At 35.5% G+C, this 243,793-nt stretch overlaps 4 protein-coding genes, 1 long non-coding RNA gene and 2 other non-coding genes across 25 annotated transcripts; 5 read left to right on the top strand and 2 right to left on the bottom strand.

The window, feature by feature from the left end:
• Window positions 1–783: 783 nt before the first annotated feature.
• On the top strand, window positions 784–24,680 carry LOC138691796 (zinc finger protein 501-like). 2 transcript variants are annotated; one of them, XM_069814208.1, is made up of 7 exons: window positions 784–931; window positions 1,765–1,913; window positions 5,132–5,229; window positions 14,424–14,561; window positions 14,655–14,756; window positions 16,348–16,472; window positions 23,229–24,678. In XM_069814208.1, exons 3-7 carry the CDS (start codon window positions 5,137–5,139, stop codon window positions 24,001–24,003), a joined length of 1,233 nt encoding a protein of 410 aa, XP_069670309.1. In that variant the 5' UTR covers window positions 784–931; window positions 1,765–1,913; window positions 5,132–5,136; the 3' UTR covers window positions 24,004–24,678. The 2 variants fall into 2 exon arrangements, with proteins under 2 accessions (XP_069670309.1, XP_069670310.1); XM_069814209.1 differs by lacking the exon at window positions 1,765–1,913 and having other exon boundaries at window positions 23,229–24,680.
• A 9,992-nt stretch (window positions 24,681–34,672) lies between these two features.
• On the top strand, window positions 34,673–75,142 carry LOC138691800 (zinc finger protein ZFP2-like). Of its 4 annotated transcripts, none has more exons than XM_069814229.1 (6): window positions 34,673–34,832; window positions 39,907–40,001; window positions 43,783–43,920; window positions 56,362–56,824; window positions 56,952–57,058; window positions 60,806–67,303. In XM_069814229.1, the coding sequence occupies exons 1-6, from the start codon at window positions 34,808–34,810 to the stop codon at window positions 61,412–61,414; spliced, it is 1,437 nt and encodes a 478-aa protein (XP_069670330.1). In that variant the 5' UTR covers window positions 34,673–34,807; the 3' UTR covers window positions 61,415–67,303. The 4 variants fall into 4 exon arrangements, with proteins under 4 accessions (XP_069670330.1, XP_069670329.1, XP_069670327.1 ...); XM_069814228.1 differs by having other exon boundaries at window positions 34,673–34,838; XM_069814226.1 differs by having other exon boundaries at window positions 34,777–36,082.
• LOC138691802 (uncharacterized) lies at window positions 69,380–83,673 on the bottom strand. The gene is made up of 3 exons (XR_011329966.1): window positions 83,386–83,673; window positions 82,984–83,126; window positions 69,380–71,073 (listed from the first exon to the last, which is right to left on the bottom strand). It is a non-coding gene; the product is annotated as an uncharacterized lncRNA (long non-coding RNA).
• Window positions 83,674–94,751: 11,078 nt separating this feature from the next.
• LOC138691799 (uncharacterized) lies at window positions 94,752–136,327 on the top strand. 2 transcript variants are annotated; one of them, XM_069814225.1, is made up of 3 exons: window positions 94,752–94,839; window positions 116,001–116,072; window positions 129,179–136,327. In XM_069814225.1, exons 2-3 carry the CDS (start codon window positions 116,052–116,054, stop codon window positions 132,362–132,364), a joined length of 3,207 nt encoding a protein of 1,068 aa, XP_069670326.1. In that variant the 5' UTR covers window positions 94,752–94,839; window positions 116,001–116,051; the 3' UTR covers window positions 132,365–136,327. The 2 variants fall into 2 exon arrangements, with proteins under 2 accessions (XP_069670326.1, XP_069670325.1); XM_069814224.1 differs by lacking the exon at window positions 94,752–94,839 and adding an exon at window positions 112,656–112,855.
• An 11,243-nt stretch (window positions 136,328–147,570) lies between these two features.
• On the top strand, window positions 147,571–187,672 carry LOC138691797 (uncharacterized). Of its 14 annotated transcripts, XR_011329965.1 has the most exons (9): window positions 147,610–147,751; window positions 148,056–148,248; window positions 161,549–161,629; window positions 162,067–162,147; window positions 162,565–162,645; window positions 163,063–163,143; window positions 163,561–163,641; window positions 172,532–180,670; window positions 182,828–187,672. XR_011329965.1 is itself a non-coding variant. In XM_069814211.1 (8 exons), the coding sequence occupies exons 7-8, from the start codon at window positions 163,591–163,593 to the stop codon at window positions 177,011–177,013; spliced, it is 4,533 nt and encodes a 1,510-aa protein (XP_069670312.1). In that variant the 5' UTR covers window positions 147,571–147,603; window positions 148,056–148,248; window positions 161,549–161,629; window positions 162,067–162,147; window positions 162,565–162,645; window positions 163,063–163,143; window positions 163,561–163,590; the 3' UTR covers window positions 177,014–187,672. The 14 variants fall into 14 exon arrangements, 13 of the variants coding, with proteins under 13 accessions (XP_069670312.1, XP_069670311.1, XP_069670316.1 ...); XM_069814211.1 differs by lacking the exon at window positions 147,610–147,751 and adding an exon at window positions 147,571–147,603 and having other exon boundaries at window positions 172,532–187,672; XM_069814210.1 differs by having other exon boundaries at window positions 172,532–187,672.
• Window positions 187,673–211,399: 23,727 nt separating this feature from the next.
• On the top strand, window positions 211,400–211,561 carry LOC138692310 (U1 spliceosomal RNA). Its single transcript, XR_011330062.1, has one exon. It is a non-coding gene; the product is annotated as a U1 spliceosomal RNA (small nuclear RNA).
• A 5,216-nt stretch (window positions 211,562–216,777) lies between these two features.
• On the bottom strand, window positions 216,778–216,849 carry TRNAC-GCA (transfer RNA cysteine (anticodon GCA)). The gene has a single exon. It is a non-coding gene; the product is annotated as a tRNA-Cys (tRNA).
• Between the last annotated feature and the right edge of the window lie 26,944 nt (window positions 216,850–243,793).

The following is a 243,793-nucleotide window of genomic DNA, read 5'->3' as shown; positions in this document are numbered from 1 at the left end:
TTCACTGCTCTGGAGTAACGGTTAGTACATCTAACCATGAAACTAACAGGCTAGGTTCAAATCCTGGTTGGTGCAAGCTACCTAATTGGGGTTTTTCTCTGGGGTTTTCCCGTCAACCAATTGACGCAGAATTGCTGGGTAACTTTCGACGTTGGACCTCGGACTCATTTTACTATTATTAATGCACATATCATCATATCCTGGCTTAAGTTTATGATTCGGAATGCTGTACTTGTACAGGAGTGTGGGCATTTGGCTACCCAATCATTCACTCATAGAATAGGAGTGGTAAGCATAGTAAGTCTCAGGCTACAGTCTTTAGGTGCCTCCTCCGTACAAGAGAGAGAAAAAAAAAAAGGCAGGTTGTTACTAAATCCAACTTCGCCGGTTCGAGTCTCTTCGCTTTCCAAGAGGTAAGTTATAAAATAACAGATATTGTATGGATGTAATGCACAAATTATGGCATGGTGCTAGTAGTAGTAGTAATAATTTATTTCCCAAAAAGATTTTCACAAATCATGGCTTCGTAGTACCTAGTAGTAGCAGTAAATACAGGAAAAGGAGATAGATTGTAGTGAGAGTATAAGATGGAAAAAAAGATAGAGGTAGTAACTAATTTATTAACTTCTTGAGAAATAGTTGAATGCAAAAATGGTATATGTGCAGTTAAGAAAATATCAAATTCTTCCCCCTTCAAACCCCAACCCAGAGCTTTTAAAATTCTGCGCACGGCCCTACTTGACTAGTTCGAGTCATAGGATATTGAAGTGTCACAGCTCACGGCATACTTGATCTCGTCAAACGTGTACATTACGTCTAATTCGTAGAAGTAATGTGTTGGATAAGTACTTTAAGGAATTATAATCCGTGAGAAATAGTTATATTACACTGAGAGCGAAATATCTTCTTCACATTTGCCTTTGAAACACAGGTATATAGCTAGTATATATTTTGCTAGCTAAGTGTAATTTATATTCACAGGCCTTTTTCTTTCTCGTGAATTTTACTCTGCTGGACTTTATTTCTGTTTTTCATTCAATTTGTGGTATTTATGAAGGATAATTGTTAATTTTCCGTGTTATAGCATTAAGATTTGTTACAGTATGTAACCTTCATTTGGATTGTACTTTAATGAGGTTAGGTCAGATATATTGAGTAAATCTTCATTATAATTGGCCTTTTGTATTATACATCATAGGTAGTTGCACGCTCATTGTACAATATGGAACTGCCCCTTCTGCTTTTCAGAATATGTATGACAGTCACACATACTGGGCATCTTTTTAGCAATTCACAAAAAGAAATCAATGTCTCATTTTAGTGGTAATCTAGATTTCATTCCACATAGCCATAATATATTTATATAGGCTATGTTTATAATAAATAATATACATAAAATAGGTAATGAAAATTTGTCAAATTTTGTCGTAAGTTTTCAGTAAAGATAAAAAATATATTTTATTTTTAGTTGAGATCATGAACTTTTTTTACTGTAAAGATAAAAAATATATTTTATTATTAGTCGAGATCATGAACTTTTTAATTTGTTAGGTATATGTGTATTGTTTAAATATTCTTATCAGAAAACAAATTAAAACTTCTGAATTTAAATCATAAATCACAAAGTTTATATAAAGTACAGTGTTTTATTTACAAATCTTGTCTCTTCACACAGTGTTTTACTTCTCTGCTACTAAATGGAACAGAAAACTCCAACTTTCTTATTATAATGACGGATTTCATTAACACCATATGCAATTTCAGAACACCATTTAGGTGGAGCCACAATTTGTCCGAGGGGAACAAATGCCATGTGTCAATTAAACCTTCATTGACTGATGCAAAAGCCACACATAATAACGTATTCGTGCTGCTGGATCGCCTGGTTGTGAACGTTGGATTCTTGTAAACTTGTAAGTTTTGAATTTTAATAAGTCTGTTGCTTTATTTGCATAAAAATCTGAAGAAAAAAAAAAACACACTTGTACTAATTTCGAGAGTGATTTTGTTGGCGTATGTTCTATTTGCGCCAATTTCGTGTGGTTTTTTTTTTATCGGTTACAAGTACAAGTTTGCTCACATTTTTTCTTTCTTTATGCACTGAACTTCAAATTTTTGCACGATATCATGAAATTATTGCTGTTCTGGAAGGAGAAAATTTATCAGGAAATGACTAAAATAAATTTCGCATGCACACGACGAGCTAATTTGTATTTAAAATGATGTTTGCATAGAAAAAATCCGTTGTAATCTTAATTCCATACTACAATACTCCGTATTTGAACAAACATGCCACAAAATCCTTCCGCCCCCCCCCCCCCAACTATTGGTTGGTTCTATGTTTACGCTGGAAAACGAAGCATGTGTCGGCACGTCTGGGGTAATGACAGATGACGTGACGTAACAGCCATTTATTTCAAGTTAGCAACTTAACATAAACTATCGAATGCTTGCGGAATTTTTTCAAGAATGTACTTAAATTATGAAGCATCTGAATCATATAATAGACTGTTTCTGTAGAGTTTCCTCTTATCATGTTTGATCCTTGAATTGCCTGCAAATGACTCAGTCACTACAGCCTACACTCTATTATTGTAGGTACTTACATTACAGGACATTTTAAGAACACGCATTTTAACATAGCATCAGTACAATATTCTAATATAGTACAAGGAGCAAACAGTAACAGAAACTGATTGACCGACCAACGTTTCCACGTCTTTGTTTGGGTTAGAGTTTTGAGTGGTGACACAGCTGTTACACAAGCTCCTTATGTTGTCACACCTCATTTTGAACAGTTCATTACCGACCCCGCCTACAAATCATATTCTTCCTTGACACCCGTTATTACTTTTCAGACTGCTTCAAATATCGTATTTCCTTTTGTGTTTAAAAAAACAGCAAGTTTTCCATATGAAAAATGGAATGAATTGTCTGACTATCTTTGCGAATTAATCTATACTTTCCTAAGACAGATTGATGTAATTATTGTCGGACAACATTTAACTATGGGACTAGTAAGAGTAGAAATCGAGACGTAAAGCACAACATGAGTATAAATAAGGCCCTCGAGCATCCTTTTGTAATTTTTTATTTGGTTATTTAACGACGCTGTATCAACTACTAAACTACTAGGTTACTTAGCGTCGAAGGGATTTGTGTTAGCGAGTTGGTATTTGGTGAAATGAGACCGAGGATTCGCCATAGATTATGTGATATTAGCCTTACAGTTGAGGAAAACCTCAGAAAAAAACTCAGCCAAGTAATCAGCCTAAGTGAGAATTGAACCCACTCTCGAGCGCAACTTATCGGCAGGCAAGTGCCTCACCTGACTGAGCTACGTCGATGGCTTCTTTTGTAATTAACAAGAAAATTTTCTTAGATAAACTTTTTGTACAATTTTGGCAACATATATTTGGATTCATATTTGAATTCCTCTTTTTCATTACCATTAAATATCTCCCTAGCCATAAATAAGATCATGTTACATAATACGATAAACATACTGATTACTGAATGTTTAATTGCATTTATACATTGTAGATTTCAATACATTCGTATTTTATCACTAATTTTCAGCCCATTGAAAATGTGAAAGTAGACCTAGATTTTGTTACAAAAGCTTTTTCTAAATGACATTTAAACTTAGCAACATGAACTTCAGTACACTGTTACTACTTGCTTCATTCTGATAGAAATGATAGAATCTTAGGGAAACAGAAAAGGTTAGGTATTGTGGACATATCATTCAGACTAAAGTTTATGTAATATGCAATGATTATAAAAATTAAAGTTTTTAAAACATAATTAAATAGATAAATCTATAATCATCAGCAACATCTTAAAACTAACACTTTAGATTCAAACTGAGTCAGGAAACATGCGGATTATTGTTTACAAATAGCTGACAATGAAACTGGTGTTATAATAATTATATCTAACTTGAATATACCCACTTTGATCAAAAAACAAATTAAATAGTTTTGAGCATCTTATAAGGTTATTGTATTATATCTACTTATATTCCATGGTATTTGTACATTGCTTCACAGCTGGAATATAAAACATGTCAAAAAATCTTAATAGTACTACAAAGTCTTAATTATAGTCACACTCTAGATGAAATATATACAGAAGAGTTTTACAATAGACTAGTACAATACAAGAGGTTAGTATCGATACTTAATACAAGACAGAAATATTCGTGAAGCATTGTTGAATGTCATAAATTCACCTACAGAATAGAAGGCGTGAGAAATTAGGTACTTCTTTAATTTAATCGTAAATAATCTTATGTTTTCAGTTTGATTTTTTTTTATATCCATAGAGAAATTATTAAAAATTTTTACTGCCATATAACGCACTTCTTTCTGATAGCATGATGGAGTATGAAAGACATTTTTATGAGTATGTATACAATGAAAAAAATGTTTAAAATGTTATGTTTTATTTAACGACGCTCGCAACTGCAGAGGTTATATCAGCGTCGCCGGATGTGCCGGAATTTTGTCCCGCAGGAGTTCTTTTACATGCCAGTAAATCTACTGACATGAGCCTGTCGCATTTAAGCACACTTAAATGCCATCGACCTGGCCCGGGATCGAACCCGCAACCTTGGGCATAGAAGGCCAGCGCTATACCAACTCGCCAACCAGGTCGACTGTATACAATGAACTGTTGCATTAGTTACAAAGTTTTCACGATTACATAGAGGAAGTTTATTAATGAAAACATATACTGAGAAGCCATTTTGTAGTTTTTTTTAAATGGTCGTACACGATTCCCTAGATTTAGCACCTAAGTTACTATTATTCTAATTACTCTTTTTTTTATAATATGAATATACTGTTACCATTTCAAGAATTTCCCCAGAATATTACTCCAAAACTCATTTCCGAGTGAAAGTATGCAAAGTATATCGTTCCTAAAGTATTGTTATTTACTATCTCTTGCATAGATAAGATACTGTGGAAAGTACCTACCAATTAATACTAAATTTCTTCCATGCTTTTGTATAGCTGATCTTAGTGATTGTGAGTTGTTCCCAAGTTTCAGAAACCACTGATAATAAACTTTCGTTAAGAGTTTACATTCGGTAAAACAATGTCAATTTCTTACTCTCGTTTTTCAGTAACCATGGATTTAATCAAGAAGGAACCTATAATCGACTCATTCGATACGCCAACATGTGATGACACTGATCTGCAAGAGAAAAAGCATCCATCAGAGGTAAATTAAAAGTCATCATTGTCTTTTCTTTGTATGTGATATGTATAACAACGTACAACAAGCCAAAAGCAAACATTATTAGTGTAAAATCCACACTGTAAGCTATTCAATACCTGCAGTAAGGAAGTAGCTCGAGTTTGGCAGCTTTTTGGCAAACTGAAATGAGTCTTGATGACCTCTTACTGGTAATTTTGAATATGGAAGGGCCGTAACGTCACGGACGTATTTGTAACCAAAAGCAGCTATCTAGGATTAAATGTAGTCAGTTGTATTTTCGTAATACATCTTATGAAACCCACAGGATATAAGGAGATGTAATGTCCATCGTAGAATTTTCTATGCACAGAAGTGTCCACACTGTATTTTCCTCCACTATATTGTTCAATCCAAAGGGTCCATCGCTGGAAACGTTCACAAGGCAACTAGTCCATACCAAAATGTCCACATGGTCAAAATGTCCACGTTGTAATGCAATTTCAGTACGATACTGTGACCAAGGAAACTGCTGCAACAGTCTACATAATAGTGAGGCGGAAAAGTTATTAACACAACATAATTACAGTAACTGGAATTCTGACAAATTTTCAGTCATGGCTGAAGTTGTAACATCACAAAAAGGAAAGCAAATTCTAGTAGTAGATGGTCATATGTATAATTCTCACTCAAAGAGTAAAAATGAAGAGCGTTTTTAGTGAAGAAATTGTGAAAAACTAACATGTAACGCTCGCTGCATGACAAATAACAACATTGAAAACATTAAAGTCAAAAGGAATAACGGAGGAAATCACAAACATTTGCTTGACCTTGAACATGAATAAAAATACACCTACTAAGCGAGCACACAATGCAGCAATTCGAATAATGATTAGAAATAACGTAATCAGAATGGTGAATAGACAGCAGAATCGGATGTGACCTCGAAATGTTTTCAGTTTGAAGGAATTGGAAATAGTTGCACTGTATGAAAACACAATAACAGGGGAGCCTTTTCTACTTGAATAGGAATGTTGTAATTTTCTTAACTTAATGAAATCGTGTAAATTCTGTAACTCCTCACCTAGTCAATGATGTAATTTTCTTATTATTATCTAATTGCGTAAATTCCGTGACTTCTCACTTATTTGCATACATTTAGTAACCATTTTCATTATTAAATTTGTGTCGCAACTGCTATTAAAATAATTTAATTTTCCAATAATTTAATGCTAATATCTAGTTGATTCAACAGATAGATATTGATAGAGATTATTGCGTGGACGTTTTGGCATAAGAAAACTGGACATATTTTTAGTGTGAACATTTTTGTTTTTGTACCTATATTTATAGTCGCGACGCTGTTATTCCCGGCGTGACTCCTCCTCTTTGCTTACATCTTAGGAAGTGAAGGTAGGTAGTATCGTTCGCCATTTTTGTTCTTTCGTTGCTGAGCTACCATACGAGGAATCTATTTGCCATACCGTTAAACATTATCATGTCGTAGCTCCTATGATAATAAATCAAACGCACTGTAATTCAGCAAATAATTGAGCGGCAAATAACGTCTTCATGTGCTTTCTGCGAACGCCAACGAAAGAGCCAAAATGGCGGGCGATTATATTAAGTATTTATCGAGCCTTAAGAAATGAATAATGTCTTCCTCAGCGAATCACAAGATGCACATGTTTAAATGTAAAAGACCTTCAACGCGATTGGCTGCCGGAAATTAGAGTTACGGGACTATAGTGTGGACATTTTTGTCATTGAACTAAATATCGACTGGACATTCTATGGTGAACGTTATGACCTGCAAGCTACAAATTTTAGAGGGCAACTCCCAAATATTCATTGCACCAAGAAAACTTTGACACATTATACATCACAGTGTAATAAAAAGAACCATACATCATACAAAAGAAAACATAACATCTTGTTGTTTTTATAAAATTTCTTAACAACATGGCGACTGTATCAAATTAATCCAATATGGCCACTGTATAGGGTATAAAAACGTTTGCAACATCAGAAATAAAGTCACGGCCATCAATTTAACACAACACAAGAGTTAAAAAGCTACACAAGAAATTAAGAAAAAATACTCAATCACAATGAAATTTAAAATCACAGACTTAGTAACGAATTGTATAAATATCTAAATCAGCTTCAGAACGCGCAATGTACCCTTAACCATGCAGCTATGCATGAATCAATGCAGTATTCAGGTGAGTAGAAAACATCCAGCAACCGAACCAAGTATTTTTCTTTTGACAAACTACACAAAAAATCTGTAATTATAATTACATTTCTCATATCACTTGCAAATCATTATTGTACACTTAACTCCACAAACTGCAAAAGCCTTGTCACTGTGATGAACTAATTCCATAGTATTATGATCTACCGAAGTACATATGATATTTCCGTGCAGAAATTCTGCGTCATGTGATGAAAGATGAGTGGAACAGAGAAAAACTCTCTCCGTCCCACTCATCTTTCATCATATAATTCAGTAGTGCCTTGAAAAGACTAAACACTCCTCACTCCTCAAATTTTGAGCTAAACTGAACCAAGCAATTAATTGGTTGATCACAACCTGAACCAACGAATTATTTTATTTTATTTTTATTTTATTTTTATTTTATTTTAAATCCACCACCAACAGAAGCAGGCTTCCAATTACAGGTGGCTTACATAGATATATACACAAAATACATGATAAGAGAAAAAAACAAAACAAACAACACAAACGAAAGAAAGAAAATACATAATGGTAATAGATGCTAGAATATAATATTACAGTTAATATAGTGCCAGATGTCAATATAATGATGAAGCATTATTTAAAAACTACAGTAAAAACATTATAATACACTTCTTCATAATTTAAATATGTAAGGAAATACAATTCTTTTTAATATTGTATGAAATTTTTCAACTGTTAAACTGAAATCCAATTGAGAATCACAGTTTAAAGACAGAGAGTTGTAAGTATTACACATAACAAACAATGGAGAGTTCTTGAAGAAGACAGTTATAGGAATAGGAATAACAAAAGGTTGCCTATGACGTAATTCTGTTCTTTTTACATTTAACTGAAGGAATTTAAGATAATCACAATTATTCAATATACCGTTAACAGTCTTATAGAGTAAAATTTGGCTATTTATTAATCGTCGAGATTTTAAAGTTTTATAATTAAATTAAAAAAGTAACTGATTACATGAAATTTGCTTGTCATAAGACGACACGTAACTGTTAAAAACATTAAAATGTCGAAACGACAATATACTGCACAACTCCATCTATCAATCACAGTACCGTCATCTTATAATGTAATACAATAACTCATGTCACCAATAACGTCAAAATTTCCATCTTATCTTTAAAATTTTCTTCTTCCTAAATCAGAAATACATTTTGCGGTAATTTAGCAGAAAGTGTCTGTGACATCACTGCTCACTCAATAGACCTACAGCTTCTTTCAAGTACCTGTGACACAGTAGTGTATATTTGTATTATTAATCAATTAGTACAGCATGATTTTTAATATTTACTGCATTATTTTGTGTAAATAATGTAAGTAGTCACTTATTATTGTATAAAAGTTCCACATTGTACTTTTGCTGGATCGTTTGATCCTCCTCTCTTGGCGATGTGCCATTTTGTTTTCAAGTTTGGTTCCGCAGTCTCTTTGCTACGATATTTAAAGTTGTGTCCATTAACCAGAAATACGCTGAAGTTAGACTATGTCTAATGTTCAATGTAGTATTCTGAAATCACATACGAATATTATTTTTAATGGAGCGTTTGGATAGACAATTCACTTTTTTTTTAACATTAATATACTGTAAACTCTTTTTTTTTTCATGTCTTCAAGGCAATGAGTATTTCTATCTTAACCTAGACTAGATGGCAGTTCGGAAGGCAGTCGGCTGCTATATGCACTGTAGCATTTCTGGCATGTGACGTCACAAGATTGTACAGTAGAACCAATCAGAATCAGTCTGTAACAAGTACTTCCCAAGTTCGTTTTTTCACGTGTGAGTGTTTCAGTACATTGAATAAGTAAAACTAACATTTACTGTGTGTGTGTGTAAGATAAGTAAATGGAAGGAGAGACTGTAAAAAAACAAGTACTGCACAGGCAGGTGCAGAAAGTATTGTTTAAGATGTATAATTATTTTAAAAACGTTGACGAGCAGAACGCTGCCGGCCATCTTGATGCTGGCTATGACATTGCCAATGTGCAAGAAACGACTGCAGAAGTATGTGGTGTGGGATTGAGAAACGTGCAAAGAATATTGTTAGTGAAGGAAACAGGGTTTGTTTGGTGTCATACTTACAGTAATCAATGGCTAAGTTCATTATTGTCTTCTGATAATTTAAATTCTCTCCTGCGCTATTTGTATTGCACGTGCTCGTGAAGTACGATGTGGCAATGTTGTATGCTGCCTTGCCCCCTCTATCTGTCTCTCTCGACGCAAATGCTAGCAGACTACCGCCTTCCGAATTGCCTTCGACTCTAGTGACATAGTATACCATTTATCGAATTGTTGGCACCTGTCTGAAATAGCTCATTACTTCACATGTGAAATAATTTTCTCTACCCTCTACAAAATATTAGTGCTACATATATGACAGGTAATATAATTAGATCGGTGGTAATACTGAATTAGTACATATAATATATATTATACAACATAATAGTAAACATGATACACATTAACTGTATATACTCTATAAATACAATATATGCAATTAATTCATTTAACAAAATCAGCTCGGTTACGGTGAACAAAAACATATATTCTGAGATTATGAAATTCATATCTTTTTACCATAACTGTCGTCCACACCTGTGGAGTAACTGTCAGTGCGTCTGTCAAATCCCGGTTGGGGCAAGTTACCTGGTTGTGGTTTTTTCCGGGGTTTTCCCTCAGGCAAATGCTGGGTAACTTTCGGTGCTGGACCCCTGACTCATTTCACCGGCATTATTACCTTCATATCATTCAGATGCTAAATAACCTAGATGTTGATACAGCGTCGTAAAGTAACCCAATAAAATAAAAATAAAAACCATAACTGTCAATAAAATTTGTATAAGCTAAGAAAATGTTCTTCCTACGTCACAAGACGTTACAGGGACACAATTATGATAACAAAATTCGATATACAAATTAACAATATTTACATTTTACACAATATATACAAAATAGAGATCAAAATGAAATACAATATAACATAGATTGATAAATTAAAATAATATTAACACAAAAGTCTGAATGAAAATGCAACTTACTCAGTATTAGAATCAGAGCACAATGTAGTCGTAACTTGGTGTTTTACATAAACAACATTGACGATGGAGCACTTGTATTGTACTATGAATCATAGTTTATGAGTACTGCTTACAGTTCTACCACAGTCTAGTATATACAGTCACAAAGCTTGAGTTGTTGAGGGTACTAGAAACAATAGACTGTGCCGGTACTATTTCGCATTGTCTGTGATGAGGCGATTGTAGCGATCCTAGTGGTTAGCAACTATCTATGGATGCATATTCCCTACATATTGAGCTTCGTCACTGTATATCAGAGTGCTGCATTGGAGTTAAATTGCTCGCTTGAACTCAGTCGAATGTCCCACGCTCGAGTGAGATAAGATCGGTCGTGATACGCTCGTAATAAATAGAAGCATAGTACAAGGTCATCTCACTGACATGTGTTATCTTGTATGGAAGGCGACAGATAAGATACACATATGTTTTGCTCACACGGTAAAAATAAGGCTTTATTTTCTGCGTTTATGAGAAACGTTTAATGGAACGTACCAAAACAGTAACATGAAGTTATAAGTAAAATGGTATGAAAAACTTCGATATACAGTTATTATTCCTAATTAATAATTATTCAATATTTGATTTACCACATATATAATATGATAGGTCCATATATAGTGTTCCGCCTATATATTGCGACAGTGTAGAAACGTTTTACAAAATATTATTATATAGCAGTAAATTAATAACAATATTAATACAGTGATAACGTCACATAAAATATAATAAAACGAATAATCATGCTGCACAACTGTTACAGACGCAAAGATTGATACGCTAATTATTAGAGATTATTGTTATTATTATTGTTATTATTATTATTATTACTATTATTATTATTATTATTATTATTATTATTATTACTACTAGAAAACTTGATACATTTGTTGCATTATCGTGATTATGTTCTCCGTTTATAATAATTACACTTACATCCAATAACATCTATCAGATATGGCAAAAACAAAATCACTCCTGTGTGGGAGGAAAAGAACATTTACCTACGACATTTATATTACATTTTAAAGCAAGTTTTGTAGTTGTACTAAGTAGAGGTTAGTTAAACACTGCAAAATTTTAAATGATAAACATCTATGATGTTACTACACAGTTCATCACTGTAACATGAACGAATGTCTAACGCTCGGCTTATACCGTTCGACGATTTATTGCTCGCGACAATTTTACCCATCATGCATGTGCGCTACCTATCGGATTATGCTATGAACTACTTGGCACTCAAGCGAAAATGTCCGATGCAGACCTCTGCTGTATATACTACACTGTGGTTCTACCTTGGTTTGCATCCGTGACATAATAGATGTACCAGAAGAAACTACTTGATCCGCTGTACGTTTGGGGACAGAAATTCACTGCCTCATCATTACTAGTTTCAAACATTACTACCCCACTTACTGCATAATTTGGATACATAAGTAACATGCTTTAGTTACATCTTTAATATAGGTGTTTTGAGTTACCTATATATATATAACATTTACCTCTTTACTTTTCAACAAGATCAGGAACCTCAGATGATAAAGGCATTACAAAGACGTTCATTGTGTAATGCATGTCCAGCAAGTTGGATTCAGTCTGTTCGTAAGACAGTTTGTAATGCTTCAAATCATATTCTAACACAGTGATTTCAAAGCAAGCGCATTTTTCTGACCTTGATGTCGTGTGCGGGCAGCAAGTTCTAAGTATGGAAAGAGGAAGGGTTGTTTATATGAATAAGCAGCCTTTTGGATTAAGAAAACAGTGGTGCACGAACTTCAAACGGAACGTGAAATTTTATGTCGTTATTTTTATATGGCTTCTTTCTGTTTAATATTATCTATATTGTTTGTAACACAAAAGTACTAACACTGATTTCTTAATATTGCACTTGTGTTTTAAATCTTAATAACATAATAGAGAGTTAAGAAGGAATATTCACTTAAATTCCATAGTAGTATAATATCCCACTGTGTTGTTTTTTATTATTAATCTATTTTTTGTGTACATTTTATTCAGTTGTCGGTTTCTGGTTTAATTATGTAAATCCTATGTAATTCTAATCTAATACTATACTGGGTGTTCAGTTCAAAATGTGTCATGGCTTGCTGTATGCCGTCATGTGGCTAGCCGATGAGCCTAGAGAATTCAATCTTCCTACACTTCCGCAAAGGTGTATAACCTAAGAGGCAGAAAAGTTGCCTAGCAGGTACGGCGTTCATTCTGAAGAGTAGTACCGATACGTACGGTAACGCCGGTAGTGGCAGGAATGTGAACTGTTTGGAAATACGTACTGTCGGGAAAAGGGGGAGAGGGTTAAGACGATTACTTATTTGTTGACATTAACTTCGACGGTCAACATGGACACGGAGCATTTGATTTGTGTTGTGGAATGTTACCGTACGCAACCGATGATAACAAATACCCTGCGTATGACTTGCCGGCGCAAAACACAGTTCGAAAGAGGTTATGGTAGCACACAGACCGTACAGACCGCCATCTGTTGCTACGACGTTCAAGTTATACCGTACACGTTCTCAAGTTCAGATTGAAAAACGCCTTAAATAATAGGCAACTTCTCTAACATATAAGCTGAGACTCGCTTCAAATCGTTGACCCAACAACAGTGACGTCATGACACACTTTGAAATGAACACCCAGTATGTATACTAATGTGTTTATTTTTATTTTTACTGTGTACATTTTTTATGTGATTCGTATTTGATTCCAACAACATTTATATGTATTTCACACTATGTTTATTTTTATTTTATGAGGTAAATTTTTATGTAACTACTTCTTTTGATCTCATTATGTACCTAAATTGTATCAGTATGTAATTACTTAATTCTGATCCAGTTTTATTTTAAACTATGTAAGCAAGTTTTAATCCTGGTTGAGTGTAAGAGAAGGCCTTACGGCCTTAACTCTGCCAGGGTAAATAAAGCCATTATTATTATTATTATTATTATTATTATTATTATTATACTGTATTAAGTGGATGAAACACATCATTCATAAAGAAAGTGATATTCCAAAGAAAGAGATTGAGTATGACATGATAAGTTGGAATTTATATTGATAGTATCTTTAGCCTTACAAAAGTAATCAGTAAACTAATCAAAACAATATTACAGTACAAAACAAAGTTATCTAGGTACTGTATCTGTTTTAATTGTAACTAATATTACATAACGAAACTCTTATCGCATTATGCTTTTAAGGTGATATTTGTGAGCAACTTCCTATCATCAGAATATTAAATTATTTTCTCGAAATCTGCTGAAGCTATAGAGATGACATTTTTACAACACATGGGCACGTATCTTTTGCTTATGATGTAACAGTAGTTGCTTTGTTAATTCATTTCCTTACAAACAATTTCCATGCGAATAGTTTCAAAATTTTCAATACACTATCTTCATTAATACGTATATAAGGTATATTATATTTACGAAAACATTCTGTAAGGCTACTAAATAAATAGGCCTATACCTGAAAATTTCACTTTCCTATACGAAAAGTTGAGAAAATATTTCTTTTGAATAAAAAAATTCAAACTTGTGAAAAATGAGCATTAAAATTGAAACTTACATTCTTATAATGCACTTATACTTCTCAGACAGATCTAAAAATTGACATGGATACAGTTTTAATAAGTTCTCTTCCCTTTATCTATTTAATCAGTGCTGGCCATCCCTGAACACAGCTCGACCAAGCGGCATATACCACCTCTTTCATCTGTCTCTTTCCTTTCCGCTGTAAAGCGCTCAGGCTCTCCTGGGCTCTAAAGCGCGCGCTTGCTCCTGTGGGCATCAATTGACATGCCTGTTCTAACACACTGTAATCATTTTAGTACCTATGATACCTCTATGTTCTGTAGGAAGGGAATACTTTGGCTCTGCGTGTGAATGAAATAAAGGAAGAATGCTTGGACGACAGCTGTGATCAAAATTCTGAAATAGAAGTTGATGAAATACCAAAGCCTATCAATGTTTCTCTGGTGAAAAAAGAAAATGAGGTAAGTGGAAGCTTCAAATCTTAAGACAGGGGATAGTTTTAAGCTGCTAAATGTAAATTTATTAGTTACTTGTCGTATGTCTATGTTCTGCAGGAAGAGACAGAAACGAAGGACGACAGTTATGACCTCACATCAGAGATTAAAGATGGTGAAACTTCTGTGCCATTTTATATGTGGGAGAAATGTGAAGTTAAGGTTAGTAAAGTTTACAAACTGTACTCTTCTTCTATTGATATTTGTCTTGTAACCCATTCTATCTCTATAAAACTGTATGCACGGACTCATTCCATTTCAGATCAACACAGTTTGGTATTAAAAATCTGCCTCGATGTTTCAGATTTTGATGAAACTTTCTAAACCTTACATAGGTATGATTGGAAATCATAAGAGAAATGTTGTCTTACGCTTAAAAGTTATTAATTTTTTATTATAAAAATTGCTGCTTCCTGAAATAGTTAATTATCATTTTCTCTGGAACTGGATGAGATACAGCCCAGGACAATGTCTCATTTTAAAATTGTTTTCGTGGACTTTACAGGGGATATAATATAAAAATTATCTTATAAATCAAATAAAAATGTAATATTCAAATTTCTCAATTTTTTTTTTTTAATTTTGAAAAAAAAAAATCACAAAACTACTTCATGCTATACTTTTACACCTCGCAAAGTTTAATTTTGGGATCATACTGGGGTCAAGTGATACAAGAAGTAGGATGTTTAACATGTAAGGAGAAATAGCTAGCATATCCAATCTTGCTTTTGACTTAAGACAAATCTAGCAGACTTATTACTGGCATTTTTAAACAATATGGTTGTTTCTTGAGCTGCTGCCAGGAAGTCAAAAGGAGGACAGCAATGGCCAAGGAAGCTTTTAATAGAAAAAGGAGCATCTTCTGCGGACCTCTGGAAAAAGAACTAAGAGGCTAGTGAAGTGCTTTGTATGAAGTGTGGTATTGTATGGGACAGAAACGTGGACATTATGACGAAGTGAAGAGAAGCGAATAGAAGCATTTGAAATGGGGATTTGGAGAACAATGGAACATGTGAAGTAGACAGACAGAATAAGAAATGAAGCTGTGTTGGAAAGAGTGGGTGAAGAAAGAATGATGCTGAAACTGATCAGGAAGAGGAAAAGGAATTGAGAAGAAACTGCCTACTGAAGGATGCACTGGAAGGAATGGTGAACAGAAGAAGGTATCAGATGATAGACGACATTAAGATATATAGATCATATGAGGAGACAAAGAGGAAGGGTAGAAAATAGGAAAGATTGGAGAAATCTGGATTTGCAGTGAAAGACCTGACATTTTAGCGTTTCTTATAGATACATATATAGGGACAGAATATGTAATTACATAAAATATGGGCTCTGTTCATCACCTGTGATAATTGTCGACAAAAGTGTTGGATAGTCAGAGCTGACCTGCAGAAGCTCGCTCTTTGGACCAGTTTCAGTGAGCCAAAATTAGAACTTTCCTCTTGATCTGCAGATATTCTTGCCCTCTGATTCTTATTAGAAAGGACTTACTGGTCAGTTAGTGTCATGTTGCATGATTGTGCGGGAAATTCTCTTACAGCATCCGTACAGTTCACATCTTTTTACCTTGTGACTTTCACGTTTTTGGTGCATTGAAGCAGATTAGGAAGGGTCCACTGTTTTTGCTGTTAGATATACTACAACAACACTTCTTCTGATGCTACAATCACTAATACCACCACCACCACTAAGTTTATTTATAAATTTGTTATTAAAAAATGTTCTTGTTTTTATCTTACGGTTCTAGAAAGAAGATGAAGAGGACTGTACATTGTTTGAAGATACTGAGGATCCTTTGAATGTTGAAATGGATTGTTTCAGTATAAAAGAAGAGATATCAATTGATGAACATGAATTTGGAATGCAAAATATGTAAGTACTGGTAACTTTTTCCTTGAGCAATTTAATGTAACTTTTAGATGCTTAAGATTCTACTTACTAGAAAGTAAAACGGTTCTAATTATTAAAGTAGAATTCTTTAATAATCACTTCATTCAATCAAGAACAGACATAACTTATACTCCATTTCACTAGATGGATGAAAATAATTAACTTTCGTTTAGGGGGAGTCTGTATTTCCATATCTTACAATGTTAAATTCCTCAATTTTGGGTGCACTTTTCTCAGAAGTTATGAAACATACAAATGTAGAAAAAATAGGGCATATGTAACATACCTTTATACAGGGTGATTCACGAGGATTTACCATCCTTTATGGAGCTTATTTCCGAAGACATTCTGAACAAACAATGTCTTATAAACATTTGTCTTAGAATCTCATTATTTTCAGAGTTATGGTACACCAATTTGAAATTGTTTGTAAAGTACCATTATTCTTGAGTTTTAAGGTTAATAAAATATTACAGATAAAGAATGAACTATTCAGGAGTATCATTTTTTTTAATTAGCTAATATTCTGAAGGTAGAAATGTGTTGTGAATTCCATAGATGCTTCGTACAGATTTTTTTTTTTTCGATTCTTAACTACAAAATTATATTTTCTTATGCATTTATCGCAACATTTGTTACTAATCACGCCACTCTTGTAAATTCTTCAAGACTGTACATTAGGATGCATAATTGAGCTGTAAAGAATCAAGTTCCTAAAGTCGTATAATTTGTAACAATTTTTTATTAAGTGTGTAAGAATGGTGTCTATTATAAAATTACTAGAATTCTTGTCAGATATAAAACACTTTCCTTAGCTTCCAGAGAAGTGCTTTCTGCCTTTTGTAATTTTTTTTTTTTAAGTTTATTTATACACGCTTTAATATCTGTTGTCATGTCGCGTGTATAGAATCTGTGGGTATACCGGTAAGCGTTTTTTTACTATTGTTTAGTTCCTCTTTCTATTTTGAGTTGTAGATTGCTTTGTGTGCATGTTACTGATTACAGATCTGTTAGTAATGTTTGTGAGATATTGGTGATTGATTCGGTGATGAACCATGGCATGTAAATCTTCAATCTGGCACTTGCTCCCATGACTAAGTGAAAGCATGAAAAAGCCTATTCGCATTGGTCGGCCACGCGGTTTGAACGCAGGACCTTCAGAAAACGAGTCTCACATGAGTCTGAGTCAACTCGCTTGGTATAAAAATGTTGTTGTTGTTGTTGTTGTTGTTGTTGTCTAGCGCCTTGCATCTGGCAATGAAGCCATTAGCAGTCGTGCTTTCCAATACTTTTGAACTGTATTAAAATTAAAACTTAGAAAATAGTGATCCTAGTATCCCCTTCGACCCCTGCGGTGGTTGAGTGGTCAGACCTCTGACCTGCCACGCATGCAGCCCGGGTTCGAGTCTTGGTCAGGTAAAATCCGTAGTGACACCTGTGGCGTATAAGGTCGCAGTTCTGGTTATTCTCGGGTTTCTCCCATTCTTTCCCATACTAGGCGTTTACATATTTCCGTCACCATTTCTCCATTTCGTCATCATTCCATAGCATTCCTCGATCTCCGGCTGGTAACGCACAAAGGGGCTGGCCTAGGGACGAGGGGGTTGCCTGCTCGACAACTGGGTACGCAGCGAACCTTAGTGTAGTCAGCCAGTGTGAGTTTGGGAATGCGCCTAGCTTGAGGGTTAGCGCAATAGACCTTAACAGGTTGGTGTGCTGGGCCATAGTGCCTCCTTCCCGTGAATTCAATTCAATAGCATCCTCTTCTGACAAAATTGCCTTTTCATAATGCTTGGAGATTCAAATTATAGTAAGTATTGCATATGAATCAAATTCAAATTTCAAATTTATTCACAATTTACATTTGAAAAGATACATATGAATAGATACTCGAAATGAGCATATGCTCGTGCTCGGGTACAGTCCAGTAGTCTACATAAATTTTACAGGGATCAGTAATAATGTTGATGATAGAAATAATAGTAACAATAATAATAATAATAATAATAATAATAATAATAATAATAGAATAGCCGTGACGGAGATGATACAAAGATAGTAATACAATTAATTCATTAATAATAATAATAATAATAATAATAATAATAATAATAATAATACGACAAAAATAAAATAAATACTAAGACGGATAAAATAAAATATAAAACCACTTAGCGAGAGTTAACACAACTTAAATAAGCATATAATAACCAGAAAAAAATGACGAACTCGAAAATCAACAGAGAAGTTCATTGTATCGCAGACAACAGCAACCGCCGTATTGATATTGTGTTATGCATTATTGGTAATAGGGGGGAGCCGAAGGTCTACGTAACTGCCGTTCTCTTCGAATCTTCTCGTACAATCATGGGAAGTTAATGCTGAAAAACAAAATGTCTACGAGTCAAACTGTTCATTATTGCCAGGATAAATACATATAATACTGAAATATATTCATCAAGTCTCAGTTATAAATCTCCCCTTTTTTGCAAGAGATATCATATCAAAATGTTTTATGAATGGCGGGGAAAATATAAATTTCAAGAACTCTCTAGTGACAGAGATAGTGACAAGTACAATCAAGTGTACCTGTGGCGATGCTAAGAAATCATTTTTTGGAGATATACACTGTTATTAATTAAGAAAATGATCTATTTATATTTATTACAATGTTTTATCTTATAGGTTACATGCATCAGATAAATAATATAAATATTAGTAATATATAATGCTAGTAACACTTAAAATAATAATAAAATTTATCAAATATCATACAAACATTTTCACCTTATTTTTAAACTTAAAATTTTGTGCAAATTGCTTAGGTCTGGATTATTTTTTAATACTGAATTGTCTAGTCTTGGTCCATAATTCCTACTGTGTCTTAATCCAGCTGTAGTGTGGCATTTAGGTTCTGCCAAAAGAGTTGGGACATTTCTTCTGGTGTATTTCTTCTTATGTATATGTTTTTAATCATTTTATACTCGTTTAAACGAGTGACTTGTCTACAGAATTCCATCTGCATTTCCACCTTCAGGTACATGGTGGGGCAGAATGAACTCATGATTTTCACTTACGAAGTACCCATCCGATAGTTGGGGTCGATTTAAGCTAGGCATGGCATAACATTGGTCAAGATGTGCCATTAAGGTTAGAGTGTCAATTGTTGAGGTTTACATGGCAACGATTTCTGTTTTGTTACTGAAATCAAATCTGAATTATTTCAGTAAATGTACTAAATAAACATGCCCCGTTGGTCAGCAGAACATCGGGCATTCACTATTGAAACAGTTTTTAAAACACGGAGACTCGGTGATGACAACACAACAATTATTCAGGCGGCATTTCAACTTTGCTAGACATGGAAGAGTTCCGGATCGTAACACAATCATTAACTGGATTGAGAAATTATGAACAGTAGCTTCTGTAAGAGATGACAAATCTGCAGGCAGAGCTCAAACTGTGCCTACATTGGAGAATATCCCGCACCAAACTGTCACCTTCTGGCTATAAAGTGGTTTCATATGCAGTTCATGAGGATTCTGAGAGCTCCAATATCGCAAGTTTTGTTTATTTACATTACCAGACAGTAATTGAAGGGTTCAGAGCCTTAATGGGCCAAGTGCCATTTATTAAAAACAGAGAAAGCAAGGGTTAAAGTTAAGTGAATACCATAGCTTAATGAAGATTGACATATCATTTTGCTTTAACGTGTATACTTTATAATACTTGCTATATGTTTCCATTGAATTATGGTAATAACTTCATTTTAACTCCTGTTTTTTACGGTTTTAGTAAATAACGCTTCGCCCACTATGGTTCTAAACCCTTCAATTCGAAATGAGCTTAGTCTGACATTATTAAGTGACGAATAATCCCTGTATCTTCGTACATTGAATTAATAAATTCATTACAAAATTCCATTCTTGAGTTGAAGTCACAGTCCGACAACTCTTGCACTATTTGAATTTTGTATGTATCGTACTTAAAGTCTGTGCAATATCCGAATGAAGATAATTCATATTTGTTGATTCAGTAATAAAACAGAAATCGTTCCCACGTGAACTTAAACAATTAATATTCTATAGAGGGTCTCACGTTAAGAAAAAAGCATTCAGCATGTGGGGGCTTTTCCATCAACTATTTTCTTGAGAATTTTCATTGAAAACTAGAGCGATTTCATATGCTAAAATATTGTTACACCTCTAAAATTATCATACATTTAATTTCCGAATAACGGGGTAACAGCTAAATAGGTAGGATAGCCTTCCGCTTTCATCCCAAATCATCCCGTGGAGTTCAACAGACAAGTAGAGGCGGTAAAGTTGAGGCCAAGATTTCACACTGTTAAAACGCGCACAACATTGTCTGCGATGTTCAGAAAAAAAAAAATATATATATATATACATATATATGCAGCATATAATATGCTATAATTAGACCTCGCATTTTAGGCTAAATGCCTATTTTTTCTGCAGGAATAAAGTAACTGAAATAGCTTCACGATTTACATAAAATGTTAAGATTTCTAATGGGCTTTATGCTGCGTAATGCCTATTCCCCCCAATTATGAATAATATATTAATAAGTAATTAATTAGTTTAACTGCAATATGAAGACATATCAGCAGCCACACAGAGCAATGAGACGAATGAATGCATTAATAATAAGTTGATTATTCATAACTTAAGACATAATAAAATGAAGTTTCTAACCATAATATTTTTTACTGTCATTGTCACTGTATAGCGTGATACTTAATATTCACTAATTGCATCGTTATATTATTGTAGTTTGAGTGGGTAAAAAATATTAGGTGCCTAAAATCGTATTTCTAGCTTCCTGAAATTGTATTTTTACGTGCCTACACTGTATTTTAATGCCTATTTTGTATTATTTTATAGCCTACTTCAGGTGTTTTTCTTTTCAGGCATCATTATGGCATTATTAGGTTTTTTATCCTTTAGGCGGATTCCACGTGCCTTTCTTGTGCGATAAACTTGCGAAAACACTGTACGTGTTAGGAAGAGAGTGGGGCAGAGATACTATACCTCACTCTTTCTTGTAACGCAGGTATCTTGTGGGAGCAGTGTATTAGGCAACAGGGGCGGTTATTCAGGTGAAGTAGGTGAAGTGCGACTTGACCTATTTACGCGTAAAACACAATTTTATCTCTTATTGATAATTAATTCTAGTTATTACCGGTACCATATTTCTAAAATTAAAAAAAAAAGTTTTCTTTTCAGTCATTATGAACAGTGTTTAGTTGTATAATTAGTACATATAACCGTCTACTGAATAGAATAATGTCAACTGTTACGAGCGCCGAGCGGTATCTATTGGAACTTACAATACTGCAGAGGTGAAATTATATGGGCTTCCATTCTCATACAGCACTTGGTTTCCATGGTAACGTGACGTCACGCACTAAAGAAAGATTGTGTGAGTGAAGTGCGTTTCTGAGTCTTTCAGTTACGGAGAACTATCAGACTCGTTGTAGGTGGAGTAACCAGTTTGCAGATCTAACTGTAGAGAAGGGTTGCAGCTGGTCTCCAAGGCCGGGGGCTATTGTTTAAGGGCTACGAAATTTTAGAGTATGTACTACGTGACTCGAGAATACTATCCTCATTCCTTGTGTCCAAGCATCCACCCCTGCATTGGTAAATTAGATAGCTCTATGTTATCTTATCAGACACCCAAAGTTTAAAAGTTGTTTTCCGCAGCGTGTATTATTTCTTACCATGAGCTTGCCAGTTTTGTTCCATCTCCTGTATTTGAAAGTTTAACGCGCGCGTAAATGTACACATGTAGTTTAATACTGTGTACGTATATATTAACTTATTATTTAATGTATTTAGAGTATATTAGTGATAAGTGTATTTAGTGTATTAATCCTACATCACAGTGCATATTATATGTTTAATCACTATAGTGCTATTATACTAATACTTAGGTACCAGTACATAGAAAATATTGATAAATGAGTCCGAAATATGTATCCCGAAAATGACACGTTATATTATTTATTAGAAATGTCGTTTTCTAGATTTAAATATGAGGATAAGAAAGATGTTTTAAATTCTGGACGACCTACAGTTCCATTTGTTCTTTGTTTTAAAAAGTGCTAAGAAAATAGAGAAGTTTTATAAAATTCGAAGAAAGAAGATTTTCTGTTTGAAGAGATTAAATATTTCACTCGGAATGCTACATCACAGGAGAGATTTTCCTCATTAGCCCCATAGCTTTGCATAGAGATCTAATACTGTCCACCCTCGGTTAAAGTCAGACATTTTATGAAGACATCATCGACAGGTTTACCGCTTTAAAAGATAGGAGGATTGACTTGGTATGCAAGCAATTTAGTGAGTCCCGAAATAAATTAATTTTTCTGTTTTGATGTGTTCTAGAACTATTAATATTGCACGCAGTTTACGAATAATAGGCCTACTCATATATTGGTAAAACTGTTTATGCATTTGTGTATATGAACAGCACTTGACCTATTTTTTTTTTTTACGGAGAGCCGCTACTGTTAGGCAAGGCCCATAAGACCAGTGCTTTTTTCTTAACGTGGAATCCTCTATAACCTTAACCAAAGTTACGCCATACCTAGCATCAATCCACCTCAACAATCGGATGGGTATTACGTAACACAAAATGATGAGTTCATTCTGCCCCACCTTGTACTCCGTAAAACTGTTTCTTGCTAATCAAACAAAATTTTATTTCTTGCCCTAGCTCTGACGACAGCATCAATCATCAAGAAGCGACACCACATAACTCCAGAACCATCCGTGAGAGAATTTCAGAAAAACATGTAAAGGTTCGAAAGCATTTTCCCCATAAATGTGATGAATGTGGTAAAGGGTTCATTACTCCTAGTAAGTTGAAGAGACATTCACTAGTACACACAGGAGAGAAGCCGCATATGTGTGAATTATGCAAGGGGAGGTTTAAAAGTATGGATCATTTAAAAAGGCACTTAATTATTCACAGTGAGCAGAAAGCATATGATTGCAGCGTGTGTAATAAGCGGTTTCCTCGGATGGATCGGTTAAAAGCACATTCAATGATACATTTAAGTAACAAGCCATTCGCTTGTAACAAATGTGATAAAAGTTTCAACAATAAACACACTCTCAGAAGACACACGTTAATACACTCGGAAGAAAAACCGCTAATGTGCAGCAAGTGCAGTAGAAGATTCAGTCATCGCACTGCGCTAGAGAGACATGAATTCAACCACACTGGAGAAAAACCGTATGTTTGTAAAGTATGTGGACTTGCTTTTGTTCGGGTTGACGGTTTGAAAATACATGCTGCTTCACACAGCGAACAAAAGCCGTATGTATGCAAGATATGCTCTAAAGGATTCACGTCTTCTAATGTGTTAAAGAAACATACCCTAATTCATGGTGCAAAGTCTTACAGGTGTGCAGAATGCGATAAGGGATTTTTCCAGAAAATTAATTTGATTCGTCACCTACAGTCTCATACAAATCAAAATAAATAGCCGAAAGAGTTGGATAATTAAGTATGAGCTTTTATTGCTATTTTCTTTTCTTGCTTTTATCTTATTACATTTTGTGGAACTACAAGTTCACTGAATCTGTGTATAATTCCTATCGAGAAAGTGAATACTATTGTTTGTGTAGGGACTTGGTATGTGTGTTATGTTTGTTCTGAGCTCTCTCAAGTTGTGTTCTGCCATGCTCACCACATAATCAAGGAGTCGTACTTCATGAACATATTTGTATAGATTCAAATAATTTTATGAAATGATACCATATGTTAATTCTTTACAAATGTAAGTCTACAGTATACTTTGTGTATAGGAAAATATACATTTCATCCATATCATTTTATTTATTTTTTGCTTGGGTATTCAACGACTGGGTTATTTAACGTTAATCATATTTGGCGAGATGAAGCCAAGGATTCGCTATTGTATTGTGCCGATCATGGTTTTTATGTCCGAATGAAGCCAACTTTATCTTTCATAAATGCATATTTCAAGAGTTTTCCCTTTTAAATGCATATATATTCCCATTTTGCATATTTAATGTCTTTCCTTGTTTTGCCTGATTTTTTATCTAATGTCGAAATTTTTTTCAGACTATTACACTTTTACTACGTCATACTACTTTTGACCAATAAAACGGTACGAAAGGTCGTCGTTCAAGTAATCATGGCTGCTTATCGCACAATTTTTATCGCTTCCCTAGCATTTGTTTAATTTTATCGCTTCCCTAACATTTGTTTCTTTTTTTTGCCAAACTGCAAATGCTTTACGGGACTATAAAACATGCTTTGCGATCGTAATTTGTTTCCTGTCTAGATAGTCGACTGAAAATGGTGGCTCCATTCAAACATTTTGGTGAAGTAACAATTGAAATAGAATTTTAGTATGTCAATTAATATCTATTTTATTCAATTAGAATACTTTATTTCGTCTAATCTTAATATACTTTCTTCTGTTTTTGTCACTTCCTTACTATTTGTTTCTTTGTTTGCCAACATTTCAAACTGGAGATTCTTTAAGGTACTATAAAACGTGCTTTGCGATCGTCATTTGTTTACAGCATAGACAGTCTACTGAAAATAGCGACTCTGTTGAAACGTTTTGGTGAAGCTAACATTGGTGAAATAGAATTTCACTACGTCATTCAATATTTTATTGTATTAGAATACTTTGTCTTCTAATCTTTATATACTTTCTTCTAATCGTGGTATAGTCAATTAAATCGTACTCGAGTTTTGGTTTTCTCTAGATAAGTCAAAACCTCTAATGAGATTGCTGTTGATAAAAATAAGAATAATTTCCAAGAAATATAGAAATTGTCAGAAATAAAATCAACAATTATTTAATTACTATTGAGAACGTGAAATTGCTGCAATGACAATGGATACTTATCCCTAATATATAAGTTGGGTCGTTTCCACTTAAAACGAGGTTAGCTGCTGTTCGGTGTACATACTAACCATGTAAGTGCAATATTTCAGGAGATAGGGCGGAAATATGTGCTGCCTAGATGTCATTGAGATTTTTACCACTTTTACTCTGATTTCATACAACCAAGGATGAGCGTATTTAAACACCTGCGACAATAAAGTCGTAGTCATGGAACTGCTGCGAAGACAATGCTGCTAGTGCACGCTTATTTCATAGAAACAAAATTCAATTTTTTTTTTTTTTAACTTCCGACAATGAAGTCTCGTAGATTATAAATTTTCATTTGAACAAGTTTTACTGCATAATCAAGCGAAGAATCAGTACATGATAGATCTGCTTACATGTTTAACCGCTGACATTCTGAAAGAAAAAGTAGCAGAAAAGATTTATTGAAGAAATGGGTTTCTGAAGACAAATGTTTTTCTACCGATGGAAAAATCGTCTTCTGTGCTTCGCTTCATAACTCTTATTACTTTCAGTAATTTTTATTTATTTCGTATCATTAAACCTCTAAAACGTATTTTTAATGCACATAATTAGAGTTTTTGGTGCGTATTTCAACAGTTTTTACTGCATAGTTTCATGCATATTTTCAGGTTTTTTTAGTGCATTAAGTTCCGTGGCCTACTTATTATATTTCGTAATGAAATTAGAACTTGCCTTCCGAGGAATCGATCATGCTTCGTCATACTTTGAAGTAATGAAGAGGATGAATCTTCAACTGTCTTGATTACGTACCACTGCTTCTGACGAAATACAGTTTTCCATGTTACTGATAGAATTTAAGATGTGATATAATAATGTTATCAACATACTATGCAAATGACGTATATTTTTTAGCAACAGACCAGAAATCACTGTTTTGATTAAGGGATGTTGGAAAGTAATATTGCAGAGCCAAAAATTACATGATAAATAGTGGCTATCTAAAGCTATGGTTTGTTTACGGCTATCATCACCAGACACACATCGCCGGCGATTATAAACGCTGGCGATGATCGTCAGAAAGTGGTTTCTTCATCAGCGTACATTGCTGTCAAATCTCATTTGTTTTGCTGCTATAACTCGATTCAATATTTCTATTATATCGACCTATATATCGATTATTGAACATGTATGCGTCGATATGCGTCCTGAATTTGTTTCAGAAGCAACCTCCAGCGATCTGCGTCGCGTCCAACGATCTACGTTGGCGATTATCGCTGTAAAGAAATCGTGCGCATTCATTTTAACTGCTAGCAACTCCAGGCGACAATCGCCAGTGATGTGCGCCTGGCGATGATCGTCGTAAACAAACCGCAGCTTTAAGTTGTAGAAGAAAGATTTTATTTGTGTTTAAGTATGACCTATAAAGATAAAAGAATTTTATATTTTCAAAATATTCTTTTATATTTTTCAATACAAACATTATCTGATACTTTATATGATTAATCAGTAGGCAGCAAATATTCGTATATTTTCAGTCTCATATTGTTGAATGCAATATAGACGGCATCTTGGAATGTAATCATTCCAAGAAAGAAGATAAGTTTTCCATTGTGCTCCCAGTGAAACAACTTACCAAGCAATACTGGTAACAAACAATATTTATTTTTAGTTGAAATATTTTTTTGAAAACAAAATGCGAAATGTATCCTGCCAAATGACATTTAACTAACAGATTTTTAAAAAATGTTATCATATATTACGTAGTGAATTAATGCTATACTTCTTACTTTCAGTTGGTACATAAATGCAAAAAGAAATCTCCTCCATAATTGATAACATTGGACATGCAGCCACCTATGGAAAATAACAAGCTTGCTATTATGTTATCAGAGACTTATAAGTGCTCTAGTATTCCATTTGAAAAGTTACACCACTTACAAATTGGATCTAAAATAAAAATGAAACAAAATCAGGATTGTACAACTATTATTCTCGTTTGGTGGGATTATATTTAGGAAGTAGGCCTAACCAATACTAGTATATATGCATTGCTATCAAGATAAGTGACACCAACATATAAACTGAATGTCCAGAACACATCTCTAGAGCCAACTTGACTTATAAACCTCGAGGCAATAGATCACAAGGATGTCCTGTGAAGAGACGATTCGAAAACTTGCAGATTGTAACAGTTCTTATAGGACTATGTCCTGCTAGGATGATGATATTTTGAAAATTTTGCGAATGAGTGAAGCAGTAAATTATACAGTTAACCAATGAGTCTTTGTAAGATTTATGTTACTTTCAGTTGTTTAGAGAAACATCCGAAATTCTTTCATGTAGGCTGTGTATGACATGAAACTTTATGAAGAGTTAACAGCAGGTACCTGATTTATTTAGAGTAGGCCTACCAGAATATAATCTAAAAACATATGGAATGAAATTTACTGGAAGGGGGCACTATGGCCCAGCACTGCTATCTATTATAATCTATTGCGCTAACCCTCAAGCTAGGCATATTCCCAAAGCCACACTGGCTGACTACATTAATAAAGTTTGCTGCGTACCCACGTTTCTAGCAGGTAAGACACACTCGTCCCTAGGCCAGCCCCTCCGTGCATCATCAAGCAATCAGAGAATGCTATGGGTCAATCCATGGTAACTCACATTACAGATTGACGTAGAACTTATATTATAATGAGAAAGAAATTACATACATTTATTGCAAATCGAATTTTCTCTCTGTCAGTCACATTTGCCTTTAGCACTGATCATATGTAGCAATAAACAAAATTATATTGCTGAAAAGTAGTGTATAAACAAAAAATAACTTTTTGGTAACTCACATTACATTTTGGAGATATAACCTATACATCATTTTGAATACAACTGAAGTTTTGTTGTATTAATTGTAAATCTCCAATGATCTACTTACTCATGGAGAGCTGACATTTCAAATTAACAAATTCATTAATTAAAATCATTGTTTCAGATTAAACAGTTATTCCAAAAAATAAAATTCAGGCAACTCACATTACATACTAAAAAATTAAGTTTTATAATGTCAATTCTTAGTAAAATATTTTCAACATTTTAAATATATTTTACACTAAATAGTTAAGTCTAACTTAGGACAATATTTAACTATGAATATCTCATCTAATATATCAGCTACTAACAATAAAGAAAAACAAAAACTTTCTAATTTTTCATACATACAACTTGTATTATGTTCTGTCTCTATCTTGATTCAGCTGTTGTGCTGTAGCCTCCTGTTTTACCATCACAAACTTTTAAACAGTGCAATTTAGCAATGCCTAGAAATGATTTAGCATTCTTTAAAATAAATGAATAATTTAACCTTCTGTTTCTCTGAAGCAGTTCGTCTTCTGTCATCAAAATTCCTCTGACTTAAGATGTGCTTTCCATTGCTTTCACAAAGTCATTGGCCCAGTTAATAGTACATTTTCTCTTTAGAACATTTGAAGAGTAGCAGGGCAAAGTAATCTAAGCGCCAGAGGATTTTTTTTTTAGGGAAAATGAAAACAAAGTCTGTAAGGAAAAAATTCAAACAATTTTTAATTTCTACCACGTTTACAGTCTTGGAAACTACCAGTATCAAGAAACAAAAGGCAGAAAGTAGAGAAGACATATCAAATACAAATTTTATAAATTCTTTTGTCTCGAAATGATCTAAGTCCATGTGATCTGTCATGGAAGGATCTAAGTCCAAGATGTTGGTGTCAAGAATATGATCCAAATGTTGGATGTTCACTACTGTTAGGCACTTAGAATGTCCAGAAAAAACTTCTTGGTTTCCTCACTCAAAAATTCAGGCATAGCACCGAGATCAGCTTTTTTAGCAGCAGACAAGGCTACAGTCTCCTGTAAAGCTGAAAGTGTTGTTGTCTTCAGATGGTTGATGGTGATACCTCGTTTAAACACATTCTGTCGTGCCTAAGGTGCTAGGTCATTAACAGATGTCTTGTAAAAAAAAACCACACCAGGATACTCTTTAGTGACTGGTAGACATGAAGCCTTACTAACTCAAAGTTTGGAAGTATCAATATACTTTGACGAGGCACTATCAAAGTAAAAAATTGTACACTACCCCATATCAAGCACCTTATATGGTCGTGAAGGTCTCGCAGTTCTGATAGCATTCTTTACATCCTCTGCATTTACTAGTTTACAGTGCTTTGCGCGTTTCTCAATCAGTGCAAAGTCGCGATCTGAAGCAGAAAAACTGTGCCTCGAGATGTGAAATCTTTGTTCAATTGTATCAAAAGTATCATTAACCACAAGAAACACGTATAAGAATAGCAGCATCCTGTTTTTCAACTGAACAGCGCAATTGTCGCTCCACATACATAACTTACGTTTGTAGGTGTTGAATAGTCCACTTTTAAGAGCTTGCAAGAGGCAGGAAGCCATCTGATTTCCCCCTCTACCTGACTGGCCTTCATGCCATACACACATAATTCCAACTGAAATGTGTGTCATATGTATGCTAAAGTTATAACATGACAATTGCCGACTATAATACATACTACTATGTGTGAGTTTTGGAAGTGAAAAAAACTTTCTCAAGATCTATTGTAATATTGCATGTATCACTTCCTGGAAAAGTGTTATTTATAGCACTGTTTTTTCATAACCTTAAGCACCTCTTCCAATTTTCGGTGGTGTAGCTCAAGTTCAGTTTTGGCTTCTTTTGCAAGACTGCTGTCTTTAATTTTAGACTTTATTTTGAGGGAGTCGCAAGTTCTACATATGTCCATTCTTATTGTGTAAAAGGAGAGTTTAGGAAAATCCTTCATAAAAACAGATCTGTAAAATTTGTACGTGAGGTTGATATTAGCAGAAAAGTATATTCTATTATTCATGTGCTAAAAAGGATAAATGTTCATCTTCCCTCTTGCTTAAAAAAGTCCCTTGTGCAGACCCTTGTATTTTCCCATTTTGACTATGCTGACATTTTACTGACTGACCTTTCCAGCGACAACAAAATGAAACTTCAACGTGCTCATAATTTGTGTGTACGTTTTGTAAGCAATGTTCGTAAATATGATCATATTACCCCATCCCTGGAAGCAATAGGTTGGCTTAAACTAGATAAGAAAAGAAATTTACATTCACTTCTCTTTCTCTTCGAAATCTTGAACTCTTCTATTCCTTCGTATCTGTCGTCTCGCTTCACTTACCTTTCTTCCCACCACAATCTGAACACACGCTCTCGCCATGAAACAATACTAACAATACCATCCCATCGCACCTCCTCATACTCATCCTCTTTCACAATAGCCCTGCCAAGACTCTGGAATTCGTTACCTGCTAGCATCAGGGACTGTCGAAATAAAATTCAATTCAAACGCAAACTTACTAGGCACTTGGTCAGTAATTGAGACTCGTTCAGACATGGTTTCTTGTAAATAGTTCTTTTAATCTACCACAAAATATCTCAATATCCGGTAATTTCATCACTATAGAATTTTGTTATTGTAGGTTTAATTTGTAATTTAGTAAATACAAAAATATTCTTTGTTCTTAACTTCTATGATAAAATGTCTAGCTTTCATTAATCAGGTATTCTTGTCGTACTTTAATTTTTATTGTAATTGTAATTGTAATTGTAAATTTAATATTAATTGTAATCTTATTGTTCATGTTATAGTTGTAATCCCCTGGTAGAGGGGCAGAGAAGGCCTGACGGCCTTATCTCTACCAGGTTAAATAAATAAATCTAAATCTAAATATTAGGATGCTTACTCTTGAATGCATGAAAATATCTGTTCATGTTCAAGTCCTGACTCAAATACTCCTTTTCTGACCTAGCTCGGGTATAATGGCTTTGCTCCCTTGGAAAGCTATTGATATGTTCTTTCACCACATTTCTGTCATGAAGAGTATATTTAAATTTTCTGACCTCATCACGCTTGTCTTTGTATGTTGAAAGCCAGTTTTCTTCCTCCTTACAAGTGTGGTAATATTTTGTGGACTAATGTCAAATATTAATTTTGCATGAATGTATTTTTACATACCTTCATCAGACGTCCCTGTCCGTCCGGTACAGTAAAACATATGGTGCACTGCCTACAACTCTCTGCATTCTCATTACATGTGTCATGTCGGCGTCTGTGTACAGGTAACACTTCCATCAGTCCCATCAAATATGACCCTTGCTCATTTTTCCCTAGTTTGTAGAAGGCTTCAAACGGTTGCATTTTGAATTCTGTCACATCCCTGCATTCGTTCTTACATTTACAGGTCACCTGAATCTAGCTTCACTTTCTGTTATTCTTCTACGTTTCCTTACACTATCACTATCATTTCCGAAGGCTTTCTCGTCCATTTTAATTCCTAAATGATGAAAAGCATGTACTGCATTGTCTAATATGGCCTCTAAACCATGAATTCAACTGTAAGGCGCGTGGCGCGAGGCTGTGGACTTAGGAGCAGCGCCATCTACTAGAGCGCTTGTAACCTATAAGGAAAGTGCATATTGACATAAATCTCTTTGCTGTGCATTGACGCTGTCACATAGATCATGTAAGTAGAAAAATCTCATTTTTACACTTTCTGGCACTTAAATCACTTTGCCCCGCCACTCTTCATTTAACCAAACCTGACGCTTCACAGAACCGCCAATGCCATCAACAGGACCTTTTCCGTGTGAGGTTGCAAAATAGTTCCACATTATCTTCCTTTTATGTTTCCTTTCCAAAACTTGTAAAGCCATTGCAATATACTTATTTTTAAACTGAGAGCTTGGACCATCAGACCAGATTTGGATTATTTTAGAAGATGGAAGTTCTTCAAGAAGTCTGTCAATATATGCTAGTACTGTATCTTTTGAATGGTTGCGATTATCTGACACAAGGACATAAGGATGCAAAATTCCAGAATGCCACAAAGCTGCAGTGAAGAGGCTCATTTGGTTTTGTTGCCAGTGAGCACTCTGAATTTCATCCTGCGAAATACAGGTATAATTTTCAGAGAAATCAACATGAAGTAGTGATATATCATAATTTGATTCCACTTCCAGTCTTTGTTGTTGATGTCCCAGACTGTTCTCTTTTTATGTGACAGTGTTGCAGGAATTGGGGTCCAGTAGCAACTAAATAATCTATCAAATCTTGTAAGGTTCCTTCTTCTTCAACCTTCAATGATCTTCCTTCACAGTCTTTCCACACAAACCACTTAACATCAGTTTCACCAATAGAATCTGAACATGTTTCACTGATTTTTGTGGCCATTAATTCCTGGCAAGAGGGACAGTTACCATTCCAGCATTCTTGTTTTGGATTTTCACAAACAAAACTTCCTGGTAAATTCTTATTATATACAGGAAAATGTGGTACAATCTTATGAAGTGCATTAATTGCAGTGATGAAATTTTCATGATATTTGCACAAGCAAACGTTATGAGGGAGTTTATTACTCAGGAGCACATGCTTCGGTCGTAATTCAGCAAATTTACTTTTTCCAATTATCTTTCCATTTTCAGTGGAGAAAATTCCATGTGCCTCTTTTATTGAAAACATTAAATGCCTAATCTGCATTTTATTTTTCCCGAAAGCTTCCCTCACAGTTATCACATCTTTCCTCCCAGGAGCTTGGCGGCTAATGTCATCCCTTAGGTAAAATTCTGTAACAGCTTTTACTGTTTCAGGAGTAAGACTTGTTGACTTCCTTGAAGTCTTTGAATGTGGCAGTGGTTCAATATAAGTTTCATACAGGTTCTTTATGACTGCAGATTTTTTCCTTGGTGAATTGGGAAGGACACGTTTTACACGAGCTGTAGCTTTTCCTAGCGTTCTTTTGTTTTTGTATGGGGGTGAATTAGCAGATGGTCCTGGGAGAGGTGTATTCTTGGTACTAGACTCCTTCTTAAGTCTTCTATGTTTTGGAACTCTTTCTCTATTCAACCGTTTTCTTTCTTCAGTAAGTTTCTTGTTTTACTTTACTCAACTTTCGTTCTTGTTTTTTCTTCATTTCTCTGCATTTCCTAATTGTCTCTCTGTGCTTTTCCTTATATTCTTTATATTTTCCCTCGTCTTTTAATTTCTGTCTTCTCCTTCTCATCTTTTCAGCTGCAGTTAATGGCATTTTATCTGAAAAATTAAAGTGTACATGTAACAATATAATTAATATAAAATTCAGTTTGATATAACACAGAAAATAACATACATGCTCATTTTAGCTTTTCATGTCTAGTATAACATGTTACTATATTTAAATCGTGTAAATAAAATACATTTTACTTTTTTATGGAATTTCTCTTAAATTGGTAACTCACATTACAAAGTAAATCATCTCTGCTACGAGCACAAATTACAATTTAGAACAGAAACACGCGTGTGGCTATAGTGGTCTTAGTCTCAATAAAGAAACAAATAATTATCACTTTTCTGACTTTGTTGCATACGACGTAAATAAAATGAAAATCTGTTCGGTAACTCACATTACATCATTTTGCTGAGGTTAAGAAATGCCATATCTTATAAATACCATATTCCTTAAACAGGCTCTAGTATATTCAAGAATAAGTTATATTCAACAAACCGGTCCACAAAGTTAAACATATTATAAACATTTATCACGATATACTTACTTTAAAGTGACTGAAGTTTGAGCTCATAAACATTCCTCGAAACAGGACAGCAAAAGAATAACTGCTGTAAACAAAAGACTGACAGGAAGGAAATAAACAGTGTAGCCAACATAATTTCAATCGTTATACTACATGATAATGAAAACAAAAATTTCTATAGATACACTTCAGTTTCAGATGGCCATGTCTCCTTTTTCATGGAATGACTGCACTGCGTTTTCCGCAGAGGCTCATTCACAATGAAAATTAAACATAACGTAAGCGTAAACTTAAGAATGGAAACGTCACGGTAAAATCAAGACGTCATACCATCATTCACGATGTGGACATAAACGTAACCGCAAACATACTTGGTAACCATGGCAACATAACAACGACGCCATTTCCTCATATTCTGTCTATACTTCAGCGCTCCACGATTGTGTTCTGTTTGCAAATCATGTAAGCATAAGCATGAAAGTTTGGAGTTTGCAAAGTTTCATGTTAACGTCTTACGGTTATGTTAATGTCAGTGTTTATGTGAATCATTGTGAATGATCCCATTTGGTGGCCGCAAACTTTTGTGTTTATGTTACGGTTATGTTTACTTTTCATTGTGAATGGAAGCGTGCTCTGTGCTGACCATCCCTGAATCACAGCCTTCGCTTTGGCATGTTGTCACGGCATCATTGATCGTACTACGTGCACCGGATCTAAAGGGGTTAATGAATAATTATGGCATTTGTTTTCATATTAGTTTATTAGTATGAATATCGTTTTCACTTTAATACATGTTGCTGTCAGAAGGCTGTATATGCGAATTTGAATTTTAGTCTATAATATATGTCTGTGATTGGAGTCGGTATAGGTACCTGTGAGTTTTATTGTAATTGTTACATGTCTCTGTCATTACGACTATAGTGGTTTAGTTTCTCAACATTAGGTACAATTTGGTATGTGCTATTCCATATGAAGTCGATCAGTAAAAAACCTCGCATTTCTTTATACTATACTAATTTTTTCAGCGGAGAGTGCATTTGCAAAAATATACTATCGAAAGTCAAATGGTTTTCGTATTGTTGAGCGACAAATTTAGCGTATTTTAGAAAAACAAGCCTCTTTCAGCGCTCAGAACTGTGGAACCCTTTACTGCAGAACATTGAACGAGAGTTCATTTTGAAGCTCACATTTGGTAGGTTATGATAAGAAGTAATCCTTATTTTTATTGTATACAGAGAGACGGATAATCTGATTTTACTTACTTTTAGGCCTTTGTACCCATTTGTAAAAAAAAAAAATAAATAAAAAAATATTGAGAAAAAACCTTGCATTATTAAGAGGGATTCGGCATTTTTTGCTTAGTGGCATGGCAATAAGTTTCGAGGGTATTAAATAAATTATTTTCACACGCCTGGACTTGAAGGGCGCAGTACCGCTCGGACTGGCCGAGAGATGAAGATAAGCGAGCGTTGAGAGGATGAGTCATGCCACCTTCTGAGACAACGTTAGTCTCCAGTATGCGAGCAAAGTAGCCAAGTTGCGTGTGCATTTTATAAGTGCAAGTGTTGTGACTCAGTATTTTCAAGTTTATATTTATTAATATAAGGTGTTCGTTAAGGCATGTTTTTGAAACCATTGCGGTAAGATAAAGTATTTCAAAACAATATCGATAAATTTATTGAGTTAAATGCGTGTCTTTCGTGAGCGCTTCCCTAATATAAACATTTTCTACATTGTAACAAAATTTATTTCACAGGTTTCTTAAAATGGAGCATAAATCTTACTCAGGTAACCGCTGCTTCAATCCCCTTCAACTTACGCGTCACAAAAGGATCAATGTTAAAGGGCTTCGGAAAGTACCCCGTTTGATTGCAGAAAAATTTGGCGTACCTGAAAAGTACCACAACATAATTCGATTATGTACATATTGCAGAGTGAAAGTAAATAAATCACATTCTTTAGATAACGCGGTTCAATCAAGAGAAGTCCTAGAAGAAAATGTTCAGCCAAATTGTAGTGTTCAAGTTGAGAGTAGTGGTGGTAACAGCAACAGTAATAATGAAGAATCGGGTAAGAGTGAAACGGAATGTGTTGACAAGGCAACCCTCACAAAATTTGGTGAGTAGATGTTTGGATACAGTCTTCATTCTTTCGTCATTTTAGTCCTGTGTTTATGAAAACTTGTGATAAAGCTAGCCCAGCTATTCGCTACTAGACGACACATCACATGTTTATGTATCCTGGCCTTGCTTGCCTCGGCTAGCTCCCGCCTCGCAGTCAGCTGGTTACTTCACGCGCATACTATTTATTTTCTTTATTTGATATTTTCAGTATTCTCTTATCAACGTTGCACCAGTAAAAAACATGTGTTTATTTGTACTTTCAATGCGGAATCTAACCATATATTTTAAAAATATTTTTTCGTGGGCAAAGGCGTCTTAATGAAGAAAAATCTAAATTTCTCCATTTCCATAAAAAAAGAGTAAGAAAAACTGTTTACATGTCAATATAAAATTTAACTTCTCAGCATCAAAATAAAACATGATTTTGATCATTGGGTGAAAGGGTTTCGGAGCCACAACAGTTGAAAGTTGCTAATTTTATGAAAATACGATAAATTTAAATATTTTTAATTTAAACACTATTAAGTTCTGATGCCTCAAAATTTTAACAAAGTATTGTATCACAGTTGTCTACGGACAGAAAAAGTTCCATTGTATTTAAAAATAGCGAGGTCAATTTTCTTTATATTTCGGTCGATTTGAGATGGAATAGCCCATATGTATAACATAACATTACTACAAGTGTGATCTTTTTCAGCGCATTTCGAACTGGCGGATGAAGGTCGTGTACAAACCACACACGAGTCACTGAACTGAAGCACTGGTAATCCCGACTGGCCCATCTGACTTTAGGTGCGGAGAATGGTCCAGGAATGGGGTAAACATGCGTGGAAAATGCAGTCCATTGCTTGACCATCTTCCGCCAGTTCGAAATGCGCTGACAAATAGTTCTTACAGTGTGAGCTAAGTTATATTAAAAGTTCAGTATGTTCGCGCCATTGTAAACAAATTTTTCACAATTTTATCATTGCCACAACACATTTAACTTTTTATTGCAATATATATGGGATGTTCACAGGGGCGAATACTAGTCACGAAAGTTAGGCTTGTTCTTTTATTCATAGAGGAAGATGGGAGGATATAATAATTCATAATTAATAAAAATAATCAGACCCACATAAATAATTTATTTTATAATTATGAAATCATTATGAGTCATGGATCATATTCGTTTATCAGATGTAGAAGTTCGATATAATATAACAAATATGGCCAACAAAACAGTTTATTTAGTTTTTTTCGACCCTGCCAACCAATGCATATTGTTGTACTGAGCTGCACTGAACAAGCGCACATATTATCTATAATGTCTGTTTTCTCTTGAATAGTCCTTCGGGAAAATGGATTTAATAATAAGGTTTCAATAACACACAATTCCGAAATCATTGCAATACTTCAAATCAATGTTTAAGAATTAATAATACATGCACCAGCTAACACATGCATTCCGCTTATACAATTACATTGCACTCGCAAATCACAGCACATTCCCTCTGTCAATACTGCTCTGTGTAACGTTAAATAGTCGTTGGTGTAGCTCTCGGACCAGAGTTTCAAACAACACATAACAAAAGCATGTGCGCCTAGGACAGACCAAGGAGGACGGCACTTGCGCGCGCATCGTATTCTCGCTATTTCTACGTCTTTCCTGTAGCTCCGAGAAACGAGCAAGCGTTGCGATACTTGCGGTGTGCAACCTGCGGATGGTATTACGCCTATACAATATTACGAAAATCAAAATAAATTTTAATGTACGTAACGCCATTTTGAGAAATACACATTCTACGAAAGTATTGGGCTTGCGCAGCAAGCATAGCATGCCCTGAGAAATCGCCCCTGGATATTCACAATATTAACCTATTAATTGTTGCTAAAACTTAGTTCAGAAGCAAAATGTAAAAATAATGAGCAGTGGTTCGAAAGAATCGGAAATTTGTTAGCATGCTACCCGCTTCATCCACTAGGTGGCTCCCGACTCGGCGTAGTGATCACACCAAATTTTCACTACACCTTACTGTAAATCCTGACCATTTTGAAGGTATTACTCGATCAGGGCGAGTGGAGCCGCGGGCGTAATATGAACTATCGCGATGCGGTATTACGAATGCAGGAGCAGTAGCGCCACGGCTCCGGGCTGCAGGACTCCACTGGCCTCAGTCGAGTAATATTTCAGTGGCGCATACATATAGAACCTTCACCCGAGTTATTACCATTCACAGTAATTTACATCCATTCATCTGTTAGTCTTTTATCTAAGCTCCTGAAGATTAGGCTTAAGAATAATACTAACGCCCAAATGTACAGCAATAACAGAAGATACCTACCTAATATTTTTTAAACTGCGGCATCAGAAGACTATGTGCGTCAATCTTCATACTCTCATAAAATACAGAAGACATACCCTATTACTTAAATATGAGCCTTCGGGTTTTCGGTAGCACGTGACACTGAATGGTTTCTTTTTACGAAAAAGTGGAAAATCATCGGATTTCAGAGTGAAGGTAAGTTTGAATATAAAGAATTCATATTGGATGTCAGTAGACTTGAAAATATATAAGAAAATAGCCAAAAAAAAAGTATTGAAAGAATTGATCGGTGTAGTTAACCTAAAAGTGATTTTTTAGTAGGTTATTTTACGACGCTTTATCAACATCTAAGGTTATTTAGCGTCTGAATGTGATGGTGATAATGCTGGTGAAATGAGTCCGGGGTCCAGCATCGAAAGTTACCCAGCATTTGCTCCTATTGGGTTGAGGGAAAACCCCGGAAAAAATCTCAACCAGATAACTTGCCCCAATCGGGAATCGAACCCGGGCACCTGGTTTCGCGGCCAGACGCGCTGACCGTTACTCCACAGGTGTGGACAGTGACTTTTAATACGTGAAATAAAGAGGTAGAACACTTCAAAATGAACGCAAAACGAACATTTCACTTCAGTTAATATTTGCAAGGCATACCAAAAACTTAAACTAACCTAACCTGACACAGATTCGTATATGCTAGGCATACGAAAAGCCTAAACAAACCTAACCTAACCTGTCACAGATTTGTATATGCAATGCATATGGAAGCCTAAACTAACCTGTCACAGATTCCCGCATCGTAGAACTTAGAAAAATGTGAGTTTGGAAGTTTTAAAACCGCTTGCTATAGAAAAGCCTTCTGCACTTATACAATGTTCGCATGTGCATTACATATTTAGATCATATTTAACTAGACCATGTAAGGCACTATTTTATCTATAATAATTGCGTTAACTATTATTTATAGTATACAGTACTAAGCAGGTGTCTATACTTTCGGCATGCAATACTTTCTATACAGGGCTTTCATTTCAGAACTTTCCAGTCTAAATAATTATTTAAATTGAAGTCTCAATTTAAACAAAAACACGTCAATTTAGATATTGGGAGGGAGAAGTCTGAAACCTGGCTTATGAAATTTTTAATTGCATCCTTATATTTTATACGTAAGTAAGAAAGAGGACCTGATTCATTTGTTTTCACATCTTTTGTTTTCTATCGTCGCTTGGCAACCTGTATTTTTGTTATTATCAGTTGATTGTAGGACGAAAACACACCTTATTTGTGTAGTTTCCTAAATGGAATCTATAAGGATGATTTATGTTCTCTCCTGAAGGGTATACACCATTTTAAAATAATTTAATACACAAACACAACTATTTGACCTGCCGACCACTGATCTTTGGCATAGCTAATAATTAGTTTCGTGTATATTTAGAAATTGAAAATAAGATAAGTCACAATAGTGAGACGATCATAATGTCACGTTCTCAAAATGAATGTCATATTCTTTCAGTTGTAATGGATGTGATAAAGACAGAACCGGAAGTAGACCCATTGGCTGCTCCAAGTGATCACACGGATATGGAAGAGAAGGAGCCTTTATTAGAGGTAAATTAAACCCACAGTCTAGTATATACAGTCACGAAGCTTAAGTTGTGAGGGTGCTAGGAACAATAGACTGTGCTGGTACTATTTCGCATTGTCTGTAATGAAGCGATAGTAGCGATCCTAGTGGTTAGCAACTATGGATGCATATTTACTACGTATTGAGCTTTGTGACTGTTTATACTAGACGGTGTTAAACCACAGTCTACTATATATAGTCACGAAGCTTAATACTTACTAAATATGCAAATATAGACAGTTGAAATATGCATCCATAGATAGTTGCTCACCACCAGGATCGCTACTATCGCCTCATCACAGACTCTTTCCCTAGCAGACGATAAAATGTATTGTACTTCCGATATCGTGTTCTTTTGAAAGATTTAATACCTTCCTTCCACTATTGAAATATGAAATACATAAGGTTTATATATTATTTTCATAAATATATATTATATTCTATAAACTCACCTTCCTGGATCTTTCGGAAGAAGGATAACTCTAACCTATTTTTCTTACAATTTATAGTACTACAAACGTCTCCTTGTCCCATATTATTATTCAAATTATTGTATTTTAGCCATTTACATTTTAGAGAAATATATGTTACTCTTTATTCCAATTCATTTATATGGTTGAAACACCGCCTTTCGTGATCGGGTTAAGTGAGTCACATGGTCTGCCTTACGGCCTGTATTAGATCATGATGGCAGTGACACAGTCTATTGTGCCTAGTACTCACAGCGCTCCAAGCGGCTAGCAACTATCGCGAGATATGCAACTTGTTGGCGAAAAATCATCCCAAGCTTCGTGACTGTATATAGTAGACTGTGGTTAAACCTTTCCCTGGCTACAACGTTGCAATCTCTTTGCATTGTTCAGTGGCTTGAAATTAGTGGTTTTTAAATTAAATTTACACGAAAACCGACCACGATATTGAAATACCTCAGGGGGATTAATGACTCTTTATTAGGTCTCTATCAATATGGACAAAAATCACGATTCTACTGACTATAGTTATTACCGATTAAGAGCGGGTTAAACATTTGGGGGAAAAAAATTTCTGAGAAAGCTAGGTATGAACTTCCCATCAATATGGTATTACACTTTTTTGTTACATACAACATGAACTATTCGCATTATATTTTCACTTCCACTGTATCAGTGTGTGTGTGTGTGTTTTTTTAGGAACGAAATGAAAGTATAGGTTTATTCAGTGGCAAATATCAGAGAATCTCTTCCACATCTCCAAATACAGTTTTATCAAGATTATATATATTTATTGTGCCACATCTGACACCAGTATTTTATCGTGCCACTTGCCACGACAAGGGTGGATGGCTTATGTTTGAGAAAACCGCGAGTTATATCCTACTATGAAGACAACACAAAAGAATTAGACACTGCGTTCTACTTCCTAACTCTCTGACATGATTTATATAGTGTACTTGCTTATAGATAGGAGGGATTCCTATTTAGAATGTGATCTCAGTCTTTTGATATAATCACAAGTGTAGAAATTCACTATTACTAAGTTTATTAACAAAATACCAAATTAGAACAGATAAATATAGAATATTGAAACTGAACGATTATTTATGAAGTATAAAATTGCTGTTAATTTTAAAGTATCAAAATGAACTAGTTAAATGTAAAGTACAAGAATTGAACTGTCGATTTTACTTACAGTTGATTGTAGGGCGAACCCTGGTGCTATTCAGAGATGATGCCATTTTCTGCCCTCTTTCTGGACGTCGGGAAGTTACGAACGCTACTGCAGGACCGCTGTCTTGACCAGTGACTAATGATATATATATATATATATATATATATATATATATATATATATATATATATTCCACAACTTCAAATACAGTATTGTCAAGATTCTCTGATATTTGCCACTGAATAGACCTATACTTTCATTTCGTTCCTAAAATACACTGTGTCCACACTAAAAGTATACAGAAATAACAGCTTATATCGTAACTTGGATAAGGTTTATTAAATAAATTTCTTCTGCATTGTATAGAGTAACTGAAAAAGCTTTTCTTTCCACTAGTACATTCAACGTGAGCACCATTTATAGGTCGACATGTACCAAAACGATACTCAACCTCTCGATAGGTGTTCACCAACATATCAGATGTTATAAGCTCAACTGCTTGAATGATACGCTGTCTCAAATCAATCAAATTACGAAATTTCTGCTGTACACAACATTTTTAATAAATCCCCACGGACAGAAATCCAAAGGAGTTAAACCCGGGGAACTAGGTGGCCAGGAAGTTGGCCCAACCCTATCAATTCAATTTCTTGGGAAGGTTACATCACAAAACGTTTTAACATTTCGATGGAAGTGTGGTGGAGCACCATCCTCCTCAAATGTTAAACCTGGCGGAAATTGCGGAATAGCTAAGTTCTCCAACATATCAAGGTACATGATTTATGTGGGCTTCTAGCAAATGATTCACGCATCTGATCCACATTCATTTCGGTCATATGCTTTTTAGAGTGTTTCCCTGTCTTTGAAATCAAGCTTCCATTATCTCGTAGAGTTCTATCCCACTCGTTAATGGATTTTCGTGTAGGAGGATCCACATTTCATTCCCTCCATATGCGCCGCTGAACACGCGTAACTGAATTCAATTCTGCAAAACAGAGCACGCACAGACGTTTTTGCTGTACCGTCCACATCTCTATTGCCAAGGAACTAGACTGATAAATGCAAATTTTCAATCATGCAGCAATAAACTTGAAACGAAACATTTCACACAACAATGGCCATGGAAAAGGTATGAAACGAAATCATGGAGAGTTTTTCTATTGATTGAGCTTTATCTTAAGGAACTACAATATACAGTTGTGAAATTATAAGCTAGGCTATTATTTCTGTATACTCTTAGGCCGTGTCTCAAAGCTACATTTTCAGCTGAAGTGAACTAGATTGTTGACTAAATAGCCGGATGTGACATCAGAAGTTATGATCCAAAGCTACATAGTGCATAGCAATCAAATCCGTAGTAGCTAGTCAACGAAAATGCTTGCTCGATTGTTGACTTGTTCACTAAACAAACATGGATACCTCATCAGCAATTGGGGTTATGAAATCTGAAAATGCTTTGGAAGTGAAATAATGTAAATATAATTTAGAATAACACGTTAACTTTGAACACTGACATTGTTAGTACCTTCTGTACAATGTTCTAAACATTATTGTAATATATTAAGCCCTCATCTTTGCCACATAATTCGTAATGAAACTGCATTAGGACACTGCCTTCTTAATTCAGTGCTGCACCGTGATGTCATGGTTTTTAGAAAAATAGACTATGAAGACGGCCATGTTTCAAGCATACATTTCCGAAGCTCCCTAATGTGTAGTTTACAAGTCACCTAGTTGCTTGTCACTAGTGTGTAGTACAGACTTGAGCTTAGAGACACGGCCTAAGCGTGAACACAGTGTATAATATTATCTACATCTTGATGTTGCCTGTGCCTTTCAGTAGAAAGGGTTAATAAACGTATCACTTTAGCATACTGTAGGTATATCAAAGGTAATCATGAAATGCACCATAACATATGGTGAAAGATTGAATTTTGCTTAATTGTGATACAGAGTATTCATGTGTACGACAAATATCTCTATGAACTTCTGTAAAACTCCTTCAATTGTTCTTCCAGTTGATGTGTTTCATAAGAGTGCATTGAGTCTGTACTGAGTACAAATTCCGAAACTACTAAAATAATTATTAATCATTATTGTTGTTCCTTTGTTCCCCAGCAAGTGAATGTAACGGACATGCACCTGGTTACAATAAAGACGGAGTGCGTGGATGACAGCTGTGACCTAACATCAGAGATACGACTTGAGGAACCTTCTGAGGCAGTTAGTTTTCCCACGACGAAATGTGAAGCTAAGGTGAGTGGGGCTAATGGAATTTACTTGCTCTTTTTCTAATTTGTAACTTAATTACAGATATTATCTTAATACACAGGATGTTCACTCATGTAGAAAACTGGGAATATCTGGAAATATTAAGGAATTTATTAAATTACCTATAATTGAGGACCGTTTTTGCAAAGCTTGCTAAGTGTAAAATTTGCAAAATTGAGATTTTGATGGATTCGTTAACATAAGGTAGGCCTCTACATGATGTCCAAGGCATCTTAGTAAAATTAGGTTATTTCACTTCATTGTAGTGTGTCAGAGTGTGATCGTTTTTTTTCAAAACTTGCTTTCTGCTATAAGTAAGAGTTACAGCAAAACTTGCATACTATAGTGTTTTGTCTCTCCTGTAAAATTTAGTTTTTTCAGTTAGCATGTTTTGCAAAAACGGTCCTCAATTAAAGCTCTGTTACATTGATTCTGAAAATGAATTCCTCGTCACTGATAACATTATAGAACTAAATGTATCTCCAAGTCTAACAAGTCTTCTGTAAATGAGGTTATTGCTGTAAAAGCAATGTGTGATAATGACTAAGACGATAATGACAGACTTTTTCTGCAGTAACGTTAAAAAATTCACTGTCCAAAAAATTAAAATTGAAAAAATTCTTTGAAGTGCTTTGTAATCTCACGTCATCGTTCTTCAAGATTACTAAACTAAAACCATGGCGAATTTATTGTGTCCTAATCAATGATTTTTAATATCAATGTAGTAAAGTATCGGTAACTAAAAATATCTAAAGGGCATGCTGTATTTTCTTTGAATACTATCCTCTTGGTTTTCAGTTTAGACAGGTAATGTTTCATGGGTTAAAAGCAAAACTGTATACAATTTTATTTTAATATATGTATCTCACAAAGGACAATCATGTAGGAGACATTGTATTTTCAGAGATTAAAACTCAATAAAATTAGTGAACGGTGGAAATTTATCAATATCCCCTACTGCTTCTTTTCAACTGCATTTACCTCAAATTTACAACCACATTTTCATCTCGATATCAGTGCCAGTACAGTACGTATATTTTTGTAGAACCACCAGCGTAGCTCATTCGGCAGACTCGCTAGCCTGCTGATCTGGAGTTGTGCTTGTGCTTGAGTTAGATCCCTCTTAGGGCTGAGTACAGAGAAACCTCTCATTTACGGACATTGAAGGGACGTAACAATCTGTCCACATCTAGGAGGTGTCCTTTATTGGGAGGGAGGCTCCCTGATCGAACAGTAAATTTATAATACTGTATGCATTATGTATCCCTTCACGCTTTAAATGAAATGTATTACTGTAATTTAATTCTAAATACAGTTTACTGTACTACAATAAATTCTTTCCAACTTTGAACTACAGTAGATAAGACCGAAAAAGGAAAATACAATACTGTGCCATGTAGTTTTATTCTAGGTCTACAGTTACGCAGTACTGTAATTTATAGTTTTCAACTTAACCTTTACGTTCAGGTGCCATGTCTCTCGAAACTGATTGAAGTGAGTAGAATAATCCTATTAACCCTATCATGTATCGAATACAATTTCACGATCGCGGAAATCTTGATCCCATCAGACAGGTTAAATTTTATGATTTTGTTTATCCACCCGCTTCTAGCTAACAAGGGGTAACCGGCTGGGCTAGTGGTAGCCTACGGGACCCTTATTGTCTTCTTTCATGTTAAGGAATTTCTGTACAGTTCTCAAAACTAAATTTTCCATTTTTGTAAAACATTAGGTCTTGAAATCCAAGTTCTGTCCGCAGTCAGGAGGTAAAGCAAGCTTTAGGACTGTGAAACAGCTGTCCGTGTCCGTGTCTGAGAGTGTCCGCAAACGAGAGTTCAATTTATAATTATTTCTGTATTATTTCAGTTGGGACATAAAAATCTGTCTGTATATGAGGAGTGTCCGTATCTTGGGGGTGTCCGTAAGGAGAGGTTTCACTGTACTTGGTTGGGTCTTTCGCAGGTTTTCCCCAACTATAAGGCAATTTCCAGGTAATCTGTGGCGAATCCTCGGCCTCACTTCATCTCGCTAAAGAATTATAATCTTGTAAAATCTTGAATTGTTCCAGATCTTAAAACTTCACTGCTATTGTCAGATCTATAGGTAGAATATAATAAATGGAATGAAAAGGTGAACATCATTCCCATTTTTGTCGTCTTTCCCTGTGCCGAGTATGGACACCAGTCCTGGTATCCATGGTGAAACAAAAAATGACGACGAATGCTATAGTTATTAATAGTTAGGCCAATGCAACTCGTGTAAGCATGCCCATTGAAATCACGTATTCATTCATTCATAGTGTTCTGCCCAAGGGACTGCAGACCTATCATTCTCCGGTCTTTCCTATTTTCTGCCTTCTTCTTAGTTTCCGTATATGATCCATAATATATTTTAATGTCGTCTATCATCTGATATCTTCTTCTGCCCTGAACTCTTCTCCCGTTCACCATCCCTTCAGTAGACAGTTTTTTCTTATCCAGTGACTAGGGTTGCCAACTCTTCTTGAAGAAAATACGGGAGACTAAGGAATCGACAAAATTTCATATATAAAATTAACAAATTATCCAGTTCCAGTACTAAAAAACAACTTCATCCTACACTTTGGGAGCTAGACTTAAATTTAGAATTCTGAGACAGATTTTGTCTCGTGTAATAGTCGAAGTCGACTGCAGTTTGCAGCTCTGATTTGATTAAATGTGTCGTGCTCATGTTTCGAACATGCAATTATTGTTCATGAGATGAAACACCTTCTTTGTATGAGCATTACTAAATATTTGATATGTGTAGAATAAAACTCACAAGTTTTTCCAAATTTATAACATCAAAATTATTTCATTTGTAGCAAGCATTACGTTCTACAAAGACTGTACATTTTAGTATTTAGTGCATCTCAAAATTCATCACATAAATCATCATTCATTGCGAAGTCATATGTTTCGAATGAAAATTTTTACATTATGCAAAAATAAGGGAGAAAAATTCTCGAAGAGAAGAAAAATACGGGAACCAGGAGTCTATTAAAAATTAAGACTAAATACGGGAAAACCTGGGAAATACGGGTGAGATGATAATCCTACCAGTTCCAATCAATTTCTTTTTCTCTTCCTGATCAGTATCAGCATCATTCTTTCTTCACCCACTCTTTCCAACACAGCTTCATTTCTTATTCTGTCTGTCCATTTCACATGCTCCACTCTTCTCCATATTCACATTTCAAATGCTTCTATTCGCTTCTCTTCACTTCGTCGTAATGTGCATATTTCTGCCCCACAATGTCATACTCCACACAATGCACTTCACTAGTCTCTTCCTTAGTTCTTTTTCCAGAGATCCACAGAAGTTGCTATCTTTTCTATTAAAAGCTTTATTTTCCATTGCTATCCTCCTTTTCACTTCCATACAGCAGCTCATGTTACTGCTTATAGTACACCCCAAGTATTTGAAGCTATCCACTTGCTCTACTGCCTCATTTAGAATTCGCAAGTTTACCTTTATTTTTCTTCCTATGACCGTGGTCTTTGTCTTGCTTGCATTTATCTTCGTCCCATACTGCTCACTGCTGTCATTTAGCTGCAGTAGCATCTCTTTTATTTTTATTTTATTGGGTTATTTTACGACGCTTTATCAACATCTCAGGTTATTTAGCGTCTGAATGAAATGAAGGTGATAATGCCGGTGAAATGAGTCCGGGATCCAGCACCGAAAGTTGCCCAGCTTTTGCTCGTATTGGGTTGAGGGAAAACCCCGGAAAAAACCTCAACCAGGTGACTTGCCCCGACTGGGACTCGAACCCGGGCCACCTGGTTTCGCAGCCAGACGCGCTGACCGTTACTCCACAGGTGTGGACAGTAGCATCTCTTGGGATCATCTTCTCTTCTAATTATGCCATATCATCAAACAAATATTATGTACTTTATTCTTATTCCTCCTACTATTACTCCTCCCACGTTCTGAAAATAATTCTCCATTAAACTCTCCAAGTAGATGTTGAACAGAGCAGGTGATAAGCTATGGGTATGAGGGTGCCGATTTGCTTATAAAATTGGTAGTGTCGTGTGGCCTCTCTCAGTGATATCTAGGCATCGAGAGCAGCTACAGGCTTGTGTGGTCATTATTAATGTAATATAAATATGAGTATAGATGTTGATAAAGCGTCGTAAAATAACCTACTAAAATGCAAAAAAATAAATGTGATAATAGACACTTACTATAGTTTAATTTCCAAAACCATGTGATGTATTCTATGTCCCATTATGCTGGTGTTTCTATGGCTTCCACCATAAATTGTCCATATGTTGAAATGTCCATGTGACAAAATATCCATGACACTAAAATGTCCATGATGTCAAAATGTCCATGAATGTAAAATGTTCATGAGATAAATGTCCTAACGACAAAATATCCAGAACCAAAATTTTATTTCTCAAAATGTATTATGTACGTTATTGCCCCTCTGCTATAGTGAGGATCACGTAAGTGTAGTTCCAAAAAGTCTAACTTGGCCGTCTCTTCAGTGTTGCCAACTAATACAAGTTATCACCAAAGAGGGAAAAATCAACAATGCTACATACTGAAATAATAATAATAATAATAATAATAATAATAATAATAATAATAATAATAATAATAATAATAATAATGCAGTAAATAACAATGACTACATGTCTTACTTATTTACGACATCTCATCTTTATGTTGCGAGGTCTTTTCTACATGATTCAATAATTTATGAAATAGTGTATTTTCCTTCTGGAATTCTCGCATATTATGTTGGCAATTAGGATTAGTATGATCTAATATTAAAATTTATTTTGTCTGGAAAATGAAATTCATTGCTTTACGATTCACGAGACCTAACCTAAAAGTGTACTTTGATCACGTGAACTGATTAGTACGAATTCCGAAAACAGAACACCACTTTAAAATGTATAGCTTACTTAAAATACTTACAAGCACTTTCTTTCTTGGAGAAGTCGCTACCATGCTATTTCCTCTCTTGTATATTTTAATAAAAATCTAAACCCGTAAGAATTTCATTAAAATGTCAATATATTTACGTGCATATTTCATACGAAGTAGGTCTATAAGTTATTCTTATTTAATTACATTTACCTGAATATAGAGTTGAATTGCAATCAAAACAGAACAGAACTGAATTGTGTATTGATATTAATATTAATACTGGTGTTACTAAGTAATTGTCCCGCGCCGTGGCGTCGCGGTCTAAGGCATCCCGCCTAGGACTCGCGGTATGGAATGCGCGCTAGTTCGAGTCCTCATGGGGGAAGAAATTTTCTCATGAAATTTCGGCCAGTGTATGGGACCGGTGCCCACCCAGCATTGTGATGCACTTGGGGAGCTACGACAGGTAGCAAATACCAGCTATAACGGCTGGGGGGATCATCGTGCTAACCACACGATACCTCCATTGTGGTTGGATGATCGTCCACCTCTGCTTCGGCATGTGGGCGTGAGGCCAGCAGCTGGCTGGTCGCTCTAGGCCCTTCATGGACTGTAGAGCCACGGATTATTATTATTATTATTATTATTATTATTATTATTATTATTATTATTATTACTAAGTAATTATTAATTCACAAGCCTAGGTACTTGCATTTTCATCAGTTTACTTTACTGCAAACCGAAGTTATTGATGCCGATATATCAGTTAGAATATAACTACCAGTTGTATTTGTCAGTACCTGAAATTCGAAACGAAGTTGGTAAAAGAAAATTCAACCTGAGAGCTAGAAAATCACTAGTAATGGTTAGGTTTCACCCTTAGGGTATTAAGTAAGCTGACTGGGACTATACCTGAAGAGGAGCCCCACTTTTCAGAGAGTAGCCAATTCCCCTCTGATATATGAGAATATCATCATTTTCCTTGTAGGTTTGGTAATTACTGATCATCCGGAGGATATGTCACAGATTAGTCAAATTTGTTTTATTCACTGGCTCTTTTATTTCCGTATGACATCCTCCTGCTTGTAATATTTGTATCCACACTTGATTTTCTTTCTTTTTGAGGCATGTTAAAAATCGCCAAATAGATGTATGATGTATAGGGACCGGATTTTTATGTAATTACATAATATTATATTCCTTTCAACCTAACCATATATAAATAACAAATCTTTGCGAATCTTGTAATTACCATTAATATATTAAAATTTGACACTACATATTTTTACATATTTACCCCTCATTACATATTATGGCTTGGTATTACATAAATCTACATATTTAGGGGTTTTATTCATTTCTACTTTACTAAAAGGAAAAAAAAAAGAAAAAGAAAACTTCTGCTGTGGAAGTTTACAATTTGAAATACACAGATTTCAAAAAACCTTTTTACTTACCTAAGAAGGGATATAATTGTGCAAGATTTAATACCCATATTATGGAAGAACGAGCTGTTAATCTTCCTGGGTTATCAGTAGGGACCGGATTTTCATGTAATTACATATTATATTCCTTTCAACCTAACCATATATAAATAACAAATCTTTGTGAATCTTGTAATTACCATTAATATATTAAAATTTGACACTACATATTTTTACATATTTACCCCTCATTACATATTATGGCTTGGTATTACATAAATCTACATATTTTGGGGTTTTATTCATTTCTACTTTACTAAAAGGAAAAAAAAAAAAAAAAAAAAAAAAAAAAAAAACCTCTGCTGGGGAAGTTTACAATTTGAAATACACAGATTTCAAAAAACCTTTTTACTTACCTAAGAAAGGATGTAATTGTTCTGCACACGTCTTAACAAGCCGTTCCCATGCAATTTTCAACCTTATCCATCCTCTTTCTAATTCTTCCACGGAAAACCCGTGTCAAGTCTGACATGATCCGCAATAAAGTAGCCGAATTTTGAAAAGAAGCTGGAGTAAAGGAACATACTGGAAATATCTTGAAAGATTAAAATAAATAGCTTTTCAGGTTATTGCTTGACCTCTTTACTTTAAATTTAATAGACCTATACGGAAATGGGATTTTCCGAGGAATTAGAACATATGGTTCTTGGCTGGACTAATCCTACCCTTCTGAATGAGACAGGAATGTCACTTTTCAAACAAAAGTTTGTAAATGCCTATAGTTTGAGGTTTTAGTTGGTACTTGTTTCTTACAAGGAGCAGCTAAAATGCATGTGTCCCACATCTCTTATTTTCTCCTAATCCAGTAAAGCGAAACAGTGCTTGCAGTACTGTTGTGTTATTCATTTCACTCAGTTCTCTAGTATTAGTACTTACAGTATAAAGTGCAAGTGAGTTTATCTGCTGCTTTTAACTAACTAAAATGGCCCTGTATCTTCAACCCTAAGGACAAAAATGAAATCATGGATTGCGATGGACGAAGCTTTCACTACAGATGGAAAAATAGTAAAGTGTCAAGCATGCGGTAAAAAATTGGGTGCTCTGTGAAATCACAATTGGAGAGTCTTACCTATCCTATACCTGCCATATATTTATATTAAGTATTTTCATGATTTTACATATTTTGGTACATATTCAGCTTATTTTTCTTACATAAATATGTATATATTTCACATCTTGATATTATATAAAAATCCGGTCCCTAATGATGTACCACCATCAGATACTGAAAATGGTTGTGCGCTGCATACCTTCCAGTGTTAGACTTCTGCTTCTGTGCTGAGGCAACCTTAGTGCTACGTCCTCCATATGAGCACCAATAGCAGCTGTCAAGACAACTGACGCAGTTTCATTGGGCACTGCTGCAGCTCTACCTTTAACTCGATTCACGATGCATTTAACCTGAATCCCTGCTTTGTGAGAACCATGCAAATGCTTACTTGTACCATCCCGCAGCACTCTGATGTTATCTAGGTCTTTGTTGGTAGTCAATGAGACATTACAAATTCGCCATTCTTTACTTACTTACTTACTTACTGGCTTTTAAGGAACCCGGAGGTTCATTGCCACCCTCACATAAGCCCGCCATTGGTCCCTATCCTGAGCGAGATTAATCCAGTCTCTACCATCATATCCCACCTCCCTCAAATCCATTTTAGTATTATCTTCCCACCTACGTCTCGGCCTCCCCAAAGGTCTTTTTCCCTCCGGCCTCCCAGCTAACACTCTATATGCATTTCTGGATTCGCCCATACGTGCTACATGTCCTGCCCATCTCAAACGTCTGGATTTTATGTTCCTAATTATGTCAGGTGAAGAATACAATGCGTGCAGCTCTCCGTTGTGTAACTTTCTCCATTCTCCTGTAACTTCATCCCTCTCAGCTCCAAATATTTTCCTAAGAATCTTATTCTCAAACACCCTTAATCTCTGTTCCTCTCTCAAAGTGAGAGTCCAAGTTTCACAACCATACAGAACAACCGGTACAATCAATAAATGTTGGTTCCGTTCTTATTGTAGTCATGATGCTGGTATAGAAATCCTTTAAAAGCAAGAATAGGTTTACCCTTTTTTATGAAGTTATCACTTTAGAACCCCTTTCAATTTCACTTATAACACAGAACAACAAATTTTTACTTTTTGTCTTGCTCCAAAATAAAAATAGGTGAATATTACTAATATGTGTGCCCTGGATCTGAATTTAAAATGGAAATTGCTCCATCACGTACCATTTCCCGGGGAAAATTAATTGATTTTTTTATAAAAAACTTCCTTTTTAATTTTTCACTGCTATTGGTAAAATTACAACAGATTAGGGTTTCAAAATGGCTCATAATACTTGAAAAATGTGTACTGGACACAAAAATGATGTTATATAGTTTAAAACACAACATCAATAAAAATATTTCATATGTATAATGAGAAAAATCTCTGAATTTGAACTTACACTTAAAGGAATTTTCCAGATGACTTCTGTTTATAACTAGACCCGGGACTGTTTTTTACAAGGAACCAACAATAGTCTGCAAGCATGCTGGATAATGATTTTTCTTTATATCCCTTTCCCATTTCAGATATTTCTTGATGAAATCTTTCTCCTTGCTCATCACTCATCGCTCCAAGGTTAGGAGGAAAGAAATCCAAATGAGAATGTAAAAAGTGTATTTTGAGAGACATATTACATCCCGTTTTACTGATATGCACGACATGATTTCCACAACAAGTTCTATGTAGTTGTCTGCCCTAGAATTTCCAAGGAAATTTGAGCAAACATCTTTGAAAGCATGCAATGACATTTTTTCTCGAACGGAAAGTGTTTCGTCAAACAAAGAGTCAGCCATAAGTTTGTAAATTTGTGGACCAATGAAAATGCCCTCTCTTAATTTTTCTTCACTCAAAATTATAAACTTTTCTTTTAAGTAGAGAAAACCATACCCTTATTTGTTCATTGCATAGATTCACTTTGAACTGTTATGAAATTTACTGAATAGAAGGTACCAATATCTGTTTGTTTATTAGAAGTACAAAAGAACATGCCAACAACCATAAGAAATCGGAAATAAGTCATAAACTCATAAAGTGCTTTAGCTTTTGTTTTGGTTTACAACCCCCCAGCCCGCGCCATTTGTTTCCTGGGGGAAAAGTGAAATCAAAGTATATCTTAAAAATCTTACGTGATAGTTAGGAAAGAGATGCATTTTCGGATTCAGCACACACCAAACTATAAGGGACACATTGTTTTAAGTCGAAGGAAAATTCTTGTTGTTCAGTCACATTATAATTACCACACTTACCATGAACAATTAATACGAAATTTATTGAACTGTTAACCTCATAAACATATTTATGCTAAAGACTTTTAATAACAATCTGTTCACATTCTGAAGGACATGTTAGCAACCATGACATTGCAGAACCACGGACAGTATGAATCAGGACATTTTGGTATTGTCATTTTTGATATGGACATTTTAATTATGGATGATATGTGTGGTAACCGTTTCTCTGATATTTTGCAGAATTGTTTAGCAGTTGAGACTTTCTTCCTATGCATGTTGAACAGAAGAATAGTCATTGTAAAGAGGAATCCAAGTATCACATAGATGAAACTAGTCTGTTAGAAATAATTTGATTCCAAATTTGAGTTATGTTATCCTTATTCATATCATCTAAGTCAGTGTGGACTGTCTGCTTTTGATTGAAGGACCAGGCGACACTTCTAAAATTAATTCGCGGGTCAGAATGACATGATAATTTTAAATTACTATAATCAGCCAAGGACATTCGTGGCACTCAGGGGCAAGAGGAGAATGACAAGTATCCCCCACTCCTCTGTTACGGAGCGCTGAACACAATTTGTTTAATAAATGTACAATACATATATATATAACATATATATATATATATATATATATATATATATATATATATATATATATATATATATATAACACAATTGTATGAACACTATCACATGTATGATTAAACAATTTGTTTACTTTTCCAGAACATCTGTAATACAGTCAGTAGTGTACTGTACGACTGTATGGGTTCGAAATGGACGTTTATGGTAAAAGAAGGCTTCGAATGTTTCGAAAGGAATGGGAAAATGCTTATTTCATGATATTTAAAGATGATAAAATGCATTGTGTGTATTGTAAAAAACAGTTACAAAATATAAAAGCATACAACGCATGAAGACACTACAAAACTCGTGCAGAATTATTGGTTTTGAAAGAATATGTATTTTATAGACAGGCTTATTTTATATTTCAGATAACGACAGGAAAAGCAAATATATGGATCTGGTGAAAGATTTTAATATGGAATTGGAAGAAAAATCAAATTTCAATCCTGCATTAGAAGCAAGCTATGACATGGGATATGAGATAGCACATTTGTTTAAAAAATGGTTAATTAAGGCATCAGATACTGTATGTCATGAAAAAACTTAAATGTTTGAACGCATTTCCCCGTCAAGATGCAATGTCACTAGGAGGATAGGGGATCTTGTTTCGAAATCCATTTAACATTAATGTTAAGCTTGCTGACCCAGACTTACAAATGGAACTGATAGACCTGAAATGTGATTTTCAATTGCACGATCTGTGTTCATCTCTCAGAGGAAAAGAACTTAACAATAGCCTAAATTACATCCATTTGGAGCTAAGTTTGTAGCTATTTTCGGTTCTACATATATATGCGAGAAGCTATTTTCTCATATGAATATGACAAATTCTGAATTCTGTTCTCGACTTACAGACAGAAATTTAAATTCCTGTTTATATATAAACTTTTCTAATACTGAACCCAGGATTATCAAAATTGTTGCCTATTCAATGATGGAAAATTCTGAATAAAATTCATAATACGAATACAGTGAAACTTCCCAATAGCGGACACCGCCGGGGAAAAATGAAATGTCCGTTATTGAGAAGTGTCCGCTATTTAGAAAATCGTTAGTGTGTATACAGTACATTAACATTTCTCATACATATTCAACACTATATTTTACAGTACAGTACAGTAGACAGTGAGATTGTTTACAGTATTCATCCAGAGAGAAATCGTACCAGTAAATGTTTTGTAAATGAAATAAACATCAGTCACTGTACCACTTCACCTTACACAAAGAAACCTAGAATTGTTGACTTTAAAATAACATCCTTGTCTTTCAAACTTTCACTAACCTAAGTTTTTCCCATATTAAACTTTGTGGCCAGCTCACTAACACTTAATTTCTCCTTCTCTCTATGCTTTACAATATCCACTTTCTCTTCTAGTGACAAACGTTTATGTTTTTGTGACATTTGAATGTGACTGTACTTCCGAACACTCAACTTGGCAAACTAAGAAAGTATGGACTGCTCACGTACAGTATCACAACTAACAACTGTGCTGCTTACCTTCAGTTAAGTACAAGAACTTTCAAATGCACCATAATGATTGTTGCAAAGAATTCCGCTTAATGTATAACCGTCTTTTTCTTTTTTTTCTTTCACGCTGTCCGTTATTTGGAAGTTTTAATTGTCATTGCGAGGTACATTTCAGTGTCCGCGTCCGTTATTGAGAATGTCCGCTATTTGGAAGAATTTTATCATAAGGGCCAATGTTATTTTGCAGGGGAATTTTAAAATGTCCACTATTGAGAGGACTCCGCTATTGGGAAGTGTCCGTTAAGAGAAGTTTCACTGTATATGTATGTATGTTCATCTTTCTGGTGTTCTAACGCGTAATACTGTACAATACATAATTTGCCTAATAAATACTGTATGTATTAGATTAGCTCTTTTGTGCACGGCTGCATGGTTAACATATTTCGCCATTGCGAGATCAAATCCATGACGCATCTCGGTAAGGGACACACCATGGCTCGTGAGAAAGGTGGGGGATCTTCATTCGCCCTCTATGCTTCCCCTCTTATGCCCATGGCTGACTATAATGATTAGAGAATTGAAACAAATATCATACATTAAATAATTTAATTTCTATTTTACAATTAAAAAAAAATACAAAGTTAACAATGAGATATGCTTAATAGCCGGGTCCAGACCGGCCGAGGCAAGAACGGAGGCATCCTCGAGCGGCTGCGCCCCGTGCTGTGTGGACTAGCCTCGCTCGCTCGTTGCCGCGCCCGCGGCTGCCTCAGCTTCATCCATCAGCGGTCGGTTCTTTGCCGTGCTCAAAGGCGCCTCGGTCGCGCAATCTGGACGGTCGTGCTTGCACATTGCGCCTCAAGGCTCATAAACGTCGTGCTTTCTTGGAAAACAACATGGAGAAAGAACAGTGTCGTAAGTTGATTGAACTTTATGGCAGCTATAAACGACTGTGGGACTCGAAACATCCTGAGTACACAAGCAAACGCCTGAGGGAGGATGCATGGAAACATATAAGCGAAGAAATGAGTTTACCTGTGCTAGGATTGAAGAAGAAAATGGACTCTCTACTTGGCGCATACAGGCGTGAAAGGTCGCGGGAGAAGCACAGTCGGATTACGTGTTCAGGTAATGTAGTTATTTATATTTATTTGTTTATTTATTCACATTCATTCATTCATGTTATAATAATATGACACGTGCATACTACATAACTATACAAATGAAATCTATGTTATGATTTAAATTGTTGAAGGTCGTGATGACGTGTATATCTCAAAATGGTATGCCTATGGATGTTTCCAATTTATGGCAGATAAACACAACCCTGCAGACACGCAAGATATGCTACAAGATGTACAAGTAAGTTCTTGTTTATGGTCAATGTAGAGTATCCACCAGCCACTGAACGATTATTTCACACTTTTATCACTGCCAATATGGCGCTGTAAACAAATTTTCGACAATCCAATGTAAACGATTTTAAAGTTTCGGAGAAAATACACAAATTCAATCTTCCAACATGATTTTTTAGTTTTTAAATTCGGTAATTTGCTAGGAGATGTCGTTAGATATAGGCCACTCTTACACTAAACCAGGAGTAATTTAAGCTTATTAATCAGATATTACTCTACTTACTATTTTTTATATGCCCACCTGTATGTAATTTCTATTTTATACATATTTCATAGTTATTTTTCATGCAAAGATCATTAAGAATATTACTTAATGTCTCGTAACTTTCTTCAAATAGTGTTTATGTGCCATGTTAATTTTCATTTGTTTTCATAAGTTAACAATGGTGCACAATGTGGGCAACATATAAGAAATTATTTTCCTACACAATCCACGCTATATTCACGTTGTTTTGAAACGATTAATCGAAGATGCTTTGCTTATTGTTTATTACACGCACATTTGTATTCTATACGTTCTTCTTTCTGTCCCAAGATCATTAAGAATGGTGAATATTATTCATACTTGTTTTCTGTATTTCTTAATGTTATGTGGCATATTAGTTTTTATTTGTCGTTATTTACGTAAAAATGATGCGTCAAAAAATAAAATAATAATAATAATAATAATAATAATAATAATAATAATAATAATAATAATTCCGTACTCAATCCACGTCCTATATTCACATTTGTTTCCAGTGATTTATTAAAGAATGTACTGGTATTTAAAAGACTAATTTAGAAACATGTTACATAAATCATCCTTGTACCAAAAGAGAATACTCCCTGGACAAAATTATCGTATTTTGAAGTGGTCGTCAATACTCGCTGAAATGGGTAATAATAATAATAATAATAATAATAATAATAATAATAATAATAATAATAATAATAATAATAATAATAATAATAATAATAATAATATAATTACGTTCTATGTAGCAAGATCGACAGTTCAATTGTCTGGATATTTTATGACATTGTCATGACTGAGATATCTGTTGTTAATTGCTTTTATTTATGTCAGTAGGCCTTGACTGACGAGTATATAAGGACTGGCGTTCTTAAGGCCCACTCTCACTTAGCAGAGTCGAAACGAAAAGTCTGCTGCCGCTCACATCTGGTGAAATCGAACCGAACAGTACTTTTGTATTTCGTGTTTTGTCATACGAAAAAGGATAATTGTGTACAATATTTATTAATTTTCCTTCGTCCATATTAAATTGTGATTTTTGTATATGTACTATTTCATCAATAACTTTCAACAGTAAACAAATTAAGCCGTCAAGAATGGATATGGTTCATTTTTTTTTTTTCCGCGAAGGCTTACGAGAACGATCATACTCGAAACAAGAAATTCTGTTCCTACAGTGGAATAAATATTCTAGCTCATGAATTCTATTCTGTTTGATTCGATTCGACTTGCCCCTTACTGCTATCTTACATTTAAATACATTGTGAAGAGAAATTCTGTTCGATTCGATTCCGCTAAGTGGGAGCAGGCCTTCAGGGGTGGAGGTCTGGGTTCCGTACAGCCCACAAGCAACAAGTTATACTAAAGATGTTTAGCATTAGTGTAAAACTGGCCTATGTCTCCTATAGTGGTCGGAACATAAGTAACCTTTACTTTGTTTATTACTACTGGTAGTTATTTTGCCATGAAATCGTTGTATTTGTGATAAAGTGCCTTGCAAGATGTTATTTCCTTCACATGATTTCCTCCTCTGCGAGGAACAGCGCCCATTGGTAGAAATGAAGTAGTATCTTCTTCATTCTACCAACGACCTAGAATAATGTCACCATTTTCTTCTCTTTGTCAAATGATCCTGGCAGTATGAAGTTATCAGACCTGGTCTTTAAATAATTGTATAAATGAATTGTTGCCAAAATTACTATGGTAGCCTTTTCTGGTTTTCTCAGAACTCTGTACACAGAAATTAGAATGCCAAAAGCATTTTCTACAATCCTTCGTGTTCTTGATAGTCGATAATTGAAAATTCTCTCCATTGAGCCTCTTTTTGGAGTAACTTCATAAGGTTTCATGGTATAATCATTACGGGCAAATGCTTTGTCACGTACTACAGTGCTCTCATCTTATGAGGAAATTAGATTACAGCAGAACCGTGGCATTCACTTTCGTGCATGTTGTGCTTGCACTGGCAGGGAACATGTTCCATTACTACCGACACATCAGGACATTTAGCAACTATAGAATAAAATAAGTCCACGAATTTAAATTATTATTAATTTTCTGGGACTTACTTCTAACCGCACTCGAATATCCCTAAGTTTATCTTCAGTTAAAATGTTTTTTCTGCGTCCTCTTTATATCACAAACTGAATCTGTTGTACACTGGGCTGCCAAAGATATGCTGATACGAAATTATATCGTTTTCCGAGGACTTTGGCAAACATGGCGACGTGGAAAGCAATTTTCCTGAGATTAACTTTTAAAAACATGTAAATACGACTTTGTTGCATTGATTTTAAAATTTTATGCTCGACCATACCGAAATGTAGCCCTTTAATGCACCTCATTAAAGTACACCTATTCATTAAAGTTCAGGTTTTCGATTATTATCGGATATGCAATCGAAAGACAATGAGGGAAACGTCACGGAGGCTGATAATCCAATACTGTCGCAGAAGGTTATGTTCTGTTACTATAATAATTTGCGTTAATTGTAAATAATATTCAAATAAATTCAATTTGTCATCTCGTTTTTCAATTCTAAATCAATTTCCAGGTTATATTAAAATTAGTTCATGTTATTCTCTATATTACATCAAGATCAATGACATTATTGTTCCTCGGAAAAAAATCAGTACTTTCGCGTCTGCGCACATCTCACAATTGACGAGCTATGCACAAGGTCACTTCCGATCTTCAGTCAGATACAAATAAAATTAATACTTCTGAATAATTTCAAGTTAGAAATGTGGTCGCGGATAAAAAGTCGTATGAAACTTGCCTATAATGGTAATTAAGACGCTCGTATGAAAATTATGAAACTCGCTTGCTCTCGTTTCATAAACAAACATACTCGCGTCTTCATTACTATCATTATAGGCTCGTTGCATAATGTACTATTATCTTAGCTGATTTTGCCATTTGTCAATCGCTGCGTCCATATAGATATTAAAAAGTGTCGGCGGCATAGGGCAGCCCTGTCTTACTCCTAAATTAACTAAATTCACTTTTATTGGTTTTTTGTGTAATCATTATCAATGCTGATGGATGTTCTTTCATACATGTTTCCAATCATTGAAATAAGATGTCTGGGGTATTCTTGTATTAACATTACATACCATAGTTTTCTACGATTTAAGTTATCAAGTCCACACCTGTGGAGTAACGGTCAGCGCGTCTGGCCGCGAAACCAGGTGGCCCGGGTTCGAATCCTGGTCGGGGCAAGTTACCTAGTTGAGGTTTTCTCCGGAGTTTTCCCTCAACCCAATATGAGCAAATGCTGGGTAACTTTCGGTGCTGAACCCCGGACTCATTTCACCGGCATTATCACCTTCATTTCATTGAGATGCTAAATAACCTAGATGGTAATAGAGCGTCGTAAAATAACCCAATAAAATTAAATCGTAGAAAACTGATGATGGCATCTGAAAACAAAATGAATATATTACTTTCCATCTGCAGGATCAAGTGATGCCTGGTGATTCCGGAGGTCATCAGGAAGAACATGAACAGGCATTTGGAGCAAGCAGTGAAGGACATAGGGACAACGAAGAGCCATTTGGAACAGGCAGTGAAGGACAGAGGCACAATATACACTCATTTGGAGCAGACATTGAACAGCCATTAAAACAAGGTCGGAAGAAACGCAAAAGAATGACCGTTAATGTAAATGAGCAGGGAGATGATAATGTACACGAGGCATTTAAACTTTTGAAGGACTGTATACAATCCTATTCAGATCCATACTACACTTATGGGCAATATATTGCTCATGAATTGCGAAAATACGACCCAATTACTCTTGCTCATGTCAAAAATGCCATCAGCAACGTAATTTTTGAAGCCGATACTGGAAAGTTTCAGCAACACAACACCGGATATTTCACACAGTATGCTCCAGGCAGAATCTATACATCACCTTCTGGACATTCATCCCCTACAGATGCAATTAGTCCTTGTGCATCACAAACAAACATAAATTCACCACTACCTCCCCCTTTAGCTTTGCTGCTCCAACCATCTACATCTTCTCTGCCGTCATTTGAAAATAACACAGGCCTGCAAAATTAAAGGTACGGTTCGTTTACGGCGATCATCGCCGGGCGCACATCGCCAGCGATTGTCGCCAGAGTTGCTAGCAGTTGAAATGAATGGACACGGTTTCTTTACAGCGAAGATCGCCAGCGCAGTTCGTTGGACGCGACACAGATCGCTGGAGGTTGCTTCCGAAGCAAATTCAGGACGCACATCGCCGCATTCGTGTTCAATAATCGATATTTAGACAAGGTCGTGTTGTAATATCGAATATCTAATCTGTACACGTTAACCACGTCTGTAGGTTTTGGCCGCAAAACAAATCAAGACGTTTTGTAATTTTTCGCGGTCTGAAGACGAAATTATTATTGAATATGTGTCACAACATAATGCTCTTTTTAATATGAGCATGTGAATTAATAAACAAATTAAACAATAAACCCTTACATTACATATTACATTTTTATCACGCCCGAGCCCCAGAGAATTTCGTTCAGTGTTGGGTAAGGGGGGAAATTCTCTCTTCTGTAAGTTTTCTGTGACTAAGCCTACCTAAGTACTTACGCGGTATTCTGAAATATAGCGTTTTTTTTTCTTTTTTTTTTTTTTGTAGAGATGTAGTTGATCGTATATACAAGGCATAATAAAACCCCAAACGAACCAAACCTAACCTATCACATGTTCGTACATGTAAAGTGTATAAGCGGATTACGAAGGGAACTACCTCAGCGCTAGTTAGCCAATTTTTTTTAAATTATTGTTTGGAATACACCATGTAATGTAATACAGTATAATAATAATAATAATAATAATAATAATAATAATAATAATAATAATCAGTTCATAACCTGAGTTACTGCCAATCTGTCAGCTGGAGTTACTAGGGTCTTGACAAAATTTGTAGGTAATTTGACATTGTCATTTTCAATTAAACTCAAAACATAATCAAACTGGTCAGGTGAGAGTCTGAAATATTCCTTAAATTTTGTAGCGTTTTTATAAAGATGTCTCATTATCAATGTGTTAAAACAGAATTCTGTAAACCTATTCCTGAATATTTCATTAGTCTGTAGCTTGTTCCTTTTATAACACGCATGCGAGATTTTGATATCGTCATCTCCCTCTTCTAGAATAAATAGCAACTTCATTATCTTGGATTTATTCATTATAATTTTTAGGTTATGTCCGTGGCCTACATTAATTTACTTGACCATATGTAGTAGATGAAGGAATAAACAAATGAGAATCTACAGCGATGTGCGTCAATAAAGAAACCACTTCTCGGCGATCATCGCCAGCGTTTATATTCGCCGGCGATGTGCGTCCGACGATGATCGCCGTAAACAAAGGGTCATAAAAACTTTTTCAAAAAATTTTTGTTACATTTGAGGCATTCAGAGCATAAGTGGTGTAAGTCAAAAATGGGTAATGAGGATTAAAGTAAACACTCTGTAAAATACAGCGCAAAATAGCAATTAATATTAATTTATTTAAACTATTAAGGTAAGCGTTCACTACATCGTATCGTATGCATCAGATGAATCGCATGGATCGGAAAAAGACTATCTTTGCTATAATTGTTATGTAACCACGTTCACTACATCGTATCGGACGCATCGCCTCTTGGCAAATCCGTCCACGTTTCTCGGATGGGCAATTTTTCCGATGCTTGCGATCATAGCCTTCTTTAATAAATCAATTTTAATTGGTCAACTGTTACTATTATGTTGTGCCATGTTCAGTGTCGCGCCAAAATGGCAGACGGAAAACTTATTTCGCGTGTAGAAAATTGCGAAGAATTGTATAATTTGAGGCGTTCCCGTTACAGTAATCAAGTCGTTTCTTGCAAATATATTATGTAACCAATATTTCTTTCGTTTCTTCCTCATCAATTAAGACGCATGAAGCAATTACAAATTCCTATTCGCTAACAGACGTAATTAATAGACCTAACCTCAACTCCTCTGCTTTCAGTAATATCAATATCGTACGACGTCATGTTTTAAACAGCTGATAGGGGAATCCGATGAGGTGAAGCCGTTACAGTGAACACACTGCACTTAAAATATCCGTTGCGTGCGATTCGTACGAGGAGTGCGATACGATGTAGTGAATGCTTACCTTTAGTAGTCAGTGGATAGCAGGAAGTACATATTAATTGCTGCTTTGCGCTGTATTTTACAGAATTTTTACTTTAAACTTCATTACCCAATTTTGACTTACACCACTTCTGCTCTGAACGGCTCATTTATAATTTCTTGGGGTGCTGAATTCAAAACTGAACTCAGATTTTCTCTATCACGTACCATTTTCCGCAACATGCATTGATACTTTTAGCAACGTGAATGTAGCGTTATTGAATTTAATATAGAAAGTGATGAAGTGAAACATGTCCTGTGGAAAATATTAAAGATATATTTTACAAAGACTATTAGATTTGTCATAATTATCAACTCACATTTAGTCATTTTTTTTTTTTTTTTTTTTTTAAAGAGAAGACTCCACTGAAAATCATGAAAATTTTTCCAAATATTTTTAGGTATTTCACTTATTCAGAATTTATATTTTCATACCCCAAATGGATTCAGCTCAATTCTGATTACAAATACACATATGTTTACACTTTTTTAAATTAAGGCTGGAAGGGGGCGTGGAATTTAAAGAGTTGTCAAAATTATACAAATCTAGTCTTTCAGGTAAGGCTCCCTGTAAAGCAGATTTGAATAATTTCAAGGGAAAAATTGTTCCGGGGCCGGGTATCGATCCCAGGACATCTGGTTGAACGTACCAGCGCTCTTTCCAACTGAACTACCCGGGAACTCCACCCGACACCGTCTCAACTTTTCCCTCAAATTATTCAAAGCTGTCAAAATTGTTTTTCATCGAAGAATTCTTTTTTAAAATTTCTGATTACAAATCTAGTAACTGTTTGCTAGCTCCCTGAACTTACTAGAAGAATGTAGCGGAGGAGAATATTAATTTACATAAATATTCATTTTATTTTCAAATCTATTTTTGTGTGTTCATTTTTGTTGATTCAACACCAACTTTCTTATGCCAAATATATTAATCAATCTGGATGAAATTTTTACTGCAAGTATTTATGAGGCAGCTGCATGTTTCAATGCATTTATTTTGTGAGATCGAACCCGCAACCTCGAGCATAGAAGGCCAGTGCTATACCAAGTATACTACCGAGGCCTACTCTGGAGTATAAGAGCTCAGCTTTTTCCTTTGGTAATCCTAAATCTCTTATTAAATCATTTGAATTGAAACTGGTAAACTCTTCAGGACTTTAACTTTCTACATCACACAGCCTTGTAGATTATGTTTCTGATGCTCATCACAGTGGCGTAGCATGAAATTTTGAGTGGGGGAAGCTAACTCAAGTTGTCTTTCATGCAATATGAGAAAACGTATTACAAAAATATAGTCTTAAAATAAATAGTAGTCAATGTCAAGTCAGCAGTCGAAGATTGGTTGGAATCTCGTAAGTAACACCAATAAGGCATGACCTCAAATGGTACATAGTAAAATATGATTTCACGGTTTACACATATCTCTAACAAATAGACACGTATACGTATAACAGTAGCTCACTCCCTGTCATACTTAGAGGAATCACAATATTAACGGTCAATAGATACAGTATTAGTATCATTACGTATGTATGCATCTGTCTTTTGGTTGTATCCTTCATTGACAGCAAGGAAGTCGGTCATTTGTTTTTTAGATCACACTTTTGTTCGTAAATCAGTCTTGATAATAGAATTGTCCTAAAAATTCAAGTAAATTGGTGTCAGGAACTGTTATTTCACTCATTATTTATTATATCAGCCACAATGCACACTAACACTTCAACTGAACACAACTGACGAAAAGGGATAACTCGGAAACTACTTATTTTCAATGTTAAAGCTAGCTTCTTGCTAGCCTTGCGACCAGGATAGTTTAGTTAGAAAGGGATGGATAATCTGCGGGGTGGGTTACACAGAAGAATGAGTGTAAGAAACCAGTCTGCTTGGAAGCTGGTGTGTGCAGGCTTCTAGTTTACTGCTGCATCACAAATCATCCTGAGCTGCCGCATCACAATATTTAACGCGTAATCATAAATTCTATTAAAATTAATAAATAATTTTGTCCACAGACTGCAGGTTTATTATGAAATTATTATTAATTGGGGAAGCTGAGTTTTTTAGCTTACATTGACGCTACGCCACTGGCTCATCAACAGGTTAGTACAAAATTTTACTTTAGAGCACTGAGTTATGGATCCAGCAAAATCACCAGTATATTAATACTGTGAAACATAAAATGATGCGTGATGTGCCATTTTTGATGTCATTTCTGGCTTCACCACCCAAAATACATAAAAGAGAGCTAAAATTTTTTTAAAAGTTTTTTTTCATCGCAGGCCTGTGTAATTTAAACATAAATTCATCATAAATTCCCTTTATCTTTGCTGTCCCGACCATCCACAATCTTCTCTCCCATCATCTTAAAATAATTTTCAATAATTGAATCGATTATTTTTAAAGGGGCACCTGTCCACTGAATAAAATTTTTCAGGAGGGATATAAGCTATATACACATGCTATATTTGGCTTTGATTGAGGTGCTGGCTGATATGTCTAGGCAGTACATCTCACTTGAGGAAGAACAATTGTTTGTATGCATCTGAAGTCGGATTAGTGTAATATATAGCCAGTTGGCTATGTATGCAATGGAGGGGGAAAGGAACTGGCCATCTTACCCCATTATCACCTGGCTTAGTGGTGCCTTGTTGGTATCACTTGTGAGGTTCAGACCTGTCTTCGTATAATTGAGTAAACAACAACAACATGCTATATTATTTAGTTTCAAGTGTATTTTATTACTGACATGTTTGATTTTGTTAGGCCTATATAAATGAGATAAATGCCTTAAACACAAAAGAATTATTTTAAATTACGAACTCGGGAACTAAAGTTACTGGACCTGGACATGTGTCCTTTTAAAACAAATAAAAATTGAAGTTGGTACACATTAGCTAAAGATGTGCTGGTGTCATACTCATACTGCATCTTGCTGACAATTTGTTGTTGGTCATGCCAGTGAAGATGTGTACATCAATTTGGGAATGTCTTGTTGTTTATTTAATAGGATTCTTAGGCATCTGTATTTTGTGTATAAACCTTTCAGCTATTTTCATAATTATAACTTCATCAACATAAGTGCATGCTGCTATGGTACCTGGAATTCATTTGCAATGCACAAACTGTGAGAATTGGTTGATTTCGAATGATTGTTTTTATTTCTTTGGGATTATCTTTCCCAAGCTAACACATTTTTCTTAAAATATTATAGCCAAAAGTGTATGCACTCAAGTGCAGTATTTCTTCCTCTTTAGTCCACACCTGTGGAGTAACGGTCAGCGCGTCTGGCTGCGAAACCAGGTGGCTCGGGTTCGATTTCCGGTCGGGGCAAGTTACCTGGTTGAGGTTTTTTCCGGGGTTTTCCCTCAACCCAATATGAGCAAATGCTGGGTAACTTTCGGTGCTGGACCTCGGACTCATTTCACTGGCATTATCACCTTCATCTCATTCAGACGCTAAATAACCTAAGCTGTTGATAAAGCGTCGTAAAATAACCTACTAAAAAAATCTTCCTCTTTATAACTATTAACAATAAATTTTTTCTTGATTGTGTGCTCAGTCAGGAATATTCATCTGGGGGTGTAGACTCTGCCATTATATATGCAGTCATTTTGTTATGATTCCGAATGGAAAAGAACTGATTCACTTTCTCAAATCAGCTAGTAACTATCAAAGCAACAGAAAACGTGTGACAGTGTATTTTGACTTCATAAATAAGGAAATGGTAGTATCTCATTTTTCGAAAATTGTGGACAAGTGCTCTTTTAAAAATAATCAGTTCAATTTTAATGTTGAATCGAGTAATTAAATAAAGTAATTAGATTTAAAACAGTTATTTGTTTATTTATTTTACTCACCTTTACATATGAAGAATCCAAGGAAAGAATATGCTAAGTTAATTTTTGTTAATTTCTGTTGTTTGGTCTCAACTGATAGCTCGTAATGAAAAAAAGCCTTCATTGTAGCATGGTAAATGAAAGTAAATGATATGTAAATTCATAACGTTTCATGAGTGTATCAAAGTAAGAAATGCTGTGCTGAAAAATTTAAGAAAAGTGACTTAGCATGTTCTTTCCGTGGAGCCTTCATATTCCTTGAAATCTTCGATAACTGCATCACAAACTTAAGGACAGTGGTAGATATCGATTGTTTTGACACGCGAAATAGATATTGCAAGCTATTGTAAGAGTATCCAGTTGCTAAATATCTCAATGTGATCAGCACCCTCTCTTTAACTGTTATGCATCCTGAAAATTTGTATCACTTTTTCGTATTTTACAATTGAGAAGTGAACATAAATATTCAGATTCGTTTAGAGTCAACCATATAAAGTTTTTAACAGGATAACAGAGAGGGCTTGGAATTGAACAGGTTACATCAGCTGCCTTTTATGCTGCAGGCGTGAATAGGTTAGGAGAAATTTACAAAATATTAGGGAAAACACGGTAATTTTACTTGAAGTAAAGAAATAGATTTGAAAGTAAATCCGGAAAGAAAAAGTATACGATTATGTATCATTACTAGAAAATTGTACGAAATTGAACTATAACAATAGGAAATTTATCATTTGAAAAGTGTAAAAATTCAAATCTCTTGGAGCAACAGTAACAAAATTTATAAATGATACTCGGGGGGGGGGATTAAATGCAGAGTAAATATGGGAAATGCCTGCTATTATTCGGTTAAGAAGCTTTTGTTATCCAGTCTGCTGTCATAAAAGCTGAAAGTTAGAATTTATAAAACAGATAATTACCAGTTGTTTTGTATGGTTGTGAAACTTGGACTCTCACTTTCAGAGAGAAACAGAGGCTAAGGATGAATAATTTCAAGGAAAAATTGTTCTGCGGGTGGGTATCGATTCCGGGACTCTTCGCTTAGCATGCGAACGCTCTACCGGGATCGATACCTGGCCCCGGAACAATTGTTCCTTGAAAATATTCAAACCTGCTTTACAGGGAGCTACTACCTCAAAGCCAGATTTGCAGAAGCTAACGATGTTTGAGAATAAGGTACTTAGAATATTTAGGGCTAAGAGGGACGCAGTGGTGATATTCAAGAAATTTAATAAGTTCTCTCATGAGTATCTATGTTCGGACAAACCGGCCAAATATCACCACTGGAGGGATGAAGTTACAGGTTAATGGAGAAAGTTACATAACACAGAACTGCACGCATTTTATTCTTCACCTAACATAATTAGGAACATTAAATCCAGACGTTTGAGATGGCAGGGCTTGTAGCACGTATGGGCGAATCCAGAAATGCATATAGAGTGTTAGTTGGGAGACCGGGGGGAAAGAAAAACTTTTGAGAAGGCCGAGACGTGGATGAGAAGAGAATATTAAAATGGATTTGAGAGAGGTAGGATATTATGATAAGAGAGACTGGATAAATCTGCTCGGGATAGGGACCAATGGTGGGCTTATGTGAGGGCAGCAATGAACCTCCAGATTCTCTGAAAGCCATTTGTAAGTAAGTAAGTTGTCTGTAGCCATTTCCCGTAATAATTTGTTTTCATAGTCCATCTGGTTTTTAAATATCGTCTTTGGCCAGATATGTTTCATTTTCTTTTTCTTTGTTATACTATGATGTATAACCAAAAAAGCTGCTGCAGCAGCTGCAACTCGTATCTGTGCTGCCATTTTAGCTTCAGAGGATATCAGAGTGCCTGGGATGATCAAGACCCCATTTCCCTTGCGTAGCTGCCTCATGATGATTGGCTGGTCATTACCCACCTAATGAGAAAATGAAACTTTGTGTTGGTTTATCCTACAGATTCAGTACTGGTACCTATTTCCATTTGTGTAGTGGCAAGCTGCAGTAAAAATTGCAATAAGTCGTATGTATGTATGTATTTATTTATTTATTAGCCGTCAGAATACAAGGATTCATGGCATCGTCAGATAACAATTACATGTTAATACAATAGTATAATAGTAATGTAAACAAATACAATAATAATGACAACAATTATAATTACAACATAATAATAATCACTTTCTAACAGTGTATATTTTATTATAATGACAATCTTGGCAGTTTGTCTTATGACCAGCGTGCTTCTACCAGGTACATGAAGAGGAAGGTAAGGAGCAGTAAACAGGGAAAACAACAGCAATCAATAACAGTATATAAAATAGAGATTGTTACATTTCCTGTTCAAGATTTAAATTTAGGTACTCGTTTATGCTCAGTGGCATGTGCTTTAACAGTATATTTTTTACCGATTTCTTGAAAATTTTTTGGGTACACTTCCTGATATGTAAGGGGAGCTTGTTGTATAATTTACAACCACCATGAGATATACTGTTAAGACATCTGGTAAGCATGTGGTATTTTAAATGCATATTACTGGAAGTTCTAGTGTTGTAGTCATGGTATTCAGAGTTTGGTGTAAACTGTTTTGCATTCTGATGGATGTAACAGACTGTTTCTAGTACGTAGATACAGGGGACCGGTAGTATATTGAGCTCTTTAAAAATGCCTCTGCTCTCAGTCCGTATTAGAACTTGTTTCATGATTTTTATTATTCTCTTCTGCAATTTTAGTATCTGTAAGGATTTTGATGATGAGCCCCAAATGATTATGCCATATGCAATAACTGAGTGTACATAACCATAGTATATTGACAATTGAAGCTTCAGACAACTTGTTCCTCTGCTTAGTTTTTAAGAGTTCCATGGTAGAAAATGCACATTGACATAAGTATGTGCTATCAAACATGGATTGTATTTTCAAAGGAAAATTTCATAATCTTGGATAGGCCTACTGTTCCCGGTTAATGATATAAGAAAACTGTCACTGTAGTTACATAGCTCCATCTACAGATCTGGATCCTAATCAGTCGGAAACCTTCTATAGAGTTATTAAACAAAAGGAATCTGAGTTTTATTTAATCAAAATCACAAAACCTTGAAGTAAACTCAATCGTAATCTCTACCACATATTCAGTAAATGGAGGAAAATCACACTAAGCTTCATCATAGAGCATCATTTGAAATGTCGTTTTATCATTTTTATAAATATCTTCTTTGAACATGATTAGAGTTTCCCTTAATTAAACAATATAACTCATAAGTTCTGTTTGTTACCTTGAAGTTTCAGATTAAGAATGTTCAAATGTAAAGTGAGTTACAAAAGCTAATATGCACAACCACTCAGTACTATGTACTACCCCTTCACTCTCAGCCACCCCAAATCTTTTCCAACTTTCGTACGAAATTAAAAGTTCCAGCCTTTACATGCAAAAATTTAGGGAACTCTTTCTAGACCTTAAAAACAGGTTTAGTGTTTTTCCAGCTCTGAGCCAACATATTTCAGAATAGAGTACACATAGCATCGAAGTCTTCTAAGAATTGTACCAGAATCAGATACCTGTGTGTTAGGGGACCATTTCTGAACGCAACTGGGCGGCACCACTAAGAGTGCTGTTCAAGGCAAAACTTGGCCACTTTATAATCTCTCTTCTAACTCGTTGGTGATGGATCTTTCAAGCTGAAAATGGCGGCAGGTACGATTAGCTTTATTGAAGACTAGCCGTACCCGTGCACTCCGCTGCACCTGTTAGAAATAAATATAAAGTAATTACATAATTAAAATAGGTCATTTGATCCAGAGAACATTCGTGTTTGATAGAAGAATAAATCGTTTAATATGCTACTTAATTTAAATTATATTTAAAAAATCAAAATGCGATCATTTTGATCCAGAGACCACTCATTTGGTGCAATGACAATTCCTTTGACATGTTTCTTTTAGTGTTATTACATGCAACCATAGTTTAATGAAGATTGACATATCTTTTACTTTTAATGTGTATACTTTATATTACTTGCTATATGTTTACATTGAATTATGGACTAATAACTTAATTTTAATCCTTGTTTTCTACGTCATCAGTAAATGGCGCTTGGCCCACTATGGTTCTGAACCCTTCAAATAACTTAAATAGTGATACGTGATATGTAATTATATTTCTTTCTTTCGAAAATGTAAGAATTCACGATCTCCTATGTACCATTGCCATGGAATGAATAAATGTGTTTTTTCTTTCTACTCAAAAATTTTATAGTATTTTGCACATAGGAGTTACTGCAGGAACAACAACGCTATAATTGAGGCGGGGGTGAAAATGTATTGTATTGTTATTTTAAAAGTCTTGTATATCCTTAAATATCAGTGCTATCAAAATTTTGCATAGAATAAAAGTGTACAGAATAGCCTATCAAGTTTTCTGTGCATAAGAAGCTATTTTAATCTTACCAGTCCTCGATTCACTCAGAAGTTACTGTAATAACATTATAGCATTATGTCCATCTAGAGAAACTACACTTTCCAATGGTGAAATAATAATAAATTATACAAATCGGTTAATTTAGCTTCCGATATTACTTCATACAAACACAGATACATTCTCTGTAGGCTATGCTTCATAACCTTCGATTGTTGTTGTCCAAGGCACCTTATAGACTGTCATTTGTTTTTTATTTCATTACACCGCCTTAGATGGCAGTTATTTTAATTTTAAAACTCATTTATCTCATTAAATATCAGTCCTATCAAAATGTTTCAAAGAATAAAACTTATCGGAAATCATTTTTAAAGAAACTTTTGTCATGTAACATTTTTCACAAAAATTAATAGTAAGCGAGATATTTCTATTTATTTAATTCAGGCCCCTTATAACCCCCCCTTTTAAATAACGTATTTTGAATGCCATATAGCCTAAAATCTAAGTTACAACGAACTTAATTTATATTCCAATTTTGATCGCAATCCGTTCAGCCATTATCACGTGAAAAGGTAACAAACATCCAGACAGACATACAAACAAACATTTCAAAAGAGCGATTTTCGGTTTCAGGATGGTTAATTATACATGTTAACAACAATTATTTTTGGAAAATCGAAAATTATCAGAAAAATTTTGGCTACAGATTTATTAATAATACCGTACAGATTATGGTAAATACGAGTGCGTATGGAATTTCAACAACAATTTTGAGAATCCAATTGGCCTAAGTACCGGATCGATATTTAATACCTATTTATTAATCGATATGTAGGCTATACGTAGTGAAAATGACGTTGAAATCGGCGCAAAATGTAGACACAAAATCTGTATGCATGTTAATTGAACGTGCGTTTACTGCTTGATTCCTTCAATATTCTCCTTACATTACTTGCGTAAGCGCATGGAAAATTGAACCGTGTAAATGCACCTATGGACTAGTTACAGAGTTGATGGCGCATCATCTCTTTTCTTATTTACTCTTTCAGGAAGAATTATGTGACTCGGAGGATAAAGTGAAAGAAGAGTTGAAGCAAGAAGTCACTGTAGAGGAGGATGAAGTATTTGCTGAAAGGTGAGTGCAGTATGCGAGCCTTCACTTCGTCTTTGGTTCACTGCTTCCTTTGAATAATGATGTAGGACAGTGGTACTAAAACATGTACTGTAGGTGTTATGTGTGTATATTTCTTCATTTGGAACTAATTCTTAAATGTTAAAAATAGTTTTTCAGCAATACAGCAGATGAAAATTTATTGAAAAGGTGTAATTATTTTCCGAACAGTCAATTTATATTTAGAGAATTTTGCGCCTCCAGTAATGGCTAGTAATTTACGCTATATTTTCAAAGACTGTGAAGTAAATACGTATACAGTGTAATTTAATTTCAATCAATCAATTTATTTTCTCTCGTATAGTTAAAAATGGACTTCAAACAGGAAAACAAATGAAGCCTACTTTGTTCAGTGTTTATTTCTTTAAAATAAATTCGTAACTGTCGGAATTTGAAACTTTACTTTATGTGAAAAACATTTTTGTCCTTTAATGTTACGAATATTGAATTCGCGTCTTAATTACTACCATTATAGGCTCGTTGCATAATGTACTATTATGTGTCTATATGTATCTGCATTTCTTTTGTAGTCTACATTTGTATAACCTGGAACATATTTGGATAAATTCACTTGATTTACTTGCAACTTTTATATTTCTCTCAAGATCTATATTTCATTGCTGTTGACAAAGAACCGATGTAACCTTAAAAATTTTATCATTCTTTTTTACTTCCTTTGCTGAAGCTTTTCTGATTGAGCTACGTAATTGAATTTTTCACTGTTTATTTTTGATAAAGGAATTTGAATTTATCATATAAAATTTTCAGATGTTTCGCAATACTGTTACAAGAAGGTTAAAATCTGCTGTTAATTTCTGGAGTTTAGATTTTCTTCTTGGACACAGTTATGGTGTTGTTCATACTAATCAATTATTTTCGTAACAGCCTTCCAGTTATCCAAGACAGTGGAGTGTCAACACACGAGGACAGTATAACAGAAGAAGAAAGAACATCAGTTCACAATAAGAAAAGCACAAATTTAATCAAGTGTAAATTTTGTATTAGGTTTCTATCGAGTTACGACTCTCTCACACAACATTTGCGAATTCATACTGGTGATAAACCAATCAAATGTGCCGTCTGTGGAAAATCATTCTCATATGTAAAGACGCTGAAAGTCCACTTACGTTCTCACTCAGGTGAGTGGCCATTTAAGTGCGATACCTGCAAGAAATGTTTCCCATCCAAGAGAAGTCTCGAAAGTCATATACGCCTGCATACGGGCGTAAAGCCATTCAAGTGCGATGTGTGTGGAGTTCGTTTGTCAGATTCCGGAAGTTTAAAGAGGCATACACGCATACACACAGGTGAGAAGCCGTATACATGTGATGTCTGTGGAAAGTGTTTCACACGAGCGGGATGCCTCAAAATTCATACGCGACTTCACGTAGACGACAAAACATTTGAATGCGATGTGTGTGGGAAATGTTTCAGGGATTCGGGAACATTGAAGAATCATTCTCTAACACACACAGGCGAGAAACCATTCAAATGTGAAGTTTGTGGTAAATTTTTCTCGAGATTGGGAAATTTAAAGAGTCATGGACGTCTGCACACACACGAGAAACCATACAATTGCGATATATGTGGTAAATGTTTTTCTGAATCGGGAGTTCTCAAAAGGCATTCACGAATTCACACAGGCGAGAGGCCCTATAAATGTCAAGAGTGTGGGAAGGGTTTCTCTCATTCTGGAGGTTTGAAAAGACATATACGTGTCCACACAGGTGAGAAACCATTCAAATGTGATGTCTGCGGGAAGTCTTTCTCTGAATCTGGGCATCTGAAAGGTCATTTACGATTACATACGGGCGAAAAGCCATTCAAATGCACTAATTGTGGGAAATGTTTCTCCGAAACAAGACAGTTGAGAAAGCATGCACAACAATATAGAGGCAAAACTTGCACCAAGTGAGACGTCTTCGACAAATTTAATGTTTATTGCGATGGTAACGCCTAAGAGATAACCAATAATGCATATAGACGATAAACTATTATAATGACATGAATTTATAATACATATCTTGTTATATCTATGTTTTGTGAGGATGACTATTAGATATATTTTCTGAGGTAATCCATACAGAAGAATTAGACTAAAGGAAGGATGTGGTTTTACTTTCCGGTACCCAATATTCTCCACAGAATTACCTACTGTACAGGTAGGGCGATGTCACGTTAACCCCCCCCCCTCTGCCCGAATTTGTTTATTTCACAACTAACGACTCATATATATATATATATATATATATATATATACACACATACTGTGCTCCAACCACGAGAAAGTCTCTGCCGGATGAGACAGAGGGGAGTAATGCTGTGAATGAATGTTGATGTCATAAGCTGTCATAAGGTCACACACGTGGGTACTCTTATCTCTATTGGCTAGCTCTCGCAGCACAAACCATAACATTAATACAGACATATTGATACTGCCTTAGTTACAAAATTAGATCACAGTTAATCTCCTGGTCTTTTAATCTCTTCATACAGGAAATAAAATATGCAGGAGAGCGCATGGTTTTTAAACTGACGTTGTAACGGTAATATTATTTATCGTTAGAAGAGAAGTCCGAAAAATAAAGCGATGGTCATGGGAAAAATATATAAGCGATATAGAACATGACATACATGGAAACCAAGATAGAGCTTATAAAATCTTATGGCACTTGAACAAACAAGAAAGAGATCATCTAAAATTCAATCCGATATCCTATGAACAATGGCTAACATATTTTAAGAATTTATGGACAGAGACATCTGAGGAGGAAGAAGAAGACAACAATAGCATCCAACGAGAGGAAGGTATAGATCCAATTACAATTGAGTAATTTAAAAAAGCGGTAGACAATAGTACAAATAAAAAATCGGCAGGATCAGATAACATAAATAACGAACTCATCAAATATGCTCAGAGTCTGTGAAATATCGTATTTTAGATTTAATTAATGTATGTTGGAAATACGGTCATATACCTGAAGAGTGGAGATTAGCCAAAATATACCCAATATATAAGAAAGGTGAAAGGAACAACTGCAATAACTATAGGGGAATAAGTATTCTAAATACGTGTTATAAACTATATGCAACAATATTAAAGAACCGATTGAAGATAATAATGGAGAATATTATCTCGGAAGCTCAAAATGGGTTTCGTGAAGGAAGAGCTTGTGTAGATGGCATATTTAGTATAAACCAAATAATAGAAAAACATAGTGAATATAACATACCAACATATATGGCATTCACAGACTACGAAAAAGCCTTTGATAAGGTTAATAGAAATAAATTATGTCGTATTTTAGAACAAAAAGGTATACCGAAACATTTAATAACAATAATAAGAAGTTTATATGTAGACAACAAAATAATGATAAAAACAAGAACAAAGAACGAGGATAAAATAGCAACAATTAACAAAGGAGTGAGACAAGGTTGTCCTCTCTCACCACTGCTTTTTAATATATATATTGACAATGTCACAGAAGAATGGCAGATACATTTAGAGACACATTTTAAAATTAAAAATAGGTTTTTAGACAATTTTATTTGCAGATGACCAAGTTCTAATCTGTAGCTCAGAGGATAATTTACAAAAAGCCATATACCAATTAAATAATGTAAGTAAAAAGTATGCATTAAACATCTCCACAGCCAAAACAAAAGTACTAGCATTTCAGGGGTCCAATACAATCAGGGCTAAAATCATTTTAGAAAGAAAAATGATAGAACAAGTAAACAATTTTAATTATTTAGGCTGCAGTGTATCATACGTTAAAAATGATGTAATAAAAAAGATTAATAAATTTAACTATATATGTGGAACAATAAAAAGAAACCTCAAACAAACTAGGAAAGAAACTAAATTAAAATTTTATAAAGTAATGGCAGTGCCCATGTTCCTATATGGCTCCGAATGTTGGACAGTGAGAAAAAGTAAAGAGAGAAAAATAGAGGCCGCTGAAATGCGATTCCTAAGGAGTATAGCCGGCTACACTTTGTTAGACAAAAGGAGAAATGATGACGTAAGAAAGGAATTAGGCATCTTTAAACTAACAGAGAAGATACACCAATATAGAACTAAGTGGAGGGAACATGTGGAAAGAATGGAAGAATACCGCATTCCAAAACTGCTATTAGATTACAGACCAACAGGCAAAAGAAACATTGGCAGACCAAAGAATAAATGGACTCAACAAATGTTTAATGCATGAGACCGGAACAAGCCTTTAGAGGCTTAAACCTTGACGAAGATGATGATGATTATTTATCTACTTCGTTCCGATAGATGACGCAATAGTAAGCACATTCCTTTCACGGTTGATCTGGTTGGAGAACAGTACCTTATTTATCCAGAAGATCTGTTTGTGCACTGTCGTTATCACGACATAACTGAATATCACGCCATGTTCGACGGGAGCTTTTGCGAAGAAAATCTTATGTTATATTCCTGATTGCTTCTGCAACAGCAACTTGTAGTAATTTGGTACCGCTGCTTACTGACTTAAATCTATTAAAACTATTACAGGGGTAATGTGACTTACGGCCCTACATTTAAACTATGCACACCTTGTTCATATAGTTGAAGTCAGCGATTTTGGCAGGTGACCTTGATGGCATTGCTAGTAGGCGAGCCAAATGTTGTTCTGTTTAGACGGCATGAATGAGTTGCAATAACGCTGTCAGTCATTTATACACACCAGCACCTCGTATCACCATTATTATAAAACACACCACAGTACAGTCCGATTCATAGGAGTGCCATAATTACTTTTGTCCGAAATAATTTTACAATTTGCCTTCAACATATTCTAAATGAAAAGGGGGGAGAAACATTGCATAACCAGAACCAAGAAATTATTCCTTCATGAAGCGACAGGCAAAAAAAGGGTAGGAATTGTCTCGAATTATCTTCATTAATAACAAACATCCATGAAGTACAAGAACGAGTATCACAAGCGACAGAAATCGACACGTTCGATAACTAACCGAAAGGGGAGGTATGCTGCAATAAGAAATGAGATGAATAGTCTAATTCAATTTTACAAAGGAGCCTTTGTTTTAAATTTAAGGGCTGTATATCTGCTGATTGAAAAAATAAATCAGTATATTTTGATCATTACTACCTTCCATTTTACATCCCCTAATGTTCGTATTTCGTAAAACTCAGTCTTACCTTTTTACTAATGATTTAACAGAAACTTACACACAGAGTTTAAGGTGATTAGTCAGTCACTCTGTTGATTATAGAATAGTTTTTTATATATACGGCATGTTATATATAGATTATCTTTATACTTTATAGTAACGAAGCATGCAGCAGCAATTGGAATTATCTCGAAAACTGTGTGCTGTGAACTGGTCCCTTTTCATACGCATGCACTCACATAGTCTACTGCAGTTCTATAAAATTGGTTATATGTGCATTGTTTTTGGAGGTGACTGTCCATCCGAGTCCACTAGGATAATCAGGAATGTATGTTTACTCATATGTCTCACCCATTCCAGTTGCAGTTTGCTTGCGACAAAGATGACAACCGACTTTGCAACTATGAGTAACTTGCTCTGGAGTTCTGATTAACAAAATCCAATCTGCCGAAATCGGTGGCGTCCACTATAACAATGGATCTCTCGCCGCCATATTCCACGGCATACGTGAGAAGAATTTCATGACATGAACATTTATTTAGTAGATGAATCTCCTTGTTTTTCCTCTCTTCCATTGTTTCTCTCTTCCCTCCAATTCTCTGTCATATCTTCTGGTTTTCTGTGTGTCTCAGCTATATTTTTTATATCACAACCTACATTTAATCCAAACTTTTGATTATTAATTACTTACTAGAGCTAGTCTCGATGCCGTGTCCTCTGGAGTTAATTCCAGATACATTAGTCATTCAGCGAACAATGCAAGTACAGATGCCTCAAAGTAGCAAGCTGTCTCGTTCGCGCAGGCGCATAGAGCACATCTCCCCTACCACTGTCCGCCTACTGCGTGCACTGTGGATTAGAACGGTACAGTTCAGTTCTAATAACAGTTGAGAAGGCTGTATTCTGTATAAGAACATGTCTATGTGTGGCTGTCGTTTGTGATAAAGGATTTCTTCTATTATGATGAGTAGTACATTATCGAGCAAAGTTCTTTACAGTGAAATTCTCGAGGTGATTTATAATGTGATGGAATTCATAAAAAAAAAAAAAAGAAAGCAAAGCCGGGATATTCCTCATGGATATTAAGGAGATGCGGGAAAGAGTGGCAGCTGCAGTAGAAATTTCTAAGATAACGTTAACATGGATTGTTGCAAACAACACTACATTCAAAATGGATGACGTCATAGCACTGACAAGGAAAAAAATTAATGAAATCACGGAAGTGTGTTGGAAGAAGAAGTGTGACAAATCCGTGAAATATGAAGAGTATGTGAAGCCAGTTCCTCTAATAGAAGAAGCCATGGACAGTTGCATTATTCGTTTAGCTGGCGAGTCCACAGAAGAAGAAGAAGTGAGCAGCGATTCAGATGAAGATTTATCGGGAGTAAAAGAGATAGAAGTCCGTTCGGTTGGAGTATATCCATCTGTGGACAGTTGATTGCACTTCTGCATCGGTCGCAAAACAATGGCTGGCCAGGAATTTCATTATGCAACCAGATGAAATGTCTGGACTGTATGGTGGGTGCTGTAGCATTTCCCAACCAAATGTGTTAATTTTCTCACGAACAGAAGCCGCGACATGGGGGCGAGCATTGTCATGAAGAAGTCTGACATCGTCAGCATTAATGTTATGGCGTTTGTCACGAAGGACACGACGCAACTTTACCAATGTTTGAAAGTAGGCTACAGCATTCACAGTAGTCCCGTGTTTAGCACAATCCACCAATAAAACACCACGCATATCCCAGAACACCGTCACAAGCACTTTCTTAACAGATTCCGTCACTTTGAATGTTTTCTTTACTGGGGAAGCAGTATGTTTCCACTCCATAGAGTTCTGCTTTGTTTCGGGCGTGCAGTGGTAGCCCAGGACTCATCACCAGTGACAATTTCTTTCAGAATGTTATGCCCTTCTGCAGTGTAACGCCTTAAGTTGTCCAAGCATGTCATCATTCGCTGGCCCTTGTGGTCGTCTGTCAGTTTCTTAGGTACCCAGCGGGCACTAACTTTATGAAATTTCAATGTGTCATGCACGATATCGTGCACCGCACTGTATGGAGTGCTGAGATAAGGTTCGCAGTTGGATCCGCCTGTCGTTCATATATGTCTTAATTAATAATGTCGTTCATATATGTCTTAATTAATAATAATATTTTGAAAAAATTTAAAGTGACTTTTTTATATTCTTTAGCACAGACTATCTCATCTTGAGCATCATATCATTATGATGTCCTTCGTAGTTTGCCTTTCCACCCAGTACACCACTTCTATAAAATCACCGATTTGAGATTTTAATGAAGTGATTTGAGATGTGTAGTTGCAAAATCAGATACATCACTTTTTTTTCTTTTGAAAATGAGTTAATGTTATATTTCATATCTTTATATGATTCTACACTATAGCACTTTTATGCTCAAAAGCCAGATACATCACATGGATTTGTATAATGAAAGCTTAGTATTGGTTACAAATCCTTGGTTCCTTGCAAACGTTTTTCCTTCATACTAAAAAATTGTTTGTGATGTATCTGATTTTGCATCTAAACACCTCATTCTATGATCTGTGACTTAACTAAATAATATATTAAAGATTAGGTAAGAAAAGACAGATTTGTGTGCATGAGTAAGCCTACAGGGAATCCACTGACAATTAAACTAATCTTTCTTTGTAAATTAAAGCAAGTAAACTTTCATAGGAAAAGTTTTCTACATAAATATGAGAAGATGTCAAAAATTTATAAGGGAACTGAGATTATATATACTCATGAATTGAAGTTTGAAGTTCCAGTGGTTGGTAGTACCAGTGAATAGGGATTATAAAGAGTGGACACTTCGCATCAGTACCTTTGATGTAGCCGGACTGATTTCAATGACCTTCAAGCCAGCTAGAGCGTGAGATTCTGCTTTCTCCCTAGAGTTGGTGCTGACATCACATCAGCTAGCAGTCGACACAGCGGAAATATAACACATATAATTAATACATCTAGGTACATTATGTACTCAAAATAAATATCTAGACTCTAGAGTTCCTTTATAATGAGAGTTGAGACGTTGACCCCAACAACAATTAAAATATGTAATGATTTGATAGCACTGAAAATGGAAAAACAAAGCTCTTATGAGAAGTAAAACCATATACCTGTATTATATTAGGCCTATATACAAATATTAAACCAATTTGATACATAATTTTATAATGTATTATATTATTTTATAATATAATTTATTATATCTGAAATATAAAAAAATATTATTACAACTAGTTCGTCACTGAGAAATAAGGAAAAGCTGTTAACTTGAATTTATTTGAAGCAAAGCGTTATTGGATTATGCAATAAGGTAGGCGATGTTTGAATCCTGTGTCTCAACTGTATTCTCAGTTCTTATCTTAGCCTATGCTCGATTACACTAACCTCTAGCGCTTGAAAGTAGAACTGAACGCTGGCACACAGAGAAACAAAACACTGGAAAATTCGCTCAGTGTCCATTCTTTATAATCACTATTCGCTGGTAGTACTTCATGAGGACTAATGACTGCAAAAATAGTGTATGAAATGTTTGTATTGATCATTTCTGTTCTATTTGTTATTATTAGTTCTGCTAATAAAGATTACTATTTTGAAATTAGGGATTTTTATTGTAGAAAGAGGATGAGTGGGGGTAATTAGGGTATGAAGACAGCCTGTTTTAAGTTTGTAGACTCATAGCCTGATACCATAACAAAATATTCGATTTAGTTTTTTTTTATATATGTTAGCACTGTGGCCTGAAATGATTCTATTGCGTTTCCAAGTATGTTGTACCTTTCTTATCATAGTACTAACCCTAAGTTCAATTATACTGTACTGAATTTATCCCATAGACGGGGAAATTTTTCTATAATGTGTATAATTGAAGTAAAACTGCTTTTTTAAGTCCTTATAAAATCAACTTTTTCAGATCATAGGTTGGTATATGTATCAGAACAGAATGTACAGGTTAGGCATTTAAAAATTTTAATCAGACCTAACGTGAAAAAAAAAATTGTCAGCCGACACTTCAGTTCTTCATAAGGCTTATTTTATAAATTTAAAATACTCATATCCTATTAAAATCTGGGACGGATAACAATATATTCGGACAGCTACATATTTGTCTTTCACCAATCCCTAATTTGTGTACGTGGCATGATCTGGAACGAAACACTAGATTAGTTGCCAATTAACTTGTAATTATAGGCCAACCCAAATTACCCCACGATTGTAAACTGTAATTTAATAACAAACTATTAGTGTTATATTACTGAAATTACTAAAAATTTGATCTAAACATGTGTAATGTACACGTACATGTATTTAGTTATTATATAATAGTTTTTCCCAACGATATTTCTCTGTATGTGATGTCACTTGACAGAAAATGAAATAAAAATTAGTTCTTTTTTACGAAGCAGTATCAGTGTGATCATCTCAAACTTTTAACACTCCATGATAGGCAATAATTGTGAAATAGATAATATATATGAAATTGGCATGTGTTTGAAGATTAGATAAAGTTTCATTCAATAAATTTTAATGTATACCCAAATTACTCCAAATCTATTAATCGTAATTTGCTAACAAACTATTAATTTATATAGGCCTACTACTGAATTTATTAAAAACGTATTCTAAACGTGTGTAATGTACACAGTAATTTGATCACTCTAGCACACCTATACTTTTTTTTTTAAGATGGGACATGACAGGAGAGATGCGATCGGAAAAACTGAATGGCACATAGCGTGGTAGGCTTGTTGCTATGGTATCAACGGTTGAGTTGCCAAACTTACAGTTCGCGAGTGCTTAATAGCTCTCTTGGCGACATTTATTGTGCACAGAATGTTAGCATTGGTACGTTTCGTCTTTGATTCTCTGTCGATTTTTGTATTGTTTTCTTACCTTCGTGTCAATTCTCAAGGAATGTTTTAACGTCAGCCATCTTAACGTCAATTGCTACCTTCCATCATTTGGCAGCATGGTAGTCCATATTGGCAACATGGCACTGTAGATCCAAGCTCGGCCGCTTCACTGTCATGTCCCATCTTAAAAATAAAAAAAAAATAATAAAAAAAAATTATAGTTTTCCAACAGTACTGCTTCGAATGTGATGGGTCATAGTACAGACTCGTAAACAAAACACATTTTTTTACCAGGCTGTGTCAGTGTGATAAACACAAATTTCTAACACTCCGTCATAGACAATTTTTGAAATAGGCAATATAATACCAAATTAGCATGTGTTTGAATATAGTATAATATAATATTATTAGGTAACGTTTTATTCAATAAATTGTGTCATACCCAATTTACCCCAACCCATACTAACACGGCTCGCCATCCGTAATTTAGTCTGGATGGCGCAGCTGTAGAGTGCTGGCCTTCCGTGCCCGAGGTTTCGGGTTCGATCCCGACCCAGGATAATATTCAAGTGTGTTTAAATGCTACAGGCTCATGTCAGTAGATTTACTGGCATGTAAAAGAACTGTGGGTACAAAATTCCAGCACACCGGCGACGCTGATAATATATCCTCGGTAGGTGTGAGCGTCGTTTTATTATTGATTCCTTAATCACAATCAATAGAAAATATCCCTGCCATCGGATAATACGTCATATTGTGACCAGTGTCGCCAACACATAAATTGTATCACCTGGAAATCCGTCAAAAATCCGACAAAATTAAAATAAATAAATAAGATCCATTTTATATATATTGACGGAATTTCCGTCCAGTTCAACGAGTTAGAAAGAGAAAGATCTTTCTATCTCGTTGGTCCAGTTAGCGACACCACAGTGTAATACTTATGTCTTAGACTGTGGCGACACTGCTTGTGACGATTTCAAATCACGGCATCCTTGATCTCTATACATATGCAACATGCATTGAAATATCGTACCACTAATGTAGAGCTGTTTGGGATTTTGTGAACGATCTATCATTGGACCCTAATATTTATTAAACAGGTATGTTAAGTACATTTTCTTATCCCAAATAATAGGTAATAACATATTGTTACGTTGTCCTCCATGTGGGTATTATTTACAGTATCTGAGCCCGTTTTTTCACAAATGGATGAAAATCCCAACCATCAAGACTAGTTTGAAATAGTAAGGTTAGATTTAACGATATGCAGGAGTAATTATTTTACTGCTTACGATTCATAGCAATGTACATCGGGCCGCAGGCAAATGCAGTGAAATGTTTTTACATTGTTATTTTCAATTAGCATGGAATTAGTAGGAAAGCATTGAATTAGCTATATTATGTAACTTTTCGTTCTACAAAGGAATTTTATGTTACATTTATTTGGATAAAATGTCTGCACATTTTAAGGACAAAACTAGAATTCCGGATAAGGTACACTATCCACCGGCCACTGAACGAATATTGCACACTTTTATCACTGCCAATGTGGTGCTATAAATCTATTTTCAATACTTTTATCACAACCGCAACACATTTCAATTAACAGTAACATATTTAATATATCACAAAACATACACTGAAGAACTAAATGCAGTTATTATGAAAGTCTCTATATTTTCTTTGTGGAATTACGGTCCACTTCACTAGATGGCTCCCGTTACGAGTAGCAGGGTTGGCAATAGATGCAAACGAAATGATACTAAACGTGAGGAATGTTACTACAGGTGTGTAGTATTATGTGACAAGTTAGGTTAGATTATGTGTTTTATGTGATAGATTAGGTTTGGTGTGTAGTATTATGTGAGGTTAGGTTAGGTTAGGTGTGTAGTATTTTTACTATGTTGTCTACACAGAAACCAACTGTCACATTAACGAAATATGACAGTAGTCTTCATTCACTTACGATTTTCGTGTATAAATAAGGTACATATTTAAAGCGGGTTGGGTGAGCATATAGCTCTGGTTGAGAAGAAACTGCCTTCTGAAGGATGCGCTGAAAGGAATGATGAACGGGAGAAGAGTTAGGGGCAGAAGAAGATATCAGATGATAGGCGACATTAATGGATCATATGCGGAGACTAAGAGAATGGCAGAAAATAGAAAAGGGTGGAGAATGCTGGGTTTGCAGCGAAAGACCTGTCATTGAAGAGAACACTGTGAATAATAATAATAATAATAATAATAATTTCATCGTATATTATTAGACTTGTGAACATGTGCACGCATTATCTAAATTTTCAATAAAACTTCTGATTAAGACACTAGGCCCTGAGGTTACCATTAATAACTGAAAACAGGGATAAGGGGTGATTACTGTAAACATAATCTCATTCCTTCGCGACCTTCCTCCTAATAGTAAAGATTTTGCTGAAGTATGTTTGACACAGATCACTTTGTAATTGAAAGCTTATAAATTGTTTGTCATTAGTTTAAATTTTGCAGACGAATGTCAATTTCTGACTCATTTTTTTCAGTCGTGATGAATTCGATCAAGATGGAAGACGAGGTCGACTTCTTGGTTAAACAAACCAGTGACGACACTAATATGGATGAGGAGAAACCATTGTCCAAGGTATATTGGAAGCATTTACTATGTTCATCAGCACGAGCGCATTTTTCTCCATTAATAATCAATGGTAACCATAACGGATAATTCTGTAGGTCCTAAAAATTAACTTTTACGTAGAACTTTCGCCCAACAGTGCATATATAGGCCTACTGTGGAAACCCGGCCACCAAGTCACTCAAATGAATGCGCTCCTTGTGTGATGACAGTTGACTTAATATATGTGACAATATATCGTCGTTGTTCCTGCAATAATTCCTATGTGACATATGTATCGATTTTCAATTTTTGCTTTATTAAAGAACTTAAATAGTGATACAGCAAATAATAAAATCGGTGAGTAGAGTATCCAATGCCCACTGAACGAATATTTCACTTTTATCACTGCCAATGTTGCGCTATAATCGTATATGCAAGGTAGGCTATAACAAAAACCTAAACTAACCAAACCTAACCTGTCAAAGAAGCAACAAGTTATATTAACTATGTGTAAAATTGGCCTATGTCTCTATAGTGGGCGGGACATAAGTAACATTGACCCCAATATTTTTCAACGATATTATCATGGCCAGCCACTCAAGTACAGATTTTGAGGTGTTCCGAATCCATTTCTTGGTTTGAGTTGATTATGATGCAGAGAGTTCCATTTTTTCCCTTGAGATTGTGTTATCAAATTTTGGTTGTTGAAGTCTAAGTATGTAGATTTAATAAGTTAAATCTTTTCACAGAGTAATACGTAGATTTAGTAACAGGTCTGTAAGTAGCAGTGCTAAAGCATCTGCATTCTCGTTTCCCAGGATTCCACAATGGGATGGTATCCATTGGAATACAATTCTCTTATTGAGTGATATTAATTTAGAGAGCAGTTTAGTTATTTCTGCTGTTTGACATGAAGGTGTGTGTTTAGAGACTATTGATAGACTAGCTGCTTTGGAGCCTGACAATATAACTGCATTCTTAAATTTATTGATGTAGCATAGAAGATTCCTGAGACTTTCGCTTATTGCAATGATTTCTCCATCAAAACTTGTTGTTCCATATCCAAGAGATCTGTAAAGTGAGAAGAGACAGCACGTAACACCTGCACCGGCACCTTGTTCTCTGGAGATCAAGGATCCGTCGGTGTATAAATGAAGCCAGTTTTGTCGAGGGTACCTAATATTAATTGTCTCTAAAGACAATTGTTTCATTATTTCAGTGTGTACTTCTGATTTCAGTATTTCTTCTGTTAAATTTAGATTATATTCTATATTTAATAGAGTTAAAGGGTTTGGTTTAATTTGTAAGTTTTCTTTTAAATTCGGGATATTGATTTTCTGTTTTAATTCTTGAACAATGGATATCAAACTTTTTTGAGTTTTCAATCTACACAGAGGACTGTATGAATGCCAATTGTTTCGTGGTAATCTGATAAATTTGTCATATTGAACCAGTGCTTTTTCTCCTATTGTCATTTTGATACTGTTAATAATAGTGAGGAATCTCATAGAATCTATTGGAGTTGTTTTGATTCCACCAGTAATGAGTCTGAGATCTTGGTTTTGAACTTAATATGTTCAAAACCAAGCTTGCTGTCTCCCAGCTTCAAATATCTCAGAAAATCTCTGATGCTACTTACAAGGAAAGCTCACCAAGTGATAATGGAATTTCGAAACGAGTTTTCCCCATACATTCCATTTGAAATAAGAAGTCTCTCTATAAATTTCTACATCCAGAGAAGGCCTAGCATTCGAGATATGATTTTTCAAAATAATCGCTTGAAACACATATGTAAATCTCAAGCTATCTCCATTGCCATCGTGAAGAAGAAAATGTTTAAAACCTCAAATGTTTATGCATTGCCTTCAAAATCAGGAACCTTATGAAGACTCACCTCTTCAAGTAGTTTCAAAAAGTATATTTTCCATCTATCTGCGAACATAGCATTATTTTTGTAGACTCATGGACCACTTACCGAAATAGACAGGCTATATAAAGAATAACTCCAGAAGGTAAAACAGTGAAAGTGTTAACAAATGAAAGCACACAATTCTGATTGTTTAGCCTCTTGACGTTTATGACTTTAAGGCCCGGTTGCAGAAACGCAAATCAAATCAGTCCCTGATCGCCAATCAGTTGATGTCTGATTTATTTGATTGTTCATTGCGTTGCACAAACGTGAATCTCCAATCAACTTGTCTCAATTTACTAATTGCTGATTTAAGAAAGAAATACATTTGACAACAGCGCTATTTAGCAACCACAGCCAATTTGATGCTCTTTAAGTCGCGAAACGAATATATCAGGTGGGCGGTGACTAGGAAAACAAGTGAATGTTTTGCTGTTTTGTTCCTTTTTGTAGAAAGGAAACAGGCGGTTTCTATTTGTATATAGACTACAATATAGTGAAAGAAAATGAAGAAAAAAAGAAAAAAAAAACGTGAGGGGGCTTCTGTTGTGGGATTTGCTAGGGAAATCGACAAGAAATTGGAATATGCATAGCCTCCATAACCCAAAATAATTCCATTTCCCATCTCTCTGTTTACAAATGGAGCTCGTAACCTACTCATTAAAAATAATGTGTTGTCATGTGTAGAACCCTTCCAACGGGCTACAACATTCCAGAATTTCAATGATGGTGTAGACTACATATTGCCTGTATATTCACAGAAAAGAAACCTTTTCTATTTCGATAAAGATCGGCATCATTTCAACCAGGTGATTGGATGGGGATGTGAGCAGTCTATACAACCAATATTAGGCTACCCTTGGAAATTCTGACATGGCTGAAAATTCTCTCTGGATTTCAAATCGTTCCCTGTTTAAAGTTTGGGGATTTATGAAACCCTGCCATAACAAAGCAATTTCATACGTAACATTCCTAACTACTCGGCAAATAGTTGATTTGTGGACCCTAACAAGATAACCCAAGACCGCCTGAAAAATTCCAACAGCATAAAATCTCAGCATTATTAGAACTTGGTTCATAGGAGAAAGTGAAATGTTTCGATTTATCTGTCTGCATATATTTGTTTCAATTTTTGAAAGTAACAAAACACAGGAATCCTTACTTAACCTAAATCTTTGCTCAAATTCTCTGTCATTATACATAAAAACAATTAATGTCTGTCACGGAAACGCCTTCTTCTTAATAATATTTTTTTCATTTAAAATTTCTTCATCAGAAGAATCCATTATGTCGAAAACAATATTGTTACGCTGTGACTATTTACTATATAATACTGCATTATAAACAGAACAACATAAATAGCCTACTTGATCGATGATCAGTGACTTAACCAGCAAAAATCTGTTGATCAAATCTGATGGAAGACTGATTTCCGATCAAACACTGATTGTTCTTTCTGCAACAGAAATAGAACTGATGGCCAATCAAACCCTCCTTGATTGCCAATCATATTTTGATCGGTGTTTCTGCAACCGGGCCTAAGGGTCGAATTCATAGTCGTGACTTATAAAATGAGGAAACACTTAAGCAATGAGTGTTTCCTTAGCACTTATTTCAGATCGTATTGCAGAGACGCCACTCTTTCATACTGAGCATTCCCTTGACATCAAAAGAAATATGGCAACATAGCTAGACGTGAGCGCTTTCGTACATTCTATTGTGTTCCAGCACCTTCAAAACGGTAAATCGGCATTATTATCGTACACAAATACAGAAGTAAATATTATAGAGCTAAAAATTATACAAGATGTCGAGAAAGCATTTTACAGAAGAACAAAGAAGTGAGCTAAGAGAAATAGTTATGAAATGTAGAATATCGTTGAAAGTAAAAAATCTGATAATTGTTCTCTCCAAAAGAAAAACTTGACATGGGACAAAATTACAGTTGAATTTAATGCAAACTCCGAAAATATTCCTGTAAGTAAATCATTTAAATTTATTTTTCAGTTATTTTTATGATTAAGAAAGTGGAAGTGGCATAATTACGAAAATTTTAACAGGTTATTCCTTGGGTAGAATATAAACGAAAATGCAAATAGGCCCTAACACTTCGTTGGAGCCTGAATACTTTTCGAAAAAAAATACCACTTAAACCTGACTGAAATGATGCTGTAGCATAAGCCTCATTGTTGTATTGTAAATTTCATTGAGAGACACCAGAATATTCACAACAGTGTTCTTGTCGAAACGGTATCTCCTCTTAAATTGTAGGTCATCGTACATCTCTAAAGGGCTTTCCATATCTCGAATATAGGCCTAGCTTTTGTTTTGACGAAATATATTTTCATTTTTATTTTCGTTATAGAACTCAATAAATTCGTCAAAACCATAATAATCATCCATTGTATACTGAATCAGCTGATTACAGTTCATATGAGGAAACACTTGAGTAAGCTGACAAGCTACCTTATTTGAATAAGTGTTCACTTCAGTGGGATTTATGAATTGGAAATTATTATAAGCTACTGCTTAAGGGTTTCCTTACAATAAGTGTTGACTATGAATTCGGCCCTAAGCCTTGGAAAAATTCATTCGTAAGTTCTCTGATAGTGTTTTGTTACTTGGCACGAATATCATATTGCATCATAGAGATAATATTATAAAATTGCAGTCTTCAAGACATAATCACTTTACGTCTTCTAGATATGTAAATATGTTTTTAAATATGGCTGGAATAAAGCCTGGTACCTTGACAACGAACCTGATAAATTCGTCACTCCTGTAGAATTCTGTTTTCGTGTTGATGTACAGAACTACTCTAAGAAACTTATTTTTCTGAAATGTTCGTAGTACAAAGTTCCACTGTATATTGAGTATTTTTACAACGATTTCCACTACTGTGATCAGTACAGTGAGTAATTTCAGATAAGCTTACATTTCCTTATCATTTCATCATAGACTGTTCTATAGTCAATTTCATGAATATTAAGTATCTGGTATGTAATTTTCATAACTTCAATTCTTTAAGGAGATTTTTACAGTACGGTATGTAGTTAGTTGCGATTTATTGCTTGATATGTCTAGACACATAGCATTATTTGCACTAGCTGTTATAGCTCTGGAGTGGAGAATTTGAAAAAAAAAATCGTATCTCGAAAACTAGGTTTTTTCCGGATGTAGAAATTTATAGATAGGTTTCTTATTTCAGATGCAACATGTGGGGGGAAAATGGTCGTGAAAAGCCATTATCACTTGGTGAGCTTTCTTTATTAGGCTAGATCATTCTGGCTGTGATGGCCTCAATTGAGGACCGTTTTTGCAAAACTTGCTAACTGCAAAATTTGCAAAATTGAGATTTTGGTGTATTCGTTAACATAGAGCAGGCCTCTACATGATGTTAAAGTTATCTTAGTAAAATTAAATTATTTCTCTTAATTATAGTGTGTCAAAGTGTGATGATTGCACCTATAACCTATTTGTCTTCATTTAGTTTTTTGTCTCTCCTGTAAAATTTAGTTTTTTCAGTTAGCAAGTTTTGCAAAAACAGTCCTCAATTGTTGTTTTAAATTTAGTAATTTTATTTAATTTTTGTTATATCGTTTTTAGTATAAAATTGTTATTTGTAGGAACTGTCCCCTTGCGCAAACAGTATGCCCTATATTTATTCTGTGTATTCATTTTGTGTTGTGATATGTAGCAATAAATATAACACAATGAATACAATACAATATCTGGAAACAGCTATTCTCAATCATCGTGCAGCTGTTGAGATCTGGTCCCTTTTGAAAATTGCATTTTCCCCCCATAATTTATATACTGTGATGCATGTAGTTACCTAGATGTGACCTACGGTACCAATGTGCCATCTGTTTTATTTGAATTTATGTTTAAAAGAATAAATGTGGAGTACTCATTATATCTCTGTGTTTTCCAGATATCAACTTTAATGAATCTGCTCTCAACTCACATAAAGACTGAGGGCGAAGACTACAAACACGAACTTGTATCAGAGATTAAATTAGAGGAGGAAACTCCCCTACCGATTACTTTTCCCATGGTAAAGCATGAAGTTGAGGTGAGTTTTGCTTCTGCTTTCTTCTGGATCTTCTTCAGGTTTCTTACTTTCTGGTCGCACAAACACTATTTCTAAACTGCCCTTCGCAATGGTTTTTGTCATAGGAATCAGCATTTAACACTCTTAAACTGCATCTACACGATTTAGTTTTCCATGTGTGTATGCATGCAATTTGCAGAGAATATTGAAAGAATCAAGTAGAAAACGCACATTCAATTAAGACGCATGCAAATTTTGTGTCTACATGGTGCGCAGTGTTGGACATCTTCGTTAAGTATGTATATTAATTAAATATCGATCCAATACTTAGACTTACTTTATTCTCAGAATTGTAGTTCAACACTCAATACGCACCCGCATTTCCGATAACCTTCAATAAAGCTAATCGTACTTGACGCTATTTTCAGCTTAAAAAGTCTACTGACCATCATCAAAATATATAAACAATTTATTTTCAGTTTATTTACGGCCACCTAGAACAGTCAGCTGTTCACTGTATGCTGCTGTTGAGTGAAATAACTCACAAGATACCCACCGGCATTGGGTAACTTTCAGCTGCTGCATGCATGGATAAAGGCAGGCACTACTGAATACATTTCATTCACTCTTGCATGCATTGCATTGAAACGAAAGTTGAACCGTATAGATGCACCTTTAGTGTCATTATAATTATGTATATCTTTATTCCAAATGTTCTAGATTTGAATTGTGACGTGATGATTTTATGTTGAAGCAATTGACCTTCAGTAATTGGGAAAACCTGAAACACTAATTCACCTAAGCTCCTCCCAGTAGTCGACCTCAGTACCGTAGTTGGTATAGCGTTGGTCATCTGTGCTCGTGGTTGTGGGTTTGATCCCGGTCCAGGTGGATGGCATTTAATGCTTAGTAGCTGGAAAATTTACGCCACTGTTGTACGCAAATGCCTAACTTTTAACCAGGGTTTCATATACCTGCATAATCGGGTAAATTCGTGTTGGGTTTGTTAGCCGAGTGGTTTAAGGTGCACAAGATATGTCCTACCAGCATATTGTGCCTAAATTTGCAGGTTCGCGTCCCGGCCACTGCAGTCAATTCAGCCTGTGCTAAAGGATGGGTAGGGCCCATGTAAAGCAATCGTTGTAATACGATGAAAGAGTAATGGAACGGAGAAAAATTCTCTCCAGCACCGGGATTTGAACCCGGGTTTTCAGCTCTACGTGCTGATGCTTTATCCACTAAGCCACCCATCTTGGTGTCGGACAGAATCGTCTCAGTTTAAGTTCCAACTCTTGGGTTCCCTCTGGTGGTCGCCCTCTGCACTACGTCATAGATGTCTATGAATGTAGGACTGAAGTCCACACATGTGCTGAGGTGCACTCGTTATGAGTGACTAGTTGGCCGGGATCCGACGGAATAAGCGCCGTCTTAAATCACGAAGTGATTTACGCATATCATATATATTATTTTAATGTACCGAAATACATATGATATTTCCATGCAGATATTCTGCGTCATCATACGATGAAAGAATAATGAAACAGAGAAATATTCTCTCCAGCACCGGGATTTGAACCCGGGTTTTCAGCTCTACATGCTGATGCTTTATCCACTAAGCCACACCGGATACCCATCTCGGTGTCGGACAGAATCGTTTCAGCACATGTGTGGACTTCAGTCCTACGTTCGTAGACATCTATGACATATTGCAGAGGGCGACCACTAGAGGGAACCCAAGAGTTGGAACTCAAACTGAGACGATTCTGTCCGACACCGAGATGGGTATCTGGTGTGGCTTAGTGGATAAAGCATCAGCACGTACAGCTGAAAACCCAGGTTCAAATCAAGTGCAATGCATTTAATGTTACATAAATTTAAAGAATATCAATGTATCTTATATATATACCGATAACATACAATTTATAACATTTATTATATCACGTTATGACCATAATACTTGCTGCCCACTATAATGGACGTACAGCTCCTAAAGTCTACGTGTGCTTAAAATGCGACAGGCTCTTGTCACGAGATTTATTGGCATATAAAAGAACTCCTGCGGGACAAAATTCTGGCACACAAGCGATGCTGATATAAGTCTGCAGTTGCGAGCTTCGTTAAATAAACCATAATTCTTTTTCCTCCCAGTATCCTCTCCACCCAATACTCTACCAGGAAAAGTAAAAAATATGGGGATTTTGGTGGGAATACCTAACAGATAAAAATTAAATTTTAAAACACGCGACCTGGGAATGTAAAATGAACGTCGTTCCCTCTCTCTCTTTTTTTTTCTTCGCGCCTCACCTCTCGTTTCCCCTCTTCCCTCCCTCCCACCATACCTGTTTTTTTTTTCTTATTTCTTCACCTAATCTGACGGGCACGCTCGAACCATCAATGATACCTACTGAACTCACGCTTTCTGTTTTGAGACCCACCTTAAACCAATGAACTAAAGAGACTGATCCAGAATGAGGGACATGAATCTACTTATGTTGCATGTTGTACAATGACGAATGTAATGTATCACATATGACATGTCCTTGTGTGTATTTTGTTTCCCAAATTATGCAGGATTCTTTCAAGCAGACTATTCTCTCCTAAATGAGATCGAAATACTTGTATTGTACTTAAATCAAAATTCGGCATGATTATCATGTCTGGGAACAAGGAAATGTAAAACCTACCTCTCATGTTTTGCCTCGAAGAATTTCGGTTTTTCTATCAAGAGGGACAGTCAGCAACAATTAGCTTTAGCAAGAAGGACGATTTCAAAACTTTCTTTATAATTTAATGTCTTGGTCTAAAATAATTTCCTTAGTCATATTGGTGGGAGTGAAAACTAGCTTCTGGCTTGTAGTCTGTTTGTAGGAGATGAATTTCTGAAATAAATGAAGAAGTGCTACAGACGATTTGCGCTTATAAACAATAAAAGCAGTACAAGAAGTAAGTTTAGATTATATTTTATAGTTCAGATACCCCCAATTTCTCACTAAATTAGTGACTCAGTAATTTAAATTTTAGTTCTAAGATAATTCACTCAACAGTATTTAGTTTAATTTTTTCTATGAGGAACGAAGGAATCCTGTGTAATATTTAATGGAAAAGTGGCATTTGCTATTAAAAGTTTTACTACGACGCATTAGGTTGTGAATGCATGTTTATGGCATCAAAATTTTGTCACTTTTTGTTCATAATAAAAGTCGTTATTAATCTTTATGTTATTTGTTCTTTATTTTCAGAAAGAATCTCGTGACTTGGATACAACAGATGACAAACTGAAGCTGGAAGTGACAGCAGAGGAGAATGAGGTTTTGACTGAAAGGTGAGTGTGGTGTGCTAGTGTTCAGTTCATATTTTGTTTCATCAAAATGATTACATATTATGGTGAGGGCAGGTATTTATGGAGATTAATTTTATCATTTAAGTTTGTTTTTAAAACATTATTTAGTATGTATGACATGCAATACAGATATATTATAAAAATATTCACTGAATTAATTAATATTTATTTTCATATGATTCCTTGTTTTTTTTTTTTTTTTTTTTTTTTTTTTTGTCTCAAATTTGGTGCATAATGAATGTAGAGATGATTCTTAAAACTAAAATCTGTACACAGTATTTAGTGTCATATATTACTCATGGTCGAAAATACAAATAATTGTTGGTAGCAAGAGGGATAATTTGTCTTTTACAGAATGATTTGCATTTCATAACCTCAGAATGCAATGCGTATTGGGTTTGATAAATATTTGTATACAGTATATTGTGTAAAGTATAAATATTGTTAATTTGTATATTGATTTTCGTTATTATAATTGTATCCCTGTAACGCCATGTAACATAGGAAAAATATTTTCTTAGCTTAAACAAATTTTTTACTGACAATTATGGTAAAAGATATGAATTTCATTATCTCAGAATGTATTTTTTTCACCTTAACGGAACTGATTTTGCTACATGAATTAATTGCATATATTGTATATAGAGTATATACAGTTATGTGTATCAAGTTTACTATTATGTTGTATAATATATAATCTATATACTAGTTCAATATTATCTAATTATATTTTCTGTCATATGTAGCACTAATATTTTATAGAAAGTTATTTTCGAAGTTGTGCGTTTATATGGTTAAAAAGTAGCTGAACAGGCCATTTCAATTTAGTAGCAATCCCACTTACAGATGTCATGATCCATTGTTATTATATACTGAACTATATCTTTCGTAGCGTCCTGTTGTAAGCATTTAGAATCACAATTTGAACTTTGAACGGTCAGGATGTAGTAATCGATAACTTCTCAGACTTGTTTGGGAACGAAAATGCGCTGCCTGGTGATGAGCCCTATGTGATCTCATTTATTTGTCAGAGTTATTGTTTCAAACTACTATGATTAATTATGCGAATTTAAAACTCGTGCAAAATACAATATAATAACTGAAAGACTGAAATCAGATACTGACCTTTGGGTGTGAGTGTTATCTTTTAGGGTCGTATTCATAAACGAGACTTTGGATGGAGACTTCCCAAAGTCGCCTTTCGTAGCAATACTTCTGAGACTTTGACTTTGACTTTGGTAAGTCGATTTGATGATCGTGTTCTAATGTTGGCAATCACAATCATGATCTTCTAAACGAATTAAATTAATAGATACTTGAAATAGAGTAGGCATTGCCACAATCAAAGCCATCTTTTGAGTCACAAATCAATGAAACAATTGAACATCGATACATACAGTATTAAGTGATTGTTAGCCATTCTTGCAGCTTTATATAAGAATAATTGTATTATTTCATTGTAAAATAATTTTATTCTGAAGATATAGAAGAAAAGAAGACATCACCAATAACAGACTATGAAAGAGACATATTATCCTGCTGACAGTTGGTAGAGTTACTCCCTGCATGTCTGCAGAAACTACTAGAAAATAATCTGAAATCAATATGCAGTAAACATTATTATGACAGACCTCAGGGTTATAAATTAACAGTAGATGCATCTGTATAATCTATCCTCTATAGAATTAAATAGTCAAATTAATATTAAGCCATCAATCCTGACCTGTAGCATAAAATCGTGATGAAATTAGAGGTTATATTGTTGATGGAACAGATAATTCTTTTTGATTATCGCTATACTGGAGAATTAGCACGGTCACTTTGAACCGTGCCGTTACATTTAGCACCAAATTTAAGTAAATACACAATGTCACCAACATAAGAACGTGACGTTGGTGTGTGGCGTAGTTGGCGGGAGAAATTTTTTCTCTCTCTGTCTACCTCCTTCGTTCTGAACATTATTGAGAGATAGCACCACTGTTAGCGACAATGTGTATTTGCGTAAATATTGCGAGTAAATTATGACGAGTGCCTTAGATGAGAGGCTCGGGACAGAAACAGTTTTGCTGTAGCGCATGCGCGGACCTCTCATGCAGTGGGAGCGTGATCCTTACTTGAATTTATTTTTGCGTGTACTTGCAGATTAAATGATTGAGATCCCTTCTTGCTCCGGTTACAGGCCTTGCATTTACGAAGGTTATGTTATGTTATGTTAGCTTAGCTTAGATTAGGTTAGCTTAAATTAGCTTTCGTTAGGTTAGATTAGTTTTGGTTAGGTTAGCTTAGCTTTGGTTAGGTTAGGTTAGCTTTGGTTAGGTTAGCTTAGCTTAGGTTAGGTTAAATTAGCTTTGGTTAGGTTAGATTAGTTTTGGTTAGGTTAGCTTAGCTTTGGTTAGGTTAGGTTAGCTTTGGTTAGGTTAGGTTAGGTTAGCTTTGGTTAGGTTAGGTTAGGTTAGCTTGATTTGGTTCGTCCATGTAGTAGTTAAAATTATATAATATGACAGTTTTTGATTCGTAATATTGTTAAAAAATAATAGGCCTATAATGAAAGCGGTGAATAATTTCATGGTCCTTAAATTTTTTTTTCGTAAAAGGCTAGGTATTTTTCTATAGGCCAGAAATAAAACAGCAACGCCGTCATAATTACGTACTTTACGCTTTGGCGAACATTAACCGGAAATTTACTTTCCGTCATTTTAATTGTATTCCGTGAAACACATCTTTTTTCCTGTTAATTTCCTTGTGATAACCTAGTTTATTATCTTATTACATCTTCATTTTCATTTAATGCATTCAAAAAACCGCCGTTGTACTACATGAAACCTTGAACTTGACTAATGGAGTGAATTATTTAAGAATATAGTCGCGAATTTGACTACCACCATTTCGATTATATTTTGTTTGATACGGCTCGGTACGGCCCGGTGACTAGTGGCCAGCGAGTAGAGTCGACTATCGATATTGGTCTGCCGTGCGTATTATCCAGTTGTTCCTTGATTATTATTCCTCAGTGAATGTTAAAACATGACGAAGATATCTAGTACGTATTGTTTATCAAATCTGGACCTTGATTTCAATGTATTATCTATTAGTAATAAGCTAAGACACAAGAGCAGCTTTAATAATATCCTGGTTGTCCTCAAGATGTTCGGCAAATTGAACAATTTCCCAAATATCAGCCATTTTCCTTATGTCCACGAACGAAAGTCAAAGTCAAAGTCTAGATTTTCGGTGACTTCGAAGTAAAGTCACGATTGAAGTTTACTTTCGTCGAAGTGTCGACTGTGAATAGGAAAATGGCGACTTTGTACTTTCCAAAGCCTCGTCTATGAATACAACCTTATACATTTTATGACTTTCTTAGGGCCGTATTCATAAACGAGATTTTGGATGAAGACTTCCCATTGTCGACTTTCGTAGTAAAGTTTAACTTTGTTGAAAGTCCTATTCATAGACAATACTTCTGAGACTTTGACTTCGGTAAGTCAAGATTTGAAGATCTTGTTGTAATGTTGGCAATCACAATCACTGCTTTCTAAACGAATTAAATTAACAGATAGTTGAAATAGAGTAGGCATTGTCACAATCAAAGCCATCTTTCGAGACACAAATCAATGAAACAATTGAACATCGGTACATGTTAAGCGATTATTAGCCATTCTTGCAGCTTTACATAAGAATAATAATTATTCGTAGGCTTAGTGTGAAACTAACGTAAGTAAAAAATTGATTTTTTTTATCTTTACACCAATAGATAATAATTCGTTCTTCTACTTTGTCACAAAAAATCGTAATTCAGTTCCGAACAGTCTTGTACTCGTATATAATACAATAAAATTCGTAACTACAAAAGTTGATGGTGTAGTTCATCTGAAATAGTATTGCCTGCTAAGAATTATGATGTGAATAAAACATCAATTGTAATTATGTTAGGTTCACATTAAGCCCTCGAATTATTTCATCATAAAATAATTTTCTTCTGAAAATATGGAAGATAAGATGCCACTAATGGCAGATTACTTAAAAATTAATTGAAATCAATATTCAGAAAACATTATTATGACGACTGCAGGATTAAAAATTAACTGCATATCCAACTGTATAACATATTCTCTATAGAATTAAACAGTCAAATCAATATTATGAAATCACTTACCTGTGGCATAAAATCGCGATGAAATAAATTAAATTATTGGTGGAACAGATAATCCTCTTTTATTATTATTCATCAATGAATGTTGAAACATGACAAGGATATCTAATACGGTCTGTTTATCAGATCTGTACCTTGATTTGAATTTATGATCTATATCTAATAATACGCTGAGGAACATGAAGAGCTTTAATAATCCCCTAGATGTCCTCAATATTCTCGGAAAATTCAACAATTTTCAAAATATTAGCCATTTTTCTTATGTCCACGAACGAAAGTCACGTCAATGTCTAGATTATCGGCGACTTCGAAGTAAAGCCACGATTGAAGTTTACTTTCGTCAAAGTGTCGACTGTGAATAGGAAAATGGCGACTTTGTCAACTTTGGTCGAAAGTCTCGTCTATGAATACGACCTTATACATTTTATGACTTTCTTAGATCTGTTTTCTCAATTGTTGCATTGATGGTATTTTTTCATCAAGTTTTCCAGACATCCATGACACTACTGCGTCATCAGGGCGCGACGGTATTGTACATACAGTGCATCAGGCGCCCAAAAATTGTGTGACCTCGCAAAAACTCGTGCGAACTGATATTGTTGGTGCTCCATTGTTGTGCATTGTCTCAGAAAATAGTTCGTCGAATTCAAAGCTCAAGGCTGAAAAGCCCTTCAAATGCCATAAATGTAAGAAGAGTTTCTTTCAAGAGAGGGATATTGAATGTCATGCACGTGTAAATGCATGTCGGAAGTCATTCAAATGCGATATATGTGGAAAATGTTTTTCGTGTTCGAGTCATCTTACCGACCATACACGTCATCATACTGGCGAGAAACCATTTAAATGCGATGTCTGCGATAGGCATTTCTCTCTTAAGACAAATCTGAAAAGACATGCACAACAGCATTCCGGGGAAAAACTATACAGCTGCCATATCTGTGGAAAGTGTTTCACATTGTCGGGTGCTTTAAAAGATCATGAACGACTCCATACTGGCAGTAAACCATTTAAGTGCAATGTCTGCGAAAGATATTTTTTACGAAAAACTGATCTGAAGATTCATGTGTTAATACATACTGGAGAGAAACCGTACAAATGCGATTCCTGTGGGAAGTGTTTTTCTCAGTCAAGTACTTTAAAGAGTCATGAACTGCTGCATAACGGCCAGAAGCCTTTTCAGTGTGTAGTCTGTTATAGATATTTTTCCCGTAAGAATAATTTAAGACGACATGTACGGACGCATACAGGCGACAAATCTTACAAATGCGATGTTTGTGGGCAGTTTTTCTCTCAGTCGAGTCATCTCATAAGACATAATCGGCAGCATACTGGCGAGAAACCATTCAAATGTAATGTTTGTGATAAGCAATTTTCGCATGATATAAGTTTGAAGAGACATATACTAAAACATACTGGCGAGAAACCATTCGAATGCAAAATTTGTAAAAAATGTTTCTCACAGAATTCTAACCTAAAACGTCATGAACTCTTGCATACTGGAAATAAGGAGTTTCAGTGCGATGTCTGTGAAAGGTATTTTTCTCTTAAGTCCAATTTGAGAAAGCATTTACTTATGCATACAGCGAATACCCTTGAAAATTGCGTTCTCTAGATTGATGTTCGTATAAGCTTTTGGTATTGTATTGTATTTATTAACATTCCATGGTATTCATACATTGCTTTAAAGCTAGGATATGGAACAAGTCGAAAAAACTGAATACTATTATAAAGTCTTAATTTATAGTCCCAGTCTAGATCAAATATATACAGACGAGATTTACAATATAGTCTACTAGTACAACACAAAGTTTTAGTATCAATTTCATGAAGTGTTATTGAATGTCATGAATTCACCTACAGAATAGAATGCGTGAGAAATTAGGTACTTCTTTAATTTGGCCCTAAATAATCTTATGTTTTGAGTTTCATTTTTTATATCGATAGGGAGGCTATTAAAAATTACTTTGCTTACGTCTTAGAAAGTAAAGGCTCTATAAAGTCTACTATACTAAAAGCCAGGTTATGAACCGACGAAACAGGAAGTAGTTGGATGGGGGAAAGTGCGGGTTAGAGGGGTAGGCTGCGGTGCAGTGATGACACGTTGAGTGTGGGGGGTGGAGGGGAGAACGAGGATCTCGCGTGAAAATGTCGTCTGCTAACGAAAATCTGGCAACGGAATCACGGAGACAGTGTAGCCACTTCATTTGCAGTACCACGTGCATTACGAGTCGCATTTCGTACCAGCGTCATTAGCTCGTGCTTTCTTAAAAACAGTAATTTTAATTACTAATATTGTAGATAGTGTTATCGAGAACTATATACAGTAGTTATTTTAAACATTTCGGTGACAAACGCTGAACACGCTTTGAATCTTGCCCCACTATGTGGCAACAGAGCTCAGAAAGAGACCAACAGAACGTTGCTTCCGGTTTAGTCGGTTCATAACCTGGCTTTTAGTATAGTACAACACAAAGTTTTAGTATCAATTTCATGAAGTGTTATTGAATGTCAGGTGAGATGAAGTTTGACTGCAAACTTGATTTATTGGAACTGTATAACAGATTCGTAGATAGAAAGTGGAATATCTTTGTTTGTGAAAAGAGGCGATTAGATGTACTGGTAAGAAATCTGGTGCAGCTTCAGTCACTGCAGCTGCAAAGGAGGAAGAATATGAGAAAGACCATATGGCATGTGCCGTGCATTCCTTGCTGAAGACTGAAGACTTTAACAAACTACATTTCTCCAGAGAAGCTTCACTACGAAATACTCCTGCAGAGGTACGTTGTATCTACTCTCTTTTTGTGTTTCTCTGAAAACCTTTTAACGCTAATATACTGGCGATAAACGACTTCAGTGCCATGTCTGGTGAAAATATATCTCGAGGTCATTGCTCCTAATAAGACAATCTTACATTCGGATTCCCTGAAATTCATCTACTTGTATTCGCAGGCGAGAAGTCATTCAATTATATCTGCGAAAATGTTTTTTGGGGTCTAATATTTTAAATCTTGAATACAGCAATCTGGTGGGAAGGAATTCACATGCCATGTTGGTGTGAATGCCACCCTATACTCATAAACCTATTGCAATGTCATTATTCTGACAACAAAGCATTGTAGTGGACGTCAGTGTAATATGCTTCTTGAAATTGGAATACTGAGTTAGACACACGTGTGAAGAAGAACGCTGATGCCATTGAACCACAATGTGTTTTAACTGTGATCCTCCATTTTGTATAATTTTATACTAGTGTACAGACGGCCTGGAAGCCATTCAGATATATGCGGCAACAAAATGTGATATCATGATTTATTTTTTGTAGTTTTCCAGGAGCGAGAGTTTATAATCCGAGTGACTGTATTACGTCATAACATTGTGGGTGCGTATCATATTTTGCCACAATACAAATAGCATCAGGATGCACAGCATCGCAAAACTCATGCCAAAAATTGACAGCACGTTATGCTTTGAAACCACAGAAATATAAGTTCTGGCAGGAAACTTTGAAAAGAAAGACATGTAGTAGTTATGAGAGATCATTTTGCCCTCCTTAAGTTTATGGATAGAAAAGTCAGACATCTGTTTAAACGACGACGTTCCATAAAGCAGACAATTAATTTAGAAACTACTAATGTTACTTATAAGTTGAGTGCTCTATTGTGATAGAAGGAAGGTAAAAGTATCCTCTTTACATTTCTGGAATGCACATGGATCCATGGAGGTAATGTTTTATGTGTTCATGGTCTGTGCATTAGACTGCTATCACAGTCTAGTATATACAGTCACGAATCTTGAGGTGTGAGGGTGCTAGAAACAATAGACTGTTCCGGTACTATTCCGCATTGTCTGCAATGGGGAGATATTAGCGATCCTAGTGGTTAGCAATTATGTATGGATGTATATTTACTACGTATTGAGCTTCGTGACTGTATATACTAGACTGTGCTGCTATGTTATCTTTCAAACTACTCCATGTTCTGCTAGGATTAATGGACATAATGCATAATTAATTAAGGATACATTGAAAATTAATAGAGATATTCAATGTCGAATTTTGTTTAGTAAGTTTGAATGAGTCGACAAATGGAGAGAATATTGATGAAAGGAAAAGAATATTTATTTATTTATTTATCTATCTATCTATCTATCTATCTATCTATCTATCTATCTATCTATCTATCTATCTATCTATCTATCTATCTATCTATCTATCTATCTATCTATCTATCTATCTATCTATCTATCTATCTATCGATCCATCCATCCATCCATCTACCTACCTACCTATCTATCTATCCATCCATCGATCCATCTTTCTATCTATCTATCTATCTATCTATCTATCTATCTATCTATCTATCTATCTATCTATCTATCTATCTATCTATCTATCTATCTATCTATCTATCTATCTATCTATCTATCTATCTATCTATCGATCCATCCATCCATCCATCCATCTACCTACCTACCTATCTATCTATCCATCCATCGATCCATCTTTCTATCTATCTATCTATCTATCTATCTATCTATCTATCTATCTATCTATCTATCTATCTATCTATCTATCTATCTATCTATCTATCTATCTATCTATCTATCTATCTATCTATCCATCCATCCATCCATCTACCTACCTACCTATCTATCTATCCATCCATCGATCCATCTTTCTATCTATCTATCTATCTATCTATCTATCTATCTATCTATCTATCTATCTATCTATCTATCTATCTATCTATCTATCTATCTATCTATCTATCTATCTATCTATCTATCTATCTATCTATCTATCTATCTATCGATCCATCCATCCATCTACCTACCTACCTATCTATCCATCCATCGATCCATCTTTCTATCTATCTATCTATCTATCTATCTATCTATCTATCTATCTATCTATCTATCTATCTATCTATCTATCTATCTATCTATCTATCGATCCATCCATCCATCCATCTACCTACCTACCTATCTATCTATCCATCCATCGATCCATCTTTCTATCTATCTATCTATCTATCTATCTATCTATCTATCTATCTATCTATCTATCTATCTATCGATCCATCCATCCATCCATCTACCTACCTACCTATCTATCTATCCATCCATCGATCCATCTTTCTATCTATCTATCTATCTATCTATCTATCTATCTATCTATCTATCTATCTATCTATCTATCTATCTATCTATCTATCTATCTATCTATCTATCTATCGATCCATCCATCCATCCATCTACCTACCTACCTATCTATCTATCCATCCATCGATCCATCTTTCTATCTATCTATCTATCTATCTATCTATCTATCTATCTATCTATCTATCTATCTATCTATCTATCTATCTATCTATCGATCCATCCATCCATCCATCTACCTACCTACCTATCTATCTATCCATCCATCGATCCATCTTTCTATCTATCTATCTATCTATCTATCTATCTATCTATCTATCTATCTATCTATCTATCTATCTATCTATCTATCTATCTATCTATCTATCTATCGATCCATCCATCCATCCATCTACCTACCTATCTATCTATCCATCCATCGATCCATCTTTCTATCTATCTATCTATCTATCTATCTATCTATCTATCTATCTATCTATCTATCTATCTATCTATCTATCTATCTATCTATCTATCGATCCATCCATCCATCCATCTACCTACCTACCTATCTATCTATCCATCCATCGATCCATCTTTCTATCTATCTATCTATCTATCTATCTATCTATCTATCTATCTATCTATCTATCTATCTATCTATCTATCTATCTATCTATCTATCTATCTATCTATCTATCTATCCATCCATCCATCCATCTACCTACCTACCTATCTATCTATCCATCCATCGATCCATCTTTCTATCTATCTATCTATCTATCTATCTATCTATCTATCTATCTATCTATCTATCTATCTATCTATCTATCTATCTATCTATCTATCTATCTATCGATTCATCCATCCATCCATCTACCTACCTACCTATCTATTTATCCATCCATCGATCTATCTATCTATCTATCTATCTATCTATCTATCTATCTATCTATCTATCTATCTATCTATCTATCTATCTATCTATCTATCTATCTATCTATCTATCGATCCATCCATCCATCTACCTACCTACCTACCTATCTATCTATCCATCCATCGATCCATCTATCTATCTATCTATCTATCTATCTATCTATCTATCTATCTATCTATCTATCTATCTATCTATCTATCTATCTATCTATCTGTCTGTCTGTCAATCTGTCTGTCTGTCCGTCCGTCCGTCTGTCTGTCTTTCTCTCTGTCGTGTGTGTTTGTCTCTCTATATATCTATCTGCAAAGATGCGGGAATTTATAGGACGAGCCTTAATAAAATTAATTATTTTCACGGCATCGATCAGCGCACATTTCAATCCATCGGGCATGCGTTTAGAAACAAGAGCCTGTCTATGAATGCAACAATGTGTCCAAGAAGCGTTCGGTGCTACCAATTTCACTTTGGCAACAAACCCAACATAACGCTCTGTCATAGATTTCGCACCATCTGAACAAATGCCTACACAGCGGGTCCAGTCTATTGAATTTTCGCGAAAGTATTCTTCGGTTAACTTAAATATATCTCCTGTAATTCTCTCTTTTAAGGGTTTGCATAATAGTAGCGCCTCTTCTACAGACTCCCCATTAATATAACGGACGAAAAGTAACAAAATGGCTAAATTGGCAACATCAGTCAATTCGTCAAATTGAATTGCAAAAGAAGGACTGTCACGAACTCTTTTCCAGAATTTCATTTTCGATATAATTTGCTATGTCTTTAATCCGGCGGTTGTTCGTATTGTCAGACAATGGTACCATATTGACTGTTTTTGTTAAAGATTCTCCAAGCATGCACTGTACTACATAATTTATACATGGCCGCATTAAATCTTCAGCTATTGAATGAGGATTTGCAGTTTTAGCAATTCTGTAGCTAACGCTAACAGGCCTATCTGTTTATGTGTAGGCCTAATTCAGTATTCATATTGAAATTTAAGTCGACCTGATTGGCGAGTTGGTATAGCGCTGGCCTTCTATGCCCAAAGTTGCGGGCTCGATCCCGGGCCAAGTTGATGGCATTTAAGTATGTAGAAGAACTCCTGCGGGACAAAATTCCAGCACATCCGGCGACACTGATATAACCTCTGCAGTTGTGAGCGTCGTTAAATAAAAAAACATTTGAAATTGAAGATTACTTTCTTTTACTTCGTTAAATCAAGCCTATCTAATTTAATTTAATCCTCAAGCTTATACCTACCTAGAGATCCAGGATTCTATGTTCTATCACTCTGGCCTGTGGCAATATAAACCTACGAGTGAAACTAGTTATACAGAAGTGAATATGAAAACCGTAACCCAATAATATCGTTAATATATTGAAGATAAAATTGTATATTAGAAAAACGTATAAAGTGTAATATATGTATATATATATATATATATATATATATATATATATATATATATATATATAACGAAACTTTTTGTCCACACCTGTGGAGTAACGGTCAGCGCGTCTGACCGTGAAACCAGGTGGCCCGGGTTCGAATCCCAGTCGGAGTTTTCCCTCAACCCAATACGAGCAAATGCTGGATAACTTTCGGTGCTGGACCCCGGACTCATTTCACCGGCATTATCACCTTCATATCATTCAGACGCTAAATAACCTAGATGTTGATAAAGCGTCGTAAAATAACACAATAAAATAAAAATAAACGAAAGGTTTTTAAAATAGAAATTGAGTTTTGGAATTTAAAATTTCCTCGTTCCTAACATGCCTGTATTTATTTTAAAAGTGAAATGTAGTTATTGTGCTTAATTTTATAAAGTTTTCTAATGCTCTTAAGGAAGAAGGTTGTTAATACTCTTCGTATAATTCATGGAAAAAGATGCAGGGGTGTTTATGTTTACAATATTATCCAAGTATCTCATATGCTTATGCAATATTTCGTCTTATACCATGTATAATATTACAATAAAAAGTGAAAATCGTACCTATGGTTATTCTCAGCTTTCTTCTTCTTTCCATGTTCTATTATAATGGCACTGGTAACACATACTACTAATATATTTCAAATATCGTACGATGAAGTAATACACGGTTCTGAAAATTGTACAAATAATTAACACGTTTGTTTTGCGTTGTTTTCCAGGAGAGGTAAATTCAAGTATATCACCTATTTTAAGTGTCCCTTTGTCCTGTCCGAGAATATGAGATAACGTGTGCACTCCTAAACGACATGCATTTGCAGTCTGATTCTTTGTTTGTGAAAAACGTACACGCACTGCATCATAAGCTAGTCCTTTAGAAAAATTATGTACAGAAAATAACATACTCCTCGCTTGTGAGTATAGGACTATCCTTTTGCGTTTAACAGATGAAACACCAGAGCCAATTGCAATCCCTTCAAGAGACATTGTTACGGTAAGTTACACATCACACAAGAGAAAACAGTCCACATCTGAATTTGAAAATAAACGGATTCTATCTTCGTTTACAGAGAGAGACTTCAGAGCAAAATGTGTTCTATGATGTAGGTTGGATATCTCTGTTTAGTCTTAAACTGATAACACGCGAACCAGTTGAGATACAGTTGCCGTTCTTGTACAGTTGATTTCAGTATGTGTAGCTCTATCGAATGGCACAGCTTAAAATTCATACCTAGCAATAACTATTGTGCGCACAAGAAAGAAACTAATACGCGATGCTTCAGCGGGACTTCGCGACGATTTAACTAGGCAACACCACTTCACTGTCACTGGCTAGTCGACATAGACCAGCCTGAACTAACTCCGCCTTATATGCCTTCTTATTCTGAAAGCGCTTTAGTTCTTAGAATGTAAGTTACTTATAACCAGGGAACGGATTTATATGGACTAAAAATATATGAAATATGTAAATATATATGTAGTTATTTTTACCAAAATATGGAATTAAATATGGATTTTTACCAAAATATGGAATTAAATATGGACTTAAAATTATAAAAAAATGACTATGTACGTTAAATATTGGTACATTTTAATCAAACTAAACAAAAAATATAATGGACGTACCTTATCTTCCAATGTAGTTTCAACAAAACACAATTTTTATTGTCTGTTACCATAACAATAGGTTACAAACATTTCTTTCAAGTGCTGAAAAGTGAATCTTCTTCTATTGTCTCTGAGGATAGATTTATACTGACTAAAAGAGCGTTCGACGTCACAAGAAGTAACTGGTACATAATTCAATTTCACAATGTCTGCTGGGGATAAGTCCAAGTTAATCTTCACTGTTGATTCACCACTCATCACAGCAACAACCTTTTGTAGTTCTTCATATCCAGGGTTTTTTGAAAGTACAGTGTCCACCTTAGCTCTTACTGCATCTGCAACTTTACCTCTACCACGATTCAGTTGTTCCACAGTACTATTTATAATTTCAAAACTTTCAGATAGTGAAAGGTGCCTATTTTGGAGACTTTTGAGCGTTTTTATGATGCATGAAAATGTATGCTGAATGTGAGCTAAGTCATTCTTCACACTTATGTCACAGGTAACTGTTTTCGCAGTATCAATTGAGACTGCATCTTCAGAGTCCAATGCAAGGAGAACATTGTTAATAGAGTCTATATGTTCGGCATAATATTCAACTGCTTCTAGCCATGTACCCCATCTAGTTAAAATTGGCTTTGGTGGCAATGGAATTTCAGGGTACATTTCTTTCAACACGTTAACTCTACTGGGAGCTTTGAGAAATACTTTTTTCACTGATGAAATCAACAAATCTACTTTAGGGAAATTGTCTCTGACCACTTCTGCCACACGATGAAATGCATGCGCCACACAAGTAAAATGAGTCAATTTAGGATATACAACAGATAATGCTTGTCCAGCTTTGACCATATAAGGGGCAGCATCGCTAATAAAGAATAACACATTATCGTACATAATACCCTTTGGCCACAGGATACCCATAGCTTCGTTGAACAGTTTAACTATAGTTTTGTTATTGCACTTTTCTAGAACATCACAATGTAAAAGAATTCGTTCAGAATATTGTTCACTTAACAAACCGATAACTACATTACCAACAAGTCTACCTTCTTTGTCGGGAGTCTCATCAATGGAAACCCAAATTGAACTATCTTTAATTTCATCTCTTATCTTCTGTATTGTCTCATCGTAGATGGATGGAGCATACGTCTTCCTAAGTGTTGACTCATCCGGGATTGTATGTTGAGTATATTTTTCAAGGAATTCCCTGAAGACCTTATTCTTTAGTTTGTAGAGAGGAATATCAGCAGAGATGAGAGAACGGCACAGGTCGATGTTAAACTCAGATCTTACATTCGATGTTGTTGGTTGTGTTAAAAACAATTGTCTCTGCTTGGAATTTAGTTGTTTGTTGGCCTGATGTTTACTAGTTGTAATGTGTTGTTGCACCAGGAACTTTTGTGTAGATGATACTGCACACTGACACAAATTACAAAATAATATTTTATTGTCAGTTGATAAACCATCTTCTTTAAATTCTGAAATGTAACTTGTTAGTTTTGATTTTAAATTGACTGAATGACGTACTTTTGGCATATTTACCGTCTTTATAGTATGATTTACAAAACTGAACCTATGTGTACTCTGACTGGCATTTAACTGTTGAGCTGCACAACTGAAGTCTGTTAAAAATTTTAAATTAAATTAATACAGTTTTGTAACTTACTTTCCCATTGTTGATAGGACTGCTAATTTTCAAATAACTCTGATGTTAAAGGGATTACTGAACATGTGTTTAAATCTCTATTGTTGAAATGTATTTTTAAAAGTTAATGGAATTTTGTTTTGTTTTATTGTTAAACCTAATATAATATGGACTGTTTTATATGAAATATGGAAAATATATGGAAATTAACGAAAATATGTACTAAACTCTAAAATATGGAAAAATATGGAAAATAAAAGTAGGATTTTTCAACCCTACACATTGTGAAACATAAAGATAATGCAAAATATAAATTATATTAGCTTTATAAGTAAATATGTATTTACATATAAATCCTTTCCCTGCTTATAACCATGCGTCGAAAGATGTTCAGTACCGATAATAGTTCGCAGGGCCGCCGAGAAGGGAGACAAAGGGGGCGAGTGCATATGGGCCCGTGAGCAGTAAGGGCCCGTCAGATTAAGTGAGTCTGATTACATTTCATTATCATGAATATTTATTCGTAGATACATACAGGTACTATAAAATTTTTTAAGAACATTTGTTACATAAATTTTACATATATTATTAACTCAACAGTAGTAGAATTAATACAAATTACCACTTCACATGTAAATATTTGACTTTTATATAATAGAACATCGGTTTCCCGCATCAACATTCACCAACACGACAATTGGACAATTGAGGGCCCCGGCATTTGCCTGAACTATGTTCCCATCGCTTGTACTGAACACGTTCAATTATTTATTGGCTTGTCCTTTTTAACCATCCCCGCTGGCCCACTTCAATATGCTAATGGACTCTTCCAAACTGAAGTCGCAGGATCACGATTCCATTTCAGTACATTGTATGTTTCGTGTCAAAACTTTCGTCTTTTCGTTGTTGTTTATCTAGTGAATTCTGTTTATTAGTATTACCGGTTATAGTCCAATTGCACAATGGAATGGACAAGTACAGGCATAAGTCGGGAGCCGAGAAATACAAGGAGAGACAGAAAAAATTGGAAGATATTAATATGGGTGCTAGACTGCGTGAAAAATATTATGAAGACATTAACAAAGAGATCAGTAGTGAGTCGAAGAATTTAAAATTAATTCATGCCTCTAATTTAGGGCCAACCCCACTGAAACCTATGAATCTCCTAAAAAACAGTCTGAGGGAATTAAAACTGAACAGTTTATTTCCAAATATTTATATAGTCTTTACAATATTCTCTACAATTCCTGTGACAGTTGCTGATGCTGAAAGAACCTTCAACAAATTGAAGGAAATAAAAAATGTATTCAGATCAACAATGTGTCAAGAACGACTGAGTAGGCCTAACCTTGGCCTCCTTAGTCTGGAGAGCGATCTTGATAGGTCTTTAAATTTTGATGATATAATTAATGATTTTGCACCAGTGAAGTCAAGGAGAGTTGTTTGTTGATGTTGGACTGCAAGTTAGAAATAACAGATGTTTAGGAATAATGTTTTATGAAAATAGTATATTGCGCTAATGTGAAGTTTTGCTAAAAGTTTTCAATGTAATAGAAGTGTATATTTTTAAGTTCGTATCTGTTTATGGGGTTATCTCTTATTTATTTTGCAAATAATTATTATGGTTAGAATAACTGGTAACTTGTAATTGTTACTTTTTTCAACGGGGATCCGAGTACAGTATTGCATAGGGGCCCACAAATTCTGTCGGTGGCCCTGTTAGTTCGTAACTAGTCTCAATTCCTTGCTGGAACAAACCTATTTCATTGATAAAATACTTTCATTATATATACATATAAGGAAGTTTGCAATCTCTGAACTCGTATTATTTTGACATAACCGCGTAGTCAATTAAATCTAGAGCTGAAGATGACAAATTATGACTTGCATGGCAAGCGTAGCCTACGTATAGATTTTCAAAGCATATTTTATCCCTTTAAAAGATTTTTTTTTTCATATTAGTTAACGACGTACTATAGTTTAAATCTAATTGTGCAATATGTTAAGAATATGGTGTAATACTCTGGGGCATGTCCTCTGAAGCTATAAAAATATTTAAACTTCAAAAGAAGATAACTATAATAAAACAAGTCCTTACATGCACTCCAAGCAAAGAAATTTTTCAAGAATTAAATATTTTACCACTCCCCTGCATCTACATCCTAGAAACTGTTTGCTTTATGCATAAGAATCTCAACTATTTTAAAAGGAACTCTGAAATTCATAACCATAACACAAGAACTGCCAACAACTTGCATATAAACTGTCATACTATTACGAAAAGTTTCAACAGTACTTCTCATACAGGTATCTTATTATATAACAAGATACCTGGGGATATTAAACGTTTAAATTATGAAGGTTTCAAAACCAGGGTAAATGAAGGTTTCAAAACCAGGGTAAAAACTATTCTGCTCCAGTCCATGCCGTTCAAAATCACTGATTTCTTACATTAAAGCTATAAAGCAAAATACATATCTTCATTACTGTTGCACATAATTTTTTCTCCAAATAATATTAATAATAATGTAAGACTATCCTGTTTTACCTAATCTATGTTAATCTATTTATTCAATGCCTTGTAAACGGAAAATGTATTATACAATTATCTTGTTATTTATTGTGTCTTTTTGTAGTTTTACTATTCTTTGGAAAACTTAAGTGTGTTAAAATTAAATTCATACTAGAAATCTTATTTTGGGTGTGTGTTTATTTTGCGTTTGTATTTTGTGTTTGTACCTAATGACGAACCTATAATCTGTAATAGATTGTACAGGGAATGAATAAATACAATAAGCAGGCAGGCGACAATTTTGTCATTTGGGCACCAGTCAGACATTCCATAAAAACACAGACCACAGCCACTAAGATCTCCGAGTAGACGTTACGATATCGTTAGAATAAAATGACGGATAAGGAGGAAGTACGTGATAAAAGAGATTTACATTTATTCAAGTAATTTCTAATATAATTATCTTATTCATGAAGATTAGCATTTTCGAACCTTTAAGAGTGCCGTAAATACATGACACCGTGCTACATTGGTTCACTTACGCGTAACAAATCACTCTGATACATGAATGGTAAGAGTTGCACAATATGGCGTTGGCGACATGTTATGCAAAGACGGAGCTGTACAATAACTCCGTATTAAATCATTGCATTTTTATCATGTTTTTGGGAAGATTTCAGTATACTGATTCCTCACTGACAATTATATCTTGAAATAGACCTACTAAAAAAGAGCAGATTTGTCTGCGTTTGTCAAATCCGCATCGTCATGCTTACGAAAATGCCATCAATGCCAATAATTTATTTTGTGTGCACAAGGTTGGAATTTTGAAGTAAAAGGGAAAGGAAGGAATCCGTGTTCTGAAATGTATCCCATGTTTTCAAATCAACTGATATCTTATGTGAAGTCTTCATATTCCAAACTGGGTGAAGGTTATGTCCCGGCCACTATATGAACATGCTGAAATACCTTGGAAATGCCTTGGATTTGTAGTATAGATTACTACAAACTGATGTGATCATTGGAAGAGCTATAAGCCCACCCTACGCGCCCTAAATACGTACCTTGCATATGTACGAAAATCATCTTGCGTCAATGAAGAATATGGCCATATTTCATTAATGTGACAGTGGGTTTCAGTATTTCCAACACCTCTCACATAATACTACACACCTAATCAAACCTAACCTGTCTCATAATAATACACACCTACTCTAACCTAACGTAACCTGTCACATAATTCACACCTAACCTAACCTGTCACATAATACTACATCCCTGTAGTAACATACCTCAAATTTAGTATCATTTCTTTTGCAAATGTTACCCGCCTTGGTGGTATACGTGTCGAGAACTCTACTGGAAGAAGTGGAAGTTGATAGCGAACGTCTTTTATCTCCATTCTTCATAATTACATTTAGTTAAGCGTGTGTTTTGTCAATGAATCAATGGATTAATGCAGTGATAATTCCATATATAGCCTACAGAGTGTCCCATTTATGTTGTGCACTTATTATAACTTTTTTTGTTTGGATAGGTATTGGAATTTTTGTTTTTGAGCGTTACATTAGAACAAGGGGCTAACATGAGTGTGGAGATTTGGTGCATGTAACCACATTATGGTACAAGATACACGTGACGTCATCAATTTTTCAAATAGCACTACATACTTTAATCATGTTACATTGATTAGAAACATTATGACGAGTTCAGAAATGTATCACAATGTCACCTTCCTAATCAATAACAACAAAACAAAACAAAAACGTACTTCCAATGTGATAATGTTATGCTTTGAGAGTCACAGAAGATGTTTCAAATTGTGACCATTCACATTAATGCACATTCGATGGCGTTTCCCGAAAGATCGTATGACTGTCCGGCATGTTGCTGGTTGAATGGACACACAAGCCTGTCGAATGCGTTGCTGCATGTCGTCTGGTGTTGTCAGAATGTTCTGGTACAGTTCCCCACAGGAAGAAGTCGAGTGGCGAAGGGTCCGGAGAACGTGGAGGCCGCTGTACTAGGATTGTGGCGTCGACAGTTGTTGTGGTTTGTTTACATGTTAAGAGAGCAAACACACACCACACGACGCTCAGTCGTCTTTCGTTTTGTGTAAGTTAATGCACAAGCTGATTGGTGCAACACAAAAACGACACATTCTGATGGCATTCATTTTGCATTTTCTTGTTATTGATTGGGAAGGTGACATGCTGATATATTTTTTAACTCGTCTTAATGTATGTAATCAATGTAACATTTGAAAAATTTATGACGTCACGTGTATCGTGTACCATAATGTAGTTACATGCACCAAATCTCCACACTCATGTTAGCCCTTCGTTGTAACATAACTCTCAGAAACAAAAATTCCAATACCTATCCAAACAAAATAGTTATAATAGGTGCACAAGATAAATGAGACACTCTGTATAGTACAGTAAAAATTGAAATCTGTTGTGGTTGTAATAAAAGTGTTGAAAATTGATTTATAGCGTCACATTGGCAATGTTTCCACGTATTCAGCATGTTTCCACGTATTCACAATTCTTTTTTATGTTCTAGTGATATTTAACTTATTTTATATTTTTGTTTTCATATTTTCCGATAATGGTATATCTATAATGTGATAAGTTGAGCTATATATAATCATAATTTTCCTTCCTGCGTGTACTTAAAAATATTGTATTCATTGTATCTTTGTACTGCATTATTTTATTACTACTATTAGTATTATTATTATCATTATTATTATTATTACTATTCTTATTTTTATCATCATTATTATTATTATTATTATTATCATCAATAATTGTCTTATTTTTTATACTTTGCATGTCTCATTTATTTTGGCCTGCTGTTCACATTTTATTATGCTTTTTCCTTCCTTTCTGTATGTTATATATTATGTCTAATTTCTCCTTACTCGTTGTTTACATTTTATTATTATTTTATTCAGTTTTGTGTGTAAAATTGTCCCGCGCCGTGGCGTCGCGGTCTAAGGCATCCTGCCTGGGACTCGCGTTACGGAATGTGCGCTGGTTCGAGTCCTCATGGGGGAAGAAATTTTCTCATGAAATTTCGGCCAGTGTATGGGACTGGTGCCCACCCAGCATCGTGATGCACTTGGGGAGCTACGATAGGTAGCGAAATCCGGTTGCGAATGCCAGCTATAATGGCTGGGGGGATCATCGTGCTAACCACACGATACCTCCATTCTGGTTGGATGATCGTCCATCTCTGCTTCGGCATGTGGGCGTGAGGCCAGCAGCCGGCTGGTCGATCTAGGCCCTTCACGGGCTGTAGCGCCACGGATTATTATTATTGTGTGTAAAATTGTTGTGTACTTTGTAAATTTGTAGTGTTTTTTGTAACGCAGTTTTATTCCTGGTTGAGTGTTAGAGAAGGCTATACGGCCTTAACTCTGTCAGGTTAATAAATTATTATTATTATTATTATTATTATTATTATTATTATTATAAAAGTGTGCAATATTCGTCCAGTGGCCGGTGGATACTCTACCTTGACTCCAAACTACCATCCCTCTGTAAATTATATCACTTTTTCATTTTATTCGTCAAAAAAAACTTCAGTGTCTCGTGCTATAAAAACTCGAATATTGCATATTCAGGCTTTTGAAGTCAACTCTGTCTCATAATGGTGTTGTTTTATGAACTCCTAACATGAAATAATTGACAGTAAATCAATGTTTACAGGATTACTGAATCAACTTAGCTACATCAATAGCAGCCCCACCAGAGACAGAAATGGCCACGAGAGATGAAGGTGTAAGTAGGCCTATCTCTACCACATCTAGCTATCTAGACGAGCATGTGCGGTAGATGAACTAGGAAATGTAACCCTCGCATGACCTGCATAATGACTGCAGCTCGGGCGTAGAAATTGGTTATCACTATTTTACACTAAACCATGTTTTGAAATTAAGACTAGTATTGTCTCATAAAAAATCAACAAAAAAATTTGCGGATTATCCATAAATAAGACAATTTATAAAGAAAAAGAGTTGCACTATTTCTCATTGCGTTGGAATGGCGTCGTACATTCTTGGCATTAAAGCCTCACACCAGAGCCATCTTCAGTTAAAAGCCGGAGCATGGGTAGATTTGGCAACGCTGAGTGGAGGTGGGCGGAGACGAAATAAAGACATGACGTTTGACGTTTTAGTGCTTTGATTTCGTTGTCACATGTACATTTTCGACATTAATTGATACAAAACTAAGTGCATATGATCAAGATTAAGTGTATTGATGTACGTAATTTATTACGGAATCCGAAATGGTATTTTATTTGAGTTTCAGAATACCGCGTAAGTACTTGCATACAGCCACTTATAACTTAAAAAAAAAAAAAAAATTAAAAGCATGCGTGTTTTTTATTGATGGTACAAGGGAAAATAAATAAATACTTAAAGAAATGTTACTTGTATCAAAAATAAATCAAATAAGAACGTACTTTCGCAAAACCCTATTCCAATCAATTAACCATTATGTAGGTAGTAAATTGACAATGTTTGGCCGCTTTATGTTGTTTCACCTCTGAAGTGAAAGGTCTAGGATATCATATACATTTTAATTTCATGCGATTATCTGTCGTTCTTTTCTATAAGTATTTGAGATGTCTGGGAAGCCACTTTTAGTTTGAACCTCGCCAGTCACCATAACAATACTGTTATCCTAAATTATTTGTTATAAATTTTCTAAAATATAATTTTAAATAGTCTAAGGCCAAGTATAAATATCTATGAAAAAATTAAGAAACATACCTTCAACATGATATGTAACAAAACACATCATTATCTATGAAGTATATGCCAATTAGCGTAAACTCAGTGAACTTTAAATCCTGTAAATACGAAGTGAAAAGAAACATGTTTATAACTAATTATTAGAAAAGAAATAATATTAATAAAAAAACTTGAAAACCAACAAAGTGAATGTTTGCATCTACAAATATAGACAGTTCTGATGTATAGCAGGCATTCCGAATCTTCAACAAAACTGCAACATTTATGGGATCACAAAACAGCTGTTTACAATGAACTTGAAAATCAACGGCGTAACTTTATTGATATAGCAGGCAAGATCCAACAATTTGGCTAGAATTCTGATACACCACAAACCATAAGTAAGACTATAAAAATGTAGTTTATACAATATTTAATATTGAGAAGAATTGTCAATCATTTTGTCATTAATAATAACCGTAAAAATTGCCAAAGACTGCAGCCATATTTTCATTTATTGTTTTGTTTTTATCGCCAACACGCACTTAGTTTATAATACATCAACAATTAACGTTTGGTACGACAGCGAACATAATTCCATCGACACACACTTACAGTATATTGTAACATTAATTTACTCTGAAAATCGACATTAGCAGAAACACGTGTTCTGGATATTAGGTCTCCAGGTGACAGTTAATTACAGTGTTGCCAACATATGGCTCCGGCTTGTAACTGAAGAAGGCTCTGCTCACGTGCATTAATACGTAACAGATGACAAGCGCGGAAGTTTCAACATCAATTTTCAGACAATCGTGGATATTAGAGGTATATTGGATATTATCCAAACCTTTTCAAGCGGCAATGAGAATATGTTAAGAACTTTACAAGATATGAGATTGATAGGAAAAAGTGACAGCTATTTGGGATGGGAGAACTGCAAAGGAGACATACAGGAACATGAGCCAACATATTTCAGAACGATAACATAAGTAATAGCCTGCAGTTCTATTATTTCTAATGCATACACCAAAATTGCCTATTATATATAATGCAAAGTTCGTAAGCTACTTAAATAATTTATTTATTTAAAATAAAAAATACACCCTGGACCACTGTTAAACGTTAAGGATCGATTTCTAAAACGAGGTCTAGACCACGGCCATGGCTTTAAACCACGTTTGGATTTATAAAACGAGGTCTTTTTCATTTTTCTGAGCCATGGCTCGAAACTATGGTCTGAAGCAGAGACCACGGCTGGGGCAGGTTTGAAACCATGGCTTAATGTATACAAGATGGAGGAAGTAGATCAGCTGGATGACTATGAAAGGAAAATTTGCGATTACAAATATTAAATCTCGGATTAGAGTGATGAGAGGCAGGAATAATCCTTTGTAACTATATAACGACGATAATTTCAGGCGAATATTTTCGATTTTCGAACGAATCAACGCAAAATTTAGCAAGAATGCAATGAAATGCAAGAGGCGCCAGGTTGACAAGTTTTTTACATCTTCTTGTTGCTTTGAGGGAAGTAAGATATAGACCTAATATTTTACACTAATTACACCTTTATGTCCACAAGACGATGTAACTTAATTCTTAGTCACTACAGTAGTTCTGGACATTTTATTTAATACTCGAATATGATGTGGGCCTACAAGAATATGTATGAAGCAAGTGTGATTTTGTCTTGTTATTTTAAGTTTTATGCTACTGGGGTTTTCCACGTAGTAGGCCTATTATATGTGAAAATAGAACCATATAATATTTTTGTTTCAAGTGCAACTTTAATCCAGTTAATATTTAGGTTATTGATTCGTTTGACCCAGGTTTTCAGATAGTTAATACTGGCAGTAACTATGAACAAATGATAAACTACAACATAAACGTTCGAATTGTGCTAATTATTTAGGAAATATAATTCTGATACCTAAAAATCAGTTCCCTATAATTAATGCTAGTATTTTAAACGCACATATATTCTGTAAATTAGCAAATATAACAATACCTTAGCTGAGAACAAAAGAATGTGACTTACTGGAATTCAATAAAAATATTAATCCCGATGTTCATTTTTTCTAATATCGACTGTTTACAAGAATAAAAATTGATTCTTAGCTGCGTTGCCATATATAAAACACACGAACCTCGGTTTCTTCTCAAGCCTGGTCTCGACTTCGTTTTAGAAATCGCATAAGGATTCAGACCTCAATCGCGGTTTAAAAGCCGAGTTTTGGAACCACGATTTCGTCCGTGTTTTAGAAATCGACCCTAAGGGTCATCTGGACATAAGTCTACAACTCTTCCCAAAATCATGTCGAAGTAAGTCCTTTTCTTTAAAATGTCCATTCTTTTCTCTTTGACGCATCGCTGTAGCCACTGCCACAATCCTTGAAACTTGGCTGTCTTTTTACGGGTTATCGTTCGTGGTCTGATACTTTCAATAAATTCTAGGAGCAAATTCATAGGGCAGCCATTTCCGAAAAAAAAAAACTGTTAAAGGCAAATGGTCTTTGTATTTTAAGTCGCTGGTCCCTAGTATTCTTCTGTTGTACAAAGGCCACTTATCCCTTTCGCCTATTATATCTTGTATTTCTATATAAATTTTGTGCCTTAACATTTTCCTGCACCTCACTTTGAACAATTACAATCACTGAGATATATCGATTCACTTAATCGAAACCTTAGTGCAGTTTATTCATGATGCGGAAGGAAGAAAATAGCTCCGTCAATTTTGTGACAAATAAACATATAATTTAAATAAAACACGTTTCTTATTTTCGCTTTCAATTAAACTAGGCTACTTTTTTTTCAGCTTCTCAATGGAAGATCGTAGAATTATACACAAGACCTATGACCCATTCCAGTGCATTGAGAAATAGTGCAACTCTTTTTCTTTATAAATTGTCTTATTTGTGGATAACCCTCAAATTTTTTTGTTGATTTATTATCAGACAGTACTTGTCTTAATTTCAAAACAAGGTTTAGTGTAAAATAGTGATGTTAGGTTCATTTCTGACACCAATTTTTGTTGTACCCAATCTGACACCAGTATTTATTATACCATATCTGACACCAAAATTTATTGTTGAGCTCTATCATATCTGACACCAGTATTTTGTCGTGCCACTTGCCACGACAAGGGCGGATGGCTTATCTTTGAGATAATCGCGAGCTATTTTCTCTATCAAGATAACACAAACGAATCAGACACTGCGTTATACTTCCTAACTCTCTGATATGATTTATAAACTGTACTTGCTTATGGATATGAGGGATTCCTACTTAGAATGTGATCTCAGGCTTTCGAAATAATCACAAGTGTAGAAATTCACTATTACTAACTTTATTAACAAGATATCAAATTACTACAGACAGAATATTAAATACTGAGATTGAACGATTTAGAAAGTATGAAAATTTCTGTTAATTCTAAAGTACCAAGATGAACTACGAGGGGGATCCAGGAAATAACGACCGTTTTGTTGTAATAATTAAAAAAATATATATTTATTTGAAAAAAACAAAGTCTGTTACATAACTGAAGCTTCCTTTACTTCTCTACATAATCACCACCTACATTTAAACATTTGTCGTATCTGTTCACTAGCTTTAGAATTCCCGTGTTATACTCCTCTGCCGCCAGTTCATTAAGCCAGGTGCTCACTGTCTTCTTCAACTCTTCATCACTTCCAAAACGCGTACCACCCAGAAAGTCTTTCAGCTTAGTGAAAAGGTGAAAATCGCTAGGAGCAAGGTCTGGACTATAGGGCAGATGATCAAAGATTTCCCAACCGAATTGATCCAGCAATTCTCGAGTTGAAGCAGCAGTGTGCGGGCGGGCATTGTCGTGAAGAAGCACAACTCCTCTCGAAAGCATTCCTCGTCTCTTGTTTTGGATGGCTCGCCGTAGTTTTCGTAAAGTCTCACAATAACGATTTGCATTGATCATAGAGCCTTTTGGCATGAAATCCAGCAAAAGAACACCTTTGCGATCCCAAAAGACAGTAGCCATGACTTTTTGTGTAGAGAGAGTCTGTTTGAATTTTCTCGGTTTCTTGGGTGACGAGGGATGATGCCACTGACGTGATTGGCGCTTGGTCTCTGGGGTGTTGTGAGACACCCAGGTCTCATCACCAGTCACAATTTGATCAAGAAAGGCGTCTCCATCTGTGTGATAGCGCATCAAGAATGTCAATGCTGAGGCCATTCTCTGAGTTTTGTGTTGGTCACTCAGTTGCCGTGGAACCCATTGTGCACAAATTTTATGGTAGCCAAGATGTTGAGACACAATTTCACCAAGCAAAGAACGAGAAATGTCAGGAAAGGCAATATGCAATTCGTCGAGTGATGTGCGCCTGTCTTGCAAGATTCTGTCGTTCACTTTAGTCTTCAGGTCTTCTGTGATGAGTGATGGGCGTCTGGGTGAGTTTCATCATGGACATTTTGTTCGCCCATTGTTGAACATTTCGCACCATTTTCTCACATTTCTTTCATTCTTTACAGTATCACCATACACTTCTTTCAATTGCCGGTAAATTTCTGCAGGTTTCAAATGTCGGGCATTCAAAAATCGAATCACACTCCTCACCTCACAGTCGGCGGGATTATCAATCACGTCGTTCATTTTGAAGTAACACAAAATGCACAATGGCGACTTGTTGCAACCAGTACTCACAACATTATGAGAACACATGTTAAGGAAGCCAGTTGACCTTCAAACAAGGAAGGGGAGTCAGCTGCGCGGCGGGTATGCGCGAACTGTCGTTATTTCCTGGATCCCCCTCGTAGTTAAATGAAAAGTCTAAAGATTGAACTGATGATTTTACTTACAGTAGATAGTAGGGCGAACCCTGGTGCTGTTCACAGATGATGCCATTCCCTGAATTTCTTCCTGGACGTCGGGAAGTTACGACAGCTACTGCGTGACCGCTGTCTTGACCAATAACTAATGACCGCGTTTTGGACGTTTCATGTCCATTTATAAGTTCTGGAACCGCGTCCTTTGTGACGTAACAGAGTGACTCTATTTTACCCGCGAATCTTCTAAAAAGACGGTATTGCATTCACTAAACACCACGCTTAACCATTATTTCAAATTGGCGTTTCCGGTCGTCACTTAGAACAATACAGATTTAAGGAACTCTCACGATTGAATCTCTGTTTTTGCTTTACCCAATAGAAATCGAGACCGGAATGATTCGCCAATTAAAATGTCTCGCGAGAGACGCTGTATAATACATGTATCTTTCGTTATATGTCAGCTGTTGCTAAGATTGACTTCGTGCGAGTAAAATGCAAGCGTATGCATTTCTGTCTTGTTCAAGGACTGGACTTTCAGCTTCTGCTGACGTTGGTAAACTGTACAGTAATCTGTCGAAACAGGAAGCGATCTCTGTCGTATCTCAAAGGCATGTCTTCAAGTGAATATTTTAATAAGTACGATTTCATTACTTTCAAATAAAGTGAAAATATATTGCTTATGGTCACAACAAAGTTATGATTGCTTATCATAATCCTTGGGCACAACAGTGATAACCAATTTCTACACTGGACCCATGACTGCTATAACCATTTTACAGGTGTTGCATATTTATGTAAGTTAAGCTAATTATGCATTTATTTTGTATGCTTTCGTCTTGATGTACAACTTTACATTAACATTTTCGCTTGAATTTCGAGCGTGTTTTGTTCTATAATTTAAAGTGCGTAATTGAACACATTTAAAATTAAAATGCGAAATTTTAAAATGTTGTAAAATTATAAAGTACATTTGAACTTAAAAACATATAAACAGAAACGTGGTGCTATATAACTGTAGTCTTCATATTTTTCAACCATTATCGTAGTATAAACAGTATTTAGGTTATATGTTTTTAAATATTGCATCTTGTATTAGTTTATTTTACGTCTAGCCATCACGAAGTGTAGCAGACGTGTCGTGGAATGTGGACAGCCCTTAGGATCCGCTGGTTGGGTCTCTTCTGTATCAGCAGTATCTAGTTCATACATGTGCTGTGCTGGACACTGTGTCTTTACAAAAGCTTTTTTGTGTTGATATCTTTCCTTGCTGTTAATTCCCCAGCTCACAGACGTCGCTAATACCACAGTCTATTATATACAGTCACGAAGCTCAATACTTAATAAATATGCATCCATTGATAGTTGCTAGCCACCAGGATCGCTACTATCACCTCATCACAGACCCTTTCTTTCCCTAGCAGGCGATAAAATGTGTTGTACTTTCGATATAGTGTTCTTTTGAAAATATTAACACCTTCCTTCCACTATTTAAATATGAAATACTTAAGGATTATATACTATTTTCATAAAGTATATATTACATTTTATAAACTCACCTTCTTCCGGAAGAAGGATAACTCTGACCTCTTTTTCTTACAATTTACAGTGCTACAAACGTCTCTTTGTCCCATATTATTATTCAAATTATTGTATTTTAGCCATTTACAGTTATTACAACTGATAATGAACATTTCACAGTTTACACAACTTTTTACAACAATACGAAATATGGCACAGTCAATGTCTTTTCGATCTAGACCAGGCCATAATGTATGTTCGGGTTTTCTATTTCACTGTCTGGAGCTCAGTGAAATATTATATTATAACTTTATTGCGTATCATTGCTAAGCTTTATTCAGTGTAATGTGTCCATAAGTTCCGTTTACTTCTTGTTGCATAATATGTTGCAGAAATAATTACAAAACTGTGTTATTTTAATGTGAAGAGAATTTTACATGTTAACATAATCTGTTCGAATAAAGCTATGAAGCTATTTTGAGGTTTAATAAAAAAGAATTTATACTGTGATTTTAATTTAGCACATCTAGCTTACCTTCCTTAATTGTAGACTGAAATTTTACCATACCACTCCATTCCATATGAAATTGGTGTACGTATGATTGTGTTACTTCGTCTCTTAAGTAGTAGATAAATACAATAATTCAGTACTCAATTGTAGTATTAAAATATAGACAAATTGAATGTCCGGGGTTTCATACATGACATTATGTTTAATTATAATGTATGATTGCGAATATAGGAATATAAGTTAAATATAGTAAACATAACCTATAATTTCCATATGACATAACATACGTATGTAATGGAAGGGCATTGGAGACCACTAAATTTAGACAGAAAGGTGCAACTGGTACACTAAACATAACCTATAATTTCAACATATTTAATATCCGTGCGGTGCAACTGAAAATTATTGAATCGTGATAAATGAATGTACAAGAATTTCTAAATATTTAATCGAAATAAAGACAGGTATTACACACACGAACAACGTAATTTTCACACCAAAAATAATATTACTCGCAAGTGAATTTTGTCTGAAGTGTCTCATGATCATTGTTTTAAATTTTATTAATGCAATTACACTACATTTTAGAGAAATATGTGTTGCTCTTTATGCATTCAAACTAATTTATGTGGTTGAAACGCGAGTCACATAGTCCACCTTACGGCCTGTATTAGATCAAGATGGCAGTGGCACAGTCTGTTGTTCCTAGTGCTCACAGCACTCCAAGCGGCTAGCAACTATAGCGAGAAATGCAAAAAATCATCCCAAACTTCGTGACTGTATATAGTAGACTGTGCTAGTACCAAGAAATGTATACCAGCGAATCATTTCTCTCATTTTTATTGCTCTTATCACAATCTTGATTTTGGAGGAGAATGTAGCTTCACTTAGATGTGATGACTAGCATTCTTCTTTCGCCCATAAACTTTACCTATTACTATTTACATCCATTGTTAACCTCTTCCCTTACTATTTATTTTACCAGTTTTGTGAAAAAAAGTGTCATATTTTTTTATTTTCGTAAAGAGGTCATTTAATATTGCAGAATCACTGTACATCACTAATTTTTTTACATACTTAAAAAATCACTATGAAGTAGACAATGGGACTCAAACGAGTTAACTCGGATTAATAAATTTTGACACATGTTAGCAACCCGAGTTAACTCGGGATAATAAGGGAAGTGGTTAATTACGGACACGATTTTTTCGCCCATGAATGTTTGACCCCAGAAAATTTTGTCCGATAAATTTGCATAAGCATGTTATGTAGCTAATTTATTTGTGTAGTTCCATGGTAATGTAACATTTTTACACAGAATATTAGTTTGTAATAAAAACTTGTAATTGATGCGATTTCGGGAAGATGGGTCTATAGTCCTATAAGCCCTTTTTCGGGAAATTGTGTGAACGTAACTGCTATATTAGGTAAAATATTCCACCAAAATTTTATTTCATTATCTCAACGCTAGAGGTCGGCAGAGCATTTTCTTTGTGAGCGTAAAGTTGTTGAGATTCATTGCTAATACAGCAAGTGTACAGTACGTTCAGGCTGTGGTTGTTAGTGTAATAACCGTTCTATTCCTACCATACTAATGGACAAAAAAATACTATCTTACGACAATTCTAATAACAAGAGAGAGAGAGAAAAAAAAGAAAATGGCAGATTGGTCAGATCTACATTTCAAGCAAAGGAATTGACATAAAAGAAAAAATATTTTCAGCAATATCATCATGTTGTCAAGAACAGTGCCATCTCAAAGTACCTATCAGTAAGCAAGAAGAACTTTTTGGATCAAGGTAAGGAATACAGGATTAATTTTTAAGCCAATGTATGTCGAAGTTCAAGGAAAATATTTGGGAATATTTTGTCCATACAGATGGCACTAAATTGAAAGTTTGTCGTGGTTTGATATTAAAGCTATATCAGGTATCAGTTAAAAGACTCAGAGTTATTCAAGATAAAACACTGGCCAATGATTCACTTGTGGAGGGAAGAGGCAAACATTCACAAAATAGGGGCTAATATTTGGCAAATGTTAGAAGAATGCCTAAGCACAATTCCCAGCCAAGAAAGCCATTACTGCTCAGACAAATATCTTCTTTGAGGTATTTCGAAGATCCGAATCTAAGTGTCAGAATACTGTACGATCTTTTTTCGAAGAAATTCTTAGAGGTTACAGGTATGTGTATGTAGGTATTGCGAGTAATTTTACAGCTGTCGCCGTCTCCCGCTTCTCAACTTCCAGGTACTCCGGTTTTGCCAATCGCCCATTTGTAGACCCCTGCAGACCATATCCTCCTGAACCTCCTTGCTCCATTTTTTCATTGGCCTTCCTCTTCTCTTTTTTTCCGGGGGAGTCCAGTTGAAGACCTTATTAGGCCAGCGGTCGGCTGACATTCTCTGGAGATGCCCATACCATACCAGGCATTTAGTTTCCACTGATTGTACGATATCTCCTGATACTTGCATTATATTACGGACATCCTGATTCCTAATGTGGTCCATCCTCGAAATTTGACAACTACGGCGCCAGTAATCCATTTCTAAAGCCAACAATTTCTTCTTCATCCTGTCTCTCATTTCCCAAGTTTCAGAGCCATAGGTACATATACTTTCTATTATAGTTTTATATATACTTGTCTTGGTTTTCCTTGTTACCTTGTCACTCCACAGGAGTGTATTTAATTGTCTTTTGGCCTGACTGTTGAGGGTAACACCCAAATATTTGAATGACTCAGAGTTTTCTATTTGTGTATCCCCAGTATCTAAATTTACCTTGCTGCGACTACCCACAACCATGTATTTTGTTTTCTTGAAATTAATTGATAGGCCCCCTTCCTTATAAGCCTCACTCAATTTACGAAAATATAGCTGGAATCTTCTTCATCTGCCGCTATCAGCACAGGTAAAAAGCTCCAAATGAGTTACGTTACGTAATTTCAAATATTTCCATCAACACTGTAACTACAGCTTCAAACACCCTAAAACTGATGTTTGTGATTTTTGCACTGCTTGTGAAATGAAACTTAATGCTGTCAAAAATGATCTTTGCAAAGAAGAATACATGATCACAAAAGGAGTGCACAGGCACACCTAAAAATGAAGCAGAACTTCATTCGTAAAGCTAAAAGTGTACTCATCTTGTTATTGAGTTCGATTATGCACAGAATCTTCCCGTACCCAAACTAAATGTGACTAGCCAATTTTATAAACGCTTAATGCTTTCAACGTCCATATACACAACAACGATTCTTCGTTTATGTACGGTTTCATGAAAATTCAAGCCAAGAAAGATCCCAACTCAGTTTTATCATTCATTCATGATGCATTGGAAAATAAGTTGAAGTTTCCAAACGTGGAGCATGTTGTTCTGCTCTCTGATACCTGTGGGGGTCAGAATAAGAACTCAGTGGTGATGTCATTTTCTTCATGAATAGCTAAAGTTATTAACATGGAGATTATTCACCTTTTACCATTTCGGGGACATTTGTTTGGTCAATGTAATCAAAACTTTGGCCTTATTAAGTCAAAAGTGAAGAAACAAGCAACCATATCTACTGCTAAACCCTTCTTTTCAGCGAAGATGATGGCCAGAAGTCGTCCGTCTCCCTTTATTATTCTTATGGACAGAAGCCTAATAAAAAAACTGGAACGGTCATGAACCATACGATGGTCAAAGGAACTGTATTTCAAATACAAAAGTATGTTCTGCTGAATAATGCCGATGGTTCTGTACTAGCCTCAATAACGTACACAGTTAATTACACATCCTTCCGGATTTGAAAACAGAAATACAGTACTAAAGGTCTGAAAACCGTTAAACTTTCCATGGTGGATTTCAGTCCAGTAAAGCCATAAAAAGAAGAGGATATCACAGATTTGTTTCAGTATATGGACGCTGAAAGCATGTTTGAAGAAAGCCACTAGCAACCAAAAATTGCCTAAAACACCTCTCCACTCTGGACAGAATGGTTTGAACATTATTTCAGCAAGCAGAAAAATAAATAATGTTATGTGATGTATATTCATATTATACATAGAAGTATTCTGTAAAAATCATACAGTACCGGTATTGTAAAGTTTTACTATGCTTTGACAGTTAAATCAGTAACATCCAAGCACGTACTATTCTTTATAATTCCAAATTTAGACTTATTTCTGGAAAAAGGGCACATAATGGCTTTTAACAAATAATATTTTAAAATTAAATATATTGATAAAAATGCTTTGTATTGTGAAAGTGGGTTCATAATGATATTCTACATATATTTAATTTATTATTGTATGCAAGAATAAAGTGTTCATTGAAATAAATTTTTAAAAATCTTTAAACTATGATTACTCGAATCACCATATTGTCTTATGTGCCCTTCTTCCAGAAATGGCCTCAATTCATTTATGCAGTTGTGTAGCATTTCGAAGCAGAAAGTTGATTTACGATAATCGTAACAATAATTTAGCCTGAGTTGTCATTCTCCACAGACTCCTCATTGTACAACTTCATTTTTTATGATATTGTGGATACGTATTGTAAGATATTGTCTTCGCTCTTATATCTATGTTTGGTAGTTTTGAACTATCAGTTTGATTTTGGCTTATCAGATATTTTTAAGAGTGGGCTTCTAAAATTTGTATGTCCTCCTTACAGTTGCACAATTTTGACGTGATATTAATCTTCTTCCTCCGTATGTGGTCCAAAATTTTTCACAGTGACGCGTGGTGCGTTATGATTAATTTTTGGAGCTTTGCATGCCATTCTTCCACTAGCAACATTAGGAACTTCTGCTCTCTGTTTAATACCGTGCACAATACCTTGAACAGTAATTGTGGCAGAGTTTACCTCGTGAGTGTGTCTTATTTTTGCAGGATCCGATATAATAGTCATTTGTATAGACACAGCAATGTTCGTAATGTATGACTCGTTAAATATCTCACATTTTGTGCAGCGCCAGTATTTGTGGGCTTTTCTAGTGCTCGCACCATGGTAGTAGTACTGGTGTCCATTGTGGTCAAGTATGCCTTTTCCTCATGTAGTGACGCTGATTCTGGCATCCATTACCTTTCAATTTACGATTTTTGACACTAATTAACTCTCCTGCAACCAAGAGGGGAAATGTGATATTTTTTTTATTTTATTTTTATTTTTCTCTATATTTCTTTTTGAAATTCCTTGTATTTTTTTTTATATTATTTTTATTTTTCTCTATATTTCTTTTTGAAATTCCATGTATTTGTCCATTATATGTCTACTAACAATTTCAATTAGTGGTGGTGGTGGTGGTGGTGGTTACTCATGTGTTGATCTGTTACAGGATTATAAGAAGACTGTTGGGTCTTGCGACAATGCAGGATACCTGTATGAAGTGAAAATGCTTGGATTTGTCTTTCTTACACTCATCAATAACAGAAAGAGCTTTTGTATTGCAACTAACATGAAGGCAGCTGGAAAGTTTGATGACTTAATACTTAGAGTAGATGGTAACACGTTGTTGGTACAGTTGAAACACAAGGAAGGAACACAGAATGCAGAAAAAAGGAGAAAATATATGATAGACCAAATCTTTAAAATCCATGAGCACTACTATTCTTACCTGAAGACAAGGAAGTACTGGGGATGGGATCCGGACCTACAGCACTGGGGTCCGTTCAGCAACGCGCAGTTTGTTGTTTACACAAATGCAGCTCTGGATGAGGATGGAGGTGTTGACACTGACTTCCACACCTTCCTCATGACAGGAGGGAAATGCAAGCGTTTCTATGGTAACGACTTCCCCACTTTGAAGAACAATCCTTATTTCAACCAGTTCCTCCATCAGTTCAGGTTCTACACAGAGCAAGCAAGTCAGGAACAGCTTGATTCCTTAATCAGAACTGAACTTCGTAGGGCGCTGGGGACAGATTCTCAGTTCCAGACATTTCTGACTAATATAGAGAACTGGAGGAAAGGTCCAGGAACTTACCTCACGGAAAGTGTTGAGTTTTGGAAAAATATGGTGAAGTGCAATGTTGATGACTTAAATAGAGAAAAAGTAGATCAGCTCGCAAAATTTAATCTGCAATTTGATGAAAGGGAGTTAAACTCATTTAGACAAAAGTTACCAGAGGGCGGAAGACTTCTGAGTGTTCAGAATTCTAATGTTCTCACTTGTCTCAAAGTTCACCAAAGCATTGAGAAGAAGATTCTGGTAGATGCCAATGTGTTGGAGGAGAGAATGAGTGAAGTGTTGGCCTTGTGGGGTCGGTGGCCTGGATGTGATGTACTTGTAATTGATGGCTGGGTTGAGGCAATAGAAAAGATCGCACACAATTTAGGTTCAGGAAAGACCCTTGTACTGATTCATGACAGTGAGAAGGGAAGGGAATTAAATTCTCTCAGTCACAAAGACGAGTTTCGTTTTGGGCAGCTGAATAAGGAATCACAGGATCAAATATTAGATAGCGAAATAAATTTCCGAGGTGAGCCCGTGAAACTTAACACATTAATTGACGACATAGCATTCAGTGAAATAGCGAACGCTGAAATTGTAACTCATATCCTCTCTGGAGTTATAGAAAACGTTGGAGATAAATCGACTCAACAAAATGAACACTATATACCTCGTAAGTTTTGTAGTAGATCGCATGTCAGTGAGACAATCTTTTCTGATGATCGAGAGTGCTTAGTTGTAAGTGGACTATCACTACAGGCTCTGAGGGAAATAGTCCAGCATAGGAAAGAAGTAGAGATTTTTGACGAAACGAAACATTCTGAAGAAGGTCTGTGTCGCTGTTTTGTAATTCGAGGAAGAGAGGATTTCGAGAAGGCAAAAAAGGTATTTGAAAGAATCCATTGGCTTCATAAAGAAGAAACTGGTTTTATTTGGAAAGAGTCCAATGGCAGTATGTCCTTTATTAAGTCTTACTTAATGGATGTTACCTCGATCAGAAGCTTGCAGGAAGTGATGCTGCTCTCTGACAAGGTCAAGTTGCTTGTGGCTTACCCTGGAATGGGAAAATCAACAGAAATTTTGAATTTAGCTCAGGAATTCAAGCGACATGACCCTGCATGTTGGGTGGTCACTGTAGTTCTGAATGAACACACGGATTACCTGAGTAACTCTGGAGATTCAGCAGTTGAACTCCTGTTACAAGCAGGAAAGTTCACGAGTGACTTCGCTACATCACTGTTGAAGCACGAGTTACATCATGGTGGCAATATTGTGATACTGATAGATGGGTTTGATGAAATCAGCCCAGATTATGCAGAGAAGGTGTTGCACATATTAAGACAACTTATCATGGTATGTAAATTTAAACAGCTTTGGATCACTTCTCGTTCTTTAATGAAGGACACTCTTGAGGAAAAGTTCTCCTGTCTTTCATTTGCACTACAGCCTTTCACAAAACAGGATCAACGTGATTTCCTTGCTAAACTTTGGAATGATATAAATGTTGGTCTGTATGACTTAGGCATATTTATTGCCAATTTGTTGGAAGTGACAGGGAATTCGTTAAATGACAAACTTGGCAAATTCACAGAAATTCCTCTGCAGACTTTCATGTTGGCTGAAGTATTTCGTAGTGAAGCTTCTAATTTTTGTCAGTCAGGTGAGATGAAGTTAGACCGCAAATTGGATTTATTGGAACTGTATAACAGATTCGTGGATAGAAAGTTTAAGATCTTTTTTTATGAAAAGGGGCGATTAGATGAACCAGTAACAAATCTGGTGCAGCATCGGTCACTGCAGCTGCAGAGGGAAGAATATGAGAAAGACCATATGGCATGTGCTGTGCATGCCTTGCTGAAGACTGAAGACTTTAACAAACTTAATTTCTGCAAGGATGTTATGAGACGAGTTGAAGGTTTCCAGGACCGATTTAGGAATGGAAATGAGAAGAGTGGAATTGTTGTTCAAATTCTAAATTCCACAGCAATGTTCATTCACAGGACGTTTCTAGAGTTCTTTGCCGCGAAGTGGTTCATAAAATATTTCAAAGATGAAAGAGAATATATAGAAGATATATTATTTAGAGAAGAGTTCGTAATCGTGAGAGAATTCTTTGACAGGATGCTAGCAGAAGGACTTGAATTGCATACTGCCATTCTAAATGAAGACAAAGATTATGTTCTCAAATTGTTGTCATCCTCTGAATGTGATGTGAATGGAGAGGATAAGGGTGGGAGGACACCCTTGCAGTTGGTGATTATCAGTCAATTTGAAAGTCATGATTTTTCGCCAAGTAAAGCTAGTTGTGAAATCATGGAGCTATTACTGCAGAATGATTGTGATTATAAGGCTGGAGAGGAAGTGTTCCACTGGCGACCTCTGACACTTGCTGACAAGATACAAGCGCGGTCAGCTGTTGACAGGCTGCTGGGCAGTCATCCTGAAAGTAGCGACATGATAATATTCACTATGGAGCTGATCAGGAGTGAAGGGGGTAATGAATTTTTGTGCAGAGTTTTGCGAAATTGTTGCATTACAGGGATATATCAATATTGCGAAATTGATGTTTAAATGTGGCATATGTGTGAATCATCCCATTAAAACATATGTTAATATTAAAGCGTATGGGAGACGTGTTACTGCCACAATGTTACACGTAGGGTCTTTTGCGGGACAAGTGAAACTTGTCGAAATTTTGCTCGAGGCTGAAGAAAAACAGTATCATCTAGAAACTCAGAAGACTTCGGCATTTACTATCAAAGAGCATTTAGAAACGAAAGAATCTGATTACAGAACACCTTTGTCATGGGCTGCTTACAAAGGTGATCTAGAAATGGTGAGCTTACTAGTTGAGAATGGTGCAGATGTTAATACTGAAGATGACAGGAAACAAACTCCTTTGTATTATGCAGTTTCTGCTCGCCAAAAGAACGTTGTGCAGTTCTTAATAGAAAGTGGCGCTAATGTTAATGCATGTAACAATTATGGTGAGAGTCTTATATCCGTTGCTACACGACAAGGTAATGTGGGTCTAGTGAAACTTCTATAGGATAAAGTCGCTGATGTTAATGCATATAGCTATTATGGTGACAGTCCTATATCCATTGCTGCACAACAAGGTAGTGTGGATTTAGCGAAACTCCTATTGGATAAAGGCGCCGATGTTCATGCGTGTAACAAGAATGGTGAAAGTCCAATATTTACTGTTGCAGGAAGAATTAATGTACATTATGTCAGAGTCGTAATGGATAAAGGCGCTGTTGTTAATGCGTGTAACAAAAATGGTGTACATCCAAGAAATAATTTAGACTTTTGTGAGACTCCTAATCGATAAGGGCGCTGATGTTAATGCGTGTAACAGTTTTGGTGAAAATCCTTTATTTGCTGCTGCAGGAAGAGATAATTTACATATTGCGAGATTCCTAATGGATAAAGGCGCTGATGTTAATGTATCTAACAAGAATGGTTTAAGTCCTTTATTTGCTGCTGCAGAAAGTGGTAATTTACGTATTGTGAGACTCCTAATGGGTAAAGGCAGTGATGTTAATGTATGTAACAATATTGGTGAAAATCTAACATTCGCTGCTGCACAAGGATGTAATGTCGATATTGTGAGACTCCTAATGATAAAGGCGCTGATGTTAATATATGTAACAATATTGGTGAAAGTCTAATATTCGCTGCTGCACAAGGACGTAATATGGATATTGTGAGTCTCCTAATTGATAAAGGCGCTGATGTGAATGCATGTAACAATATTGGTGAAAGTGTAATATTTGCTGCTGCACGAGGAGGTAATATTATGGATATTGTGAGTCTCCTAATTGAAAAAGGCGCTGATGTGAATGCATGTAACAATATTGGTGAAAGTGTAATATTTGCTGCAGCAGAAGGAGGTAATGTGGGTATTGTGATTCTCCTATTTGATGAAGGCGCTGATGTTAATGCATGGTGATAGTCCATTGTCAGTTGCATTAAGAATGGGTTACCTAGATATTGTAGATTTCTTAAGTGCTAGGGTTTAATTATGTAACAATCTAGATTACTTTCTAATGTTTGTAGGAGTGGATATAGAGATCGAAAAATGTATGACAAATCAGTACCACAGTGTAGTATATAGTCACGAAGCTCAATACTTACTAAATTTTGCATACATAGACAGTTGAAATATGCATCCATAGATAGTTGCTAACCACCAGGATCGCTACTAACACCTCATCACAGACCCTTTCCCCAGCAGACGATAAAATGTATTGTACTTTCGATATCGTGTTCTTTTGATAAAATTGACATGTTCCTTCCACTACTGAAATATAAAATACATGAGGTTTATATATTACTTTCATTAAGTATTTTTATAAACTCATCTTCCTCAATCTTTTGGAAGAAAGATAAGTCTGACCTCTTTTTCTTACAATTGATGTGCTATGAACGTCTCTTGTCCCATATTATTATTCAAATTATTGTATTTTAACCATTTACAGTTATTATAACCGATAAGGAACATTTCACAGTTTACACAACTTTTCACAACAAAGCGAAATACGGCACAGTCAATGCCTTTTCGATCTAGACCAGGCCGTAATGTATGTTCGGATTTTCTATTTGTGTATGTAGCTCAGTGAAATATTATATTATAACTATTGCGTATCATTGCTAAGTTTTATTTAGTCTAATGTATCCTTAAGTTCTGTTTACTTCTTGTTGCATAATATGTTGCAGAAATAATTACAAAACTGTGTTATTTTAATGTGAAGAGAATTTTACATGTTAACATAATCTTTTCGCATCAATATTTTAAGTTTAGAATGGAAGCTATTTTGAGGTTCAATAGAAACGAATTTATATTGTGATTTTAATTTAGCACATCTACCTTCCTTAATTGTAGACAGAAAATTTACCATACCTCTCCTATGAAATTAGTGTGTTACTTCGTCTCTTAGGTAGTAGATAAATACGATAATTCAGTACTCAATTGTAGTATTAAAATACAAATAGAATGTGATGGGTGTCATACATGACGTTATGTTTAATTATAATGTATAATTGCGAATATATGAATATAAGTTAAATATAGTAAACATAACCTCTAATTTCCATATGACATAACATACATATGTACTGGCAGGGCATCGGACTCCACTAAAATTAGAAAGGGGCAAGTGGTACAGTAAACATAACCTATGATTTCAAAATATCTAAATATCCATGCGGTGCAACTGAAAATTATTGAATCGTGCATAAATGAATGTACAAGAATTTCGTAATATTTAATCGAAATAAAGGCAGGTGTTACACATACGAACAACGTAATTTTCACACTAAAAACAATATTACTCCTTAACTCGCATGTGAATTATGTCTCAAGTGTCTCCTAATCATTGTTTTAAATTCTATTAATGCAATTATACTACATTGTAGAGAAATATATGTTATTCTTTATGCATTCCAACTAATTTATATTGGTTGAAACGCCACCCTTCATGATCCAGTTAAGCGAGTCACATGGTCTGCCTTACGGCCTGTATTAGATCACGATGGCAGTGACAGTCTATTGTTCCTAATACAATGCTCCAAGCGGCTAGAAACTATCGCGATAAATGCAAAAAATCATCCAAGCTTCGTGACTATATACTAGACTGTGTCAGTACTTTAAGAACAGTTCCGCGAAATAGTTACAAAGGAGCAATAATTCAGAAATATCCTATTTCAAAATTACATTGGCAGGTCCCGATAGATGTTTTCTCATGGGAATCAGAGTACTGTACATACCTTCCATCCTCTTTTATTCGAAACACTCCAGATACTTTCTCAGAGATCAGAGCTATTCCAGCCACAGTTGCGTGTGTTGGGTATAGCATGGAATTTTTAACTCTATTGAATTTCTGATAGACAGTTTCTCATGGGAACCAAAGTACTGCACATACCTTTCTTCCTCTTTTTGTCGAAACAATCAAGATACTTTCTCAGACACCAGAGCTGTTCCAGCAAATGTGTTTACAGTTGCGTGTGTTGGGGAGAGTGTGGAATTTTTAACCCCAATGAATTTCTTGGGTTTGTTTCAGTAATTAACTAATAACTTCGAATAATCAACTTCATATTCTTTGCTATTTATGTTGCAACTAGAATCAGTACTATTTCCAATTGTAAGATTATTTTGTCTGTTATAGTTCTCAGTCATTCTTAATCCATTAGGAAAAAATTATAAAACTGTATTTTTTTATTTCTGAATCACCTTTAATTGCCCTTCATGCCACTAACATATCACTGGGGGAAAAAGGGAGGCAATTCATTGGATCACACAATTTGAGGGTTACTGCTGAGACATCACAAGACAACTGGCAGACAACCAAACCTGTGGAGGGAAATGTATGGTGTTGTATTGTATTGTAAATTTTGTATAATATAATATTACAAATGTAGCCCAACTAACCTCAAAATGTTGAAACTTTAATAGAGATTAATATCGCATAGTATTAATATCGATTATTTAAGAGAAGAGATGATGCAATAATAAAATTATTATGTTTTGTAGTTTGTTCTTATAAATTACTGCACATATACCTGACTAGAACAGCTGTCATCGTTCCATAACATACTGGGACTTTTTTACAACTAATTCCGGAATAACCTAATAGTTAGCTGATTGTTACATTATGTCAGATGCTTGCTCTCATTTCGGAATTGTTCTTTGGAATTGGAAGACTCGGAACAGTTCTGGGAAAAAAATGTTTTTAGAGCTCTGCATTTCATTAAGAATGACCGACTGGAAGTCATGATAATACATTGGATTGGTCGCTCACTCCACAGGCTGGCTGCCGAGTGTTCTGACTCCGTAGAAACCAAACACCCAACTGAAGCATCATGATGACTGTCATCCCGGTCATATGCAGGGTAACACAGATAGAAAACTGTCTTCGATCAATGTGTTTACATATGCACTATGGGAATTATTAAACTGTCCGACATCCTATTGCCTATTTAGTGAATCTCCTAGGTGTACTAGCTATCAGATTGAATAAAAAATTATAATAAAATATTTAAATAATAAATCATTAAAATGAAATAAAGTTTTAACTAACTATGTTCTCTATAAGAATATAAATATAAAAGTATAAGCGACACTAAGTAATATTTTTTTATAAATCAACCCAGGTAATGGCATTTGCGGATGACATAGTCATCATCGGCACATCCTTAAAATATGTGGAAGAAGCCTTTCTTGCTCTTGAAAAATCAGGTAAAGAAATGGGAATGGTTATCAACGAGGGAAAGACCAAGTACTGTACATGGTGGCAACTGGTGGAAATTCAGGTGGTGAAGCAGACAGTATACAGATAGAGAATTATAAATTTGAAAGGGTGGACAAATTTAAATACCTCGGATCCTTGGTTACAAATGACAATAACATGTCTAAGGAAATCTCGAACAGGTTAGTATGTGGGAATAGAGCTTATTTCGGACTAAAGAAATATTCCAAATCACATGCACTTACACAGAAAACAAAAACCACCTAATACAAAACACTTGTGAGATCAAACCAGATATATCTTCAGAAACATGGGCCATTTCTAAGAATGATGAGAGAAGACCTGAAATTTTTGAAAGGAAGATTCTTCGAAGAATATATGGTCCAGTTTTTTAAAATTGATTATGGAGAAAAAGATATACTGGGGAATTACATAGCATGTTTAAAGAGCCAAATAATATAAATATAATTAAAACCTATAGATTGAGGTGGGTGGGACATGTAATGAGAATGGGTGCATCAGAACCTTGTAAAAGAATTATTCTCACAAACCCCGGAGGTCTAAGGAGACGGGGACGACCACATCTGCGATGGATTGATGGAGTGGAGAGGATCTTGTAAGATTTGGATACAGAAATTGGAGGACTTGCAGAGGACAGAGACAGATGGCAACGCCTACTGAGGGAGGCCAGGGCTCATAACGGGCTGTAGTGCCAATGATGATGATGATGATAAGCAGCACTAAAAAAAAGTTAAAGCTCGTGATTATCCTGTATATGAAACGAACAGTTAACTTATAATATATTCGTAATGACACAGGACAAAAGTAAGTACATTAAAGAACCCAAGGAGGAAATTATAGACAAGATTGAATAAAAGTTAGTAATTTTAAAACCAAATGGCGATTTTTCCATTGATTCTTTTAGTTTTGGAATAACTTCAGCACGAGTTTTGCTTGCTCCCTCCTTGACATTTCGTGATATGGTCGTTGAATGTGGAATAATAGAATTTGCATATACTTTACCATAAGTAGCGCTAACGTTAATCATTGTCTGTGATATAAGCATGTCTTAATATACACTACTGTAAAAATGTGAAGCAAAGTCAACATGCAGATTTGGTTTATTTTTATTTAGTACTGTGACTGAAATAGATTATGTCTGCGTTTGAAGAAATTTGACACATATCACAAAATCTGTGTTCTTTTTATGCAATCACATATGAAGAGTCCACTGCAAGAATGATGGATGTCATTTGGAATACATTTTGCAGGAGAAGCAATTGAAAGTTTGAAATGCTTAGCTCTCTAAGCTTAACTGTGATTTTCCGATCATTACTGGACAATGACTATCAGTGTTCATGCCATATAACTCTCTATGTACATTCTATATATCTTAACCTATGCATTGACAGTCTTGGTTCATTTTCGACAAAAAAGTGACATCCATCATTCTTGCAGTGGACTCTTCATATTGACTAAACATTATTCCATTTAAATAATTGTGTTATTTAAAAATTAGGTTTCCTTGTTGAAATGTTGAAATACTTTCTAATTTTCGTGCTGTCTGAAATAAGAACAAAACGGTAACCTTCTTAGCTAGGCTGTTTTGGGTATCAGGCAGTAAAAAGTGATGTAATTGCAGTGCAACAGCCTCGAGTGCTCGCGACTGACCGAGTAAACATTTCAACCGACTGGTTATAAATTCTCGAATGCATGCACTAGAGCCTATCATTTCCCAGCTGCCTTCTTCACAACCGAGGATTGATCGGTCGGCCGTTTTCATGAAACTGCAAAGGTCTGACATACTAGTAGGAAGTGTTAATGTAGAATTTGTAAGGTTCTTACATGAAAGAGATGTTGATGTTAACCATGCTTAATGTAAATAAAAATTTTGAAGTGAAATGAAATGATTAGCCTAAAAATGTCCCGTTAAGGGCAAAGGCCTCCTCCTATAGAGGGAGAGCTCTATTTGTCTCACGCGGTGAGCTACTCCGCGGAAGAGTGGAATTGTTCACTTGGTTCACATTCTGCACAGTTTGGTATTGTTCACTTGTTTCTGTCACACTGGTTTTAGTCGCTGTTCACTTGTCTTCTTATGTTTTTCCAGTCTTCCCTATGTCTTGCTCTGCTTGACCAATGGCTTCCTACTCGTTCACTGAAGAGGCCGGCCCATCTTCGTCTTGGTCTTCCGGGTGATCTCTTGCCAATGCAGGGATCCCATAGTGTGACTTTCTGCGTTCATCTTCCATCTCTAAATCGTGCAACATGGCCTACCCACTTCCAATTGGTGTTGGTGGCTTGCAGTGCTGGATCTTTAATTGCTGCCATCTTTTATAGCACTTCGTTTGGAACTCTGTCCCTCAGTGATAAGCCTAGTATCTTTCTCAGCATCTCTCTTTGGCATATTTGGAGACTGTTACGAAGTTTGGCAGTAAGAGACCACGTGTGGCACCCATATAACACTACAGGAGTTACGCAGGTCTCCAATATTTCTACTCTGAGTTTCTTGCAGAGTGTTCCCTCCAGTAGGATGAACTTGAGACTGCCTTCCACGCGAGAGAAATCCTTCGTTTTATTTCCTTCTCTGTCTTCTGATGAAAGGAGACTAGTTGTCCTAGGTGCTAAGAGGTTAATATTGCTTGCAATGTGAAGAAGTGTTATGCGCCATTCAGATAACGAACAGAGAAAGCTGCTGATGTGTAATGCCTCTATAGAGGATGCTAAGATTGTAAGGTTATAATATTCTAGTATTTGAAAATGATCTTGTAGATATTGCAAGGTTAACTGGATACTGGAACTCTGATGTCAGTTCATATAATAAAAATAAATGACTGTTTAATAATCATTATAGTGAAATGTCGTCTTCTTAAACCACGAATACGTTTGTTATAATCCAGTACTGATAAGAGATGTGAATGTACATTTTATATTGTAACACTGTTATTGCCAATACACTTTTGTTTCCTTTGTTGGTACACATTTCTACCGACATTATTTTCTTCCATTTTATCATCCTTACGCATGTAGAGATCATTCTTCCCATTTACCCTCATGCTACCATTCCATTCACATCCAAGCAACAACAGTCCTAGGCCTACTAGTATTGAGTTCTGATAGGTGACGAAGGTATCTTGAGCAGCCTAGCTTCAGACTGGATTTTCACTCCCTTTGCCATTGTAGACGAACTCATAAATAAGTAACTTGTCTTTCTGTTTTATATATATTTTCCTTTCTAACTCCAGATCGCATAAACAGGATACCGGTACCTTACTTTATTCCCTATCATCTGGATGGTTTTACATGACATTTAAAGTTATTTGTAATTTTTATGTTTGTATTTGTGGCTTATGAATCAGCAGTACAATTAGGAAACTTGTCCGTTTTCCAATATATAATTTATACAAATAGATTCAAAATCCCTTATTTCTACTGTCACAAATTAAGGATTCTGAAAGTAACTGATGGCGGATATAGAGGATTTTGAACCTAATAGTGATTTCAGCAAACCTTTCCCATGAAATTTAGTGACTTGAAACTCAAAGCAATATAATACAATAGGACTCATATTTGGCTTATTTCTGCACATAACTCAAGTCTGGAAAAAATGCCAGTAGACGGGTTTAAATATAGAGGAAGCTTGTAACGTGTTAGCATTTGTTGTTTTGCAATTTATATTGTGTACAATTTGCTATATTGTGTATTTTTTAGCACTTGTGATTACTGATTCTTTCTTTTTTATGATGACTAGGAAAGATTTACTTTTTTTAATTGTGTTCATGATTGGATAGAACACCCATTGAAATGAATTTCTTGTACATTGCATATCACAAGCTGTGTTTATTTTATGCTGTAAATACATTTCCAACCCTAATCATACTTCTTACTCATAATAGAATCTAATAATCTCAATTTTACCCATTCGTGATTAAAAATGGAGCGCAAGGTCTCTGGTATCAGCACACATTACATGGTTTACAAAGAGAAGAGCTGACATTGGTGTATAGAATGTAAAGTGTGATAGAGATGTAATTGTTTGTGGAAGTGGAAAGTGGTCGTTTGAAAGTTATAAGGTTCTATATAGACTGGGAGAGGCCTTGATGTTAACAATAGATTTTCAAAGTATTTACAGCAAACTTGTCTTTGATACAGGTCCTTCGAAATGATAGTCAGTTAAATTATAAGAAACCGGACATGCAGTGAATACAGTACAACAAATTTACTCTTAGTAAACCTTCCAGTATTTTGAATGCGGAAGTTCATTGTGGGAGTCTCTCTTAACATGAAATGTTTTCCTCCCTATTCACCAGTAGAAACGCTAATTGACACTGTATTCCAAATGTAATTTCTTTATATTGGTCTTCTTTTATATAATTTTTTTAATGAGAAAAAATGACTATCATTAATAGACCTAAATAACAAACGGAATTTGTATAAACACAGTCTTTTGAGAATAAAATGCCACATGCGATTAAAAGGCTGTCTAAATTGACTTCACGGTACGGTATCAATTGTTCCTAATACTGACTTGAAATTCGTATGGCAAGAAGTAACTATCCCAGTGATATATTGCACGATTTAAGTAAAATTGGAACTCTTTGCTTACATTGCAAGATGGCAGACATTCACTCAATATAGATTTGTTACCATCTTTGTGGTAGCCCTGTTCACCTATGGACCTCGTTAAAGGAATCTGAAGTGGAAAAATTGACACGCATACAGGGATGAATGTGAGATCTGTCTCCCAGAACCAGGAGAAAGACACAGACTACATTAACATTGGACAAATGGACGTTAAATTATTAAAAAATGTGAATATTTACGATCAAATATACATGTATAATATTAAAATAGCATCTCCTACACTCAATTTTTGTTTACTTCTGTTATATTCAACATAAAACAGCAACGATCCAACATTTAACATTGTCAACAAAGATAAGAATCAAATTTATGGTCCAACTGTTCCTTATTATTTCCATATATATAATTTACAAACTATTGAAATTATTGGGTTATTAGTGGGTGCTAGTGGCACGATTACAAAAAAAATATATACAGGGTGTATCAAAAATACGTGTACAAACTTCAGGCATGGGTTCCTTACACCAAAAGAAGGAAAAAAGTTCATATGAACATATGTCCCATAATCCTTTGTTTCCCAGTTATTCATTTATTACTAAAAGTTTGCGTTCAACGGCCTTCGAGGTCCAACCCCAAAACTTCATTTCTTTATGCACTCATTCATAGAAGGCTGTGACTCGTATCAGAAATGGACTGCAGATGGCGAAGTGTTGCCATGGAGACTTGTTTACATGTGTCATTTGTCATTAGTCTGTCTTAAACGTTGCAATTGTGAACGTGGAGTGAGTTAACGTGTTTCGTTCAACCATGGCAGGACGATATTCATTTCGCGAGCAGGCTGACATCATTTTTATGTATGGTCGCGCGAATGGTAATGGACGCGAGGCTGTACGGCTGTATCAGATGGCGTTTCCAGACCGAAGTCAACCGAATCATCAAACCTTTGTTGCTGTGTATCGTCGCGTTGCTGAGACAGGAACCGTTGCACCACAGACTGGTGATCGACGAAGACCAAGAGTTGTTCGTACGCCGAACCTCGAAGAAGACATTTTACACTGTGCCGAAGACGATCCAGGTATCAGTACAAGACAATTGGCTGTGGCAACTGGTACATCACACAGTACAGCATGGAGGGTACTTCACGAGCAGCTGTTGTATCCGCAACGTGTGCAGGGCCTTTCGCCTGCCGATTATCCACCACGGGAGAACTTTTGCCGATGGTTTCTAGCACAAATAGCCAATCCATTGTTTGTCTCATCAGTTTTGTTTACAGACGAGGCAACGTTTGGGAGAGATGGAATTACCAATTTCCACAATGAACACGTATGGGCAGATCGTAATCCTCGTGCTGTATTTCAGGCTAGACATCAGCAACAATTTAGGATTAATGTGTGGGCTGGAATTGTAGGTGACTGTCTGGTAGGTCCATACATTCTACCAGCACGTCTTACAGGTGCTATCTACAGAGACTTTATCCAAAACACTCTTCCAGAATTACTGTACGAAGATGTGCCTCTGAACATAAGACAAAACATGTGGTTCATGCATGATGGGGCTCCAGCATATTTTAGTAGCCTTGTTCGAGATACACTGACTGGTGTCTACCATGACAGATGGATAGGCAGAGGAGGACCAGTTCAATGGCCAGCACGTTCTCCCGCCCTCAGTCCTTTGGATTTTTATCTTTGGGGGCACCTTAAACAATTGGTTTATGGAGCAGACATCCCGGATCAAGAAACTCTTCATCGACGTGTCACGGAAGCCTGCGAAACCATTCAACATCATCCCGGAGTATTTGAAAGGGTGCGACAGTCCATGATTCGACGAGTGCATGCATGTCTAGAAGCAAGAGGAGGACATTTCGAGCATTGGTTATGAGTTTTGTGTGTTGGCATATTATGAGTGTACCAATGTGTTGAACAGTTCCTAACGGGGAAACAAAGGATTATGGGACATATGTTCATATGAACTTTTTTCCTTCTTTTGGTGTAAGGAACCCATGCCTGAAGTTTGTACACGTATTTTTGATACACCCTGTATATTAATTTCTGCAAAGAGTTCATTCTTGAATTCTCTTTGGCAAAGACTGTTTCTTTGATAGCTCTAAAATATTCGATCTATCTTCTGAGAAATCACATAATAAATAAAGTAAATTAATAACATAACAATAATAAGTATATTTCTCACGAAAACATTTTCATAAAATTGTACGTATATACTAATGCTTATATATTCGGTATACTTTGTCTTACAGGGCAACCCCTATTTTAGGGGAAGTTTGAAAATTAATAAAACAGTTATGAAGTCATAGTGTGTGTTTAGTGTAATGTGAAACAGTTTAGATAATTATTGGAGACGGACAATTTATTAACGAGATGGGATCTGAAGACAAAGTATGCGAGAAAAAGCTGGATTTACAAGGTAAACCATTATCTCAATGTATTCAAGTGGATGTAATAATAATAAAAATAGTAATCGATGTATGCAATGGAGGGGCGAAGGAGCTCTCCGTCCTACCCATTATCTTCTGGCTTAGTTGCCTCATAAGTTGTGCGTTAGGTTCTGACCTGTCTCCGGACAGCTGAATAAACAACCATAATTTACATTGCTAAATCTTCTAGCCCGCTACACGCATCTCATTTGAGGAAGAAACCTATTAAATCGCTGAAAATAAACTCAGAACAATTCTTGTAGCTTATTGCTCTGAAGACAATACTACATCTGATTACTGTGAAAAATATAAACCCAGCCAATCGACTCCGAATAGCATAGGTACCTTCTTTTCTTATGTAGACGACCAATGTTTTCCTGAGACATTTTCAAACGAAATAATCATGCAACACATGGAACCTAGCTCTTTCAGGGATGCCCATCTGTTAGCATCGGATTCACAAATGCCACCTGTCGATCTCGGACAATCATCGCATATATAGCGCACACAATCATTATGCTGCGAGACAGTTCTCCATTCTACGGTCCAAGGTAAATCTATGTATGTACTCATATATCAGAGGAAGAAGAATTGTTGCATGCATATCAACTCTGAACACTGATCTATCTTATTAGTCGGCGAAGTTATGCATTGAAAGGGAAAGAAACTGTCCACCATACTCCATTATCTCCAGGCCTAGTTGCCTTTGAATGATGCCACTGTCAATTATGAGATTCGAAAAAGAGTCCAAATTGCTGATGACTAAACATACATGCAAGGGTGTATGCAAGGGATACCGAAGGCTTGAACAAATCAAACCTAACCTATCACTAATCTGTGACCTTACGATACATCTATTTATTTTCCCAGAAATATGTGTATTTGTAAAGTTACAATATATCATCACTCAGTTTCAGTTCATGAAAGATAGCGCAGCACAGATCAGACGTCAGTTTCGTATGTGTTCGGTAACAGGATCTAAGATTCAATCTTAGATTTAACAACGGTCTTCACTCTTGCTTTCACAGTAAGGAACCTGTTTTACGTTTCTATAGGTTGTAGGTTACGCTACTTTTTGTTGTATTTAGGGTCATAGAATATTGCATATTTTATTGTCATTCGTATTGTATAGTTTTACTCTTGATTGAGGTCCTATGGCCTTATCTCTTCAAGATTAAATAAAACACGTTTATTATTATTACTACCCGTACCCGTGCGCTCCGCTGCACCTGTTAGAAATAAATATAAAGTAATTACATAATTAAAATAGGACATTTGATCCAGGGAACATTCGTGTTTGATAGAAGGATAAATCGTTTAATATGTTACTTCATTTAAATTGCATCCAAATAATTAAAATGCGATCATTTTGGTCCAGGGACACTCATTTGGTGCAATGACAATTCCTTTAACGTGTTTCTTAATTTTTATTACATGCAATCATAGCTTAATGAAGATTGACATCATTTAGATTTAATGTGTATATTTTATTTTACTTGTTATAGGTTTCCATTGAATTATGGTAATAACTTAATTTTAACCCTTGTTTTCTACGTATTCAGCAAATGGCGCTTGGCCCACTATGGTTCTGAACCCTTCAAATGACTTAAATTATATTATATAATATTACATATTATATTATATTACATTACATTATATTATATCAGAAGTTACTGTAATAACATTATAGCATTATGTCCATCTAGAGAAACTACACTTTCCAATGGTGAAATAATAATTAATTATACAAATCGGTTAATTTAGCTTCTGATATTACTTCATACACAGAAACATTCTCTGTAGGCTATCTTTCCTAGCTTTCGATTGTTGCTGTCCAAGGCCCCTTATAGACGAAGTCATTTGTTTTTTTATTCATTACACGGCCTTAGATGGCAGTTATTTTAATTTTAAAACTCATTTATCTCATTAAATATCAGTCCTATCAAAATTTTTCAAGGCATAAAACTTATCGCAAATTATTTTCAAAGGAAGTTTGTTATGTAACATTTTTCACAAAAATCAATAATAAGCGAGATATTTCGATTTATTAAATTCAACCCCCCTTTTACCCCCCTTTAAATAATGTATTTTGAATGCCATACAGCCTAAAATCTAAGTTACAACGAACATAATTTATATTCAAATTTTCATCGAAATCCGTTCAGCCATTATCGCGTGAAAAGGTAACAAACATACAGACTGACAGACAGACATACAAACAACAATTTGAAAAATGCGATTTTCGGTTTCAGGGTGGTTAATTATATATGTTAGGACGAATTATTTTTGGAAAATCGAAAATTACCAGAAAAATTTCGGCTACAGACATTAGTATTATTATTATTATTATTATTATTATTATTATTATTATTATTATTATTATTATTATTATTTGGTGATATTACCGAATTTTACTAAATATGATAAATAATAAAAGAGTAAAAGTCAAGTAGTCCAAACACTCGTCTTAGACATGATGAGTGCCGGCAACGCAGGAGAACTTCGACGAACCCAACGCCCACGAAGAGCTTCATTAAGAGTTAAGACGTTGACCCCATCAACAATTGATATATTCGCGTACTGCGATGGCATAATGGGCAGGTGGCGTATTATCCTTTGCCTTGAAAATGATGGTACACAGACTGATGTTGATGCTATGTTTTATTTAACGACGCTCGCAACTGCAGAGGTTATATCAGCGTCGCCGGATGTGCTGGAATTTTTGTTCCGCGAGTTCTTTTACATGCCAGTAAATCTACTGACATGAGCCTATCGCATTTAAGCACACTTAAATGCCGTCGATCTGGCCCGGGATCGAACCCACAACCTTGACACAGACTGATCCTTTGCACAAATTTCTATCTCAAGAAACCTCCTCTAAAGACCTGGTGTTCATTTTCTTTAAGTTTAGGGGTTTATTATTTGGTTGTTATAGCGAGTAACGGGCTTCGTGGCCTTCCTGTAAATATAAGGAAGTTAGCAGATCTCTGAACTCGTATTACTTTGACGTAACCGCGCAGTAGGCTACATGAAACTTAGAGCTGAAGATGACAAATTACGACCTGCTTGACAAGCGTAGCCGCCATATCGGTTTCAAAACATCTGTTACACCGTTAAAACATGTTTTTTTTTTTTCATATTATAAGTCAACTACATACAGTAATTTAATGAAATTGTACAATATGCTAAGGGTGAGTGAGCGACAATTTAACATTTTCCTACGAGTCAAGACATTCCAGGAAAACACGGCCACTCAGATCTCCTCTAGAGATTATATAGTCACGGACAGTGATGCCAATTCAGCGGTTTTTCTGCTAGATCTAGCGTTTTTCGGCGTTAGTTTAGCGGGTGAAATTTATGAAATTTGTATTGTTAATATAGGGATTTAGCGGGTATTTTTAGCACTCACAGCGACAAAATAATATAATTTTACATTGACACTATAGCAATTTAGCGGTTTCTGCACGGCTTCACAGCGGATTTTTAAGAATCGAGTTGGCAACACTGGTCACGGACTGATGACGAATAAGGAAGCAGTCTGATAGGATGTGCGTGATAAAATAATTACACATTTATACCAGTAATTTGTAATATAATTATCACATTTATGAAGATTAGTATTTAAGAACCTTTAAGAGTGCCGTGAATGCATGAAACTGCGCTACAGTTGTTCATTTACGTGTTGCTCGAAGAATGGTAATTGTTGCACAATATGGCGTAACAGAGCTTCCATATTAATACGTGTTTTATATCATGTTTCCATGGAAACTGATAACGTATATGAATTTTCCATATTCCAAACTACCTTCCCTCAGAAAATTACGTAGGCAATGTTTTCATTTTATTCGTAAAAAAGAAAAAAAAAAACAGTGTCTCGTGCTATAGAAAACTCGAATACCTGTATTGCATATTCTGGGTTTTGAAATCAACTCTGTCTCATAATGGTGTTGTTTTATGAACTGCCAACATGAAATAATTGACGGTAAATTATTGTTTACAGGATTACTGAATCAACTTAGCTACATCAATAGCACCCCCACCAGCGATAGAAATGATCACGAAAGATGAAGGCCCAGGTATCTGTACCACATCTATTTTGACGAACATGTGCGGTAGATGAACTAGGAAGTGGAACTCTCGAATTATCTGCATAATGACTGCTGTAACCATTTTTACAGGCATTGCATATTCAGGTAAGTTAAGCTAATTATGGAGGGAAAATTTCAGTATACGGATTCCTCACTGAATTTATATCTTAAAATAGTAAAAATAGCAGATTTGTCTGCATTTGTCAAATGCGCATTATGATGCATACGAAAAGGCACTTTTCAATGCCAGTAATTTATTTTGTGTACACAAGGTTGGAATTTTGAAGTAAGTTAAGCGGGAAAGGAAGGAATCCGTGTTTTGAAAGTTATCCTTTTGTTCTACCATTTAAAGTGCGTAATTGAACACATTTAAAATCAATATGAAATACATTGTGTCCAGCTTGAATATACAAAAAAAAAAAAAAAAAAAAAAAAAAAAACTACTCGAAAACTAATTAAGAACTTTCGTTACGGGTTTTTTTTGGCAATGGTAAAGTTTAGCGGTCCCTGCTTAGGTCGCTCTTGCACGCATGAAAATAATAATGGAATTTACACTCTTTGGACAGGAAGTACTACGTGACTCAAAAGGATGACGGAAATAACAGAAGGCTAACGGTTTCATTTATGGAATAATGGACGTAGTTTACGAAGGCTACACCAGAGTCGCATTCGCGGTATACGTCTGCAGTTTGAACCCAGTGAGGGCAATATTTGCTCGATCCCCTACATGAAATTATTATTTTTGGGTACAGCAGAGTCGCATTCGCATTGAAAATAATACATAATTGATAATATACACAATTAGAACTAAAAACGAAATGTATATTACCAAAAATTTTACCATATAGATTTCATTACTGTTACAGTACCTAATATTGTAATTAAATTAAATGAAGCGTGCTTCATTACGAAATTCTCGCGCATTCATTTATGCATGAATCAATCATTTTCAGTTGCATCGCACGCATATTTTGATGTTTTAAAATTATAGGTTATGTTTACTCGCAATTATACAATTATAATTAAGCATAACGACTTGTAAAGGCAATTTGTTTACACATCAATTGCAGTTATTCGTTTCATACAGTACTTCAATCTGACGTCTGATTAGTTAAATATGTTACTAGGACTAAACTAGCGCACATACTCCTTGCATATACGAATTAGTTTGGTTAATTTAGACTTATATTATGCCTTGTTTATAGGATCAAATGCATTTCCACAAAAAATAAATTGAACGGTTTTCACTTCCGAAATCACAAGAGCTACCTCAGCGCTAGTACTCAGTGACGTATGCAATGGAAGGGAACAGGAACTGGCCACCCTACCCCCATTATTTCTTGGCTTAGTTGCTTTATGAGTGATACTTTATTGGTCTTCGGACACTTGACTAAATGACAGCTGTATTGCAATAAGGCAACCTCAAAGCAACCAGATTTACAAGGTTATGTTGTCATGTCGAATGTGAATGCGATAACACAATTATTCAAATTACAGACCACTGTATTAATATATGTATAAATATATTGCTGAATAATTTTTTTACAGCGAAAGAAAGCATTTGTGTTGAGAAATCTTCACATATAGGCTACGAGTTATGGACACTGATAAAGCATTTCCGGAAAATATGAGGAATGCTTAATGTACTCAGTTCAAATTAAGAACCAGTTACCGGTATATAATATAACCATTTCTGTCTAATTTTGATGTTCTCCAATGCCCCGTCATTCCATAACTACGTTATGATACCATATAGTAATTATAGATTATGTTTACTGTATTTACCTCATATTTCTATATCCGCAATTATACATAATAATTAAGCATAATGTCACGTATGATACCCCGCACTTTCAATTGTATTTAATTAACTTATTTATTATGATACTGAGTTGTATTGAATTGTATTTATCGACTATCTACGAGGGAAAGTAATATGCGGTAGGCCTAACCTATGTAGGCTACATTTCATAGGAGAGACTGTGGTGAATTTTCTACCTACAATTAAGGATGGTAATCGTGTTCTGACATCTATCCTAAATATATTCTTCTTTATTAAATCTCAAAATAGCTTTCGTTCTCAACTTAAAATGTTAATGCAAACAGGTTATGTTAACATGCTGAATTCTCTTCACATTAAAATTAACACAGTTTTATAATTACACCTGCAACATATTATACAACAAATAAATGGAACTTATGCACACTTTACACTAAATAAATATTTTAATTGTATTATTTATTTGTTTCTTACTGTATTGGGTTGTATTGAATTGTATTTATCTACTATCTACCAGAGGACCTACAATTAAAGAAGGTAAATGTGCTAAATTAAAATAAACTCTCACTTTGAGAGAGGAACATAGGTTAAGCGTGTTTGAGAATAAGGTTCTTAGGAAAATATTTGGGGCTAAGAGGGATGAAGTTACAGGAGAATGGAGAAAGTCACACAACACAGAACTGCACGCATTGTATTCTTCACCTCACAAAATTAGAAACATTAAATCCAGACGTTTGAGATGGGCAGGGCATGTAGCACGTATGGGCGAATCCAGAAATGCATATAGAGTGTTAGTTGGGAGACAGAGGGGAAAAAACTTTTGGGGAGGCCGAGATGTAGATGGGAGGATAATATTAAAATGCTTTTGAGGGAGGTAGGATATGATGATAGAAACTGGATTAATCTTGCACAGGATAGGGACCAATGCCAGGCTTATGTGTGGCGGCAATGAACCTGCGGGTTCCTTAAGAGTAATTTGTATTGTTATTTGAGGTTATAAGGCTAAGTTGTTCCTGTTTTGGTTTTGATTTCTCTTTTCGGCTGAAATGCCATCAATTTAAAGTAAATCAACTATAGTGAATATGATTAATGAATCAAAGGATATTTTATTCAATGCTTTTTAAAGCATATTAACAAAAATGGTAAAGTAAACCAATGAACAAAAATGTTTGTAATGTTTGAGGCTATGGAACTGATACCTCTGAACAAAGATTATGCATACGTTAAGAAAGCAACTTTGACAAGTACAAATTCAAGTTCACAGTTAGTATCATAATATGAACATATTATGTAGCCAGTGGGTCTACTGCCGACATGAATGCCACTTAATAGGACTTGATGAAAAATTCGCTATTTTTTTTTCAGCTTTACATTTGATCTATACATAAACTAGTGTAGCTTTATATTTAATTTGTAGGCTAAAGTTGACAGTGTCAGAAGAACTGGCAGTGGAGGAGGGAAGCCAGCAAAAATTACTGCAGTTGATGAATTGGTATTAGATTATTAGGAAAAAAATCTGCATGTGTTGCTAGTCTAGGACAGAAAGACCTGATGGCATTGGAAAATAAATCAACATTCTAATTTGTAGAGCAACTTGTATTTGAAGCTTTGCTCATAATGCATGACTTCTATTTGTTTGTCTTGTTATGGCAGGTCCCACTATATTTAACAACTCTTCAAGTTTTTCAGCACTTTACCTAATCTGTTCATTATATTTAAACAGTGCTCCCATAATGGAATAATTGTTCTTTCTGGATATAGTTTTAGCTCTTCTCACAACAACTTCATCACTTGAATCGCAACCAGTAAACCACATATTAAAAAAATAACTACAATATTTTGTTTTGATTATCTGAGAAAGGTTGTCACTGGTAACTGATAATATAGAAACCATCCAATCTTTATAGAGTCTTGTAGCAATATTCCTGTTGAATACTAGAATAATCAACTAAATCAGCATTTTAAGAAACAGAAACACTTATGAACTGGTGAAATCGAACAATATTACTAGTCTGTGAACTGGTAACTACTACTTTACCCTTGTAGTTTCTAGAATCACAGACTTTATAAAAATTTTATTTAATAAACTAATATTACTACTGTGCAGACTAATATTATTATGGTAGTCCATGAGTTTCGAGAAACAGGCCCCTGGTCTAGATCGAGAAAGCATTGATATCAGTCTTCAGTTTGAACCCAGTCAGGGCTATATTTGCCAAGTTCGATCTCCGGCATTTAATTATTATTTTTGGCTTCACCAGAGTCACATTTGCTTCCTTCGAATATCCGTCTTCAGTTTGAACCCAGTCAGGGCTATATTTCCCTACTTCGATCCCCGACATTTAATTATTATTTGAAGGGCTCACAACCAGAGTTGACCAAGTCCGCCCGTGATCAGTTTGTGGATTAATACAATCTCGGATGAAGAAAACATAGATTTATCCATTGCCATAACAAACAAAGTCCATAACTCATTTGTTACTCCACAGAGGACAGCATTTCCTATGGAAGGTGAATGAAGACTCAATATCTCAGAACTATTCCAGATGAACTTGGTCCACTCTGGTTGTGAACCTCTATGTAGGTATAATGAAATCGCTGGAAAAATGTAAAAAACATGTATAGAAAATGAACCTCTCACTTTAAATGTCAGTCCACAGTTGGAACCCACTGACGGCTATATTTCCTCAGTTCGAGTGCCGAAATTTAATTATCCTTTATTCTAGGTATAATACAATTGCTTGGAAAAAAAAAAATTGCACAATTACCCTCTCACTTTAAACTTCAGTCCACAGTTTGAACTCAGTGACGGCTATATTTCTTTGAGTTCGAGCACCGAAAATTAATTATTGTTTTATTATAGATATAATACGATTGCTGGAAAAACCTAAAAAAAAAAAAAAGTATACAAAATTACCCTCTCACTTTAGACATCAGTCTACAGTTTCAACCCAGGGCGGTTATATATTCTCAGTTCGAGACCCGAAATTTAATTAAATTTATTACATTACTAATTTTGACAACAGCTTTGCTTGTTAATTTAAAATGGCTGTGTTATTACATTATTGTGTATACAAGTTTTTAGATTTTTACAGCAATTGAATTATACCCCCAATAAAAGTAATTAATTTTCGGGGCTCGAACTCGGAAAATATAGCCGTCGCTTGGTTCAAACTGTAAACTGAGATTTAAAGGGAGAAGTTCATTCTGTATATAATTTATTTACATTTTTCGAGCAATTGTGTTATATCTATAATAAAGAATAATTTAATTTCGGGGTTCGAACCGTCGACTGACATTTAAAAGAGGGGTTAAAGTGACAGACGTTCATTGTGTAAATATATTCATAGCCAGTTAATATAATTGCGCTTTTTATATACCTATAATAAAGAATAATTTAATTTCGGGGTTCGAACCATCGACTGACATTTAAAAGAGAGGTTAAACCGTCGACTGACGTTTAAAAGAGAGGTTAAAGTGACAGACGTTCATTGTGTAAATATATTCATAGACAGTTAATATAATTGCGCTCTTTATGTACCTATAATAAAGAATAATTTAATTTCGGGGTTCGAACCGTCGACTGACATTTAAAAGAGAGGTTAAAGTGACAGACGTTCATTGTGTAAATATATTCATAGACAATTAATATAATTGCGCTTTTTATATACCTGTAATAAAGAATAATTTCATTTCGGGGTTCGAACCGTCGATTGACATTTAAAGGAGAGGTTAAACCGTCGACTGACATTTAAAAGAGAGGTTAAAGTGACAGACGTTCATTGTGTAAATATATTCATAGACAATTAATATAATTGCGCTTTTTATATACCTATAATAAAGAATAATTTAATTTCGGGGTTCGAACCGTCGACTGACATTTAAAAGAGAGGTTAAACCGTCGACTGACATTTAAAAGAGAGGTTAAAGTGACAGACGTTGATTGTGTAAATATATTCATAGACAATTAATATAATTGCGCTTTTTATATACCTATAATAAAGAATAATTTAATTTCGGGGTTCGAACCGTCGACTGACATTTAAAAGAGAGGTTAAACCGTCGACTGACATTTAAAAGACAGGTTAAAGTGACAGACGTTCATTGTGTGTAAATATAATCATTGACAAATTCATATAATTGCGGTTTTTATGCCACTCTAGTGTCGGCTTCGTAAACTACGCCGTCAATTGCATACATAAAACCGTCAGCCTTCTTTTATTATAGCGGTGCTTTTGAATCCCGTTGTACCTGCATGCGTGCAATAACGACCTAAGTAGGGACCGCTAAAGTTTACCATTGCCACGGGTTTTCCTACCTAAACAGCGACTCAAAATGTTATTTGGTGAAGATTACTTATGTCCCAATCACTATAGGAACTTGATAAAACACCTTGAAAAGGCCTTGGTTTTATAGTATTGGGTAATTTGCTGGTTGACGTCTTTGCACATAGACCACTTTTACACTAAACTTAAATTTAGTGAGTGCAAAGTATACTAAAACTCTAAAATAATGTAAGGTCACAGATTCAGGAAAGGTTAGATTAGGTTAGTTTAGGGTTTTAGTATATCTTGCAAAAACAAATTGTAGGTTTAGTGTAAAAGTGGTCTATATGTAACGACGTCTCCTAGCAAATTACCTAGTATTGATTACTAGACATTGATGTGATCACTGGGAGAGCTGTAAGTCCAAGCATCGCGCCATAATTACGTACCTTACTGATATACGAAAATAGTCGTGCGTGAATGAAAAATAGGCCATATTTCCTTAATGTAACAGTGGGTTTCAGTGTCGCGAACGTAGTAATAATACTACACACTAAATCGAACCTAACGTATCTTTTCTCATAATACTATACACCTAATCAAACCTAACCTAAGCTGTTACATAATAAACACACAATCTAGCCTAACCTAACCTGTCACATAATACTACACACATGTAATAACATTCCTCACATCTAGTATAATTTCGTTTGCAGTTATTGCCGGCCCTGCTGCTGGTATCGGTAGCCATCTGGTATAGTGAGGGTCACATAAGAACAGTTCCTAAACAACAAATATTGGCTGCGTTCAGCCGGGACAGCGCTGAGGTAGCGCTGAAATAGCGACAGCACTGAACACCTTGCTGGCCGACAGCGCTGAAATAGCGGCCGCCATTTTTCGTAGCAAAATTTTTTTTCGCTGCATGCCTGCTGCTAGCCAGCGAAAGTGGAGGGGGTAGACATCAACCACTGGTACCGGAGTAGACAGAACAATGGAGTGTTTCTTTGTAAACACAGCGGACATTTTGCAGTCTGGTCGTTCAGCCACTGACAGCTGCTGTAACTCAGGAAAAATGAATCGCTGTCCTGGCTGAACGCATCCATTGACGTTTATCAGTGTTGCCAACTGTTACCAGATATCACACGATCCTACGTACTAAATGACTTATTTACTTACTGTACTTTATGTTGGAAGGTTATTCTAAATAATTCAATACTTTGTAACATATTTTCGTAGGCAAACTATACAAGAAAGGGATCAACTTGTCAAGTATTTTATCTGGCAATACGAAATTCATTGGTTTGACTAAACAATTGACTCACGAGACCTAACTTAAAAATGGATTTTGTTTGACCATATGAAATTATTAGTACTAACTCCGAAAACTTACCAATTATAACCACAACGCAACACGTAAAATAACTATTATGTATTAATATTAATACTGATATTACTTAATTATTAGTATGTTCAAATTTCACTAGCTTCCAGTAACCGACTCAGAAAACTAGTACAATTTTAATTTCTTTGAACTCCAGTACCAGCAAATATTATCGATGTTTGTCTCAGCTGCCAACATACCAGTTACAAAATCACTACCATTTGTAGTATTTGTCAGTATCGAAGTTCGAAACGAAGTTGGCAAAAGAAAATTCAACCTGCAACCTAGGAAATCACCACAATCCACTAGCTTATGTAGTAATGGGGGAAAAATGGTTAGGTTTCACCCTTAGGGTATGAAGTAAGCTGACTCGGACTATAGGAGTGGGTAGTAATTCCAGGAAGAAAATATGGCGACTTTCATAATAATTACATTTACGTTCAGTGTATGTTTTGTAATATATTAAATGTGTTAATGTAGTATTAATTATATATATATATATATATATATATATATATAGTACAATAAGAATTGAAATGTGTTGTCGTTGTGATAAAAGTATTGAAAATTGGTTTATGGCGCCACATTGTTAGTGATAGAAGTGTGCAACATGCATTCAGTTGCCAGTGTATACTCTATCTTGACCGTTATTTTCTACACACTCTGCTCATGTGTTAGACAATATTATAGGCGTAACACTCTCGACTTGACGGTTTTTTCGGCGAAGAAGAACTGTCCTATGACCCTGAATTATCTTAGTGCGCCTTTGGGAGAATCATATTGGTATGGACGCGTTTCATGGAGTTTTCCATGCCTCAAATTCTGCAATTGTGCTTGTGCACTTTCCTGGAAACACGGTTCGTTGCCTCGTCTGAAAAACAGATTCCATCAAGGAATGCGTTATTTCCTTAAATTTCTTGTAAAATGGATGCTGGGAATTCTAAGAATAATTTAATCATAGGTGGTATTATTGATTCTTCAGATGTACATATTTATTGCAGAATATAATTTTCCAAAATTTAAAGTAACTGTAAAACGCTCATTGATTTATTCAAATTTTTTAAATATTTCCATCGCCATTCTACATTGAGAAGTATGAATATTTTTCCCAATCCCTTATTTTTCCGTCTTTTCTATATTAACAGAGGTACTGAATCTCCCTCTGTAAGATAACAAAGGATAACTGACAAAACATTTTCCACTAGGGATGCGAAATCTGAAATAGTTTCCTGCTTATACATAACAAAATTTTGTATTATTATTATTATTATTATTATTATTATTATTATTATTATTATTATTATTTCTCGTGACCGGAATATTGTTTGAAATGAAAATATAACAATTGGAAGTTTATCCTTTGAAGAGGTGGAAAAATTCAAATATCGTGGAGCAACAGTAACAAATAGAAATGATACTCGGAAAGAAATTAAACGCAGAATAAATAAGGGAAATGCGTGTCATTATTCGGTTGAGAAGCTTTTATCATCCAGTCTGTTCTCAAAAAATCTGAAAGTTAGAATTTATAAAACAATCGAATATCGATATATTCTGATGTTCTGAGGTCTGGTTTTCTGGCATAATTAACGCCGCGTTGTTTCCAAGGGAAATATACACATGCGCAAGTATTATGACGTCATGCAACCCTTGCAAACCAAACATTTTGAGTTGCTGTTTATGTAGTAAAGCCCATATGGACATATCTTAAATCAGTGGTCATCAGCACCCACTGAAATGTGCAACGGGTAAATGGTGCTGTCCCGCGTGCACCTTTGTGCAGCAGCAAGATATAGAGAGCATACCCGCTAGCAGCTATGAGGGCACCATGGTGCACTGCATTTTCCGCGGGTAAGAGAGGCTAGCCCCAGGGTGCTCTATGCTGACGACTCCTGTCTTAAATAGTTTTCCAGTAATAAATTCGGAGTGTTTTATTATATGTTCAAGCCTGACACACTGCATATGCACAACATGAAGTTTTAAAATGTTGTAAAATTGTAAAGTAGGCTACATATAAACTTAAAAACATTTAAACAGGAATGTGGTGCTCTATAACTGTTGTCTTTACAATTTTCAGGGATTGTCGTAGTATAAACAATATTCAGGCCATATGTTTTAAATATTGCATCTTGTAAATATTAGCTTATTTTACGTCTTAACCATCACAAACCGTAGCAGACATGTCATGGAATGTGGACAGCCCTTAGGATCCATTGGTTGGGTATCTTCTGTATCAGCAGTATCTAGTTCATTCATGTGCTGTGCTGGACACTGTGTCTTTACAAAAGTTTTTTTGTGGTCATATGGCCTTTTCTTGCTCTTAATTCCTCCTGCTCATAGATGTTGCTAATACCTAGAAGTGTATACCAGCAAATCATTTCTCTCCATACTCTTACTGCTTTCATCACGCTCTTCATTTTGGAGGAATTCCCAAAAAAATAATAAATAAGTGGACTGACAAATTATATGTTTTGGAAAATAGCCTTGCTAGGAATATTTATGACGTTCGATTTTGAGCTCAGAAGATGAAGAAAAGAAGCTCATGAAAGAATGTCTGTCTGTACAGTTAATAATGTAGCTTCACTTAGATGTCTTCTCTCGCATATAAACTTTATTGCCTATATGGTCATTTTACCCATTACCATTTACGCCCATTGATAAACAATTACAGACACAATTTTTTTTGCCCAAGAATGTTTCACTCACGAAAATTTTTGTCCAATAATAAATTTTCACAAGCGTATTATGTAGCTAATTTATTTGTGTGAATGCATGGTAATGTAACACTTTTTACACAGATTATTAGCTTATAATTTGTAATTTATTTATGCAGTTTTGTAACACTAAAATAGGATATTGATTTATAATAATCATAACAATACTTAATGTTACTTTCCACATACTCCTCGCTGTGCAACTTCAGTTTGTACGATATTGTGCATAGATATTGTAGGATGTTGTCTTCATCCTTATGTGTATGTTTAGTAGTTTTGAACTATCAATTTGATTTTGGTTTCGCAGATATTTTTTACTAGCGGGTTTCTAAAATCTGAATGCCCTCCTTTTAGTTGCACAGTTTTCGAGTAATTTTCATCTTCCTCCATATGTGGTCCAAGAATTTCCGTAGTAATGCATGGTGCGTGATGATTAATACCTTCAGCATTAATTGTGGCAGAGTTTTCCTCGTGAGGCTCGATTGTATAAACCATTTAATCTTAGATCAGAGGTTAAATTGGTCCTTGTTTCAGCTGAACTTGGAATTTTGTGGTGTATAAAGTCTAATCTGAGATTAATTTGTCTCAAACTAAAGTCAACTTTGACTGAAGAAATTTCTCCGATTAAGTTAGATGATCCAAGTTCAGTTATTTCGTTTCTGTTTGAAATGTACGAGTGACATATTGTGCAAATAAAATATCCATTATTATTCATTTTAATAGATATGTTAGGTACATTTATATATATTTCTTTCAATTTCTTGCCTTAATACACAAACATTCTTATATTTTATAAGGCTCTATCGTGTTCAGCAGTATCAAATAACATAACCTATAATTATATTATGTTTATAACAACCATTAATTATTAATGGATATGACAGGTACATTCATAAATGTTCAATTAACTGTATTACTAAAGGAAAATTGTCGTTTTATAAAGCTTTATTATGTTTAGCAGTATCAAACACCATAACATGATAACAACTTGGAGAACAGTTAACCTTCTTCTTATTGTCCGCCATTATTTACATAGCACAAAAAACCAGTGTCTCCAACAGAATGTAATACGGAAAGTCGCCAAAAAGTAGTTGTAAAGTCGCTAGATTTCTCATTATCAACAAAGAAAGATTAAATTTTGTCACTATGGGATGCTAAAAAGGTCCCTAAATCCCTATTTAAGCAATATAAAAGTTAAAAGAAATTGTTGTTAAAAAAGAGTTAAAGTCACTAGATTGGCAACACTAAACAAACCTTTGTAACATGGTCCGAGCATCATGTATTTCACCTGTTTATGCGATGTTGCCAAATCCCTTTCACGTGAACTTAGATTGCATTTGAACCAAGGTAATTCGATCGCAGAAAAGTTTTATACAATAGAAGAAGTGTCTGAACTCGGTTCACTTTTCGATCTTCGATCAAAGTTGATCTTTAGTCAGGGAGTTTTATACCGTGAGTGTGTCTTATTTTCGCAGTATTCGATATGATAGTCACTTGTATAGAAACATTAAAGTCTTAATGTACGACCCATTGCATATCTCACATTTCATACAGCGCCAGTACTTTTGGATATTTCTGTTGTTCGCACCGTGGTATTAGTACTGGTGTCCATTGTGTTCAAGCATGCCTCTGCCTCTTGTAGTGATGGTGATTCTGGTATCGATTATCTTTCAATTTAGCAATTGCGACACTAATTGAAGTACGCTTACAAATTTTGCACCAGGAAATAACCAGGTAGTCATGGAAACTTAACATTGTACACGCAGCATTGTCATGGGTGAAAAAAATTTCTGGTCGAAATAACCTCTGTACATATATTCGAAATACGAAAATTTTTATGGGCCAAAAGTACATGGATGAGAAAGAGTGGGCAAGTTTTCCCTGGACAAAAAAAAAAGTGGGCGTTAAATCCAGTGGATGAAATTTCATGGACGAAAAGACCTGAAAGCGATGTGGTAGTCATTTCGACAACTGAGAGTCACGTATTTAATCATTTCATTATTGGAAATTAGTATGGGTATTCTGAATATATGACTGTGAAGCCTGAATTCTCCAAATGTGTCACTTTTCATGCTATTAGTATGAAAATAATGCAATTTCCTAAATGTTAGATTTCTGTTGTCAGCTCTCTACACGAACAATCCAGCATTAAACATTAAAAAACTAACATAATTGCATTTAAAACCACTTCAAATTTAATCCCTGAAACTTTACACGCAACCATTACAATATACCTCTACTAGAAACATCGACAACCAAATTTCTTAGTTTGCGTATTAATAATATATTAAACTGGAAGAATTTATGTTATAAAAAATAACCCCCAAACTTAGCTGAGCATGCTTTGCAATTAGCTAGCTACAACAATTTCTAAACAGCAGTAACTTAAAGAAAATATATTTTGCCTATTTTCATTCCATTATGTCCAAAGAAATAATATTTTAGGGAAATTCTACAAGTGGTAAAAATACATTCTTATTTAAAAAAGGAGTAGGCCTAAGTAGCATAATAGTTGAAGCAAGGGCTAGAAAATTAAGACAAAATTTAAGAGATTCTGACCTTAACAAATCAGAACAATACTTTCTAATAAATTTCCTCTTATGTAATAAAGAAAATTTTCCAACTAATTCAGCCATTCATAGTATAAATACCCCAGAAAGAATGATTTTCATATACCAGCATCAAATTTATCATACTGTCAAAGGGGAGTACGTCACATGGCAGTAAAAATTTTCAATAGTCTTCCTGAAGACTTTAAGAATCATAACCAAAACCCCGCATTATTTAAGGTATAACTGAGAAATTACTTAATGTCTCACACTTTCAATTCTGTGGATGGTTTCTTCACATTTCACAGTACTGTGTAAATATTTTAATACTTTTATATGATAAACATATTGCATTGTGTAATATGTTATTCTTATTAAGGTATTAATTCTGTAGGCCTGCATATTTCATATTTGCATTTTATATGTTAAACGTAAGAATTGGACAAGTTCTTTATTCTGTGCAATAAAACTACTGTTAGAGTAATATGTAACAAATCTATCAATCTATCTGTCTGTCTGTTCTTCCGTCCGTCCATCCATCCACCCATCCATCCATCCAGCCATCCATCCATCTATCTGGCTGTCTATTTGTCCGACCATCCATCCACCTGCCTGGCTGTGTGTCTATCTATCCATCTGTCTAAAATCATCATCATCAGCCATTCTCCTTCACTCTTTTTAAGGACCGACCAAAAATTAATAATAATCGATGTTTGCAGGTTCATTAAATAAAGTTGAAGGTAGAGTTGATGTCTGCAGCATCGTCAGCTGAAAGAGGAATGACCACTCATAGGAAACGGGTAAGTATCTGACTAGGAGAATATTTTCCTGATAATATTGCTCTTGTTTCTTTCAAATAACATTTGAAGAGTACACGAGAATAATGATGAAGGTCTATCAATCTATCTGTCTGTCTGTTTCAGATAATTTCTAGAAAAACGAATTTTAAAGTTTAAGCACTTAATACTTAGTTATGTGTGTATTTAATAGAAATTGGCGTAGTGGAATGTAAAGAACGATGATTTCTTATTAATTTTACAATGACATTTTGTTCTAAATGTTGATGGCAACAATTTAAAATGCAATATAAACAAACAATTTGTAAACTTCCAAAGTATGAACAATCAAGGTCCAAATAGGAAACTTTGAGATACATGGAATACAGCGTGCATTATAGTGAAACACCACTCCTAACTCAAAGGACCGACCAAAAATTAATAATAATCGATGTTTGCAGGTTCATTAAATAAAGTTAAAGGTAGAGTTGATGTCTGCAGCATCGTCAATGGAAAGAGAAATGGCCACACATAAGAAACGGGTAAGTATCTGACTCAGAGAAAATTTTCCTGATAATATTGCCCTTGTTTCTTTCAAATAACATTTGAAGAGTACACGAGAATAATGATGAAGGTCCATTTCAGAAAATTTCTAGAAAAACGAATTTTAAAGTATAAGCACTTAATACTTAGTTATGTGTGTATTTAATAGAAATTGGCGTAGTGGAATGTAAAGAACGATGATTTCTTATTAATTATACAATGACATTTTGTTCTAAATGTTGATGGCAACAATGGAAAATGCAATATAAACAAACAATTTGTAAACTTCCAAAGTAAGAACAATCAAGGTCCAAATAGAAAACTTTGAGATACATGGAATACAGCGTGCATTATAGTGAAACACCACTCCTAACTCAAAGGACCGACCAAAAATTAATAGTAATCGATGTTTGCAGGTTCATTAAATAAAGTTGAAGGTAGAGTTGATGTCTGCAGCATCGTCAATGGAAAGAGAAATGGCCACACATAAGAAACGGGTAAGTATCTGACTCAGAGAAAATTTTCCTGATAATATTGCCCTTGTTTCTTTCAAATAACATTTGAAGAGTACACGAGAATAATGATGAAGGTCCATTTCAGAAAATTTCTAGAAAAACGAATTTTAAAGTATAAGCACTTAATGCTTAGTTATGTGTGTATTTAATAGAAATTGGCGTAGTGGAATGTAAAGAACGATGATTTCTTATTAATTATACAATGACATTTTGTTCTAAATGTTGATGGCAACAATGGAAAATGCAATATAAACAAACAATTTGTCAACTTCCAAAGTAAGAACAATCAAGGTCCAAATAGAAAACTTTGAGATACATGGAATACAGCGTGCATTATAGTGAAACACCACTCCTAACTCAAAGGACCGACCAAAAATTAATAATAATCGATGTTTGCAGGTTCATTAAATAAAGTTAAAGGTAGAGTTGATGTCTGCAACATCGTCAATGGAAAGAGAAATGGCCACACATAAGAAACGGGTAAGTATCTGACTCAGAGAAAATTTTCCTGATAATATTGCCCTTGTTTCTTTCAAATAACATTTGAAGAGTACACGAGAATAATGATGAAGGTCCATTTCAGAAAATTTCTAGAAAAACGAATTTTAAAGTTTAAGCACTTAATACTTAGTTATGTGTGTATTTAATAGAAATTGGCGTAGTGGAATGTAAAGAACGATGATTTCTTATTAATTATACAATGACATTTTGTTCTAAATGTTGATGGCAACAATGGAAAATGCAATATAAACAAACAATTTGTAAACTTCCAAAGTATGAACAATCAAGGTCCAAATAGGAAACTTTGAGATACATGGAATACAGCGTGCATTATAGTGAAACACCACTCCTAACTCAAAGGACCGACCAAAAATTAATAATAATCGATGTTTGCAGGTTCATTAAATAAAGTTAAAGGTAGAGTTGATGTCTGCAGCATCGTCAATGGAAAGAGAAATGGCCACACATAAGAAATGGGTAAGTATCTGACTCAGAGAAAATTTTCCTGATAATATTGCCCTTGTTTCTTTCAAATAACATTTGAAGAGTACACGAGAATAATGATGAAGGTCCATTTCAGAAAATTTCTAGAAAAACGAATTTTAAAGTTTAAGCACTTAATACTTAGTTATGTGTGTATTTAATAGAAATTGGCGTAGTGGAATGTAAAGAACGATGATTTCTTATTAATTATACAATGACATTTTGTTCTAAATGTTGATGGCAACAATGGAAAATGCAATATAAACAAACAATTTGTAAACTTCCAAAGTAAGAACAATCAAGGTCCAAATAGAAAACTTTGAGATACATGGAATACAGCGCGCATTATAGTGAAACACCACTCCTAACTCAAACATTTAATTTGTTTTTGGCGTTTTATGTATAATTTAAAAATATAATAATTCTCATTTTCCTATCAATGGTGCTGTACTGCGGGACTGCACAACTGCTTCTTTATTTGGAAGTCATTGAATGTTACTGTTTTGAAATATGCGATCATATAAAGTGATTGAAGATTTTTAACTCTTTCGCATCGTTCTTCTGATTTCTTTTCAGTGGCTTGAAATATAATTGAAATAATGTTAGAAAATGACTATTATAGACTAATACTTACTTACAAATGGCTTTTAAGGAACCCAAAGGTTCATTGCCGCCCTCACATAAGCCCGCCAGCGGTCCCTATCCTGTGCAAGATTAATCCAGTCTCTATCATCATACCCCACCTCCCTCAAATCCATTTTAATATTTTCCTCCCATCTACGTCTCGGCCTCCCTAAAGGTCTTTTTCCCTCCGGTCTCCCAACTAACCCTCTATATGCATTTCTGGATTCGCCCATACGTGCTACATGCCCTGCCCATCTCAAACGTCTCGATTTTATGTTCCTAATTATGTCAGGTGAAGAATACAATGCGTGCAGTTCTGTGTTGTGTAACTTTCTCCATTCTCCTGTAACTTCATCCCGCTTAGCCCCAAATATTTTCCTTAGCACCTTATTCTCAAACACCCTGAACCTATGTTCCTCTCTCAGAGTGAGAGTCCAAGTTTCACAACCATACAGAAGAACCGGTAATATAACTGTTTTATAAATTCTAACTTTCAGATTTTTGGACAGCAGACTGGATGATAAGAGCTTCTCAACCGAATAATAACACGCATTTCCCATATTTATTCTGCGTTTAATTTCCTCCCGAGTGTCATTTATATTTGTTACTGCTGCTCCAAGATATTTGAATTTTTCCACCTCTTCGAAGGATAAATCTCCAATTTTTATATTTTCATTTCGTACAATATTCTGGTCACGAGACATAATCATATACTTTGTCTTTTCGGGATTTACTTCCAAACCGATCGCTCTATTTGCTTCAAGTAAAATTTCCGTGTTTTCCCTAATCGTTTGTGTATTTTCTCCTAATATATTCACGTCATCCGCATAGACAAGAAGCTGACTAATTTGGATGTTTAATAGCATTTGAATTTAAAATGCGATAAATATAATTAAGTCCCGCGCCATGGCATCTCGTCTAAGGCATCTTGCCTAGGTCTCGCATTACGGAATGCGCGCTGGTTCGAATCCTCATGGGGGAAGAAATTTCCTCATGAAATTTCGGCCAGTGTATGGGACCGGTGCTCACCCAGCATCGTGATTCACTTGGGGAGCTATGATAGCTAGCGAAAATCCGATTTCACAAACCAGCTATAACGGCTGGAGAGATCATCGTGCTAACCACGCGATACCTCCATGCTGGTTGGATGATCGTCCACCTCTGCTTCGGCACGTGGACGTGAGGCCAGCAGCCGGCTGGTCAGTCTTGGCCCTTCATGGGCTGTAGCGCCATGAATTTATTTAATTTTTTTATATAAAATTAAAGATGAAGTAAATTTGACAAATAAAATAGAAACTCACTATGTAGCTTTTGTATCATCCGCTTGATGATTATCAGGAACACCTTTTAGTATCTTATTTTACATTTTACATTGCAATGGACCTCTAGGCGAGAGGCTTTGTTTTTGCAGTACCTATTCAGAAATTCTCCCCATCCTTAAAATACTTCTTCTATCTTGTAGTCAATTATGAAGAATGGTTCAGGTTTCTTCCTAGCATTAGCAATCTCATGTCACTAGTCATCAGGAAAAGCATATCATATCTTCTGGTTTATAAATTCCATATTATTATTGCACTCGAGGTACGAATGGCCTCTTTGTGGAAATGTTGCCAAAAGACAATAAAATTTCTTCATTATGAAAGAATCGGATCACAAAATTTGTTATTCTGTCCTGAACAGGGTTCACAGAACATATTGAATTCATGCACAGACTCAGGCAGAATTTCAAAACACATACCACAACATTAAGCATACTGCATCAGGCGCTTTGTTCAAAACCGTTTCATCATATATACGAAATACAGCATTCACAGTAGAAAGTGTATTGACTTAGCACGAAAAGCTATAGTTACCTGCGGTAATATGCTTCACTTGTTGAAATTTTAGGAATCGGAAGATTCTTCTGGTAATCCATACAAACTGCTTCCTTAATCATAGACTTTCTGGATTTCAAATGTATCCAAACATTCAGAACGCTTTATCTCATACAAAGTATCTCCTTTCCTCTTATGTAGTTCATTTTGAGTCGTTGTGAGATACGGTTTTTTTATCTATTCAAATTGTGTGTCTGAGTTGCATCTTTAGCCCATCGTTGTTTGTTTCTAATTCAAGTTGAGATATATTGGTTCTAAATTTATCGCAAATACATGTGTCACTTCTGTAATATCCAAAACTTATATTGTACTAGGCTAATTCACAAAAATCAGTGGATATTCTTGTATGACTTCATAGTATATATAATGATAGGTCCTGTCAGGCGAGCATTCTATGTATCATGGAAGCCATTACATTTAATTCCCTCATTAATCTACTCCTTTCTATAACTAAAATATTCTGGGAACATCTCAATCCTGAACACTTAAACAAGTGTCTCCTGTAATTTGACTCATGATCTGTATTCTTTTCAATGAGTTAGAAGTACTGTACGTCAAAAGAAATATTTTCCTTGTACTCACATTCTACATAGCTATATTCTCTGTTATTTCTGATACCTCCATTTCACTTACGACTTAATTTTAAGGCAACATCCGGAACAACTAACACAAGCCTGAAAGAATGTCTATGAAACAAGCTGCAAATATGATCTTGTTTACTTTAGTGCGAAAAAAATTATTGCATTCTTACTCAACAGTGGAAAAGTAATGAAATTATCATTCAGGTCATTTTACATAAATTGCTGGAAAGCCAGCAACACAAAGCTGCAGCATTATACTGCAAAACATAGGAGGAAAAACAGAGTAGATCGTTCTTTCACAGAACCGATTGGACTGAAGTACATGAAAACTTCAATGCTCATTTTCGAGGACTATGATCGTTTTGACAGAAAATTAGCTAGACCACATGATAGTATTCCCTTTCCACTATAAGATGGCATTATTAACTCAATTTCGATTCTTGATTGACCTTGATCGTTTTCTGTGCTAAGTGAAATTTCGGGATTCTATAAAATGAAGAATGGAAATAAAAAAGTGGTTCTTCACTAAGAAAGAATATCCAGTCCAGAATAAGAGTGTTTTAATTTCAGATATTTGTGTAATTTTTATGTTTCTTCAATCACAATATTGCTATAGCTTTTTTTTTATTGTTATCCAAATATTCAATTTTGCAGCAGCCCAAGGGCAATCCGACCAGTGGAATATAATACGTGTTATTAAATTAAATATCTTATTGAATAATGTGAGTTATATATACACTTTGTTTATCTATTTTATTATTCTATTCGGTGAGTAAAAGGAAAGGTATCCCCGTAACATGCCATGAAGGCACTTGGGGGGCATGGAGGTAGAGCCCCATGCTTTCCATGACCTCGGCACTAGAATGAGGTGGTGTGGTCGGCACCACGCTCTGGCCGCCTTTAACCCCCGGGAAAGACCCGGTACTCAATTTTATAGGAGGCTGAGTGAACCTCGGGGCTGTTCTGAAAGTTTGGCAACGAGAAAAAAAATCCTAGTCCTTTTAAATATGACGTCTGATTTTATTTTATTTATTTATTTATTTATTCATTCAACCAATCATTCATTCATTCATTCATATATGAACAAATGCACTTGCACTTCGTACTTCTAAATTTGTCGACAATACAGAAACATATTCATACATTACCTTTGAAAATATGTGTAAATTAAAGGTATAGTTATTTAGTTGTCGTTAAAAAATCAACTAAAAAGGAACATATCATGGGAGATATATTTGAAACAAATAGAAGTTTAGATATAAATAATGATTCAATCTAAAATTGGATTAAGAGAAAGGAAAAAACAGACATATACTGGTAGTTGGTAAACTACGCCACTGGCGTGAGATAATTTAAGGATAGACTTATTACACTGTATATCTGGCAATAAATTCGTTTCCTTCAACCAATAAGGACGCAACAAATATAATAGATATAATTTCAGAATTATAATAGAAAGGATATTACAGACAGTTAATTAAAAGAATCCTGGAACTCCCATTGAATATTGTGATACAAAGGGAGCCAGTCTGGATAACAGTAGGATAACTAAAAGAGCCATTTTAAAACAAAGAAATGGAGGGTGTGGAAGTAGGAAGAATTGCACCAGAATTAATCAAATATGGACTCAAAATATTTTCGTATTATTATTAGAGAGAACTCTTCAACAGTTGTCTTACTCAAAGAGGAATGGCGAGTGACACTTTATTTTATCGAAATGTAGAACAAATTAAAACGAAATTATCTTTCTCGTGGTGTATCAGTTTTCAATTAACGAATAGATTATAGAATTCTGCTTGAAAAGAAAATTTCAACACGAATATGAAGATATGGAAGAACACAGTGGATTTTGGTCAGAGGGATCTTATATAGATGATATATTCTCCCTTCCCAAGAGAGAGAAAAATCCAAAAAGGATAGTTGCCCTTCAAAAATGGGTGCCGAGCAGTAATAGCACCTGATCTAATTGTAGCTCAACGATACTTTTATTTTAATTTTTTTACTTTTTAAAATTTATTTTTTGGCAGCTATCCTTGACAAGAATAATTTATTTTTTATATATAATACTGTAAAAATGGTTATTTACAATTAACAAGGAATGTCTTAAAACATTAATGGCTATATCTTGAAGTTCCTAAAGATGAATATGGAAGCAATGAATGAAATTGATACAAAATCTGGAGATAATGCCCCTTGCATGAAATAGCAAGCCAATTACTTTCCCAGTGACAAACAGGTGTGTGGTATTTCCCTTCTAGATCAGTAACGCAGGGTTCATAATGTTTTCTTTTCTACATCTACTTCTTGTGGTTGTAATTCAGTTGACTTAAATCTCATAATTTGATCCATTATGAAGCCAATCATTTGATTGTTGACAATTGCTATGATATCTGCGCATTTCGTCGAGCCGGTGGAGGAATTACAAAAAGAAAAGAAATAAGGCTGCAGAAAGAGATCTTTATTTAGTATTCTTTTTTATAGTTTACAAAAATATATATATATGATAGTGTGCCAATAGAAAAATGGTTTGAGATATTGGAAGAACCAAGAATAAAATATGATTAGTTCTGTCAATATAAATGTTATAAGAAGTCAGTTATTAAAAGAAATGTTGGTAAAACAATTATGACTTTTTTTTAAGCGAAGGAAATGGGACAGGGTATAATTAAAGAAACAAAAGAAGAAGAAAGGCGAAGGGATTAAAATTCCATTTGGGCATATGGTAACATTCACTCTGCATTTTACTGAGGTTCAAGTTATAGAAAAAGATAAAAGTGGTACAGAATGCATGATACGGAAAATGAAAGATGCATATGGAATTAGGGCCAGATATAAATTTACATAAATATAGACGTTTGTGTAGAGGCGAAAATACAGAAGGTTTAACTAATGTATGCACGAATATGTAAACATAATTTCTATTTACATGTAGACATTTGTCGTACTGCTTAGAAAGTCCCTCTGCATAAAAATGAAGTGCCTGTGATTGTAGCCACACAGTGACACTCTCCTTGAGCTCCTCATCTGTTGAAACCGCTGCGATCCAAGCCATGTCTTCATGTTTGGGAACAGTTGGTAGTCGCTCGGAGCGAAGTCATGACTATACGGCAGATGAAGACCCCCCCCCCCACTGGAATTGATGCAGGACTGTTTGATTGCATGAGCCAGTATGCGACCGAGCATTGTCGTAGAACAAGACAACCCCAGAACTCAACATGCCATGTCGTTTGTTCTGAATTGTTTGGTTAGTGTCTGGCAATACACGCCAGAGTTTATTGTTGTGCCTAATTCCATGAAATCCACCAACATTACACATTTCTTGTCCCAAATGACATTTGCTATGAGCTTTTTTGAAAATGTATGGAGACGCTGGGTAACTTTCGGTGCTGGACCCGGACTCATTTCACTGGCATTATCGCCTTCATTTCATTCAGATGCTAAATAACCAGAGAGTTTGATACAGCGTCGTAAAATAACCCAACAAAATAAATAAAATGTATGGAGACATTTTTGTGGTTTCGTAGTGGAGTTGGTGTGAACCTACACCATTGACTGTCGTTTCTTTCCACGTTCAAGTACCGAACCCACGTCTCAACACCCATGAAAATCTGTTCGAAAAACATCACTCTCGTAATGCTGAAGGAATGTCAGTGCCCTTTCGTTCATCATGGATGTGTCACAGTATTGTTATTCATAATGTTCTCGTATAGTGCAGTAATCTCACGATGAATTGGAGCTGCCATTAATTGTTTTGCCCATAGAAACCGTATTAGTGCACATACCTCAAACTCTTGTCTTCATGAGAGAAACGGTCGATTGCAACCTCACAATGATACTGCCAGGAGCGTGGTGAACCAAGCAATGTTGTCAGTTCAGAAAATAATTTTTCACCAACTTTTGAACAACAAAGTTTTCAGATTTCACCAACACCTGTATCTTTTCACTAGTTTCTCAAGTCTTCTTTTTCTGCATATGATCTCTACGTGCCTAACAAGAAATAAGTGAAGAACATAGACACTAACATACTGATGAAAATTTTAATAATGAATTTACACATTGAAATCTTTACAGTACTAAAATCAAGTGATCTTACATACTTTGTTATTTAAAGATATGCATGCTCTTAATTGTGGTTCTCAGAAGAAATTGGAAAATTATAGCAAAAGTTATCTTCATTAACAAGTATTTTTGTGTAGAGGATACCAGAAAATGTTTCTGTGTTGTGCTTGAAAATAAAGTTTAAGGGCTTCATATTGTTCTAGGAACTTTTTCATTGCTGATAGCAAAGACAATTAACGTATTTGTGCTGGCTGAAGAAGCTTGTGAGGTTTCATGCCTAACAACACTTCATTCTTCTCAAGTTTCTCAATTGATTATGGAAGAACTGCACACACACACACACACACACACACACACACACACACACTCTCTCTCTCTCTCTCCCCCCTCCCCCTCACTCCCCCTCTCCTTCCCCATTTCTCCCCCTCTCTCCATCTCCCTCTCTTTCGCCCTCTCCCCCTCCCTCTCTCCCTCCCCCTGCCCCTCTCTCTCTCAAGATCGCATAATACCGGGCCAAGACGACCTTGACTACCTTGATTACTCTACTGTATCGAAAGAAAGTTGATAACAACTGATCAGTGTTGCCACGTATGGTCTTATTAGGCAACAAATTTGCAGTACTGTTTATTTAATTTACACGAAAACCGTCCATTCTTTCGAAATACGACAAAGGAAAAAATATTCTTTATTACATTCTCTATTGGTATTGATTCTACTCTATAAAATAATAGTTTGAGCTTAATCTGATTAATTTTCTGTGATTTTGTTGTCTGTTGAAATTTATTGAGATATTGCCATCGTCATAGGTGTCCATAAACGATAAAGTATATCGATTATACAAGAAATGTTCGACTTTTTCCTTGTAGATGGAAAATATTATAGATTCAAATTCCCCTATAATCGTCTTTTCAAAGCTACTTTCGGTGTAACTTAATTTATCTTGTAATCGTTGGTGTTGTTCTTTAGTCAACTGTCCCAAGACAGGTTTGAACCTCGTAAGTAACACCAATATGGCATCACTCATGAGGCAACTAGGCCAGGAGATAATGGGGTAGGCTGGCTATTTCCTTTCCTCCAATGCATACAACGCTGGTTAGTTACATATTCCACTAATCAGATTTTAGATGCATACAAACAATTGTTCTTCCTCTGACACATGTTGTCAAGTGAGTACTGCCTGATAATAGATATAGATATCAGCCAAAACCTCAATCAGAGGTAAATTTATCTTGTAATTGCTGAAATTATACCAGAAATGGCTTTCAGAATCAAGGGAATTTAAATGGTAATCCTATTTTCTTTCTCCTGCCAAAAAAAGAAAAGATAATGTATTTTGGAGGCCTAGTGACGATTTTCACTTTCACAAATTAAAAGATTTTGACAGTAACTGGTGGGAAATAGAGGGAATTTTCAACATAACAGTGACTTTTAAAACACTTTTTGCTTTAAATTTACTGGCTATTTTAATTAATATTATTAAAATTCATTCTTGGTTATTTGGGCATAACTCAATTGTGAACTAAATGGTCTCTTGAATCCAGATGATTCATCCTGCTGGCACTGGTATTTACAGTTTTATGTACGTATATTTCATATTTTTTGTCTTTTATGCCTTATATGTTCATAGCAACATATATGTTGCTGTCGACAAGTATGATTAATAATAATGATGGTGGTAGTGGTTGTGGTGGTGGTGGTGGTGACAGCGTCAGCAGTGCGTACTCATTATGTATTGATCTGTTACAGGATTATGAGAAGACTATCGGGTCTTGCGGCAATGCAGGATACCTGTATGAAGTGAAAATGCCTGGACTTGTCTTTCTTAGACTCATCAATAACAGAAAGAGCTTTTGTATTGCAACTAACATGAAGGCAGCTGGAAAGTTTGATGACTTAATACTTAGAGTAGATGGTAACACGGTGTTGGTACAGTTGAAACACAAGGAAGGAACACAGAATGCAGAAAAAAGGAGAAAATATATGATAGACCAAATCTTTAAAATCCATGAGCACTACTGTTCTTACCTGAAGACAAGGAAGTACTGGGGACTGGATCCGGACCTACAGCACTGGGGTCCGTTCAGCAACGCGCAGTTTGTTGTTTACACAAATGCAGCTCTGGATGAGGATGGAGGTGTTGACACTGACTTCCATGCTGTCCTCATGACAGAAGGGAAATGCAAGCGTTACTGCGGTAATGACTTCCCCACTTTGAAGAACGAGCGTAACTTCAACCAGTTCCTCCATCAGTTCAGGTTCTACACAGAGCAAGCAAGTCAGGAGGAGCTTGATTCCTTAATCAGAACTGAACTTGTTAGGGCGCTAGGGACAGATTCTCAGTTCCAGGCATTTCTGACTAATATAGAGAACTGGAGGAAAGATCCAGGAACTTACCTCATGGAAAATGTTGAGTTTTGGAAGAATATGGTGAAGAGCAGTGTTGGTGACTTAAATAGAGAAAAAGTAGATCAGCTCGCAAAATTTAATCTGCAGTTTGATGAAAGAGAGTTAAACATATTTAGACAACAGTTACCAGAGGGCGGAGGACTTCTGAGTGTTCAGAATTCTAACGTTCTCACTTGTCTCAAAGTTCACCAAAGCATTGAGAAGAAGATTCTGGTAGATGCCAACTTGTTGGAGGAGAGAATGAGTGAAGTGTTGGCCTTGTGGGGTCTGTGGCCTGGATGTGATGTACTTGTAATTGATGGCTGGGTTGAGACAATGGAAAAGATCGCCCACAATTTAGTTTCAGGAAAGACCCTTGTAGTGATTCATGACAGTGAGAAGGGGAGGGAATTAAATTCTCTCAGTCACAAAGACGAATTTCGTTTTGGGCAACTGAATGAGGAATCAAAGAAACAAATATTAGATTGCAAAATAAATTTCCAAGGTGATTTCATCAAACTTAATACATTAGTTGACAACACAGCATTTGATAAAATAGCGACTGCTGAGATTCTAACTCAGATCTTGTCTGGAGTTGCAGAAACTATTGGAGATAAACTGACTCAACAAAATCAACACTATATACCTCGTACACTTTTTAGTAGAGCACACGTGAGTGAGACAATCTTTTCTGATGATCGAGACTGCCTAGTTGTAAGTGGAGTATCACTACAGGCTCTGAGCAAAGTAGTCCATCATAGGAGAGAAGTAGAAATGTTTGACGAAACGAAACATTCTGAAGGAGGTCTGTGTCGCTGTTTTGTAATTCGAGGTAGAGAGGATTTCGACAAGGCCAAAAACGTATTTGAAAGAGTCCATTGGATTCATAAAGAAGAAACTGATTTTATTTGGAAAGAGTCCAAAGGAAGTGTGTCCTATATTAAGTCTCACTTAATGGATGTGACCTCGATCAGAAGCTTGCAGGAAGTGATGCTGCTCTCTGACAAGGTCAAGTTGCTTGTGGATCACCCTGGAATGGGAAAATCAACAGAAATTTTGAATTTAGCTCAGGAATTCAAGCGACATGACCCTGCATGTTGGGTGGTCACTGTAGTTCTGAATGAACACACGGATTACCTGAGTAAATGTGGAGATTCAGCAGTTGAACTTCTGTTACAAGCAGGAACGTTCACGAGTGACTTCGCTACATCACTGTTGAAGCACGAGTTATATCATGGTGGCAATATTGTGATACTGGTAGATGGGTTTGATGAAATCAGCCCTGATTATGCAGGGAAGGTATTGCACATGTTAGAACAACTTATCATGGAATGTAAATTTAAACAGCTTTGGATCACTTCTCGTACTTTAATGAAGGACACTCTTGAGGAAAAGTTCTCCTGTCTTTCATTTGAACTACAGCCTTTCACAAAACAGGATCAACGTGATTTCCTTGCTAAACTTTGGAATGATATAAATGTTGGTCAGTATGACTTAGACATATTTACTACTAATTTGTTGGAAGTGACAGGAAATTCATTAAATGATAAACTTGGCCAATTCACAGAAATTCCTCTGCAGACTTTCATGTTGGCTGAAGTATTTATTAGTGAAGCTTCTCATTTTTGTCTGTCAGGTGAGATGAAGTTTGACCGCAGATTGGATTTATTGGAACTGTATAACAGATTCGTGGATAGAAAGTTTAATATCTTTGCTTGCAAGAAGGGGCGATTAGATGAACCAATAACAAATCTGGTGCAGCTTGAGTCACTGCAGCTGCAGAAGAAAGAGTATGAGAAAGACCATATGGCATGTGCTGTGCATGCCTTGCTGAAGACTGAAGACTTTAACAAACTACATTTCTTCAGTGATGTTATGAGTCGAGTTGAAGATTTCCAGGACCGATTTAGGAAAGCAAAAGAGAAGGGTGGAATTGTTGCTCAAATTCTAAATTCCACAGCAATGTTCATTCACAGAACATTTCTAGAGTTCTTTGCCGCGAAGTGGTTCACAAAATATTTCAAAGATGAAAGAGAATATATAGAAGAGATATTATTTAGAGAAGAATTCGTAATCGTGAGAGAATTTTTTGATAGGATTCTAGCAGAAGGATTTGAATTGCATACTGCCATTCTAAATGAAGACAAAGATAATGTTCTCGAATTGTTGTCATCCCCTGAATGTGATGTGAATGTAAAGGATAAGGGTGGGAGGACACCGTTGCACTTGGGAGTTATCGATCACAATGAAAGTCTTGATTTTTCACCAAATAAAACCAAGTATGAAATCATGGAGCTATTACTGCAGAATCATTGTGATTATAAGGTTGAAGAGGGTGTGTTCCACTGGCGACCCCTGACACTCGCTGACAAGATACAAGCGTGGTCAGCTGTTGACATGCTGCTAGGTAGAGGTGCTGAAAGTAGTGACATGATATTCACTATGGAATTGATCAGGGGTGAAGAGGGTAATGAATTTTTGTGCAGAATTTTGAAAATTGTTGCATTACAGGGCTATATCAATATTGCGAAATTGATGTTTAAATGTGGCATGTGTGTGAATCATCCCATTACAACATACGTTAGTGTTAATGGGTGTGGGAGAGATGTTACTACCACAATGCTACACATAGCATCTTCTGCGGGACAAATGAAGCTGGTCGAGTTTTTGCTCGAGGTTGAAGAATCGCAAGGATTTATAAAGAAAAGGACTTTCTGGTGGGCTCTCCCCCTACTTTATCTAAAAACTCAGAAGTCTTCAGCATATACTGTCAAAGAGCGTTTAGAAACAAAAGACTGGAATTACAAAACACCTTTGTCATGGGCTGCTTACAGCGGTGTTCTAGAAATGGTGAGCTTGCTAGTTGAGAAAGGTGCAGATGTTAATACATACGATATGGATAAACAAACACCTTTGTATTATGCAGTTTCTGGTAGCCATGTGAACGTTGTGCAGTTCTTAATAAATAGTGGCGCTGATGTTAATGCATGTAACACATTTGGTGACAGTCCAATATCCGTTGCTACGAAACAAGGTAATGTGGATTTAACGAAACTCCTATTGGATAAAGGCGCTGATGTTAATACATGTGACTATTTTGGTGCAAGTCTAATATTCGCTGCAGCAAGAGACGGTAATGTGGACATTGTGAGACTCCTAATGGGTAAAGGCGCTGATGTTAATGCATGTAACGATATTGGTGAAAGTCTAATATTCGCTGCTGCAAGAGGAGGTAATGTGGACATTGTGAGACTCCTAATGGATAAAGGCGCTGATGTTAATGCATGTGACACTTTTTGTGAAAGTCCAATATTCCAAGCTGCAAGAGGAGGTAATGTGGATATTGTGAGACTCCTAATGGATGAGGACACTGATGTTAATGCATGTAACCTTTTTGGTTCAAGTTTAATATTCGCTGCTGTAACAGGAGGTAATGTGGATATTGTGAGATTCCTAATAAATAAAGGCGCTGATGTTAATGCATGTAAGAATTTTGGTGAAAGACTAATATTCACTGCAGCACAAGAAGGTAATGTGGACATTTTGAGACTCCTAATGGATAAAGGCGCTGATGTTAATGCATGTAACAATATTGGTGAAAGTCCAATACTCGCTGCTGCAAGAAGAGGTAATGTGGATATTGTGAGACTCCTAATAGATAAAGGCACTGATGTTAATGCATGCGTGAATTCTGGTGAACGTCTAATAGTCGCTGCTGCAAGTGGAGGCAATGTAGATATTGTCAGACTCCTATTGGTAAAGGCGCTGATGTTAATGCATGTAGCAATATTGGTGAAAGTCCAATATTCGTTGCTGCAGAAAGAGGTGATGTGGATATTGTGAGCCTCCTAATGGATAAAGGCGCTGATGTTAATGCATGTAGCAATATTGGTGAAAGTCCTATATTCGCTGCTGCAAGAAGAGGTAATGTGGATATTCTGAGCCTCCTATTGGATAAAGGCGCTGATGTTAATGCATGTAATGTTAGAGGTGAAAGTCCAATATTCGCTGCTGTAATAGGAGGTAATGTGGATATTCTGAGACTCCTAATGGATAAAGTCTCTGATGTCAATGCATGTAACAATATTGGTGAAAGTCCATTATTAGCTGCTGCAACAGGAGGTAATCTGGATATTGTGAGCCTCCTATTGGATAAAGGCGCTGATGTTAATTCATGTAACAATTTTGGTAAAAGTCCAATATTAGCTGCTGCAGAAATAGGTAATGTGGATATTGTTAGTCTCCTAATGAATAAAGGCGCTGATGTTAATGTGTGTAAGAATTTTTTTGTAAGTCTAATATTCGCTGCAGCAAAACGAGGTAATGTGGACATTGTGAGACTTCTAATGGATAAAGGCGTTGATGTTAAAGCTTGTAAGAATTTTGGTGAAAGTCTAATATTCGCTGCTGCAAGAGGAGTTAATGTGGATATTGTGAGACTCCTAATTGATAAAGGCGCTGATGTTAATGCATGTACCATTATTGGTGAAAGTCCAATATTCGCTGCTGCAAGCGGAGGTAATGTGGATATTGTGAGTCTCCTAGTGGATAAAGGCGCTGATGTTAACGCATGTAACTATTTTGGTGAAAGTCCAATATTCTCAGCTGCAAGAGGAGTTAATGTGGATATTGTGAGACTCCTAATCGATAAAGGCGCTGATGTTAATGCATGTAGCAATATTGGTGAAAGTCCAGTATTCGCTGCTGCAATAAGTGGTAATTTGGATATTGTGAGTCTCCTAGTGGATAAAGGCGCTGATGTTAATATTGGTATAAGTCCAATATTCGTAGCTGCAAAAGGAGGTAATGTGGATTTGTGAGACTCCTAATGGATAAAGGCGCTGATGTTAATGCATGTAACAATGTAGGTGAAACTCCAATATTCGTTGCTGCAAGAGGTGGTAATGTGGATTTTGTGAGACTTGTAATGGATAAAGGTGCTGACGTTATTGCGTGTAACTATTTTGGTGAAAGTTTAATATTCGCTGCCGCAAAAGGATGTAGTATGGATATTGTGAGCCTTCTAATGGATAAAGGCGCTGATGTTAATGCATGTAACAATGTTGGTGAAACTCCAATATTCGTTGCTCTAAAGGAGGTAATGTGGATATGGTGAGATTCCTAATAGATAAGGCGTTGATGTTAATGCATGTAACAATATCTGTGAAAGTCCAATATTCGCTGCTGCAAGAGGAGGTAATGTGGATATTGTGAGTCTCCTAATAAGGCGGTGATGTTAATGCATGTAACAATATTGTTGAAAGTCGAATATTCGCTGCTGCAAAATGGGGTAATGTGGACATTATGAGACTTCTAATGGAAAAAGTTCTCAAAATATATTCGCCAGCTCTTATTTCTTAATCAATACTCTCACAGCGAGACAATCATGACAAAAGCGTTGTTTTGGATTCTGTACTAACACAGCCATCAAAGATTAGACGACTTACGACCTTTATTTGATGAGCTGATAAGTGATGAGAATATTGAGTGAGGAATACATGTGAAGCTATTGAGAATGTAAGGGAACAAGAAAGCAACTATTTGTAAGGCAGAAAATTTTTCTAGAAAAAATATATAATGGCGAATTTTCCATGTCATGTTAGCGTATTATGTTAATACACTTATGTTAATAAATCTTTAACCCTGAGATAAAGAAAATGTCCTCGCGTCACAGCTTTTGAACTATTCTTTTAACTCATATCAGCAATGCTCCCAGCTTGCTGATACTTGCTCTCACCATTTTCCAAATAAAGTATGTATAAATTTAAATTCAAGCTTAATTTAGACTATCCAGTTTATTAATAATAATGTGAATTTATATTAAATACAGCAAGGTAGTGATTCCAGTGTATAAGCCTCACAATGTCCTATTGCATGTCATTGGGAGTAAAATATTTTCTTTAACATTTGCGCACCAATGGTCCCAATAATGCTTGACGAACAATGAAAGAGTATTACTTTGAAATAATCTGTACCTACTACGTAAAATGAAATACAGTGTTCGTTTTTTGTTGTTTCGAAATTACTGCAATATTTTCTTGAAACACACTATTCAAATCATGTAAATAAATGATTCTTTACAAACGACTTCTTTGTGAATTATAAATGAGTAAGTCTATTGTTTCTTATGTTACAATTGTCAAAATAGACACTGACAATAAATTGTGTTTTTTCCTTGTGCTAAGTGTGTTTATAATGTCCAAATGCCTGTTTAATTGAACATTGGAAGTGCAGAATAGATTCTTGTACATCCCTCTGTCTAAGAACTGGTAAGACAAGAGGACTTATAATACAACAGAAGGGTTCATTCCTATCCTTTTCCCTGTTAACCGCTGCTAAACTCTTTTACCCAACACTATTTGCTCTACCATTGTTTCCTACCAACATTCCACCACCAAATTCAGACTTCAAGAAATGGAAAATGAGCATGCGTGCTTTTGGTTTAAGTTGTCAGTCCTGACAAGCAAGGCAAAAGAAGACACAAGAGGGAAGACATTTTGAATTTGTTTGGCGTGTTGTGCTGTTACTCAAAATGCCATCATATGCAGTGGCGTAGCGTCAATGTAAGCTAAAAAGCTTAGCTTCCCCAGTTAATAATAATTTCATAATAAACCTGCAGTTTATGGAGAAAATTATTTATTAATATTAATAGAATTTATATTTACGCGTTAAATATTGTGATGCGGCAGCTTAGGATGATTTGTGATGCAGCAGTAAACAAGAAGCCTGCACACACCAGCTTCCAAGCAGACTGGTTTCTTCTGTGTAATCCACCCCGCAGATTTTCCATCCTTTTGTAACTAAACTACCCTAAGGCTCTTAAGGCTCGCAAGAAGCCAAGAAGCTAGCTTTAACATTTAAAATAAGTAGTTTCCGAATTATCCCTTTTCGTCAGTTGTGTTCAGTTGAAGTGTTAGTGTGCTTTGTGGCTGATATAATAAATAATGAGCGAAATAACAGTTCCTGACACTAATTTACTTGAATATTTTTAGGACAATTGTATTATCAAGACTGACTTACAAACAAAAGTGTGATTTAAAAAACAAATGACCGACTCCCTTGCTGTCAATGAAGGACACAACCAAAAGACAGACGCATACTTACGTAATGATACTAATATTGTGATTTCTCTAAGTATGACAGGGAGTGAGCTAATGTTATACGTATACGTGTCTATTTGTTAGAGATATGTGTAAACCGTGAAATCATATTTTACTACGTATCATTTCAGGTCATGCCTTATTGGTGTTACTTACGGCGTTCCAACCAATCTTCGACTGCTGACTTGAAATTGACTACTATTTATTTTAAGACTGTATTTTTGTAATACGTTTTCTCATATTGCATGAAAGACAACTTGAGTTAGCTTCCTCTGCTCAAAATTTCATGCTACGCCACTGATCACATGTTAAATGCGAATATTTCAAGTGCAAGAATCGGAAGGACAGCTACCCGAAGAAATGGCCAACATTTCTTCAAAATACCGGGAGATAGTGAAAAGTGAGTTTTCATTTACAATGTATTAATATTTTCATTTAAACTAATTTGATGTATTGTAGATTTTCCTAGAGACGTGCATCATGATGAATTACATAAATTGCCGGATACTTATGTTTAAGTTATATATGTGTATATATATGTATATCCTTACACTCCTCACTTTATTATTTAAATTATATATATATATATATATATATATATATATAATTTATGTAGTATGTATTCGTCTAAATTAACAATAACTTACCTGATGAACAGGTGCAGTAAGTAGTACACAGTTTTACTACAAATTTTCGGCATATGAAAGGCCTAACAATATTAATTTTTTATTAGGCCTACATTTAAATTTGTTTGATTCACATCGTATTTTTACAAATGAATAGCTAAGCTGGAAAAAGTTGCAAACGACATTATTTTTGTTCCTCTAAATTATAATTTGGAGCTTGCAACTTTTCTCGCTTTGCTATTAAAATATTGTCGTAAATTATGAGTGTTTTTCTCCAAAAATACGTTACAAATGGAGTAATAATTAGTATTTTACCTTCAAGGTCATTGGAGCAGTTTCTTTTCATTTTCTAGCTTATCCGAGTGATTTTACAAAGTACCACGAAATGGTGTCGCTGTGCTCATCATTTATATTTATATTTTATTCCCTTTTTTTGATTTCAAATGCAAGGCATGGCCAGAAGCAATTGGCAGAGAATACCTAATGGTGAATGTGCCCAAGAAATTGTACAACAACTTTCGGGTGTGTGCAGACTATTTTGAAGATCAGTATTTCACAATTACCCTCCGGACACATCTGAATAGAGGAGTCATACGTTGCAAAGTTCAGTCTATCTTCATTAAGTCAAGGATTCTTATTTAATCATATACTTTTTAGGTATCATCGGCTTACTTCTAAAACTAAGTCCAGATTTTCCGGAATGTTGAAATCTTTGTGTAACTATTTTTAAAATGCTTCTGCTGGTAACATCTCGTTAGTATGGAAATGCTTCTACATTTTGTATATAGCAATTGTTAGCTGGGGTATAAAAATAATGAATTCTTTTGTGCAATTTCCTGAAATGCAGTTATAAGATTTTTAAAGTAAGCCAACGATGATAATAATAATAAAAATAATAATAATAATAATAATGATGATTTATTTAACCTGGCAGAGTTAAGGCCATACGGCCTTCTCTAACACTCAACCAGGAGTAAAAACTGCGTTACAGAAACACTACAAATTTACAAAGTACACACAAAACTGAATAAGATAATAATAATAAAATGTAAACAACAAGTAAGAAGAAATCAGACATAATATATAACATAGAGAAGGAAAGAAAAAAGCATAATAAAATGTGAACAGCAGATCAAAAATAAATGAGCACTACAAAGTATAAAAAATAAGAGAATTACTGATGATGATAATAATAATAATAAATAAGAATAGTAATGATAATAATAATAAAATAATACTAGGTCTAATAGTAATAATAATACTAATAGTAGTAATAAAATAGTGCAGTACAAAGCATACGATGAATACAATATTTTTAAGTATACACAGTAAGGGAAAAAAAAAGTGAATACGTGGAAACATGCAATACAACACTTGTATAATAGTAAGTTAGTTTGGAAACTCGTCATAAGATAATTTTCTAACTTGGATTTGAAAGATTTCAATGTTCGGCAGCCCTTGACTTCAGGCGGCAGAGAGTTCCAGTGACGAGAGGTAGCAACAGTGAAAGATGAGGAATACGGAGATGATGTGTGAAGTGGAATTTCTAGCGTGTTATCGCGTTGTGATCGAGTATTAATATTATGATAGCGAGAGAGAGATGAAAACGAGCGAATAAATAATAGGGGGATGAAGTGTGCATAATTCGATATAGGAGAGAAAGGGAGTGCAGATTTCTCCTCTCATGTAACCTAAGCCATGATAACTTCTCGAAAGTAGGTGAGATATGCAATTTCAGTGTTTCAGAACTATACTCATAAATTCTGTCATAATTGGAGATTCTGTAATTGTTATTTATAGGAAAAGATATGTAATCCCATATTGCGCTTAGTAGATCCCATAACTGCAACCTCTATTCGTGGTGTTATAGGCCTACTTACTCTTACTGTTAGTTTATAATTATATATTTTCTGTTGTTTTGTTTTATACAGATTCTGCAGGGCCAAGTCACATGGAGTGGGAAGAGGCTGCTCAACCCACTGCGAGCCCCGGAGACCATGAGAAGATTGATAGTAACACCGAAGAGGAGAAAGATTCGCAGTCTTTGAGTACAATTGCATTGTCAGAGAGGAAGAGTTCTGAAGACTTTGCAGAAAGAACCGAAGATACACATAGCCCTTGCATGTATAAAGAGTAAGGTTCCTGGGCCATTATATTGTGACGGCAGGCCGAATGTTCTCGGCGCTTCTGGGAACTTCGTGCGCGTCCGGCAGAAGAGAGGGGGCGCGAGGAGACGGCACGCTGTTCCGCGCAGAGAGGGGGAAGTAATGGTCCTGCAACTGGGGGAGAAATCCAGAGAAGTCGAGAGGCGCCATCTTATCAGCATCTGTAGTAATTTCCAGCATCGTACTCTCTAGAAACTATGTTTTGGTTATAAATAGGAGACGCAAGTGAGCTAACAGTAGTTGATGTTGCAGTCGTTGCTAGTTTTGGACAGCAAGGCAGTCAGTCTTGTGTAGCAAAGAAGCCAGCTTCGAGACCGGAGTTCGACTTGAGTGTGTCCGTCCGTAACTGTGGGAGCGTCCTGGCCAGTGGACTGTCGCTGGAAGTCCTGAGTTTGAGTGCATTGGACCGCAGTTTGGGGACCTGAGTTCGAAGTTCAGTGGACTGTCCCTGAAGGTCTGGGGTTCGAGATACTGTGAACTCGAGTGACTGAGCTAGAAGAACTAGCCAAGGCAAACGAACTGTGAACTGACAGTTTTGTGTTGTAAATAGTGCTTTGTGAAGATTAGTTAAGATTAGCAGTACATTGTTGTTCTCAATAATCCAAGTAAATTGTCATTGTCGTCTGTGGAGTGCAATAACGAATACTGTGTTACTGTGTGGAGTGGAAATCCCATTGTTGACGGGAGTGTTTACATTCAATTATAGAAAGTGATTATTGTTGTGAGAATAAAATTACTTTCTTGTTTGAAGTAAAAGTTACAAATTGGTGTCAGAAGCGGGATTTTATCGACATAATGGAGAACCTACAGCAGATCCTGCAAGCCATCGCGGAACTGAAAAAGGACATAAGTGATGTAAAAGCAGAAATGAAGAACGATATAAGGGGAGTGAAAGGCGACATAAGCGGAGTGAAAGATGACGTCACTAAGCAAAGTGGAAGCGTTTCGGCCCACGTAGATGGAATTGCCGCCATCGTGAAAGACGAACTTAAAGCCAATTTTGACAATCTAAACAAGAATTTTACAACTATAAACTACTGTTTCAGTAGCCGAATTGAGACAGGATGTAGACCAGTTTGACAGCAAAATTCGCGCTCTCGAGCACCATCAAGAGCAGACGAGTGTGTTAATGGACCAACATGCTGAAGAAAACAAGCACATGCTCGCGTTAGTGGATCGCCAGGCCAGAGAACAGAAACGGATAATCGCCGAGGAAGTTCAACGGGCCATGCAACAATTGGCAACTGAATTGAGGACCCCGTATATAGTGACCCTCCGGAACCATCACCTTCAGCCAGACATTCGAACGTGAAGACGCCGAAGTTCGACGGTACGACGTCTTGGGCGATTTTCCGTCGCCAGTTCGAGGCTATCGCAGAGCACAATGGGTGAATGCCATCAGAAAAAACTACCCAGCTGCTGGCCGCGCTTCAGGGACAGGCGTCGGAGATTCTTCACAGCGTTCCAGAAGATGGGACAGCCGCTGAGATAATGGCGGCCTTGGAGGGACGTTATGGTGACCATCAACTTGCGGCAGCGTTTAGGACCCAATTGAAAACGAGGGTCTAACAGCCAGGCGAGTCCCTGCTAGAATTTGCGATGGAGGTGGAACAACTGGCCCATAAGGCCCTCAGGGTCCTACCACCTAACTTCATCGCTGGAGAGGCAGTCTACACCTTCGGCAGCGGAGTTCGAGACCCCGAAATCAGACAACAGCTACTCTTGGCAGAGCATCGCACCATCAACGCAGCTCTGGCGGCGGCCCTCAGGATGGAGGCAGCCAAGTTGACGGTGAATGTCTCGGCATCGCACTGGATTAGGAGCGTCGCGGCGGCAGACGTCGAGGAACGTCAACCGAAGTCACCCAAGCGACGGAGACGAGGAGTGCCCACCTGCTGGTCCTGCGGCGAACCCGGACACTTAAGGAGGGACTGTGACCGATCTGATCACAGACAGGAAAACTAAAGGGGGCCGATGCGAGGAGGGGCACGTCGGCGCCATCATCACCATCCTCTTGGCTGATCTTGAAGACGGTTAACAGAAGATGCGATGATGGGCTGATTGCTGATGGCTGGATAAGAGGCCGCCCATGCAGAGTACTGGTAGACACCAGGGCGTCGCTCACTATCGCGAGACCGGAAGTCGTGTGTGGCCTACCTGGGAGGACGCCGCTGCGCCGATATGAGCTACGTACTGCTTCAGGCAATAGCCTACCCAACCAGAAAGAGGTTTTCCTGGATTTGACCTTGGGAAAGAGGAGACTGGAGATGTGGGTGTTCGTCGCCAACATCATTGAAGACGTCATCCTGGGACTCGACGCCATGCGGATCTTCGATGCGACGGTGGACGTCCGGCGCCGTATCCTCCGTTTTGGTCAGGATGAAGTGTTTCTGAGGGACGTTGAAGACCAACCCATGGCCAGCAGACTCACCTTGCAGAATCAAGTGATAATCCCAGCAGGCTGCGAGACGGCGGTGACGGCAAGACTGGACGGACAGCTTAAGAGAAACCTGCTCGTCGATTCGCAAACAACTCCGATAGATGGGGTTTATGTGGCCTGATCCCTACTCCCGAACCAGAAAGTGGTACCGGTGAGGGTTCTGAGTGTCACCAATGCTGAGTTAGCTAAGCTGTACTCTGTAATCTGTCGAAACAGGAAGCGATCTCTGTCATATGTCAAAGGATGTCTAATGCTTTAATAAATACGATTTCATTACTTTCAAATAAAGTGAAAATATATTGCTTATGGTCACAACAAAGTTATGATTGCTTATCATAATCCTTGGGCACAACACTTCTATCTTGCAGCAAATAACTATGGAACTGTATAATTTCAAGGGAAAAATTGTTCCGGGCCGGGTATCGATCCCGGGACCTCTGGTTGAACGTATCAGCGCTCTTACCAACTGAGCTACTCAGGAACTGCACCCGACACCGTCTCAACTTTTCCCTTTATATCCACACAACTAGCGTGGGCTGACGAAATGCCAGAGATCCACATCGAGTACACACAATCTCTGTGTGACTTGAAATTGTGGTTTTCTGTTAATGTGCACAGTGATGTATATATTATGCAAATCTAGTCTTTCAGGTAACCTTCTTCGCTATACTGTTTTGGTTATCAGGCATTAATAAGTGATGTAATTGCAGTTCAATAATCTCAAGTGCTCGCGACTGACCAATTAAATGTTTCAACAGACCGGTTATAAATTCTCGACTGCATGCGCTCGAGTGTATCATTTCTCGGCTGCCAAGGACTGATTGGCAAGTTCGGTCGGCCGTTTTCAAGAAAATGTTGAGGTCTAATATACTAGTAGGAAGTGTTAATGTAAAATTTGTAATGTTCTTACATGAAAGAGATGTTGATGTTAACCATGCTTAATGTAAATAAAAATTTTGCTAAGAGGTTAATATTGCTTGCAATGTGAAGAAGTGTTATGCGCCATTCAGATAATTAAGAGGGAGAGCTGCTGATGTGTGATGCCTCTATAGAGGATGCTAAGATTGTAAGGTTATAATATTTTAGTATTTGAAAATGATCTTGTAGATACGTATTGTAAGGTTAACTGGATACTGGAGCTGATGTCAATTCGTGTAATAAGAATTATGATTATCTAATATTCATTACAATGAAATGTCATCTGAAATTAGGAATACGTTTGTTATAATCCAGCACTGATAAGAGATGTGAATGTACATTTTATATTGTAACACTGTTATTGTCAGTACACTTTTGTTTCCATTGTTGGTACGTATTTCTATCGATACTATTTGCTTTCATTTTATCAACTCACACCTCCATTCTATCATCCTTACGCATGTAGAGATCATTCCTACCATTTATCCTCATCCTAATATTCCATCCACATCCAAGCAACAACAGTCCTAGGCCTACTAGTATTAAGTTCTGATAATATGTGACTAAGGTATCTTGAGCAGCCTAGCTTCGGACTGGATTTTCACTCCCTTTGCCATTGTAGTCGAACTCATAAATAAGTAACTTGTCTTTCTGTTTTATATCTATTTTCCTTTCTAACTCCAGATTGCATAAACAGGATACCTTACTTATTCCCTGTCATCTGGATGGTTTTACATGACAGTTATTTATAATTTTTATGTTTGCATTTATATCGCCTACGAATGGGAAGTACAGTTAGGAAAATTGTCCGTTTTCCAATATATAATGTATACTGATAGATTGAAAATCCTCTATATCTACTGTCACAAATTAAAGGATTCTGAAAGTAATGATGGCGGATAGAGGGGAATTTGAACCTAATAGTGATTTCAGCATACCTTTCACATGAAATTTAGTGACTTGAAACTCAAAGCAATATAATTCAATAGTACTCATATTTGGCTTATATTGCTGCACATAACTCAAGTGTGGAAAGATATTCCTGTAGACGGTTTTAAATATAGAGGACGCTTGTAACGTGTTAGCATTTGTTGTTTTCATTTTATATTTTGTACAATTTGCTATATTGTGTATTTTTTTTAGCATTTGTGATCACTGATTCTTTTTTTATGATGACTGGGAAAGATTTACTTTTGTTAATTGTGTCGTGATTAGATAGAACACCCATTGAAATAAATTTCTTGTACATTGCATATTGCAATCTGTATTTATTTTATGCTGTAAATACATTTCCAGCCCTAATCATACTTCATACTCATAATAGAATCTAATAATCTCAACTTTACTCATTCGTGATTTAAAATGGAGCGCAAGGTCTCTGGTATCGGAGCACGTTGCATGGTTTACAAAAAGAATAGCTGACATTGGTGTATAGAATGCGAAGTGTGATACTTACTTACTTACTTACTGGCTTTTAAGGAACCCGGAGGTTCATTGCCGCCCTCACATAAGCCCGCCATTGGTCCCTATCCTGAGCAAGATTAATCCAGTTTCTACCATCATATCCCACCTCCTTCAAATCCATTTTAATATTATCTTCCCACCTGCGTCTCGGCCTCCCCAAAGGTCTTTTTCCCTCCGGCCTCCCAACTAACACACTATATGCATTTCTGGATTCGCCCATACGTGCTACATGCCCTGCCCATCTCAAACGTCTGGATTTAATGTTCCTAATTATGTCAGGTGAAGAATACAATGCGTGCAGCTCTGCGTTGTGTAACTTTCTCCATTCTCCTGTAACTTCATCCCTCTTAGCCCCAAATATTTTCCTAAGCACCTTATTCTCATACACCCTTAATCTCTGTTCCTCTCTCAAAGTGAGAGTCCAAGTTTCACAACCATACAGAACAACCGGTAATATAACTGTTTTATAAATTCTAACTTTCAGATTTTTTGACAGAAGACTAGATGACAAAAGCTTCTCAACCGAATAATAACACGCATTTCCCATATTTATTCTGCGTTTAATTTCCTCCCAATTGTCATTTATATTGTTGCTCCAAGATATTTTAATTTTTCCACCTCTTCGAAAGATATATCTCCAATTTTTATAGTTCCATTTCGTACAATATTCTGGTCACGAGACATAATCATATACTTAGTCTTTTCAGGATTTACTTCCAACCCTATCGCTTTACTTGCTTCAACTAGAATTTCCGCGTTTTCCCTAATCATTTGTGGATTTTCTCCTAGCATATTCACGTCATCCGCATAGACAAGAAGCTGATGTAATCCATTCAACTCCAAACCCTGTCTATTATCCTGAACTTTCCTAATGGCATATTCTAGAGCGAAGTTAAAAAGTAAAGGTGATAGTGCATCTCCCTGCTTTAGCCCGCAGTGAATTGGAAAAGCATCAGATAGAAACTGGCCTATACGGACTCTGCTGTAAGTTTCACTAAGACACATTTTAATTAATCAAACTAGTTTCTTGGGAATACCAAATTCAATAAGAATATCATATAAAGTAAAGTGTGATAGTGATGTAATTATTTGTGGCAGTGGAAAGTGGTCGTTTGAAAGTTGTGAGGTTCTATATAGACTGGGAGAGGCCCTGATGTTAATACATCTAATAATGGTGAGAGAACAATGTCAGTTGTGGTCAAATATGGAGTAGGCCTACTGAAAGTTGTGACTTATTCAGAAGGAAAGGCATAGTACATAGTGAGTCAAATCTAAGTTACCAGCATTCGTACCGAGCTGTGATGTTGCTTCTTGAAGTGTAGCACATTTGGATTTCCTGCCATCTTGGTTGCTTTAAGTAAAGTATTACTGAAATGTAGAGAACAGAAATATTTCACAGTTGTAGAAATAACTTTAACAGGTAGGTAGCTTGTAGTATTGCTGAGGAATAACATGCATTAAAAGTGTTTAGCACATTTTGTCGTCTTAAACCTCCCCAATTCTACGAAATAAGTTTCTGTGGTACATCTGTTGGAAGAATATGGCAATAATCATTTTAATTTGAATAGGTTCTATTTCGTAACATTGTCAACAGGTTTTCCGCTAGATCCAGAGGAATATGGCACAGGCTTCTTGAAGCATTTACTAATACCGTTTACACCTACTGAGTTTCGCGTCTCACATGCTAGAAGAGCTAATGTAGAAATTGATCTTAAGGCAATCACTTCTCCGGTAACGAACTTATTATATCTAGCAGCTTTTTTTTTTTTTTTTGTGGCACTTTAAATAAGTTCCAGGTCTGTTATGGACCTTTGCCTTTCGCTGTCGTATGGAGAAATGTGATTAATGTGACACTGACGTTTTCATCTTCCTTTTATCTTCATCAGTGATGGAGATAGGTGAGCTGAGTGTAGCATGTGGAGGGTGATCACTGGGTTAATTCTTGCATGAGAAGATTGAAGTGAGAATGTAGCTTTTCCAGATAATTTTTCCGTAATGTTCGAACGTAGTCACTAAATAACCTGATGTTGAGGTCACCTGTACAATTGAGTATTTCGGATGTGGTAACCTGCTCCAGTGATAGTTCTGCATACTGCATGTTGGATACCGTCGAGTCTTCGAAGATGGCGAGGGTGGGCCATGTCTCACATGCATACATCATGAGTGATCTGATGACGGATATGTACAGTTGTAATTTGGTTTTTATTAGTATTGAGCTCTTGAAGATGGGATATAGAAACATGAATCGTTGAAAAGCTCTACCTCACACGGAATGAATATGGTGTCTGAACGTTAGTCTCTTGTCAAGGAGGACTCCAAGATAGTTTGCTGATGAACTAAAGGGGATAGCTTTATTTTGAATATGAAGTGGTTCATTTATACGGGGGAAACGTCTTGTGAATATCACTACCTCTGATTTGGTGTTATTTATTTTAAGCCGCCATCTCGTTGACCATTGCGTTATTTTATCTAGAGCTTCTTGCATATGTTTGCAGGCATACTGTATATTGAAGTGCTTCGTATAAATGACTGTATCATCTGCATAGAGAGCATGTTGGCATTTTGAGTGCGAAGGGATATTTTGAACGTATGCTGAATATAGAATTGGACTTAATATGGAACCTTGAGGTACTCCTGCATGAATTGGTGTGGGGGTGGAAGTTTGTTTGTGATAACGAACTTGAAATGTTTTTCCTTCCAGAAAGTTTGCTATTAGGTGAATGTATACATCAGGGATTGAAAGTTTTTGTATTGTAACTTATACAGAAGTCCATCATGCCAGATAGTATCGAATACCTGCTCTATATCTAAAAATGTAGCAACGGTATGTTGTTGAGATAAGAATCCTGTCTGTATGAAGTGCGTTAGCCTGACCAATGGTTCCCGAGTGCTGTGTCCAGATTTGAATCCAAATTGTTCATTTTGGATTACATCTGGAGCAGTTAATATTGGACGTAGTCGTGATAGCAGAAGTTTCTCCAGTATCTTTCCTAGGAAGTCAAGTAAACTGATAGGTCTGTAGCTTGTAGGAAGTGTGGGGTCCTTTCCTGGCTTGTGGATTGCAATAATCAGTGGTTTCTTTCCATGCTTGTGGGAAGTAAATGAATTTGAAACAGGCATTGTAGATCTTCGTTAGGTGTATTATGGAGCGTCGGGGTAATTTCTGGTTTTACAACCGCCAGCATGGTTTTAGGGAAGGCTTCTCATGTGATAGTCATATTACGTCGCTGGTTCAGGATCTAGCTGAAGAGGTAGATAGAGGCGGAAGAATCGATGCAGTTGTGATTGATTTTTCGAAAGCATTTGATTTGGTGCCACATGACATATTAATAGATAAGTTAAGTAGGCTAGGAATAGATAAAAGAGTGGTGCTATGGATCCAAGAATTCTTAAAAGGTAGAACCCAGAGAGTTAGAGTAGGTCATGAAATATCGGAAATTGGAAATATAAGTTCAGGGGTGCCACAGGGCAGCGTTCTGGGTCCATTACTCTTTATAATATACGTAAATGACCTATGCCAGAATATTACATCAAATGTGAGGTTATTTGCAGACGACTGCATTATCTATAGAAAGATTAGAAATAATTCAGATGTAGATGCTATTCAAACAGACTTGAATAACATTTATAACTGGGCGTTAAAACATAGGATGAAAATAAATGGTTCTAAAAGTAAATCTATAACATTTTGTAAAACCCGAGAGGAAACTAGTCTTAATTACGAATTCAGCGGTGTTGTAATTCCTCAAGAACAATGTTGTAAATACCTAGGAGTGTATTTAAACTCCAAACTTTCTTGGGGAGAGCATGTTGATAATGTTACAGGCAAAGCATGGAGGGCACTTCACTTTATTATGAGAATCTTGAGAAAGGCTAGCCCCAAATCGAGGGAAATAGCATATCTAACGTTAGTGTGACCGTTAATGGAATACGGAACTACATGTTGGGATCCCTATAGAATATATCAGATAAATTCCTTAGAAAGAATCCAGTATAGGGCAGCTAAATTTGTTAAAGGTAAAAGAGAAGATGGGAACGATACGATAAAAGAACTTAAATGGGAAACTTTGGAAAACAGACGTACGAAAACTAGAATAACATCATTATATAGAGCACATCTAGGTCAGAAAGCATGGATAGACATAACGGCTCGGTTAGAAAAGCCAACGTACTATGGTAGGAACGATCATGATTTTAAAATCAAATGTAGGAAACAGAAAACGGATGTAGGTAAATTCTCATTTTTAAATAGAACTATAAATGATTGGAATGACCTACCTGCAGCGGTCTTTGAGGGCTGTCCTTCCTTAAGGAGATTCAAGAATAACTTAAAAAGTTGTGTATAAAGTGCAAATTAAAATTAAGGTGACATTCAACATTTAATTTTTTTAAGGTGACATGTATTTATCTAGCCTGACGAGTTTACTTCCTTGGTTTGAATTGTAAATTATTTAAAAATAGCGTGTAAGAGGGCCGTAGACTAGAAATGTTTAGTTTAAATGTAGTTCTGTTTATAAGTATGCATAAGGATGCAATTATTTGACTTATTTGAACTGTTGTATCAGTGAAGCGAGGTGAGTCAGTGAAGTTATGGTTTTACAGTGCAGTGAATAGTTCCGATCAGTGATAATTTATAGCGGCAATGAAATGTGTTCTAGAAATGTGTTACAGAGTGTCAGTGAAATGTGTGCTAAAGTGTCAGTGAAATGCGTCATAGTGCCACTACAGGGAATGGGATGAGAGTAAAGTGAAAGACTATTGAAACTTATGTAGGACCTATACATAATTATGTAGGTTGTGTTGTAAAATTAGGTGTTTTATTTTATGTTTTATTATTATTGTGTTAAATTGTATTGTGTATTCTTATTGTATTGTGTATAAAATTGTATATGTGTTGTAAATTGTATTATGTATTGTAAATATTATTGTGTATTGTTTATTATTTTATTGTGTATTGTTAATATTGTATATACCACTGCCACCAGTGCTTGCCCACTTGCAGTGTAAATAAATACATACATACAATGCTTGTGGAGGAATGTTGTCTGGACCAGCTGTTTTCTGGAGTGGGATTTTACGGATTATGTTTTGTACTTCTCGTGGGGTGGTGACTGCTACAGTATGTCTTGGAGGCTGTTGTAGTATACTCTTCACAATTTGCGTGACTTCCTCTGTGAATTTAGGTTGGCATGGCTCTTCATGTGGTTCAAAACAATGTTGGAACGAATTTGCAAGAATTTCAGCTTGTTTTCGAGGATCATATATCATTTGGTGGTTGGTATTTTGTATGGATGTGTTATTTGAGGTATTTGTTTTACCTAATAGTCTTTTTGTTAATTTTCAGAAGTCTTTTTTTGTTGGTGGTGAATTTTCTATTTTTGTGGCGAAGGCGTTTATTTTGTATATTTGATGTTTTCTTCGAATGGCCCTTTGATATCTGTGATATTTGGCTTGTGGATCCCGGAATTCCTGCCATCTTTTCCTTGCTTTAGCTTTGGCTGCAAGGAGTGGTTTCAGGTCTGGAAATTCGTTGAGTGATGGAGGTATTGGTGATGTAGTAGTGACAGAGTTGTAGGTTGCGATAATCGTGTCCGTAAATAATTGTAGTGCTTTATCTATATCCGATGGTTAAAAAATACGGAGATTTGCTGGTATTGACTCGTGGAGTTGTTTTGTATAGTCGTCCTAATTTGTCGTCTTTGCTATTACATTTTTTATTTCATATTTTGTGATCGGTTTGTTTATTGTAATTAGGATTGGAATATGATCGGAATCGAACGCTGTAAGACATTGCTGATTGGTTGGGATAGTATTAGTTTTATATAAACAGATGTCTAGATATAAACAGAATGGTCCAATAGAAATTGACCTTTTGGCGTAGTGATACGGGAATTCCAGGCTGTATTGTTTGCATTAAAATCACCACAGCAGACAAAATTGTTATGGACGGAAACTAATGAGGTCATATCAGGTTCGTTCATTTGCAGATATGGTGGATGGTAAACAGATGTCACTAATAATTCAGTATTATCGAAATTAATGTAAACTCTAGTGGCTTCTAATATGTTGAATTGTGGTAATATTGCTCGTCTATGAGGTATATTGGATTTTATAATTATAGTGGTTCCTCCACCATTTCTCTGAAGTCTGTCTGTACGATGGATTTTATAGTTGCAGATTTTAAATTTCGTATTTGGTTGTAAGTGTGTTTCAGTGATGCATGCTATATCTATGTCATATTTGTTTAGTAGTTGTAGTTCGTAGGTTTGGTTTTGACTCCATTTGCATTAAAATTAAGTAATAACAGATCTTTGTGTCCTACCATTGGTTTAAGGTCCATCGACAGTGGAGTTCATATTTGTGAATAGAGTAAATCCATCTAGTAGAACCATTATTTTAGACAAAGGGTCTGGTGTCGTTTTGAGGCGTTGTATTATTATATTAATTGTACGAATAATTCCCTTTAGCTTAACATCTCGAAATTGTTTCATTCGAAGGAATTCAAGCATACAGTAAGAGATGGCGTGGTAATGCACTTCCTACCACAGTCGCTAGATGTCTCTGACGAAAATCTGTTAGAATTCCTACTAAGGTCCCGCGATAAGTCGACTAAGAGCTGTTCGACAGCGACATCTAGCGACCTTGCTTCCTACTAATACATCCACATTAGGACCTCCTATATAGGAGGTCCTGTCCACATTGTTTCGCGCTCCATTTCGAAACAATCTCACCCTCATATTAGGGTACGTACACGGTGGACCAACGATAAACGATAAGAGAAATGATCTAGCGACGCTTTGGTATTATCAAAGAATCAAGTGTTCATATCGGAGCAACGAGGTCGCGGGAAGCGAACATTTTGTTTTATCAGTAGAAGATATTCTATACATCCACTTAATGAAAAAAGATAGGATATATCAGCTGCTAAGTTCAAGGTTAATGTAACTTAAATACGTACAAAATTCTACCCGTTTCTCATCCCGAAGATAGTATAAATTCGTTGTGTTGTGATTGGTTATTGTGATCACATAACATAGGACGAATAAATACACAACTGATCAATAATATCTACAATAATTAATTTAATAAGTCGAAATAATAATAAATCGATTAATATTCGGATATATTGATAACCACCGGTATTTATACACGTTAATATTCTCTTAATCAGAGATCATATGAACGACAAGAGCGAAGAAAATGGAACTTTGGTTTTTCGTCGCTTTTATCGTGCACCTTCGCTTTTATCGTTACTCCAATATGCACACCTCAATGACAATGCATGCTTCAATTCTCTCTGATATAGCATCGCTGCTTCTTTTATCGTTTATCGACGCTCCAACGTGTACGTACCCTAAGAATGGTGTGTAAAACCCCAGTTTTGCGTTAAAATCAATTTAATAGCTAAATGAAAGTTAACAATCTTTTGAAATTTATCGCTGACTTTCCCATAAAAGTCTTATTTAATATTTAAATAATTGCTTTAAAAGAGAAATATACAATAAAATAAAGTAGAAAATATTCACTATAATTACATATTTTGGTAATCCTTATTCACACAGAAATCCTCAGTATACAAAGAAAATGTCTTTGTCAGGGGAGTATTTTTTTCTTGCTCATTTTTGGATACTAATTTCTGTTAACTAAGTATACAGTGGTGTTTTATTGTAAATTGAAACGTATTAATTGTACATCGTTTATACTGCGTGTGACCGTAACAAACTACAAATTTCTTCGTGCGAATTGTGTTAATTTTAATGTATTGTATTAATTTTATTATGTCTATTACTATCTTAGAGAGACATAGATGTGAGAATAATATTAGAATGGATTTGAGGACGGTGGGGTTTGATTGTAGGGACTGGATTAATCTTGTTCAGGATAGTGTCCGATGGCGAGCTTATGTGAGGGCGGCAATGAACCTCTGGGTTCTTTAAAAGCCGTAAGTAGGTAAGTAAGTATGTCTATGTCTTGTAACTGTTTTGTCTTAATGATGGCTACCAATCGCCCTAATGCCATTTGGGTCTATTTTGTTGATTGAAGCAATAACAGAGCGAAATGTAATTTTTGTTCTAAACAAATTTCTTTCAAAGGAGGCAGTACATTCAATCTGTTGCGACATTTAAGAGCAACACATCCAACAATTTCCTTGTCAAAATCTCGTTCGGTACCCGGACATGAAGAGAACCCAGAGATTCTGGAGATCCCTCAATTGCACCGACTGAAGGTAGTGCAAATATCACCACTCCTTCGGCACCCCCATCAAGATCAAGGTTGTCGCTGCTAAGATATCTGAGTTTTTGCTTTTGTAATGCCATAGATTTGTTGTAAGTGGACATTGGTAACTTTTTTTTTTTCGGTTAGGTAGTTTGTATGAATTATTTAGTAATTTTGAGTACTTTCTAAATGAAGAATTTTCCACTATTTGAAATGGTAAGTAATTCTTAACTACGGTTTCTACAAGTGAAAAATCTATTTCCTGGTTCTTTCTGCTAGAGAGAGGCGTATTAAATAGCTACAAATTGTTTCTTGAGTCTGGGGTCGTCTAGAAGTCGGAAAAGTAGGAGAAGATGTCGATGAGGGTGCCGAAGGAGTGATGATACTTGAAGTTCTTCAGTCGGTGTAATTGAGGGTTCTCCAGGATCATCTGGGTTCTCTTCGTGTCCGGGTACCACACGAGATTTTGACAGAGAAATTGTTGAATGTGTCGCTCTTAAATGTCGCAACAGATTGATTGTAGTGCCTATGTTGTATGGACATTTTTTGATCCTGTAGATCGTCCCCGACGACTGTGAAAATGACGGCACTTTTACCCCTTACACCAGTGGTTGCCAAACACCACGAAATTGTGACGTAAAAGAAATGCAACCCGCACACTACTATCGCAAGGAGAGGGGTGGAGTGGGTATCTCCTCAGGTAATGGAGTGAATAACAGTGCAGAGACGGACTGTGACCAAAAAACGAAAGCAATATAATATTCTTCTACTTATTAACTATACATACTTTTTTCCATGTTACTTTTTTATCCTCCTATTAATCATTTCTGTATTATTAATAAAATAAAATAAATTTATTTTCTTATTTACCATAGAAAGAGCGTGTACTTTACATCAGCGTATATTTTAAATTAGAAAAACGTATCAGATTGGTCACGAAGTTGTAAATTACACTACATACTTCAAAAAAACACTGAAGTATTTTACTCCGATAAAGACATAAAGCCGATACATTTTATTGTTTATTTATTAATGAAATATTCAAATTACACTACATACATCGAAAAAAACGTCGCTGTATTTTACCCCAATTAAGACATATAAGCCGTTACTTTTTATTGTTCGTTTATTATTCAAGTTACAGGTAAGGTTGTGGTAGTGTTCATAAAAGAAAAATAATGACAACGTACATTGTTCTTTCATACTTCATTTAAAATTTTACAACAAATTAAGTATCTCATACTTTTGCCATCTGCACAAAATAAATACTTTTTCTTCCATGCTCCTTAAAATGACGTCTTTACTTACTATCTGTTTTGGAAAAGACATCGAAACATATTATCCTGAATACTTGTAACATTACATGCGTACGTCCGCTGCTGATAAATGTCTACTTATATCGAATTGATGGCTGTAAACAGAGGGTGGGGATATGATGTCATGGTTATGCTTGAGTGGAGGCAGGGGCATGTGTCGCGACACAGCTTTTGGCGATCACTGCTTACACTCTATATATTTTGTCTTACATTGCTTTACTTGATTTCAAAAAAAAATAACACAAAAACAACGGTCTCCTTAGGGACCCAGCATAAAAGTAAAAATAGAGTTATTATATCATTGTGCTAGAATAGAATATTTTCCTGCTGTGGGTTCGTTCCAATCAGTTTGTGGTTAAATTACAGACGTACCAACTTCCCTGCGTATTGCGCGATTCATCCAATTACCTCACGACTCCCTCTATCCAGCACGACACGATAATCTCTGGAATTCAGAGGTGACTTCGTAACTGGAGTCCTGCGTTTGGACATTGGCGTTCAAAGATATCTGACCTACGCTTTTCTTGTTCTTGTAAACGAACTTTCTAAGCACGGGATGTCAGAACCAAAGATATAAAAAATTGACAAACTTTGAAAGAGTTCCGCTTGTTCATTAGTCCCTATTTACACTACCTTAATGTTGTTCGACTTATAGCGCGGGCGCATGCGCAGTACGAATTTCGTTCCTTCCCTTTCGACATCTGCTGGGTAGAAGCTGTTTCTATTTCTGTGCGACATTTCCTAGGTGGGCCAGCCGAATTGACGCGACAGGACCCGAACATGGTTCGGAAAAGCAGTAGCAGACAACTTTTAATCAGCTGTTTCTCTCTTTCCGCGCGCTTTGTAGCATCATGTCAGAGTGGAACAAAAACCAATTAATGAAATTAATCGAGCTTTAAGAGCAATGTCCATGCTTATATGACATTAGAAATAAGGACTATCCAGGGACTATCACAATAGGATTCGGAGGGAAAATGCACTGGAGTTTATTTGTAAAAATTTGGAGTCTGTTCGACCCAATACTATTCCCTCCAACATCAAAACAAAAATAAAGAACATCAGGAGGCAATATGCAAGAAAAAACTAAACTTTCAATTCATTTTAATACAATAAATATCTATTGGACAATTTTGTTCCAGTTTGAAATCTTTACTGAGAACATGGAATAACCAGAGCCTTGAATAACCCTTTCTCCTGCCTTCTGGATATCCTTTTCCATTCCCAGTCTCTCTTTGTTTTTGTTTTGTTTTGTTTTTTTTTTTTGCTTCTCATTAGTGCAAGTTAACGAAACACTTGAAGCTGCAGAAGCTAAAACAGCTACATTTTTAATTAAAATCCATTCTGTTCATTTAAAATGCTCACCACATCATTCACACGTTGCTCGAGCTCGACAACTAGCCTCGAGTAGCAGATGAGAAATCAGCCAAGAGTGAACGGTGATACTACATTTAGCCGACAGAAAGCGCTTGATATAGGACGTTGCTTGACAACTTGCGTCGACTTGTGGACGAAAAATCTGCCAAGTGTAAACGGTGATGCTACATATAGCCGACAGAAAGCGCTTGATGTTGCGCGACAAATAGCAAGTGTAACTAGGGACTTAGGGTAAGTACACGTTGGAGCGACGATAAATGATAAAAGAAGCAGCGATGCTATATCAGGGAGAATTTAAGCATGCATTGTCATTGAGGTGTGCATATTGGAGTAACGATAAAGGCGACGAAAAAGAAAAGTACCATTTTCTTCGCTCTTGTCGTTTATATGATCTCTGATTAAGATAATATTAATCTGTATAATTACCGGTGGTTGTCAATATATCCGAATATTAATAGATTTATTATTCTTTCGGCATATTAAATTAATTATTGTAGATATTGGCAAATTGATCAGTTGTGTATTTATTGGTCATATATTATGTGATCACAAGAACCAATCACAACACAACGAATTTATACTATCTTTGGGATGAGAAACTGGTTTAATTTTGTACGTATTTAACTTATATTAACCTTGAATTTAGCAGCTGATATTTCCTATATATCTTCTTTCATTAAGTGAATGCATAGAATATCTTCTACTGGTAAATCAAAATGTTGGCTTCCCGCGTCCTCGTTGCTCCGATATGAACACTTGATTCTTTGACAATACCAAAGCGTCGCTAGATCGTTTCTTTTATCGTTTATCGTTGCTCCAACGTGTACGTACCCTAAGTGCGTGTGTTTGCATTGCATAGATATTTGACATTATTTAATATATTTCAGTAAATGTTTCTTCATATTAGTTCGAATGGTTTTCTCATTGCATGTGCGGGCAATATATGCTGTCTCCTAAAAAAAAAAAAAAAAAAAAAAAAAAAAACAAGGTTGACTCCTGAAGACTTTTGGAGTTTTGTCTATCCTTAATAAAATAATCTTATATTACACATAAGCTTCCTTTGAATAAATAGTTTGTTGTTAAATCCAAGTTAGATTTTGTACATGAGTACTATTTGTGTTGTTCAACGACTAACTCAGACAGGCACACCGATAAACAGCAGATGTAAACACGCAGTACCGGAGCTTGCGGGGAAAATGTATCCCGTACCAAACGAAGCTAGTTATGGTCACCATACACCTAACGTGTCTTCAGAAGGACCAAACGCAGCGCTATACTCATAACCAGGGAACGGATTTATATGGACTAAAATATATGAAATATGTAAATATATATGTAGTTATTTTTACCAAAATATGGAATTAAATATGGATTTTTACCAAAATATGGAATTAAATATGGACTTAAAATTAAAAAAAAAATGACTATGTACGTTAAATATTGGTACATTTTAATCAAACTAAACAAAAAATATAATGGACGTACCTTATCTTCCAATGTAGTTTCAACAAAACACAATTTTTATTGTCTGTTACCATAACAATAGGTTACAAACATTTCTTTCAAGTGCTGAAAAGTGAATCTTCTTCTATTGTCTCTGAGGATAGATTTATACTGACTAAAAGAGCGTTCGACGTCACAAGAAGTAACTGGTACATAATTCAATTTCACAATGTCTGCTGGGGATAAGTCCAAGTTAATCTTCACTGTTGATTCACCACTCATCACAGCAACAACCTTTTGTAGTTCTTCATATCCAGGGTTTTTTGAAAGTACAGTGTCCACCTTAGCTCTTACTGCATCTGCAACTTTACCTCTACCACGATTCAGTTGTTCCACAGTACTATTTATAATTTCAAAACTTTCAGATAGTGAAAGGTGCCTATTTTGGAGACTTTTGAGCGTTTTTATGATGCATGAAAATGTATGCTGAATGTGAGCTAAGTCATTCTTCACACTTATGTCACAGGTAACTGTTTTCGCAGTATCAATTGAGACTGCATCTTCAGAGTCCAATGCAAGGAGAACATTGTTAATAGAGTCTATATGTTCGGCATAATATTCAACTGCTTCTAGCCATGTACCCCATCTAGTTAAAATTGGCTTTGGTGGCAATGGAATTTCAGGGTACATTTCTTTCAACACGTTAACTCTACTGGGAGCTTTGAGAAATACTTTTTTCACTGATGAAATCAACAAATCTACTTTAGGGAAATTGTCTCTGACCACTTCTGCCACACGATGAAATGCATGCGCCACACAAGTAAAATGAGTCAATTTAGGATATACAACAGATAATGCTTGTCCAGCTTTGACCATATAAGGGGCAGCATCGCTAATAAAGAATAACACATTATCGTACATAATACCCTTTGGCCACAGGATACCCATAGCTTCGTTGAACAGTTTAACTATAGTTTTGTTATTGCACTTTTCTAGAACATCACAATGTAAAAGAATTCGTTCAGAATATTGTTCACTTAACAAACCGATAACTACATTCCAACAAGTCTACCTTCTTTGTCGGGAGTCTCATCAATGGAAACCCAAATTGAACTATCTTTAATTTCATCTCTTATCTTCTGTATTGTCTCATCGTAGATGGATGGAGCATACGTCTTCCTAAGTGTTGACTCATCCGGGATTGTATGTTGAGTATATTTTTCAAGGAATTCCCTGAAGACCTTATTCTTTAGTTTGTAGAGAGGAATATCAGCAGAGATGAGAGAACGGCACAGGTCGATGTTAAACTCAGATCTTACATTCGATGTTGTTGGTTGTGTTAAAAACAATTGTCTCTGCTTGGAATTTAGTTGTTTGTTGGCCTGATGTTTACTAGTTGTAATGTGTTGTTGCACCAGGAACTTTTGTGTAGATGATACTGCACACTGACACAAATTACAAAATAATATTTTATTGTCAGTTGATAAACCATCTTCTTTAAATTCTGAAATGTAACTTGTTAGTTTTGATTTTAAATTGACTGAATGACGTACTTTTGGCATATTTACCGTCTTTATAGTATGATTTACAAAACTGAACCTATGTGTACTCTGACTGGCATTTAACTGTTGAGCTGCACAACTGAAGTCTGTTAAAAATTTTAAATTAAATTAATACAGTTTTGTAACTTACTTTCCCATTGTTGATAGGACTGCTAATTTTCAAATAACTCTGATGTTAAAGGGATTACTGAACATGTGTTTAAATCTCTATTGTTGAAATGTATTTTTAAAAGTTAATGGAATTTTGTTTTGTTTTATTGTTAAACCTAATATAATATGGACTGTTTTATATGAAATATGGAAAATATATGGAAATTAACGAAAATATGTACTAAACTCTAAAATATGGAAAAATATGGAAAATAAAAGTACGATTTTTCAACCCTACACATTGTGAAACATAAAGATAATGCAAAATATAAATTATATTAGCTTTATAAGTAAATATGTATTTACATATAAATCCTTTCCCTGCTCATAACTTTCGTCTTTACACGTTGACTACCATCGTGTTTTATGTAGCCTACTTCAGTCGTGAATGCTTGTAGAGGCACGGTATCCTTTCTGGTAATCAACGCGTTAAGAGTTATGCTTCAGTCTAAGGGTACGTACACGTTGGAGCGACGATAAACGATAAAAGAAGCAGCGATGCTATATCAGAGAGAATTGAAGCATTCATTGTCATTCAGGTGTGCATATTGGAGTAACGATGCAAGCGAAGAGACACGATAAAAGCGGATTAATGTTTGAACAATTCCATTTTCTTCGCTCTTGTCGTTCATATGATCTCTGATTAAGATAATTTTAATCTCTATAATGACCGGTGGTTGTCAATATATCCTAATATTAATCGATTTATTATTCTTTCGGCATATTAAATTAATTATCATAAATATTGGTAAATTGATCAGTTGTGTATTTGTTCGAGATACGTTATGTGATCGGTGATCACAAGAACCAATCACAACACAATGAATTTATACTAGCTTTGGGATGAGAATCGAGTTCAATTTTGTACGTATTTAAGCTATATTAGCCTTAAACCTAGCAGCTGATATTTCCTATATTATATCTTCTTTCATTAAATGGAAGTATAGAATATCTTCTACTGATAAATCAAAATGTTCGCTTCCCGCGTCCTCGTTGCTCCGATATGAACACTTGATTCTTTGATAATACCAAAGCGTCGCCAGGTCATTTCTTTTAGCGTTTATCGTTGCTCCAACGTGTACGTACCCTAATTGCTATAATTATTATTTTTTCCCTATTAAATCCCCAATTTTCCGAATTTTATCTCTCATAGGTTGGCAGACCTGATGCCATAATACGCTCTGCTATTGTCGACAATAACGTGATACCATTCTTTCACCGATACGGTTGAACGCTTGGTCTCATTATATGAAGTAGGAATTTGTAGCCTAAAGTTTGTTTATGTGAATTTGATACACATTTTTCGTTTACTTACGTATAATCCGAATTGATCACGAACCCATTTTCTAAGTTTCTAAACATCATGACTCATTTGAATTAGACACAAAATCTACCTGAAAAAACACATTATTCAAGACAAATCTCCATTGCCTCTACACTACAAGAGATTTATCTATATTTCAATTGTGCTCTCTGTGTGGCAACATGGATGTTCAATTTGGGGATCTGCTTCTGCATCACAAATAAGAAGAATACAGGTCATGCAAAATCGCTATTTGAGGCTGATGTCTGGTGCATTTTAGTATATTAGCAGCAAGAACCTGCACGATGATCTCTGTATTCCTGAGGTGACGGGGGTCCTAAGACAGAGCTACATCGGACTGTATAACTCCTTCCTAAACCACATTAATCCGCTACTTCGAGTAATTGTCACTAATCCACCACAAGATCCAGCACATAGAAGACTAAAAAGAAAACGGCATAGTAATATGAGGCTGTAGAGTATTTTGGGATTGTCAGTGGGCAATACCCATAAACAAGTGTCAAGTTATTTTATTTTATTTTATTTTTTTTCTTTTCTCTGTTCCTGTTATTCCCAACTATAATGTATTTATTTATGTACAATAAAGTTTACTTAATTAAAAAAATCATGACTCATCTAATCGCTGGAATGATAGAGGCGATGAAGAAGTACAGGGTCATCATTTTATTTTTACTACAATTTTTATTGTACCTGAGTTTTTGAATGTACTCCACTCCCACCCCTTCTACTAATGAAGTTCCAACTTCCTCCATACAGAACCAAGGCCGCATGTAAACACTACTGAGTTAGTGAGTATAGTACGTTCCAGAAATATGTTCGCGTTTTCGAGTGACGAAAGACCTTTCAATATTGAATCATATTTTCGCACAGGTACTGTCCGTTTGCCTACGTCGCATCCCGATTTCCCCCACCTGCTTCTCCTCGCCCCTCTGTAAGAGCTGGGCTGTCTTAGCTCTTCTCTGAAAACATTAATTTCTGTTAGGAATTGGACGTTTGCGTAATATTATGCAACTGTTAAAATAACTTAAATAAAAGGGCCTCGTTAATTAAATGTCACGTGATTTTCCCCCTTTCTACGATCCTGCGGCATAACCACATGGACGGACAGTAGATAGTATGTCTGAGTAATTTTATCTGTGCGGGTAGGGCAGAAGTGAAGATTGAATTTACAGTACGTAAGGTACTCTTTTACAGAGTAGGTACAGAATTATTTCACATGAGTTACTAGTACGAAGGAGGAAACTGGTAATTGGAAATAGATGCAATAGTCTATACTGCGATAATATGCACAAAAGAACTGAAGCCTGTATCGCAATGAACGGCCACCATTTTAAAAAATGTGTTTAAATATTCATATTATGATTATTTTTCAATTTAACTTCATTCACTATATTGTACGCTAATGTGGTGTAGACAGTATAGTATACACTGCATAATGAATACATTCATATGGATAACACTGTTCGTGAGTAAATACATTTATTCTTAATACAGTACTGTATTTTGATTAAACAAAAACCTAATGAAAATTATCGAACTCAAAATCGCGATATTTCCTAGTTTACGTAAATGGATGAACTACTGTTCTACCCTCCTATACCTAGTAAAGTGATTTGTTTGTGTTTTACTCCAGTATCATCGAACTAAAGTCGTGGAAGGGGATAGCAAACTGTGTTTCCGGTTCTCTGAAAGTATAGCCAGGTTAATATTAAAAATGTTAGTAAAAATAAAATGATGTCCCTGTATTTATGTGCATTTATATCTCAGATCTTATACTGTAGTTATATTGCACAGTAATTAACTTTATTTAGACATACTGTAAGTTCTCATCGCTATACAAAGTGGAAGGGGTTTAAGTGCCGGCCTTTTCGTAGTCGTCGGGGACGGTCTACAGCAGCCGTAGGCAAATTTATACTCGCGATGACATCACTGAACGCAAGTCGCAATACATAAGATGTAATATCAATCGAGGAGTATAGAGCACTTCGTTCTGATCTCAGTGACGGACACAAGCATCTGACGTAGACTACAGAATATTGATTTATAGATGGATGGATGGATGGATGGATGGATAGAATATATTTTATTTCACCTTCATTTTTACTATGCTATAATAACCTAGGAAAATACGTCACAAATTGCCACTCTTAATACAACTCGTAAATTTGAGTCTGATAGTCACGATCTTTGTTTAGATATTACAAGTTTTCGTTCAAGAGAGAAGTGTTACGAAATATATTGAATATAGAGCCGGACATAGCAGCTACAGTATGTAGGGTAGCGGCGGGCGATCCATGATAGGACTACATATATTTTCTATGGAGAACATTTTACATGAATCTAAGCCATTCTGCTTATGTTATACAATGGCAAAGTTTTATGCCCTCACTTATTTCCAGCTCTCTTAATAAAATGTTACTCCATCTAGTAGACATTTTTAAAGTCGTATTTCGAGTCCCGTATGTTACTATAGATAAAAGAGAGTTAATGTTCAGATTCATTTCTTCTATATATTTTCTTTATGCTTGGAATAACTCCTCTTCTGTTTATTTCCTTTAAATGCAAATGACATCGATCAAATATTCTTATACAGAGAGATCATTCGTAACTCCGCGAGTGAAATTACCAATTCTACTTTATCAATGTCTGTGCGTTTCCACCTAAAGCGGGAGACTAGACCACTGTTAATGCATCTTTGATTTTATTTCTCGTCCAGCTAGTGTTTCAATATCCCTTATCCATCTCTGTATGGTTCGTGTGGGTAATTTCTTACTGTTAAAACGTCAGATTATTCGGGACGAATGAACTGTCCTTCATTATAGAACTTCAATGATTTTGCGATTTCCAGAACGATGACATAACTTGTATTAAGTTCCCTTTAACTCATACTTTGTTTCATCATATTTTAGTACCGCAACTCCTATTTGAATTTATTTATTTTTTTAAGTTTTAATTGCTTCGTCCCGTCCAGACTTACGAAAAGAAATTTATGTTTATCCTTACTTTCTTTTCTATACATTTCTGTTTACAATTCCATTGATATGTTCATGCTTTCCTATGATTTCCTATGATTTCGTGATAATCTTATGACGTGTCGTAATGTCGCTAGATGTTTGATTTATAAGTGCCTATTAGAATTTTAGAACACAAGAGGCGCCTACATTGCCACCATATACAACAAATACTGCTCTTCCCATTTTTCCTTAAACACACGTTTCCGAACAGACGTTGAAGGTTTTGAGGAATAAACAGTCTAAATCTAATCAAGTAACCCGCCACTGATAGGTGCATATGTACTGCAGTTGTAGGGGAGTTGGATGGAAGGGAGGGGGTGAAGCAAAGACAGTTTACTATGCTGCCCTTGCGACATCACTTTTGCTAGTGATCGAGGTGACATTTTTTCCGATCCCTGGTCTATAGGATCAAAAAATGGCCGTGCAACATATGATCAAAACCTCATAGTTTTCCCAGAAAAAATTCTTTCCTTATTTTATTTGTGTTATACTGTTTATATCGTTAGTAAAATTACGAAAGCAATTACATCAGTAGGTTATCTAGCAAAGAGTTAGTATTAGTTTGAATGAATATTTGTGTGTTTTATTAGTTTTCGTGAAATTAAATAATAATGCATGCTTAAATTTGTTAATATTCTGGCGTGAGAGACATGCTAACATGTTTAGCAGGAATCATGCTGCCTACTGCAGTCTGCATAGGCGTACAGATCAGCTGAGTTCAAGCTCCCTGTCCATAGATCTCCTATCGAGGTGATAGCAGTTCAGTACATGTATTCGATAAACAATTTACAATGTCATTCATAATAAATTCAGGAATATCATTATAAAAGTCTTCGTAATTCAAGTGTGGCAAGAAGGATGTACCGTCAACGTTTTCCGCAAAGAAGTTACCTAATCGGTGAAGCTTTTAGCAGTTTCTCACTATATTATTAGAAACCAGGAGTTCGAAAATTACATAGCAAGAAATTTATTTAAAAATGATACTGCATAACGGAAGCGGGAGATTATAATGTAGCATTAGAAAAAAAAAGTTCTTGTGATATTGTGTAGTAAACCATTATTGTTTTTTTTTTAGACGTAGAATTAAAAATGGAAGAATATTGTTAAATAAAACGTAAATTTAACATAATGTTCTATTAATAAGATTGAAGGTTTGTATTTGCTGCTCGTTTTATGTAAACAACAGTATTGTCATGGTCCGCTCCTGCATTAGAACAGAGCAACCGTTTTGTAGGCCTACCGGTATGTGTGAACCCACTTGAGCTGTACTGTGTACTTGTAAAATTATGGTTTAATTAACGACGCTCGCAACTGCAGAGGTTATATCACCATAGCCGTTGTGCCGGAATTTTGTTCCGCAAGAGTTCTTTTACATGAGCCTGTTGCATTTAAGCACACTTAAATGCCATCGACCTAGCTGGGATCGAACCCGCAACCTCGACCACAGAAGGCCAGCGCTATACCAACTACGCTACCGAGGCCGACGTGTACTTGTAAATCCCCTCCTCCCCATCCAGCAACGTTGCAAAACGTCTAATATTGTAAACATGTATAATTAGTTAAATATTGCAATTAGAAAAAAAATTGTGAGGACATTTTTTCTTGGTTATGATATGAATAATGATCAGTTAAAATAATGGCACTTACACCCCTGACATTCTGTATATAACAGGTTAACAATGCTTAAGCATCTTCCTGTGCCCAAATTCTTCTTTTCCATTCTGCTCTATTTTGCCAGTCTCCTTCTGTCAATCTTTATGTGAGTCATTCCATGTCAAATCGTAGAAATTTCATATTTATATAATTTTAAAGTGCAATAATTGCAGTATTATATACTAATTTTTAGTGTTCAATCAAAATATAAATTGGGCCCCTTTTAGGGGGTTATATTTTTTAAATACGTTTTCATATATCAGGGACTTACTTCTAAAAAGGGGAAAAAATATCATTATATTCTTTGAAATGTTTTACGCAGAACTGCATTGGTTTTAGAACTCTATTCGAATCAGAAGTCGCTGTGCAATTAATTTACTGATGGTGTTTTCGGGTCGGATTGAGTGAGACCGCGCGCCGGAGCATACAGCTGCGACAGCAGCAGCGAGAGTGAGTAATACATTATCAGTGGTGCGGTGTTACTTTACGTAAATAAACAGATAACCTCTAGTTCTAAAAGCACGTAATGTCCCTTCAACACTTAGCAGTTTCCCCTTAATTTATCTAACAATAATTCCTAAGTCTTTTGAAGTAGGTATCGTGTTGTGTTGTGTGCATGTCAAATCAAACACCTGTATACGAAACGTGACCATTTAGTATTTGCTTAAATCTCCTAAAATATGTTCTGCAGATCAAAATAAGAGGTCTGTAATTTTTTCTGGGATCATACTTTAAAATTTTACTATTTATACTCTTTTAATTATATGACAAATTCATCCACGACGCAGTATGAAAATGCTCATTGTTAAGATTATATGCATCATAGACGTTGAGTGTTGGTGCCATCTGAAATGGGAAGAAATGAACTATTATATTAATTCTTTTAAGTATAAGTTGAAATACAAATGGGGTTGTTTTAGAGGGCCACTTTTTAAACATAACTTAATATTTTTTTTTATAAAAGCTTACTTTAAAAACGCAAAAAAATACGTACAATCTATCATATTTTACATAGAACTACGTTGGTTTCAGATTGATTTTGAGTAAGAAATAACTTTAAAAATAAATGTCACCACGAAGATGAGTTTGGGATTTGTGCTGAGTGGCATTTTTTTGCTACATCACATGGAAAAGGGCCTTGTGATGGCATTGGCGGTACCGTTAAGCGCCTTGCTATGAAAGCTAGTATTCAACCTGGTATAGATCCTATTGTAACACCAAGGAAACTGTATAACTGGGCTGAGAAAAACATTTCTAATATTGCTTTTAAATTTTTTACCATTAGTGAACACAAAAAACATAGCAATATTTTCTACTCAAGGTACCAACAAGCAAAAGTGGTACGAGGTACCTTACAACTTCATTCTTTTGTTCCACTGACAAAATCTCAGGCCATGATAAAGAACTATTCCCTTCAAAGTGAGAGCAAAGTGGTGGACATTAAATAGAATTGATATTGGTTGTAGTTGATTAGTTTTAAAAGTCCAGTGTTGTGTAAACTGTAGTTATTTTCACATGAGTATATTTTACAAAAACAGTATTAAAATAGAGTACTGTGTTATGTAAATTACGTAAAAGAGTGATATTCTGACCGTGGAACAGTGTAAAGTGGTCACACGACTCTCATCCGGAGCTGCACCTGCACATCATCTTGCAACAGTACTTATGCAGCCCGCGACCTCAAGACGCGCAGCTTGGTGAGTCATTTAATTATTCTTCAATGGCTCGAAGTAGAGTTCTGATTTTTTCAAGGGCGGTTAAAATAATTTCAAGGTATTTAAGGATTTTTTTCTGTAATTTTAAAGTAAGCCGCTGCCATTAAAACATATTTTTATACATTTAAATGTTTTTTAAAACAAAGTTAACAAACTTATATGTTTATATTATTATGCGAAGAATAAAGTGTGTACCGTCACCTTCAAATTGAGACAAAGAGCAAATCTCTGTGATGATTATTAGTGGAGATAATGATGCGCGAACTATTTCAGAATCTTTGATAACACATATCGACTACAATAATCGATATAGACAACAATAACAAAACACGTATTTATTTTTTCAATCCATAGAATGTGTAAAATTTGTTTTATCTAAATCGGAGACATGAAAGTCAATTCCAGGCTAAATTTGTGCGATTTGACGTGGAATGACTCATGTATCTCCTCCATCCATATAATCCGTGGCCTTCTCCTCTTTCCCTGCCTTCAGCGATCCATTCCAACATCTGTCTTGGCAGTCTATCCTCCGGGAAAACTGTCGATCAGCGACAATAAAGACTAGTTTCGAAAAAAAATAATAGTAGTAGTAGTAGTAGTAGTAATAATAATAATAATAATAATAATAATAATGTCAGAAGTTTAGAGCCCAACGTGAATTGGAAAATTTCAGCATGTAGACACATGGTCTGCCTCTGACAGTGAGCTCTATACTATACTATTGTACACTATCTACCAAAAAAGTAGTCCACACCTGTGGAGTAACTGTTAACACGTCTAGCCGCGAAACCAGGTGGCCCGGGTTCGATTCCCGGTCGGGGCAAGTTACCTGGTTGAGATTTTCCCCGGGGTTTTCCCTCAACCCAATATGAGCAAATGCTGGGTAACTTTCGGTGTTGGGCCCCGGACTCATTTCACCGGCATTATCACCTTCATCTCATTCAGACGCTAAATAACCTAAGCTGTTGATAAAGCGTCGTAAAAAATAAACTACTACTACCAAAAAATAATTGGGAACCCAGAATTTTACGTGCTAGATGCCATGTTTCGGCGACTACTATGCAGTGGTATGCAGACAATAATGTTCACCGGTTGGACTGGCCTGCACAGAGTCCTGATCTCAATCCCATTGAGCACCTTTGGGACGAATTGGACCGGCGATTGAGGTTTCGGGAAATGCGGCCAACTTCCAATGTCCAACTGAGTGCCATATTGCAAGATGAATGACGACGCATTCCAGTGGATATCCTACACAAACTAGTGGAGAGCATGCCTGACAGGGTGGCTGCTGTTATAGCAACAACAGGTGGTACCACGAGGTTCTAAAGTGGCAAAAACAGTGCCCAATTACTTTTTGGTAGATAGTGTAGTATAGAGCTCACTGGTCTCTGATTATTGGATCATTACCGGGGCGGTCCTCGCCACTTGGACCAACTTCAGAACGCAACTTCACATCCAACGGTAGAACTAGAAACTAGGTTAGTATTTGGCCACCAGATGGCAGTGTCTATTTAATGTATACTAATAATACAGAAGTGTACATAAAACCATTTTATTGCGAACTCTGCGTAAATATTATGACAAGTTACATTGCGTTAACCAATAACTACACTTTATAAAACGCTTTTGCGAAGAAGTTTCAGTTATATTTATAACAGTTAATTAAATATGAATGAATTGTAAAGAGACATCCAGTGAGTAGTTGAACGTAGGGTGGACATAAAAGGGCTGAGTGAGGATACCTCGGCATACTTACCTGGCGTAGGGGTTACCGTGATCATGAAGGCGGTTCCCCCAGGGTGAGACTCTTCCATTGCACTGCGGTTGGGTTGACCCCTGCGATTGCTCCAAATGTGAGTAACTCGGGCGCGTAATCTTTGGTAGTCGGGACTGCGTTCGCGCTGTCCCGGAATTAGTGTATAATAGTGATGGGCGAAGTTGTTCTTTTCCCGGAACAGTTCCGACGGTTCCGGTTCCGAAAAAATACTATGTTCCAAATAACAGTTCCGAAATAACAGTCACCAGTGGTGATGAGTCGGAGTCGTTGAGTCGTTCAAACGAACGGTACAGTACCCTCCCTCTTCACCATAGACAAATAACACCATGCAGCTCACACTGGAGCACTCACAGGCATGACATAGTACACATTCTTATCTGTAGATGGCACTGCAATGCACATTCGAATCGATTTTGGAAAATTGCTGTGCATGCGGACAGAACTCAAAAGCTTAATGTTAGTAATTACACAGCTGTTGACTACAAGGATAGAATACAACACTTTCTTTTCGTACATAAAGTTATAAAGACATGGTAGCCAACTAAAAAAAAAATAGCATAACATTTAAAACATATGGTATGTAATTTCTGTTCTCTCTATTACATAATAAAAAAAAAAACAAATCATTAATTTTTATTTTTACTTTTCTTAATGCACAGTTATAATAATAATAATAATAATAATAATAATAATAATAATAATAATAATAATAAATATTACAATTTCATAAATAAAAAAGATATATATTGGCAGTACTGAAACCTGGAAACCCCGCAGTGGGTTAGTAAAATGTTGGAATCGCATCTTTACCAAAGTGTAATTTAAACTTCGCATTAAACCTCGCTCTCCAAATCAGTACTTATATGGGTAGTTTCCAACAAATAATGCTACAACATTTTTGTCGTTCTTTGATAACAGAGAAGATAGCACAAAAAATTGTGCTTGTCAGACTTAACCTCAACAAACGACATACAGACATTGTAACTAAACCACTCATTACCATTTACGACTTTAACCTTTGTATAGAATCAGCTGATCAATGAATTAATAATAGTATGCGTACTTTATGACTTTGTAGAATGTTTATAAAACAGAATTAGTCAACTAATGGTGAAATAAACTATAAAGCGGGAATGAATATTACAGATTATTAAATACTTAGTATAACATTACAGATGATTGGCCAGTCTTACAAATGTTGATATTAAAGTTCGCGCCACCGCAAGGATTTCAATTTCCATGCGCCCCCCTCCAACCACGTGAGAGTTTCAAGTACCAACTTCATCCAACGAAGTTCCAAGTACAACATAAAGAACAACGAGAACAGTGTAACTGCAGCTGTTATTGGTTCATCGGAACAAGCTCCGACGTTCCGACTGTTATCTCGGAGTCGGAACATACCTTGTGCAACGCGGTACTGCGAGACCGCAACAGCTGGGCAAGTGAGCAGCTCGGAGTCGGAACACTGTTATTTCGGAACAGCAGGTTCCGACCTACTGTTCATTTTTGCAACAGTTCCGAGACCGGAACAGTTCCAAAATAACTGTTGTGTTATTTTTTACCCATCTCTAGTGTATAATTTGGTATAGTTTTGTATGGTGTATTTATAAAAATGAAATTGGTTGGTTTTTTTCCTTTTTGAGTAGAGATGGGTCGGAGTCGTTCATTGATGCGAGCTAGCTCTTTGACTCCCGCTCCTTTTGAGGAGTCGTTCATTGAGAGTCGTTCAAAAGAGCGGAGCGGTACAGTGCCCTCCCTCTTTCTCAACCAGCTCGCTCCTAGTGATCACTCACCCCACGCTCCGACTCTTCTACGATAACTGCAGAGCGGGTTGTTAACTGTATGACACATGGCACATGCTTCTCAATAGATGCCATTGCAATAGACATTCGAATCGGTTTGCATCGGTCTGTGAATGCGGAGAAAAGCTTCTTGTACACGTACAGTAAGGTAAGTTTCCATGTTATCCCAGAGGGAGAGAGCCCATTTACATTACTTACGCTATTTTACGAACCAGTAACAATCGTGAAGTATCGGTATGTAGTATAAACAGATCAATTAAAAACAGTTCTGAAAGTGTTGGTAAACAGGGACGTCGCTAGGGGGGTGCGAAAGGGTGCGCATGCACCCCATAAAAATCGGAGCACCCCTTTCCGCACTCCAAAGGGCAACTTATTAACAAAATACTAGGCATAAATTATTTTGAAAAACAAAAACAAACAAACAATTTCTTGGATGTGAAAAAACTGCGTCCCATAGTGTATCGTAATGGATTGAATAATAATAATAATAATAATAATAATAATAATAATAATAAACAGATGTATAGTATGCGCGCAAGTGCATGAAAGAACATTTTGAATTCTTTATGTACCACATTTTTACAGCTCGCACCCCTTTTTAAATCTCGCACCCCATCCGCACCTCCCTTGCTGTGATCCTGGCGACGTTACTGTTAGTAAAGTAGTATAAATAGCAATTATGAAAGTGTACAATGGTATATAAAAACGGCTAATGTACAAACATGATCTATTTAGCAATAAGGAGAACAGAAACATGACAATAGGCAACGTTTAAACGTGTCTGCATTGAAGTGTAATTTAAACATCATTGCGCATGACCACACTGACAGACGTGCTGCGTATCGTTGTGATCAGGGTTGTATACAGCTGTAAAGGAGCTGTGGAGCGCTGTGCTGTTGTGGAGGGAGCGGAGCGTTGGGAGTGAGCCATAAGCAAGAGAGCGAGGTGAAGTTGCCTTGCTCTCCCAAGAGTAGGGAGCGAAATGCAATGAACGACTCGCTCTTTTGTAAGGAGGGAGCGGAGAGCCGCTCCAGAGCGGGAGTCGTTCATTCGAAACGACTCGCTCATGAGCGGCCCATCACTATTTTTGAGCAGTGAATTATTGTTTAAGTTCCTTCGTGTAACAGCGCAGTTTATTACTGTGCACTTATGTCCTCTACATTCTGTATTTAATATGTTTTTGCTATTGCTCCAACAACAATAAGATTCATTTTTATAATTGATAATCAATGGTGTTTAAATATTACATTTTGTTTTTATAACTATATTCATATTTAATTAATTATATTTTGTATGTATTTATTAACACTACAATTGGGTATACACCCGGTGGCAGGTTATAATATACAATAATTACAATTACATGAAATAAAATAAAATAAACGTAAATCTATAAATAGTAGATGCAATAAACCTAGGACTATAATTAAAAGCTGTGCACTTATGTCCCCTACATTCTGTATTTAATATGTTTTTGCTCTTGCTCCAACAACAATAAGATTTTTTTTTATAATTGATAATCAACGGTGTTTAAATATTACATTTTGTTTTTATAACTATATTCATATTTAATTAATTATATTTTGTATGTATTTATTAACACTGCAATTGGATATACACCCGGTGGCAGGTTATAATATACAATAATTACAATTACATGAAAAAAAAATAAACGTAAATCTATAAATAGTAGATGCAATAAACCTAGGACTATAATTAAAAGCTATTCCATAAATAACGCCTACGATAACCAAAGTAAATCTAACTTATAAGTACTTCTAATTCGCCCAACTATTACCAATTTAAATAATTACATGTCACCTTAATTAATTACATACCAACCTAATTACATATCATTTTAATTAATTTAATATCACCTTACTTTATTTACATATCAACTATGCTATATCTTAATTAGTTACCTATCAACTTAATTACTACACATCAACTTAATTGATTATATATCAATTCAAATAAATACATGACACAACTTAAATAATTACACTGGACCTTCAATTACACTTTCAGTCTAATCTCCTCAACCTTCCCTTAAATGTATTGATTTTAATAGGACCACCCTGAAAGATTGCCGCAGGTAAGCTGCTCCAGTCTACTATTGTGCGGTTAACAAAAGAAAATTTTGCCACTACCGTTCTTTGTTTTCTACATTTAAACTTCCTAATATGATCAGCCCTTCCTAAGTATGATGGTGTTGCTAATCTAGTATTGATATCGGTCCATGCTTTGTTTTTTAATAAACACCGTCTTTAAAAATAGATAATAATTTAGTTTTTTTGTTTTTCTAATATATTGGAATATGCATAGAATTAACGTGTGTTGAAATACAGTACTTTACCAGTCTTGCCTACAATTCCGCCAACTTTTTTCCACAACATTTGCTTTTTATCGTGTATCTATTTTTTTTTTAACTCTTACAGTTCAGAATGTTTCGAAATATAATTAAAATTTCATAATTTACATATTTCTGAGGAAATGCTAACTAACGATGTTTTGCAGGCATATTGTGATGTCGTTATTCGTTTGTTTTCTAATTATTGAACGCGATCACTGCTGTCAATATGAAGCCAATTCAATCCAGGGCGATGAACGTTGCAGCTCGCACTGAACGTTGTAAAGCAGTGGTCATGTGCGGTGCATCTCCCTAGCTCGTTGACTTGCCCGAGCCAGCGAGTGTGCGGTAATGAGCAGAGGTCCGTGCATTGGCGGTGTGTCTGTTTTTAATGAGCAAGACATTGCACATGATTTGAATAAATGACCATTATCTTTATTATTACATTACAATATTATTTTATATGTTACATTTTCAAAGACAATAAGACATTAAATAATAGCAACAGCACAATTGATCCATATTACTGACACAATTTCAATTAAATAGTTAATATTCAAATTAATAAAAACCTGGTATTTATTTCTAAATTAAACACTGATTGCCACTACTGTCATCCTCTGAGGAGTTTAGTGCTGAGAGGAATGCGGTTCCGACTAGTCTAGCGCGGTACTGGAGTGGGAGGGAACAGTGACAGCGGCAGTCTGGAAGGAAGTACAATCATACTGAAAACATTCGCCCAATTTACGAGAGCAGTATGCCTATTAGTTTTCTAACGTATTTTTGGCGAGATAGAGATACAACCATTCGTACTTACGTGTTCAGAGAAGGAAAGTATTGTAGGAAATTTTATTTATTTATTTATTTATTTATTTATTTATTTATTTTTTATTTATTTATTTATTTATTTATTATTCATTTATTTATTCACTACTTATTTATTATTTATTTTGGTGAAGTTAAGGCCATCAGACCACCAGAAATACAAATACAATAAAATAAATAAAAAGAAAAGTCATAATACAACTACAATAATATAAATGAAAAGAAGAATCATACTATAAAATTTAGTGATTAGTAGAATTGAATTAAATTTGTAAAGTAATAAATTTAAATATATTGTACTGCTGAACTCACTTGAGAAGTATAACTATTGATTTTGTGCGATGAAAGAGTAATGGAAAGGAGAAAAATTCTCTCCGGCGCCGGGATTTGAACCCGGGTTTTCAGCTCTGCGTGCTGACGCTTTATCCACTAAGCCACACCGGATTCCACCCCGGCGTCGGACAGAATCGTCTCAGTTTTTTTAAGTTCCAACTCTTGGGTTCCGGGTTCAAATCCCGGCGCCGGAGAGAATCTTTCTCCGTTCCATTACTCTTTCATCGTATGATGACGCAGAATATCTGCATGGAAATATCATATGTACTTCGGTACATTAAAATAATATGTATTGATTTTATGTTTTAAGATATCACCAACAAATGATTTTCGGATGACATTATAGGAATCTGTTTTTCACGATACCAATCACATATATTCTAAAATTCCAATAGAATAAAACCAAAAATTTTCCACAGCATGTTTCCTCAAAAATGACTTGTAACGATGAAATAATTTAATGAGATAAATAATTGAAATGAGAAGCTATAAATTGTTTATGACAGAAACAGAGTAACAATAAATATTGTCACTGTTTGTGAAATACGAATAAAAGTTTACTAAAAAACGGTAGCGATTGTTCGGGATTTTTAATCCTTTTTTCAGCCACCAACCATAACGGCCCAACCAAGGAAATGTCGTTGGATGTACAGATGAGTATGATGGGGGGAGCGCGAAATTTTCAACTCCAATGAATTTGCAGGGCGCATTTCATTATTAAACATTCAGTCTGATTGGCTTATCAGCTTCATTTACTTTGTTATTAATATAGCAACAAGAATAAATTAAAATTCAAATTGTAAGATTGTGTCTATTATTATTTTTCCAAAATATATGTCTTATTACATCCAAATAAGGAAGAATTATATAGATTTATATAGCGTATTGCGTATTGTATTGTTATAAAATTTAAATAAATGGTAACAAAACAGTGAAAATGTAGCCCAACTAACTTCAATGTTGTTTACAAATAAAATATCTAAGCTTTAATAGAGACTAATATTACGTAGTACTGTGGTAATATTCTTTATTTAGCAGAAGGAATGATCAAACCATTGCGATGTTTTATAGTTTGTATAAATTTCTGTGCTTACACCTTTCTATAACAGCTGCCGTGGTTCGAATTGCATTATGACCTGAGGTATTTGGAAACGGAACTAGTTCCGAAACAATATAAGATTTTTATGATTATTACGTTGTCAGATGCTTGCTGTTATTTCGGAACTGTTCTTGGAACCTTAAAATCTGACTCCATACGTTCAAGTCTTGAAATCGTGAATGCAAATCCATGAAAATAAATTCATGTGATATCCCATTCTGACGTCATGTACTTCTCACATCTTGTGACATCGAATGAAGTTTCTGTAAACACAAACTTATTTTGAGTGAGAATGGGACATTCCATTCTTTTGCTACATTGCCAATTACCTTGTAAATCGATGCAATGAATCGTGAAAAAATTTATTTTATATACTGTCTAGGCTACTTTTTTCTTCTATTTTCAAACACAGAATATGTTCATTTTTAATTGTTAAAACAAGTAGAGTACAATACAAATTGAAAAGTGTAACTTTAGGCAATTCGTTTCTGGACTAGAAATGCAATCTGTATACTGTATTATAACTGTAAGTGTGAACACTTATTTTGTGCGCTACTGTGACTGAATGCATACATTTTGAGGCAACGTGTCGCTGTACACTCCCCTCCCATTCCCCTGGATGTGCACAACACAGTCGTCATTGCGTTCGTAACTCTGAATTGAGGTCTGATCATATTATGCTGTATGTATTACATCGCTTGAGCAGCAAATGCTATACGTACTTATGTTCTTGAAATGGTTGATTAAAAACAAGTCGTAACGAACGATTATCTCAAAACACAGAAGCACCAATCACTTAAACGATCCAAGTAACTGTATCCCTGCCATTTTATAGAGTGTTTTCATATAGATCAAGTAGTAGAAACGATCTCTGGTTCTTACTATTTTATTTGTATTTTAGTTCCTTTCAGTTATATTCGTCTTCCTCATCATAAGGATATTCATCGTAATTTATAACGTCGTAGTGCATTTTGAGGTCATAATATACTCACAATGTATTAAGTTTTCGATTTCGACTTCAATATGTAATGTGAAAGCTCTCCTTGTGCTCTGCTAAAATACTAAAATGTAATAAAAATAAATTACGTATGACAGAAAGACAAGTGCGTCGTTTTTGATCCGATGATAAGGTACACGTCTTCGCGTTCAAAGAAGACCGTGGTTTGATTCATGACGTAGAGCAGTCGTGGCGAAAATGTGACTCACGAGGACATTGTGGGTCGCAATGATAGCTATGCATTTCTCTTGCTTCCTACCTTCCCCAATCCCCACTCTCTCACTCACTGGAGTCAAACTCCGTTCCATTTGTATTTGTCTGTAACCTGTTAGTGGCGTATCGTCGCAATCTTTCTCTCGAAACCATGTACCTCTACAAAATCGAAAGTTTCAAGTAGGATGGGAGGATGCATTTCTTTGCTGCCAATATGATGAGAATATTAAATGTATGATTTGTTCACAAGTATTACGAGGAAAACGGTTGTATAACATAAAACGGCATTATACTACATGTCACTCATGAAACATTAAGGGTGGTATTCATAGACATTTCGCAGCACGCGCTACGAGCGTACTAAGCTAGCCCCGGCTATCCACTGGTTACTAGTACAGAATTCAAATCATATCCTATCGCTAACACTGGTTTATGAATACGAAAAACGCTGATAATCCACCGAAAGCCCGCGCTAAAAATATCTATGAATACGGCCCTTAAAGATTAAATGTTATTATTATTGTTATTATCATTATTATTATTATTATTATTATTATTATCATCATCATCATCATCATCATCTCTGTACTTCGATCCTTTTTCAGCAGATGTATGAATACTGTGGTTAGACCTTCAATTTACAATGTGATGTTAAATGAAAGCTAGATGTAAGGACTTGACAAATGTTGAACGTTTCAAATCTTTGCCAAAAAATAAATATCTGAAGCTTCGTTCTTTCGCTTGCTCTTTTGAAGCCATGTTCGCTACAACTTACGTTTGTGAAAAATTATTTTCAACAATTAAAATAGTAAAAACCAAATTTATATCACGACTGACAGACAAATATCTTCGTGATCAACTACGACTGGCAGTAAGTGGCATCATTCCTGATTTTGAAACTCTGTCGCAGAGACATTCTGAATACAGTTATGTTTAGGTTGTGGTAATGTGTCCTACGTTTTATTGTTCATTTCTTTCTTCGTTACACGTACTAAACATTAGTTTGTAGCCTTATACTGTATAAAATTATATTTAAGTGCTTGACGTAAGGACAATGAAAAGCCGTTAATAAGTCAGTTGCTTCACTTCCCCTTTGGGTGTCCGCCTCCCTCCGTAGGTGCTATGCACGTTGCAGGTTACAGAATGGCTCGACGCATGATCACATTTTCGCCACGGCTGACGTAGAGAAAGGAAGATTCTTCTTTCGTTCGTATTTGTCCCTTCTCATATGCTGTCCAGTGTTGACTCAGCTCTGGTCCTATGCCGTGCTGACCACATGACCAGAGAGGCTAGTTATTTGAGCCTGTCTCTAGTATCGATCCAGAGCAATACCACTTCAACGACATAGTACAGTAACTCAGCATTAAAATGTGGACGTAAGGCAGACGAAGTAAGAAATAAAGGGAGAAAAAAGTGGAGCAAAATTTCCGTGACGTCATGTCTTGTACGTTAAAGCAGTAACTGATATTTTCTTTTTTCCAAAACAAGGGAATCAAGATCTACATGAATATAGGATAATGAAGTAAATTACAGGTAACTGTTTAACTTAAATCTAGTTGCTCGTTCCTCCCTACATACTTCTAAAACTAGTAGTATAGTTTTATCCGAGTCTTTCGTTTGCATTCATTCTTGTAAATATGGAGTCAAATGGGCCCGTTCATTAAACCACAAGCGCTGACTGTGAGCAAAGCAGATCGTGGCTTCATTTTGGACATTCCTAACTTTTAGAAACATGTAAGTCGGAACGTAGTTCGAAAGTGTTTTACCATATATGAGAAACAAAAATTACAAGGTCAAAAACGATACTGTAAATGACGAAAAAAGACTGACCGCGGTGAAACCGTCTATAGCGTTAATATCTGTAGATGCAGTAACTAACGTTTGTGTCATTATTAGAGTTATCTTTAAATAACTTGAAAACGATTCGAGATATCACAAAACGGATTGCACCACTGTCTTTCTCAGAAACTTTCACATGATTTTGATTACCTACATGACCCTCTTTCCATTTAAAATGTCAAAGTTGCATTCAAAATGGCGACTTTTGAGATAGCTGAGGGCTAGAATCGAATGTGTCACTGGTAGAGCATTTGGTCTTACAAATACTGGTAACACCTATAGTAATCGAAAATCAAGCACAAGGAAGATATTTATATGGTTCCATATTTTTTATTCATCCCGAATTTAAAATAGATTATTACGTCTAATTCTTATGTTGTTGATATTTGTGTGTTATGTTATATTACCGACGTTTATTTTATTTACACCGGCTTAATTAAATGTATTAGTGGAAATTCATAAGACACTCTCTCATCAAAATCGTCAAATTCGCTTAAAAGACTGCAATCTTCTCAATTTATGAACAGCAGTACCATGATATTAAACGAAGGAAAAAATTTGTAGTGTACCGTAGTAACTTCAGAGGGCATTGCTGTCGCGAAGAATAGTTTCAATGTTTTATACATTTATGAAGATATATTATATAAATCTAGATATCAGATATTTAATATTTATAATTGACATAATTGATGAGTTTAATTTACAATATTATTAAACATGAAATCAGATATTACAAATAATTTATATAAGCAATGAAACTTTAAGATTGATTGGTGGAAAGTCATGTGACGTAATGAAAGTTGAACATCGGGATCCGAATAACGTCCAGGTGGACAGTACCGTCGGTGTTTTAGGGTTATTTGAGGTCTCGAGCTTGGAGGGTTCAGTTCGACAGTGAGGAGTAGCGTAACGAAGAATCCGGCAGTGTGTGGGGACTACAGAGTGCGATATATTTGCTGTCTTGGTATTTGTGTATTTTTTAAAACGATACAAAAGTGAATTTCGTATAGGCAACGTCAAAATTTCAGTGATACGATACAAAAATAGTCAGAGATTATTAAATATTTGTTCTTTACAGGTTTTTTAGTCTGTTCTTCTTGATGTGATGAATCATTAAGTTAAAATACTATGAATGCTTATATTTTTACTTAGTTTGGATTTAACTAATGGAATTTAAAACTAATATTTCTGAAATTGTCTCGAAATCAAAAAATAATTGAAAGTTACAAAATCGTCAATGGTTCAAATTTAACTGTAAAATACGCTCTGTGAAAGCGAAGTATAGATTGCTTGCAATTACTTGACGTAATATAATAGACAGTAATAGCCTATAAACTGGAGTATCAATTCCAGGTATTATACCAGAAGCCGGTACATATAGTTTTTATTCAGTGAATATGCAACTGAAACTACAAACGAAACTTTATTCATAATTAACTCACGAAGGATTAAATTCGTTCAATAAGAATTTTCTATTAATGAATTTTTGCTGGTTTCAGCATTGTCTTCAGGAATCGAGATTTCCAGTTTGTATTTGAAACTGTTCCTCTGAATGGGACACGATTAGTGGTCATGACGTTAGTCCACTTTCTTTCCACTGGAAATTCTTCAGTATTGAAATACATAAATCACATTTCATGTTCATACTTCGAAGGACACTACTTTACACAGACTAACAACTAATTCTATCTTCCATGTGTTGTAGCTCTGGTTATAGTCTAGTAGTTCGTAGTTTTTTAGTTTTTTGTTAGCCTGTAGTTGCATAGTTTGAGGTGAATGGTTGATCTATTTTCAATTGCACACGGCATTTAACCCGTATAACACTTGGTGGTGGACATTTTGAACAGACTAAGTATTGAACATTGAACGTGATACATTTAAAATTAATTCCGTTATTTCTGTAGAAGACTTTAGTCTAGTAGTCGCAAAGATTTAGATTAAGTAGGAAACTCTACTTGACGTGTACATCGTACTTTTATACGGATGTTTACAATAATAAATATTTCATTCCTACATATTTCTTTTGAAAACCGTAGACTTTCATTTATATATTGGTCAAATTGTCCTAAATCTGAATTTTTTTGTTTTTAATTATCAGCAACATGTTTTGACAAAATTTCAACAAAAATGAATCCATTTAAAAAATGAATCAAACATTCATATATGACACGTAGACCTACGCAATAACCGCAAGTTAAGATGCGTCCTAAGTCGATAAAATGTGGAAATTGCGAAAGCATATTGGAGAAAATACGTAAATTTATCAGTGTTGAATTTACGTAAGGTTTCTAAGAAACGTTAAATTGAAATTATTGGAACCTTACTACCAACGTAAATTCTCTGCAATATAAATTTATGAAGGTGAACTTGATAACATTTCTTACTTTTAATAAAGTTATACATAGTACATATTCACAACTATTAGCACAGGATGCATCGTCTAAAATTTAAAATTGCGGCCTTAGCACTTCCATATATCGTGTTCATAAATCCTAACGGCAAATATATGAATTCCCTGCAGTTTGAACATAGCACGTTTCGAAGCTCGAGACTATCAAACAGGAGATTACAATATTGAGGTAAGATATAAGTAGTCGCTAAAACAGAATTTGTCAAAATCAGAACAAGTGGTTAAACCTCCGTAACACCGCACACTACACATGCCTCGGCTTCGCTATTCAGCTCTCCCCTTTAGCCAAACTCGCCTGTAACAAAAGATAAATCAGACTTCAGTCCCGCGTGTACTGTGGGGAGATATCGAAATTTGCCCCAATGAAATTTTTTCATTAACTTGTGATCGTATTTTTCAGAAAACGGACAACCGACTCTGGATATGGGGAAGTCGTCTTTCCTAAAGCCGAGATATTTCAACTTCCATGGAGCATTTATTACACATCCTGAACTCTGAAGAGGATTACTGAAGTAAGTTGGGTTCTACTTTCTATAACACAGCTTTACTGATGCTTAAAGCATCTTAATTCAGACGTGCTTCTAAAATAATTTCTCCGAAATATTATCGGGTTTTTAGATTAATACTATATACAAATTCCAATAGTACAGAACATTAGAGCATTTGGTACTCGTTGCGTGTAAAATAATGGTAAAATGGCCTATCTTAAAGTAGTTATAAATGTAAATCTATGTATGTAATTCGCCATTCTAATATGCGTGTACACATTAAATTTTAAAATAAAGAATGGTTACTGTAGAATAAATCGTCCCCTTTTCGCTCTTTCGCACATCGAAGTTATAGCCACTAAACGCTTATAATTACTAAAAGACACCCTACCAAAATTATTAATGTATCAGCAATATTATGGGCATAGGGTTTATACCAATCTTCCCCGCCAAAAAGAAAAGAGACTGAAGATTACTACAAGCTCTAACACCATAATATTAGATCCATTAATAGGTAATGTTTCAGTATCCATAAGCTGTGAGTGGCTAAAATATCAATTCAGTGTGCTGTAATAGATGAATAGTGCACCTAAACAGGCATATGAATTTATAAAATTGCTATAAATTAAAAAATATGGATTTTGAGTGGAAATATTTACTCTAGAGCAACCATCCTTTCTTAATATAAAGCTAGATGTGTATACACACCGCTAAAAAATTAGAGTTGCGAAGTAGTATTATATTTAGGATTACTTGAAGAGACTATTTTTACCATTATTTTGCAAGAGATAAATACAAACTCCTCTTAGCACTTGGGGCCCCAAATCTGCAACATTCCAAGGAAACTTGGGATGAAATTGTCTAATGAAGTGTCTATGGCATTATTTGCAGATTCAAAAATCGCTCCAAACCCGGAAGAACGCCTGATGGGTCAGCTTCGCCTGCCCTCCTCAAGTTGGACATCACTATAAGTTTCAACATCAGTTCCAGAGGAGTCCTCCACGAATAGTAGGACTGCACATGTTGTCACTTATTGCCTTATGCTCAGTAAGGGTCGCTGGCTGAATCCCTCAGATCTTCGCGAACCACTCCAGGCAAAGTGGTTGTAGTTCCGTTGTAGGACTTAGTTTGTAAGCGTCAAGTTGTCTGGCCTGATTCGAGATGTCGCTGCATAATTAAGGACGTAGTGCATTGTTGTGTATTTTGTTGTGCTTTTGTTTGATGTTCTCGTCGTTGGTCAGGTTGTTAGGCTCGCGAATATTTGAGGGTGTTTCAGGGTGTTACTTGTAAGACGTGCCAATGTGCTGGGTTGCATTGGTAGAGCAGCGCATCGGCAGGCTGTATGAGACTTGGCAACGGGTTCAGCCAGAGGCGGACATAAGGCAATCGAGTGGAGAGGTCTACAGTAATCTATTCCAAATTTTTTAAATTTGATTTAAATTTGATTTTTCAGACTCAAACTCGGCACTTTTTAGTATATCATTAAATGCATTGTGAGGTCATTACTTTATTCCAATTTTTATCTCATATCAATTTCAGTTACTTGAATAAAACTTTGCACTTATTATATAATTAAGTGCACTGACGTAATATAAAATAAATGCATTAAGATGCAATAAATCGTTAATTAAAGAGCACTTTGTCATGGATGACAAAAATAGCAAAACCATAAAGAAGACCTCTTCACGGAATCTATCGGCATGCGTCAGGGATAGGGTTGGTGCTGAAGCACTTCATTCGACCTCGAGTGATGAGTATGGCACTAAACTCTAACCTAACTAGTTCATTTAAGAGTAGCTGGATATCTTCTGAAAACAAAATTCTCTTCACGTACACTTAGAATTGATCTGGTTAATTTACACACTAATTAATCAGCATCTCCTGACAAATACTTGGCATGTGTGGTATGAAATTATTAATTCACAGAAGGTATCCGTACAGTGTAATTGACGCATGCAATGGATTCGTCCCCTTAAATTTGTAGAGAAGCAGCAAAATTTCGATCGTAAACATATTGGAGCATAATTAAATGTAAAGTGTATGATAAATAGTAAATACAATTATTGAAGCTTAGACTTGAATAGAGATTTGCAGTATACTCATACTTAAATAATATAATAAATATTCATATGTTAATGTAATCAAGTAACTGAGAATTTATAAATAGATGATTCAGTTATAATGTTAAAGTAATGCAGTAGTTTTAAGTATTGATAATAATGAAGAAAGCAATGTTTGATAATTGCTGGTGCACATTGTTTACGATCGTGTCAGCTCGCTCTGTTGCTGTGGATCTCGCCGGTGTGCCGGCAGCCGGGCGGTGAGCGGAGTTATCTTCCGGCCTGGAGATGTGTGTGTTCGCGCCTTTATCGCGTTCTTCGACTCTCGCATAGCTAACCAGCCCCCGTAGGTAGAGTTAGAAGGCGTGCGCAGATGCATGTTCAGGCGTGAGGAGATGCTACGTGAGCCATCATTGCCAATTTCTTCCAAATTTAAAACATTACTAGAAAGTAGTGGCGGACCGTTGTTAACTTCCCCTTCATGATCCTGTGACTCAACGTGTCGAAGGGGTGGCAACAAGGAAATGTGCCGGAATCACGAATTTATATGTACACTTAATGATATGTGTGTTTATTTCTGAAAGGATTTCATGAGAATGACGTCAAATCAAATTGGGTTAAACTATTAAATTTTCCCTCTAAGATGTAACTAAATACATAAAATACTCTTGAGATTATAAAATGCTTTGGTAAAAGTATAACACTTGATTAGGAGAGATGTTAATCCTACGTACAGAACAAAACCAAAGGATGAACTCCTTTTTTGTAAATTGCGTAATGTGAAGTGGTTTCCCTTTCCTTGAACCAAGAACATCAGACACAATAACCTAGAGATACTCCTTTTGCACGTATTAATGAATGGATGTATTGCCCCTATAATCCCTCGTGCTGGCTGGCTTGTAATTAAGTACTTCAGTTTGTTAGAGGTCAAGGTACAAATTCTACATCAGCAAGAACGCGATTAGTGTAATTGGAGATAATTGTTGTTGGAGTCTGAGGTCGTATCTATACATCCACATTTAAACTGTGGTCCGCTAGATCCTGAAGCTGGTATGAATAGTTACCAACTTTTCAAAATAAAAGATTTTGTCGAAATTTCTTAGTGATTCATGCTTTATTAATTTTCATTTGAAAAATTGCTTATTCAAGGGTTACACATACAACCATTGCACACTCACATTGTTTTAGTATACAACTTAACAATTCCTTATTTTGAAACTGATTTAACTTCGTTTGACAATTTATTATTTTTAGTACACTAAAATCTCTTTGTAGGGCGCTCTGAATTTATCAGTTTTGCTGAGCATCTGTTCATCACGTCAATTTGTTCATCATTGAAGACATTCGTTTCACAAACTCATTCTATCCAGGTATGCTCATTATGAAACATGATTCGCGAAATATTAGTACCAACGTCAAAATATTTTCAAAATTTATATCCCAGAGATTAAAATAACAAATAAGAATTGTACAATATTTTACAATTACCTACCCAGCACCAAATTCTAAATAAAGTAGTGTTGTATCTGGGAATAAAAAAAACGTAAGGTCAAATTAGCACCAAAAACTTGAGAATACGAGGAAAACGTACAACATAACAGAGGATGTGAAGAATATGGCAGTGTTACATCCATTCATTACTAAACACAAGCTGAATAGTATTACGTTATTTCGTGGAAATTTTGGGTGCCGGAAATTAAAACCACGTGCTTAGTTCTTTGACCAATTCCCAGTATGAAATTGTTAAAAAAAAAAATGGTACCCCCGTAGTCCAGTTGTGCACAAGACTAGTTTTCTCAAATTCCTGTTCTGAGGCACATTTTCTTGGCGAAACAGGATCTAACCATTGCGGAATTTTATTGGTAATTTGCCTTATTTGGATATTTCAGTGTTGGAGTCTTGTTCGAGATTGAAGATAGGTTGAGCTGAGGAATGCTGTGGAACATTGGACATGCATAATAACTACTCAAAATGTAAGCATGAACTGGAGAATGACTAAATTTTAATTTAGTTTCTACATGAACTACCATAAAACTCCTCAGTAGATCAACGTTGGCAATACGAAGTAATCAAATTTTTAAACAACTAAAAATAATTTTTCAAATTCATATTTCAATTAAAAATAGTTCAAACGTTGCGTCTATTAGCAGTGTGAAAAAGTAACTCTACTTTCTACAAGGATGTCGTCCTTATTTTTTGTGTTCTGACTGATACATTTTTTATCGGACAATGAAGTTTTCGCTTGAAGTTGTAGGCAAGAGATGATTGTTGAATTTTCATTGATATCTTATGAAGGAGAGAAAGAAAAGGCACCCTACCCCATTAGCTCCTGGCTGTAGCCCCTTGGGTAATATCTTATTAGTATCACTTGTGAGGTTCCAACCAGGCTGTCTGCTAAAATATACAGTTTAATTTTTCATATAACAACGAAGAGAATGGTTTTCACGTTGCAGCATTTTAATTACAAAATTCACAGATTTCGAATTAATCGATTGAAGAAACATTGGAAACATTGATTGTCGAGTCACGTACTGAAGGTCTAAAAATCTGGCATCGCTGTCGGGATGGCAGACAGTTTGTGTAGTACTCGCAACTGACCAGTTGTTGTGATGTTTACATTGCATTAGTGTGCAGTTGGACGTATAGCGATACAGTTTAGTTTTTCAAAACTGCGAGATGCCAGAGTTCACAAATCGTGAGTACTTAGACATGATCCAGGCCGCGGAAGAAATTCGGAACAGTGAAGGACTACTGGCCAGAGTTCGCCATAATTGAACTAGGAAGGTGTGGAAGCTGCACGCACGCTGTTGGTGGAAATTTTGAGCAGTACATGTAAGATGCGAGTGGAATGTGGTTTACAGAGTTCATTACTCTTAATTTCATTATTAACTCCCAGAATTAGTCATTAGATGTTAATTACATCTTGTTCACAAAGTTACATAGATTTTCTTTTTTCATTAAATTGTAATTGAATTTTCAGTCTTAAGTGTTTTCGCTAATTTGGACATAATTTCCTGAATTTCACGTTATTTCTTATTACTGTACTATTTCTTGCCTACATTTACATTATTACGTCTTACTTAGTATTGAATTGTTAGTGTATTGCATTGTAAGTTGATAATTCTGTATTCGTTGTTGAACTTCGCCCGAACACGAGCTATTTTGTTGATTCGGGTTATTAATTTGCATTTTCTGACATTAAATTACACAAACTAAACAAATAACACTTACGCCCCTATCCGGAGTTTACGTAGGTTACTTGTGCGAAGATTTATCCTCAGATTAGCTCACGACGTAATGCACCGAAGCTCGGTACACTTGTTTGCTACCGCCTTCCTCCCACCTGCAGCAAGGTACACGGTGAAAGGTAGTTGAACTTACGCCACCCCTTAAAGTCGCTGACCGCATAGGGTGTGGGGCACTATTTATGCCGCGTTGAGACATCTTGCAATTGCCGTCAGCGCTTTCGAAACGCTTCTAATTATCTCGCCATCCGTAAGTCCTATAATTTGTTTCATTTGACAAAAATTTCTCTAAATAATGAGATCTATGGCTCCTGTCAATGTACTATCTTACCTTCCACCTTGTATAGCACTCTACTTTAAATGGCATAGTAGCATTCAAATAATTTTCCTTGAAATGTTATTGATCATTAGGTTATTCAAATTGACTTTTATAACGACATTGAGATTTACTAATCTATTTCGTGATGAATTATTTCGCTTCTCGAGAAAGTTTTTGAAACATCATGGTTTAAATAGTAAATAAACAACTGGAGTTTAAATTATTACTGGCCATGGCCATTACATCAGAATCATGAGCCCTGAAATGGTAGAAGTAGCCTAGTCCGAGATTAAGTGCCTTCTAATTGAGTTTGATTTGAATTTAGAGAAGTCAAATGAATTTTCTAATTTTTAATTTGTATCGTTGCGTTTTTCAGGTCGTGTTAAGATGGTTACCGGTATTGTTCGAACAGCATAATGGATGAACTGCAGATGAAATTTCTATCTAGGAGTCTTCGCTTTTTGAGTACTAGACATCGTGCTTTGACATTTTGTCCTAAGTAATGAATAACCACATTCCTAATGACTTCACTAATCCTCGATGATAGAAGGTAAGCAAACGACTTGAAGTGTTTACAAGTCTGATGCTAGTTAAAGCAGTGTTTTTCACTTGTTTATATTCGGCCTTCTCATTTTTTGGAGTGGAACGTGTGGCTCATTGTAAAATATAAAATATAATTTCAGGCACATTGCAATGGTTTTTGTACAGATTCTATTATAACAAAATGTTTCGCGCACACACGATCTAGTAGTTCACTTCATTCACCAAATTCATTTGGCTAAGAGTTGACTACGGTTAATGTATTGGGTTGATGCAAAAGTTCCTATTTTTTGGCAGCGACAATATTTATTTGAAGAGACCGAAATTAATCAGTAATATATTATTCAGCATTATCTATAACTCTGCCAACGCTGGGGTAGTTTGACAGATTTACTGAAGAAATTTGCTGGTTTGGAGTTTAAGATATCAAGCCAAGATATCTTGGTCTTCAGTGAATCTGAAGAACGACAAATTCGGGGATTTAAACTTGTTATAGCAATTACAGCACTGCACACATTGCCTTTATTCAGACGAATGATTAAAGCGTTATAACATGTCGCATCCCTTGAAAGCACGTGCTGACTGTATGAACCCTACGACCTGTGCCTTGCCTGCCCCTTTTGCGCTAGTGTTGCAGAATGTTGGCAAAAAAAGTGTCCGTTGCGCGACTGTATGTATTACACTGTCAATATTAAATAAATGCGAAAATGAGTAGACACACTTCAGCAAAATTGAGAAATGAAAAGGTCTGCATTCTTGTTTCTAAACTTCATCGCGTATGTTACTTTTCATCGTGCACTATATTTAAAATAAATTGACAAAATTGTCATTACTTTGTCAGTCGATTGTAATCCTTGAACTATTGTAAATTTCTCTGTTTACGACTAAAACAAATCTATGGAATTGGCATAGAACTGTCATCCCTGTTGTCTGAGAAGGACTTCGAAATGTAAAGGGAATTTCCAAGCTGTCTAATTTTACTTGTTGAGCTTAGTAAGTCTTTTGCCTTTATCTTAAAAGTTCTTTCGCAAAATTCATTCCGTGTCATGGAACGTAATACATCTAACATTACAATTTGATATTCGGAAAGTAGTCGAGCTACGGGGATCGCAAAAAAACACGCACACACAGCATTGGTTTACTGCTCTATCTGGTGTTTTAAGCTAAATTGTATGAATAGACAGATTGCAAAAGTGAAGCTTCTTATGTCCACAAAACAATAAAGGAGACTCGTGTGATCGTCACTTCGTAGTCAGTAGGCTGCTTGGCTAGCGGTGGTAAGCAGTGCCTCACTGTAGTCTATGACAGCCACTGCCGAGAGAGTAGGTTCCGTGTTAATTTCTCTGCACTTCGTCCGCTCTGCACGCAGCATTTTATTCGCATATATCCTAACACTTTACTTGCATAAGCATACTATCTGTAAAGTGCATCAGTGAGAAAAATTCTATTAAACTTGTTTAAATTGACACTTTTAATTTAGGAAGTGTGAATAAGGAATTTCTTTATAAAGTCCTGGTATATCACCAATATGACGAAACTACTGGTAAAATATTGCAGTGGTGCAATGCTAATAAATTAAGAATACATTAGAAATAAATTAATATTAAATTTAATATTAATCGTCCAGGGTATGATTATGATAAATCATAAGTTTCTCGGCATTCATATTGATTCTGATTTAGGATGGCGTACGCACATAAGTTCTAATGCTAATGAAATTAGTAAAGGTATCTTAATTTTAAGATTATCAAATCAGTCTTGGTTCATTTTCTTTATTGACTATTATGCTTTTATTCAGTCACCTTTAGTTATAGGACCCTGTTATGTGGGAATCACTAGTTTGACTGTTAAACTTACTTTGCAAAAGAGCTGTAAGGATAATTTGTGGAACTCCTTTAAGGTCGCATTGTAAACAACTTTTTATAAATTTGGGTATCCTTACTTTCCCTTCGTTAGTTTTGAACTGCCTCCTTTACATAAAAAAGGTTTAATTTTAACCGCTAATTGTAACCTTCATGATTATTCCACCCGTAATGGAAATATTTATCCTAATAAGAATAAATTTAGTGTCGCTCAAAAATTTTGATACGGTTGAAATAAGACTATAACAGATTGTTGTCTTATATGAAGGAATCTTCTTTTCAAATATTTAAAATGTCGCTCAAGACTAAATTGAACGCAAATAATTCCTGTTTATGGCCTTGAATATTTTAATATTAATTGGTAGTACGTATTTGTTTTGACTTCGCTATACATTTTTGTAATGTCTCAATCATGAAATACATTTCTACTGTATGTAACGCTGATTCACAGGGCTAGCCATTATCACACTTACACAAACATTTAATACACTGAAAACAGTTCATTTCATGTCCTCCTAAAACCTCTTAAACCTCTGTGAATTTTAAATTAAATACCGTAATCGACAGTCCTGAATAGTCATTGCCTTTGAACTCTTCTAATTTTTAAAACTTAACTACTGATGAAATACACATTACTGTTGCTGGCTTTAAAACTTCCTCCAATATGTTCAATACTTGAAATATCTCCTGCTATCCTTGTCAAGCTGACTTAAAACGTACGTGGAGTTCCAATATTAATTTTGATTTTCCTGAAAATAACCACGATGAACTAGAAGGTAAAATGCGTGTGAAGTGCGATGGAAGGAGATTTGGCAGGGCTGTAGCATATTTCGTAATGTAAGAATCAATTTCAATTTTTCTATACGCTATACAGTATCATTATAGAATTTTTTCTTCATCAGAAAATATTTGACTGCTGAAATGTACCGAATTAATCTAATATTACTCCATTTCAGGTAACTTTCTATGCTGCTAGTTCTAAACGACCTGGAGTTAAGGCGAAACGTCAGGAAGTTGATAGATCTGTCAACATTTACGTTATTCACTTGAATGTTTTCTCGTTGCTTACTCTATAGCATACATTAGTGCTTTATGGTTGTGCTAACTGATAGTTACTTGTCAACAATGTGACGCTGAAACCTGTGTTAAAGTTACTGCTTAGTGACAGTCCTTATGTTTTTGAAGATTGGCTATTTAATATTAACCCGGCGCACTCAGAATCACTCATATTCATCCAAATTTCCATATTCTAGACACCCATGCAATTTTTCTACTTCAAGAAAAATTCAAAGAACCGAGCTCGGGAATCTAACCCGGGACCTCCAGATCTGGAAGCCAGCATGCTGACAGACCACGGAAGCAGTCTCACTTGAATGTGGAAAGAAGACTGAACAAGACACCACAGTACGTCTTTATTGTGGTGCTGAAAATGTTACTCAGTGGAATTAAATCATGTCACGTGAGGTTGTAGTGTGCTTGTGACTGTAATGTATCTCTTGAAATGTAATATTTTCCTGTACAATGTAAATATTGTAATTTGAAGAAAATAAAGGAGTTTGTTTAAATTATTTCACTTGTAGATGAGTTTGTGTATCTAATAGAAATTAAACCTCTCATATTTTCTAGAATCTGGATTTAGCTTTGACTAAATCGAGACAATTCCTGTTCTATTATGAAATGAGAGATTATCTTGGTCTATGTAATATCAATTGAACTTTAGTCAGTAAGGATATCCACGTAATGTTCGGGGAAGTTCATCTCTGATATATAAACTTAAACAGTTCCCTGTTATTGTTGAAAATTGCAACTGCTATAGATAAAACTGAACTCAACTCAAATCGGTGACAATGTTGTATGGAAGATGAAGATGAAAACCGATTTTGACACTAATTTAGTAAATAATTCATTTGAAAATTGAAGGTAGTAGTGTATAAGCATTTCGCACAACTTCTCCAAAACTAAATTAACAACGGAGTGCTTTGAGTTGGCCGTGATCACGAAAGTTGGGAAATTTTGAGATACATCAGTTTGGGGTTTTTGAGGAACTTTGTGCGACTTGCTCAAAATTTATTTTAGATTGCGAACTTATCGTCTGAACATTATTAGACGATAAAATACTGTATGTGAACGGACTGAAATAATTTCAGTATTCATAATAAATTGTCTAGGATTAAAAAATGTAGGTTAACAACAGATTTTCAAAGTATTTACAGCAAACTTGTGGGCTTTGATACAGGTCCTTGAAATTATAGGTTAAATTATAAGAAATCGGACGTGCAGCGAATACAGTAAAACAAATTTACTCTTGGTAAGTCCTTCAGCATTTTGATGTGGACGTTTATTATGGGAGTCTCTCTCTCTCTTAACATGAAATGTGTTCCTTTTCGCCATTAGAAAGGCTAATGAACATTGTATTCCAAATCAATTGTATATCAATTTTCTTTCGTTCTACCAGTTGAATCAATTATCAAATTAGGTGCTGCTATTTTCATGTACAGTACAAAGTTATTACAATTTAATACATAGTAATATTATATTTCAGTTTAATAAAGATATAAATACTAAGTATTATATCGTCTTTTTGTCTTGACAAAAAAGACGATATATATTTTTCTCAGCATAGCTCCGTAACTTATGGAACGAAAGGACTTCACCATTTTTAATAACCTTTAACCAACTTCCTTTAGAATACAGACTTTTATCAAATTGCCGGTGTTTTAAGAATTGTTTAAAAATACGTTTTTGGGAAGATTATTTATTTTAATTCTCAGTTGATTTATTTATTTCATGGTTTCAAATTTTTTTTCTTTCTGCCAAAACTTTATCTTACTATTTGTTGTTATTTTGCTTCCTTTCTTTCATAAATTCTTTTGTTATTGTTTGTTTTTCAGACTAGTTTCATGAATTTTTCAATTACATTGTGTGTTCTTGTATAGCCCCTACATATGAGTTATACTCGTTGGGGCATATTCAATAAGTAATAAAAAAATAATTTCTTTATATTGGGCTTCTTTTATATAATTTTGTTAATGAGAAAAAATGACTATCATTAATAGATCTAAATAACTAATAGAATATGCATGAACACGAAGTCTTTTGAGAATAAAATCCCACAAACTATTGAAAGGAACTGTCTAAATTGACTTCATGATGCCAATTGTTCCTAGTATTCACTTTCGAAATTCGTATGGCAAGTAACTACCCCAGTGATACTTGATTAAGTAAAATTGGAAGTCTGCTTACATTGCAAGTTGGCGGACATTCGCTTAATATAGATTTGTTACCATCTTTCGGGTAGCCCTGTTCAACGATGCGCCTCGTTAAAGAAATCTGAAGTGAAAAAATTGAAGACTCTAAGGATGTAGTGTTGAAGTAGGTAAGGCTATAAACGTATACATTTGTTTGTCGCTTCTGATGGATATGACACGCATACAGGGATGAATATGAGATCTGTCTTCCGGAATACTGTATCCGTCACGTAACTTGGATCGAGCAAGATGAGCCATGGCATCGATCATGACGTCATATTGTATTAACCAATAGGCGTCAGTGAGTTAGATGCTGCTGTGGAGAGAGGTTGAGATCCAGTGAAGAGTTTCGATTGCCATTTAAATTATTTCGCGAGTGTGTTTGTGGTGAAACTAATATTTTACAATATTCTGGTATAGTTTAGGTCATAGGACAGAAAAGAAAGCAGCCGATCTTGTACCAGCAAGAGAAAGACTTCATTTATAAGGTACACTCTTACTTCAAGCACAGTCAAATATATATAATATATATAATATATATAATATATATGGTCACGAAGCTCAATACTTACTAAATATGCAAACATAGTTGCTCACCACCAGGATAGCTACTATCGCCTCATTACAGACTCTTTCCCTAGCAGACGATAAAATGTATTGTACTTTCGATATCGTTATCTTTTGAAAAAATTAACACCTTCCTTCCACTATTGAAATATGAAATACATAAGGTTTATATATTATTTTCATAAAATACTGTATATATTATATTTTATAAACTCACCTTCCTGGATCTTTCGAAAGAAGGATAACTCTGACCTCTTTTTCTTACAATTTATAGTGCTACAAACGTCTCCTTGTCCCATATTATTATTATTATTATTATTATTATTATTATTATTATTATTATTATTCAAATTATTGTATTTTAGCTACTTACAGTTATTACAACCGATAACAAACATTTCACAGTTTACACAACTTTTCACAACAATGCGAAATACGGCACAGTCAATGCCTTTTCGATCTAGACCAGGCCGTAATGTACCATATGTTCGAGTTTTCTATTTCAGTGTATGGAACTCAGTGAAATATTATAACTTTATTGCGTATCATTGCTAAGCTTTATTTAGTGTAATGTGTCCGTAAGTTCCGTTTACTTCTTGTTGTATAATATGTTGCAGAAATAATTACAAAACTGTTATTTTAATGTGAAGTGAATTTTTACATGTTAACATAATCTGTTCGCGTCAACATTTTAAGTTTAGAATGGAAGCTATTTTGAGGTTTAATAAAAAAGACTTTATATTGTGATTTGAATTTAGCACATCTACCTTCCTTAATTTTAGACAAAAAAAAATACCATACCATTCGCCTATGAAATTAGTGTACGTACAATTGCGTTAACTTCGTCTCTTAAGTAGTAGATAAATACAATAATTCAGTACTCAGTTTTAGTATTAAAATATAGACAAACTGAATGTACGGGGTATCATACGTGACATTATGCTTAATTATAATATATAATTATGAATTTAGGAATATAAGTTAACCCGTCTTAGCCCAAACTCATTACAGATGTACAAATTGTTTATAATTGATTAAATAATGTTTATTATAGCCTATAGAGGTATTGTTTATTGAGGATCCATGGAAAATCATATTTACAAACGAACTGTACGAGTGTCACCTGTAGGTGACATTGGGCAATAAATCTTATTGTCATATTTAATGACTGCAATATCATATTTTATTCAGTGGAGAGTATTTAAGTTAGCATATATGTAATAATACTACTGGATGGGACTGAATTGCAGGCTAGATGCCTGTATGGAGCTTTCCCATAAAGACCACAACATACTTGCATGATATTTCGCCGGAATTCTCAATATGTCAAGTCTTTTTGTATTGCATCTCTTCTTGATACTAACCACGCATTATGACAGGCTGCATCGAGATCAAATGCAAAATTGGTTACCACCATTTCGTTCCATGAAAGCTCACTTTCAAAGAATGAACATTTTCGTCAAATCTATCTACTCCTTCCATGTATTTGATGTACTATTCAATAACCGAAGGGCAATCAACTTGAATTTTGCTTCGTTTCCCTGCAATAGCACTGACTCGATCTGCTTTCAAAATTGGAGTTACATTGTGTCAGTTTGAAGCAAGAGTGACAATATTATTATCATGCCATCGAACAACAGCATCGTCCTGTGTCACAGCGAAAGATACTGCACCACTATTGCGCTTTTTCATGTGCTTAGCGAGGTAGCCAAGACGTGTAGCTGCTGACCATAGTTTATATCCAAAACGCATGAATATGAATATGCTGATTGTCACTGTCTCCCATAATAGGGAACCATTGTTCATGAATAGATCTGTGACTCCACCATATCTTTTCAAACTGTTAGCCAAAATTGCCATTTAGAATCTTGAAGTATCTTCGGACTTTACCAAATTCATCATCAGGAGGAAGATTGAAATTGTCCGAAAGATGTAAATATTTATGGATTTCTGTAAACCTACTTCTCCTCATGGTATTGGATACAAGTTCATTGTGTACATCTGATTTTGTTTCGCAAAACATTGTTATGCTTTGAGGAGACATGTAGTCCGTCAGTAAGAGAATGGCAATGTAAACTTTTTATATCATTTTTGTCCAATTCAATAGAATGATTCCTTTGGAGGGCATACAATTTTGACATTCTACACATGACAGCGAGCATTTCTTCACTGACCAGGAGCTCGAAACATCAGACAGGAGTAAGTTTTGATTCATTATAATCTGTAAATGTTTCATCTAAGTCGCCTCTTCCAGATTTACAAGTAAAGATTTCTTCTTTGTCAGACCACTCTTTATTACGAAAAGAAATATTAGAAGTAGATTAATTTTTTTTTCTCTGCTGAAGTCTAATACTAGAAATAGATTGTCTTTCATTGCGAGAAATGTTCTGTGTTCTTTCGTAGATCATAATTATTTCTTCCATGTATATTCATATCTGAATTCGGTAGTTTGTTTTTGTCTGTTGAAACTTCAGTTTTTATTTCCTCAATATAAGAATTGGACATTGTTATCTAGTCAATTGTTGATAGTCTCGGGTTACTTCCTTCATCATTATCTATTAGTACGTCATTGGCAGAAGTAACGTTGACTTCAAATGTAGGTCTGAGTATTCTTCCTGGAAGATGGTTGATGTCACTGGTTGTTTCGTCACCACTTTCCTCATCGATAACTGATCCATCAGCCGGTGAAAATATGGTAATATCAATAACAGACTAAGCTCCAACTGTATATTCGTACATCATCTCCAGTATTTCATACACAGTCAGACTATAGAAGAAAAATAAGTAACATAACTATACTAATATAATGAGATCGGACGTTTAATGTATCTGACCAATGTCACCTGGAGGTGACATGTCACTTTGTAGTCCCTATATACACTATATGCACCTTTTTTACTTGTTTTTGAAAATTGCATATACAATATCAATAGTTTAGTAATGTATATATGGAAACAAAAATAAAACTACTTAACTCTTAGTACTATTTTCACAAGCCATTATGTGAAGTGCGCACAAAGTTGAGATTCTTTTGCATCCACGCTGATGTTTTCTTCTCCACTGCTGCAGATTTACGAGCTAGTCGCCAAAAATGGTTGAAATTCAGTTACCAGATGTCTAATAAGGCATTGTCGACGGCGATTTATGTTTAAATATATTTATTGGTAATTTTGGACAGCTTGTTAGGGAGCATCACCTGTAGATGACATTGGGACATCAAGAGTTAAATATAGTAAACATAACCTATAATTTCCGTATGAATGGCAAGTTATTGGAGATCACTAAATTTAGACGGAAAGGGCAACTGGTACAGTAAACATAACCTATAATTTCAGCATGGCTAAATATCCGTGCGGTGCAACTGAAAATTATTGAATCGTGCAAAAATGTATGTACAAGAATTTCGCAATATGTAATCGAAATAAAGGCAGGTGTTACACATACGAACAACGTAATTTTCACACCATAAATGATATTACACCTTAACTCGCAAGTGAAGTATGTCTGAAGTGTGTCAGTCATTGTTTTATATTTTATTAATGAAATTACACTACATTTTAGAGAAACATATGTTACTGTTTATGCATTCCAACTAATTTATATGGTTGAAACGCCGCCCTCCGTGGTCGGGTTAAGCGAGTTACATGGTCTGCCTTAAGGCCTGCATTAGAACACGATGACTGTGGCACAGTCTATTTTTCTTAATACCCACAGCGCTCCAAGCGGCTAGCAACTACCGCGAGAATTGCAAAAAATCATCCCAAGCTTCGTGACTGTATATATTAGATTGTGCTTCAAGAAGGAAGCGTCTGCTGGCGGGCAAGTGTGCTGTGTTGCCAAATGCGGCGAGCGAACAGCAGAAGCGTTCAGGCCTCCCCACACCGACGCGAAATATTTGCACCGGTGGCGAATGTTTCGCTTCGCAAAGTTGCCACTGCCTCAGTGTACATTGCGGTATATGAGTGTGCCCACACCGACGCGAAAGTATCGCCGGACGGCTGCGAATCTGCAGCGTTGAAATTTAGATTCGCCGCCTGCGCGGTTTTTTTCGCTGCCGCCGCGAATTTTTTGATAGTGTTCTGTGAGAAATTGTAAGGAAACATCCAGTTTTATACGATTTATTCTAGAGGATTACAAGTAAGTAAGGAAAAAGGGCAATATGAGTTGCAATCCAACTGGAATTAAATGAAAGTGGTAAGTTATTCACATCTTTAACATATCTTAAGAGAAAAATTCTAGCCTACATACGGCAAGTCTATAAGGAATGATTTCATATTCGCATCTTTGTTGCCTTTTATCAGTCCTTCAGAATATCTTAGCATTGCTTCGCACAGAAATATATTTCTAGAGAACCTACCTCTATGAACTTTGCGTCATTTAACATCTTACTAAGGTTTAATAGTTCAAGGTTAATAATTTTCTTAGTTTAGGAAAGGTTTCATTCTTAAAAGCAAACATAATATATAAGCCTATATTTATTAGTAATTTTGTCAAAACTAATCTCATTCATATTTTATTCCTATGAAATACTCTAGGAACTTTTGTATTAGCTAGTACAGAAGAGTTGTTTCAATAAACATAAATAGGCCTATTAATTGTTTTCATTAAACCTTACGGATTCGCGCTGTATCTCCTAACATTAGTATTCGCGTTTCGTGTCACTACAACTCAATGAATAATAATGTTTTGGACTAATATTTTTATTTTATTATGCGATATTTGTCTACATAATGTTAAAATAACCGACTTGCAATTAATTTTTAAATATTAAATACAATATTATAGGATTGTTGTTTAGTCAATTTTCCGAAGACAAGTCTGAACCTCACAAATGATACCAAGAAGGCACCACTTATGGGGCAACTAGGCCAGGAGACAATGGAGTAGGGTGGCCAGTTCCTTTCCCCCTCCATTTCATACATCGCCGAAAAAATTAGCAAAAACCTACACCTAGCAGGTACTGCCTCTTACACTTACACATAAACAGGATAATTTTATTAATTATACGCGAATATCACTACTTGTGGGACAAACCCCTCCCAGATTTTAGACTTGGCATCATCTCTTGTCTTCCTTCTCTTAATGGACGTATGATAACAGAATCAGAGAAAAGGTAGAAAAGACGAGACGAAGTAGAGTCTCTTCTGTTTTCGAGATTTTGTTAAGCACTTAACACACGTGTATTATAAACTACTTTTGCACGATCATATATTTAGAACTGCAAATACTGTATGAATTTTATGATAATTTCTGTGTTGAGAGCGCATTTTAATGAATGTAGCCATTATACATTCAAGGGAGTATCAGTTTGCTAAAAAGTTTAATGAAAGTCAGTATGGTTTTCTTTTTGTATCTAATGATAAAAAAACATGAAAAATATGTTACTGAGGGGTTTTAGACGTATTACATTACATTATAATAGAAACGCGGAGAATTAAATTATAATAATTGTTTCCAAATGTGAATGTATTGATTTCACGACATTAAAATGATTTATATCGTGTTAGGAGTTTGTTGAACTACTCTCATCAATTCCTAGAAAATTGCTAAATGACCGAGAATCTTCCATTGTCATCTCTCTGAGTAGGAATAAAAAAATATATTACCAATAAAGGATCTTTTATTTCATTTCACTATTTTCAATTTATTTATATGTCCTGGGATGATAATTCATGTTATGAGGGATTCTCTGAAAATTCGTTTCATAGGTAATTTATCTTTTCAGATATTCAGATATCTTTAACTTCTTGTTTCTGATGCACTTTTGTATTTTTCTACGTGGACTTCACTTTCTCACCCGCACTTCTTTCTTCTTTCTATGTGTTCTCTCCTCCAGAGCTCTAAGTTCTTTGACAACGTTTGCAACCGCAAGCACAACATCTAAGGCTAAATACTAGGTCTCATCGTTCGCCATTTTGATTCTTTTCTTTTAATAATTTAATTAAATGTATTCTAATATTTCAGTTACATTTATTTTAATATTGTAACTACATTTATTTTAATATTGTGATTACAATTATTTTTAATTGCATTATTTATATTTTAATTACATTTAATCTTAATTAAAACAATTTAAGCGATGGAAGTATTTTGTAAGCGGATTTGAAATCAGAGCAAAGATTTCTGTATTAGCAGACAAGAGGTTGTCTTGAGTTCTTCGCCAAGTAAAAAATACTCTTTTCTTTAACTCGCCGTAACTTGAAAACCAGTAAAGATTTTGAATAGCGGCAACTTTTAAAAGTAACTTCCATTCTTTCTCAACATTTCATTCGCTTTGACCCCCATCTAACGTGAAAAATAAAAAAGCTTACCGCTAACGACTTCTGAAGGTCTAAATGTCTATTTTGAACAGATCACTTCCAAATTAGTATCTTTTTTTCCCCCGCGTTTTAAAAACAATTTTGATTTCAAAATTGTTCCATGCTTTCCTCAGACATTGACCTGCCAATCATAAAAATAACAGTGCCATTAATTGACTATCATAGGAGCTACGACATGATATTCCTCTGCATGCGCGAAATTTGGTGTCCGTCAGCGCTGCGATTATTTCTCGTCGGTGTGGGGTAACGTGCGAATTTCGTTGCCGCTCTATACGCCACGGCTGCGAATATTTCGTGTTGGTGTGGGGAGGCCTTTCAGCGTGAGTGTTAGAACAAACGAGCTCGTTGGTTAGAACCCTGCAACACAGTTTTAGAGAAAAGATGTTGCAAAATGCTTCTGGTAGTGCAGTGTTTAGTTCTCCAGGCAAAACGAGGGAAAATGTAAAACCGGTAACTGGAATGGACGAATTCGATCGTAATAAAATTTTGGAATTTTACGATAGAGGGGATTTCCTACTGCAAAAGAACTAGTGTTCGGAATGAAACGACGGGATATTAGGGTAGTGAATCGTTCATATTAATAATTTTGACGTCCTTGGGATTTAAATATCACAAATGTAACGACGACAGGAAATTTCTAATGGAGAGAATGATATTTCTGCTGCGAGAATAATGTTTCTCAGAACAGTGTATGAGACAAGGGCTTCGAGAATTAAAAATATTTATTACATGGATTAAACGTGGCTTAAACAAAATCATAGTCGGAAACAATGCTGGCAGAATAGTGACGGTTCTGGAGGCATGAAGGTTCCTACTGGTAATGGAGGCCAAATGATATGTCATGCTGGATCAGTCGCAACAAGATTTATTCCACGAAGCAAATTAGTGTTTAGGCTTAAATCAAATACTGATTATCATGGAGAAATGAATGCGGAATGTTTAAGATGATGATGATGATAATAATAATAATAATATTAATAATAATAATAATAATAATAATAATAATAATAATAATAATGTTTTATTTAACTGGCAGAGTTAAGATGTGGTTTAAGACGCAGTTTCTTCCTTATCTCGCACCACAGTCGATTATTGACATTGACAACGCCCCCTCTCGTTCTGTTATAGAGAACAAACCTCCGACTTCCAGTTCTAAGAAGAGTGACATGATAGCCTTGTTGCTTACAATGTGCATCATTCTGATAAGCAGACAATTAATGCAATTGGTGAAAGTAAGTTACATGTACAGGTATAAGTTCCAGACGAAGCTGTATGAACTCAATGGCACTACGAGACGTTATGGACACAGAGTTGTTAGGTTCTTCAACTGCAGCAGACAGGCCTTCGTATGAAACTTTATTGACGTAATTCAACCCAGTTGTATTGGTTTTATAAATCGTATTGTGTACTTATTACTTTATTATAACAAGGATAAACAATAATTTCACAGTTTATTGTATTTTGATGTATTATTAAGGGTCCGGATACTTATATTTGTGATATTTGTAGCTAGAAACGTAACAGCCTGCCAGCTTGAGCTGCCACAGTAATGGCGTCGCGCGCAACGTTCTATTTGGCCTGTCCAGTACGGTCTGCGCAGCTACTGGTGTGGGGGCTTGGCCATAACAAAGTCACTGAATTCATTTGGGCACAAGTAGAGGGATTTGTGATTGAACATACCAAAACATTTAAAACGACAGACAATAATGTTTTGTTCGAGGAGGCTCTTCTTGTGAATACAACTTCTTCGGAAAATTGTGTACGCCACGTAGAAAAGCTTCAGGAGGAGGGTTATGAGAAGGAATCGCCCGTCATAACATCTTGGAGTCAGTAGGCCTAATCATTAAT

The sequence above is a fragment of the Periplaneta americana genome, chromosome 16, assembly GCF_040183065.1.
Source record: "Periplaneta americana isolate PAMFEO1 chromosome 16, P.americana_PAMFEO1_priV1, whole genome shotgun sequence".
Classification (NCBI taxonomy): domain Eukaryota; kingdom Metazoa; phylum Arthropoda; class Insecta; order Blattodea; family Blattidae; genus Periplaneta; species Periplaneta americana.
Note: the sequence above shows the minus strand (reverse complement) of the source record. Positions and strands in the feature narration are given on the sequence as shown.

What these genes read in the sequence shown, in the direction of transcription:
- LOC138691796 (XM_069814209.1), top strand. Translation starts at nt 5,137, where the DNA reads ATGGATTTAATCAAGAAGGAACCTATAATCGACTCATTCGATACGCCA. An exon ending in TGGTGAAAAAAGAAAATGAG is followed by an intron (nt 14,562 to 14,654) that starts GTAAGTGGAAGC and finishes TATGTTCTGCAG; the next exon opens with GAAGAGACAGAAACGAAGGA. An exon ending in GAATTTGGAATGCAAAATAT is followed by an intron (nt 16,473 to 23,228) that starts GTAAGTACTGGT and finishes TTCTTGCCCTAG; the next exon opens with CTCTGACGACAGCATCAATC.
- LOC138691800 (XM_069814226.1), top strand. Translation starts at nt 35,731, where the DNA reads ATGGAGCATAAATCTTACTCAGGTAACCGCTGCTTCAATCCCCTTCAA. An exon ending in GGCAACCCTCACAAAATTTG is followed by an intron (nt 36,083 to 39,906) that starts GTGAGTAGATGT and finishes ATATTCTTTCAG; the next exon opens with TTGTAATGGATGTGATAAAG. An exon ending in CAGTCGGATTACGTGTTCAG is followed by an intron (nt 56,825 to 56,951) that starts GTAATGTAGTTA and finishes AAATTGTTGAAG; the next exon opens with GTCGTGATGACGTGTATATC.
- LOC138691799 (XM_069814225.1), top strand. Translation starts at nt 116,052, where the DNA reads ATGGCCACGAGAGATGAAGGT. An exon ending in TGGCCACGAGAGATGAAGGT is followed by an intron (nt 116,073 to 129,178) that starts GTAAGTAGGCCT and finishes GATCTGTTACAG; the next exon opens with GATTATAAGAAGACTGTTGG.
- LOC138691797 (XM_069814211.1), top strand. Translation starts at nt 163,591, where the DNA reads ATGTCTGCAGCATCGTCAATGGAAAGAGAAATGGCCACACATAAGAAA. An exon ending in TGGCCACACATAAGAAATGG is followed by an intron (nt 163,642 to 172,531) that starts GTAAGTATCTGA and finishes GATCTGTTACAG; the next exon opens with GATTATGAGAAGACTATCGG.